The sequence below is a fragment of the Thunnus maccoyii genome, chromosome 3 (genome assembly GCF_910596095.1).
Source record: "Thunnus maccoyii chromosome 3, fThuMac1.1, whole genome shotgun sequence".
NCBI classification, from domain to species: Eukaryota; Metazoa; Chordata; class Actinopteri; order Scombriformes; family Scombridae; genus Thunnus; species Thunnus maccoyii.
The window spans coordinates 27,071,242-27,303,995 of record NC_056535.1 but is presented as its reverse complement, the minus strand read 5'-3'; the positions used below and the strand labels follow the sequence as shown (position 1 = coordinate 27,303,995).

At 40.3% G+C, this 232,754-nt stretch overlaps 11 protein-coding genes across 35 annotated transcripts; 6 read left to right on the top strand and 5 right to left on the bottom strand.

The window, feature by feature from the left end:
* Positions 1-778: 778 nt before the first annotated feature.
* Positions 779-49,644, top strand: eif4g3a (eukaryotic translation initiation factor 4 gamma, 3a). Of its 8 annotated transcripts, none has more exons than XM_042407479.1 (34): positions 779-1,425; positions 11,491-11,563; positions 14,160-14,267; positions 15,979-16,071; positions 17,602-17,634; positions 23,311-23,490; positions 24,608-24,719; positions 24,999-25,102; positions 26,029-26,154; positions 27,421-27,631; positions 28,363-29,148; positions 29,834-29,922; positions 31,502-31,790; positions 31,958-32,082; positions 33,406-33,525; positions 33,918-34,073; positions 34,406-34,603; positions 35,350-35,496; positions 35,674-35,910; positions 37,450-37,554; positions 38,906-39,044; positions 39,425-39,546; positions 41,170-41,260; positions 41,901-42,021; positions 42,237-42,463; positions 42,633-42,745; positions 42,993-43,165; positions 43,920-44,045; positions 44,563-44,644; positions 45,206-45,304; positions 45,477-45,623; positions 47,111-47,192; positions 47,277-47,423; positions 49,052-49,644. In XM_042407479.1, exons 1-34 carry the CDS (start codon positions 1,262-1,264, stop codon positions 49,231-49,233), a joined length of 5,307 nt encoding a protein of 1,768 aa, XP_042263413.1. In that variant the 5' UTR covers positions 779-1,261; the 3' UTR covers positions 49,234-49,644. The 8 variants fall into 8 exon arrangements, with proteins under 8 accessions (XP_042263413.1, XP_042263412.1, XP_042263408.1 ...); XM_042407478.1 differs by having other exon boundaries at positions 14,160-14,327; XM_042407474.1 differs by having other exon boundaries at positions 14,160-14,327; positions 26,020-26,154.
* Positions 49,645-51,264: 1,620 nt separating this feature from the next.
* Positions 51,265-61,091, top strand: hp1bp3 (heterochromatin protein 1, binding protein 3). 5 transcript variants are annotated; one of them, XM_042407482.1, is made up of 13 exons: positions 51,265-51,334; positions 52,318-52,398; positions 53,482-53,653; positions 54,469-54,531; positions 54,661-54,817; positions 54,920-55,063; positions 55,227-55,286; positions 56,097-56,236; positions 56,465-56,555; positions 57,302-57,461; positions 58,235-58,346; positions 58,910-59,056; positions 59,611-61,091. In XM_042407482.1, exons 2-13 carry the CDS (start codon positions 52,332-52,334, stop codon positions 60,128-60,130), a joined length of 1,833 nt encoding a protein of 610 aa, XP_042263416.1. In that variant the 5' UTR covers positions 51,265-51,334; positions 52,318-52,331; the 3' UTR covers positions 60,131-61,091. The 5 variants fall into 5 exon arrangements, with proteins under 5 accessions (XP_042263416.1, XP_042263414.1, XP_042263418.1 ...); XM_042407480.1 differs by lacking the exon at positions 51,265-51,334 and adding an exon at positions 51,693-51,796; XM_042407483.1 differs by lacking the exon at positions 51,265-51,334 and adding an exon at positions 52,013-52,183.
* Positions 61,092-63,354: 2,263 nt separating this feature from the next.
* sh2d5 (SH2 domain containing 5) lies at positions 63,355-68,942 on the top strand. Of its 3 annotated transcripts, none has more exons than XM_042405480.1 (10): positions 63,356-63,525; positions 64,183-64,248; positions 64,369-64,449; positions 64,529-64,603; positions 64,700-64,846; positions 65,865-66,065; positions 66,505-66,688; positions 67,166-67,271; positions 67,374-67,533; positions 68,268-68,942. In XM_042405480.1, exons 2-10 carry the CDS (start codon positions 64,198-64,200, stop codon positions 68,472-68,474), a joined length of 1,212 nt encoding a protein of 403 aa, XP_042261414.1. In that variant the 5' UTR covers positions 63,356-63,525; positions 64,183-64,197; the 3' UTR covers positions 68,475-68,942. The 3 variants fall into 3 exon arrangements, with proteins under 3 accessions (XP_042261415.1, XP_042261414.1, XP_042261405.1); XM_042405471.1 differs by having other exon boundaries at positions 63,357-63,630; XM_042405481.1 differs by lacking the exon at positions 68,268-68,942 and having other exon boundaries at positions 63,355-63,630; positions 66,505-66,737; positions 67,374-67,465.
* Positions 68,943-70,617: 1,675 nt separating this feature from the next.
* kif17 (kinesin family member 17) lies at positions 70,618-77,922 on the top strand. Of its 6 annotated transcripts, XM_042405422.1 has the most exons (16): positions 70,618-71,056; positions 71,189-71,457; positions 71,721-71,867; positions 72,098-72,199; positions 72,463-72,652; positions 72,802-73,254; positions 73,426-73,520; positions 73,618-73,783; positions 73,914-73,990; positions 74,108-74,223; positions 74,744-74,972; positions 75,665-75,923; positions 76,019-76,080; positions 76,162-76,285; positions 76,597-76,734; positions 76,850-77,210. In XM_042405422.1, exons 2-16 carry the CDS (start codon positions 71,227-71,229, stop codon positions 76,921-76,923), a joined length of 2,463 nt encoding a protein of 820 aa, XP_042261356.1. In that variant the 5' UTR covers positions 70,618-71,056; positions 71,189-71,226; the 3' UTR covers positions 76,924-77,210. The 6 variants fall into 6 exon arrangements, with proteins under 6 accessions (XP_042261356.1, XP_042261351.1, XP_042261364.1 ...); XM_042405417.1 differs by having other exon boundaries at positions 70,622-71,457; XM_042405430.1 differs by having other exon boundaries at positions 70,623-71,457; positions 76,165-76,285.
* Positions 77,923-79,691: 1,769 nt separating this feature from the next.
* zgc:158258 (uncharacterized protein LOC791186 homolog) lies at positions 79,692-86,995 on the bottom strand. Its single transcript, XM_042405459.1, has 4 exons — positions 86,300-86,995; positions 82,852-83,007; positions 82,466-82,661; positions 79,692-82,353 (listed from the first exon to the last, which is right to left on the bottom strand). Exons 2-4 carry the CDS (start codon positions 82,954-82,956, stop codon positions 81,269-81,271), a joined length of 1,386 nt encoding a protein of 461 aa, XP_042261393.1. The 5' UTR covers positions 82,957-83,007; positions 86,300-86,995; the 3' UTR covers positions 79,692-81,268.
* A 1,768-nt stretch (positions 86,996-88,763) lies between these two features.
* yod1 (YOD1 deubiquitinase) lies at positions 88,764-95,022 on the bottom strand. Of its 2 annotated transcripts, none has more exons than XM_042405482.1 (3): positions 94,921-95,022; positions 91,964-92,176; positions 88,764-91,519 (listed from the first exon to the last, which is right to left on the bottom strand). In XM_042405482.1, exons 2-3 carry the CDS (start codon positions 92,169-92,171, stop codon positions 90,822-90,824), a joined length of 906 nt encoding a protein of 301 aa, XP_042261416.1. In that variant the 5' UTR covers positions 92,172-92,176; positions 94,921-95,022; the 3' UTR covers positions 88,764-90,821. The 2 variants fall into 2 exon arrangements, with proteins under 2 accessions (XP_042261416.1, XP_042261417.1); XM_042405483.1 differs by lacking the exon at positions 94,921-95,022 and adding an exon at positions 94,731-94,801.
* Positions 95,023-95,774: 752 nt separating this feature from the next.
* pfkfb2b (6-phosphofructo-2-kinase/fructose-2,6-biphosphatase 2b) lies at positions 95,775-107,022 on the bottom strand. 6 transcript variants are annotated; one of them, XM_042406184.1, is made up of 17 exons: positions 106,722-107,022; positions 106,128-106,285; positions 105,318-105,443; positions 104,636-104,732; positions 103,454-103,520; positions 103,188-103,262; positions 102,258-102,314; positions 101,986-102,110; positions 101,554-101,761; positions 101,136-101,282; positions 100,070-100,174; positions 99,708-99,837; positions 99,556-99,618; positions 99,401-99,465; positions 98,409-98,576; positions 97,651-97,673; positions 95,775-97,045 (listed from the first exon to the last, which is right to left on the bottom strand). In XM_042406184.1, the coding sequence occupies exons 2-17, from the start codon at positions 106,210-106,212 to the stop codon at positions 96,976-96,978; spliced, it is 1,611 nt and encodes a 536-aa protein (XP_042262118.1). In that variant the 5' UTR covers positions 106,213-106,285; positions 106,722-107,022; the 3' UTR covers positions 95,775-96,975. The 6 variants fall into 6 exon arrangements, 5 of the variants coding, with proteins under 5 accessions (XP_042262118.1, XP_042262119.1, XP_042262120.1 ...); XM_042406185.1 differs by lacking the exon at positions 97,651-97,673; XR_006095454.1 differs by having other exon boundaries at positions 96,993-97,045; positions 97,651-98,576.
* Positions 107,023-107,101: 79 nt separating this feature from the next.
* On the bottom strand, positions 107,102-117,165 carry phtf1 (putative homeodomain transcription factor 1). Its single transcript, XM_042406180.1, has 17 exons — positions 116,626-117,165; positions 116,288-116,416; positions 115,310-115,366; positions 115,143-115,212; positions 114,662-114,820; positions 113,597-113,780; positions 113,244-113,364; positions 112,245-112,436; positions 111,883-112,128; positions 111,519-111,647; positions 110,386-110,655; positions 109,918-110,049; positions 109,706-109,792; positions 109,391-109,546; positions 109,151-109,246; positions 108,453-108,578; positions 107,102-107,891 (listed from the first exon to the last, which is right to left on the bottom strand). The coding sequence occupies exons 2-17, from the start codon at positions 116,321-116,323 to the stop codon at positions 107,871-107,873; spliced, it is 2,082 nt and encodes a 693-aa protein (XP_042262114.1). The 5' UTR covers positions 116,324-116,416; positions 116,626-117,165; the 3' UTR covers positions 107,102-107,870.
* A 515-nt stretch (positions 117,166-117,680) lies between these two features.
* LOC121894550 (olfactory receptor class A-like protein 1) lies at positions 117,681-118,890 on the bottom strand. The gene has a single exon (XM_042407217.1). The coding sequence runs from the start codon at positions 118,830-118,832 to the stop codon at positions 117,891-117,893; it is 942 nt and encodes a 313-aa protein (XP_042263151.1). The 5' UTR covers positions 118,833-118,890; the 3' UTR covers positions 117,681-117,890.
* A 3,870-nt stretch (positions 118,891-122,760) lies between these two features.
* On the top strand, positions 122,761-123,901 carry LOC121894408 (olfactory receptor class A-like protein 1). The gene has a single exon (XM_042406979.1). It carries the CDS (start codon positions 122,899-122,901, stop codon positions 123,862-123,864), a length of 966 nt encoding a protein of 321 aa, XP_042262913.1. The 5' UTR covers positions 122,761-122,898; the 3' UTR covers positions 123,865-123,901.
* A 35,895-nt stretch (positions 123,902-159,796) lies between these two features.
* On the top strand, positions 159,797-227,763 carry LOC121892485 (plexin-A2-like). The gene is made up of 31 exons (XM_042405484.1): positions 159,797-164,673; positions 167,372-167,554; positions 180,389-180,523; positions 189,097-189,197; positions 191,381-191,504; positions 192,607-192,760; positions 193,299-193,395; positions 196,075-196,189; positions 197,085-197,285; positions 198,594-198,690; positions 199,438-199,637; positions 202,417-202,568; positions 205,113-205,230; positions 205,836-205,972; positions 206,478-206,645; positions 208,357-208,450; positions 210,880-211,119; positions 212,626-212,769; positions 213,266-213,500; positions 214,114-214,256; positions 215,549-215,817; positions 217,358-217,424; positions 217,813-217,959; positions 219,364-219,523; positions 220,316-220,419; positions 222,136-222,232; positions 223,028-223,227; positions 223,360-223,529; positions 225,301-225,513; positions 226,242-226,392; positions 227,429-227,763. Exons 1-31 carry the CDS (start codon positions 163,450-163,452, stop codon positions 227,522-227,524), a joined length of 5,736 nt encoding a protein of 1,911 aa, XP_042261418.1. The 5' UTR covers positions 159,797-163,449; the 3' UTR covers positions 227,525-227,763.
* The last annotated feature ends 4,991 nt before the right edge of the window (positions 227,764-232,754 follow it).

The window sequence follows — 232,754 nt, the reverse complement described above, 5'->3', positions numbered from 1 at the left end:
GCATCAAAGTCCCTCCTTGTGTTTCTCTGTTGAGTTACGGTGGAAGTATAGTAACAAAAAGTGGGACTTTGGCACTAAAAAGACTGTAACATTGAAAGATATCTACTTGATTTGACTAATCTGGACTGCTAAAGCTTCATATTAGCTTCAGATAAACTTTTAAATACATTTTTGCACAGAAAGAGGACTGGATTTTGTCCCCCATCACTTACACCGTAAGAGCATTATGAAGGGATCTTCTAATGGCCATTATGAACAGGAGGAATGACTATGGCAAGATAACCTTATTTCAATGTTCATATAGACTCCTGACTGTTTTAAGACAGGCTTGAAAAATTGTGAACCTATCCTTTAAGCAATTACAGTAAATCGAATGTGGAAATTGTTGCTAACTCGCAAACCTGTGAATCAAGAATAAAAACAGTAGATGGCGCCACTAGCACACATGTCCACGTTACGATCCTGTTGCTGTTGCTGCAAAGTGCAGAGTACGAACCATTATAACTGTGTAAATAGCTGAATATTGGGTGTGAAGGCTTCTCGCCGTACCTACACGCGAATTATTAGAAACATTTGAGCAACTTGATATAATTAATTATATATATTTTTTCTTATTATTTTGTCTATCAAAATGTAAGGGCGCTGCACATGACGTGTTTTTTGGACTGTAATATTTTAAGCTATATTTTAGACTTGGAAACGGCAAATTTAAAAAAAAAAAATCGGAAAAAAAGTATTCAGACACTATATAGAAACTTAGTATATGTGTGTCGGATTGTGTCTTGGTTTGATTAGCCGAGCGACTCCGTAACTGGCCGAGAATTGCCGAATCATCTGTCCTGCCCGGACTGCTGGAAGCGGCCGCAACGCCATGTTGGCGAAGTGTCTCATCTCTGTGAGAAAAAAATGATAGAAAACATACTTGTCGAGAAGAAAAGGTAGATTGCCGAAGGAGGCTGAAGATCGTGGCGATTATTTCTTTTGAAAGAAAGGAACCGAGCCGGATCCGCAGAGGTTCCGGACGGGCGAGGGAGGCTAAACCTCCCACCGTCCCCATGAATAGCACCGCTGATCCGAACAGCGACTTTCCATGAAAAAAAAGACGTTTGTATTGCTATTCGAGCTTCGTTATCCCAGTTCGGTAAAGGGATTTTGGGGCCTGCTTCAAGAATCTGCTTACGCTTGCTCCATGTATGCAAGCTAGGCGTTGTTTGTATCAGTATTTATTAAGGTATTGTTTTTATTTGTTGATTTTTTTGCGATGAGTTTGCCACCGAAAGTGGTCCCCAAACCCGCCGCTGTCGCAGTTAGCGGACCTGGAAGTGGCCCCTCTCCGTCGAGCCAACTGCGGGCTACCCTGACCTCCGTGTCTCTGCCGCCGGGAGCCCCGACAGCTCCTCAGCCCGGCGCTGTACCGCCATCTCAGTATCCTTTGACATGGGTAACGTGGAAATGACTTGTGATTTTTTTTTACACATTTCACCTCCCCATATGACAGAGCCATGCATTGATGTGTTATTAGTGATAGATAGTAGAGGTTAGATGCGGGGATGATGGTTTCAGCAGGGAGGGGAGGGGACAATTAGCTAGCTAGCTAAGTATGCTAACGTTAGCTTATCAAGCCGGTTTTTTAAAGCTAACGGAAATGTCAGTTAGGTTTTTGGTAGTTGACGCTTCACTACTGCTCCCAGCTACATTTCTTAGTAAATATGCATGTTAGTTGGGTTTTGTGGCATTGTATATTAACGATAAACGAACTGACATTATTTGGTGTAGGAAAGCTCCATCACCGGCGAGCTATCCGCCTTCCTACACCGGTAACCGGCTTTGTTCAGTTAACGTTAACGTTGGTGGCTAGCCAGGTGCATTAGCCTAGTGACTGTAAGTTATCAGCCAGCTAGATTAGCAAGTACACAACTCCGTGAAGGCAGCGTCGCAGAGCAGCAAGCTTCGCCCATTTCTGGGTGGTAACCTGTGGCTTAATAATGGGGCTAATGGTAGCCTGTACAAGGCCCAGCATTGAGGACATTGCACCTCCTGCCTATACATCCATGCTCCTGCCCCATTTCACATATCATGAGCTGTTTTCGGAGAGGGGGGGCTGGGGGGGAGGCCTGTCAGCACTTGGGCCGATCAGCTCTTAGGATAACAGCCTGCAGAAACTAGCTTTAAGAAAGTAAATGACCCAGCTAGTTTAATGACAGTTAATGAAGTATACTTTGGTCTGAACAGGTAGTTAAAGCATCATAATTTTATACACACGTGGTTAAATTGCTCCACTTATTTTACACTACCATCACTGTTTGTGTTTTGTCTTGTGTGTTCTTCCAAAACAAAATGTGTCTCCATATATTCAGCATGCAGGGTAGAGTTCTGCAGGCCTTTACTGTCATTGCATGCTGTCACTGCCTCCAAAATATACCTTTACCTGTGAGTTGACGCAGACACTGACCGGTAACCTATACCCTTTCTACCACCTCTACCCTACTTTTGGTGGAGCGGAATCACTGTGGTTATGTCACCTCCTGTTTTATTTACAGCATGGTGGCAGTATAGTGTGAGAGAGAGAGGATTAGGTTGACATCTCCTGCCTGCCAGTGGCAGAGAGGTGTGTCTTTTGTGATCTGACAGCTTCTGTGGTGGCTTAGCTTTAGAGTTTGATGTCTCAACCTGATTTCCTGCCACCCACGATCACAGCCGCCCTGTGTCTTTGACATCTTCAAGGGGCAGTACATAGCTGGTTATGGCAGGTGGCAGTATGAAACGCTCCCTTGTTTTAAAGTGTGTTGTGATGCTTTTGAATTGTCTGTGAGTTAGATAAGTAAATCAAACGCAACAGAGAATATAATGGTCTCTTTATGTGTTGTGCAGTGTCCTCTTTTGACTCTCCTGACTTTTGAAATGACTGTTCAATTTGCTTAACCTACTTTCAGTCGAGTACAGAACTGCACCCTCTTCACTTACTCAATGCATGTCTTGTTTAAGGGATAGGGATTCATTATAATGACTAGGAAAAATCTGTTTTAAAGAAGTGACTGTCACACCTATTGAGCCAAATTGTTTTGTTTGCTTTTTTGGGATGTTGTGATCCTCTTGCATAGCGCAAGTGTTAGATCTACTAAAGCGATATGTCTGATTTGTATTACGTTAAGGAGTATCTGACCTCTCTTGACAAAGTTGTGGCTATTGATCCCACTGATGTAGTTGTACCTATGTCCCTGTTAAATATTCAGGGACAAACTTGTGGCTGGCTGTAATGTAGTGCAATAGCTGGTTACTCTCTTAAGGTCAAGTCAATTTTATTTGTATAACACAATATCACAAATTTGCCTCGGGGGCTTTACAGTCTGTACAGCAATACAACATCCTCTGTCCTTAGACCCTTGATTCAAATAAGGAAAAACTCCCTAAATTAAACCCTTTTAATAGGGAAAAAATTGGAAGAAACCTCAGAAAGAGCAAGAGAGGAGGGACCCCTCTCAGAATAGAGCACAAATTACAGAATACAGCATTGAACAGGATAACAAAATTATAATGATATATATGAAGAATGTGATGAAGAGGACACCAAGTGGCATTAGAGCAGAATAGGACCTGAGCCACGCGACCTCCATCACTATGAAGGCCTGGCTGGAGGACAGACTACACATGCGCACAGGGGAGACTCACATCACAGCGTTCACATACACGGGAGAAAAGGCAAGAAAAGACATTATTCACAGAGGAGAGAGAGAGAGAGAAGGATAAAGACATCATTCAGATAGAGAGAGAGAGGGAGAGAGACATGAGGTGAGGCTCAACTCCTGCAGGATGGGGAACCAGATCCAAAACCTCAGGAAATGGCAGCGACAGCCAGGGAAGCAGAGCGGTTCCAGGATGGGTGCTGGTCCAGCAAGAGGTGCCTGAGACAAGAGAGGACAGGAGGAGAAAATAGGGAGAGAGAGAGGGAGAGAAGAGAGAAAAAGGGGCACACAGCTTGGACGGTCATGTGCTTGTGGAACAAACAAACAGAAGGTTAGCGAAGGTACATTATATTTTGTCCCAATCGGTATGCATATGGGGGTTGAGAAGGAATATTAGGTACAGTTGTTTGCCAGTTGATGAGGTACACCTAGCTACTGTACATCCAGTCCTGCAATAAATTCTACTTTTATGAAGCTTATATTAGTTTAGTTTATGGACAAAGAGGTGGTGTTCCAACTAAGTAGTCGTTTTGGACTCTAGTTTGCGGTGCAGTCGAATTTAATTGGATTGTATTGAATTGTTGAATGTCTCTTAGTGTAATGAAGTGTGATTTATTCTCGCATTGCATAACCATCTGTGCAGTAGGTGGGGAGTTAACTGTAAGAATAAATTTTACCGACATCAAATTGGAGAGTTCATAGGAAAATTGAACTAGTCTGTTTTGTGCTGGGACTTACATCCAACTACTAGAGTCCCCTTGATGCTATCTGGACCCTGTTGTTGTAAGCACGGCACTAACTAGACCGCACTGCATTTCATTTTCATGTCTACATGAAAGCAGACTATGTGAATGTCGCCATTTGTCTGACCTCTCACTCTCCCTAGACCTCTAAGGTCAGGAGTGTGGGAGCGTGTTACGCTCATGTCTGGCCGGGGCTCCTGGTGGATGGGAATTCCCACTTGAAAGATGGTGGCCCTTGAAGAGAGACAGGATGGTGAGGTGTGTATGTGTGCAGCGCAGGGAGGTGGCAGTTTGTTTCTGTTCATGGTCGCCAGAGAAACACCCAGCGCATGCGTCTGCTGCTGCACTTGCCAGACAATGGCAGTGCTGCTTAGCATTCAGAGCGAGAGGCCAAGGTGGCGCTTCCCACCATCTGCCAACAAAGGCCCAGGTCACCCAGCCTGCCTCAGCCCTCCCTCATTTCCTTCCATCCCCCAACAACTCACCTCACCCCACTGCTGGCCCAGCTGAGAAAACTGTGGGCTTCTCCCCATTTTCCTCCTACTTGTCTCACATGCCACCCCCTCCAACCCCCTCAGCTTTCATGGTACAGTACTTCCATCAGTTTTTTTTTTTTTTTTTGAAGAGGCTCACTCCTTTTTCTGCCTTCCAACTTTGCTAGTTTTTGAAATTCTTTGTCCTCACGGTCTGTGTTCTTGTTTGGAGAAAAAGGATGTCAGCATTTGCCAATAAGGAGCAGTGAAGTTTCAATGTAATGTACAAACCAGACATGCAGTTAACATTCAGTGTTGCTTATGAGGTATAGCTACGTAATGTGTGGACCCAACTTGTAGGTCACACAGCACAGTAGTCTTGTATTTCAGGACAGGTGTGTGCAGCCTGCATGTGAAGATATTCTCGTGAGCATACTCACTGTGGGATGTTATAAATAAACTGCTGAGTTGTTATGAGCCAGCATGCAGGACTGTTCTTTCCAGAGAGGGAGTGGCCTGGTGAAGAAGACATCCTGCTTACTGTCAGTGCTCCAACAGTTTTTTTTTTTTTTAAATTCTGAAGTAACATTTCCACATCATTGTGGACATTTTTGAATGTACGCCTCTATTTACTCAAACAAAAAGTGAAAGTGATGTTCAAATCAAACCAGTTAGTGGTTAGAAACTGACATTTTCTGATTACAGTCGCATCCATTCCAACAGTTCTTGCAATATTTGGTATCTACATTTAACTCTGGGTTTGTAGATCCATCCCGCCCACTCTATGATGCTGTCAAACCACTGGCCAGAGTTGGAAATGTTCACCTCTACTTGTCAGGAAGTAGAGCTACAACTTCAGCCAACACAATGTTAACGCAAGAATTTATGCTTTGCTTTAAATGTTCAAAAGCGATATTACATGTAGAATTTACTGTAGCAAAACAATTGCTTTATGTGCGTAGTTGGAAAGAGTCAGTAAGTACCTGAACTCTGGTAAATCGTTACTATAAACAGCTAAGCTACGCTAGTCATGTTTAGCACCAATTTCTGTCAGTCTCTTGTTCTTGTTGATGTATGTTTCAGTCCCATGTAGCCAAACGTTTATGAAGTCTTTATTTAAAATGTGAAACAGAATAAAAAATCAACCTCGCATAATGAAACTTGCTGTAGGTTAGTAACTTGGTTCTGTTAGCTGGCACCATTTGCTGTTATTGTCTAAATTATTCCTGCAAGTGTGTTTTTTGCCGGCCGGGTCAGTCTTCATTGTTCAGGCTAGTGGTGCTGTTGGCTAAGTTCAATGCTGCTGCTATTTTTAAGGATAAACTATTAACCTTTTGATGATGTATTCGTGGATGCTGGTCTGTGTTGCTGCTCTTCGCATCAGTGTCTCCTGACAAATTATTAATTTCTTGGTCTGTGTAACTTGGCATCTCATATAATTTATCTTCTGTGTCTGACTCATGCAAGTCATCATCCTTTCTATTGGACTAATTAATATTTTCTGGAGTAAGCGTCTCCAGAGTTTATCAAATATAGCAGTTTTTCAGTAAATACTACAGATAAGAACAATATTGTGTCAACTATGGTCCGTGGCTATAAAAGAGGAAGTAAGGGCTGTAGTTTATAGCCATGCTAGCGGTGTGGCTCTGTGAACGGCGAGCTTGTTGTGGTAATATTATTACTTTGGGTTTTACATTTGTTTCTGCTTTTTACCTTTTGAGAAGTGCAGACTGACTGTCCGTCCCCTTAGTTTAATACTAAAACCAAAGGCGATCTGTGCTATAGACATCCAGAACAATTGTTGCTTAAGATTTGGTTTGTAAGAGTTCGAATCCACCAACCTACCACCTATTGTTGCTCATACTGCAGTGGAAGAGCAGTCTCAGCAACAGCAGGCGGGCAGTGAGAGCTTTGTGAGCTCTGCTTTTATCCAACTGTGTGTGTGTGTGTGTGTGTGTGTGTGTGTGTGTGTGTGTGTGTGTGTGTGTGTGTCTTTGGGAAAGAATGAGTGAGTATGTGAGTGAGTGGCCAGTGGGCCAGCAGGGAGAAGGAGGGTTTGTGTCTGCACCATCTGGGCCGTCTCCACTCACTTCCTGTGCCTCCACTCTGAACCCACTGCTCTGAGATTTCCAGGTAGCCTACATCACTGGAAGGAGACATGACAGGCTCTGTAGGTCTATTTGAAATGCATGCTTATATGTATGCCTATGTATAATTATATGGCCCTGCAAACATTACTATTTGATTTAGGAACATTTAAGTTTCATGTGATTTATTCAGGGGATGAGGTATTAGTTGCACATTCATTCATTTATTCAGTAATAGTGGATTACAGTTTATTGAGCTGTATCATTCTCTCATCACAGCTCTGCCCTATGTGAGGCTATATCTCCTCTTGTCTTCCCCCCCCTCACTTACTCACATACTCAGCACTTAAGTGGCTTTACAGGACTCTAATGATGAAGCAGGAGCCACAGCAGCTTTTCTCTCCTAAATGAGGCTTACAGGTCTCTGTGGGGTCAAGGGACGAGGAGGAGTGTCTGACGCTACTTTACGACGATCTCGGGGAAGAAGGATCAACATGTGTTTGTCGGAGGCTGTGTTGTTCAACCTGTTTTTGCTCAGGACCCAAATTTTGACCTTGTCAACAGTAAACTAGTTGCAGCCTGCAAGATATGGGGAGATAACACTCGGGTTTGTCATGTCAGCATCTTTTTGTGTACAACCATATTGAAAAACAAACGAAAATACGCAGTTCACATCACTCCATTTATGTAAAAAAATGAGAAATAAGAGGAGCTTGAACTGCCATTTTTATCCAGCATGAACCATCTTTTAGAAAAAAAAAATCAGAAAGCTCCGGTGACACATAATACTCTTATGTATACATCAGTTTACACATGGCCTCACAGCGTCACATGACATCTGTGGTCACCGTTTTCAGATGTACTTCCAGTTCGATTAGCCGGTTCCCTTAAGTATCCTCCCCCTCATCTGAATACCAGATATTTTATGAAGTATCTCGCCCATCGTGAGTATCTTCAAAGGTCAAATGTGAATCACTCACCATCGGTGTCATTTTCAGCAGGTTCAATTAGCCGGATGTTGAAGCTAATTTTCCAGCAACGCTTGACACACTTATTTTCCGAAGCGGTATCCCTGTTGTAAGTCGTTAAGTTGACATTGTGCTCACCCTCTCTCCTCTAGCAGAAAATTAATGGAGATCAAACTAATGACTAATGTCTAATTAGCGCGGTCAGCCGCTCGCATGGCGGTGCCTGATGCACGCAGCAGAGCTTGACTGTGAAGCGTCTGCATCCATCTGGTTACCTGGCCACCCACATGGAGAGTATAAATTATGTCATACCTCAGGACATTTTGTTTCCCCCAGCATGATCACCTGGATACGATGCTGTATAAATAATCAAGTCAAGCCATCAGACCAGCGGAATATTTTTTATCACAAGCAGTCAATCTTCAAACTAAGCTAATTTAATAAAAAAAAAAAAAAAGAGGAGAAAGTGCGTCATATCACTCTGGGTATCCTGGACGTCTGTTTATGGTGTGGTGAACTCACACCGGGAACATGTAGCCAAACATCAGGTCTCCAATTAAATAAGCCTCTCGCTGTGTAGTTTAAATGTCAATATGCAGTGAAAATAAGTTTTCCTGTGTCAAGTTTAGACCGATGATTTCCCCTCAAAACATGACATGGAAAAAATGTTCCAGCTAAAGGACTTACGTAAGCGTTTCCCGTCAAAGAGTACACCTAGTTGAACAACATACTGCAGTGACTACAGGTGTTTGTCTTCCGAGATAACAGAAACATGTACGCTGGATTTGAGCCATTTATATAATCTCTTGTTTTTACAATTTGGCTGCAGTTATAAGAAAATCAGATCTGCTTAGATCTTTTGGTGGATTCAGCTGTCCCGTCTTGCCTCATTACTTTTGCCTTTCGCCGTCTCTGCTGCTGCCCTGTCGACAACAAACCATTACCTAAAAGTGGATTTGTTCCTTTTTTCTGCCCCACCGGGTTGAACCCTGGTTTCACCTGTCTACGTCTCGCTGCCTCCCCTTTTGTTTACAGTCCCCCCAACACAGTTACCCTGACAACCAGCGGTCATGTAGAGCAGACAGATCAGGTTGCCTCACTGTTGATAGCCCCGCCCCCCCCCCTCCTCCTTTCCTGTCTAGCTTCATAAAGAAGAAATATTTGCAAGTAATTACCGCTGTTCATGTTTTTAACCCACTTGTGGTGTGGCATGGTTTGGATGCACTATATTATGGTTTTTCAGATCATGACAGGTAATCTGTCCTTCCGATACTGGTGTTATAAATGTTTCCTGTCTTGTGCTGGAAGGATACCAAAACAAAGACAAAAAAAAAATTGTCAATCCTGCGTCGCCAATAGTAGAGTCTTATTGTGCTTCTCCTCACCTAGACTGTCATGTCGGTGTGAAGAGACTGAGCCTGTAATTGCTCCTAATATCTGTGTGTGTTTATGTGTAGTCTGCGTGTGTGTGTGTGTGGTGGCGGCGGCGGGGGGGTGGGTTGGTTGTTTTTCCAAATTCCCCGGCAGTGAAAGTGATAATGCTTCCTGCTGCGCTTCTGCTTTTTGAATCGCGCAGCCCTTTTTTTTTTTTTTTTTTTTTAAATGATTCTTTTCTCTCTCTATCTCCCTCTCTCTCTCCCTCTTGTGTTGTCGGTTACGGGTGGAGGTGCTGGCAGGTGGCCAAGAGAGATGACGGCCCCTGCAGGCAAGAGCGGAGTAAGGGAAGAGGGCTTAGGGGAAAGGGAGGTGTGATTTGGGTGAAAGGAAGAAAGCCAGACGTTTGGTTTCCCTTAAACCATGTGACCAGCAGTGTGTGAGCCTGTCTGTCACGGACAACTGCCTGAGCAGGTTACTAACCACAGGGCTTCCCTCTTCTGTGGCTATTACACATTCCCTCTTTTGTCTCCTCTAACATCTGAGTGATGTCTCCCAAGTGAGTCTCAATATTACACGTTTCAACCGCTAAAAGAAAGTTATCGTTTGGTTTCTGTTAAAACAGCTCCTGAAGCATTCATAAATTCTGAAGTGTTAGAGGTTTTTACAAGTGTTAAGCCAGAAAGTTTTTTTTTTTGACCTATTATTCTGCCTTTGGTATAAGCAGAAGATGTTTAATATTGAATGCAGTTTGTACCTCTGCTATTCCCGTGTAAGGGCTGAGCAGTTGTCTAATCTTCTGCTCTGCCTGCCCCCTTGCCTGAAGTGGTCCAGAAATCCATTTCAGATTTTCCCTTTAACACTTGCAAAATGGTGAAGGTACATAGTGTACTCTGAGAGATGGGGCATTTTGGGCGGGGTGGGTTAGTTGGGGGATCTTTGAAATCAAACTAGGCGAGCTATTGAGGTTTGAGGAAAGCCCTCTGGATATGAATCAGTTAATGTATGGTATTAAGACATATATAGAACTGGATTTAATCTCAACAGAGTTATGTTAGTGTTTAAACATTAACTTCCCACTTATTATAACCTTTATTTAAACAGGGATGGCCATCTTTTATAAGGACGCCCTGATAAGAGAACATATAAAAGCACACCTAAGTTACAGTATACATCAACAGATTATACACCAAACAGGCTTCAACATAAGGGGCCAACATCAATTCAAAGAAAACACACACACTCACTCCGCTCCGTGTCAGTCAAAAGAGATTTAAATTGATTAAAAGGGATTAGCTTGTCTAATTTTACAAGCCTCTGCAAATTGTTCCTCTTGTGTGGAGCATAGTATTTTAAAAGCCAGTTTTCCAATCTAACATGATGGTTTTTTCGAGGACCAAACAGTCATGGGACCTAGTGCAGTGTGACAATGATCTATAGTTAAAAAAGACATGTGAGATACCCAGGAAGTTCGCTAAGAAGTGCTTTGTAAGTAAATGCAGAGTCGTTCTCTTCTCACTGCAAACCACTGCCACCCAACTTTCTCATGTAGTATACAACAGCGTGTTCTGAAGCCACCTCCCCTTATGAACCTAAGGGCGGAACGATAGACTGCATCCAGAGGTTTAAGATTAGAGGCAGGAAAGTGTGTATAAATTACATCGCCATGGTCCATAACGGATAAAAAACGTTGACTGAACAATTTGCTTTCCGCAATTCTGGGTAATACATGCCTTATTTCCATAAAAGAATGCCAGTTTTGCTTTTAAGGACTTAGTTCATTAATGTTTTTTGAAACACAGCTTGTCATCAAGCCAGAAACCAAGAAGGAGGATACTCTTTCAATTGGTGTCCCATTAAGAGTAAGAGTTCACTTCAGTGGAACTGTTAAATGTGAACTTTTTTCTCTAGAAAACAGCTTTATCCAAGTTTACCAGTAATTTAAGATCAATTAAAGTTTGCTGTACACCACAGAAATCAAAAAGCAACTTTCAGTACATACAGTTTAGTCAGCAATATTTTGACTTAACAATGTCATGAATACCTAAAATACGATGGGAATCTTACCCGTTAAGCTGTCCAACGCTTCTCATCTTTCATGACACTTTTTTTTTTTAGTCTCTAGTTGCCTTTAGAGTTTTCCTTAATACACACTTTTCCAGAATCCCACGGGTTCAGCCATCACTGGATGACCGAATCTTCCCCACACAGCCTGGAGTCGCTGCAGTCTACAGCGTGAGTCATCGCACGCAGCCCCTTTTCACAGACACATTCACACACACACGCACCTGTACGTACAGTATGCAGCAGTGCATATTCACACATTTCACATTTCAGAATAAGAATACAAACACAAGACTCATATGTACAGTATGGACTGTACATATATAGTTGCATTTACACTAGGATACTCATCAATTACCACAACTGTGCCAAGAGCATATGTTCAGTTGGGATATGCTGTAGTGCTTTGGTGCCTTACAAGAGTCAATTCCCATAAAACTACTCAGCCTTTCATATTTAGATTTGTATGTAATAAGGATTACAAAACAGGTCTTTATACGGGGATGAATACATTTTATGACGCAGTAAACGTGTTTGTGTTTTTTTTTTTTACTACAAAAAGAGGAAGGCATACTTGTGAAGATGCTGTATGATGCTGTAATCTGACCACAGGAGGCATGCTGTGGAAATGTGTCACCTCAGGGAACCTCTGACTCCTTCAGGAGTTAATTAACATTTCTTGTATTTAGTCTTTATTATAATCGCTTTTTTTAAAATTTATTTTAACCTGCATGGAGCATCAACATGTCAGTGAGAGGCATCAAGTAGACAAATGAATTGAGTCACAGAAGGAAATCTCAAATGTACTCTCATTCTGTCCTCGGCTGAACTTTGGGCCATTTATTGTCTCGTCCTCAATGGCCAGCCGCACCTACTGCAGACGAAAACAAACCTGATATGGCATCATTCCATCCTTTTAGTATCTTGGCCCGATATGACCATCACCCTCTGCAATTACATTGTCGTGTACAACAATCCGTGTTGAGCAGTGCTGTTTGCACAACCTCAGTGCTCCGCTGCATCATTCTGTGCTTTTCCTCTTTTATAAACCAAACGTGCATTTACCTGGAAGGCAGTGATTTGTCCGACAGCTCGGTAGACTCTGTAATACACTGATTAGTAATAATCCTACCATTAAAGGCACAGATACCTCTATGTTTATGGCTACACGTCTTTATAAATCAATGTTTACTACAGAAATTAGAAGATAATAATATTGATTTTTGTTTTCCTCTCCACATTGTTTTTCATACACAAAAAAATACAAATGTGGCACTTGCTGAGACATCCTCAATGGTTTTATACCAACATTTTAGTGGTCATTTGTGGGAAAGTATTGGCGTGTGTGTTTTGTTGCTCTTACTTCTGTAATATCTGGCTTTTACAAGCGTAGTCCACTTGGACATTGTTACTTCAGTAATTTGATATCACAAAGAACTGGGAGGTACGTTAGGTAGATGCACATTGTAGGAAAACCGCCTCTTTATGCTTTAAGACTGGCTGTTCATCGATGAGCTTTTCTGTCCACTGTAAAATAACAGTAATGAAAACACTGAAGATTTTTCTAGCGCAGAAAGCTTGTTTGAGAGGGTTTAGGCTGCAACAATGATGACACTGGTGGAAATAAACCGTGCCCATGGCGTGAAACATTTGTTCTGTGCAGTGGATGCGGGGTTTGCACTCTTTTATTTTTCTCCTCCCCTCATGTACAGCTCCTATACAGCCGCTCGCCTCCCCTCCCCCATCCCATCACTCTGTATGTCCTCAGAATCAGTCACTCGCCTGAAGCAGAGTAGGCTCCTCCCCTGGCAACAGCAGCTAGATTAGTTGCTTTATCCCAGGTCATCTGAGGGAAGTGGGCCACACAGAGAAGATGGAGAGATGCAGAAAGGATTGATGTTGTAGAGGCTGCACAGCATATTGCCTGTAGTACTTAGTAGGTGTACAAATAATAGAAGTTTGGAGATGTTAGTCTTTAAATATTAGTGTCGGCAGCTGTCTCAAGGAGCTTTTACAGCTCTAATGGCAAGGTTGTGTTGAGAGAAAAGAGGCCCCTGAGAGAAGAGGTGGGTTTACCCAGCTTTTCAGGCTGTCTCGTTGCCTGCCTGCCGCTTTCTTCCTGCAGTATCCTGTCTCATTCCCTGGTGTGTCAGGCCTGCTGCAGGAACAAGCAGCACCTGCAGTGGTGCCAGCCCACAGCTGCAGCAGCCAAGGCCCATTCTGCCACACCACAGGCTAAGAGCTGAGTCAAATCTCATCCTTGCAAATTGCCTGATGCTGCTCACTTGGCCGGAGACTACCCCGCACCCTCCATCGGCCCATATTGACAAGTCTTGTTTAGCATGACTCAGTTGAATCCTTTGCACCAGGTGCTCTCTATCTATCACAGATGAGTGCGACTGTAATATGATTACTTGACCCAGTTTTTGCCATATGAGGCCTCCAGTAGCCCCAGACATCCTTGCACGGCATACTTTGGCACAGCGGGCCCGCGCAAGAGGCCAGAGCCCAGTCTTGGCCAACCCCAGCAGGCTACAACACCCATGCACAGCACAGGTCTTCACCTCTGCACACATACAGGGGCTAATCCTAGAGCTTCAGCGCTTAATTTACATTCCTCAGCAGGAGGGAGGACTAATGACCTGTGGAACTCTGCCACTGCTGTTCACTCTCAACATCAGTGTGTGTCTGTGTGTCTGTGTGTTCATCAGTCTGACATAATGTCTCGTAGTTTATCTGTCTAACGTCTCTGCTTTATGTGATGCAGGTACCCAGGCATGCTGGCCCTCCTTACACTGCTCACGACATCACAAAGGGACACCCTAACTTGGCGGGCACTCCGCCCGGTCATGCCCACTCCCCGGCGCTCTCTCAGGTATCAGTACCCACAGCTTCCCCATATCGCTACCCTAAGGGCTGGGAGGCAGGCGGAGGGGTGAGTTTGTCACTGTCACTTAATTCTGCCCATATCGCCTACCCCTAACCTGTATTTGTCTTTTTTTTTTTTTTTTACATGTTTTAGTTCCCTTTTTGTCCCTTTTCTGTTCTTTTGTAATACAGCAGTAAACCATGTATGCATGAGTGTGTTTTTTTTAAATGAAATTCAGATGTATGAATGTATTAAGTTCAAATCCAATACAACAATTCATGTGCACTACTCCCTATAGTCAAGCATGCATCTATTCCAAATACAGTGTCTGTTTAATCCTGTGAAGTGTTGTTCAGGGAGGAAAAACCCAGCCTTGTTGTTGTTAGGTATGGGTTAAAGATAAGTCGGGTATCTAAGGGGGACTTCTTCTCTGCCTGTAACTACAGTGGGATTCATACGCATGTGATGGGAACAGGACGGGGCAATGACAAAATTCAGATGACCAGTTGATAGCAGAACGGAAAATAAATACATCAGGGCACAAATGGAAGAAAGAATTAGTGACGTCATCCCTCCACTTGAGATAAAAAAAAAATATTATTAAAACCGATAAATCTCTGTGCAACATTTAATCATGAGGTAGAGTTACACGTCTGCTGTGATGCTGGCGTCTCCGACTGCGTTGCTGTTCTTGCTTACAAGTATGTTGACACTATGACTCAGCTTCCCTGGAAGTATGTGACAATGCTTGCGAGGAATCTAGTTGTTCCTCTTTACCGTTATAGCCTAATGGCCCATTGCCTCACCCTAAAGCAGATCTAGTCTCTTACCAGCCTTCTATAAATAGTATCGTCAGCCAGCACCAACTTAAATTATCACAACAATACCAGCAGCAGCGTGAAGAAGAGTAAGGGCGTGTGTCCATACAGCATTTTTTTTTTTTTTTTTTTCTGGCAGAAAAGAGCTGGCAGGGTGCTGGGGAGCACTGAGATGAAGCACATGTGCAGTGAGGAAAAAAAACCCACTGCAATTGGGTTTTGTTTCTATGACAACAATATCCTGGCAATTTAATAAGTGACAATATGTAAAAGGAAGCAGATTGACATTAGCTAACTTAACACTATGTTAACAGAGGGTTCACTACACAGCTAACAACATGCTTCAACACGTAGGGTGATAAAAGCACAACACTGACCAGCAACATTCAGTGTCCTGTCGATCTGCTTCCACAAATGGGCTTTTCTGTCTTTATCATAGTTTCTGTCTGACAAAGCTCAAGATAGACAGACACAAGCTTCTCTCTGGAAAAAAAAGATGCTGGGTGCAGCACCTCCTCTCTAGGTGGCCACATGCCGCCGCATATGCTCTCTCTCCTCATTGGGAACAATTGAAAAAAGATGCTGGCGCTCAGGAAAAAACCAAAACAAAACGCTATATGGAACCAAGCCCTAAGCAGATCTACTTAAACCCACCTCTGCCTAGCTTCACCGCACGCTAGATGAAGAATAAAGAAACACAGGATTTGCAGTCCTTCAGGGTACCAATTATCTTTGCACAGTACATAAACCCCAATCGAAAACATTTTCTCCCAACAGCATCCAAAGTAAGTTCCCAGTTAGTGTATGTCTGCTGTGTTGTTGTCTATGAAAGTGACTGATAATGTGCCTGGCGTGTATGTAACAAATTGTCTCCTGCTTTCCATTTCCTTTCTCGATAGTCTCCGTACAACCCTGGACAGAATGCTGGCTCCGCCCCACTAGTGTATGCTCCCCAGACACAGCCAATGAATGCACAGCCACAGAGTCGCCCGGTGAGTGGCCCCTCTGGTCCGAGGTTTACAGCACACATGCCTCCCTAACCCAAACAGTTTGCGGTCTATTGGCGTTTAGTTGAATCAGTGACGGAGAGAGATCTTCAGATGCCACAAAGAGTCGCTCAAGTGTTGACTGACCTCAATCTGCTTATGGCAGTGAGGCACATTACCATAGGCGGTAGTTCTTTAATGAGGTCTCCCTCATTAGCCTCCTTAGAGGCTCCTTACAGGCTTGTTGTGGTTGGTTTGAACCGTATCAGGAAATTTTAGCAGAGGGTGCATGAGCTTACACGGGTGTTATTTCCTTCCTTCCATCTTTTCCGACATTCAGCTACTATCTGAAAACCCTAGCGCGCTCAGTGGGCCTCACTTACAGGCATTTAACACCATTTATAATTAATGAAGGTGAAAATGGTAGAAAAAAAAGGTGATAAACACACAAAAAAAATAACATTAAGAGAAAGAATCAAATTGGTCCTATTTGGGTAATTAATGAGGAATAGCGACCTCCCTCAAACTGAGTGTACATCTAGCCGATCTGGCTGAAATTGGTCTGGATTCTATGATTTGTGGGGCCAATTTACAACTTTGGATTCAGCGTTTAGCCAGCCGAAGTCTTTGTTGAGTGTTTAAGAGTTATTTAAGCTTTTGCGAGGCTTTTATTTGATTAAATCCCTATGGAGCCTAGACTCATAAGTTGAAGTGCATTATTAAACCTGTGGAGTCTATTTTGTACCGAGCTTATTTTATTTATCTTTATTTTATTGTTTTCTCACAAGCTTTGAAATGGCTGGCTGTATTATTGTTGTTATCTTACATAGTTTAAGATATCTACGCTATACTGTGTCTGTGAAATTTTAATGTGAAATCAAGCTGCTTTGTCTCATCATTTGTTCAGTGTAGCATAATGAAAGCCGTTTTAAAAATAGGCAACACCAGAATTGGCAGTTTTTACAACTGAAAATCTGCCACCACAACAAGTCTAGTAAGAAATATCCAAAAATTGTATTTCCTTTGCCAGCATTTTTGTATCCAAGTAGCTTTACTTAATAATCTCGCCTGGCTCCTGCCCAGCACCCATCAGGAGAGTAAAGCTGACCAGACCTCAGTCAAATTGTATTTACACACACAGCAAGGCTTGTTTTAAACTGTGTGGTAAATAACAACAGTGAGGTTTGCCACATAGGACACAGGAAATGATTTTAATTCCACTACATACGTCACAGCGTACAATTCATATCCTTTTCTGTGATCATGTATAATATACACATCCTCGAAATGCAGGAAACCCAAACTTTCTTTGCAAATACACACTTCGACTCAGGTCTGAGTACTGCGTCATGTCTCATGTGTCTGTTAAAGCTTCGTTGCTCTGTGGTTTTGTACTGTAATTTCAAGCGTTTGCCTTCATTGCTCATCTTATCTCTGTGTCTCTCTCTCTCTCTCTCTTATGCCCTCTTTCTTCTCCCCGCTTTGCCATCACTGCTTCAATCTCCTTGCTGGACCTCTCCTCCCTCCCCTCGCCAGTTCGCTACGGGCCCTCGACCAACCCACCATCAGGTAATTTACCTCCGCTGAACGCCCCTCCCGCTCCCTCTCTCACAACAACATCATCATCATCATCATCATCAAACCAGTTCGCTGGTACCTGCTGGCAAAGAGCTGTCTGCGGGGCGTCTGCTGTTCCTTGAAATGTCTGAGATTTGAATGCCTTCAAGTATCTTGGATACAGTTAAAGAGATTTTGATTATCACAGGTTTTTTTTTTTTTTTCTGAGTGTGCTGCTATTTAATCAAGTTCATCCACAGAGCTGTGAGTGGAATATTCATGCTTATTTTTATGGTGAGATTGATCAGAGTTTAATCAAAGAGTTTAAATTGGTATTTAATTGTCCTTTTATAAGATTTAATTGTAATGAAATGTGGAACAAGTGAGCACTTTGATTCGATATAAACTGTCTTCCAGCCTTTTTTACCAAGTATATATTTGTCTGAGTGATTATGAAGCTTTTTAACACGATAGAAACTTGTCCTTCGTTACATTTAATCACATTTAACCAAGTGTTGCTCCGTGTCGTCTCTTGGTGAAAACCGCACTAGGTTTATTGTAAGGTATGCTCAAAATACTAATTGGCAACATGTCTAAATTTGCATTAGCCTTGTGAGCCCTTTGTATTTTGCTTATTGAGAGAAGAAAAGGCAAAAAAAAATAAGGAGAGGCTACACTGTATGGATTCAATTACCGACACCCACTCAGAGAGCATTCTCTGTCAACTGCGTCCGCCACAATTCAACACGCTTAATTGGCCGCATAGTCGCCTAATGGCTGCTGGACACACCACAGGCCCGTACAAGCAGCTGTATTACTGCTTATCTGTACTGTGATGTGGCGTCTTCAGTTAACTGTCCCGCGAAATAGCTGCAAGCACAGTTTTCCTGTTTTATTTTGACGTTTATGTGTGTCAAACAAGATAACGGCAGTGAATATCAGTTCTTTTTGTCACCAGCCTGTTATTTATTGACGTTTTTGATGCAGGGGAGTTAATTTGACTTTTTTTTCTTCACTTTTTAGGCATTAGGTCTTAGATCTAAGTGAAGGAGAGAGCAGGATGGGTCTTGCAGGATATTTTGCTTTTTGCCAGAAAGCTATTATTTCATTGTTTACTAAGCTAAATCTGTCTGACTTTTTGCAATGACAGCACCCTCAGGAGACCATGGTCTCATTCACCTCCAGTAATTACATGGAGGTACTGTGGTTAAGTTTTCTATATTTGTTTGGGTGAGAACGTTGTGGTCTTGATTGGTCTAGATTTCTTCACAACCACAACTTCGAGCCAAATTGTACACAGATGACCGTAATACTGTTGATTATATGACCTTGCTTATTTACTAGTAAACATTGTTAACTTGACAACTTAAGTAATCAGGTGGTAATTATTGATTTCAGGGTAATAAAGAATGTAGTGATAAAGGGATATCACCCAGTGGTCAGGTAGGCTGTAGTCAAGGAAAGAGACAGTTTTTCTTGGATGACATTTCTATAATTTACATTCTTGATCCTGTTAGTTGACGGTTGACTCTCTGTGAACCAATGTCATTAGATTATGAAGGGCATGTTAATGAGTTCACGTCTGGCGGTGCAGTATTTACGATGTTGTTTGTGTTTTTACTTCGTGGATACAGTCTCAGGCACGTCTGGGTGCTGATATTTGGTCCATGTGACTTCCTGTTTTCTTTGAGTTGATTTATGATTCATACAGCTACCCACTTTTAAGATTGATGTGTTATTCACACACACCCCCTGTTTCCTCCCCCACAGTTGTACCCTGTGTAACTTGTTGTCTAACATCCTCACCTTCTGGACGGTTGGGTGTGAACAATTTTTTAACAGACTATAAATAGTATGTTGTCCAAGTGTGTCGGGTGTGTTCGCTGGCATTAGTGTGAACACACACACACACACATACACACAAGTGCATGCTCTGGCTGTCACAAACTGGCGCTTGGCTCTCTTGTGCCACCACGGAAGTGGAGTCGGAAAGCAGATGAAGCCGAACAGTGGTCTTTTATACCGACGGAGAAAACGGCCATTGTCCCCTTGAAACGCACTCGATGCACAGCAAAGGGTACATAGAGATCAGAAAATTAATTCATTTGCTCAAAACATAAGTCTGTCCTCAAACAACCGTCATCATTGTTTCATATATTTCCTCCACTTATCCGTGTAACTAACTTCTTTGGATTTCAAATATAGCTTCTGTGTATGTGTGTGTGTGTGTGTGTGTGTGTGTGAGTGTGTGTGCGTGTGTGTGAGTGAACCAAAAGGTCAAAGCCAGTGGAAATCAAGTTAAACAGATAACTGTTGTTGTTTCCTTCAGAGAGCTCTTCACTGTGTAAATTACTCGATTAATCTGTAAGTTTTATCCCTGAGTGTCTCCTCTCTTTGTTTGTTGTTCAGACAGTGGAAATGTTACATAATAGTTAGAACTTAACCTACTTTTTTTGTTAATTTTTCCACCTCAACTTGCACCGTACAGGGCATTATGATTCAAATCACAGGGACTGTTAGGCCACTGGTGACAAGTTCACTTTGTTTACACCGCACCACTAAAGTTCAGAAAGGGTGAAATGGTTCAAATCAACCGAAACACCAAACATTAGTCTGTTTTTTTTCTCTTCTGTACAGTAAACCAACAAAATGTTTCCATAATTACCGTACGAGCCAAAATACCACCAATACTAGCAACTCAGTGACGTGACACCAATCAGCTCCATTAGACAGAAGGGTGTCTGTACTTCCTCTGTCAGCTCAGTCAGCGATGCAGTTGTCAGCCAGGTCTATCGGGGCTGGTAAACGCCAATTTGGCAAAGCAAGAGGTAGACTGGTGCGCTGGCTTAGGAGCACAATTTCAGAAAGGGAATACCTCTTGAAGTGTGTGTGTGTGTGTGTGGGTGAGAGAGGCTTGTGTACATGTGCTTACGTCAGTATGGCATACGGCCACGAATGACACGCTGATACATTTTAACTGTGACTGGTAAGCTTTTCCCACTCTAACCGCCCACCGACAATAAACCAACACTCATTCTGGTGGTGCTTTTCTATTGTTTGAATCATTTTTTTTTTTTGTTGAAGTGGTTCAGGACCGGCCACCGTGTCAGTTAGATGGAAATAATTGGGTAGTTTCCTGCTTTTGATGTGTGTGGGTGAACGATTACCTGCTTATTTTGTATCGAGGCTTCAGTCTCCCATCGGCTTTTCTCTCTTTCCTGCTTTCAATACTCAAGGGAGGATTCAGGCCCATCCAGGTAACATTTACCTCTGTCTCTGCAGACCTGCATGGCATGATGAGGATCATCCTGAAACGATCCCTTCCCCTCTTAATGTTTAACCCCGCACAACCCCCCCCTCCTCATCGTCACTACAGTGAATGCTCAGTAGACGGGTCCTTTCTCATCATTTTATCCCTTTTGTCCTGTCTTATCTTGTAGAGGATCATTACTGGACTTTTCAGTTCATACTTTTAGTCATCTTTGCTTCATTCATTACTCATCTTTAATGAACTTTTGCACAGTTTAATGAACAGCATGCAGAATGAAAGAGATACAGTATATTCCTCCTAATAAGATGTGTTTTTTTTCCAGTTCCATTTATATGTCCATGTGATAAGAAAGTGCCTGTTACCTACCTGTTACCTTTTTTTTGTAGATACCCATCGGATGCACAGTGATTGTTTTAAACTTAAGTTACAAAGCACTTCTTTTCATTGAGTGTTGAAAAGTTGTTTTGTCTGTTGACTCGTATTTCTTGCTATGCAAGTACTTTGCACTGAGACTCTCCTCGGACAGCTGCTAATGAACAGTTTCCTGGTAGTTTCCCAGATTTCCACAGAACCATTTACAACTAAGTCATTGAACCTGATTTATTATGTTGAGGGTGATTTCCCTCCTGGGTATTTTTAGATGGTTTTACAGCATTGTTGATTCTGCTCTCCTTCAGTGGAGCACACTGGGACTGTGGTTGGGTGTTCCCAGCTTGAGCCCTCGTTATTTGGATGTCGGTCACAGCTGTTGGTAGTGGTCTTTCTTCAGGCAGGGCACACAGTTAAATTGATGTGCTATTCACACGTAAAGCCCACCCAAAACCTTTCACTGATCGTGATATTTTCAGTGTAGAAGTCATTGTAACTGCAGGCATCACAAGTACAGTATATTTTCAGTGTTTCTGTGCCTTTTGATGCACAAGAAAGGGCCGTATCTCTGCTTAATGAACAGAGCCCTTCTGTGTGTCATACATTCAGCACAACTGTAAGGTTGACCAAGCAGCTCAGGCACAAGAAGAGGTCCCTGGTGTTTTTATTTTTTACAGCTGTGGAGCTGTACTAGTGCAGCATATTTACAGTGCAGTCAGACCAGCCAGAATGGAAAAAAAAAACAACAAATACTTGAAAATGGGGAAAATATATAAAAAAACAAGAAGTAATGACAAATTTACACTTTGGCTGTGCCCCTTAAGTTTTGGGCCCCTGCAGGAAACATTAATCTGTCTCGTCTCTGCCAACACTCTCTGGTCTGCTTTGCTTTTAAAATAAGCTCCAAACTTTTTTTTTATATGAGATAATGTTCATTCTACTACAGTAACATCATCACAGGAAGTCCTCATCTCTTATTAAATACTTACTATCAAAGTATCAATCCCCAAAATTGAAAAAACATTTAAAAACCCCAAAGTCCCACAGGCAAACAATACCATAAACCACTGGTGTGTGTGTGTGTGTGTGTGTATTGGTGTGGGATATCCCTATGGAAACCGTTGAATTTGAGTTCATCTCGTTACATGTCTGTTTGTGTTGGCAGCAGCGGCGTCTGGTTTCACTTGTCTAAGTAAATGTCAAATGTGTCAAAACCGAACTACAGTCTTGTAACCATCAAGGAAAACTAGCATGAAAAGTGAAACTATTGGTTGAATTACACAATATCTTGATTAAAACTAAACTTAAACTAGAGATGAACCACAAAACTAATAATAAATCTTCTTTAATATCTTTTAATGTAAACACACCCTGCTTTTTTTAAACTCTATGTTGCTAAACTGTTGTACAATCTTCACAATAGGAAGCTTGTGCTGTGCCTGTGATGTACACAGGACATACAGCCGATGTCAGTGACAGTTCACTCTGTAGTGCACTGATTCCAGTTATGTGCCATAGCTTTCTTTACTTGTGTTTTACTTTTTAATACGAATCACTTCCTGCTGTTAAGGCTTCTGTTCAGTTACTCCCTAAATTGTAGATATCATTGTTTTCATTCCATATTATTGCTCGCCAATTACAGCATTAAATCCAAACTTCAGAGATGTTTATTAATGTAATTCATGAAGATTATCAGTCGATTTGTAGATTTTTACAGTGTGTGTTCAGAGTATTCGGTGTGAGTTATGTTCTGAATGGTCAGGAGCAGTGATGAGAGTTCAGAGAAAGTCCTGCTGCTGGGCCTCCTGTTTTTCTTTTTTTTTTCAGTTGCTGATAAAAACAGGGTTGGCTCACTGTGAGAAATGTGTAAGCCAAATGGTGAAGACATCTGAAAAACCCTACTTGTTTTTGTATTTTAGATAAAGCGTGACAGCATGCTGAAATGAGACCGCTGCCTCAGGGATAGAGCTTAATATCTTTTGTTGTTTCTCTCTCTCTCTCTCTCTCTTTCTTTCTCTCTGTCTCTCTCTCTCATATGTTTCTATCAGTTTTTCCAGAGGACTCAGATGCAGACCGCGAGGCCCACCATCCCTACAAACACACCCTCCATACGGCCCGGCTCACAGACTCCCACAGCGGCTGTTTACCCCACTAATCAAGCAATCATGATGACCATGGCACCTATGCCTTTTCCTTCCCCACAGGCTGCACAGTACTACATCCCACCGGTGAGACAGACACACAGAAATTGTTCACTCTAATTTAATAGAGCAGTGGATAACTTCAATTATCTGTCCATATTTCACTACCAGCTACATTACGAGCATTTTATATAGCTCTATTCTAGTCTTTGCCATGCAGGGTGCCAACCTACTCATCAGTATATCACTATATATTGATCCAAGGTGCTTTTTACAATGTTTCTAATGCTCACTCACACGTTCACACACATACTCAGCAATTTGGGGGTCGTGTATCCTGCCCAAGGGCGCTTCAACACGCCAGGGATCGAACCGCTGACCTTCCTAGTGGACGACCTGCTGAGCCACAGCCGCCCCTAAACGAACAATGATCTGAACATAAGATGTAACGCTTTGTCTTTTGTGAACACAAGCAAAAATATTTTAATTTTACATTTGTCTCAGCAGTTGTGACCATTTTTTTTGTAGTGAATGATTACAAAGACTCCTTGGCTGCAGCTGGTACTGGTTAGATTGAACTGATTAAAGGAATAAGGATAACATTTTAGGAAAGGCACTAATTTGCTTTCTTGCTGAGAGTTAGATAAAAAGATCGATACCACCCATGTCTGTCGAGTATGAGGCTGGAGCCAGTCCCTGGTTAGCTTAGCATAAAGACTGGAAACACATGGAAACAGCTAGACTCTGAGAAGTCACTGTGCTGGCCAAGAAAAAAAAAAGTGCAGCACATACCCCCCCTCCCCCCTGTAAAACCACAGCGTGTTGTTGTTTCACTAAGGTTTTAATATGGATTAAACAAACAAGATATAACATGTTAATTAGTGAGCTGGTAGGCCGATTTTGTTACCTTTGGACAAGCTAGCTGGCTGCTGGCAGTAACACACTTACAGTAGATTTGGTGAGTGGTGTTGATTGACAAGTGAATATTTCCCAAAATGTCAACATATTGCTTTACTAGAAAGATAAAAGCAAAACGGTCTAGAGCAGATTTAACAGGAGGCTGAACCAAAATCTGACTTTTCTTTCCCACATATAGCAAATAAATCTCAACATGTAAAAAAAAAAATAGCTGATTGCACAAGTATGCAGTATTTTTTTTTTAATGAATCGGTATTAACTTGTCCTTTTTCTTCCTTATTCACAGTATCGCCATAGTACGCCTTACGTGGGACCTCCTCAGCAGTATTCTGTACAGCCTCCAGGGTCTGGCACCTTCTATCCTGGTCCAGGGCCAGGGGAGTACCCTGCCCCATATCGTGAGTCATTAATCCAACACAGACACACATCACATGCTATTTCCACACCCATATCACATTTGGAATATGAACTCAATACACAGTTGCAAAAATACACACTACGTGTCATCCTTGTGTGCCCTGAGAGAAGGGACTGTTAACTGTGTTGTACTAAAACGTCTTCCTCTTCTCTTCTCTTCTCTTCTGCTTTGTTTTTCTTTTTTTCCTGGCAAACTCATTCAGATCCCCTCAGGTACCACCCACCTGTCTCACCCTCTGTCCCTGCTCCCGTTCCCACAGCTGGCCCACCCTACTACCCGGGACAGACTGTGTACCCCGCCTCACCCCCCATCATAGTGCCTACACCACAGCAACCTCCACCAGCCAAGCGTGAGAAGAAAACAGTGAGTATCTTAGGAGTTCCTCTTGTCTTGTTTTCTTTTTCTAAAAGGCAGAATTTGACATTAGATAATAAGATGCTTTTTAATGTGATTTTTAATCTCAGTTAGCACATTAAACCTCTAGTAATAGTGGTTTTAATAGTTAGAATCTGATACGTTCATGTAGGGTTGTAGGATAAAAGGCAAAACCTGATCTGAAATGCTAATCGTTGCTTTGAAAGTCACAATAAATGTAGCCAGGTCTAAGATATTTAATGTTTTGGGTAAATATATATATATATATATATATATTACTAGCTTTTATGCTCTTGTATGAGGTTTTAAAACCTGACTATAGTACTCATACCACACACGTATAGGCTATATATAGCACGCCTAATTTTGAGCCTGTTTTAACACTGAAATACTTCTAGTTAGATGTCACTGACCTATTTCCTTTTCCTTTCGCACAAACATGTAGAGTGGAATTGTACTAGAAATAAATTGAATTTGGTGTGTTGTCAGAGTACTGCTGAATATAGTGAATTGGACAAACACCAGTACGCTCACTGCAACACCAGGTGTGTTTATTTAATGGCATCCATTAGAGATGACGGAGCTCGCGAGTCACTTTAGCAGCAGATGTGACTCCAAACGTTCCCAAAACCAGTCACATGACATTATTAGCGGTCTGTGATCAAGGCTCAAATTCACTCCGTGCACAGACGCCGCATTTACAGCCAGATGTGCCGCTTTCATTTCACTCGTGACATCACACTTGAATTTGATTTTGTTCGATGGAGTATGACGCTCATTCCAGGACGCACGAGAGATGTTTTAATTCCCGATCCAGACCCATCCAGACTCTCAAACATGCATAAAATATGGGTTGCTCCGAGACTTGCGCGCTTTAGTGAGGTCTGGTGTTTTTTGTGCCATTGTCCTCCCAGATCCGTATCCGTGACCCCAATCAGGGTGGCAGGGATATCACCGAGGAGATCATGGCAGGGGGTTCAGGGAGCAGGAATTCAACGCCTCCTGTCGGTCCCCCCTCCTCCACCCCAACCCCCCCACAGGTATGGCTCCGCAGGGCTGAATATTTTTTTATCCCTTCTTACACACCACTCACCTACAGTACTTACATTAAGAGCAGCTGATTAGACTCGATCTTTAGCTGAGGGGAGAGGAGCTCCGTATCGTATCAGTGTGAGCTCTCCGCCTTAATCCTTTCTGCTCTCCACCGTGTGTGTGACAGACAGTACACATCCTCTATCTTTGGTAATTTATTCTGCCATCTCGCCCTTTTCATAAGAAATTCATGATGGCTTTCCATCCAGAATGTTACATGTCTGTCGTTCATTGCACAGGACTTAACTGTATATATACTGTATAAATATAAATACATCTTTACATGATCTGAAATGCACTTTTGTATTAGTATGTCCTTCATGTACATAAACTGTTTCTCCAGTCATAAATTCATGATTATTCAGGTCACAAAGGTTTATACAATAACAACAACAAAAAGAATCATTTCATAAACATCACATATGTTTAGATCTGCAGGTTATAAAAACCTTTTTACATTTAACTCTCATTACAGATGTAATGGATTCACCATGTAATCTTGTTCTCAGCTGTTTATATCTTACTCTTGCTTTCTTCCTGTCACTGTTTATACTCACTCACTATTTTTAACAGTAGATTGCATACATACTGTCTGTATTCTCCTGCTTCTTCTACAGAATCCACTCAGATTCTCTTATCTGTCAATTCCGCTATTAAAAAAGAATTTGGATTTGTTCTTTGCACCGCCGTAAAGTAAACATGGAAAGTCAAGAGTTCTTAGCTCTAATCTCTTGGACCATTTTAATAAATAAAAATGAGCCAAAAGCCCAAATAAGAGTTTTCCTGGATTCTGAAGAGTGATGTTGTGACTTCTTCCTCCCTGTGTCCTCTGTGGATGTTAACAGTGTCTTTCCTCTCTTTCTCTGTCTTTTTGTGCCCCTTTTGATTTTATTTCTTTACGTATCTGCATCTTTCCACTCTCCTTTACCCTGCATTGTTCTGAGCGTTTCCCCCTCCTCCCGCCATTCCCTCCCGCATCGATCTTCATTCTCCCGTCTTGTTTCTCCCCGTCTCGCCATACATCGCTGTCTGCTAATGTGACCACACCCCATCGGACTCCTTTTTTTCCCGCTTAATTCTGCATTTGGGCTTGTTTGCTTGTGTGTACGCGCGTGCTTGCCAACATCTTTGTGCCTGTCTTTCTGGTTTTTCTGTGTTGCTAGTTTTTATGGCCGCACCCTCATTATCCTCACATTTTCTACCTCAAATCGCAGCAGCAGCTGAGCAGCAGCCAGACTCCAGAGCAGCAGCAGCAGCAGCAGCAGCAGCAGCAGCAGCAGCAGCAGCAGTCGCAGCCTCCTCAGCCACAGCAAACCCACTCTGGAGGCTACACGTTGGAGCCCCCCCAGATACCACAGCCACCGCAGCCACAGCAGCCACAGCAACCACTGACAACTGGGGGTTCAGACACCAAACCAGGGCCAGGTCTGCCCCAACACCCCCTCTTCTTAAAAAAAAAAAAAAAACAGCTACAACTGCTAACAAATAGGGCTCCCGCTCTTTATATAACAATCTAACCAAGGCAGTTCTAACCATATATTTATGTTCAAATTGTAAAAATATAACTCCTTTACTCCTGTGTTATTTCCTCCTGTGTCAGGCAATGGCATGGTTTTTATTGGGGTTTATTTTCCCACAAGATACTATCTGCTAAAACACTGATTTTGTAACACATTTTAGGTATCACTTTTCTTTCCGCAGAACACACCAAATACTTTCACTTCCATTTAACTTACAAATTAGAGTGCAGCGTCAGCAGGGCTCTTTGCTTTTCTCTCACTTAGCTTTTTCCTTTGTGTAGAAATTGTTTATAAACTTCATACAGCAGTTTTAATCCTCCATAAGTGATACCTTCACGCAGATGTCGGAGAATGTTGTTTGGCTTGTTTGTTAACCCTCGGTCTGTCTCGGTGACAATCTCTTAATTGACATTAATTGCAGTAGGTGGCATAATTATAGGGATGGCCTCATTTTCAATGAAAAGCTTATTAGTTTAAAGGCTACACAAAGCCATGTCTCCATCCAAGCATCTTTAGATACATCATCTATTTAGAAAACCTATTATTACAGTATATGATGCAAATATAACCTGTACCTTAGCTGATTAAATTCGGAAGGCATGTATTTATCTGCACTCTTCCTCTTCCTCCTTCCAGATGAAACGCCAAAATTGGAGCCAGTTGTCCAGAAGTCTTCCTCACCCGGGCTTGTGCAGCCTGAAGCCCCCGTGGAGAGACTGGAGGCCAACACTCCCGTAACTGAGCCCTCTCCTACAGTTGAACCAGAGCTTCCCTTCCCCGCCTCACTGACCGCCCCTGTCACTCTCCCACCTACAGTGGCCAACACCAGTGAACGTCCCTCAGCCAAGGAGTCCGCTGCCTCAGCGTCGTCTCCCTCCTCCTCCTCTGTCGGGGAACACAAACCGTCGTCTTTGGCACCACCTCAGACTCCCAACACAGACAAGCCTCTCTCAGAAGCCCCACGAACTCTGGCCGCCTCGCCAGCGCCAGCTCCCAAAGCTCTGAATGGCCTTGCAGACCCTGGGACTGAACTAGACACCCCAGCTCATGAGCCTTCTCTTCTGTCCACAGCTGCACTCCAGCCCCAGGCCTCTGCTCCTGCTTACAGACAGGCCTCCTCCTCTGAAACCTTGCCCTCTGACATAAGGCCGGAGGTGCCCATTGCTGCTGCGCTCGCCCCCATGGCACCTGTGGCTGTGGTGCCAGTCACCCTGACCTCAAGCCCTGCCCCAGCTACGCCAGTTATGCTCCCACCTGGCCTTCCGCCTCTAGTGCAGGCCACAACAGAGGCCGATGAGCCGAGCAAGTCCTTGGACACTAAAGACCTCGTCCCCAGTGCAGGGACAGAGGCACACGGAGGCATTACTGACAGCAAAACAGAGTCCCAGCAACAAGCGCTCACCAGGAAGAGTCCCACTACAGGTAGCGGATCTGTTGCTTGTGACTGCATGTGAAGGCAAACCCAGATGTGACATTTTAAAAGTGTACTATAAAACATACTATTGCCTTGATCATTTGTTTCAGTGTTACTTGAAGCAGCGGAGTAATTAACTGTTTGAGCTTTTTTTATGAGTCCAATAATGTTTTTATGGTATTATGCCTAAATAGCAAAATTAAGTAGATCTGACATGTCCTTGGATTTTAGGTTTTTATTAACGCACATACAGCACACACTGCACACACTGCAAATAATCTCTTATCAAACACTACACTGACACAGTTGATTCCCAGGAAGTAGGGATGCGTTCTTTTGATCCGGTTCCCTGTTGGCAGAATACCTGGATTTGTCAAGCTCCACTGCTAACAAATCTTTTATCAGATCTTTTATCTCTCCTCACTCTTAAAGATACATTTATGTAAGTTTAGACAAGCTAGAAGCGGGATTAGTAAAAAGAAATAGTAACATATTTCTTTTAAATGAGATTGGAAATGGGGAGTCTTTATGTCTTGGTTGTGATCTATGTTTGCTGCACTAGTTGTATATAATTGAAAATTATTATATTCTTCCCTTTCTGTTTTTTCAGATCAGATATTTACCATTATGGTTTGATTGTTTGCTGCCCGGCTGCGGCTGACTGCATGTTTCTGCTTTTATATTTCACTTCAGTAAATCAAACTGCTTCTGCTATACCAAAGACCTGGAGAAAACCAAATGAAGGGATCTCTGCTGGAGATGCACCTCAAAAGGAGGACGAGGTAAGAAAAGACGCCCGCACTGCTCACCACGCAGGACGAGATGATAAGACTGAACCGGTTATATTGAGTATTTAAAGGACTAGTGCATAAGATTTAGTGGCATCTAGTGGTGAGGTTGCAGATTGCAACCAAATAAATACACCTCCCCTCCCCCCTCCCCTTCCAAGTGTGTTGGAGAACCTACGGTGGCCACAAAAAAACACAAAAAGCCCTCTCTAGAGCCAGTGTTCGGTTTGTCCATTCTGGGCTACCGTAGAAACATGGCGACCTCCGTGTAATGGGACCCACTCCCTATGTAGATATAAAGGGCCCATTTTAAGGTAATGAAAACACGATTCTTATTTTCAGGTGATTATACACTAATTAAAACATACTTTCTGCTGAGTCTGTTCCTCTAGATGCCACTAAATCTTACACACTGGACCTTTAAAGTCCTACACATACATTGAATTTGAATTATGTTAAATTTTAGATCATTTCACCTTCAAGTTATATACAGTATATATCTATTTGTGTTCAGAGGTCATGTTTAGTCAAATAGGCGATAAATTATCATGTAAAACTGACCTACTTTTCAACTATTTCGTCAGATTTTTCACATGTTCGGTATCTCATTTTGTAAAGAGACTTCTTACAATGCCTACAAAGCATCAAAGAAGGGGGACAGAGATTGTGTGAGAGAGAAAAGGAAAAGGCACGATGTAGGCAATAGTTCAAGTGTAAAATGTTTCCACATGTGTGGTGGGGGAAAGCAGACATAAATGACTTCAGGGTGTCGTTATCGTCCGACAACGACGGCAAGGAGTTATCCATCATCCTTATTGCTCACCCAGCCCACTGTATGTATAATCAACTCTGGCCCTCTTTGGCTTCCTCTCCTTTATTGTTTATTGTATAGGGTCGCTGCTGTGGGACAATTCACAGGTCGAATCAGGAAGTTCACGTCCTGGCTTCAGAGTTTAACGTGACTAATAAAAAGTCTAAAAATATACAATTACAATGACTGAAAACTGGGCTTTACTGCAAGAATAGAATTAAAACAAATCCCTTTTTTACTGAGTGCAAATGGCGTTGCATGAACAGATAATATTTCACATAATAATAGTTAAATGACAATAGAAATGTAATAAATCAAACCAGAGTAAGTCTGTCCGCTGTTACTGCTGCTCCTATTTCCCCCCTTTTTTTTGTTTGTACTTGACCCTTTCTGCCCTCTCTGCATTTCATCATTTTTCATCCCTGAGTCCCCTGCCTTCACTCGATGTTTATTCATTCCTTCCTCACTTTCTTTTCCTGCATTTTTTTTTTTACCCTTTCTGTATGTGTCCATCTCTCTCTGCAGATGATGTCCTTATAGCTTTGCAAGTATTGCCTGGATAATTTGTGATGCTACTAGAGTTATATTTATTTTTCAATTAAGTGTCTTTTTTTGTCGTTTAAATCCTCACCATAAGCTCAACCGTTCAGCAGTTAGGAATGTATAATATCGCTTAAGGTTAATAAGCGGGACGTAATGCTCACTGACAGATATTAGGGAAATAAGTCATGCATCTGAAAGCTAAATCTCGCCTCCACACAGGACGAGCCCAGGCCAGTAGATCAGCCCGCCGGAGACCAGTCCCTGCAGTCAGCTCCACTGAGCAGCAGCCCTGTGCCCCTACCGTCAGGCTTCAGCTCCACCACTGCTCCGGCTCCTGCTAGCAGCCCCGACGCTGACGGGAAGCCGGCCGCCCCGGAGGAGAACGGCGAATCCGAGCTGGAGCCCATGAGGAACGGGGCGGGCCACACCTCGGAGACGGAGAGCAGCGACAGCGGGGTCACCCACGGAGACAAGGAGAACTCCACAGGGGCTCCACAGGACGTAGAAGGTTAGAAGGAGCCTGTTGTTTGGACAGATGTATTTGAAGCTACAATAGGAAAAAGCATGTTTTATCAGCAAAGTATCCTGCCCCTCCTTAATTATCTCTGTGAGTTTAAACTTTTTTTTACACATGTTTCTCTCTCCTTCCTTCTCAAACCCTGCTCGGTGGTCCAGACCTGTCTGAGGCCAGCGGGAAGCGTCAGTATGACAGGGACTTCCTGTTGGGCTTCCAGTTCATGCCTGCCTGCATACAGAAGCCTGAGGGGCTCCCACCGATCAGCGATGTGGTGCTTGACAAGGTAAACAAGCCGCTTGTTGCAGAAAAACCTGCATGCACCTTGATTAAAAAAAAATGTTTTATTGTCTTTAAAGCTCTCAGGCAGTTGTAGGTAAATCGATGGCAAGAAATGTTATGTGTACTGTAAGTTTACATAGCAGGTAACCAACCACCTCATGGGGCCCTAAACGTGTCCTTTCACATGGCAATCGGCTCGTGCTTTTCCTGGATCTTTTGTCAATTATAGCCACAGTCTCAGTCTATATTTGCCTCTGTAAATAGAAATTATATGTGTGTTTATCAAGCAAAAATGCCAAACATCCAGTGGTTACAGCTTCTCAAAATAGATAAATTGTTCTGTGATGTAATTGCACATCACATATCTTCACGTTTAACATGTTGGACGGACAAAAAAAAAACTTGAAAATGTCCCCTTGAGCTCTGGGAATCTGTGAAGGGCATTATTCACGCATTGCTGAGGTTTTTTAAAAGACTAATCAATTAAGCGATTAAAAGATAGATTCGATGAATGAAGATTTGTCGCAGCCCTAGTTTTGAATAAACCTTTTTTTTATCTAACGGGGCTCCTCATTTTCGGCTCAAGTAAACACAGGCACCGTTTTAGATTTTGTGCATTGAATCAAAGATACACACACAGAGAGTTCGGTTCATTCCTCTGATCCGCACATACGTATGGGTGGAGCGTATGGCCCGCTGAAATGCTGTTTTGATTAAAATCACATTGCTATTATGTCACACTTGGCAGCGTTAAAAGAGTACATGCCCCACCCCCACCTCTCCAAAAAAGAACAACCAGACCGGCTGATGTACAATCCCATAGTCTCCTTTTTCTCTGTGGGAGAAAGTGAAATCTCACTGGAAAAGAGTAGCGAAGAAGTCAAGGACAGCTGAAAGACAATGAGCTGGATTTGTTCTTTTCTCTCCTCCCCCACAACTATCTCGCTCTCTCTCTCTCTCTCTGTCTCTCTCTCTCTCCCTCCTGCGTTCCTTTCTTCCTTCCTTCTCTTCCACATCTGGCTCTGACTTTCTCTCACTGAAACAGCCTGCTGAACTAGCCCAGCGTAATTTATCGCCTGTACAGTAAAAACACATAAACCAAAAGCTGGTAATGTAGTATGACCATCAGTTACAACGGGTCACCTTAAGGCACCACCGGGTTAGAAACGCACACACACATTCTCACCAGGCTGACTCCTTTTACCCTGTTGCCAGTGTTATTAGAGTATCACTGCTCCCCCTGCTGTTCTGCTCATCGTCTGACTCTATGTGTGTGTGTGTGTGTGTGTGTGTGTGTGATGTCGTGTGTGTGTTATGTGTCGTACAGATGAACCAAAACAAGGTGCTGTCTCGAGTGGTGGATTCCAGGGTAATTTCCAGAGGACCTGACTTCACACCTGCCTTTGCAGATTTTGGCAGGCAGATGACCGGAGGAAGAGGCGCTGCAGTGAGTCACACATGCACACACACACACACAAGCTGCCACAATCATTCATAAAGACACACACACACACTCCCCTCACTGCACTTTCCATTATCTCAAAACTCTGGCACAACAGATCACTTTTTCCAAAATGTTGAATTAATCCTTTAACCTACTAGAGTGTAGCAACATATTAGACAACTAGAAGATATATCAGGTCAGTGATGAGGCTTTCCTGTACAAAAGATGTGATGTTTCACAAGATAATGAGCAAAGTTTCCTGGCAGAGAATCGTTTGCATTTTAAAATTAGAAGGACACACGAACTCAAACAGTAACAGACGATATGTAATGTTGACAGATTTAAAGAAAAAAACTGTGTAATCATGACAACCTGTTCTTTCGTTGCCTTCTCAGCTTATGAACATCGGCACGCGGCGGCCTCCGCCCAGGAAGATCATCATGAATGTGTCGGTGAACGACGATGTTCAGCTGAAAAAGTCCGAGAATGCCTGGAAACCTGGCATGAAGAGAGAGTCCCCCCCAGAGGACCCTGAGGCGCAGAAAACACAGGTAGGGCCAAAAAGTTACACACACAAAGGAAAACATGAGTATTATAAAGCATCAGCTATCAAAACCAGACTTGTTTCAAAATGATTGAAGAGAAGTCAATCGTTTAATTTAAACAACCACAGAATGCAATTACTTTGCATAATTAACACAGTGGTGAGGAAAAGAACCTACTTTATAAAAGTGGAACAGGAAGTGGTATTCTTAACAAAAACCTACCAGTAATAGGCAGCCCTACAAATGAGTTAGTTTGTCATGATCATTGCAAAATAGTCTCCAAACAGGCTGAACGTTTAATCGGTGACCTCTATCTTTTCCTGATCACTTCCTCTCAGGAGCTCTTCAGGAAGGTACGCAGCATCCTGAACAAGCTAACGCCTCAGAAGTTCAACCAGCTGATGAAGCAGGTGACGGACCTGACCATCGACACAGAAGAAAGGCTCAAAGGAGTCATCGACCTCGTGTTCGAGAAGGCCATCGATGAGCCCAGCTTCTCTGTCGCTTACGGAAACATGTGCCGCTGCCTCGCCACGGTGAGCGCTGACATTAAACAGTCATTGTTACCATCAGAGCAGAAGAGTGTGTAAAATTTTGGGTAAATAAACAGGCTGGTGTTTGTGAGGTCGCTGGTGTAAATCGACTTTACGGGAAGATGTCGGCGGGGGGAAAAGTATGAATACCAGATGGAAAAGATGACACAGGAATCGTTGTACGATAATGATTTAAAAAGGTTAAAAAATTCAGAATTCCAAACCAATGACTTGCAAAAGATGTAAACACCTACTATCTTCAGTAGTAGGAGAGGAAGAGAAGGCTGCTGTTGCCCTATTTGGAGTCACATTTGTTTGTAGTAAAACATAAAAACTGAACTCTCGCTGAACTCTAAATAAACTTAACAAATGGGTCAGTATTTATTAAAACTGCATACGCTTACTGAGATACTTCTAACAGCAATGTAGGACAAACATTTTATTATTCTTAAGAGAAACTGACTGCCATCAGTCGGTAACCTTATGAATAGCATATATACATATATACTAGAGCTTTAAGTGTAAAAAAATCCAAACTTGGAAATGATTCAATCTGTTTTTGCTGCTTTTGTGAAGTAATTTCTTTCAGTATAACTTGCAAAAAACCATTATTCTTGTTGCCTCGTCTGCAGCAGACCTGATTCACTGTTCAACATTAAACATAATTTGAAGGTTTTAGTTCATCACTTAAATCATCTTTATACTTCTGTTTCTTAACGACGTCCATTATGTCTACTGTTTATATGCAGCTTAAAGTGCAAATGACAGACAAACCCAACACCACAGTGAACTTTCGCAAGCTGCTGCTAAACCGCTGCCAGAAGGAGTTTGAGAAAGACAAGGTGGACGATGTGGTGTTTGAGAGGAAGCAGAAAGAGCTGGACTCTGCTGCATCGGTACGTGGTCTATGAATGACTCAAATGTGACACGCAATTCTATTCTGTTCCAAAATATTTGTTTGTATTTCTACGGTTGACCCTGTAGAGAATCAAACCGCTAGCCCTGGATCGCTTCATGTAGAGCGTGTCGTGAATAAGAAGTAACATCGCTGTATTTCTTCTGTCCCCCCTCAGTCGACGGAGCGTGAGCGGCTTCAGGAAGAGCTGGAGGAAGCCAAGGACAAAGCCAGAAGGCGTTCCATCGGCAACATAAAGTTCATCGGCGAACTTTTCAAGCTCAAGATGTTGACGGAGGCCATCATGCACGACTGCGTGGTGAAGCTGCTGAAGAACCACGACGAGGAGTCTTTGGAGTGCCTGTGCAGGCTGCTAACCACCATCGGCAAGGATCTCGACTTCGAGAAGGCCAAGGTGAGACGGAAACGAAAGTTGCTTTACGGAGCGAGCGGTTAATGCTCAGTAATATTCTAGGTCTGTCAGTAAAACGGCTGCATTCGGGTCAGGTCTGCAGACTTGTTTGGAAATCAGAATGGGCACAGCTGCGATTGTAATTCGGAGGAGATTGTAGTGGCTCAGACAGCCTCCAAAACAAGGTGTCTGAAGCCTCTGGTGTAGAAAAGAAGTTTTTTAAATGTGAATATTTTCTGGTTTCTTTAGTCCTCAAGGATCTTTAGGTTGTAGACTCTTGGTCAGGACAACATTTGAGGTTGCACCTTGGGCTTAAGGAAACATTTATCACCTTTTTCTGACATTTCATAGACCAAACGACTAATTGATTCATCGATAATGATAATAGTAATTATCTGCAGCCCTAATATATTCAGAAGAATAAAATGCAGTAGGTGATTTAGCAGATGTTTTTCTCTAAAATATATTAAAAGTAATTGTGGACGTTACTGTCAGTTGGAGTTGTGTTATATTTTCATTGCGTCATACATACTGGAACAACCTCAAGGCTGTCGGCGTGATGAGCTACATGAGTTCAAGTTGTTGATAACATATTTCGAGGCTCACTGGCACAAGAATAAGACCTTGAACGAGCCCGATGTTTCGTCTACGTCTGCAGTAAAGACGAAAGTGAAGAAACTCAGAGATTGTTTGCAGAGCTGAAGTCATAAATTTAGCTTTATGCCCAGTAAGCAGCCCTTTGACGTCAGTGTGTCAGTATGCCTGGATGTGATTCCGATCTACAGCAACACAGCTTTGGGAGACATGAAAGAGACGGTTCTGGTGGGGATCGGATCTCGAACCAGCTGGGCTACATTCGTTCCAGAGGCAGAGGGGGGAGATGCTGTGTATGTAGGTTATGAGGAAACAGGAATATCCTCATGTTCCCCCCGCAGTGGATGCTCTGCTTCGTTCTGTCTGACTGGCTCTCCTGTAGACATCAGCGACTCCCAGCTGGACGCAGCGAGAGTCCTCAGATGCTTGTAGAGACACAACCGACCCGAGGGCCTCTCTGCTCTCTCTTCGCTGTACTGTGATATGTGGTTTGATCCTTATCAGCTACTAGTCACCCTGCAAAAGAAAAGCCCTCTGACCAGCAGAAAAAAAAAGACCCATCAACTCCTTTTCTGTTGAGATTAATCAATCTGTAGTGGATTAAATCATACAGATTATGGTTAGGAAACATCCGTCTTGTCCTTTTGGTATATTTCATCCTGTTTAATGTGATAATTTCCTCAACAAGGCAGTTTTAATGTAGGGCCATTAATGTGAATTGCAGCTGTTCTTTTTAGGCTGTTACAGTTTTTGTTCTGCTGTCGCCCAAAATGTTCCAATTTAGTCTCGGGTGTTCAGGAACCGCTCCTGCTCCAAGTAATAAAGCGAACAATCGGTCAATTGAGCGAAATCATGTGGAAATCCCTAAAAACCTGCTGTCTAGAGACGTAGAGAACATAACCTTCACGTCTCAAAACTTAACCCTCTCTTTCTCTCTTCCCCCGTCAGCCTCGGATGGATCAGTATTTCAATCAGATGGAGAAAATCGTCAAGGAGAGGAAGACGTCATCTCGGATACGGTTTATGTTGCAGGATGTTATAGACCTGAGATTGGTGAGTGTGTGTGTTTGTGGTTCATTCATGTGATATTTATTTTATCCGCACAGTCGCACAGCTGAGTCCAAAGTCCAGCCTCATGTTCAGGCTATCTCTAGGTCACAATGTATTCTCCCACAGAGGTTTGTTTCATTGATCTTTCTGACCTTCTGGAACATGAAATTGGATATTCTGATTATATTCTGCTAAATGAACATCTACTACGTACTGCTCTTGTTATTGAGTTTGAACCTTTTAAGAGAGACTGATGGGAGAAAAAAAACTCTGTGGGAGAAGCAAAACAACCTGAGGCACACGCTGTACGCTTACCTGTATGTGCTCAATGACAGAGGAGCTAATTGACTCTTAAATCCCATGAAAACTTCAATATGCTTCTATAAGATTCAATTTACTCCACTGAACAGCCGGCAAAGTTACAGTTTTGGGAAAAAAAACATCATGTAGTATTATTATTAAGAGTGAAACTCTTCCTCTGGGCTGTGAGGGTGTGGTAAGCAATCCCACAACTGCCTTCAGACTCTGATTCAGATATTGTTAAATCCTGATTGGTGCACAGAAGTACATGACATCACCTTTTTTTTTTTTTTAGTAAAGAAAGTAGGTTGTGAGGGCCTTTTTTAATGCTGGTCACACTGACTCATGATAAAAGCTCTGCATACTAATGTACTAAAATGTTGTAACGTTGTCTATGAACAGTTTAAAATAGTGAATGAATAAAAAGACACTGCTGAAACACCATCTTGAAGGAAAAAACACCATTAATGATATTAATGTCAAATGATTTCCTTTTTTTCATAGATATAATTAAAAAAAATACAATTAAATTACTCACAGGAAAGAGAAATAAACAAAGAGCGAATAACTTAACGTGAGACCTGTAATATCAGGCTTTTCTAATAGAAACATCTGCACTGATTAAACGTGATTCCCTCCTAACTCTTACCTAACACAAGCTGTTTAAGTCAATGTCACTGTCTCTTATTACCGCACGTCAGAAACAGGGATTCGAGTCCTGCCGTGCTGCTCCTGTCAGATTTGAAATTAAAATCAGAAAGGCTACCGAGGCAGTGCAGCATTCCTCTCCGTTTCAAAACAAACCGGCACATTCAGCGCTACGGAGCCGCGGCTCAAATGAAGGATCAGGAACAGATGTTAACACGTTTGTCTGTCGCATCCCTTGAATTTTTGATATACCTCTGTGATCGACAGCTTCTTTTATTTTTGAACTGATGTAGCCGATATGATAAAATCCACTTATATTCTCAAGACATTTAAAGTTAAATCGAGAAAAAGAATCCGTTTGAAACCTGCTGAATCTGACACTGCTGGCTCTCCTTTTTTTCAACAGCACAACTGGGTGTCCAGAAGAGCCGATCAGGGCCCGAAAACTATCGAGCAGATCCACAAGGAGGCGAAGATTGAAGAGCAAGAGGAGCAGAGAAAAGTGCACCAGCAGCTGCTCTCCAAGGACAGCAAGAGACGGCCAGGTCAGGCCTGCAGTCTAAATCCTCTTTAAGGCTTAGCGTCACATCGGCACAACTACAGTGACTCAGGAAGCCTGCAAGCATACAGGCAGACTTCCTGTCCCTATAGCCTGCAGAGACGCTATTGTGCCCAACAGCAGACAGGAAGCCCCCCCGCCCCCCCCCCCCCCCCCCTTCTACCCTCCTGTCTGTTAGCTGACCTATAATATTTCATCAAATATGGCAGTCACAGTCAAAAACGTCACTCTTGACAGCTCCTCGTTTGACTCTAATGAATGTAAATATCACTGAGCTCATTTTAAATGTTCCCTGCTTGTGTGTGTGTGTGTGTGTGTGTGTGTGTGTGTGTGTGGGTGTGGGTGTGTCTCTCTTCGCTCCCGTAGATCCAAGAGAACAGAGAGAACAGAGAGATCAGCGCGTGCAGAGAGAAGAGACCTGGAACACTGTGCCCATGACAAAGAACAGCAGGACCATTGACCCCACCAAGATCCCAAAGATCTCAAAGGTGAGACATGATGCCAGGTCTGTTTTTAGGCGCAGAAGGTGGCTACACACTGACACCCAATGTGTGTGTTTTATTAAACCCACTCGCTACACCTTATACTGGAAGAAGTCTACAGGCACACCGCAGGCGGAAGGAAGTTCTGGCTTATTTTGAGATCCACACAGTTTGATTCGCTCACATCCCTCCATACAGATCATGTATACAGTGACATAAATAACCTGGTGGTTACTTATGTTACATGCATATATAATAAAAACCAAGATAAAACTCATAACCAAGATACTGTGCACGTGTGTGTGTGCAAAAACATCCTCACCTCCAGTCTCATAGTAATCTTATACCTCAGATCTGTACCCTGAAATTAAAGTGAACATAAAGACGTCCTTAGATCAGAGCCATTCCAGGCATGTTTGATAAATGTAGTCTAGGTTTTATAGCTGTGACACCAACAGATCGCACCTGGAAAAAACACATCTGCTTGTGCTCCGTAACAGCACAATGTTGTGAGCAAACGACCAGCAGAGCCACAAAATAAATGAGCTGCTGTTGATAGTTACAATTAATATGAACTATTAGTATTTTATTAGTTGTGAGGTTGAAGAGTGTTTGTCTGAATCTCTTCCCGACCTTCCACAAAATACTCACACTGGCATAATCTGTCAAATATGACGGGACATTACAGTCAATTTTAAGTAAAGTATTTATATCCCTGTATGATGACATCATATCAATATGATTAAAACCACAATAATAAGTTTAGTTAAATAATTCATCCAATCAGCAGAAGATCAATTCAGTGTTGCGGTGACATCAGGAACGATCACAGATTAGAAACTGATCACTCATCTTGTTTTGACCCCCCCCCAAAAAAAAGCCTAAAAAGTTTTGTTGCAGCATTTTGTATCAGGAGGTTGTTTTTTTTTTACACTCACTAAACCTCAGGTGAATATTATCGGGTCTACGTGATAATTAAAATACATTTGTGAGATTGTTCTTCATGTCATGACAAGTCCGTCTCACGTTCAAGTGTTTTTCCGCTTCAGTCAAAAAGCTCCCTCACAGATAGTTGTAGGTTTCAGTAGAAGGTTTCTGTACACAGGAGATAACTGTTTACACAGCACCGAGATGAATCCTGTGGCTCAACTTAAGCTGTGTACACAAACTTTCTCTGTCCTCATCTGATCTACATTATTGTGGTTTACATGTACAGTAGTACAAAGTCCCCCTGCTGGATCCATTCGGTTCTACTGTGTAGTAAAAACAAAAAAAAAATAGCAAGTTGTTGTTTTTTTTCAGCGCTCCCCCTGCTGGAAGGACTCGGTCATGTTCTCAGTGTTAGTTGTGCAAGGAGACACTCATTTTACTAAACCTTTTGGACAATTCATGTCATATACTACATGTTATATACTCAGTATTTTGTGTTGTACTTGTCCTCATTTAATCAGAGCCTGAATACAAATAAACTGATCAGCATTTACCTTTGTGACCTGTCAGCAAATTGTTATTCTCGGTGTGTAACACATGCGTACAGTATCTCAGAGGAATTCATGTGCTCATAGATTTAAGTCTCATTTGCAAAATGTTTTCCTCATTAAGAATAAACACGTGATTCTCCTCCTGCAGCCTCAAATGGATGAGAAGATCCAGCTCGGCCCTCGGGCTCAAGTCACGTGGGTGAAGGGCAGCAGTGGAGGAGCCAAAGCAAGCGACTCAGGTAAGATGACACTTTATTAACTGACCGACACCACAGCAGGTTGAAATATTACATCATTTCTCTCCCCATCTTTTTACCTTCGAGACACATCGTGGTACTAAATCAACAAAACCAACATGGAAGTGGAAAATGTATCTTCCAAACCTGTTTATATGAATCCTAATATTTATCAGCTCTCTGGGTGTCTCATGCTCCAGCTAGAGTTGATGGTAAAAGATTAAAGTGCTTGATCCTGACAAACAACATCATTTGTGTTTAATTAGCAGCCAGATCTCAACGTTGACAATCATGTTTCAGGGTCAGATCGTAGCTGCCACTGACTGAATGTCACACATTTCATTTGAGCCTGAAGCCTGCAGGAGAATTTCTGTTCTTCCTTTCGGTCAGCAATGAACTTTTGAAATATTAGTCTGTTGTTTGTTGCAAATATAGTGACTCAGAGAAACAGCGCTTCCAAATAAGGTCGAGGGAAGGGGAGAAATCTGGTTACTCATCTGCAGCGTGTTTACACAAATTTATAGTTCCCTGGTTACTACAGTCTGTGTTTAAAGAACTGCTTAACTCTAAAAGTCCAACATCTCTACAGTTGATCTGCTGCTAGTTTTTGTCATTCCTGTGTCTCTTTTTTTTTTCATAACAGAACTATCACGGACTGGCAGCAGCCTCAACCGTTACTCTGCGCTGCAGTCTACACCTTCACCTCAACCCTCCACCACTCCTCCACAGAACCCAGACTTTGACTCCAGGAGAACTCTGGGAAGGTAAAGAAACACTGGGTCTTATCTGTCTTTGTCAACAAGGTTATCTTTGTACTTCTGATTGTTAAATTGTCAGCAGGACTGCATTAGAGTCACATTTGTTAAAGAAATTGTTCTCATATTAAAGTGCTTCTCCATTCTGTGATGTAACATCCTCATGAACTCTTGTTTATTTTGTTTGTTTGCTCAATCGTTTGCCTTTTTCCTCTCTCCCCCAGCACTCGTAGCAGTACAGGGAGAGAACGCAGCGAGAAACCTCTGATCTCCGTGCCGCCATCGTCACGGCCCGGATCTTTCATCAGGGGAAGCAGTTCGAAGGAGCTGCTGGAGAGCCAAATCCCGGAAGAGCCACGAAGAGACCGGGAGCGAGAGGGAGCCGAGCCGCGGAGACCGAGCGTCACCGAGGACAAAACGGAGCCGGAGCGCAGCAGAGTCAAGGAGCCTGGTGAGGAACGCCTGGCTAAAACTGTACCTTTGAAAGCAGACTTTGCCTAACATGTGATTTATCAAATTCAGAACAGAGTAGGTTTATATTTATGTGGGGATTTAAATCAGAGAGGACAGACTCACACAGACCAGAGACACTGTTGTGACTGCTGTTTTTACGTCGACAGTGAAACCTGAGCCAGCGGCGCAGACACCGGACAGACCTGCCCTGTCTGAGGAGGAGATAGAGAGGAAGTCAAAGTCCATCATCGACGAGTTCCTCCACATAAATGATTACAAGGTACTTAGATTCACAAGAAAGTCAACAGTAGATGAGACTCGTGGTGTCTAAGATGTTTTAATGTACATCCACAAACTGTTGCTCATAATTGATTATTAACTTGGTCAACAGACATTGCTTCTATCAAACATTAGCATTTAATGAAGTGTTGTGTATAGATGTTTGTATTGACAGGATTATGATGCTTGTAGTGTTTAACTTCCCCTTTTCGTTTCTAGTCTTGACCGTATTTCTTTGTTCTCTGCAGGAGGCTATCCAGTGTGTGGAAGAGCTCGAGTTGGGCTCTCAGCTGCACATCTTCGTGCGCGTCGGGGTGGAGTCGACCCTGGAGCGCAGTCAGATCACACGGGACCACATGGGCCAGCTCCTCTTCCAGCTGGTGCAACAGGGAATCCTGCCCAAACCCCAGTTCTACAAAGGGTCAGTTCACCTGCCGGCTGTGCTCTGCCTTACATAAAAATAATCCCTTTTAAAAAAAAAAAAAAGCAGGGAGCTGATTGTCTCCTTTTTAGCACATGGTAGTCCTGCCTGCTTTTTTGTAAATGTAACTTCTGTGTTTTCATACAAGAATGAAGTACACAGAGTTTCATTTATTCATCCATCAATCAAGTGCTGTGTAGATTATTTTGGCTACATTGATATTGTCCAACCAACATCAGCATACATCATATTTTTAGAGTTTATGTATAATCTGTAAAATATAGTCAAGAAATGTAAAGAAGTCTGGAAAAAGAATGAATTCTGGGAAATCTTTTGTTTATAAAAAGGATTATAAAACGGATTCCTCTTCAGTCCTGTGATCTTAAAAAAACAACCCACTATTCATCTACCCTCAGTTCATTCACCCAAATCTAGAACAACTTTCATTATATTAAGTATAAAGTAGAAATAAATTAGCAAAGATAAACAAAGGAAGAAGTGATTTCTTTTTTTTTTCAGGGACTTACAAGCAATTTCTTGCTCAGAACCGACAGAATTTAAATAATTTCAGTATGAAATCACAGGTTTTTTGTTTCCTCTAAATTAGTTCAATATAAGTGGTTTGAGCAGCTGCATGTTTTATACATGTTGACTCTTGTATTTGTGAGTGTGTGTATCACAGGAGTCATAATATCTTCATTTCTTCATGGTGTCCTAATGGATAGTTTGTGTGTTTTTTTGTTTTTTTTTTCAGGTTTGCAGAGACGCTGGAACAAGCGGACGACATGGCCATCGACATTCCCCATATCTGGCTGTACCTGGCCGAGCTGCTCAGCCCTGTGCTGAGAGAAGGGGGCTTCTCTATGAGAGAGCTCTTTAGGTACTGAGATGTCCACTCCTGAGTCATTCACTAAATCCTCAAATCGGCCTCGTTACCGGTCGTATCTCGTTCACCTCAGTTCGCACACAGTTGCTGAACTAGCTTGAAACCGCTCTGTTTACAACCCCAGTAAACCACTTTTTACTTGATCAAAAAAGCCACATAATCGTCGTCCTTTTGGACCACATTTTTCTAGTTTACATGATTTCCCTCTTTCTTCTGTTCATTTCCAAGATGAATTAATTTCAGACTATATTTTGACATCTGTGACAGCTGCTCAGGCGGCAGGCCGGATGAGGGGGCGTGTGCCATATTTTGAGAAATTTGAAGAGTGAATAGCGCAGGAAAGTATTTCATAATGAAGCTGTGATTTCTGCAAACTCCCTCATCTGAGCAGATCTGAAGTAGCATAAAAAGTTGTTTAAGTAATTTGTATTTTCTCTCTCTCTCTCTGTGTATGATGAAAAACATTTGGGCAGACTTGCGTTTAATTTCTGTCGTTTCTGTTTGTTCACAGTGAATTAAGCAAACCTTTGCTTCCTGTGGGAAGAGCTGGGATCTTAATTTCTGAAATACTGTACATACTATGCAAACAAATGGTGAGCAACACTCTGATCTTCTATTGTTTTTGTATTCAGTCTGCACACATTTATATTACCTGCTCTCATTATGAAGCCAGGAGAGTATAATCAATCATCTGTGACCTGAGGGACGTACACAATGAATATATAATCAATCACTGATCATTCACTTAAATGTCTGTTAAGATGAACAATTGATTATTTTGTGGGTTATATAATGTGCAGCCCTGCACTAGATATTTGATCATATGTCATAGACATGTCAGAATAAGGACAAAATAACACACTTTCATTAAGCACTACAAAGGGTTTGATTATTCATTCACTACTATTATTAACATCAATCAGTTGTGTGAAATGTGCGTCCCAATAAAAAGTTATTTTGTTCTTTTGATTTGTAGCAAATTAATTAATATGTCAGACAGTTTTTATTAATTCATCAAATAATATATTTCCATTGCAAATTGGGAAACAGTCTCTTCAGTCTGTACTGCTCGTATTTTCTTTCCCACTGCTGGAAACTGAATAAAGATATTTCAGAGAAGTGAGGCGTGACATTGTGTCATCTTGTCTCCACAGAGCCATAGGACTGTGGGTTCTCTGTGGAGGGAATCTGGCCTCAACTGGACCGACTTCCTCCCAGAGGGAGAAGACGTCCAGGCTTTCATCTCACAACAGGTCGGTGAAGAAATATCATTATTAAAGGAGAACTCAGTCACCATCCATCGGATTTCTTAACACTTCTTTAGCCCAACAAGTCGATAAAGACTACACTCTAACCTCTCCTCGTTCCCGTTTCATCATCTCTCCCTCATTTGTCACTCCCCCATCACATCGATGATACAAACAGAAACTCCAGTTCGTTCTGTCAGACGACTCCGGCCCTGAGACGACTGTGTCTAAAAGGATCTTGTCTCCTGAGGAGCTGAGCCGCCAACTGGAGAGACTCCTCCTGGAGGACATGGCCAGCGACGAGCAGATCTTCGACTGGGTCGAGGTATGAGAAGTGACGCACGTATACGCAGACAAATCATCATCCAAACCCTGCAAGCTGGTGGCTAAAACACAGGGCAGCCTGGTTTTTTTATGACTTGCAGAACTCTGACACAGTTTATTTACATATTGAGTCACTAAAAAAATGTTGAAGTAACAATGGTAGTGAATAACTCAATATGATGTGATTAATAAAGGAAGTTTAACTAACTAATAAACACTTTAGTGGCTCAGAAGCTGAAGCTGATGTTGCTCTCAGACCATTTTTGTTGGTTGATATATTTGTTGACTGCTGGTGAGGAGGTGTAGGATTCAGGGAACTGTGATACCAGTGAAATTGGCTTCTGCATAGTTTTCCTTAGTGTCATATCTGCGGTTGCCATGGTCACACAGCGAGGCACCGTGCCAAGTTGAGAAAAGTTAAACCACCGTCGTGTTTACATGGGAAACAATGGAGATAGCGACTGCAGTCACTCTCTGTCTGAAAGTTACCTTTAGAGCTGAAGCTGACGTAAGCGTTTCATTTGCTGTCAGAGCATGATGCATCGACTACATCAGCACAATCAAGAGGTGCTCCTTACCACAAAATAACATGCAGTACAAGTCCAGCGGACTGTTTATTCTGTTGTTAAACTACCTGAATGACTGAGCTGACTCTACACAGACAACAACCATATGATACAACAGCTCTCACTAGCAAAAATGTAGAGGTGATGACTCATAAACTCACTGCAATTTGGCTAATAGTAGTACAGAGAAGCAGAACCAGCTGGGACAAGTAGTTTTTAAGTGACATGTAAGAGAAGATAATAGTAGGCTGTTACAGCTGAAGTCAAGCGACAAAATTGTATTTTTAAAGGGGACATAACAGGCTTTTTGTTTGTTATGATGTCAGATGTTTGTGTTAAACATGATCAAAAGCTTCAGCCTTCTCTGTGCGCTGCGTTTACCTCTACTTCCTCCTCGTGATGACATCAGATCGTTCGTGCGGTCGCTCATGTTGTCCGCACGCTTATTTCGGATCAGATTTCGGCTCCAACGTGTACGGATTAATATGAGAAGTTTCAATGTCGAGTAAAAGGACAAGAAAAAGAAGTGAAATCCTACTACTTCTGTTGTGTTTGTTTACGTAGCCTCCAGGCCTGGTGGATGTCTGCTGAGGGGCAGCTAACCAATCAGAACAGAGCGGGCTCATCATGAGACAGCAGCTAAAACGTCCTGTTTCAAGGACATTTTTTGAACTGTAAATCATGCAAAGATATTCCAGTCGAGCCCCAGAATATAAACACAGGCCGGGACATGTGCATGATACGTGTTTATGCAGAGAACATCCAAGAATCATCCAAGAAATACTAAATGATAGAAACGTATGTCTTTGCACCACAGTTCAGGTAAAATCATGCATCACTGCTAAGATGTGTTGTTGCCGTGTGAAACTGACATATTGTGTGTTTTTGTCCTCCTCCTCCTCCTCCGTGCTGCGTCTCCCAGGCAAACCTAGATGAATCTCAGATGAGCTCGTCTCCCTTCCTGAGGGCTTTGATGACAGCTGTGTGTAAGGCAGCAGTGAAAGGTAAGCGCTCCGCCACCTGGAGGAGAGAGTCTTCTCTATTCTGTTAAAATCTCACCACTGATTACAATATTTACACACTTACAGATGATAACACCAACTGTCGAGTGGACACGGCCATCATCCAGAGGAGATTGCCTGTATTACTCAAATACCTTAACTCAGACACTGAGCGACAGCTGCAAGCACTTTATGCACTTCAGGCGCTGATAGTCGCCCTCGATCAGCCTCCAAGTAAGTGCTGCGTCACAGTTTCCTCTTCACAATGAAAGATTTATTTGTCTTTATGTCATTTTTTTTTTCTTCATTTCTTATCAGAGAACATTAAGTTGTGAAATTTCTTAGTTGTTTTAAGTAATATTGTAAATAATCTCTCCACAAGGTCCATTTAGTAGCTGTTCTGGAGCTTTTTTATCATGTCACATAATCTTCATCAGCTGTTTCATTTTGCCCAGTTGTTTATAAAATTGCAGATGTTCAAATTTACATCTGATCTGAGCATTTCAAGGACTTTTTGTGTCCTGTTTGCTTAAAAGTTTAAATTCAAAGTTCATTCATTCTTGACCTTTGAAACCGCAGTTAACAGAACTTTGAATCTCAACGTTATTGAACTCGTCAACATTCACTTGATTTAGGTTCGGTCATGTAAAGTAGTTATATGGACATTTTATTTGTTTATTTGATAGGGACTGAGCACAATAATGAACATCAGTATACAATACAAGATGTAAACATGCTGGAGTTAGCAAAAAATGCTAAAAAAAAAAAAAAGAAAAGGCTGGATAATGGCTTTGATAGTCAGCAGTTACTGGAGCTTGGTGAGTCAGGCATTACAAAAAGTCTGAGTCCAAACTGCAATCTTGACAGACGCTCATATTCAAAGATTTCTTCATGTTTTTTACTGGTAGAAGCAGTAAAAGTAGTTTGATTACAGCAGTGAGTCCATCATGTTGCTCTAAAACGACAGAGTGAAACCACAAACTCGGCTGATGGGATTCAGTTTTATCTCTGCTCCCCTCAACTCGCTCGAAGCAGGTGGAGCTCAGTCAAAGAAGCTGATGTCATGTATTTCCTGTGCACCAATCAGGATTTAGCAACATTCAAAAATTAAAACGTGATGACAGATGTGAGGTTTAGAGACTGTTGCCAAGCTGCTGTCAGATCTGATCAAAACCCCACATACACAGTTGTGATGAAGCAGACTTTTTAGAGAGTTAAACTTTAAATGAGCAGTACTTTTTTATATAGAGAAATACTTATGATTTGAAAGTTTTCAAGCCTTTAATCTTGTAAGATCACAACTTATCAAAACTGTCAACCTACTTTGGAGTCCGTGTGACTTGTTTACAAGCTCAGATTCACTCATGATTATGAGTTTGTGTGAAAGTAAAAGAGCCAAACACAAAAATACGTTATCATCCGTAATGGAATTCATATTTAATCTTTAACATAACCACTAGGACATCCCCACTGAAACTTTTAAATGAATTGTAATACTGTAATTAGTTGGGGGTCACTGCAGCAGGACAATAACAGTAGTGTCAGCTTTTTTTTTTTTGTCAGTCATATAAAACCTGCTTTAATTTGTAGATAGTTGGAAGTTTACCTGACTGCAGCACTTTCACACACACACATTTCACCTTTAAAGCAGGATCTGTTTTCTTGTGCATAATTTCCACAATTTCTTAGACATGCTAGCAGCATGAGGTTGGAAAGGTTTGGCAATGGACCACTTTGCTCCAGACTGAAATATCTCTTAGATATTACTTACTTTAGTCATCGCCTGAACCTTTCAGAGCTGACAAAGATGAGTGTTGACGTGTATTTGCTTTCTCTCTCTCTGTCTCTGTCGTGTCTGCCAGACCTTCTCCGGATGTTCTTTGACTGTCTGTATGATGAGGACGTCATCTCGGAGGACGCTTTCTACAAGTGGGAGACGAGCAAAGACCCTGCCGAGCAGCAGGGTAAGGGTGTGGCCCTCAAGTCCGTCACAGCCTTCTTCACCTGGCTGCGGGAGGCGGAGGAGGAATCTGAGGATAATTGATGAGGGAGACACCTCCGGGACACAGCATAGTAGAACTGCATCCTTACAGCAGAACAAACATTCAAAATGGGTGTGTGGGCAGGACGACATGTTAACGGCTGGAATTTTTTTCTGCGGTACGGTTCTGAAACATGCCGCCATTTTGAGTTTGGATTCCAACGGCGGAAGCACTAAATACCTGTATAATACATAGAAAATATTTTTGTTTTAAATTTTAACTTACTTTTTTTTTGTTACTTTTTAAGAAGAGACTTAAAAGATACATAGGTTCTGGACTCTTTAATTTATTATTTTTTTAAGGACTGCAAATATGAAAGTTATTTAACATTTGCAGATGCTCACAATGAGAAAATGACAACAGAAATAACAATATAATTAATTATAATAACAAAATAATAATTGTGAAATGAATAGCCTCCCTGGATTCCACGCTGTTTGGTTTAAAACAGGGTCAAACAAAATTATTTTGGGATGAAGGGGAAGCAAGAGATAAAAAAAAAAAGGAGTGGATGCACAGAAACTTATTAACGTTGTCCGTGAATGATGTTTGAGGTCAAAGGTTATCTCCTAATAACCAGGAAGTGTTCCCTCAGCCTTGGCTTGCTCCACATGATATGTACATACACCTCATGAGAGGTAGAGGTATGCATTCAAGAAGCGATGCAAGTCAGTCCACAGAACTGTCAAACAAACGCAGACGAACAAACAGGACACATTCAAATGACATGAGCAAAATGCAACTTTAAAAAGCAAATGGCCAGGGTCGCTGAACATGAAATGCTTGTAATACTTCAGACCTACAGAGCAGATTAAAAGCTTGTAAATACATTAAAGACAAAAAAGGTATTTAAAAAAAAAAAAAAAAAAGCTGCTTCTCATGATTTGATCTTTTTGATGGCTGGTGTTTGGAAATGTGGGTTGTTTCTTCGGTGTGTGTGTGTGTGTGTGTTTGCATGTCCGAAATCACTCCCTCGTTCACTCCTCCCTGTATAAAAGTAGCGTACACGCCATGGACACAATGTCTTTATTTCCATTGTTAAAACTGAGGTCATTATATAGCGAATCAGAATTTGGACACTAATAAAATTGTGGAGGGTAAATGCAGTGCACTATTAAGTAAAGAAGGAGTGATTTTGGACACAGCCAGTGTTTCAGTTTCATCTTGACATCCTCGGAGGAAGAAGAAGAAGAAGAAGAAAAGCTGAGGGGACCGACTGGCACGCGGCCCAGGAGTCACTGGGAGCTTCGGATTTGGTCGGCCGAGCCATTCAAGCATGAAGAAGTGTTATGAATTAACTCGCAATCAGTGCCTTGGCTTTTGCCACATTCTTGATGTGATTTTGATTGTGTATAGTATGCCAATGTGGTTTCAGTACAATGTCTGTGTGGTCACATGTTTATCAAATCACCAAATGTGACTTGAGTGATTGGATCTCAATGGGTTTCTGATGTTTTTACCTGTCTTAAGAGCTGTTTTTGGATCACCGAAAAAGCATTTTAGGCACCCAGTGTGAACAAACACAAGAGCTGAAATAATTAAGTGATCGACAGAAAATACTTAGCAACTAATTTGATTAATTAGAGTACTTTTTTCTCAACAAAATGCCAAACATTAATTGGACCCCAGCTTCTTAATTGTGTGGATTTTCTGTTTTATATCATTGTATATTTGGGGTTTGGACTGTTTGGATAAAACAAGCATTTTGAAGAAGTCATCTTGGGTGTTTGGCCTGCAGGAAATTGTGACGGGCATTTTTTTTTTTTTTACTATTTTCAGACATGCCGTCACAGAGCCTTCCTTCTCCTTTTCTAGGTTAGCTTTGTTCTGCTAGCTTTCAGTTCTCAATCCCATAAAGGATTTCTTTCAATTTTGTGGTTGGCTGAATGACAATACTGGAGTTTTCCCATCTATACTCAAAGTATAAAACGTATCTACTTCTTTACTGTGCAGTAAACTGCAAACATCTCTCCATTTAACCAAGATATAACTATTTTACCTTTAATAGCACTAGACAACTACAACTCCCATGAGTCTTAGCTATAACCCCCAACTCAAAATCCCTTCAGAGCTGTTGTTGTTGTTGTTGTTGATGCCCCAATGGTAAGAATGGGTTTATCTTGTTTGAAATAATTAAGTGCTCAGGTTGTATTGGCCATAACGACGGTAAGTATCAAGTGAATTCAAATTATGGAAACGCTCTATGATATTTTGAGTCTTTTAGAAAGAAATTTGAAAGAAATACATCAAGGTTCTGAATTGGTTGCTAGCTAGTCTCTTTAAGGATAGCGTCGGCCGGCTAAACACCTGCGCTGACAACAGCTGAGCTAATTATCAGGTATTATATTTACATTTATATTTCGTAAATCATAACATTTCAAGAGAAAACAAAAAAAATCAACGTTTAACGGCGGCCATGACGGCGACAACCCGTCGGTCACGTGCCCCGTTACGCGGTGACGTCGCCAACGGTCCTAATGGGGCGGGGCTCGTAAACGGAAATCTAAATAAAGGATCGTGCAGAAATTTACTCCAAGTGTCCCACTTTTTCTCGATAAGTAAAAGGTAAGTTTGCGTTGCGTTGTGACAAGTTATCAGATAAATGCGTGGTTGCACGGATGCGTTGCTGGAAAAAACCCGCAGGTCGGCGGTTTTTACTCCATGCAACTGAAATGAATTTTTGTCTGCCTTGTGCGACGCCATCACTGTGTGTGTGTGTATGTGTGTGTGTGTGTGTATATGTGTGTATATAAACCAACGGACAAAATGGCGCAATTGCCGAAAATTTCTGGCAACTCATCTTTTGGCCCGTGCGAAAGTGATCGAAATTTATTGGCAAAGGCCGGCGGCGCTGTTGCGGTGCACCGGCTTGAAGGTGGTCTGCGTTTTCCGGAATAACTTAACAAGCGCACCTTTTCTTCTGCTTGAGGAGAATGGGCCTCAATGAATGAAGTGTGTTTGGCAGTGTCGCCGTTTTTAAATCGCGCACATACACACAAGGAGGGGAGGGGAGGGGGGGAGGTGGGGGGCTCAAGTCAGTGTTGTGATTTCCTGGTGCTCAGACGCGTGTTATTTTCTCCATCCAGGTAAATCTCGTGTGATGCCGATTCGCCGAGCGGTAGCGACTCCGACCCAGGAGAAGACCCCCTCCGCTGCAGCAGAGAAAGGTGAGGCCGGGTGGAGGGGATGATGAGGAGGGGAGGGGGGCGTCCATCACCTGAACCAAAGCCCCCATGGACGCACCATAACCAGTGTGGTTTCAGAGCCCATCACAACCCACAACTGCACTCAAGTGTCTGTGTATGCAGCCTGTAGATGTCTGTGTGTTTATGCCATGTTTGTTTATACAACCCTCCACACCACAGACACAAGCCTCCAAACTGGTTTCACAATCAATACCACAATATTTGACACTGTGTGAAGCATGACTATTGGTGTTTACATGCAGATCTTTACTAAAAATAATGTCTCTGAGACACTTCACTGCAAATACAAGAGATACTACTTTGCTTTTTGCTTTTCACAAGGTCATATAGTGTGCTACAGCATGGAAAGCAGACAAAACACAAGGAAAATCACATGCCTGAAAGGTGTAAAAGTTGCCCAAGTAGCAGCGGCCTTTAAACTCTTAGTGAGGAAAGTCCCAGAAATCAGTTTTCAGAAGAAAATGCTACATAAATTAACTATGATTAGTCAATCGACATGAAATTAACGGCCAACTGTTTTTTGCATTTGATTCGTTTCAGAAAAAACACGTACATTCTCTCGTTTCAGCTTTTTAAATGTGAATATTTTCTGTTTTCTTTAGTTTTCTATTACAGTAAACTGAATATCATTAGGTTTTGGACTGTTGGTCAGGACAAAACAAGACATTTGAGGTTGCACCTTGGGCTTTGGGAAACATTGATTGTCATTTTTCATCATTTTCTGGACCAAACAACTAATTAATTAATTTAATTAATTAATCAAAAACATCATAAACATGAACAACATACACATGAAACAAGCATTGCGTTAGCTAACATGATATATGTAAGGGATGATGTACAGTGAGCAGGTCGTTATTGTGAAAAGAACGCTGACAGGGTGATGTACATCATCCCTTACTTGATCGTTGATGAACGTGGACCTACTTGCATGTCATACCCCCTTCTTTCTCCGTCTCATGTTTCATTGCTATCTCTATGCTGTCACCTGCAAATAAAAGACATCGGAATTCATTTTTCCCATATTCCCGAACCTCCTCTTAGAGCCCGAAGCCACCTCAGAGGAATCTCCTTCCGCTGACGAGGAGCAGGCCGCATCTTCAGCGGCGACGGCCGAGGGCAAGGCCGCCAGCGAGACGGAGCCCACAGAGAATGGAGAGAAGGCGGACGAGGGAGCCGCGGCCGAGAAGGGAGAAGAGGGGACGGAGAAGAAAGAGTGAGTATCACCGGAGAGCTAGGCTGCAACTCTGACAGCGATATTTCACTTTGATAGCACTTTTATCTGCTTTATATGATCCTTACCTCTGCTGGATGACAGTACTGCTCCTCTCATGGTTGCAGTGTTGCATTGCCAAAAGATGTGACCTGTCAGAGCCACATTCATTCCCACTTTACATGGTCATCAGACAGATGTTACCAGTCCCAGTGAATGCAGTCTTGGAGGAGTCCAGGAGGAGAGGACGTTAGCATCATGAAAGTCCGGTGATCATTTAGAAAGAGCAGCTTTAACTGCTCTTCACTACATACGTTTCAGAATAATATCCAGATAATGTTTTTGTTTTATCCACTTATTTAGAAATAAAATTAAACAAAACATCCTCTGAATTATAGAAAAAAAGCCTTCAAATTTTAGCTGTAGGTGACCAGATTGTTTGGGCGGTTCACATCCCTCAAGGATAAACTAAATGTTTTGTGACTTTTGTTTAGAGCGGTTGTCCAAAACATGTGTGGGAACCCAGCTAGTGTAAGGAAACAAATAATAATAAAAAAAAAAAGCCTTACATTTAGTTGTAGCAGATGGAAGTTAATAACTCTGATAATTTCTCCTCCTTCTCTTCTCCTAGACCTCGACAAAGCAAATAGTCAACATGAAGCTTAATAGAGGGAAAACATGCTCCGACACATAACCTCCTCTACACACAGCACACTAGCATAGCAACTCAGCTAACGTCAAAAATTCCTATGGTGGTCATTAAGACAGTTGTTCTCAAACTTCATTTTGTCTTTCCCGTCGGCGTCAAACGGACAAAGTGACAAATGCAAGGACTGCGCGGCTGGACAGTGCGCAACACACTGCTATGTTCTCCTACTAAGGTGAGGATGTGATAAAGATAAGGGTGGTAACAATCACAGTGAAATATCGCTTCTAAAGAAAACCAACCGCATAACTAAACTTGTGTCTCGCTCCTTTTTCTTTTTTTCTTTTTTTTTTTTTGGTGACAGGTTGAAGGATGGCTACAAGTATGAGAAAGCCAAAGTCAAGAAGGTGAAAAGGACTATTCCTGCGTGGGCTAGCGTCACCGCGAGCAAAAAGCTTCCCGTTACCAACTTCGCAGGCACTCAGCACAGAGTGGATAATATCCTCATCGAAGCCGTAACGGTGTGTACGAAACCCGTCCCTCAACGCAGCCGGTTGTGTGTTTGTTTTGTCCTTTTTTTTTGTTTAAAATAACCTGTAATCTCTTGTCTGTTTTCTTTGCAGTCTTGTAACGATAGATCCGGGGTTTCGTACCAGTCCGTTATGAAATATATTGTGAAGAACTACCCCGGGATGGAGCTTGATAAGAAGAAGTTCCTCATCAAGAAATCAATGAAGAAACATTTGGAGAAGGGTACGATCAAACAGGTAAAGGATGTACGGATGGAAACAAAAGACACGGTCTCAAATCTCTCTTTAACATAACGTTCGTGCTTAATTAAAATGAATCTCACTGATCATTAAAATGTGTAGGAGCCCAGTAAACATGACCAGTCTGTTCACTCTTGTTTTTGTTTTCTCTCTCGCACAGCTGAAGGGTAAAGGCCTCTCAGGAACCTTCACCATTGGGAAGCAGTCCACCTCGTCTAAGGTATGTTAGAGCAGAGGAAGACAGTGATGTACAACAGTTTGATACTCAGTAGTTTAATTTTAGCGTACTTTCTTAGTGGGGGTTTGAATCTCAGTAGCTCAGGGCTCGTGTTTATCGAGCATTTCAGAGAAGGAAAAATGGCCCTAAAATTCTCGTTTTGTCTTTCTTAAATACAGGAAGAGAATTTTTTTTTTTTTTTCAACTTCCTGAACTTCCTGGAAATGAAGGTCATGTTACTTCTGTTTTCTCATTAAAGTGAAATAAAAATCACTTTTCAGACATTTTTTTTTTTTAAGCTCCTCATCATGACCTTTTGTGACTCCAGTAATTCTTGGCATCCTGACACACTGGTAGAAACTTATGACTCATATTTAATTTACTAGTCAGGAATTAATTTTGTCTGTGGCAGCAAAACTCGATGTAAGAAAAAGTGAAATATACAGTAAATAGTTTGTATTTTACTGCTTCGAGTGTCCTTCAGTGTGAATCATTCACATCAGGGTTTAAAGTCCTAGCAGTGATTTAAAGGTGCTTTATAAATACAAGCCTGACAAAATGAAACGACAAAATGAAACAACAACAACACAACAGCAAGTGACATTTTCAACTCTTAAGGTTTCTTTTGAGGCGTTTTCTACAACGTCCCGATTCATAGATGAGTAAGAGGTTGTGCTCAGCACCAGAAAACATTCAGGAGACGACAGTACACTATGTGTTAGATCTAATCAACAGTTTTCTTTTCCCATTTCTCCCATCGGGATGTGTTTTGGTTGTAATGGTCGTGTCTGTAAATGGGTGGTGTTTTTTTAGAAAGCTGCTCAGAAGCAGGAGTCTCTGGGAGATGCTCTGCCTCTCATCATCACTCGGCTCTGTGAGCCCAAAGAGGCCTCCTACAACCTGATCAAGAAATACCTAGAGCAGCACTTCCCCAGTCTCAACATCGAGAGCAGGTACATGACGTTAAAATGATCGTTTCCCTGTTGACTGTTGATTTAAGTGTCAGACATGAATGAGAACTTTAACTGTAACTATGTGTGAGCTCCTGAAGCACATACTGTGTTACCAGTGACCTGGATTTCAGAGGCTCTTTAATTTACAAAAAAAAGGGGGTCTGTAACATTGTGTTAAGTGGGATTATCGAATATATGAAGGATTTATTGACTCTGATTCGTCCTCAGGCCAGATGTCCTTAAGACAGCTCTGGTAAAGGCAGTAGAGAAAGGACAGCTGGAGCAAATCACTGGGAAAGGAGCCAGAGGGACTTTCCAGGTAAAGATGTTTTTTCATAACACCATTTTTTATCATTTCTCTTCTAAAATGAGTGATATTTCATGTTACAAATGACTGACAGCACATGAAATGCTCAGTTCTTGGCAACATGAAATTAAATCCTCTACAGTGGCCAAAGATGTAGTGTTTGTCATCCACCACATGTCACACATTCTCCTCTCTTAACTATCATCTGTGTATTTGTAAGTTTTAAACAGTAAAAAGCTTATGAGAGCAACTCAAAAGCAGTTCCTGGATATTATTTATTGTCTCCTGGCCTATCAGGTTATTATCTTCTAACTTATTCACCTAACTTATTCAGTTTACACAAGTCCTGTCTCATGCAGGTGTCAGCAGTCGGTAACATCTTGCATGGTAACTTGGTCAGTCTGAAAAATGAGAAGCACCCACACTGAACCACCTCAGGAGCTGCTTTGTTTCCAGGCCAGACACAGGTCTACAGTGCCAATCAATCTGCCTGCTTGGGTATAGTTGTATTTTAGTATCTCAGTCCAATTGGATTATTGCAAGCTTAAGATATTGTCAGGCAAGTATTCTTTATAAAACATTAAAACCAGGGAGAAACAAGAGAAAAGTGTTTGTCAAGTGCCAGTTAACAATATGATAGGCCTACTCTCTCTCTCACTCTGGCCGTGTGGGAAACGAGAGGCAGGTGAATGAACTGTAAACCAAACCATGTGTCCTAAAAAAAAAAAAAATGTTTATACGCGACTGTCTTGTCACAGCTGAAGCGTACCGGCAACCAGGTCCTGCTGAAAGGCGGCGCCTTGGAGGACGCCATCACAGCCGCCATCACAGCCATGAACGAACCTAAAACCTGCAGCACCACCACTCTACGCAAATACCTAGTAGACGCCAACAAGGATAGAAAGGAGTATCAGTTAGGTAAGTGAAGATAACTGTCAGATGCAGCCGTAGACCCTGATCAGACCGAGTGCTCTTTGCTGGTTGCAGAATGAGAGGCGCAACGCACCTCCTTTTTTTTTTTGTTGAAGACTACAATTTATTTTTTTTAAAAAGAGCAGCTTGCTGCCTCTTTTTTGTTATTGTTGCTAGGCAACCACCAAATCACCTGTCCTTAGCCCAACCATTATTTTGCTGTGAAGTGAACTCACTCCAGGCTTGCTGTTTTTCTGTTCAGACCGTTGTAACTATGGTTGGTGAAGTCATACAGCTCCACGTATCCAGCAACAGCCATCACTAGTTTGTCCTCCATGACCGTTACCTCCACTTGTTGTCGTCAAACCCACAAAAGGCCCGCCTCTCAATTAATTCGTTTGGTCAATGGGGGAGGAAAAAAAACTGCTAATGACGTCGGGTGCCTTTCCACTCTGAGTTTAACTTGAGGCATTCAGGGGGTTCCTATAAAAACGGGAGGCGGATGGAGCAGAAAAACACGAGGTGCTCAGCAACGCAAAGCAGCGAGCAAAAAGCTTCACTGTCATTAAACAAGTACAAGAAGCCACCGTAGGCTGTTTTTAAAAAGCGCTCTGTCTGATCAGGGCTCTTAAGTTTCCAAATGGGGGGAAAACCACAACAAAAGACCAACAACAAGACTGCCGTCGCCGTCCCCTAAAACTACGCCGCTAGATTTGGGTAACAATGTTTGTGCATCTAAAAAAAAAAAAAATGGTGTTACTAAAAGGTGGTTTCTTTAGTGGCCAATCTGAGGAGGACCCTGACAAAGTGTAAAGTACTCGGCTGGATGGAGCAGATCACTGGTCATGGCTTCACAGGGACCTACCAGCTCTCGTTCCCCTTCTACCCGAGGTATATCAACCACATTTGGCGAAAGTAGTTCCATTTTTATTTACACATTCACTCACTCAGAATACTGTTTCTTTATCACACTTTTATTAATGATTATTAAGACACTGTGACGGTCGGCAACGCACAAATACCTGAAGATGCAGATTGTTCTCCTACTTATGAGGGAGGATCTTGAAATGATGTCATCTTTATTTCTTAACTCTGAGATTCTAGGTGATTTCTAATGAGACAACGTCCATTTTTATTTATATAGTCCAATATCACAAATTTGCCTCAGGGAGCTTTACAATCTGTACAGCAATACAACATCCTCTATCTTTTAGATAGGTAAGTAATAATTCAAAGAAAAAGATCTCCAAGTTTTTCCTTTGCAGTCTGCTCCCATAATCAATAGTTCAAATGTTTTAAAGCCAGCATCCAAAAACAAAAACGTCCTGTCATCATGTCTTCAGGTATTTTGCAAACTGTAAATGGTTGTGTGATACCGCAGAGGATCACACAACCGACGTACTTGTTTTTGCACGCCTTCTCAGATCATTTTCATTTGAATCTTTCTCTTTTAGCCCCACTATCCTGTACCCAGACAAGTTCAAAGAGCCTCCGAAGACGAACCATCCACCGAAGCGGAAGCAGATGATCGAGTCTTCTGACGAGGAAGAGTCTGAAGACGACGAGGAGGAGTCAGAGGACGAAGCTCCTTCCCGTAAGAGGTGGGTGTAAAAAGTTCTGATTTTGATCTGTAGTTGGTATTTATAACACAGTAAGCTGTAGTCTGCAGGGAGTTTCTCCCCATCATTTATAGTGACACTTAAGTAACTACTTCCATGAAAAGAGTAATGCCCGCGCGCTGACTCGGCACCCGAAGGTACATTAATCCCAAAAAGTGGGAATTCAGAGACAGTAATATCTCAAATATATCAAAAAAACGTTGAAAGTTTTAAATTTAAAGTGCAGAAAATGTACGTGAAGGTGAAACACACTAACTTAAATATATGTTGAGACTTTGGACATAAATCGAAAATATATATATATATATTCATGGTGTCAGAATTTGAGGGGTAAAGCTGTCCCCCTTTCCTTAGAGAAGAACACTATTAACGTCTCACCATTTTAAAATATTTTGAGCTGATGCAGCTGCAACTAGGATCTAAATAAATTGGTGGTTGTTTCATCACTGCTGTTTCCCAGGAGCGTCACACCTACATGTGATGTCTGTATAATTACACTCCTCCTACTGAAGTAACCGCCGTCTTCTCACTCTTAGGAAATCGCAGAAGAGGCCTCCACCCAAGGCTCGCCGTCCTCCACCAACCAAGAAATCTCGGAGCGTCAGCCAGTCAAAAGCTAAAGGCAAGGGACGTGCTCTGGCAAAGAAATCCCCGGCCAAGAAAGCTGCGTCTTCAGCCAAGAGAACGGCGAGAAGAGAGTCTAAGAAGGAATCCACACCGCCGCCTAAAGCCACGCCCGTTAAGAGAGGAGCTCCAGCGAGAAAGCCCAAAACACCAGCCGTCAAAAAGCTGAGCAAAAGCGGGTCCAAGCGACCAGCGTCTAGAGAGTCATCCCCAGAGGAGCCCGCAGTCACAAGGGAGACGGGGAGGAGCCTTTCTAAGAGATCAAAGCCCGAGGAGTTGTCCCCAGAGGAGCCCGCAGTTAAAAAACAAGCGACCAAAGGCGGGTCCAGACGGTCCGAGCCTGAAGAGTCCTCCTCCGAAGAGCCCGTAGTCGGAAAAGGTGGGAAGAGAAGCAAGCAGTCCACTCGCAAGTCCATGAGAGGGAAAAACTGAGCCCAGGAGCGCCTTCCATAAAACTGGGACGCTCTGAATATGCAGCAGTCTGCCGCTTTATTTCAGTGCCCTCTCTCTCTCTCTCTTTTTATCTTTTTTTTTTTTCTTCTCCCTTTTTAACGGGGCAAGTAGTTTTGTTTTTTTTATTTCTATTGTAGAAATAAGAACGATATCCTACCAGTTAAGTTTACTGTACATTGAGAGTATCTGAATATCCTTTTTAAACACCATGTGTAGAAAAGTTCAGTTAGTGTTGCCGTTTAAAACAGATGTGTGACCAACTGCCAGGTTGGCAGCATAGCAAGATCCGACATACTGTTATTAGAGCCATGTAGTGACTTCTGTTTTTATAACTCTTCCTCATCCACTCTTTAAGTGTTGGCAGCACACATTCCTTAATATCAAATGAAGTGAGATATCAGTGTTTTCGAGGGTTGAAAAGACTGTGTCCTTTTTAAGTTAAAAACGGTGGGTTTAAATTTGAACTGATACTAATATTATTAATCTTTTATGAAACACAGATTTTAAGGGTGTTGTCCTGTGTGTCCTGGGTATAAATTACCATATTTTTTGCCATGCAGTTCTGCATTAGAATCTGAATTGTTATTCACATTTGTCTTTTTATATATAATCCCATATTTGTTTATTTGATAACAAAAAAAAAAAACAATTGCCCCTAGAAAAGATTAGGTCTGTGACAGGTTGAGGACTTAACAGAGGATAAAACACTATGTTAGTATTCATTCAAGAACAAGTCAAAAATGTCTTTTGATATGTGTGTTAACAAGCATATACATACATTGATTTTATTGCTGCACAGCTGTAATTCAGTACCAAACTCAGAAATGTGTGTTGTGAATAAGAAAAAGGAGGATAAAAGCTCATACATACCCTGCATGCATGTATTCCTTGTGTTGTTAAGCTTTTTTTCCAAGTCATTAATAAAATGGCTATATTTGTAGACTCTGTTTTTTTCAATTATCATTTAATTTATTATACAAGGAGAAAATATTGAATTTCTAAAAGTATACTGATTCCAGAAGAGAAAGTAAGATGAAGTATTTTATGTAACCTGATGATTCGCTGTAATGAATTATTAGTTTATGGGTTTCTTTGTCCCGGACAACACTTCACAGTTTTGTATAATGATGCCATAGCTCAGTGCTTCCCTGCAAGTTTCCTTGAAGGAATTTCAAATTTAGAAACTCAACGATTAAATTAATCTTGATTGTCACTTCCTGAAGGTCATTGGCCAGAAAACCAAGTCATTAAAAATAACAAAAAAGAGGAGATGACTTTACATGAAAACATTAAAAAAACAGAGCACATCAGTTGTTTTGTATTGTTTGAAGAGGAGTGAGGTTTTTTGTTTGTTTGTTTTAAATCTTTATTTAACCACGAAGTCCCTTGAGATTGAAATCTCTTTTCCGGCCACAGCACACCAATTACAGTTTCAATAGGGAATACAAACATCTAACACACGGACTAAATCCAGCTCATATAAGCAGTCGCATCTCTCTGTGACATTTACTTTCAACAGGGCTTTAATTTTTCCAAGGGGACTAGATTATTAAAATGTAGAAAGCTCTACAGATTATTCTTAATCCAGAAACTCAGTGCAAACCCCTGAAACCTGGTAATGAAGACTGCTGGAGGTCTGAGTCAGGTGGTTACTTACAGTATATATGAGGCCAGTTTACCCAGCATGGCCTTGTACACAAAAATATACAAATGAAGTTGTCTACGTAGACTTAGTGATGGCCAGTCTACCAATTCATACAGCATACAATTACAAGTACAGGAACCAGAGTTGGTTATAAATCATAGAGCCCAAAATGTTAAAAGCAAGCCTTGTTTCAAAGATAAAACCTATACTTAGTTTCAGCTTCTTCACAAGATTTTCAGTGTAAACTCTGAAAGAAAGTTTGTCATCCAACCAGATATCTAAATACTCACAAGATGACGCTTTCGATTGAGTCCCCATTTAAAGTATATAGGTTTGTGTCACCTGAGGATTTGGAACGAGCCCTAGAAAAAGTCATGAATTTGGTTTTCTTTGCATTATGAACTAACTTGGGCCCGTGTAGTGAAGCTGTTGAAATGCTATCTGAAGCTCATTAATAACTTGGCTCAGAGAAGAGGCAACTGAGTACGCTACAGTTTGCAAGTCCTTCCTGATGTTGTTTATAAATATAGAAAATAAAATAGGATCTAAAACTGAGCCTTGGGGGACACCCTCTCTAAAAAGTCTGATTTAAGACCATCTGTAAAAACACACTATGCGAAAGAAGGGTTTTGAATTTGCATATTAAAGAATGTGGATATGATCTTACACCGATATTAGTATTAAATTGATCAAATGAATATAGAACATTGTCTGGGTGTGGAGAGGGGTACATTCATCTACTGAAGAGGGAAGTTCCTCTGTGTTCACCTTGAGTTTAACCTCATGGTACCTGTCAGCATCATTTGGGACATCATAACTATTTTGGAGCCAATCATGGTCCAGTATTCAACTTACACAAGTGTGATGTGGAAACCTGAAGTCTCCGGAATGGACTTTTCAGTGAAGTAGAGACATCTTGTATCCAGATGTTAAACCTCTGAAATTAAAAATATTTGAATATTCATAGATTCTGGATTTATTTTTATGAGGGAAAGGGATTATATGTTATTTTTAAGGATTTTAAAGGGCTAATAATAATTTTTAAATGTTTGTTTACATGTCTGAGGGGATCTTTAATATTTTATATTTTAATCACAAGTTATCAAAACTCCATCAAACTACTTGGGAGTCCCAGATTCACTCGTCATTATGAAGTTTGTTTGTAATGATCATGATGATAACTTTACTTATTTTTTGTGGCAAAAACATATTAGATTCAAATTATTATTCAAAGCAGAGTATTTATAAACATCTTAAAACATGTCTGGAGGGAATCTTTGAGAACGATTTCGAGATGAGATATATGAGTATATTTATTATATTCTGCTTTCTTATATAAGATGAAATGCATTGTTGAAGATTTTTTAAAAAGTGCTATGAAACCTTTTTTGCCTTATGAGCCTTTAAAAACCTTTTAAGATGATTGTTTTGGTGCGTTTTACTCGAGTAAAAATGATTTCTTCCACTTCTGGATGCGTGACGTCACCGGGACGAATTGCGCAATCACCAGGAATTTGAGGAGCTGGAAAAAAAAATGTTTGGATAGAGAGAGAGCAGGGGGAGGGTGGAGTGATCCAACGCCTTATCTTCCGCTTAGTTTGACATTATAGGAATAGAAGTGTTTATATGTGTAAAGGCTTCCTCCGCCTCCTTCTCCTCCCCGGGTTCCTCTCCCTCGAGCCCCGCCTCGGGCCAGCAGCACACCTGGTCCTCGAAGAAGCAGCAGCAGGTAAGTTGAGGAGGTGTTGAGAGTTTTGTGTCCACTACGGTGTGTGAAGAAGACTCAGGCTGGGTGGAGGAGGAGGTGGTGGTGGAGACTCTCCGGTTCTGAAAAGTGAGTTTTCTTTTTTTTTCTGATTTTAAACCCTCGTTTACAGCTTTTGAGTTCAGGTTGAGACGGTGAACACAGGGCGGAACCGGCTCAGCCAGTGTTTGTCATGTTGCTTTCACTCACACAGTTTGCTTTTTGTTAACAGTCCGGGAAATGTCTTGACGGTAAACTTAGTAAAACAAATAAAAATGTCCCATGTGGCGGCAACTGTGACGCATTTACTACGCTGAAAAAAAAAGTGTGTTAAAGGGGGAAATTTGTTTACCTGCACAATAGCACTTCCAAGGCCTGTATGAAAATCACATTTAATAGTCCTAAATCTGACTTCTGTCGTCCTTAAATATTACAAGATGGACGTCTAGTCTATAATACGGTGCTGAAACCTTGTTTTATTTAATTATTAACCTCCTGTAGCTCCACTATTGTGATTGTTTGACTCAAGAGTTTAGAGTTCCTTAAATTTTTGCACGTTTTGACATTTAAAATGAACTTTTTTTTTTTTACCTTCTTTTTAATCTTATTTTTAATGTTCTGATATTTTCTTTGCTTTTAAAGGGATAAACAGGCATTATGGGTGAGGCACCAGCCAGAGAAGATGGTACAGTGACACGATCAGCAGAGGTAACTTCAGAAATGTGATTTATTTTATTTTATTTTATTTTATTTATTTATTTATTTTTATCTGTATTAGTTTCTTTTTTTTGTGTGTGTTTTGCCTGAAGTTATGTCTTTACTCTCAAGTATGTGGGCTCATTTCCTGTGGATGACTGCTGTTTGGACGACCAGATGGAGCAACTGCACACGCAGCTGAAGTCCCTTAAAGTGAGTCCTGAGACCCTCGAGGTTTCTTGAGAATTTTACGGAGAATATAATAACTAACATGTTGTTTGTCTTCAATCAGGCATGCAAGAGAAGAAGGTCTGTATCCCTGAAATTCTCCAATAAAGGTGTGAAAATGTACAACGAGGATGAAACGGTAAGGACGGTGGTTTGTCTCTGACGAAAACATTATGAGAATATATAGACGGGTCGATCTGATGATTGTGTTTTAACCTGCCGACCTGGTCTGCAGACCCTCCTGATGGCTCATGCTCTGCGGAGAGTCTCTCTGTCCACCGCTCGGCCCGTTGACGCCCAGTTTGCCTTCGTCTCCCACAACCCCGGCAGCACTGACACCCAACTGTACTGCCATGTGTTCAAAGCGAGGCATGCCAGAGCTGTAAGAAATGAATCACAGACATGCACGCAAACAAATTCTTCATTTTGTTTTCACTTCTTTAACTTGTATCAACGTTTATTTCATTTACAACCAAGTCAATGAAAAGATTCCAAATAAGTTTACTAGTATTTAGAAAATGACAGTTCTAGTGAGAAAAGATTACTTGCCCTAAACTTGAAAGTTTTGTAATCCCATTGTGGAAATATTGGTGGGAGTTTGACATGATTGTTGTCCTGTTGCTTCAAATGCATCAAAAGCTCTGGGCACAGATTGACAGTTTCCTACCTGAAAGCATTATGACCATCAAAGTTGAAATTAGTTGAACCTTTAATCACAGGTAAACGTCATCGACTTACGTCCAGTGAAATTTGCACAAAAAGCTTTGACAGACTCTGAGACGCTGCCACAACACAACTGAGATGATTCCAACCACAGCTCGGACAATAACTGATGTAAACATACATCTTAATAAAAGATAGAAACACTTATTGTAAAATTTGGGGATTTATTATTATTTTTGAAATGACCTTTAGAGAACACAAGAAGGAGACTTGACTACAATAGATACAGTTGACAATATGCAACCCCAATCATCTCTTATTTTAAACGAACAAATTCAGCTAATAAACCATAACCATTTAAAATCTGTTCTGTTCTTTTGCCCACAACCCTTGTTGGATCGATCTACTGTCAACTTATCGTGGCCTAAAGTGGAGGAGGCAATGTTTCATAGACAATCCCAGAATCTTCACAACATTTCTTTTTACCTACCAAAGACAGTGGATGATAGCTGAAACAAAGTACATTAATATTTAGATTTTGAATGGGATTTAGATCTTTTTAGATTTTAGTTATTATCAAGATCATTTTATTTAGAGCGTTGTACAATGAAACTTCCATTACGGCAAATCTTGAGTTTAAACTTTTCAGGGTTACAATAATCTTCCAAAGTGGATATTTGGACATTTTTGAGTGTAACCATTTGTCCTTTTTTTTTTTTTTTTTTTCTCTGCTTTAGGCTCAGTTCCTGAACCTGCTGCTTTGCCGCTGTTTCCAGCTGTCTTACTTAGAGAAGCACCCAGAGGAGGCCCAGGAATACTCTGCCGGTTCAGCACCTCGTCGCAACCCCTCCCTGCTCAACCATGGCTTCCCTCTCAGCGTCAGTGCCCTGGTGTCCTTCAGAAGAGCCCCTTTTCGAGGGTTGTTACCAGGGACAAAGGTTTGGACTTTAACATCTTCCTCCATAAACTACAAGTTAATATTATTGCTTTACCCTCTTGAACCCTAGTATTTCCCTTCTAGTCACAGTTTACCCTGAAGTAGCCTTTTTACATGTTACATTTTTGCGTGATGTTGTCCCATTTAACCTAAATCATACTTGTACTTCATGAAATATTAAAACTAGGGGCACTTTAAAGCGTCTATAATCTATATTTTTATATTAATAATTGATCAAATGACTCTGTATATGAAATGGGTTGCTTGTAGTGACAGATTATGGATTTAACAAAGGGCCAACAGGGAGAAAAATGCTAAACAAAATTAAGAGAATAATGTGCTACTGAGTATCTCAAATAAAACAAAAAAAAAATCACATTTAACCAGCTCCACTAGTTTAGTGAATGAATAAGATTGTATTTTCTTTTCCTCATCTGTAGAAAAGTCAGAAGTCTTCTGATGACCCGCACAGCAGCCAAGATGAAGTCTTCCCCACCTCCTCCCCCTCCCTGACGCGCAAGAAAGCCATCCGCAACAAAGTACTGAGCTCTGGGGCCTACCGCTCCTTCACTTTCACACCGCTCAAACAGCGCAGTGTTCAGGAGCGACTCAGTGCGTCACAAGGTGGGCCGAGTGTTCACAGAGCGCTTTCAAGAGTCAGAGAGTTGATTAGGTAAAAGCAAACCCCTCAGTGTGAGGTGATGGGCAGTCACTCACTGTCTGTTTGTGGTGTCAGAATGCACTGCAGTAGTGGGATAATCAACGTTATAAGGTGATGGATAATCTTGTCTCACGTGGGTTATACATTTTCTTCAAAACTTCTCACAGTTTAGAGCCTCTCCTCGATGTTCATTTGACTCTTTGTTTGAACAAGCTGGAACACGAGCTTTGTTTTTAGGGGTTAATTTCATCACCATTTGTTTTGTTCATCTCAGTCCTGCTATGTCTAAACCAAACACTCCCTTCACTGAGTTGGGATTACACTGGATGTGTTCCCAAGCAAACACGTCTGGTGGAATATCTCCACTTTTGGAGCGCTCTCGGAATGTAAACAAATCCCAAATTCATAATGATTCCCCCTCCTTTTTATATTTGAAACAGGAAAGGGCAAAGACAAGACACCAGCGAAGAGATCCCGCGCTCCGAGCTTGGCCGAAACAGAAGAAGCACTGGCTCAAGCGGTGTGGTGTTGGGCCGGTATCGCAACGTGAGTGTCACTCCAACATATCTCACATTAATCCGTCTCCTGGCCCTTATTTTCCCTTGAATATATTAGTGGGTTTCTAAGGGAGTGTTTTCTTTATTGCAGTGACAGCAGCTATTCCCTGCTCGCAGACGATGTTCTGGGATCATACCTCCTGTGCCAACATCCTAAAAAACCAAAATGTGGCTCTCTCATCATTCGCTTCCCGTCTGGCCTGATCACCCACCTCATAGAAAACACTCGTAAAGGGAAATTCCTGTTGGAGGTAATTATCTTGTCAAGACAGGTAAAATCTTGTACGTACTTTCAGGCTAATATTTTGCTTAGATTTGTAGTGACAACAAAATCAAAAGTAGACTCCGAACTACAGAGAAAAACTTCCCTCTCTTTAAATGTATGTTCGACTTTTTATTCTTTTCCACAAGTTCTATAACATTTTAGTCTAATATTGTAACTTTTTTCAAGGCTGATACCAATACCTCATATTTCACATGGATAGGATGATCTTTCATTAAGGTTGCTTGTTAATGTTGTTGATACATATTTCACTGTAATTCAGTGTAAATTGAAGTATCTCGGCTAGAATTCAGTCATTATATTAAAAATCAAAAAGAGTCTTTTGGCTAAATCTGATGTATTTGCATCATATTGATGTTAAATGACCTCAAGGTCCATAAGATCAATGGCAGTGCCCTGTGTGGCAGTGGCTACACTGGCTCCATCTTATTTATATTTAAAATGACCTAGTTGGCTTTTTGTATGGCTGTTTATTGTTTGTTGTCTGTGTGAACCAGGTAACACAATTTCATTCTGCTGTGCATCTCTAGAGGGTGCGATAAAGTTAACCCTGAACCTTAAATAACGTCTGTTGTCCAAGATAAATAAACCAATAAAGTGAAGTAAATCAGAGTAGCCATAGTTGTGACTTTTCAGTGTATCAATCTCTGTACTTTTTTACTTTTTTAGTGATTGTCTCTCTTTGTTTTTTCCTTGTGGCAGAAATGCAAGACTGAATTCGCTTCAATAGCAGAATTGATTGAACACTACACAGAGAACCGGGATGAGCTGCCATGCCCGCTGAACTGTGCCCGAGTAAACCACTGCTATGAGTGGGAGGAAAGTACCAGCAAGCTACAGTCTGTAAAGCTACACAAGAGCCCGAACAAAGCCAAAATTAAAAGTACTCACAGAAGGGAATGGATTTAAACCCCGTACTCTGGAGCTTGCGGATCGCCAACCTCTAAGACTTTAAAATATGTGACACCTTTTTTTTTTTTTTTTTTTTTTTTGCACATATCTTACATTTTGAATCACATTTGAAGTTGTGGGGAAGCTTCACAAACTTTGTAAAACACAATGCACCTATTAGTGTGTTGGCACTTAATGTATATAGTATACAAGTTGTTTCGTCAGGATAAGGGTACTTCTATGTCAAAGATTTAATATTTTGTTCTTGCTGCTTTTATGTTTCTCAATATAATGTTTTAATATATGTGCCTGTAAGGCATCAGATGAGTTATTAATGTTTTTAAGATGTGAAACTTCTGAGTTCACAGTATTTACTCTATCAATATGGGTTTTGGGGCCCAGATTGTTGCACCTGATGGCAAAGCCATGACTGTTTTTTACCTTCCATTATCAAAATGTTATGCAAATATATTTGCTAAAATTTTATTGTTTGTCGGAATTTTTCTTTATTTCATGTTGTTCTATTTCTGTTAAGCTATTACAGCTGGGCAATATGTAAGTCAAAATACATATCAATGTGTCCTGATATGAGAAAATAATGGAAAATGTCGCCTATTCTTTTCTTTATCAGGACACCTCAGAGTGTATAATATGAATACACCATGGCTGCTTACAAAGAAAAAAGGTAGGCTGTGTTCAAATTGTTTTCTACCTTTTTGGCTGGAACACAACAGCAGGGCTAGCCCTATAAATGTCACTGACTAAGTGAGTCACTGACTGAGTGATGAGGTGACACCATTGGTGATGACACCATGGAGGAGATTAAGCTGTTAAATTTAAATTAAATTTCGTTTTATTTTACTAAACTACATACCAGTTTGGATTTTGGTTATAGCTACATTACAGACTGAATAACATAATTTACTGCATCTCTCTGTCAATGAGGTTATTTTTTTGTGAGGGAAAAAAAGTGTCAGTGAGCTTTGAGTTGAGATTATTTTGTCACAGCACAGTCAGGTAGCTGTGCTGAAGCTGAGCTGCAGCTGTCAGCAGGCAGAACAATCATACTGAAAAGTTTGTACTCCTGAGTCCAACTTGTGAAGTCCAAACTAGCGAGTATGCAAGACTGAACTTGGCGTACTTGGTATTGAGAAAGGCTCTATGTCAAACTGGCTTCAGTCAAAGCCCGGCACACTTCCTGGGGGTTTGGTCGCCACATCCTGTATCTGTCGTTTCTAATGAAGAGTTTGAATTGTACCTAGGTTTGTTTCACTGGTATTATTGTATGAAGCATAATAATTACCTGCTATTGATATACCTTGCATACTAATTAAGATTAGAACATAGCCATAGTATAAACTGATATAAGTATGATGTGTCCTCTTGGGATTTTGGTTTACATTTTTATTGTATTCCTGGTCTCAGAGGCTGCACCACTTACAGTAATTAACACACCATACCATCTTTCCACATTACACCACATAATGATTTTTCTTAAAGTTCATATTTTTCACCTGTTAGTTTTAGATTAAATTATTGAGAAAAATACCACTTTCCTGCAGCAAATTACCTGATAACCTACACCGTAGAAAACAACCATTAGCCACATACTAAATATTGTCACATGAACAATATGTAGTTAAAAACCTAATGTTTGACTGTCAACTTTGCACAGCTCATTACCACTGAAACATGTATTGCACAGACAATCTTTGATTTGTCTAGAAAGAGCAGCTAATACACAGTTCATAAATGATGGGACAGGACCCCAAACATGTTACTTGATATGTGTCATATATTTTTGGCTTTAGTGGTGTAGTCTATAACATTTTGAAATCTATAGAAAAATTACCCATTTATCACCAAAAAGGAACATTATGTAAACAGTTAAACTATACTTGCTAGCTTTAATGTCACCAAGTGAGGTATTCTAAAAAAAAAAAAAAAAAAAAAAAAATCATATTTCATATTCATTGACAGGTAGACTTTTAAAGGGCTGACCAAAAGTAACTTTGACAAGGTGACTAAAAACAGTAACCTTAACCAAGAGGTAACGTTAACACTAACGTTAGCTGATATTTGAGTAAAGAAAATATGAATCACCCTCAAGTTTAAAGGATGGATAAAAGACACTACATTTTCATGGAGTGACTTATAGAATAAATTCTAGTTTTCTTCCTTGCTATAAAAATTTGGAAACGTTTATAGTCAACTGGATACAAAATATGTAGAACTAAATTACTGTTTGCTAGCTTGCTAACGTCGACCTCACTCCCTCCTCACTAAAATGGCCGCCGGACCGGGTTCGTGTCATCCCTCAACGGTTGTTTAGTGTTGCTAGGCAACTTCAAAACGCCGTGGGAAGAGGAGCGGAATGGCAGGGGACCTGTAGCGATTACTGAAGAGGGCAATTACCACAGTGTCTGGAGATATTTCCGCATATACTCAGTTTGTTTTCTCTTTCTTATCTTCTTTAAACATTTTTCGTGTATGATGTCATCTGGCCATCAGCTTCTCTCAGTGGACTTTAACCGATAAAAGTACTATTATTTAGCCGTTCGTCAGCAGAACATGTCTTCTGATTTGCGTTAACTAACTAGGTAACCCAGTTAACTGCCGGTTATAACATGTTTAAAGCTGCCAATGTGGAACCTGCTGCCTTTCAGCTCTTTAGAGATGTATTTATAGGGCAGAACTGAACTTTTTTTTCCTGCCCTGATCTTTTATACAAGACAACTGCTGCATAGTGTGTGAAGCTGAATGGTGAGAGATGGGGTCGGAGTCAGTGAAGGTGGTGGTCAGGTGCAGGCCCTTGAATGACAGGGAGAAGGCTCTCGGCTCTAAGATGGTGATGTGCATGGACCTGCACCGCTGCCAGTGCTTCATAGAGAAGCCTGGGGCAGTGGATGAGCCACCCAAACAGTTCACCTTTGATGGGACCTACTTCATTGATCAAACCACTGAGCAGATGTACAACGAGATTGCCTATCCTTTGGTTGAGGTAGGCCTTAAAATAGTTTTTGTTTTACATGTCGATAGGAAGCAACAGTCTGGAGATCCAGACATTACAAGAGTACCACATTGGTCACTGGACACCCTTAGTTCAACATCAGTAGCCTATATCTTATTGCTAATGACTGCAGTCCTCATTATTTACTTAACAGTCTGCTGTCAGTCACTTGTAAAGGTCATCAGGGTGTTGCTTTTTTTATAAGGAAGCATCATGTTAAAGGTCACTGATGCCACATTTTTCACTTTTTACAGGGTGTCACTGAGGGATACAATGGCACAATTTTTGCCTATGGTCAAACTGGAAGCGGTAAGTCTTTCACCATGCAGGGGGTGTCCGAGCCTGCAGCCCAGAGGGGGGTTATTCCACGAGCCTTTGAACACGTCTTTGAGAGCATTCAGGTAGGTTGGGCATCTGTTGTCCATTATCCATTGTAAAAATTCATGGATTCCATGACAAATTGAAACATGCAGTCTCACCCAGTCCAGTATGTATTTATAACTTTTGCCTGCTAGGGGAATACGGTATAGATGAATACTTGCTTTAGTCTGTTGGTTCTAGTCTCTGTCCTGGCTTGTCTCTGCTTTGTGAGTTCAGTGAGAAACATTTTATATGTTTGTGTGCATGTTAGTGTGCAGAAAATACAAAATTCCTGGTGAGGGCCTCTTATTTGGAGATTTACAATGAAGAAATCAGAGACCTTTTGGGAAATGACACCAAACAGAGATTGGAGGTAAGTCTCTTGAAACAATATAGATTAAATTAACAAATCAGACTTTGCTGTGTAACATAAGAAGGCAAAGTGATGATTATGAAACCTGTTTCTGAAACTGTTCTCCGACAGTGAACACATTGCTTATGCTTTGTACACAATACTGTATATGTTGCCATAGTCACTTGAAAGCACATGACTCCTTGAAGGTCAAGGTGTTTCAGCAAGGTGACAGATTTGGATTGTTTGTGTTTTCCGCATGTGTGTGGGTGATGAATGCCTAGTTGAAAGAGCACCCAGAGCATGGGGTGTATGTACGGGATCTCTCCATGCACACTGTGCACAGTGTGGGAGAGTGTGAGAGAATCATAGAGCAAGGCTGGAGGAACCGGGCAGTGGGCTACACCCTGATGAACAAAGACTCCTCGCGCTCCCACTCCATCTTCACCATCCACCTGGAGATTTGCAACACTGGTGAACACAAACACAATTATACAATACCTTTTAACATGTTGAAGCATATCTTTAATCTGTTTAGTGATAAATATGTCTTTGTTTGTTTGTTTGGTCCAATTATTTCACTAGTGTTTCAACGTTTGAGTGAATTTACTCTACATTCTCAGATGGAGCTGGGAAGGACCATCTACGAGCAGGTAAACTCAACCTTGTGGACCTGGCAGGAAGTGAGCGTCAGTCTAAAACCGGTGCAACTGGAGAGCGACTCCGGGAGGCCACCAAGATCAACCTGTCCCTTTCTGCTCTTGGCAATGTCATCTCTGCTCTGGTGGACGGACGCTCCAAATACATCCCCTACCGGGACTCCAAGCTGACTAGGCTGCTGCAGGACTCCCTGGGAGGGAACACACGAACCTTGATGATTGCCTGTCTCTCCCCTGCAGACAACAACTATGAGGAAAGCTTGAGCACTCTGCGTTACGCCAACCGGGCCAAGAGCATCCAGAACAGGCCTCGTATTAATGAGGACCCTAAGGATGCTCTGCTCCGAGAGTATCAGGAAGAGATCAAGAAGTTGCGGGCCCTCGTCTCAGGCCAGCTGGGCACTGCTAATCTTTCATGTACGTGACTTATTTTGTGGCTAGGCTTCTTTCTTGATATTAAAGAAACAATTTTTTTATGTGGGTATTGCCAAATGATTTAAAAGTAGATTTTATAAGAGTGATGTTTCATTCTAATTTTCTGGTTTGTTAAATCATTTTTATTACCTGTCTTGCTGCTTTTTCATGCAGCTCTACTGTCCGGCCAGTTGTCTGAGGCTTCTCCTGCTGTCCCTTCAAGGCCACAATCCAGCACCACAGAAGCAGAAAAGGAGAAGATTAAAGAGGTAATTCCAGTGTTCCCACACCAGTATATCACTTCACATCACTTTAACTGAATGAGATCCAGGTGATTTATTGCTCTGTATTCTGCTCTCTCCAAAGGAGTACGAGGAGAGGCTCGCCAAGTTGCAGGCTGAGTACAATGCAGAGCAGGAATCCAAAGCAAAGCTGCAGGAGGACATTGCTGCCCTGCGTTCCTCCTATGAATTTAAGCTGTCTTATCTGGAGAAAATCCGAGCCAGCAGGGGGAGCTCTGTCACAAAGAATGGTAACAAAATCATCTGGCCACAACACTTTTGGCCTTGAAACAAGTAACCAACTAACACATTTTAAAAATTGTTTCAAATTGTGTCCACCACCTGTATACTGCTTTGTGTTGTCTTGTTTCCCAACATCAGTGAGCTCCAGCTGTATGACACAGGTCGCTGAGGAAGAGCTGAGCAGCAGCACAACTGAGGAAACTTCCCTGACCGAGGTACTATCCACCACTATTTTCATTAGTCATCCAAAACATGTAGTTCCAAAATTAGGTATCACATCACCTAAAAAATAAAACTATGGATTAAAAATTTACTGGATGTTATTTTCTCAGTCCGCTGTACCATGTGCAGCTGTCAGTGTCCAAGAAGGTCCAGATGGAGATGGGCTCATAGACTCACCTGATGTCACCACGGCAGGGTCTCTGGACCAGAAACATGTTCTGGAAAGGTTTGTGGGCTTCAGGGGTAAACAACACACATTCTACATATATACTCTGGCACCGTCAAAGTCAGGGACCAAACATGTCGTCCTTACCATCAGCACTGCTTTTACTACAATGCATCTTTCTTCATTGTATCTGGCAAATCATTCTGCACAGGATGTGAAACCATGTGATGGAACCAACTGATTGAAGAAAAATACATGATAATATCGTATGCTTACACCATTACTTTCTTCATAGAATTTGATTACACATTGTTGCATACATTTGCATATTAATTGCAAATATTTAATCTCTTTAAACTACTATAACATCTTTAAGTTTTAAGACATATATATTTGCCTATTAATGTATTATTTGTCTTGACCACATTCTAATGATTAAATACCTAATTAGAAGAGCTGGTTATGTTTTTATACATGACAGTTGCTACAGCTCCATTGCCTCTTAGCCACATAGTTTGATGTCATTATTCTACTTACCACCCATCCATGAAGTGTTCCTATTCATCCATCTGCTCCCCAGGCTGCAGCAGCTAGAGCAGGAGGTGGTAGGAGGAGAGCAGGCCAGAAACAAAGAGTTACAGCAGAGACACCGACAGAGGAAGAACCTCGCTGATCAGAGAAAAGTCCAGCTCATCAGGGCCTTGTCAGAGAACAGCGAGGATAGTGAAAATGTGTTGTTAAATGTCTACAACTCCATCCAGGAAGAGGTCCATGCCAAAAGCCAGATGCTGGTCAAAGTCCAAGGCAAGGTCTGTCACAGCAGCTGTCGGATAAATACAATAGGTTCTGTGGGATATGCAGTTTATTTGGAGCAAATTTCAAAAATAGAACTAGCCTTTGACAAATAAAGGAATCTGTGTTTTTGGTTTTCTGTAAAGCATTTTTTGTTGATATAATTGCTCCACTCTAAAATATCTTCATTATTGTAAAAATATCAAAACATCCATCGTCTATGTCACTACCAAAATTTCACTACTCCTTGTGATTGACACAGTAATGACTGAAATATACTATACTACTTGATAGAAGCTGTTTTTATTTACCTGGTTTCGTGTCAATAAGAACCTCAGAGAAGGAAATCAGTCCTAACTGGGTGATGCATATTTGCTCATACTATTAGGCTTAGGAGTACATTTTACTTTTTTTTTTTTTACATTTTATCAGCTTTCTCAATCTACAAAATTAGGCTACTTTTGTCTCCTCTTGGAGGGTAACAGCTGTTATTTTATTGCATGTCAATAACATGCATATTCTATAACTCAATTCAGGGTGTTATACAAAAAAAAAAAATCACATAAATTGACCCTTACTTAGTACCAAAAATCTTTGCACTAACTGATACTGGATAACGTGAAATCAAAAATACAGTGTCTTAAGCTTTCAGTGCTGAATCATATGCTCTGACATTCAACCATAAAATCAAATGAACCTCTTGTGGCAGCTGAAAGCAGCCAAACTGGAGATCCGTGACCTGCAGGCAGAGTTTGAGGTGGAAAGGGACGACTACCTGGCAACCATCCGCCGCCTGGAGAAGGAAGGCCAGTTACTACACAGCCTGCTGGAGCGTATGGTGCCCCTGGTGCGCCGTGACTGCAACTACAGCAACCTGGACCGCCTGAAGAAAGAAGCTGTCTGGGACGAGGACAGCGCCTCTTGGAGACTGCCAGATGTGATGGTGCAGAAAACAACACTGCCTTCAGGTGGGATGTATGAAAAGGGCATATAGAAAAAAAGGCTGAATGAAAACTTATCAATGATGTTTCTTACAGAAATACACTTTCTTTCTCTCTCACAGCAGTGGCTCCAAAACTTCCAGCTCGCAGAAGCTCAGCTACTGATATAGGAGATCCATTTACAGTCTGTTTATGTTCCATGCATTATCTTTTACTTACACCCACTGAAACACTGTCACAGAGTCTTACCTCCGTCTGTTTTTAGCAGGTGGAAGAGGACAGGTATAAGGAAATGCTGGACCGCAGTGACAGTGAAAATATCGCCAGCAGCTACTTCAAGTCAAAGAGGGCGAGCCAACTGCTGGGAGGTGAAGCCACCAAGGGACACGGTAAGATTAGCTGTACTTAACATCATTCTATATTTCTGGTTTCTCTTTTTTGTTGTCAGTGCACAAAAGTAATCATTTTTATATTGGAGAAAGTTAAGAACTTCTCAAAGTTAAACTACTTACTTACGAATACAGTTGCTCAGTATACATGCCAATATTTAATCTGAAAAACAAATAAAACTTTTCCATTTACAAGATATTAATTCTAAAGCATCAACCATCTGCAGCAGTCACAATACCAAACCAATTTATATTTGGCATTTTCTCTCATATGACGGTTTTACCCCACTGATGGAGTTCTTCTCCTACAGTCATCCACTCTCCTCCCCTTGTTAATGGGGCGTCCCACCTAACTGTGAGCGGTTCCAACATGAACCTGCCTGTCAGCTCAGACTCCGTTCTGCCACGTCCCTTCCGCCTCGAGTCGTTGGGTGTCCCAGTGTCCAATGGTAAGGTGAAGCGTAAAAAAAGCAAGTCTCACATCCATAATGAGGGGAACTGAAAGGACTGAATTCACATGCCCTTTCTACTCTAACATATCTCACTGTCTTTTGTTTTTGACAGAGATTTTATACGCTGTGATTGATCCAATATTGAATAAAATAACCACTGCTAACAGAAATGTGTATATACAGTAGAAGACACTCTTTGTGGACAACATCAGTCCAGTTGTGACATTTTTAAAATCACATCTTAATGTTAATTTTGAACAAAATGCTACCTACAGTATCATACTACCCTTGAATATTTGCACTGTATTAAAAAAAAATGTGATTCATGCACTGTGAGACTCAAAGTCCAGCATCTCTATTTCACTTCTAATGTATTTTGCTGTCACTGATTGTAAACCAGTTTTAGCTTTTTCCATTTCAAACATTTGAAATTCTGCATATGCTGCTGAATAGAAATAAAATTCATTAAGTTATCCTTTTTTTTACATTTTTGATTAATTTAATTGACCACAAACAGCTTTTTAAAGTTGGCTGGTTTAGAGTGCTACAGACAGTAATAAGAAAACTCAGCTAACAACATGTCAGACCAGGGGCCGGTTTCACAATAGTATTTTAGACTTGTCTGTAGTGTTAGGCCAATCTTAATTCTGCTCATAGATTAGTCTAATGCAAGTTAGACTCTTTCACAAAAATTAAGACTGACTCATAAGCCAAAAAAATTAGACACCTTACCACCAGGCTAACTCAGGCCTAAGACCCATGTTACCATGGTAACTCTTATGCAATTTTCCATCTTTAGGGGTTACAAATTGGGTTACACTAGGTCAATCCTGGGCCTTGAGGTCACACTGTAATTCTTAAGCAGGAAGGAGGCATTCTCTCCTCTCCTTGAGACTCAAGCTGTCTGTGATGTTTTGGGGAAAGCAGAAACCTCTCTGATAGAGGGTAAATCAGCATTGCCATGGTCACCAAGGTTGGAGGAGGCTTTCCTAGACAACACAGATAGGTGGATGTATAGATTCTATTGACACAGTTAGACATTCAAACCAAAATGTGCTGACAGTGACCTGAAGTTTAATGCAACGTGACCTGAACTGACATGGGTAAAATGCAGTTCCTTGTTTAGAAACTAGTGAACCAATTAGACTAATTTTTCATATTGTAGGCTGATCTGCTTGGGTTAAAGACTAAGACTCAAACCTTCAGAGGCAGAACGGAAAGAGACAGCATCCGAGTTGCAGATGACTTCGATGTTCGCTATTTCAGTTCTCCTTGATAAAGTACTTAAATAAACTTTTTCAGCTTTAAGACATCAAAGGCTCATGTCCACCTTTCTCCACTGAGGTGCTGACCATCGCTCAAAATATCCACAACAGTAACAATCAGTGACACCAACTGACCAGTAGCACCCAACAAAAAAAGAGGAAAACATTTCTTTCTTTGCGTCTTGTACCATGTCTTAAATCTTTTTTGAATGTCTTCGATGCTCCTCTCACCTGTGGGATTAACACTGTTCACTGTTGCTGCAATTTATTTCCATATAAGATTTTTTTTTTTATTGTTACACTCTTCACTAAGTTTTCCAAGTAAAATGTCCCTGTTGAATTCCTCCAAAAGACATATTTTCTGCTGGGGTTGGAATTGGATGCGGTCACTTGGTCAGCCATTTTTTTTGTTTTGAAAAAGGTCTTAATTTACCCAGAATTCATTGTACCATAGTCCTACTTAAGATAGTCAAGAACTAAACTGCTTTGTGCAGTGGATGAATTTAGATGTCATAAGCCATAGTCAAAGTCTTATCTTTGTGAAACAGGCCCCAGTTTGTAGTGTCATAGCAAGTATATGACTCTACCATCACAAATGGGGAAGGGGGGCCGTTGTTATGGCAGCAGAGTGCTGACAGGTAGTGATCTCATGTTACACGTGACCTTTTGGGTCAATTCACAGCTTGACAAGCATGAGCCGAATACAAATCTGTGAATTAAGAAAGAGAGTCTGTATCTGTACTGTAGGTGTCAGGTATTTAAAATTACAGAATATACATCAAATGCAACCTGCTGTTTTTTTTTCTTCAGACAGCAACAACTCAAACACCTGTGTTGCATTTGTATCTCCTATACGGATAAGCTCAATCCTTTCTACAGATCACTTTTCTGTCTGAGTATCTCATTTCTAATTTTGGCTATGGCCTGATTTCTTCATCCATTGTTTAATATTACTTGACCTGCAGAGAGCCGTGTCAGTTTCAAAATTTGACACCCTTTATTTGCCTGTGTTTAGACACACTAGACAGAGATCCTGGCCCATTAGTCGAGCCCCTTGCGCTACTGAGAGATAACACTACAGAAGGCAACTGTAATCGTCTCTTACAAAAATCAACCACACACTGAATCCGTGGCTTCAAGGCTGTTACATAACGAAATGCCAAGCTATTCAAATAAGTCAGTGGGAGGAATTAAAAGTCTTACATGGAAGGGATGGAGAGAAAATGGAGAAAGGAAAACACTGGTCTGCTAAGTTCACACGGAGGTGGGGCTCAAGATAATCGGATAATGGAAGAACAGCTGAGCAGGCTTTCTCATCACTCGAGTGGCGTGTAAGATGAGTATGACTGATAGTCATTCTGTAAGTGAAATGCTGGATGAAGCAGAGAGGCTAAGCCACTGTGCAGGTTTACAGGGATGAAGGTTTGACTGAATTGAAGGCTCTTTGCTTCTTTGTGCCACACTGACTCTGAAGGATGTAATTCAACAGCTCAGTCTGAAAAGGCAAACCATTAAAAGCTCAAACTAATCACATTTCAAATCACAAGTCAAAAAGTCTTCAATGACTGGTTACAGTAAGCTACATACTTTAAAATGTTGGTTGTATTTTATCACTTGCACAGAAACAGATGGACTGATGTAAGGTGTTTAAATTAAATTGTGTGAGGATAGAGATAACTACACAATGTATTAAATGCAGACTTTTTTTATTTTCAATTATATCAACGGAAATGGTAAAGAGTAGGTAAAAATAATCACATGGGCATTGCTTTTCATTCTGGATAAACATTCCCAGTATTATGACTGAAGGCAGTTACATGAACACAGTTTGTCACATATTTTTGAGACCATCTAAACAATAGTTATGAAATGGTAAAAACAAATGGGTCATCTGTGGATAATTCAGATCTTAATATAATGTACTGCTGATAGCTGCTAAAGTTTGGAAAACACTGAAAAGAAATCACCTCAAAACACTTTCAAAATTTAGTTTTTCAATCATCATGAGCTGCATAAATGTATCTTCTGACTTGAGGCTTTGCTCCAGGAAATGTACTCAACAATCCACTTATAGGCACATCTGTGAGCTATGAAATTGACAAGTAATGTAAAAATCCTGTTGATTTGGGTTGATGTTTCCTTTAAGTAGAAGTACAACGTGTGTTATATACAGTGTACCTGTAATTAAAAAGAGGAGCAAGAGTAATGGAAATCCACTGTGTGATTTTCTTGTGATTCAAAATATTATCATCATTTTGAAATGTGATTTTATGCACACCAAGGTTTATTACTATATATTTTTCTGTTATTGAAATGAGATATAGAATAAACATAAGTATCTAGTGTATACAAAAATGTGTCTTAAACATTCAGCAACCCCATAATGCATCTAATTTGGAGATGAAGGGGTAAAGCTATTACTTAAACACAACATTGATGTTTTAATTTGCTTAATATAGTTCATATATAATGGTAGACTGATTTGGTTACCTTTGTAGTGTTGTGTCTTGTCAAGTCATACTTAACTGAAATCTGTTACAGCAAACACAATAAGACATTGTGATTAGATATCATTATATTAGTGTGCCATTTTCATCAAATATGTAGAGAATCGGGGGTTTGTGTGAAAGTAGTCTCGTGATACCAGACAATCGGAGATCTCCGCCTACTGAAGTCTGGGGATTTCTAAATGCACGGCAGTTGCTTGAACAGCAATAAGAACAGCCGCTAACAAACCTACATCCCTTACATTTTGTCAAGGACAAGCCGCACTGGAAATTATGCTCTCCCCCCATTCTCCTCTGTAGTGAACTGCATGTCACCACCCCAATATGAAGGGCCACCCTAAAGACTTTGGATTGGTTTTGCAATTCAGGGTTTTTTAAAACTCTCTAATTGTTTCCAACCAGTTTTAACAACGAAACCTGAGAGGTTGTCCTCAATCTCTATGAGCGAAGCACTAGACCTGTGAGTCTAGTGTGTAAGGTGCATTTTCAGATATTCTTGAAACCTACAGCAGAACAATAGTTGGGGGAAAAAACTGCCCTCAAGCAAGACCAACATAACACCCAGAAATAAAAGTGCTGTATTGCCCTTTAAATTCTTGCTCCTCTTCTTCTTCTTCATCCGCTCCTTCTGCATTGGTTTGCCAAAGTGCCAAGTGCCAAGTTACTGCTTAATGCTCTAACTCTCTTTAAGCTGATGGTACTCTTGAACTCTTTCTGAGCACGGTATTTACGCAGGAAGACTTCTGTTGTTTACTTGTTTTAGTCTTTGAGCAGTCCCAGCTTTCTGAGAGCCTCTTTCCGATCAGCTCCCATCCCAGGCACCATCATCACAGTGTATCCGACAGAGTTTGAGGGTTTGTGGGGTACAGGCTGAGCTGCAGTTGTGGTTTTCACTGGTTCAGCTGCTGTGATGTGTTGTGGTTCAGGACAGTATCCACCGTTTCTGTGGTTGTCCAGGGTAGTACAGCGCTCTAGACCAGCTGCCTTCGATCCATTGGGTTGGGAGGGATATGATACAGACTCAGACTGTTGGTCACGTCTGGAGTAGTGGTGGAAACTGGCACTGCTCTGCAGAGGCTTGTTCTTGGGTTCTGTGGGCATTTGAGAATAACAAAAAGATGGGCTTCTTGATGGATTAATATTAGCTGGACCTCTTACAAATCTGTTGGGAGTTGGATCCAAAGAGGATTGAGATTTAGGGTGCGCCACTGCCTCATTTTCTGGTTGTTGGTCTTTCAGGAGGCCCAGTTTCTGCAAAGCTTCCAGTCTCACTACTTTAGGATCTGTTGCATGCTTGCTGCTGTATGACGAGTCTGAAGTTATAGATGCTTCATTTTGTGTCATCACAGATATATTGGCAGGAATCATTTTGGGTTTGGGTGCCACAACTGGGGGACCCATCTTAGACTTGGAAGCCTCTGAGTGTGATCTGTCAGATCTTGACAGATCTATAGTATGATCAACTGTGGGACATAAAGGGGTTTTCTTTGTGGAGGCACTCCTCCGCAGATGAACAAGTGCTTCATAGGACAGAGGCCCTCTAGGTAAAGGACCCTCAGCTGTCCTAGTTGAGTAGTCTCTGGGTTTGATGGGAGGAGGTATCACAACATTAACCTCTAAAGGTACTTGAGGAGGTTTCTGGTTGTATTGGTGACCAGATTTGTTGCTTGAAGGAGTGAGCTGAGGCTTAGAGCAGATGTTCTTGTCTGGGGAAACACCTGGTTTAGCACTGAATGCAGAAGAGCTGTTTGCCACAACAAGAGGTGTAGGAACCAAGTAGCTCTGCATGTGTTTGGTGTCAACCTTTTCCTTGATGGGTTCCTCAGAGGCATGTGTTTGTGAGCCTGAAAGACAAAGAAGCACGTTTGTCACTAGATATACAATTAGTCTCTTTTCAAAACATTTTATTGACTACTCCACAGCTAACCCTGCATCTGTCCCCAGAGATTAACTCACTGTTGAGCTTGCTTTTGCTCATTGAGGCTGACAGGTCAGCCAATATGGTAGCAAGGTTGCCAGGGTTGGGCAGTTGGTCAGGTTCGTCATTGGACAGTCCGCTATCCTCCTCAGTATCCAAAGACTCAATAGTCTCCTCCAAAAACATGAGACAGGCCTTCTCTTCAGCAGACAAGTACTCCAGACTATCATCACTCTGTATAAATAAAAACACGCCTTTCCTTTAGAAATGTAATTCCATATATTATTAGTATATATATATATATATATATATATATATATATATATATATATATATATATATATATATATATATATATATTGGTTTGTCATCATATGTCATGTTATTCAGTAAGTGGTATTATATGGTAAAGACAGTTACTTACAAAGCCAGAGTTGGCACTGACAACACTGTCACAGCTGCCAGCACTGTCCATGCCGGTCATCGTCTCCAATCCAATGCCACCTGGCCAGGTATCGCTTTTGGGCATCTTAGTGCTCTACTTATTCAAGGTTAGTGGTGCAGATTGTTGTATCTCAGTCTGTGAAAGGGGGGATAAATGGTGAGTTAAAATCACAATTGAAAACAAAGATTTCTTTTGAAAACACACTCTTGATCAGCAAAGCACTGATCATATAGCCAGACAGCTGTTGCATTGTATCAGACCATAACATTCAGTAACAGAATGACCTTTTACATTAAACCTAGTATTTTTCTTCAATGAACTCTCTGTTAAAACAGTGACCAGGTAACGCTCTGAGCGGGTCTGATTTAACTGCCATAGGACAAAAAGTTGTAAAATAATTTAGACTTAAGCTTCTTCTATAATTGACAGTACAATTGATAAACAACATATGGCTTGAACAAGCCTCGGAGTCAAGCAAGCTGTACATTTGGTTCTCACAAATGCATGCAGGCATGGAGATGAAGGAAAATTAGGTGCTGTGCATGAACAGTAATCAGCACCACAGGGGCCTGGACAGCTCCATATCAGGCTGATCCATGTTTACTATTAGCTCAGGTTTAAATATAAACCATGTCAGTCAAACATGGAAAGATAGCCCGGAGTTCTGTCAACCCAAGATTAAAATGAGTCCAGGGTTACTTTAAAGTTATTAGTCTATACTGTAAACATGGTGTACAAACATGGTGGTTGGATCATGTAGGGTAGGACATTTTGATTAAACATGATATGTTTGGTCATATCATGTTTATAATATTCCAGCATGACTTGGACAAGACTGCACAATTATGGACTTCATACATCATCATCCCATCAAAGAACAATAAATGTGTCCAGTAGCCCTTTAGGGCCTCTGTAAAAAAAAAAAAAAAAAAAAAAAATCTAAATAACCTCCTACATAGGTAATCCATTGTACTAAATAATATTTTTTTTCTCTCCGTAAGTTATGTTTTCATCAAGTTAAAACTTCTCTACTCACAGGAGCAGTTTTAGCTAAGTTTTTTATTGGTTCATTGAAGTTTTTGCAGGTAAGCACCTACACCCAAGACTTAAGAATCAATTGTTGCAGAACAGCAACCATTTGCAAGACAATAAGAAATTTGCATTATTATTTTCATAACATCCATATTTGCTTAGTGTTCATCTAGGTCTGATTGTCAAATAAAATCTTGTGTGAAGACAATTGTTTTCAACAGTTGACTCTTAAATCTAAGAGAATGTTGAAGCTCCCTGAAATACACCAACAAGGAGTTCTTAACACAATCCATGCTGACAACTGCCTTACCATCACAATTTTGAGAAAAACAATTGAAGGCAATTCGATGGATGGTTTATCTCAAGCAAGTCTTAGACTCTGGCTTCACTAATGGTTTGCAATAATGTAATACATAATCTATAGTTAATTGGCTTAAACCACTGCAATGGTCCTGTGTGTTTAGTTGAAAAAGTAATGTATGAACTATTAGGCTATTTTCTAGATTTCTAAATTGCTCCGTCTCTCATGTCATCTCATCAACATGTAATATCCTATGTAACCTTGTGGTGTCCTTCATATATACACCCATTAACTGATGACTAGACAGCCTTGCCGGTAGAGAATGACAGGCTATCATAGTTTGACAGATATCTAACTAGTCCTCTTACTGCATGTGACTCAGATTACAGCCCACATGCCACTCCTAATCTTCCTGAACCGGATCAGTTTCAGAGGGAGTGGAAGGCAGCAGAAATGATCTCCTGAAAGCTATATGATATCCAGTTTGATCATGTTGTCTTACTGTAACAGACTTGTATTAGAACATTTTTAATTTGGATGCATGTTCTTACTTAGAAAAGACCATTAGTTTCCTCCTGGGGATGCTAAAATAAATGGACCATTATGGCACTGCGTGTAAAAGCATTTTCTTAATGGTGCATTTACTCTATATTGCCATTACAAATTGAATGAACAGTTGTTTAACGGATATTTGAGCATGAGATTTCAACCAGAACCAATTTTAGAGAATAAGTATTTTACTTTTATAGTGGAATTGTAGAAATCGAGCTGGAAGTTTAGTATAAATGAACCCTTGTCTGATCCCAGTGAAAAGAAAATTCACTTCTGGATAAGTTTCAACACCTGAGACGGAAGGGCTGTGAGATAGGCCATCGAAGGCACAAAAGCACTCCTGTTCACAGTTCATGCATGTCATCTCAACCCTGTAAAAATTTAAAACCCACTTCCCCGGGCCAGCATGTAAATGTCCCCATCCGTCCTGTTGCATGCAGGTCAGGATATGAATCTGAAAAGCGGAAACTCTGAGATAGCGTTTATTGTGTTTTCAGCTGACGCAATCTGGCTTGATCACATGCAAATAACCAGAGCAGCTGCTGTTGCCTGGATATCAGAAGAGCATTTTAAACTCTAAAGCTATTTCTGTTAATCACATTTGCCCTCCCTATAAAGTATTATATAGTTAACGTGCTGTTCAGTGTGATGTTTGACTTGAGGTTACTCCCTTGTCATAACAAAACCAGTCTAATCAGACTGTAGTTAGACATTAACTGCAGTAGACAGTTTCCAGTGAAAGGACATCTAAAAGACCCATGAAAATAAATCCTAACGTTATCTCCATTTAGATACACCTATCAACACAGTAGCAAGTGCCACGAAAACCAGGATGAGTTTAGATGTTACAAAACAGTATGATGCACATGTAGAATGAGAGCAATAAATTTAATTGCCATGTCAAACTCCTTAGAACATTAAATTCTGGTCTAGTAACACAGTTGCTGTGTTGTTTTAATTGTGGCTATAAAAGAGGGCCTTGCCGAGATTATATTATCCATAGCGGATTCTATAGAGGGATTATGCAACCAGGTCAAATCATCACTGTTAATTTTTTTCAAGTTTGTTTTATTCCTCACTACCTGGCCTTCAACCCCGTGCATTCAGATTCCTCAGGGTCCAAGTTCATTTGGCTATATGTACTTTATGATAACATTGACACACTCTACAAAAATATACATACATTCATTGAACAAAAATCCTTTTACTTCAGTCTCAAAATACCCCTGAAACCAGTCTGCAAATAATACAAAGGCTGATTAAATACTATTAAGAAAGACATCTAAGGTAGTCTCAACTTTAAAAAAACAGGGATTTTTGTCAGGAAATTAAAATAGTTCAAATCAACATAATTTATCTTAATATCAGTTCGATGCCATTTATTTGAATAGTTTCATCTCTTATATCAACGTCAGAAGAAAAAAACACGATTAAAACTAAATCTATACAACATAAAGGCGTGTTAAAAACAAACTTTAAGTAGATTTAACTGACCACAGCGTCAAAGTTTCTCGATGAAAACGGCATTAATTGACTACATACCTGTTTGAACCTCCGTATGTCAGTTATCCATCTTCTGCCTCCAGTGCAAGTGGAAGACACCTGTGAGCTGCTCGGTGATACCTTCATGAAGGACTTTGTGCCCTGTAAGCTTTTGGCCAATCATAGAGCAGCATTCTCCTTAAGACGCGCGAGCCGTCGTTGTCATAGCAGTGCAGTTCCCACAACTCCGGTAATCTGCTAATCATTAACCGTTAAGTATCTCTGCTTCAAACTCTACATCACGTTACTAGATCGTCTAAATTAGTCAGGTTTGTTACTCTAAAGTTACTCGTAACTAATTTACAAGCTAATTTAAATGGGCTACATTACTCCCTGTATAATTACTCGCATTTGGGAGCAGTATTTTCGTTACATTAACGTTACCTGCCGTTAGTTAGAAACTTTACCCGCGTTAAATGACGAAAGTGAAAATAAATCGCTGTTAACCGTCACAAATGCACAGTGGTGGAAAGTAACTAAGTACATTTACTCAAGTACTGTACTTAACTACAAATTTGAGGTAAGCTACTTGTACTGTACTTGAGTAGGCTATTTCAATTTTAGGATTTTAGGCTACTTTGAGCAGGGAAATATTGTACTTTTTACTCCACTACATGTATTTACCACTTATAGTTACTAATATCTTTTCGGATTAAGATTGAACATAAAATAATACATTCTAATATTCTAACTGTTGTTTAAATTCTCTGCTCTTTTCAGTTTTTAAATTTGTTTTGCACTGTGTGTGAAAGGTGCTATATAAATAATGTGTACGCTAATATATGATGCAGTACTATTAACCAAAGTATCTACAATTGGCTCCACAACGATAAACTACACCATTAAAATGCTCTTACATGATAAAAACAAACAATATAATATAATAATATAACACTCAAAAAGAAGCCAGTCTACATAATAATACTTCTGTACTTTTACAAAATTAACATTTTGAATTCAGGACTTTTACTTGTAATGGAGCATTTTTTAGACAACAGCATTTCTACTTTTACTGACGGATCTGAATATTTCTTCCACCACTGCAAATGCAGTTCAGCTCTATCTGTCATTGTTCTTATCATTTTGCTTGGTAATTTCACCAAAAGCTGTCTTAATTCTAGACAATTAATTGTCTAGAATTAATTCGAGACACTTTCTTTTTCTTTTCTTTCTTCTCTCTCTTCTTGTTTCTCAATTTGCTTTCTCTTCGTGCAGCTACTATTATTTTCATTTCTGATTAACTCACTGATTATTTTCTCAAGTAATAGAATCATTGTTTGGTCCATAAAATGTCAGAAAAATGTAACATATGCTTATAGGGAAGAATTGACATTTGTGCTTGGATAAAATTATTTCTGTCAGTCAACTAATCAATTATTTGACAAATCTTTGATGTGTCAGCACATCATATTTTTTCTTCCATTTTTGTCATTATTGTATACTAAACGCAAAAACAATATGCTATAACAATTCACATATAGTAAATACATACTGTATATAAATCATGGATTTGGAACCACCAGATAAAATCAACTTTTCCAGCCTAAGTTAAGATGAGCCTTTTTCACTGCAGCCATGTTGACTAGGAGAAAAAGCACTGGTGTAACTTCTTACATTAATAACAGCTCCATCCCATGAGGTGTCCCTCTGAGCCAGCATGAACATGGGACTGGAACTGGCACACCTAAATGTAATGCAGCCATTATTAACATTATTTTGTTTTTCCCTTTATGAAGAAAATAAATGGTTGTCCCACAGTTCTTAAAAAATGTCTGTAGTATTAGAAGAAACGAATCCTTCAAGGTAAAAGAGTCCACTATCACTCTAGACACAAACAATTTATGCATAAATACCAACTACAAAATTAAGAGCATCTTATTCCTTACATGACCATGTTCAGGTAAGTAGGGTTGGTTTAGTGACCTCTTTGTAGTGGCAGCAGTAGCTGCTACAGTTGGTCAAACAGTGAGTGATCCTATTAAGAGAGGGTAGATGTTCCTTAAAATAACATACTGCAGGTAGTGTAATCCCACTATTATGGCACAGGATCAGTAGTGTTTAGCCAACTGGAGTTTATTTCCAGTGGTCATGGATTTCAATTGGAGTTTTAAATACAGATGGGTGATAAGGACCAAATTAGTACCGTAATAGTTATCAGAGCATTATAAATATCTATGTTACTATCTGTTTAGTATAAAAATATATAAAACCACTTAATTACAGTTAAGCTCAAGTTTTTAAAGATTTCTATAAATGTCTAACATTCATTTAGACATAAGAACTGTCAACTATTATCTCAATATGAGTTGTCACAATACAATTATGTCTAAACAATATTTACCACCTGTAATAGTGAATTATAAGAAATACTACAGACATGAAACACAGAAAACAGCTTTGCAACTTGGAAGAGTAAAGTGAACAACAGGAAAAAGTTGATACAGAACGACTCATACACAAAGACTGCCGGCAATAGCTTTTAATTGTGACACAACACTGAAAAAAATCAAGTAAATCCAGTTATTCTGTAGTGCTTTGTGTGCAACATTCATTGTTATTGTCCTTGAAGAGTCATGAGAACTTTGTAAATACAAAATACAACAAAGCCATTTCATAGTTTCACTTTTATGCAAGCCGTTTAAACCATAATCACTGTTAAAATAACTAAAAGATAACATGAGGAAAGAAATCTTAGTAATTCACATTCAAACAAAGAAATAATGACATTTTTGCTTTGCCTCTCCTTAACCCCCAAACACAATCTCAGAACCAATAATAAAAATCTGAAAAAAATCCCAGAAACAAGACCTCCATTGTTTAAACTTAATTTTTTGGCAACAACTTAATACCAATATTGCAATCACAGGACTGTGAAATAGAAACACTGTTGCTGCACAAAGTGAGGCCGCGATGAACTGGGCAACTTCCGCATTTATCTTCGTGACCTCCAATGAAAAATTTGTGAGCTGATATTTAACATAAGTGCATGCTTCATCCTTACAGGTAGTGAATATCAAAGAAATTAGCTCAGAGATGAAATCTGACATCTGCTGAAAATATGAGAACATGCTCCAGTTGTGCGAAACATACAGTGGAACAAAGTGGTAATTTTTAGAGAACATGCACTCCATATTAAACCAAAATGGGCCTTTACTCAAAGTTCCCTAACACCCTGACTAGAGTTAAGTCTTGGTCTCCAAATGTGAGGTGAAAAATAATTGAAAAGGTAAACAGTTATGATGTTATTTAGCAAAGCACATAAATGTAAAGTACTATACCTGAACAGTAAATGCATTAAGTGAGAAGGTTTTATCTCATACAGCAAGTCTTATTTATGATTTCGAGTCGATAAACTAGCTCTCACCACACTCTTGTGTTCTGAAATAAATGCTTATACACTTCATCACACTTGAAGCGTTTCTCAAAATACATAGCAATATAAAACAAAACTGTATTTCTTTTTAAAAAGATTTGTTCTCACAGCATGGTGACATTTGAAAATGACACACTAGAATGAAAAAATTGCACTCCTGAAAAATTGTCGTACCCATGAAGGAAAAGTAAAACAGCTAAAGGTTTGTAAAACGTTGTTTTCAGCACCATTATTTATTTTTTGTCTAATTTAAAACAAGCAAACTGATAAACCATGTTGCAACATCAAAAAAAAAAAGAAAGAAAAAACCCAAAACAATTAGGCTCATTATGGATCACAATTTGCAATATGATATTATATTTCAAAATGCATAACCTCGATCTCAGTGGCCTTTGCACAGTAAAGTCAAATAGCATGTTTGTATATAGATGAACCCAGCTTAGCATTCACACAGTCCGACCTGTGATGAACAATTCAGATTATCTAAAATTGGCCAAATTATCAGTTTTGAATATTGGAAGAGTTTCTGACATCTGTAAACAAGGGAAATAAAAAAAAACATGCTACATAACCAACATTATGAATAACAGTCAAACTTGGTGTGCTGCTTAAGACAACAGTGAATATGGTCACATCATAGTGAAAATAATTCTTAGTGGTTGTTTTAAACTCTTCATAGAGACAGATAGTGGTGTTTGACCACACGTCAGTTTGAAAAGTCACAGGTAAGTAGTGACAGTTTGATTCTTTCTTTTATCTAAAGGAGGATACATTAGCCACTATTTGCTTTGTCTAACGCATAGAGAAATTATAACGGTTTAAAACAAATCCAAAGAATTGTTTTGCAAATTGTTCTTGACCCAGTTAAACAGAGCTGAAACCATCCCTAACAGACTAAAATGATGGTTTAATGACATCGGAGCACTGCAGTAGTGTTTCTGAATTTGAAAACTGACAGCAGTTAAAAAGGTAATACTGAACCGGTTCGAGGCTTAACACACAGTCTGCAAATTCTCCATAGATGTCACTGGACAATGTGAGGTAGAGGATCACACAAGCAGACAAATAGACCAACAGATTTGCCAGATGTGGGGCACAGGGTTGGTGGTTGTTTTTGTGAGAGGGAAAAAAAAAAAGACTAAAGAACTTTCACACTTCGCCAAAATTGGTGTGGCCTGTCTCCTTGGCATGCTCTCGGGCTTCCTTTTGTCCCACCAGGCCCGTCTGGCACACCATACAGCGCAATGCAAAGCGGTTAACGTCCGTGAACTGCCGCTTGCGGCGAGCTTCGTCTGCCAACTCAAGGGCCTGAGCCAGGATTACATCATCTGTGGTGGAGAAGATAGTCTGGGGCGGGGCGTCAGCGCCGGGGGTCTCTTTCTGAAGCGGATCATAGTGGATGCCGTCGTAGATGAGCAGCACGCGTTTATGGTAGCCGGCATCCTCCCCGAATCGATCCACTCGGACTGTCTGAGTGTCCACCACACAGATCTCACACTGGTAAAACTTGGACAGGATGGACACCTCGATGGCTCCGCCCCAGGTGTCATCACGTCTTATCCAAGAGCAGTACTCCTCGTTGGTCTTTCCCAGCACTGCTTCAGAGTATGCTGCCGGGTCACTCGACACTATCTGAGCGATGAGGCCGCGCATCTCAGGGGCACAAGCAAGGTCGTATACACCGCCTTCCACCACATAATACACACTGGTGAATAGGCAGGAGTTATCAGCTGGGACCACTCGACGTGCCAGAATGGGTGAGGCTTCTAGGCGCGGTGCTTTAGTCACAGTGGAATGATCCTGAGGCTTTGGCTTGTTTTTTTCTTCCTCGACAATGAGTGTGTCACCTATAAAGGATAACATACCAATAACATTCACTTATCAACTGAATGTTGTGTATATTTTTTTTAAAAGTCTCAAAAAATGGTGTAAATGTAAATTAGATATATTTACATGAGATCAGTTCACCTAAATTATAAAAAACAGGTTTGTCAAGGTTTTGAGATTTACATCTGATATTTCTGACGCCACCCTAATACAATGAGGGTGAACTGAATTTCATCTGGTGTCTTCACAGCATTAAAGAAAGAAAAACACATTTTCAGAAACTGTCACAGTTACTCTGGGTCATCCACAGAACTATTTCCTCTTCAACCTACTTAAATGTTGGCTCAATCATTGTAATTATAATTTTGTGTCTTCAAACAAAATTTAGAGCATGTAATAAAAACAATATTCATCTAAACAATCCATGGTCCATGTTATCTGCACATTTTTGATGTTTAACATACCTGATTTGATGGGGTAGTCCTTGAGGTGAGCATCTCCGTTTCGAAGATCAAGACTGGAGGGAGGGTAACCAACCATAATTTTCTGCACGTCACAGGGGATACCAGTCAGCTCCTCCACCTTTCTCTTCAGCTCTTGCACACAGGACTGATGAGTCAAGCCTTGCATTATGTGGCTCCCATTTTTGGTCTTACAGCGAAGCCGCAACATCCTGCCTGTAAAACAATGTCACAATCATTGAACTTAAAGGTGCAGTGTGTTGAGTTTAGTAGCATTTAGCAGAACAGACTCAGCAGAAATGGAATATAATATTCATAAGTATATCTTGATTAGTGTTAATCACCTGAAAATAAGAATCGTGTTTTTGTTAACTTAGAATGAGCCCATTACATCTACATAGAGAGCAGGTCCTCTTCTACGGAGCTGCTATGTTGCACCACCATGTTTCTACAGTAGCCAAGAATGGACAAACCAAACACTGGCTCTAGAGAGGACCTTTTGTGTTTTTTGTGAGTTTCACAGCCACCGCAGGTTCTTCTAAATGCTTGGAAGTGGAGGATGAGGGGAAGGGTATTCAGTTGGTTGCAATCTGCAAACTCACTGCTAGATGCCACTAAATTCTGCACACTGGTCCTTTAACTCAAATTTGCAACAGTGCAAGTATTTGGTATAAACTTTAATCATACGTAAGGACAGAATATAAGTTCTATTAGCTAAGAGGGCACTTTCTGGACATTTTCTGTCATACAAAATATTGAATCAACTTTGTAATCAAGTTTTACTTTAACAATAAAAACCTATATAAGAGATCTTATTATTGTGTCTGAATCTTGATCAAGATTTGTTTTACAAATCCAGTTATATTCTAATTTCTGCTCCTGTCAATCGAATCCTTAATGGTAAATATGTAAACAAAAGACAACAACCACAGGCAGAAAAGTTTGTCAGTCACAGGTCTCAGCTTATTAAATTGTTTGAAATACCTTTGGCTTATGTGGCAGTCTTCTTCAAAGCAAATCTGGAGCTATTTACTGCTCATGATTAACTTTGGTGACTCTTTGGTGAGTGTAGTAAAAAAAAGTATATATTTTTTTTTAAATTATGAAAAGCAAAAAAAGTAAAACTTTTTAAATTTAAAATGGGTTGCATGGAAGGCACATCAATTAACAAAATGGCTGCTTCAAAGGAGCAAAAAGTGAAGATGGTCTGTGTATTGCTGTGAGGTCAGTGTTGTCATTTCTATGGTTCAACAGAAATGTTTAGTTTTCCAAAATGACTTTCCAATTTACCATTTTAGTAATGGTAAGAGAATGTCAGCCAACCAGTTAGTGTTAGTCCAAATGTAAACAAAAAGGCAGTTTGTCAGTATTGTTTACATTAGAATTACTGTATTTGAACAGTAACACTTAATTCAACTAGGGAGTGGCCTTTATTTGAGACAGGCCTTTAACAAACAACTTCTTTTAACAAGGTCAAAATGTCTTGACTCAAAACACATATGGCAGCCAGACAAGAAAGCAGTATGGTTACAACTTCTGGTCACCAACTTTCTTATGATCAAAAAAAAGGCAACTCACTTTGTGAAATGGATTAACATTTCACTTTAAGGACAATGTACACATCCCTTTGTAACAGCAACTGCAACTGTCAATTGGATGATTACCAGTGTTTCAAAAAAAAGCAAGGTTTGTTTAACAACTTGCTTTGTTTTTCAACGTTCCTATCATCTATTTGTCTGTCACTAAAACACAACATTAAAGGACGGGTTCACTGTTATTCAAGTAAACTATAGTCAGGTGCCCAAATGAACATTGAAATAGGCATTTTTTCTTGCCATAGTCAGCCTCAGATCAACATTTAAATTGATTTTTTTTGCACAAATTGACTGTGTGGACACACTGTGGATTTCGGCCCCTAACACTTACATTGAAAGCACATTTGAAGGGGATCTTTTAATAGCCAGTATGAACAGGAGGAATGATTACAGTGAGGAAAACCTCTTTTAGTGTTCATATGGGCACCTAACTTGTTTTAAGACAGACTTGAAAATTTGTGAACCTATCCTTTAACACGAATTTAATTCTCAAAGCAAAAGTCTACTACAGTGATTATGGGGCACAATCTAGGCCTATAACTTGGCAACGTTTTCAAGATACAATAATAGATTCATAACCTTATTGGGTGAGACTCATGTTAGCATCTGTGGGACACCATTGAGACTTTTAAACGACTTGTAAACAGTTAAACTACTAAATATTGTTTAGTCGAGCTGGTGCTGAACTTCACTTTATTCAGATCTTACTGTAGTAGTCCTCTACTGTTGGCTAAGTTAGCTCCAAACTTGGTGGCTATAACTATGGCTATATTAGCTGACTCAGGCTACTGGTAATTGTTAGCCAATCTTTTGAATGTCGGATATCACAACATGCTGAAAGTAGTGTCATAATATTGCTATACAGCTAGATGAAACCAGCATAACAATAAAAGTGCTGATGAATAGCGGTAGGAGAGTAAAACACCTGACAGCGACGTTGCTTTGTTTTACTTTTCTTTGTTCTGCCAGTTAACATTGACGAGTTACCATAACAAGCCAGTCAGATAAAAGAGGCTAAGCTAGCAACTCCCTGCCAAGCAAGGGAAAAAAAGCAACATCATGTGTTTCCATTTGTCACATAACTTGTCATAGATGGTCAAGGCGTAACTGACAGTTATCCGGGAAATGTATGAAAGAAACATAGCGATACTTGCCCGAATTCAGAGTCAAATTACCTTTAACCGTAGCTAACCGACATCATCTGCTAACGTTAGCATGCTAATCTACTTTGCGTTAACTGGACAGTTTTCCAAGCATTTCACGTTCAGGTTAACTTTAGTAAATTCTGTTACCTGTCTACTGACAATTCTATACACGACAGGATACACTGAGTGAGCTGACAACAAATTAATTTTGTTTTCTTACCTGCCGTTGACTGCAGCCCTTCCTCAAACAATAAACATCCAGTGAGAGACTGATGTGTAGAACGTCAGTCGACGTCTCTATGACCTCATGACGCTCTCTGTCCGCTAAAACCGTAAATTCTCTAGTAGATATACATTAACCGTGTGTGGAAGTTACTATAATCTTTGCAATATGTGTGCATGTTTTATGCACACATATACCAGTATATTTACACACATGTATGGCACAAGTAGGCACAAACTATAATTCAAGACAGGGCGGATTTCATTATTTTGGCCCCTCTGTCTTTGTAGTGTGTGCCAAACAAACTGTAGATGACTTTAACTAACATTTAACATTGTTCAATCACAAAAACTCAGTGTTTCCATGTTGTAGCTACTATAAAATGAATAGAGATTTATAATGATGAAGGTAAATATGTATCCTGGTTATTACAGATTTACACAACTGACTAATATTAGGTTATGAATACTTCATCTTAGTTTAGGTTATGTGTTGTCATGTCTATTATTTTTTTTTTCTAATTATATTTTTATATTTTGTTGTACACCACATCTGTCATATGATCATCTTAAAAATATTAGCTCACCATCTAATATTAGCTCTGAACATCTATTACCGTCTGATACATGACATTTCAGCAATGGGACAGTAACTGTAAGCTTCTTTGACAAATTATCACTGTTGTTTTCTACACTATGTGCATGCAGATAATAAAATTCTGTATTAGGTTATAATTTAGCATTTCTTTAAAAAAAACACTTTATGATAAGTTTCTAACTCTTTGTTACCTTATTTACTGCAGTTATGGTTGAAGGGTGAGGCACAAACTCTATGTGTTTTTTTTAGTTCTTTAATAGTATTTGAGACATTTGTGAATTAAACAACAGACAGTTAAATTAAGGTCACAAATACCTTGTAACAGCTCTGGATCACAGAGTTCACTCTGTTAGAAAACATGCTGCAACGACTTGTGTCTTTTGCCTATATTTATAATGAAATTGTTTAAAAATCATGTCACTTCACCTTTATTGTCTGCTAGAAAGGCACAAATAGGCTTTAAGCAGGACATGAACTTATCAACAGTCAAACATCACATTGTCCTGAAAACTCATACCTCTGTCCATTTCATTACTCAATGAAATAAAGGATCTTTTGAGTCAGAAATGGCTGACGTAAGGAGAAAGTAAGGGACAAAAGAAAGACACATTTTCATGAAGTGATTAATACAAATATTTAGACAGCATGATAATATGAACACAGGTGACACCTTAAAACATTAGATTTGCAAATTGCAGCATCTGACAGAAAAGCATGTTTTTTTGTGGTGGTTTATCTGTTGTTGATATGCAGTATATCCAGCAATATGAAGTATATTTGTTAACAACACATGAAACATAAAATGCTTCTGAAACAGTACAAAGGAAGTTGATACATTATTTTAACATTCTTCAGTCCTTGATCGTCTACAGTACCTACTTTCAAATGTCAACTAAATCACTAATATAACATAACAGATGATGGCTTATAATTACATTTGATAAGAATCACAAGTACAGATAGTGCAGATGAATGGATTTGTATTATAAAAATATTTTTACAGCATCTACTTTATAACATTTTCTATTTGTCCTATGAAAACTAATTTTCATCATAATAATGCATAACTTGTTCTCATTACATTCAGTGGCATACAGAGCACCTAATTCTATCAATATATATGAAGGTCAGTAAGGCATTGTACTATCCACAATGAGGATTCTTTGCCAGCACTGAAATACAGTATGTTCTGTTGGTTGAACAACTGATTTTACTGCACATGCAGGAAGTGTTTATGACACTAATGATAAGACTTCCACTTCAAAGCCTCAGCATGCAGAGACAAACAAAGAGGTTGAGATAAATAGGACCAAAAAATGACCTCATGTCCAGAAAAAAGTTCTTTGACTTCATCCTACATTTAATCTGCTTTTAAAAAATAAAATCAAAAAAACTTTTCTTTAGATCTTTTGATTCTTTAGAGCTGTTGTGCCATGAAGAAAGAGGCTTTCATCTTCACTCAGAAGCGGACACAGCCACTAGTTTCTTCTGGACTGTCAAAGTCGATTCCTTCGCACAGGGACTCCTTCAAGAAAAAGAAAATATCACTGACATTCACAAATTAATGCCTTATAGCAGCAAATCCTATTCGAGGAAACTAATAGCTTCCCAGTCGGCCCAGGGGTCTTAAGATCCTATTTGAAAAATTAGGTCATTATGTGAAGTGTGGTAAAACAGCCACATCAGTGGAGACTCTTCTTTAGCACACTCTCAAAAAGTGATTAATTATTAATCACATTCTGACCCTATGTATGATTAGCTCCAAATTATAATCTAGTACATTTAGTTTTATGCAATAAAAAGGAAATCAATACTTAATATATCAATAGTATGGCTACTTCTTTTCCATTTTATTACATATTGTGAAATATGTCTAGTTATGTAACAAATACTGTCATCAAACAGTATGATAGAGTGTTGTTGATAAGGCCGCTGAGATGAAACGAGGCTGATAACCGCTCTAATTTCAAAGTGCAAAGGTGATGAAAGGTTAGAGAAACCCAAAGACTGAAAAACCATAAAAAAGAAACACCACTGTGATAACATATTGGCATGGATTACTATGACATGAGTTGAATTATGGGAAAGAAAATGAGGGGCTGGCAACATATAAGTCTCCAAAATACTCACAGACAACCGATTCCTATCCGAGGCTGTAAGACAGGTTTGGAGAAAAGTGGAGAAAGAGAGAGATAGATAGAAATGTGGAGAAGGGCTGAAGCAATGTACCCACAAGGCAAGGCCAACAAACACAACACGTACAAATATGAATATGCATTTTAAAAATTTCTAGATCTGAATGTTTGTCACAACCTTTACAATGAGAATACCTGTATTGTTAGGAGGAAACAAATGTTCTCAAATTGTTTTAACTTTATTAAATGGAATCATCACTTTGGGTTTATAATGGTTATGTGCAGATTATGATGTGTACTATAACTGTACATTTTTATGACTTGCAACAAAATACAGTATGAGATATCTTTAAGATGTTTGTGTGTCTTTTGTATCCCATGAGGACAACTCATAAGGAGCTTTCCTCAGAAAAAGAATAGGCATGCTTTTCTGCATATTCAAGCTGGAGACAGCCCAGTGGTGAAGCAGAGGTCATGCAAAACAAACGTCTGGCTTTGAGAACAGACAGCCACAACATTAAAAGAGGGAAGTCCCCAATTCAGAACTCAAAACATGCCCTGGGAGAGAAAGAGAAAGAGAGAAAGAGATGGACTCCATGTACGTCATTTTTCAACACAGACACTAAATCATCGAGAGGATCCAAAACTGAGGCGAGGGAATGCCAAACACAGGGTTACAACTGGGGTGGGAGGTGACTGATTACAGCTGACGGTGACTGATTTAGAGAGGGAGCCTATGATTCTGTCACTAACTTGGCTTTGCCGTCCCTCTGGCATCAGAGCCGGTGGGGTGGGGGCAAGCGGTAGCCAGGGCTGGTTGCCCGCGCTGTAGAGCCTGGGACGCTTGACCTGGTCGTGACTGCACAAGGGAGTGTAACTATTCCGCCGCAGTATGAGAGCAGAGTCCTTCGGGATTTTACCCTGGTAGGAGATGAGGGGAAATACCGCAAGTGTTAAGGAAAAAGATCTGCGAACACACAACAGCTGGGACACCTGACCAGACACAGCCAAGCAAACTTGCTGTCTTCTCCACGTGGATCCACAGCAACAGGTTAAGACAACTAAAGCCTTTTTCCAACCATGTTACTCCACCACACGACACACAACAGTAATGAACAGTAACAGTTCAAACCCTGATCGCACAGGACAGACAGATTAGCACCTGCTTCAATCAAGATAGTAAACTTTGTAACAGGAAAAAGATTTAGGTGTGCTATATTTCAAAGCTCAAATATGTAAGCCTTTCATAAAGTATGTACATAATCTTTGAGCATAATATCAAGATGCAACCAGAGCAGTGGTAATGATTATATCAGCCAAGCAGGGTAGCATGATCAGCCACGGCTTCCATCAAGGTAAAATATTATAAAAAGTAAAAAATAAAAAAACTCACTTAACATTCAGTAGCTCACAGGTCAAGCTTTGCTGATTAGTTAAGGTTAAAGATTAAAGGAACAATAACAAAACAGGGATATAAGGAGAGGAGTCAAGAAAGCAAAGCCTCACATACAGGGAGGGGATGAAGATTGATTGCATCACAATTGCCTTGAACTAGCAGACACAACAAACAACAGCTTGTCAGACTTTAGATTAGATAAGACACTTTAGATTTTCGATGTAAGTGATTACAATGAAAGTGAACAATAAACAAATATTTTGCACATACAGTCAGATTTAACTGAACAATGCTGAATGTACATTAATGCAGAAATTAATTTTATTCAGCACAATTCAGAGCAACTTACAAGAGGTCGGTCTCGATGTGTGTTTACTGCCTCCACATTAAGATAAAACATTTCCACTTTACAACCTAGAGAAAAAAAAACATAGAATCATTTTTTTTTTTAAATGAAACTATGAGATGGAGTAAATTCAAGCTTCCTCTAAGGTAACGACCTACCATACGCAACAGGAGTAAGTTTGAGCACTGTGTGAAGCGGACATTTCAGGTAGGGTAGATCTTCTGGGGTGAGATGAAAAAGAGAATATAACATATCAGCGTCTACCTTGTGCTGTGTGTGTACTGAATAGATGTACATCTTGTTTTAATACCTGCACTTTTGTCCAGGAAGTAAGCAAGCAGACAGCGCATCACAGCCTGGTGGCAGATGACCAACACGTTGCCTTGTCTCTCTAACTCCATGATGACCGGCTCCAAACGCTGAACAAGATCCTGGTAAGACTAGAGAACCGTAAGACCGTAAAGTAATCCATGATTACAACTTCTAATGGTAGCTAAAAGGATCTGCAACAACACTGAAAGAGGGATGAAATAATTGCTGTTGAAGAAAACTGCTGGTCTGATGAAATGAATTGTCCAAAGTTTTAGCCTGACTAGACCGCTGACTAAGAAATTTTTTTTAAAAAATGGTAATTGTGCAAAACGGTGCGATAGGCGGAGTGGGTTGGGTCACCTCTCCCCCTGGGTAGCGATAGTGGTACTTGTCCTGGTCCCTCAAAGCAAACTCTTCAGGGAATGTGTTCTGGATCATCTCATAGCTCATCTCCTCACACACACCCTGGAAAAGGATGACAAAACATTCATCTTATATGTAAAAAAAAAAAAAATGCTTCAATACCATGAATGCACAATTTGCTTATAGCCAGCAAAGAGTTGATAAAACCATAAAACCAGTAGTACTTTGTTTTTTTTCCAGGCCTTTCATTTTCTTACCAGAGTCTTTTTTTAAGTTACTTGATAAAATAATATCTGCTTTTATCTTGAACAACAGATAAAAAAATATCCTCAAAACAAATCTTGAGAGTTTGATAATTGATGATGCTATCATTGGATGGCAAACATTGTTGTTTTGCCAATTTGGCTATCCACATTTCAGGATGTTGAAGGTTGTCTGGTCCTACACTCAATCTCTCCTTACCGCTGAATTTAAATATTCATCTAATCAACCCTAATGTTCAGAATTCTGAAATCACCGATTTCATTTGGTTCATTTGGTAAAAACTACAACATTTCACAATCTAATTTTTTTAGATACTTACAAGCCAGATGTTTTGTCAGTAAACATTATACTTCATTTCCGCTTTTCCTACTAAACTTGCCCTTTAGAGGACTGTTTAAGTCCTGAAACAAACCTTAACGATCATATCTCAAAGTTATATGATATTATTCAACACATGCATAATACTATTAATAATAATAACAACACAAAACTATAATAAAGATGAAAGTCATAAATAAAAGTCATATAAATATAAAATCCTTGAGGGATTATTTTGCCCAGATGTTCTTGAGAATACACAGACATCCTCCAGAATCAGCTGGAGGAAGTTTCTAGGAAAAAAGTTATATTTACTGCTCTGCTGCACTGTCACCATGACACTGGCTAGAAAAAAATAATCTTGATCAATGCATGGTTAATCAAGCAGTGATGTGACAAATTGAAAGAAACTTTTCATTCCTTTTTTTCTCATAGTGTAACTACAGGTGAAATGTGGGAGGTTAGACGTCAGGGTACTGACAGCATCGATCTCGTTGAGTATCTTCCACTGCTCATAAGGAACACCCAGCTCCTCCGCTGTCTGGATGGTTCTTCTCAGTTGGCTTGTCCACACCTTCAAATCTGACAGATTGTGCTCCTCAATGAAATTGCGCAGAGCATGTGCAAACTGGGATGTGAGAGAGACAGAGAGAGGTTTCCAATCATCGTCTGTTCATCATTTATGCATCAATCATTTTCATGGTATTTCAAGCTTTGTTAGATTCATGTTCAGTTGATAGAGACAAGAAAATGGGAAATGGAGGAGATTAAATGTGATAAAGGTCAGGACTCAGGTGTTCATAATATTTCAGTTACATCTCCCTGAGAGAGGTTTGTAATTGGGTTTTGAGAAGACACTGGCTTTGCAGTTCATAAAATGAAGATTATTAAAATCGTACCTGTTTGCCGCGAGGAGAAAGTTCTGAGTCTCCTCCGATGCGGCCTTCGACGTTGTGGTTGCTCTCTCCGTGCCGACACAGGTAGATGGAGTGAGAGTGCACATGGATATTCATGAGGTAGTAGACAATCTTGCTCTGGATGTAGTCCTGCACCCGGTTCACCAAAAAACGCCGGCCCACATTCATCACCTTGATAAAAGACAGGTCCCTGCAGGTGCCAAGGAATCATGTAGGTGACTCAAATGGTTGCTTACTGTCACCATCTAGTGTTTATTTTCTGAATTGCAAGCTGTAATTCCCCAGAAGAACATTATATGACAATAACTGCTTGGTTTACAAGTAATGGAGTGATCCAGTAATAAATGAAGGTAATCATGGCTTTTTTTCTATAACATCTATAAAGAGAAGCAGTAAGATTTGATCAAGTCTTACTTGTCATAATCATCAGGATCTAATGGTTGGTAAGTAACCTTGTAGCACTCGATTCGTTTGAGGAAGTCATCCATGACTCTCTCTCTGTGCCTCTCGGGGTAATCTGGACTTGACACTTTCACTTCCTGTCACAGTTATTCAACACATTCAAACAATGTGAGCAAGCATTACATAACACTGTCGAGAGCGTGGATATTAATAGATTATGGGTTTGACCCAGACAATAAGTCATAGTCAAACCTTAAAGTCCCATAGGTTACATAAGGTCATACCAGAATGTTTGCAGCAATGACTTCTGGGTCGTCACACACAGACTCCACAAAGAACACCTGTTAGAGAGAGAGCAGCTCAGTTAGAGAAGAAAATATGCTGAAGCTTACTGAAACTCTGTGCCACAACACACCATCATGCAGTTTCCTAGACAGAGATTAAAGATACCATGTGGAGTTTTCTTGTAAGCAAAGTTATGTTTACATTCAAAGTTGAACACAAAAACACACTGTGTGTATTCTAGACACCTAAAAAACATGTTGAGTGCATTTTCTTCCTCATGAAACCTGCACTGTTTACATGTTTGCTAGCTAGCAGTCATCTTCTTCCTTGCATTCCTTGTCACAATACTGCAAACTGTCAAACAGTAGCATAGCATACCCCTGGCAACAAGAAAGTGTGTGTTGTATATCTAAATCTACTTTTGCATGAAAAATCATGAATCTTCAAAAACCAGCAAGACTTATTAGTTTCTGATGAAGTTAATCAGCTTCATGCAAAAGAAAAGTTGATGTCATAGCGCATTGTTGTCTAATACATCAAAATGTTTTGCCACTACAGTCTTAATTGATCTGGTATGGTCATTAGCTTATGGTGGCTAACGTTAGCAAATTTTAGATTGACACTTTGTAACTGACATTAATGAACATGTTCACTGACTTTATGAATCTTTTTCGACTTATACTCCTGTTAGACTACACTTAAGTATATCACAGATACACAGCAGCAAAGTAACTGCCTAAAAGAATTCAATGTGCCGCTTTCTTCTAAGTACCACTTGTGGCCACTGTGGCCGCTGTTCAGCAAAAGTTATGAAGACTCACTTTAAGTAAAGACATGTATGTTTAAATATCAAAGTCCATTTTCCACCAAAGCCCAAGAAAGAACAGGTAAAATAACAAATGATGACATACATTTTGAAAAAAACTCACCTTGAATGCATTCTCCTTCACAAAAGCTTGAATAAGATCTCGCCGCTCTCTTGTTGTGTTTGTTGCATCAAAAACCTAAAACATAAAGAAAATAATTCTATGATTTATGATGAAATGTTTTTAGGACAGTTCCGGATTAAGACTGTCCTTATGCCAGATGTGTTTCTGATCCGGATATTTGAAAGCTTTTGTGAATGAGCCGATACAGAGACACACGGGCACAGACAAGAGAGACAGATGGACAGAGAGGCAGAGAGAGGACTCACTGCAATCTGACCTCCCTCCACCGTCAGGTACGCCCTCACATCCTGCAGAGCTACCAGAGCGCACTGCCTGCAGGAGAGAAAGGAAACACGGCAATAGTCTTAGAGCCTCTGTTTGCTCTTATTCACTGAGATTTACATCATGTGTGTATTGTATGTGATAGAAAATGTAACTAATTAAACAGTATTACAAGTATTATATTGCAGTTTGTATTGAAGTCCTTGATTCTGATGATGTTTTACAGTAGCAGTGGTTACAGTAATCCATAGACCTGATCAGGACTATTTCTTTGGTAGAAAAATGATATATTTTGGTTGTTTTAGTGTAACTGGAGAGCAGATGAGTGGGATTTACTGAACAGAACAACACAACATTGTGCCAAGTCTAAATGTTCCCATTAAATAAGCCTTCTTGCCAACAGTAAGAAGATTGATACCACTCTACTATTTGAGAGAGACATCAATCTCTTCTAATCTCTGCAAGAAAGCATTAAAGTGTATTTCACAAAATGTCGATCTATGCCTTTAACTCCTCCCAGCTGCTACTTCAAAAAGTGAAAAGACAAACTTTTTGAAGCCTATTTAGAGCTTCTGTTTGACCCAGGTTGGATACTCATGCAACACCCTGGAGGGCTTGAATCAGTTTCGGAGTGACAGCGGCAGCTTGTTTTAATATCTAGGTCAGAATTCAACACTGAGAAGCTGTCAAAAGCCTGTCATGATTTTCATAATGGCTGTGCACCACAAGCAACCTTTCAATTACTACCGCTGGACAAGATATGAGGTTAAGGGACAGTTATATTCTTTATTCATCTTTTTGGAGAACTCAGCACTGATTAACACTTGATCTGATTGCAAACTGGTAGCCACAAAGATTTGGTGGTGATACTTTGCCATGTTTCAGTGTGTGCACATGAACTACAGATCAATACCAGTCTAAGGTAGGATAAGCACTGTGCTGACCCAGGCTGAGTAAAAACCGTTGGCCCAAAAACAGCTTTGTCACTGATGCAGGAGTGGAGGCTGTAGAATACCAAACAGACCCATGTTGACTGGGAGAAATGGGAGACACTCGTAGAGAAAGGATGCTACTGCTTCCCGTACTGGTAGATATTTGATATGTGATGATGATGTGTGATGATATATGAATGTCCTGTATAATGACTGTACAAGTGGAAAACTTACTTCCTTATTTTCATGGCCTCCTCGTTGTCGTGGCGGAAGAAATCATAGGATTTGTAAGCTCTGACAGCCTCTCTGCGGTACACGCCCAAGTTAAACACTGCAAAATGACCAAATGACATTAAAACTCTGCCCTGTCATTAGTCAAATAGGTTTATAAAGATCTTACAAGCAATTGTAACGACTATAATTCAACTGCTCCTAAGTTAAGCCGCCTTTTCTGAGATACTCTTTCAAATACTTTCCAGGGATGTTATGGTGGACATGTATATTCAAATGTATTTACTGTATGTCAAATACAAATATATAAATGTAATATACAATATCACACTATCACTACGCTCTGATTTCATAACTCTCATCCATTTTATACTCCAAGCAGGTTAAAGCCAACAGTAACAAACGATTGCCAATTTATTTGTTTTGGACCAAACCCAAGCTCTAAATATAACAACAAATTCTTCTCCAGATATCTATAAGCTTGTTTGAATGTCCTTTAAATAAACTGCTAAATAAAGTAATACAGTTTGTAGACCACAACATACTGTACTGCCATTTGAAATAAGACAAAGTAAACTTCTGAGTAACCTTTTCTTCCGCTAAACATTTTCCAGATGTACAGTTGGGTTAAATTGAAGGACACTGACAAGGAAATAAAGGATTTTTCACACGTGTCATGTTCTACCTTTGGTTGGGACTCCTATCCAATTGAGGTAACGTGTGAGTTTCTTTGACATGTAGGTCTTCCCTCTCGCAGGCAGGCCTATCATTACGATCATTGTTGGAGAATTTGTCATATAGGAAGCCCATGCTACACAGGAGACAGACTTATATTAGTTATGCACTTAGCTAAAAGTAATACAGAGTTGTATGAAAATAATGTCTGGCCCGCCAATGTTAATCACCTGCATTTAAAAAAAAGACAGGAACAAAGTAATAAGTTATGTGAAGGCTAGTAAAATTAAGCAGATGTAAATTTACTGCGTCTTGTACAATTTCAGTGGAAAGTCAGGCTGTATTTCAACATAACCAATGAAAACACTGCATCAAAAGTTCATTTTGACATTAAGACAACATCACAACTGGGCCGTGTGTGAGCTGGACAAGAATAATTCTCTTTTTAGACAAAAATAATGTAATCTTTGTATTGGGATCAAAGGGATAATGAGAAGAAGAAATGTCCTGGGAGAAAAGAGTCATTTTCCTAATAACAGTGGAAGTGCCAAACCACAGAAGGGGTCACACTGTGTATTTTTGTATCAACTGGTCATACTTTATGTTATTATTTCCCTAGAGAGTTTCACTCTTGTGGAAACTGTCTTTCATATATTGGAGCCTAAATAAAGGAGCTGCTGAGTCACTCACAGATGTGATTTAGCAACAACTTGTGAAGTCAGTACACAAAGATCTTATGTTACAAGTGCACCTGTGGGTCCCTTAAAGCAGCCATGCAGAAGAACAAATCTAATTGTGGGGAGGCTTGGACTTTACTTACAGCATTTCTTCTCATTCATTCTCAGGTCTGTTTTCTTGGCTTCTGCTGAGTTTGCAGAACCATTGTCTCTCTGAGTGCTGGACATGTTGAAAGCCTTGTTTGAGCCTTTAAGTCAAAATCAACTCTCCCTCTATCAGAGGGACATTGTCCAAGCTGGTCTGAAACAAGAGACATCAAACATACATGCAGCGTGTTATCTCTCCATTATGCGTCTGACAGAACTGAATCTTGTGCACAAATCTGTGGCTTTTCTATGAAAAAAAAACAAAAAAACCCCCAAAAAACAAAAAACGTGTTATGGATATAGATATGTATGTATCCCTGGCAACATCGACTGCACTCCAAGAATGAGGAGAAAAGACGCTGCCACATCATCTGTTCATTCATGAAAGGAAAAAAAAACAAAAAAAACACGCACCTTGGCATAACGCGCAATATTTCCAAAGCCGCATATGAGTATGAGCAAGACAGGCGATGCAACACTAAATCAGAGATGACATTTAATAACATAATCCACATGAAACACAATCCATGCAGCACGCATTTTCACAGCATCACATTCAGCTTTTTTATTCATTTTTTTTTTTTTTTTACCTAGTCAGGGGGCAAAAGAGGAGTCTTGACAGCCAGAAATGTCTCAGCGGACGCCGTCGGACACCGAGCCCGCAGCGATCTTCAGATCAAGCCGGACCGTGAATTTGCGTCCGCAGCTGCGGCCGGAGGAGCCAGTGTGGTCGGCCTGTCCTTGGCGCGGAGGTGCCTCGGCCGGCTGGTGTCCTTCCAAGTTGGAGGTGTGCCTCTACGTCATTTTTTTCTTACCGTAACGTTGATAATAGATGTAGCATGCGTCAATTCACAGCCCATTACCACTTATGGAAAGTCCCTGAATACAAAAACACAAAGGCTCTGCAGAAGTCTTTGTACAAACCAGCGTGTAATGTGAGAAGCATGATAAAAACTGATGTAAACATATATGGATGAAAAACATGTTTTATTCACCTCTATCAAACATTTCCTTTAAGCATAACTATACCCTCTTTGCATAGTTATTTTATTCGACAATGGTCCGCAATACAAAAAGGCAGATAGTGGTCAAAGAGTCATGATACAAGTTTAAGCGCTAAAACAGAACGCCAAATAAATAAAGACAATCTTGCAACTTACAATGTTTCCTCTTTAAATTGTACAAAAAGGTTGAAATCTGGGTTGAGTCCTATGGAAATTAATTTAATACAGCCGGTCACCCAGTTTGATTTACTGGCTTTGATAACACATATCTTGTTTTACAGTTAATTGTACTACACTGATGAGAAACATCAGTGGATAAGACTAAATAAAACTATCTACATTATTGACATTAACTAATTTACATCTCACTTTTGTGTCCAAACATCTGTACAAGACACACTTAGGAATCAGGATGCCACAGAAGCCTCACTGCTATATTTAACCACATACTGAGGAACATTCAGGGGTCAAAGGTTAGGCACTGGGTTAGTGGCTGATGGAAACTGTGTGTTGATACACCAGCTCGGCAGCCAGTAATGGTGTGTGAGCGATTGTCAGAGCACCTCAGGCTTATGACCAACAGATGAAACTCAGAGACAGTTGGAAGGCACAAACATTGAATACACTGTCAGTAGGTTTGCACACTTTTTGTAGATGAGAGGCTGTCTGTAGCAGACACAGGGAGCTTCTGGTCTCCGTGTGTCCGACTGTTTAGTGGTTTTCGCTGTATTCACATTAAGACTTGATCTTCCACAGCTGGGGAAATAAACAGAGGAGATAAAACTTTAATTAGAGAAAGTTCACAGACATTTTACAGAACACAAACACATAATCACAGTGCACCATCGCCTACATTGGTACTTCTGTCACTAAATATTAAAAAATACCACTACCATAAGCTCTAAAGCTCACTAATTAACATGTTATATCTCTTCTGTTTAATCTGTCTCCAGCAGAAATGTATAAATGACAAGTTGTGATTAATTAGTCAGCTTTAGAAGTTCTTTTTTAACTTTGGGGAGATTCACTGTCTTCATTGAGGGAACGTTGATGCTTGTCAGTGTACAGCACTTATAATTTGAGGTACCACTGAAAAGCACTTTTTAGTTGGTGCATCTTCTCTCCTTTCAAGTCTCAATATGCACAATGCCAGCTTGTCTGCCAGATGGCCCCCGACCAAAGCAAGAAAATCAGGCTACTAACGACCCCGACACCTAGAGGGTAACATGCAACTATAAATGGAAAATCTCATAAGCAGCATTTAAGGGCCACTCGAGCGATTTATTTTTATTGCAGTTCCACGGCAGAGAGACTCACTCTGATGTTGAAGCCGAGTACGTCGCTGACCACGGCGGACACGGCGGAGAGGATGACCACTCTGGTGATGTTATAGATCAGAGGGTTCACGGTCAGACCCAGAAGTCTGAATGGAGTATCCAGCTCCTGGAGGAGGGAGGAGGGAATATCACACAACATAAAGCATCATTTTTATGTGGAATTGTAATTTAAATGTTATTCTTTGGAGATTCTTTTTGCATTTGTAAGAGCAATCTTATATTTTTAGTTTATTTTGCAATTTTCTTGAATTAAAAACTACAAATGGACAACTGTTACACAGGACATTTTTTAATCGATAGATCAAACAAATCTTAATTTGGAGTAGCTTTACATTACTGAGCGTATTACATGCACTGTGCAGCTGTATTATGCAGTAAGGTATAAATATAGGGTCATGACTTTGTTGTTGTTGATACTTAAATGACCTGGTTTAGGATCTGGGCAAAAACTTGATTGTCAAAACTCTAAAATATGTGCTTAATCAAATCTAGAGTGAATTAAACTTATTAAAATGTGCTAGATGTTCATTACATTACACTCAGAGACACTTAAGACAGAGAATTTGGGGGATAAATCCCAAAGCAAATTGACAGTAATAACAACATAACTGTATGAGATAATTTCATTTTCAACTGGGAAACCAGGCAGTAAAACAGCAAAGTTAAATTCATGCTTACCTTCATCAGTTTTGTAGCTAGTTTCAAAACATTGTTCACGATGTTGAGTTCTTCTTTCTTATTGGGCTTTTTCTCCATCTTCAGATACAAGTTGATCTGAAACCAAGAAAAGTTTCACATAATTTTACAGTAATTTATTTAAGCCTGCATTAAATTATAATTTGATACTAACTGTGAATCAGCTGACAGTGTAATGTCAGAGGGAACCCACTGAAAAAAACATGTGTTTTACAAACCTACCTGCTCAGTGAGCAGCACTGAGGAGTTACTGTATTTGTAGTTGGTCTCTGAGCCCAGCGTGGCCAGCCGCAACAGAAAGAGGATGAGGGAGGAGCACCACACCAGCAGCTCCCAGTTTGTCAGAGACTCTAGGAATGTCTTGTGGCTGTGAAGAAGCTGTGGTAGAGCAAAACCAACAGTCTTTATACTTCGGCGGCACTTTGCTAGACTTTTTTATTTGAGTTTGTGTTTTTATCTTGATCCAGGTTGCTGTCTGCACAACATTATTTAATGTTCTCTAAACAGACCCGATCTGTTCCAGCAGATATGACTGACCTGGGCACAAATGATGAATGAAATGGAAAGTGCTAAAAGGAAGATAGTGGAGACAATGACATCGACGGATCGCTGCGGCCCTCGTCTCTGCAATGAACAAGCGACACGCCGTTACAGACAAAAAGCAAGTCCATGACAACCCTCTAGTGGTGAAACAATGTACAGTAATAAATTCACAAGGGGAATGTTTGTTACAGCAGGAGAATACACACCCTGAGAAAGGAGCGTAGCGACAACCACATCTTTATGTTCTGCACCTTCTTCAGTCTGAAATGAGGGACCTCGGATTTCTTGGCCTTGCGAGCTGAAGTGAGGTGACTGAAATACTTGGCGAATAAGAGTCTCTGTTGGGAAAACATGGACGTACATTGTTACACATGCAAAACACTTGACAGAGTTCATCAGTCCTGCAAAGAAGGATCTCTTAACTTTTATTGAAAGATCAGAGATGATGGAGAGCAGGAGAATGTTTCATTCAATTAGGGATGCGACTAACAATTATTTCCATTATCAGATCTATTGGCATTTTTTTCAATAAATAGATTGATTATTTATCATATAAAATATATTGTTTTGGTCAACCACCAGTTCAAAAACAGGAGATATCCAATTTTCTGTCGATTAACTGATTAATTGACTCATCCTATCAGCTCTTCATACAAAACAAAGTCACCGCTCACCTGTTTGTATGTTCTCTCAGCCACACACATCATGAAGAAGAACAGTCCTGTGAGACAGACTCTTTGCACTGTCGTGATGAAGAAGAAGATGTAAGCCTGGGCGTCAGGCGGCCCCACTGCCATTTCTAACAGTTCCGTCGGGGACAGGGAGCTGACGTTGGACCTGTCCAGATGCTGAGCCAAGTGGAAGGCGAAGGGAAGCAACGCCAGTGTTGCGGTCACCAGCCCACCAAACATGAGGTAACCCACACCCTGCTCCACTAACTTCACCTGTCAACAAGAGAGAGACAAAGATGGAGACAGATGGACACATCTTGTCACACTGAGACGTTTTTATGCTGATGGAAGTATCAGTCTTAAAGTGTTTCTTGACTACTCAGTCAGTCAGGCTGTGTAGACTGTGTATAATTTTGCAGTTGTCTACAAGTGATTATGTCTGTCAGTCACCTGAATGTTCCACAGAACAACTCGGTATCTTGGTCATTGTCACGGTCACAGGGTTGTCATTTGTCAGATTGATTTGTTGTCAAACAGCAAGAGGGTGGGTCTTATCTTAAATGAGCCTGTCAGAGGGCAGATTGTCAGGGAGACAAAGAGAAGAGGAAGAGAGTAGAGACAGGAACCAGTGAGTGGCGTGCTGCTGACAGAGAGGAGCCCTTTTGTAAAACAGTTTCTGTCTCCGTCTCTTTGTTAGCATAGACCGAACTCTGTGTCACTCTGGCCCCCCGACCACATGGTGAATGAGAGAAGTGCTGCAGAAAGCAAGTTGAGATCACAGTGATGTTTTCACATGCATCCTTTCTTGTTATTGGCAACTGAATAAAGACAATGTTATGGACTGTTAGCAGTTGGTATAACTGTATGGAGTGATAATTAAACCTGTGCTATGACATTATCATGTAAAATGTGACATCCTATTTTTATCTTTATCCGCTTTAGTTTGTCTTTCAAGATTGCAGACTTTGTAATTACAATATTTATTTATGTATTTAAAAGTCAGCACTGCAGTGCTTCAGCTGTGACAATAGTTTGCTTTCAAACATCTATATTATGCTGCACAAGCTGTTTAATACAAGACAACAGTCTTTATCCTGAAAATCTACTCCAACATGAAAAAAAAAGAAAATGTGTACCCGTGTAAGGATGATCCCACTGATCTCCAACACTGACATGTCTGCTTTTTTACACTCGCCCTGCTCCCATATTATAGCGCTGACACGGTCCTTGGATGGGTGACACGCCTGAAGCCAGGACAGCTGGTGCTGCAATCAAACACAATCGATAACATTCAATTATTTGGTGGTTTCTATGTGTAAAAAATGAGCTAAAATCTGATTATAGGAGAGGATTATGAATCTGAAACACAAAATCATGCCAGCAACAAGTTGTTTCTCCTTTGAATTTAATAACATCTTCTGAGATTTTCTCTCAGATTGATTATAAATCCAAAGACAAAACAAGTTGAAGGTGATTATTAAAGATTTCTGGTGATCTTACTCCCGTGATTCCTTGCTGTAGGCTCTCATCATCACTACTCGGAGTGATGGTTTGCGGGAGGGTCATGCCGGCGTTGTACCTCCCGTTCCCCTCGCTGTCACTGCTCCCCGTGGAGGCGGAGTCAGGTCCTTGGAGAAGCTCCTCCCACATCGTGTCATCAGTGTCAGAGGCTGGACGGGAGCCCACGCTCGGCCTGAGACGCTCCACCTCACGTGGTTTCATCTTGATGGAAGCCCCGCTCCCTTCCTTTTTTCCAAACACCATTAAAAAAAAAAAGAAAAACACAACATATGGAAATTACATATCTTACTCTAGTTTTATCTGTTTGTACTATTAACATACAGTGAAACATTAAGGTCTACCTGAGGTCTTATTGTGGCTTTGGGGCTTGACTTTATATTTCTATTTCTAACAGATGGTGCAGATGCTGGCTGGGTTGTAGCAGGGTGTCTCTCTTGATGAGGTAGTGGACGAATCACTTCCACTGGTTGCATCATCTCCTCTTCCTCACTAGACAGCTCGTCTGATGCGCCAAACCCTGACTTTCTTTTGTTCTGCGAGAGAATATCAAGAGACACGTATTTCTTACAAATATTCTCCAAAATGTGCACAAATATGACAGATTTTCAAGACTATACTACGGTGTTATATGATGCAACTTTTACAAATGTGTCTCAAGCCTGTTTATTATTGATGCATTTTTCAAATTAGTTGTAACTTTTAAAGAAATGGTCATGAAATTAATAAACTACATATCAACACTTAAAATGTCTTTTCCAAAAGTTGAATGACATTTTGTTTTTCTAGTCCAACATTTTTTTTAAATTTCCATAGTCCTACACATCTCCCAGCAGGCCAACAGACCTACTTAATAAAAAAAGTTGCTGAGATGTACATGTTGTTCAAACCAGCAGTTAGAGTAGAAAGACCTTGAGGCTAGAACAGCTATGAACACTATTTTGGACGACAGGAGGTTGACAAAATAGCAAAACCATCTGACAATCTACTGAATTGCAACACAACAACACTGTAAGTAAGCACTAGCTTTATGAAGGTTCTAATATTTATTGTAAGCTCTAATCACAGTCGAGGAGAGTCATGAACTTCATTAAAGACACAGGTGCTCGTCTTTATCTTTGCTATATTGGTGCCATTTATCAGCCAACACTGAGATATATTAATATTTGAGTCAGTCTGTCTTTCAAAAGATGACACAGCAAACAAAAAAATACTTTTGAAGATATTAAAAACCAGCAGTTGTTTTAACTGTCAAGACTGACATTTAAAATCTACTATTCACAGCATGTGACTGACAAGTTTGTTTCATTCGGCGGCACTGAGATTGACTAGTGAGACTGTACCCTCCTCTCCTCGTTTCTGTATAATCGCTGGCTTTCTTCAAACTGCCAGGGCCCCTGCTGTTCTGTGTCCCCGCTGTCATTCTTCTCTTCAGTTTTTTTCTGCCCTCTGCCCTTCCTTGGCCTGAAGGAGACAGAAAGACAAGAGATGGTAGGTACAGCAGACACTGTAAAATCAGCTAAAACCACAGGAGTGGCAGCATTATTAAAAATACCTGAGATGCTTTATAGCAGAAGTTGATTAAAAGTCTTTGGGTCTATCTTGTGTGCTTGATGTAGGAGTTTATGCATGTGCCAAGAAGGTGAGAGTGTGTTAGTGAAAGCAAATGTGTAGTGCCTAACAATGAGAAAACCACCTCCTTCTGCGTGCAGGGCTGGTGGAGGTGCTGCTGGCAGCTGGACTGCCTGAGGGCCACCGGCTGGACTCAGTCGACACAATCTGGCAGTGCACAGTACCCAGCAGCAGCATCAGACACATGGGCCCGAACACCTCGCTGGCACTCGCCCCAGGGACCTCCAAGTACAGCACCACTGCTGCCACTGAGGGGAGCAAAACATTTGGCAACAGCAAACAAAACGGGTCTCTCAGGGGAGACATTATAACAGAATTTATGCCTTCTAAATGAGGTCTTTCTGTGTTGCTCAGCTGTGATGGGATATTTATTATGTAAACTGACAAATGGAGACACTGCAAGGATTAAAGCTGTATGAATGTTTTTAATTATTTATATTTAAGTAAAATTGGAAAAACATAGAATTTGAACAGCATCCTGCCCACTGAATATATCAAGAACCATGATATATTTATTTCCTTTAGAAAATCTACAAATCATTTAGCACCTGTTTGAAGGATTTTTACTGCAAGAGTGGCAGCAGTAGTAATGTTTTAATCTCTTTATATATAGTCTGAGGTATTATTTGAAGAACTACACACACTCAAAATATCACTGTTGCAATAAAAGTATTTTTAAGGAACTGCTCTGTTTAAAGTGTGCAGCTTCTCTTTCTACTTTATTAGTTAGTTTTAAAAACCATTACTAAATGTGCATGTCATGGTTGTTAAATCACATGCATGCTTGCTAAAAGCATCACAGATTTGGCTTGTTAGGAGATGTTTTTTCCTTCCTAACCTCTTTTCCAAGAGATGTTTTAATGACATCTTCAGAAAAAGACAAGAATGAGCAGAGCTGAAATCTTTTGTGAGAATGAAAAATGTCAAGACATAACATTATGAGTCAACTTTACCTTAAACTCTCACTTACACTATGTATACAACGTGTATCCTCTACCCTGTACTTGCACCCCGATTCATGTGTCTTTATGTAAATGTTTAAACTAATAGTCAAATTTAGGTCGATCAAATTTAACGTATTTAAATTTTCAGCACAAGTGTGAATGAAACTTAGAAATGGTGATCAAACCTTGCATGAAGTAGAGCACGAGGATACATGAGGAGATGGACTTGGAGGTCACATGGATCCACCACTGGAAGAAGAACGGGAACAGCAGCACTCGGACCAGACCTTTACGAGTCAGAGCTGTCCAGGGACTCTCTGGTTTGGCTTTGCTGAATGTGGATCCTGCGGGGAGGAATGAGACCATCTCTCTTACACAGGTTCATTGAAACTATTGTAAATATGACCATGAAGACTGAAATATGTAGACTTTCATGTTATTTTACTTTCAGTGAAACAAGACGGGAAATTTGACTGAAGTAAACAAAACATACAAATGGAACATTACAGGAAATAAAGGCTTATATAGCTCATGCGTGAGGTGAATTGATATCACAGAGGAGGCAGACAATTCACTGTTTTGCTGTGTGTTTGCAGATGTTGGCGAATGTATTTGCTACTAAACAAAGTCACGACAGGTGGAGAACTACTCTTCGTTCACTCTCACCTCTTACTAAATCGACATCGATGAGGTCTGACTTGATGTGACCTGTCTTTTTTGGTTTGCTGTCCAAACCCTACATGAATGACAAGGAGTGCTTCGATTTAGTAATAATGCACAGCATAAATACAAAAACATTGATTTCTTTGCAGAGATTTTTTTAAGTGTCTTACATTCAGATCCGCCTGCCCCAGAGACTTCTCCCAGACTTGTTGATCGTAGGCCCCGATCTGTAACAACAACATCACTTAAAATCCTTTAAATTAAGCACTACAGAGGATTTTACTAAGAATTTACAGCCCCTATTTATGAACTATTACTGTTTTCCTGTGCAAAATATGGGAGGAGGGAATGGAAATGTATAGGAATAGCTGCAGCACCTGATGACTGACCACTGCAGCACAGAAAACTGCATTTAAAATTTAACATCTGAGAAAAGCAAGTGTAAAATCTATGAGCTGTTTTATCAGACACGCACAGAGAGACTATCAAGGTCAAAACAGAGAGAGAGAGAGAGAGAAATGGAGAGACTTTGAGTTCAGGCAATAAAAACACTTTGCTGCAGCAAATTAAAAAGATATATTATAAAGTTACTTTACAGGAGCATCGCATTCAACACACGGTTGTACGTGCTTTTACCTCTCTGTTTCCCCTCAGTGGCCCTCTGCTCATAGAAGCTCAAATCTACAGTATGATTGAAGCAGTTCAGATAGGGTCTTTTATATTATTGCTTATCTGTTTGCAGCAATAATCTAGACAAAGGAGTTTAAAAGCTTTAACAAAAATCTCCCACATTGCTCAACAATCTTTTACTTGAGCAACTTGAGACTATTTATCTTCCCTTGCAGGATGAGTACACACCTGCAGCTGCAAAAGTGTTTTCTTTGTTAAACAAATATTGCAAGTTCAGCAACAGAAAAAAACAACAACTTTCTTTTGCACTGCACTGATTTCCAGACATGTCAAACAGGTCGTGTTTAAGACACGTATTGACTTGTGCCAGGCATCGGAACATATTGGCAGTATATGCACATCAGATGAACTGGGGTTGGGCTCGTAAACTGATTTTTAAAAATCGCAGTGAGGCAAAAAATTTCACCGCCCTGGCAGTAGGCATAGTAAATATCCTCCTATGTTTCCACCGGTCTTACCTTCTCTTGATACCAGGCTATTCTGGCCATTGTCATTTGATGCTGGAACCAGTGAACCCAGAGTCAGGTCATTTCACAGAGAGCACAGGAAAGGGAGAGGAGGACTGGGCAGAAATCCAGTTTTGTTCACTAAACAGAAAGAAGCACAGCCACACTGACATAACATATAACATTTTTAAAAAATTATACTCAACAAAGGAGACTAAACGTTGCACTTAGCTGCAACAACATAGCTGTTAAGTAACCTGAAGGAAAATCTTAACAAGGTAAACGGTAGCAAACGGTAACCGTTAGCCTCCCCCGTTAGCAAGTAATCAAAGTAACGGTAGTTAACTTACCTGAAATGAGAGAGTACGGCTCGTTTTGGCACAAATTGGAAGACACTTTTAGGTAATCATCACAAAAACGATGACTGGTCGATAAATACTTTTTTGTCATCAGTTTCAGGGGCGTTGCAGCGTCTTGTTGTCAGATGGGGCTAACTACTGGTTAGCCGCTGTGTGCTTCACCTCAACTGACACTTTTTGACGCGAATAATGTCTTACAAATGTTGCATTTATAGACGATTTTCTTCATACGTATATGGCTAATTACCGATATGTTTACTTCTGGTATTCTGAATCTCACTAACTTCACTTTTGTTTAACATTTGGCTCAATCTTCCGCTTCCCTTTTCCGGGATTTGTGATTTTACTTATCATGTTTTTTCCCTGAGCGATGTTTTTCAGGCAGCGTTTGTGCTCACCCGGGCTGCGTCTGTGCTCTAAAGCCTTCTCTCTTGGGTAAGATTGTTAGAAAATAAACTGCTACCATTACCCAGAACATCACATCGACAATTTAACCTCTACATTTTCACGTAAACAGTTGACTGTGAAAGCCTACAGCGCAGTAATGGAGGGAAAGTGCTGCCTGAGAGGCTTTACTCAGGACGAAAAAAATACATGTAAATCTGGCTAACATTTCAGCCAATCAGAGAGAAGTATGAGAAAGACCGATAGAGATGAGATAGTGATGACTATAGCGCTTCAACTAATCATTATTATTTTTTATTATCGATTAATCTGCCGATTATTTTCTCGATTAATTGGTCAAAATATAGTGAAAAATGCGTATCACATTTTCCTAAAGGCCAAGGTGACACCTTCACATGGTTTGTTTTGTAGCCACCAACAGTCCAAAAAACGAAAAATATTCAATTTATAATCACAAAAGACAAACAACATCGTGAAAATACTCAATACTATAATTAAGGAGCTGGAATATGACCATAACTATTAATTGATAATCAAAATGCTTGATGGTATTGATCCTCAATAATTTTCTGATTGACTAATTGTGTCAGCTCTACTGATGATGAAGATGAAGATGAAGACAATGTGTTTTGCTGCTGGTATACAGAATGACCACACTGCAGTTACATACACCACTATATTTATGATTTTGATGGAAATATACTGTATATATCAGAAAACCCCCTGTAACACCACTACAAGATACTACTTTCTAAAGGGTCCATTGCTTAGCTAAATGACAGTGATCCGTGCACCAGTGTTCAAAATGATATGGTCTGATCAGTTGACAGCCTGTCGAGATGGTGAAAGAGTCATTTGTCATTCGACTCCTGAGTGTCCGCTGATGGTTGGTCTTGCTCAGCTGCACACGCGATCTTCGCCTTGACCTTCTTGTTAGAGGAAATGATAAAATAGGGGCTGAGAGAGGCATAACAGGAGGAGAAGAACACTCTCATATCAGCCACAACCGGTGACACCTTGGCCACCGTGAGCATGTAGATCCAGATCACGTTGTCAATCCCAAAGAAGACCACATACAGAACTACCAGGGTGACCACTGTTTTGGCTGCTCTGGTCTCTGCCCCACCACCCTGAGAGCGACGGATGCTTCTCACCTGGCGGCTGTGGCGGTGGAGAAGCAACAGGATGTAACCACTGGAGCCCACCATCAGGGCAACAAAGACAAAATCCCTTCCAGAGACTGCCACCCCATTAATCACATAGGACAGGTTGTCTCTGAAGTCCACATGACAGAAGCCCAGGTTGAGAGTAAAGGCAGGGACGGTGCCATTACGTGGAGCCATAGAGAAAAAAGGGGCTGCGATACAGATGGCCATGTTGAGGAGCCACAGTCCTGCAAAGGTGGGGAGGACCAAGGAGGGGAGTGCGGGCTTCAGCCTGGACAAATGGGGCCCAGCAGGGGCGATGGTCACTGCCTGAAACACGCTGAGCATGCAGGTGATGCAGACTGACAAAGCCCGGCCAATACGGTAGGCGTAGATCACGACCTTGCAGCCCGGATCATTCAGCAGGTCCCTCAGCCCAAACACAGTCATGGTCTGGGGGACGCAGCGGGTCAGCAGCAGCATCAGGTTGGCAAAGGCCAGGTGGCACAGGATCATGTCCACAGGAAGGAGCTTGGGCTCAGTATAAATGATGTGGGCATACGCCATCAGCACCACGGTGTTCCCCAAGATGCCCATACCTGTTTGTAAGAGGAAGGAGACCCCTTTGATGGTCACACACAGATCCATGACATCAAGGCCTGCACCGCATCATGTTTTGCAAAGCAGACAGAGAATCAAATCTGTTATAAATACACACCACATAACAAAAATCTTCCAAGTTGGTCACATTAAGTTACATGAACACCTTATTCAACCAGATAGCCTAAATATAATCCATTGTTTCTTGGATGTCAGTGGAAATGATGCTCACCTGAAAGTTGCAGATGACATGTAAAGTCTGTTGTGTTAATAGCCCACTTTATACAATTTATAGTCTTCGATGCCCTTGGAGATCATTGGCCAACATTGCTGTGTTCAGCCTGAGTTCAGAGTTTGGAAAATTAAAGCTACAAAATAATAGTCTCAGAGGGCAAGCACAGCACAGCACAGGGAATACCATTGAATTCCAGCTTTCTAATGTGACATCCTAATCATCTTCACAATATTCACCACTTTTTCTTCAAGGACAGAAACAAAGGAGTAATGTTTTTGCCACATGGATTTCCAGCTCAATATATAAATAGCAAGAAAAGATGACTGTAGCGGGATGATTTAGACCTAGAGTGGATTTTCTGTACATTTGCGATGTCAAATTTCAGACAATTGAGTCTGCAAATTAACCTTGTTTTTGTTTTTCTTAATATGAATGAAGGTGATCCAAACTATACATCAACACAGCATTCCAGATTAGTTTTAGGCTTTAGTTTTGGGAAGTTTTTCATCATCATAAATAGTAATTGAGCCGCCTTAGGTCACATGAATAACATATGTGAATTCTTGTGTGTATTCTCAACTTGAGTGGTATTTCCATTTACTTAAATTCCACATGTCAGTCTTCAGTTTCTAAAGAAGGAAACACGTCACGTCAGTCTTCTTAAGTATTATAATGCTATTTCCCTGTGGAGTTAAGAAATAGAGTTTAAGCAACCCCTGCAGAGACAACCGTATGCGGTTATTGTTGATGCAAGAGCAGCCTGATGATGCCTTGAATGAGCCATCAAGAGGCTTTTACATGCACAGCTGGTGCTTTAGTTTGCACTCATTTTCTCCTTCATGTCCTGAGAGCATGTTAAAAGACACAGAGGAGCAAGACAATTAACCATATAACAATGCATGTCTGTGCTAATTGGCAGCATAGGGACAACCAGCCATTATTCATTTACAATCTTAACTCTCAGGGCTGACATATGCTACAACAGAAGTTTGCAGTTCTTACCCATGCAGGTTTCCCAGCACTATCTACAATATAAATTGTGATGTGTCTTACATTAAAAACACTCTATAGGTCAGTTATGATAAATTGGCTCAACTGCAGAATTTAGATTAGGTCTTTGTGATGAAACTGTTGTTTGAGAAGCTTGATTTCTCTTGGGAATGGGCCTTGGAATAAAGCATCATGAGATGTGTTATTTCCCTATGTGTGTTTTTTTTTTTTTTTTACATGTTTACATGTTCAGAGAGCTAATTAAAATGGCAAGTTCAAGCATGCCTTTCCCAGGGGATTGCATCATGTACAGTATGGTGCATTGCAAGTTTGAGAATCCAGGCTTTTTCCCTCCTGTCATGAGATGTGTTGATTTTTTTTTTTTTTTTGGTTGATGTAAATAATAATTTTTTTTATCATTACGCTGATACAATTTTAATTATAAATGAACTAATTCTATTACAATAGCACCCTTAAGGGTGAATCTAATACAAGTCATGCCAGAAAAAAATATAGGCACAATGCTATCAATGTTTTTTTTTCTGTGCATGCAATAACATAGAGGATAAGACATTTGACGTTGTGTTTCTGATCAGAGAATGTCTATACAGAGAAAATCTTATAAATTATTAATTTTTATGTGTAATAAAAGACTTTTCACAATATGCTTTACTGTAATGGGATATCAACACTTCCATACCGGTGATAACATTGTTTGAAATACGTTGCAAAATTTAAACAATCATGTATAACACATCATTTACTTGGTGACTGCTTTAATGTTGCATCATTATATACAATATTATCTTATACTTCTGCTCAGGTATTTCTTTAAGTTAGCTGTTTACAGTGCAACTCAAGTTAGTTCAGATAAATGTCACTTTTTAACCCTTTGCACCTTTAAGCATGCTGTTGAGGGCACCAGCTCTGGTTGGCAAAGAGGGAATATTTGATGCATTCCTCACTTTGGCAGTTAATCTGTCCTCTAGCAAAAATGTGGTTTAAGAGGCTTTTGGCTCAGCAGTCTCTCAGTCTGTTATTGATGGGCCTCAGACTTCTTATTTGCATGCAAGGGGAGGGGAGCAAAAGTGACCTCCAAGGACCTTGGATTTTATTTGTCTCTGTATGTACACTTAAATTTATAAGATTGGCCAGTGCAACATATGATTTCTGATGTATCTTTAAGACACAGGCAAAATAACTGAATCATGCATAATGCTCAGTTGAAAAACACAAACTGAGCTTTAAAATCTATTTTTATTTCACTGTCAGAGTGCATTTGCCTGTATCACATCAAATCTATCTAAGCACAAACTTGCCTAGGAGGACTTTAAAATCTTGTGACACCCTCTATCTTTAGACCCTTGGTTCAGATAAGGAAAAAGTCCAACTAAACAAAACAAAACACATTCCTTTAAATAAAAATGAGAAGAGCAACATCCCACTCTTGGATGGACGCACATGCAATAAATGTCATATATTCAAAGGAGGCAGAAATAGCAGTTAGAATGCGGGGAAACAGAATAACAACAACAGGCAAATTAAGTGCAAACATATACTGTAATATGAAGAATTTGGATCAGAGAAGATGCCTAGAAAGCATCCCAGGGCCAATCAAGCACTGGTGAGACCTGGACCACAAAAAAATAAATGATTAAGGTCAAAGAAATGAAAAGAAAAGAAAAGAGAAGAAAGATACAGACATATAAGTATATAATATATTGTTTATGCTCTATATTTCACCTGGTTACAAGGCTAGTTTCCCTTTGGAGACAATAAAGTCAACATTTTTCTAACTTGTAAATGTGCAAAGTAATAAGAAAACGCAACCCTGTCAATACCTGCACAATTCATAAATGGTGTTCAAAACATACAATTGATGAGGATATCATACATGTAATTAATCTCATAAATGGTTAGTGTTTTCACTTTTAATATAAGTAGGAGGGCATGTCTCATCATGTACTTAAGAGAAATGGGCTTAATACTCATTACCAATTCCCTGCTGTGGGATGTGGGATGTTGCAATTAAATCATGTAGCACTGATTTGCCTTTACAACATCTTCACAGTTTAGTTTTAATTCTATTTTTAGACATTTTACTGCTTTGGATGAATTATACAATCATAAAATCGGATGCTATGTCACACTCTACAAATGAAACTGTGGGTGATCTATCATATAGACTGAGCTAGGTTGTCCTCTGGCTTTTCATTTCTTCCACTGGAGGACACTGTGGTGTTTCTATCTGACTTACCAACACAAGAACGGTCTCTTTTATAGGTAGTGCCTTTTAAAATTGATTGCAGAAATGAAAAACACAAAAGTAATGTGAGAGGTCTGATTAGGGGAATCTAAACATAGTATCAGTAATTAGAAAAAAGTATTAAACAGTGACATTGAGAAATGGTTTTAATCTTTTTTGAGTATAAACATTAGGCTGATAGATACTACTGCGCCATTAACACCATTTTCTCTGCCTATTGGCTATACCCGGTAAATGAATCCTAACACAGCTTCCTCTGTGTTATCCTGTCTGTTTGACACCCAGTGACGGGACAGAAGCAGTCATCTGAATTGATCTCAAGTAATTGGACGCTGTGGTAAGAGAAGTCTAGAGTCAATGGACCATGCAAAACCGATCCAACAACCGTTAACTGTTTGCAAGTATAAGCACACAAACAACCTGACTACTTCAGGAGAGAGAGATCACAAGGTCCTCTTCAGACCTTGTTATCTTTGACTGTTCTCAAGTAGTATCAGCAGTTGCTCTTTGAATGCTAGGTATCATATAACATTCAGAAGGGCATTATAGCTAATACCAAGACAATGTCTGTGGTTTTATTTAATTGATAGAGTTTTCTTGTGCTGCTTTCTATCCCTACAGGAATGCCATCAGAGGAGTTTGTCCGTGGGATGCTCTATCTGTCCCTCACTGTTGTGGGAGTCCCTGGTAACGCCGCTGTCATCCTGGCATTTCTCCTCTTGCTCTACCACGAGAAGCAGCTCCTCCCAGCTGATGCCATCGTGCTGCACCTGGCCTGTGTCAACCTGCTGGTGGTGGGTGTACGCTGTTTGCTAGAGACCCTGGCTTCCTTCCACCTGGCCAACATCTTCGGAGACATAGGTTGTAAAGCTGTGATCTTTGTCTACCGAACTTCACGTTCCCTCTCAATTTGGCTCACCTTCGTCCTGAGTGCCTACCAGTGCCTGAGCATTGCCCCTCCTGGATCACACTGGGCCTCAGTCCGTGCCTTGGTAGCCCACTATTTGGGGTTTGTGTTCCTCTTCCTCTGGCTCCTCAACACCTGCATGAGCTCGGCGGCCGTACTCTTCTCCTTTGGCACTCAGAATGACTCCAGCCCAGCAAACCATGGCATCAATGTACAATTTTGCTACGTGCACTTCCCTTCTAAGTTGTCCAAAGAGGCCAACGGGGCAGCCCAGGTGGGCAGAGACGTGGTGCCCATGGCTCTCATGACCCTAGCTAGTTTGATCATCCTGGTCTTTCTTTACAGGCACAGCCGACAGGTGAAGGGACTCCGTTGCAGCAGCGGTGGCAGTGGGGGAAGTGGTGGGGCTGAGCAACGAGCTGCCAAAGCTGTGGTAGCTCTTGTTACTTTGTATGTGGTTCTCTACGGGGTAGATAATGGGCTTTGGGTGTACACTCTAACTGTGAGGAAGACCATGAGATCCTCACTGATCTCTGACCTGCGTATATTCTTCTCCTCACTCTATGCGGCGCTAAGCCCCCTGGTTATCATTGCATCTAACAGGAAGGTAAATGGCAGACTGGGGTGCGTAGTGCAGGAGAAGCCTGTTCAGGAGAAAGCGACAAGTCTTTCTACTATGTGATGCCTGCTGGGATCGTTGATTACTCGCGGGGCATCAGGGCAAGCCAAGATGATGAGGACTGAATTTTTCTGATGTCTGGGTCATGCATGGGTCATTCTGTCTTTGTATATATTGGATAAATTATGTTTTGTGATAGGAATGGCAGGAGACTAGCTCTTCTTTCATCTGTAGTGGCTTTAATGTACTCTAATGATAACGCATTCTACATTGCCTTTTTCCCTTATATTTTATAAAATATCTTGTTTTATGAAACACTTCAGATATAATATAACTGAGTTTAGTACCTGTAGCTTTGGATGAGATAGTGTACCTGTGTGCAGGGGAAACCTATATATCATACTGTCTATAATTAAAGAGAAAAACTGTCATAACAGCCCAGCAGCTTAATACTAGTCTGTATTAACCTCTGCTGATCTGGCACTATGCTGCTTTGTTTGTTTATTCGTTATGTTCCCTCCATCGTAATTGGATGGAAGAATTATACCCGGTTACTCAGGGCTCAATGTAGCTGTCAAATGACTTCCAGCTGCCCATTTAGCTATAATTAAGGTGTTGAATAGAACCTGGGAAATGTCTTGTGCTAATGAGGCAGGTTAATTGTCCCACAGAGAATTGGTTAGAACCTGATGGAAAAACTATATTCTTAAGAAAAAAAAAAGATGAACAAGGTGTTCATTACTCTACACTAAATTACTCAGTACAAAAGTCAGTGCAATGCTGACAATGTATGCCTGAGTTCTACTGTTGCACATATAGGATGAGGAGACTTTAGGGACACAAAGCTACGTCTCGGTTGAAGCCCTGACAGTTTGCTTTGAATGTGGCGACATGGGAATTTAGGAGTCATTATGTAATTGCCATGTCTTGGAGAAGCAAGGGCAGAGAGACAAGGGTGAGGACATAACAACCTCTGTGAGTGACAGTCCAAAAGACGTAAAATGGGGCTGCCAGCACTCTGTGATCCTGCAATAACTCTCAAGTGCAATCAGCGCAGTGCTATTCAACTGCTGTCGCAATGCAGGTGAGGAGGCGTCCTCTTTCTGTGCTTGTGCAGAACTGTTGCTTTCACCATCAGGTTGACATCAAAGGATACTAAAAGGCCATACAATAAAATTTAAAACAGCAAAATTCATTTTTATTCTAAAAGTTTCAACCATTAAAACGTTCCATAATGTGATTGTATTTCTTGCAAAGCTCTCTCCAGATGACAAATTCCATGTGTCTTACTCTTCAAACCACTGAAATCTGATTGACACTTTACACAGACTCCGGTGGAATGAAGGATAGAATACATGGATGGTTTCATTAGGCGGCGAGCGTGCTGGCTGCCTCCGGTGAGGAATCACTGGGAATGAAGCAGTTGACACGGCTGATTCCCTTCAATGCTTTTAGTGATGTCATTCTTTCTTTTTCTGTTGGGAAAGAAGTGGCAGATTAGTTAAAAGGAACAAATACATGAAAAACAGGTTCCATCCGTGCACATATTCGTGTCTCTTTCTATGGGCGCATGTCAGTGCGTGTGAAGGGTGTGCCAGGCAGGCCTCTCCCTGCACAAGACAGGACCTGTTTTCACTGTTTTCCATCCTTCTGGAGTCTTTTGAGCCCAATGAAAGCAGGTTGTTAAACACGCAGAGACCAAACACACATAAATGTAACCGTCTATTACTGCCCCGATCCCCTGTCTCCAACAACCTTCAGCTCATACATTTCCCCTCCAAAACTATTCTGCATATAAAACAGAACTTGTAATAGCCTGATAAATGTGCACTGTCATCATCTGTTCAACCTACAACCTCAACTTACCTGGCTGACAAAGCAAAATGTGTGACATGCACAAGCTATCTAGAAAAAAAAAAAACACAACAAAGCATCTGTAACTGACATTTACCAAAGAAATAAGCCAAAAAAAAACAAAAAAGCTAACTTTTCTGTTTCTTTGTCTGTAGTTAGACAAAACACAAACCTGTACAAAAGCCACAAACAAAAAAAAAGCTGTCGAGTTGTCTAGAGTGGCTGGTTAAAAGAAGTCTAAGGGTTGCAGTAAATCCCGCCAGTCGATCCACCCTTGCTGTGCCTGATGTCAATCTGTTTACCTGCACCAGGTAGAGGCATTTTTGTCCCTCATTTCCACCAATGGCGATGCAGCAACGGGGTTAAACCTCGCCCCCTTTCTGCCTGGAAGCCTGTCCACACCCAAATATAGCCTTTTTACTCAGGAACTGAATCTCTAACCAAACCCCTCTCCTCCCCCGCACAAAGCTTTTGAAACTACACAAACATCAGAATCTGAATCTCTGGAATCACAAAGTGCATCATGCAGGAATTTGTGTTGGTTATAGTGATGCAGGGGCATGTTGACAACTCGTGGTAATTCGTGGAAACAGTGGCAATAAACATGATTGATTAGCACATCAACATCCCCATATCAATTCTAAATAATTTGATAATGATACAGGAAGTCATTTGGAAATCACCATCAACCTTTACTTCTAAATTTTCTTTTGTTAATACCATAAAAATCTTCCTGTTTCCTTCAGTTAAGAGAAGTTCTGACTGACGATAGCAACTGGAAACTTTGGGACTTATTACTGTGGTGAAAATATATCAGTAATAAACACATCCTGTGGTACTTTCAAAACCCAAATTTTATGGAAATGACAGACGTAATAAGCCCTTTTTAACTTTGCTGATACCGTCTTTGCCTTTCCTTCAAAGGGATGTTTTTTTAGGCATGTTGTTTAGAGGATTTATTCCCTGTTTGAGTGTGGCTGCTGATGGAGAATGTCATAGAAAAACTGTACTTTTATGTAAATCAGCTCATTTATTTATTTATTTTAAAGTGCATGACTGATTGTAAAGAGGAAAAAAAAAGCTCTTTCTTTTCTTGTAGTGCACATTTGGCATTCTTCTGGGCACAAATAAAAAAAAGATTATTATTATTATTATGTGAAAGTAACATACTCTAAGCTCTACCTCAGAATACCTGCCAGGAGGTGACCCATGCTTAGCACCATTTTTATTTGATTTTTGCACTCTTAAGTTACAGAGTTGCATGGTGTCACCAGGTTCCTTCAATCCACCCAGTTTAACTGATTCCCTCAGACAGGGAACACACACTGTCATGTCTCAACTTGTCTGGAATGCTGCACTGCACGAAAGCAAGCAGCTCTACAGTCAATATGGTAAGAAGAAGTTTTACAGAGACAAGGTGAAAGTTTGTCCTGTTTTGTCTCGACAAACAATACGTCTTGATTCATTGTGATTATAAGCCATTTTGTGAAAAAGGCTCTGGGATGCCAGATTTAATATCCACGTAAATCTGCAGGTTCTTAGGTTCAGTGGTTGACTTTATAGTTCTGACTGCCTCATTTTATTAGGCAATACAGAGGTATCACAGTAAATGTAATCTACAATCAGAGTAGTTTATTGAAAAGCTACAAGACAAAGCTTCTTTTAATTCACAATCAAGTGAAAACCCTCTCAAAAGACAGAAAACACTCCATGGACATAGCTGAATCTATCAAACGTGAATGTGCAAATAAGCATGAGCAGTGAAACTACTACACTACAGGCTGTATAGCAGATTACGCCTGTTTTCAGTGTACCAGCAAGGACACAGACCACACTGAAAGGGCTGGGGCGGGGTTGTATGCTTTGAGGCCTTGGGGCAGCAGCTTGCTGCAACTCCACCACTCTCAGGTAAGATATGCACTGCTGTGCCAAGACTTGAAAGACATTCAAGATGCACTGCTCCTTATCCAGCAGTGTATCACTACAGGGAAAATAAAAAGATAAAGAGAGGAAAGAGTGGAAGAGAAAAGGTTGAGTTGCTGAGTCTGAGACAAACTGTTTAAACAGTCATGAGAGTGTTGTCATATGAACTTCTGAGAATTAATTGAATAATAATAATCTTTTATCAGAAAAGTAGGAGTTTCAGCTTGAATTGCCTGAACTAAAAGCTGAGACCTGCCCTGACGTAAACCAAGTATGTGCTACGTCAGTGCTCACTCAATATGTGGCTTATAATTTATTACTCCAGGGTGAATTAGTTTTTGTTTTATCTTTATTCAGGTAGTCTCACTGAGATCAAGATCTCTTTTTAAAGAGAAAGACACATTCCAAGGGAGGACTAAATGTATATCAGGGAGGAATGGGTTTCATTGACGTGTCAGTTTGCAGAGATTTATCCTTTGATGAGCCAATCCAGTGTCCCTCAGGGATGCTGATTCATGCTGAATGCTGTGTGAATGCATAAACCCAGCGCCCAGATTTTAATCTCTTTAAATGATTGCGGTTAAAAGGCAGCTAACACAGCAGGGCTCAAACTGAAGGTTCGATAGTTGAATTAAACTCCAGGAATAATAGTGAAGCTGCATCTGCAACTGCCAGCTCAGTATGTTATTTTTTAAAAATTCTGAATAAAATGCCTGAAAACTGAACCCAATGCACTTCACTCAAAAACCCCACTGACATTACTGAATCTCATGCAACACTCTGACATCAAAGCCTGGTTTCTACAAACCCTAGTCAATCACATGAAAACAGCTCAAATATTTAACCTACATCCTGTATATGAATAAATGTAGATTTTGAATTATATACATGCACTATGTTTTTGTGTTGTGTATTTGTGGATGCTATTTTTTAGCTGAATTTGGGTGCTTACTGTTGCAGATGAGAAAGTAAATTAAACATGTTAGACCTTGAGGCAAAAATACAACACAAACTGTACCTGTGAGAACAGGTTAAAGGAATACTTTTAATATTTTTGGAGTTACGCTAATTAATTGAAACGACTCATGTCTGCGCGGTAAATATAAAGCTACCACCAGCGGCTTGTTAGTTTAGCTCAGCATAAAGATTGTAAACAGGAGGAAACAAGTCGTTGTTTGTTTAATCTGTACGAAGTGTAAAACAGACAAGGTGTGGTTTTGGGAGCGTTTACGTGCCTGACTTCCTGAAATCTTGTCGTCACTGTAAGGTCGCCAGGCAACCAGTGGAGACCCTAGGCTAGGTTTCCACTCTTTGTGCTAAGCTAAACTAACGGACTTCTGGCGGTAACTTAATAGTTATTGTACAAATATGAGAATTGTATCAATTTTCTCATCTGACTCTCAGCAAGAAAGCAAATAAGCATATTTCCCAAAATGTCAAGCTATGCCTTTAATGGTAAATATCTGAAGTGTTACTTTCTGAAATGCTGTATATATTTAGGTATTAGTATCTCCAGCACACACTGATTGGTTGGAATTGGTTGCAAATCAACCAGCATATCCAGCAAAATACCTTTAATATAAATATAACTTGTTCTGTCTTACACTGTAGCAGTAGTCAGAATCCTGCCCTTTATCTTTCCTATCTTCCCACCTAAATGCCACAAAGGTGGAATTTTCCACAAGCCACTTCCCTGAGTTCACTGTGGAATGCAGACAAGATGGAGCAAGCCTGCAGAGGACGGCATCATGGCAGTAACAGTATGTTGAGGTGCTTAGCTTGTGCACATCATGTCCATCTCCTTAATTCTCCCTTCAGGGGGTGAGCTATTACTCAAAGTGTAGCTCTATCCTGTAGTGTTGATGGCTGTTGCAGTTGGTTGTCATGAGGATCATGCAGGGGGCTACTGAAGGTTTATAACCACTGATTTTGACAGTCTGTATTCTCTGATTTGGCTCAGTAACCAATTCATATAGTCTGAATATTGTAATCATTTATGTTGCTTAAGTAGTTTGACACATAAAGTAATTTCAGTGCATCATTCAATATGTTAGTCCACTTAAGTGACTCTCACAAAAACCCTAAAACCAGCAGGATGCTTTGACACAACTCTAAATTCAAAACTGTTGGAGACATTTACGACTGAGCTATTAAACAGCCATAGATTGCTATCTGCGCCTCAGAGCAACAGACCCTGTAAAGTTATACAACGTGGGCATGTGCTGACATAACAGCCACACATATCTCATCTTGCTATTACCACCCTTCACACAGGTGATGGAAGTGCACAATAAGGTGTGTGAAGAGAATGATGAGAACACCATGCCTCTTTAGAGCCAAACTTACCATCTGTGACAGAGTGTAACAGGAGGATGTCTGAGAATCCAAATACATTTCTATATACACTTTATATACATTTACAGAACACTTAAATGAGTCACACAGTCCTACACTTTTAATGGGATATATGAAAGATGACAAATTGACTCGAATGGGGAGTTGTTGGCATGTGAGTATGATGATAAGGAGCGTTACTCCAACAAATACTATGAAAAATTGAGTCTCCTTGTGCTTTTTGAGAACAAGTGGCGTCTCTCCACCCACTTAAAGCTGAATAATAGATCTGATGGATCCTCTGTGTATCATACAGCTGCTGTCAGAGTAATTACAATAGACATGAGTGGAGCTCTCAAACGACCATATCAGGGTTTATATGAGTTAAGCTTATCACACTGACTCTCAGGCTGAAACGATTTCACTTTCCACGGTCCGCTGAAGGTGGACCACTGCACGAATTAAAGACACACTCGCTGGTTTCGAAAATAGCTGACCCATTATGCCGCTTAACCCCAAAATGTTCACCCAGCTCATTTTTGACTTTTGTGTCAACTTTCAAAACATTAAGCATGAGCTGAGAGGAGGACATTTTGGGATTGGGAGGACTGTTGGGTGTAACAACTACATCAGGCAGTACACCTTTAGGGTTTTAAAAATGGGGGGGAGAGAGTGCCACCTGTTGATTTTTTATGTTATTACAATTAAGGGGCAACTTCCATAAAGCAGTGTTGACAAGATGGAATCCTGTAAGTCTGGACAATATGGATGAAATCAATATGACAGTATTATTACAATTTTTTGTGAAATATGCAAAATTACAGATAAAATAACTGGTGTTGAGTGCAATAATCAGTGTTATGCATAACATGAGACAAAATTGTTTCAAAGCAAAAAACCTTTTGCGGGTTTTTAAGTACAACTTGATTGAATTTGATGATTTGGACAGCAGAATTTTGTTAAAGACCCAAAAAATCCTGCACACTGTGAATCCCTTTCACTTTATTTGTGACATTTTGATCCTTATTAGGTAAAATAAACAGCACTGGTACAATATATATACATTTATAAATATAGCCCAGGAAAAAAAATCCTATTGACCATATTGACATTAATTTGTATGAGGGATGCACCAATCTGATACACTTCATTGGTATTGGCTCCAATACTAACCTTATTTTTGTGATTAGGTATTATTCCTGAGATGACTGATGGATATTTAACACAGGTTCTGTGTCTATGTCATTATAAAATTAAATATCTCTGTTATTAATTACATTACTTTTAGTCATACCAAGCTACTGACAATTATCCCTTACCTCACACAAAAGAGTTTCATGTAGTTGATGTATCGCTATTGAAAGAGAAAAGGTTGGATCAGTGCATCACTAATTGGTATGGATGCCAGAGAGGTGCTGCTGTTGCTCACTGATTGGTGCTTTTACCCCCAGGCAATGTTTACAATACTGGTTCTGTTTGTCGATCGGAATTTTACAGGATGAGGGTCTGAAGACTGAAACATCATTAATAAAGTGAGTACAAGGGGTCGGCAATGTGCAGGAGTTTTTTGTTCTTTCACAGTCAACAAAGTTTTGATCTGACACATTTTTCCTTAAGACTCTCTGGTATCAAATAACTTTGTAGTAATTATTTACAGCTGAAGTTCAAGACAAAACTAGTAACTACTTCACCTGAGCTATCCCTTAGATACCCACTAACCTGGCAGAACTGGTTTCAGGTACTATGTACCTCTTACATGGAATGAACTGCAAACTACCCTCAAACTAGATTCTTTCATTCACCTTTGAGATTTTAAAACTTTATTTTCTGATGTTTTTATGACTCTTGTAATTGTTTTCATTAATTATTTGTTGGTTGTGGCTGTCTGGTTCACCCAGACACCAAACAGCACATCTGGAAATTCCATCTGGCCCAATGTTTCAAGCGTGTCAGTTATGTTGTGGTAGTTTGATTAAACACGACTTAATTTATGCACCATGTGAACACAATATAAACTTAGATAATAGAGGTTTTTGAACTAGATTTTGTGCATTGCCCTTTTACAAGATTGGGCTACAGGATTACATGATAATACAGGACCAGGTTGATATTGCACTTTAATGGTGCAACTTCCCGAGCAAATCTGCAAGTCACCGAATGACCAAAATCCAACTGACACAAAATGAAGCTTCTGTGGCCCCTGGAGGTCTGAGGCCCTGGGGCAGTTGCCAACTTTGCCCAGCAAGTAATCCAGCCTAAGTATGCCATATTATGGTACAAGCGTTGAGTTTGGATCAATTTTGGTAATCAATGTCTGTATACTTGTGCCTACATAAAACAGTCTGTGTATCCAGCTAGAAATTAACAAAATAGATTCATTTTTTGAATTTCTCTCACTTAGAGGAGCTTAAAAGTTTGAGGGACTGATTTAATATGGTCCTACTTATGGAAAGTGAACTTTTTCTGTCTTCCATATTAAACTTTGACAAACTGTTTCACATTTACTCTGGTCACGACTAGACTTAGCTCTAATTGGTCTCCCTCACCAAACAAATCCTAAAATACTTCCAGTCACACAGTTACAGTTTGCAGCCTTGTCACTGACACACTTCAGTAATAATGGAGGGACAATATTACTATGGGAAAAAGACAAAAAACATGTCATGTCATATTGACCACTTAAGAATCTTATATTAAAGAAAACGGAGAACATCACAGCTGTTCAAGGATTTTTACAACAAACAGAACAACTGATGAACTTGTCGACTGAATGTTTATGTCATTATGTCTTGTTGTTACCATATATGTCCATTTATCTAGTTACACACGCTGAATTCAATTAACTTGTGGGCTGACTTTAAAATGTATCAGATGAAAAGAAGGAAAGAACCTACAGAAAATTAATCAAAGTAAAGATAATGGCACAAAACCAGCAGTGTACAGTAAACTTACAGTGTATTGGACTGTTGAACAGAAGCATACAAATAAACCCTGGCTTAAGAAAGACACAGCAGTATCTCTCTAAGGTTTATGAACAAATGCTTACAGTGTATTGATGTATGACATCTACCTTCATGGACCCGTAACACATCTGTGAAGCCAATCCATTTCAAATGTAAGGAAACTGACACGTATGAAAAAGACAGCTGAAGTGAAAATTTATGGTTCCATTTATGATAATAAAGACATTTTGGGTAAGAAGCCAGCTGAGGCAGCTGAGGCCAGTAGCTCTCCAGTGTCACAGGTTTTGTAGGTGTCTCAATGCACTGAATAATGTATTGACTCATTTGTCTGGAGGAGTGCCACAGTAAGCCAGACAATCAATGGCACAGCAGCAGTGCCAGATCTTTATAGAACTGCCTGTGTTTTTTTTTTTTTTTCCTTCAACAGAGTCTTTTTAGTCGCAGCATTAGAAAACAGTTTTTATAATAATTTACCAATTCATGTCCTGGTAGGGAGCTGATGCACTGGCAGGTGCTCGTCAGCAACAGTGTCTCAGTTCTCAGTTTGCAAAAGCAGATAAAAGCCATTCTTAAAATGAATAAACAAACACCTGTTTGAAAAAAACATGATTTAGGATAATAAATGCATTTATTATGCTAACTCATGTTTTTTTGTGTGTGCACTCCAGGGAGTATCAATCAAACAGGTGCTTGTTTATTCATTTTAAGAATGGCTTTTATCTGTTTTTGCAAACGAATTCTATTATATATCTGCGGGATATATCTGCTACTACATTATTAGTAGCCTGTTTATTTGTCACTACAGGTTAGCATGAATTGTAAGGATAGTGTTTGTCTCACGAAAACAATATAGAGGTTCCCATTCCTCTTCTGCACCATGGCAATACATCTGGAAAAGCATGATGCAAATGTCTCTGAGGTAAAGAGCGCACAATCATCTGGATTGATAAATCTCACATGAAGAAAGGGAGAAGATTTTTTTTCTATTGCAATGTAATGAAATATGAAGCTTTCTGTGTTTGGCTCAAATAGCCATGCTACAGGCCTGCACAACAGTCCTTTGAACAAAATGATAACATCAACATGCTCATATGCTCACAATGACATGCTAATGCTAATGTTTAGCAGGTATACTGTTAACCATGTTCACTATCTTAGCTTAGTGTGTTAGCACGCTAACATCTGCTAATTAGCACTAAACACAAAGTACAGCTGAGACTCATTGTAATGTCTTTAGTTTTGTAGGTATTTGATAAAATATAGAACAAACTGAAATATTGACCTCATGAAGGTGCTAGATGAAAAGTTAGGCGATCAACAAAGTGATTACAATTGTGAGGAATGTGTATTTTGCCCTAAATTTAACGGCAATTCATCCACTTAATTTTGTTTTGTTAAGATATTTCAGTCTTGACCGTAGTGGTGGACCAACTGACCGACATCCAGCTGGGGAACTGAAAATCAAAGTTTTCTATTTGAAATAGACTGACATTTAAACAGTTGCCGGGCCTTACAGACGTTACTCAAAATACTCATTCTCAGGTGTTTTAATGGGTTCCCCTCTGGTAGTGATATTGATGCATGGACCTTGGCTTCTTAGGTACAGTATCAAGGTTCATAGGTTGTATAGCATGGACTAATGTCAAAATATCTGAACTATCCCTTTAATACTGTACAACCACACCAAACACAAGTTTCTTTTAAATGGGCTCCTCTTTTCTTTTATTCTTTTGACACATTTCAATGCAGTGCCTTCATTCACTTTAATGGTGAAGATTAGAGAGAAAAGATGATGAAAAAATGATGAATAGATAACCTATCAATCTCACTCCATTTAAATCAATAAATCCAGCAATAATTGCATATGGGTTTGTCCTAACTGACATGCATTTAGCAGCTATGCAACAACAACAACATTAAAATTCTACTTCTACTGTACATGTCCTCCACCACCAACCTCCCTTCAGCCTTCAACACATACACACATCTGGCCACTTCGGTGGATGGTGTGAGATATTCTTAAATCACGCTTTCTGCCTTACCTCTAACCCCCTATGGTCCTTCAAGGTATTCTCATTAACAGTAGAGGGCATTGGACACATCACCTCATCACCTCCCCACAGGATCGAGGCTCTCCACCTGACCTTGGAAAACGTCCAAGACAGCAGCACATCGGTCCTCAGGAGGGGAAAGAGGTTTAGGTTGTGGGCTGAAGGTCAGCATATCGCAGCCTCACTGCATGCTGAAGAGCTCTGCAGCTGCTTTCGAGGCAGGATGAGTTTTCTGTAGTGTCTCTCTTTCTATCTGTAACGGAAAAGGTGACCTCTGATAAATCCCTGTGACACTCTGATGGGTCACGCTTTTTGTATTCAAATCTTCAGAGTACTTTTCAAGCTTGTGTTTCAGCCCGGGTTTATAATTTATGGACTTCTTATGAGATATCATACAAAATGTAATGTGACATTGAGTGCTGTTGTGTTTCCCTCGAGATGCTCTGAAACATAAAAAGGTTTGTAGCTGGCTGTACCTATGAAACTCCATCCGGCAGCCAAAGCAGACCTCCGAGCAGCATGGCCACTATTCACTCATACTTTCATATGAAAATACAACCCTGCTCTCTTGAAACACAGAGTAGGCAGAGGCAGAAAAAGAAAAGTCCATTAATAGGGAAGATGGACTCTAATGTGGAATCGACCAGAGGGTCTAATGATTACTAGCCGTTCATTGATCAAGCACTCCAAGACAAGAACAAAGAACGCTTTGAGGGGGATGAATCCTCTGCTCCTGCTGCTACTCCAGAAATCAGTAATCAAACCTCTGAGCCTCAGATGTCTGTTCTTGGTTTAAAATAAATACTTAAACTCAGATTTGCTAAAATATTCAAACATTTAATAGTTTATATATTACACTAGAAAATCCATTTGTTGCATTATTCATACTATTTAAAATGTTTTAGCTATGAAAGCAACGTGGCCTTTGGGACAGCAATGTTGGTCGGTCTACCAGTTTGGTCTGGATTAAAAAATAGCTTCTACTGGATTGGCATCAAATTTTGTAAAGACATCCATAGTTTTCAGACAGTGGTTCAGACTGAAATATCTCATCAACTATGGTTGAATTGCAATGACATATGTGTATTTGTATAGAGGTTTAGAGTGTTAATGGTATTAATGGGGATTCCCTTTTCCTCTAGCGCCCTCATTAGGCCAAAATTTCAAATCATCCAATGATTTTGACCAAATACCTGCTAAACTAAGCCTCAGCCTCCTTTAAGTTTCACCTGAACATTGTGTTTTGTACTAAATAGTAAATGTTCATATGCTAACATGCTTAACTAAGAAGATGAACATTGCAAACATCTGCGTGCTGGAATGCTAATATGCTAACATGCTAACATGGCTCTATCATCTATCTATTATTCTCTTGTTTACTTACATTTAAATATGTTTTTAAAGCTATTTATGTACCTGACTCAGGGCTTTTTCATTTAATCATAGCACATGCATACTTATTTATTTTCCTTTTTCCTCAGTCTGTCATGTGTTATTGCTCTGACTTTGTAAAGAGAGCGATTGTGGCTAAAAAGATAATCTTTGACTTTAATGGTTAATCATCAAAGTTTAATGAAACTGCACAAGTCAAATCATTATGGAAAAACAAATTTTCATCAGGCTGCCCTAACAGTTTTTCACAAATAGGTACAGATGCAGCATGGGAATAGCAGCTATTTGTTTGAACAGGAAACAAGTCCTTTGGATTCTTGCTAGGTCTGCCTCTAAATTTGTGTCCCCATGTGCAAAATGCCAGTGTTTACTTATTTTTGACCTCCAGATTTGCTGTTGTTTTGCTGCTGCAACTTTCTTTTAAGAAAAGGGTTCACAGTTTGAAAAGAAGGAACAGGAAAATAACCTACAAAATTGTAATAATTTTGAAAATGTTCCTCCCTGGAGTGAATCAAGGCCAAGACACTCCAGGAGAAACCATGGATGTATTATAAGAGCTGTCTTAATAGAAGCTAATGGTAGCAACACATTTTTAGTCGATACAGACAGACATATTCTTATTGATGTTTTGCACAGATTTGAAGTGATTTCAGGAGACTTGTCAGATATCAACATTAAATTCATATTGATGACGTTGTGTGAAGGAATCTACAGAATGTGTGTACATTCAAGAGTGCAAAACCAATCTCAGAGTTCATAATACTGCTGTTTTTGAACACAAAAAGGGTCAAAATCAGCTAAGAAAGCATAATGGATTGCAGAACAGCACAAAAGTGACACCTGCCAAATTTGAATGTACAGTATATTCTCTACTCTGTCTACAATATGTCACACTTGCAATATATTACATCGTTCAGCGTCGGCCCTCCCTGAGAAAAACATGCTGTTCCTTGCTACAGTGCATTATGATTATGAAAGGTTGCAAATGGGCTAATTTGCAGCTTTGACAGCGCCAGCCTCAGCAAAGGCGGGTAGTAATAGGTTTTGAGGTGCCGCTTCAGCGACTGCTGTGATGGGAACGCTGTGGCTGAAAGTAGGCATAGGTCAGGCTTCTCTAGAAACTCTGACAAATTAAAAACAGAAAACCTTTGACATTTATCATGCTAGGAGTCTGCAAAGGTCATTGCCTGTACTTGCTGCTTTCATTTTCCTTCCCCATCCCCTCTGGACATGTTTTGCTGTGATTGCTTATAGCCTGCTGGAGCCGCAGAAAGGGGAATCAGGCGCTGTAATTTCAGGGAAATACTCACACCGCGACAACATTTCTCACACAAGAAGCAGATATATGGAGTACACAGAAATGTAAACTTATGGAGTCTCTCTGCTGCTTCTTTCCTCTTTACCCTTATTTATTTGCCACGCTGATATACCTGTTGTTAATAGGCCTATCATGATGATTAGTTATCACACCAGTTTCATCAGGATGCTATTTAGAAGTAAGCTGCTGTTGTGTAAACAACCACAGGCATGTAATAACACACTAAAATTCATTCCTGATTTCCTTGCGATACATCATTCCACACCATAAACACTGAAAACTTGTAATCCCACTGTACCATGACTGTCTCATTTAAATGTTAATATAATTCCCATCATTCATAATTTAATGTGCTCCGTGGCATTTTCCGTTCATCTCGGTAATGCTATCTTATGTGACAAGCCAATTTACTGCTGGAGTTGACCAAATTGCTTTAGCATTGTAATGCTAACACCATAATAAATCCTTGACACACAGTCCCTCCTCAGGTAATAAAAAAATAATAGAAAGTTATGCACGTTCACCACAAAATCCATTTTCATTGATTTCCCCGGCGTTACACACACCACCAAGATTGTGCCCTTACGTCGGATACGATGCAGCTGGAGAAACATTACCACGGAGGAATGTGACAGAGATGGCCCTTTTTACCCTCTCGTTGTCAGAGGTGGCATTAGTGGGGCTGAAAGCAGTGTGAGAGATGACACAAGCAGTGCTAGGAAGACGAATCAGACAGATTATAGCTCTGAAGAGAGAGAGGAGAGAGAGCAGGGCTAGGCTTAATGCCGGTAGGTGTCATTTTGTGTGACCTTTCTGGGAATTACCACTGTGCATGACCCAGAGCATGTCTGCTTGTTGCTGAGACAGTATGGGACTTCTGCTGCTGTTTCCCCCTCGTCCTATAACCCCCCCCCTCCAGTTGCAGCCATCCTCACTCTGGCAGACATCATGGCCCAACTCAGCCTCCTGATGCCTCACTACCTTCCAATTGAACCAATCATTGCCAATAACTCTGATAATCCCCCGGTTCTCATTAGCTCCCTCGCACAACTTAAACTGAAATTTGAATTCTATGGACTCCTTCTGTGTCTGTGAGGTAGCTTAACCTTCGATAATATGTCGGCATGTCTTAGCAGAAAGAAACCTGGGATTAGTCGACTCGTGGAAGCTATTGTGGGAGAAAAGCGGCATCAGAAGTTGATCATTGTTTAGGTGGGGGGGGATATGAATGTGGATTCACCAAGATATAGGCAGTCGAAGCTTGAAATCCTGTGATTAGGTATGTAATCCTATGTTAATTATGGAATTGCAGCATATGTTGGTGATCATTCACTGGGACATACCTATTATTTCAAGCCAAGCATATCAAATGTGCTTTACAGGATGAATCTGGTGTTATTCTTTACATCCTATGAAAAGACAAAAAAACCTCTCAATATTTTCAAACTTCTGTTTTCTGTTTTTGTGGCACCAGCGAATTTGTTCCCACTGAAGACAAACATCATCACTGTAGGACTATTTTCAGCTGCGTATTAATACACATTAGTGCTCCAGGCAAGGCAAGTTTATTTGTATGGCATATTTCATACACAAGAGAAATTCAAAGTGCTTTACATAATACATTAAAAACATTACAAAAAGAGGAGGGGGGGGGGGGGGGGTCTATTAAGATGTCCCATTGAGCAAGGCTGCGGCAAAATCATTTTGAGGTGCAGCCGACGTGTTCACAGGACGCCATCGTCACAAGCAACAATAAAATCACTCAGCTTGCAAAGAACAATGTGCAAATACTTCAAGGTGCCAATTAAAATAAATTAACCCAAAAATGAGAAGGGAGAGAAAAAGACACAGAGGAAGAGACAAAGAGGGAACAGTGTTACAAAGTTAAATTGTCATTTTAGTTGAAATAATGTCTGTAGGCTTCCATCAATTCCCCCACAGAAAAAAAAAAAAAATCTTTGAAGTCCATTTGTCTTTCCCTCAACATGTTTCTCCCTGAAGAGGTTTTTCATATATTCATGATGACAGCACTGTGTCTATGTTTTCCCCTCTCTCTCTCTTCACATCCCTTTCTGTATTTGATGTTCTCCACAATCCAGCCTTTGGACACTGTGTTTTGAGAGACAGATGAGAGGAAATGATTCATTCATCAGACAAGGCCCAGGCTTCAAATTCCGACTGACCTGCGGATCCAACTGGCGTGATACTGGGCTGGCTGATCAGATGGTTGATATTGCAGATCTTCCTTGGGGCGTGTGCCGGGCTACGCTTATTAGGGCTTTCAGTGGAGCATGGTGCGCGGGTCATCATCTCTCCCGTGGTGACTCTGTGTGACAGCAAACACAAGCTGGCCTCACCTCTGAAAATGCGCACATTGCACCACCTAATTCAAGCGTCAAACCAGATAAGGAACTGTGGGGATGATAGTGTAATATGAGGGCTGGACAAACCTGTCAGAGCGGTGATTATTTTCCACCAAGAGGAAATATGGATTTGGCCCCAGGTGTGTGTTTTCTTGTTTCTGTGGACATTCTGTGGGTAAATGTGTCACATCAGAACTTTGCGGAGGCAGATATATACCCATCAAAACTTTTATGATTGCTTTGGCCTGGCAATTTCGAAACGCAGCACAGTGGAAGATGCCTGAGTGCAGCTGTCAACGGTGCTGAAATTGATGTGCTAAGACTTGTGTTTGTGTTTGCTTTTCCTATCTATAGGTTTGACACTAACATACATTACATTACATCAAATAAAATAATTATTAATTTTAGGGTGATTTTTAATAAAAGCCCGATCAACACAGTGTCCATCACAGGCATTTTATCTTGACACACATTCATGGAAAAGTGCCCAACGAAGATTAGAGGATGAAAAACATCTGCAATTATGTTTTTGATGAATTTTATAAAATCTTTTTTTTTTTTCATTTGAGATCTATCAGCGCACAGAGACGTGTTGCATGATGTGCATGTACACATGATAAGAGATTGTTATTCCTTTTCCCCTCTAGTGTTTCTTTAATTCCTGCTACACCTGCAGCAGACGGGAGGAGATTCATGATTTAGAGGACAGGTTTTTATTTGGGTGCATTTGCTCATATCATGAGGATTTTTTCTAAGCTAATTAAAATGCCATTTTGTCTAACTGGATGCCTCTCTCACATCAGGGCTTTTTATTGTTATCATGATTAAGCGAGTGAGGGAAAAACATCATTCTTAGACCTCATTTCATCCTAACTTTTAAGTCAAACTTCGTTTTAAATGATTAAGTTTATAGTTACTGGCAGGCTTTATTTTAGATAATAATACTTATGAGGTGACCAACAAATCCTTTCCAAAATCAGGGATGGATGCTGAAGCATACACTCTTCCTCTGTCTCGCTTCCCTTTATTTGCTCGAACACTGTGCAATGATTTCCTGTGCCAAGGTAGAGCCACCACACATTAAACTCTATTCCAAGCACAGGCTTCATCCTCTCGGTGTATTGTGAAAGAATCCAATAATAAGGCTGAAAGTGAGAGAAACCCTGCAGAGATCTAATCAGCACCACACATTGTACTGAGCCAGTGTCCAATGTAGGCTTGAGACGGGCTCATCAGCAGCTATTTTCAGAAGCCAATTTAAGAATTATTATCACTCAAGGTCTGTTGTACATTTCTTATACTGCAAATTAAACCGAAATCTTCTTTGACATTTGTGCAGAGGTTTCAATAGGCGACCCCCGAAACATCTGCAGAGGGGTGAAAAAAAAACCCTCTGCCCCCTTTTTGACCACACCAACCATCTCCATCTTACAACTAAAAGAAGCCAATTTCATATTTCGCCACATTAATTTGCAGCTCCGGGGAAGGTTTCTGTCAATTTCTGCTGAATATTTACACATGCGGTATCTTCCTCTGACAAGAAAATGCCAATTTATGTGGCACACAAAATTGCTTTCATCCAATAAGCCAAATGCAAATTAATTCCACTAAAGAAGGTCAAACATATTCAAGAGTTTCCAAGCCCTCTTTAATGAAAAGGGTCTGATGTTGGTCTAAATATGGAAGTGCACACTGCCCTGAGCGCTGGCTTGTAATAAATTCCTAATAGCCTTTGACTTGCCTGCTAGATAACAAAATATGTGATCTGTTAAGCTTACTATAAATTAATAAAACTCTAATTCATTTGCTTCAGAAAGACATTTTTCAGAAGACCTAATGCGTTCACAGGGCTCAAATGTGTGCAGTGGGCAGGTTACCAGAGCGATTTGGCTTAAAGAGTGCATCCTGCTCTACAGGATATGGGGGAAATGCTGAGTTGGCTAATCAAGTTCTGTCCACCTGTTCGCAGAGGGAATGACCTCCAGGAACAGGTAGACATCGCAGCAGGGTAAGTTCACACTCAAGCCAAGCATGCAGGTGATGCACAGTCGAGCGATGAAGCCATAAAGGCTGTGTGGAGAAGAGGAGTAAACTAAAATCAGACTGAAATTTAAGCAAGAAGCAAAAAGTGAGATGGATTAAAAACACCATGAAACCTTGGAAGTGAAATGTGCATCATCTATATAACAGAGTGCCTCAAGGACAGTAAATTTGATTAGAGAGATTAGATGTTTTGACAAGATGTGCATTAAATATTGTTAACCCTTCAGTCCCTGTGAGACACCGGCATCATACCCCCTTTTTAAAGGACGGGTTCACAGTTGATCAAATCTGTCTTAAAACAACAGTCAGGTGCCCAAATGAACATTGAATTAGGTTTTTCTTGCTGTAAACATTCCTTCTGTTCATACTGACCATTAGAAGATCCCTTCATAATGCACTTACAATGTAAGTGATGGGCGACAAAATCCACAAACTTCCTTCTGTGCAAAAATGCATTTTTTGTTTAAAGTTTATCTGAAGCTAATATGAAGCTTCAGCCGTCCAAATTAGTCCATCTTCAAACATGTCTGAGGAAACACAAATAGGCAACTTGATGTTAAAAAGACTGTGAATGTGGCAGATATCCACCTTGATATGACTAACTCAGACTGCTGAAGCTTCACATAAGCTTCGATTAAACTTTTAAATGCATTTTTGCACAAAGTTTGAGGAAGTTTGTAGATTTTGGCTCCCATCACTTACATTCAAAACACATTTGAAGGAGATCTTTTAATAGCCAGTATGAGCAGGATGAATGATTATAGCAAGGAAAACCTCTTTCAGTGTTCATTTGGTCACCCGACTGTTGTTTTAAGACAGACTTGAAGTCTAAGTGAGGCTAGCACATGAACCGGTGTTTCTCTCTATTAGTCAACATATCAATAGTTCTGGTCCTTGCAAGCAAAATGAGTGATCAAGTTTGGTTGTGTCCCATTTTCCTTAATGGGGGAAGAAGTTACGAATTCACTTAATAGCTGCCTTTTGTAAACTATTTACTCTTTAGGTGTTGATCTCAGACCCCTATGAAGTCAGGAGGATTAGTAAAACTTTACTTAAAAAGTTACTTTGAGTAATTTCTTTTGTTGCACTTCATCAATTTACCAGTAAATACCTGCATTATTTATTGTCTCTAATGCTTGAATGTTTTGAGGCTATAGTTGCTGTTGGTTACACCAAAACAGTCACAGATGTGAATGATTTGTTGGATTATTGTTTTGTACTGAGCTATCACATTTGGCACCTTCAGGATTTTAATAAAATGCCTTTTTTGTAACAGAATTTCTCCAGTCAAACCTAAATTCTACATATATGTAATCATATATTGTAAAAGACTTGCAAGATAAATCTGAGGGGCTGCTTTCCTCTAATCTTAACTATTTTCACGTGAATTACTGGATAATTTTACCTCTTTGCATTGAAAAATAAATAATAAAAGATTACAACCGGTGATGAGGGGTCATAATTAGACACTGATTTGTTTTAAGGGGTCACAAGCTAAAAAATTTGAGAACCACTAAGGGGTAAACTGTAACGTCCCTGGTTCATGTCAGGCTAGGGACATTTGTTGCATGTAATTTCCCATCTCATTCTCTTCTCATTTCCTGTCAACTCTCTACTGTGTCTCTAATAAAAAGTATTTTTGTATACAAAATCTAATTCATTTTCAAATAGCTCTGGTCATTCTGAAAAATATTTCCATATTTGAAGCTAGTGACAGAGGAAGATAAATGGAAGAGGGACAAAAAAAAGTTAATATGAATAAGGGATCAGAAAACATAAATACCAGTATCTCAAAGGGACTCTGAATGTGGCTGGAGACATTTAATTCCACATTATTGCTCTAAAAGTTTAGACTAGATTAATATGAAACCCAACATAATTACAAAACTATTCTAGTCTCCCACTCCTGCTTCGTTTTCTCAATATTTACAGTATTGATTTGTAGCATTATAAACAGTGGAATAAATGGGAAGCCACAAAATGTCAGCAAATGTCAGCTGATGAAAATGCATGACTGATGGGCGAACTGCGTGTTTTCACATCATATTCACACACAATTTGCTCTCACTGTCTGCCTCCTCTCTTCCCGCTACGGGATGCAGCATCCCGCAAAATACCTTCAGAGACAAAGAGGGTAATAAAGCGATAATAAACACTGTGCTCACATAAACAGATCAGAGAACTTCATTTACACACTGTTGTAACTGAGGAAAGGGTCAATTTATTTTCAATTCAATCAACAGAGGAGGTGGATTGTTAAAAAATTCAGAAAGTCTTTTCTTCTATTTCTAGTCTGCCAAGAACTTGTGAGTAAGGTCTCTGTCATTAGTTTGTAATTTGCAGTTTAATTAAATTTGTGAGTGGAGAGAGCTGAAAATGAACAGAACATAAAGCTGTGAATGCATGATACCTGAGCGCTGTTTGACCTAAAGCTTGACATATCCTTTCCTGCAAAGGCTCTTAAAATATTAATATTTCTTTTTCAATTCACTACTTTCTTTCACCGATGTGTTTTACCTTTTTTATTTTTATTTTTTAAAGCATGAGAACCGAAAATGTGGTTTAAATCTGACTGATACAGTGTCAGTTTGGGGATTGTTCAAGGTAATTATAGTATTGGGTAAGCAGGCTGTAATATGTACCTATTCCCTGTACTTTCCATGTACCTAACAAGGAAACTAGCAACCATTTGTTGTACCGTCATGTTTGTATGCCCTATGCACAAAAAATTTACACTGTAATTTGCTGGCTGACATTTAAATTTATTGTATAATGTTAACCTCCATTCTACGGTCTATAAAGAATAACAAGTGTAATCAATGAATGGAGACCCTGTGAGGTTGAGACCAGTAAACTATTTTAAAACATTATGTCGGATTACATAAAGGCACATTTACATAAATATGTTAATTTATATTTTCTCCTTGTTCAGTTTTCTTTTCTGTGACCAGTTTTTCTATCTTCCAGAGCACCTTAAAGTTCAGACTTACTGCATGTGAAACTATTCTCTGCTGTCAGATAAAATTATCAATAGAAGAAAAACTTTTTAAAAAAAAACCTAGTTTGTATGAAAAGCGACAGCAGTGTTGTTTATAGAAATTCAAACGTCATGAATAGAAGCCAAGGAAAAAGTTCACATAGCATCAACTGTTTGATTATCCTGCAATTTTCTAAAGTTGTGTAATACAAAAATGAAGAAATGAGTGCAAAGACAGGTTTAAAGAATGAGAAAAATAAAAACTAAACAAACAAAAAGACAACAACAACAACCTGACACTGTTTTGTGTGAGTTGATACTTGTGTGTCTGCGTATTGCTGGAAGGTGAATTTGAAACAATACTTATGAATAATTAATTGTTCGTCTAAACGTATCAAGTCAGTGTTGTTGAACAAGGAAATTGATTGATGTAATGAGATTGTGTGGAGGGATCAGTGCTTGTACTCTCAACACAAATTTCCCATGAGGAATAATAAAAGGTAGACTGTCAAGGATTTCCATTTGAAAAATCAGAACTAATAGTTCTACAAAACAGAAGATTATACCTTTAATTGTAGTAATATTGCATAATTTATACAAAGTGCTTTAATACTTCTCTGTGTGAAGTGTGTTGTTAAAGGACTGGATGTCAGTTGTGAGTGTAACTCTGTTCTGCAGCTCCAGTAAAAGATCATTTCTACCATGTTTTTAAAAAAATTTTTTTTTATCAGAAAACAATATAAAATATACAGGAGGTGGAGAAAACATCAAACACCTAGCAGCTTAATTTTGGATCTCATCTACTTTCATTTCACAAGTTTATGTGGAAACATAAACATAAACATCTTGAAACATGGGAATATCTGTTCGAACCTCAGGTGCATCTGGTCATGTGGTGTTCATCCTTAAACGCTCCAACATGATCATGTGACCCCGCGACCTCTGTCATATGGCTGCTCAGGTAATCACAGATGCACTGTTTTCAGTGTTTGAAGGCATCTCTTGGCTTTCTTTAAAAGTAAAACTGATCAAAAGGAATTTAACATCCTTTTTACTTTTTCCAATTCTCACAGTTAACGTTTTTTTTCCCCTCTTTGCTACGATGCTATAAATAACAACTTCCTGAAGCCTACAACAGATTGCATTTGTAGAAACTCTGACACAAAAAGTGTAGGAGGCTATACCTTTGGGATCTTTAGCTACTATCAGAGTAGTTCTCTGGCTGTTGGTGCTGTTCTTGTTTGCAACGCCGTCTGTCTGGCAGATATGATAGCTTCCATTGTTGCATCATGCAACACTGCAGGTTTTGTGGCTGATACACCTGCAGTTCAGGTAACAATTGTATTTATCCTCTTTTAGATACTGTTGGTTGCCTCATACAGTATAAAGGTAATGCTAATGCTTAATAAAGTTGGTGTTGCTGTTATTATTCTAGCTACATTTCTTTATATTGTAAATCTAGACCTCATGGACCATTTTCTGTTTCACTTTTTAGATACACTGAAGTTCTGTCTGTGATCACAGGTTGTTTTACACATTTTGAATAAATATAAATTAAGATATGTAAAATTAGATTAAATATATACAGTCAGAAGTTTTGTTGTTTTGCTTCCAAACTGACCACAGAATGATCAGACATCTTTTAAATCTTTACCTATCTGGAGAATGTTTTGGTACTTGAAGGTAAAGTTGGATTAACTTTTTATTTTTGTTTGTACAAATCCTGTGAAAAGACCAAAGCCAACTATGTGTTAGTCCATCTGTCAGTACTTTCTGAGTTCCTCTTCCTGGCTGTGACTCTCAATCCCAAGACCATTCGTTCCTACTGATGACGCAAATCTTTACAAATGTGTCTGAAAATATAGAATTTAATTTAAAAAAAAGATCAAATAATCTCCTAAAATAACTGGGCACTGTAGTTTTGGACAAATGTTACTCAAAGAGGAGTAATCAGTGCATTTGTTGCAGACTGTTTTTAGCCACTGATTCGATGCTCTTGTGAATATTTCTGGCAGCAGGACTGTGTTTTGTGGCATTGGCTCAAAATAAACTACAGTTCCCATGTTCATCATAATGAAGGAATATGTCACCCAGTATTTTTAATAGTTTTGGACAACAATGGAGCTCTATTGCACAGAGGAATATCAGGATTTGGTTACACAGGTAACACTTCTAAGTCAGATGAATTCATTGTTGGTTTTGGTCTTTTCATTAGATTTATTGACAATAAGAAAAATATGAGGTTAAGTTAAATTATATGATCAAAGGCAGCACAGTAGCAGGTGAGAAACTAACATTTTTAATTTTGCATTTACAGACATTCCTAGCTGCACTGGGAGAACTGCGAAACTGCAAAATGTGAAACTGCCAGAGAAACACATTAATCTGTAAACTAACGATCAGTCTAACCTGTAAAATAACACTTAGTCTTACTTTTCTTTTGGATGAAAATGTTTATGGACAACAGAAAGCTGGAACAACTGACAAGAGGATACGTAGGTGGGTCATTTTTTCCAGCAGAAGACTCCTTTTGATGAACGTCTCATTATAATCTGGAGATGATGGATGTGAGTTGAGTAAAGCCTGGCGTGTGTGTATATGTGACTGTTTAGGCAAAATGAGGGGTATGAGGACCTCTCAGTCGTATTCTTTGCACAGTGAGGTGTAACGGTTTGGAGTGAAAGGTTTTAATGGCTTTCAGTTGTTATTATTCCGCGTGTTATGACAGCTTGATTGGGCCTGCGGTCTTCTTTCAGTGCTGTTCCATTTGCATGCACCTCCCTTTTCCTCCCTCCTCAGCTTTGTGTTGTTATGGTAATTTTCATGAAGTAGATTGCATCTAGCTGGCTGCTCCACTTGGGTCCTGTCTGTGAGAGAAGCCCGGAGCAAGAGCATAATAATCATAATGAACACATCAGAACAATGCCACAGCAAAATACCACGCACACCAGACACACTAGAGCCGTTTCAATGACCACCGCAGTTAACAAAGTAACTAATTACAAACACTGATGAAGCTGTAGATCTCTCTCTACTTTGACTCATCTCATTTTTGCCCGTTGGCGTGCAAAGACTCTACTGTGTGAAAGGTTGCAGTTTCAACCAATTAAAATCTTCCTCTGTCTAATGGAGGTGCCTCAGTTGTGTGACATTAAGGCAAAAATAAAGCATGGAAGTGTCCCATTAAGGCACAGTCATATCCGTGCTAAATATAAGTTAAAAAGCAAATGGTACTTAAGTAACCATAGAAAGTCACAGAGCAAACTATTGATTTTACCCAAGAGTGCTTTCAGTGCAAGTGCTACATAGCAATTTAACATGAATAAGTCATTAACATCAGCACAATTACTGTTAACAACACAACTGAGGCAGGGGAAGACCCTTAACTGGCCTTTACACTGCATCTTTCACTGTGCGTCACTTAAATTGGATTTTAAGAAAATCTGCTGGGTTGCTTTACTGCACGCAGAAAAAAAAATTGCTTTATGACGCAAACGCAGGTAGCAGTTTACTTTGCTTAACTTAACCTCTAAGTAACTAAGTTTACTTAACTTTGCTTCCTTATATAAGTAATCACATAGCAAAATTACTTCAGTTTAAAGGGAGAAACGGCTAATTTGTATGTTGCTTTGGACAAAAGAAGTTGCCAAATAAATGCATAAATTTAAATGAAATGTAATGATGTAATGTAATGACTAGAGCTGACTGATACTTGATTTTTAAGTCCAATGCCAATAAATATCTGATAACAATATATTGGCAAATCTTCTTTATTTATCTTACATTATTACATAGCATAACCAAACATTTGTGGTAAGAAGTGTGACCACTATGTGTACTGATTGAAAAATTTGTAAAAAAAATAAACCCCAATAAGCCACAGCCTGGTACCCAAGGAATTAAGTTGGACAGCTCCGCATGTCAGGATTTATGTTGAATGCCAACATTCAGAGCCCATGCAGGAAGTAGTGTGTCCTTTATTAGGTGGAAAGTAAGACGTAGAGGTCAGAGTGGTGGATGGACATGTAGTGAGTTCAACTTTCATGCATGAGGTTGGAGTTTGAGTGCTGTCACAGACCTGCAATTTATTAACTCTAATCATTATCTTTCCCTAACATTAACCATACTCTAGCTGTCATAATCAGAAAAGGAAAGTTTTTAATTTTAAAAACGTGGGGACTGGATGTAAGAAGTCATTAAACATGATCTAGGGTTTTGCAGAGTCATCAATATGTTCTGTGGTGACAAGGTTGATAAGCCAATATATCGATATATTCCCTGGCCAATTTCTTTAGTCAGGCTCTAGGACTGACTCTTTAAGTCAGTAGCTACAATAATTCATCCGAATACCAATCAATAAACAAATAAAGTCAGTCAATTCCAAAGATAGCTTATCTTGCTAGAATGCATATTTGCCATTATCAATGTAGAGGAAATGGAGACATGCAGAAACATCCTCTTTGCTGCAGTGAGTGACACATTTTATAGGAAATTCAAATATGGTTTTAATTTGATGGAAAACAAGATCAGTGCCTTTCAGTAACAATGATATAATGAGGTGTTTCAAAGAGAATTCTGCAGCAGTCTCCTTCAGATGTTCTTCCTTTGAGCGGCTAACCTGTGGCTTTTCCTCTCTCCAGTCTTCTCCAAACTCTTGAACGCACAAGTGCTGCTGTTGAACGATGATACACGTGTTTGTGCGACAGGTTGAAACTAATTCACAACTGCAACTGCCCTTGAATTAGACAATGGCGAGTGATTCAACCAGTGGAGTGCGTATAACAATCTTCTTCACTCAGTTACACTCTGCACATCACTGACTTCGCCAACACTGAAAAACAACACAACACCTGTGTGTCATTCATTCGAGTGTGAATCATCATTCCTACCAAGCTTGGTATTTCCTTAACTCATACATCATGTCCTCTCCAGCACAACGGACAGCTCCTTGACTGACGGAGCTGTCACAAAGCAGACACAAAGACTAAAGAGAAGGTTAGTGTTTCAATTCATACAGAGGGGTATTTTAAACAATTATAATTGAATTAAGACCGAATTCTCATAATCAAAAAAATCTGAAAGCTTATTCAACACACACGTCCGCAAAAATCTGTCTTCATTCTGAGCTTTTCTATATGAACAGCAGTATCTTCTCAGCCTTATTTCCAGCTCTGTGAATGCGCCTCCAGTGTACACACAGCATTTGTGTTTGTTTTTATGTCTGCAGGCTTGTGTGTTTTTGCGTTACAGTAAAGGTTTGTGTAACAAGGGCTTATGACCTCAGCACCTGACGTGGAGCCAGTGAGGAGTAGCTGCCATCTGTTCAGCCCTGGGGGAGTCCGCCGGCCACCCAGAGCTGCTCAGCCCTAGACAGGTAGCCCGTCTGACATCTCCAACTCATCTCCAACACACCAAACGGCAGATAATGAGGGGCAGACAGCTGGCCAATGGACCCTATGTGCCCACCCCCCCCCCCCCACCAATACCAGGAAAACTGCCTACTGAGCTTTTCAGCAAACAGTTGTGTTGTGGTAGTGGATTTCATCTGGCTGTATGCAGGGTTTCCTTTCAAAGGCAAGGCTATCATACAATACACCCTCTTTCTCTATAGTCACAGTGGGGTGTGTTTTGAACTTCTACCTGAGGTAACATGAACATGACTCAAGTAATGAGTCTTCCAGTAAAACAAAGGCTCTAGATTACAGCTTTTGTGTACAGAGCTATGTGGTTACATTATTCAGCCTACAGATGGCAGTGCTTCAAAGGAAACTTGGAGTGCAGCTGCTGAGTGCATCTGACATCTGTATAAAACTACACATCTGAATTCATTGTCAAACATGTGAAAGGCTATATTCTTTTTCTTTATAACGGTTGAAATAGGCCTGACTGTCTGTCTCTATCTGACTGAGTGAGTGGGCGGAACCAGTGGGTAAGATGCTGTTGCAACATCATTTCCTTTCAAATTTTTTCCAAACCACATTTTTCATTTTATTTGTCAGAGGATGTGTGGATACATGTTTCAAAAAATCAAAAAATCAAAAAATTCAACAACACATTTTCACATTTTTACATGTGGGAGGCTTAACAAATGCATGTAGATTGCATGTAGAATAATTTGACAAATAGGTCTATTTTTGACACTGACATTATCTTCATCCTGTGTGCTGCTGATAACAGGCAAGACAGGTCAATTTAAATATTATATATACATATAATTCTAAATATATTTCAGTTGAATCTCTATTTAATGTGTTATATTAATTGAATATTTCTGCATGTTAGTAATGGTTAATATTCATCTGCCTTTATGCATAAACGTACAAACACCTTGAAGGATCCACCTTATGTCTAAAAGACATCAAATGTGATTGCAATGCGCTAAGTTGTGCCAAAGAATGACGCGACGGAGGTTGGGTCTAACAGCGCACACTGTACGTGAGGTGCAAGTGAACTGATGTGTGACTTCATGTAGCACCGGCACATCCACACACCGAGGGAGAGAGAGAGAGAGAGAGAGAGGAGGAGGAGGAAGAGAGAGAGAGAGAGAGAGAGAGAGAGAGAGAGAGAGAGAGAGAGAGAGAGAGGTTATGTGGCAGCCTGTTACAGAAAATGATCAATCCCTGAACGAGGCGGGAGGGTCACTTGATACCGTCTCCTTCTCAGCGGCTGACAGGGAGATGCCCATTGCTGTCCAGATGACTTCACAGGCAGCGCGTAGTCTAAATTAACCGGCAGTTTATCTCGGTACATTTGGCATTCACACACATTCACTGACTGACTGAGATACTGACTGAGACGCGGGACGTTCCCGCCCCAAAAATCCCAACGAAATAACCGGATCTGCGCTACTCATGAATGAGTCTCCTCTTATTTCAAGGTGAGTAGTCTATCCTTCACTGTTTGTGGCTGAGCAGCAGCCTGTAGTGCATCACAGCACTGTACAGAAAGGTAAAGTTGGGTAGACTTTGCGCGCCTCGGACGCAGTGAAAGACGTTCAGTGACATTGTACACGCTGAGTCAAGGTGTGATTTAGGATGTTGCATGAGTTAAGTATCAATATGTGTCTCCACCGGCCACCTGTAATAACGAACAGATGCGAACTGATGCTCAGAGGACTGTAATTGCCTCAGCTTCAGTACCAATGAGGTTCGTGGACAGGAGGCAGAGCAGCAATGTGTTAGTTTTGGTGCAAATAATTGCATTATCACTGGGATAAATTTCATTATACTTTAGACAAAGCCTGCTGTAGCAGCCTGTTTGTGCAGATTTTCCAGAACTCTTAACACGTGTGGATTATTCTGGGCAGTGCATCAGATCACTGGTCATCAGGAGAATACCAGTGTGAAGGATTTAGCCTGGAGATAGTCAGTCCTCCACTGCTGCCCTGCCTGCCTCCTGCAGCCTTGGCAGCAGGGGCAGAGCAGAAGCCACTGGGATGGTGATAAGGCTGAGCCTGAAAAGAACTAAAGCACACGCAGCTGTAGCAGTGCCAACCTCAACAATGCTGTTGACCAAGTGAATCTTTGTTCGAGCCCCAGTCTGTGTATGTGTGTGTGTGTATGTTTGGGTGTTGGTAGTAGGGGGGCGAGGAGGGTTGGTTGTTGGATTCACGGCTCTTTGACTCTCACCTCTCATGCAAACCAGATGAACCCCTATTCTGTCTGTATGCTCTCTCTGGTCTGGCTTATCTGGCCGGCCAGTTGGACTAGCTTTTATTCTCCAGGCCCCTCCAGAGTGGGTAAAGCCTCTCATGGAGAGAGAGAGAGAGAGATTGGCTTCTCTCTTGGTGTGTTCATGCCAGTCATCAGCTCCGGCACTTTATCAGTTGCCTGCTAATTTTAGAATTTAAATGAGTCTCCATATTAGTTCTGTTTCTCTCTTTTGCAGCATTTGACAGCATTAAATAAAACCGAGATTTGTGATGATCGCTTATCATCTAAGGAGTCAATATAAACGCCTAAGTAGACTTATTTTTAAAGGGTCAATTCACCCAAAATATAAAAAGACTATTTTTTTCCCCTTATTCCTTGAGGTTTCAAGCCATGCAGATCGTCTCTGAGATTTCTGCTGCCACCATGATACAAGAGAATATGTTTAAATGACTTACTCTGGGTTATCCACGGACCTCATTATGATTAGTTGCCACTGGAACTATGAAGAAATTATTCTTACTCTCGATAAATGTCATGAATTATCCAGTGTAAGTGGGGCATTAGTTTCTGGACAGACAAGTTGCCGTTGAGTTTATTAAATGTCGTTTTCAGTGCTTTGAGGTGCACAAACAGAATTCCATTCACCTTCATTGTTTTTGGCAGCGACTGAGGTTTCAGAGGCAGATATATTAGTTGAATGACTAAACACTAGTAGGGGTAAGAGAGAAAAAACTTTTTTTTTTAAAAATCTGGCTAAACAGACCCTTTAAAATCGTACAAATCTATACTATTTTCCACAACAGAGTCAGACTGATGCACAGTATATCAGATAAAAGTAGGACACATCCAACTCCATGAAGCATAAAAATGGGATTCTGTTGGATTGTTCATTGATTTCTATTTGCTGAGGGTTGTAATTCCTTCACCTCTACCAGTCTTTGTAACAGTAGTTTTGAATGTAGAGAGATTGCAGTTGAAACTGCATCATTTTGGAGTCTTTTGACCCTGGAGCCAACGCCAGACCAGTGTAGGTGAAGTAATTTAGAACATCTGTCTCTGTCATTTTCACCCACAAGCCAGGAGTTAAGTGTTATCTCAGACTTCTACAGAGATTAATGAGCTATACTGAATGTTTGAGAAGATAGAAAAAAAGAAAAAGAAATCAGGAACACAGCACTACACTGCGAAAAACAGCTTTTGATTTAAATGACCACCAGTTCAATCCGTGACATTGATTTTGAAGTAATTTGAATATCAGGGAGCGCGATGTGGGTCAGGGGCAAAGGCGACGCACAGTCACTGCAATAGTACATCAGGCAAATTAGTGTATGTAACACAATTACACGGTGTGTGAGTGCACAGCAGCTCACTGCTACTACCCATAGCTGGAGACCCCCCACTTCCAAACCCTCCCACCCTCCCCCCACCGCTACCCCGTTGCCCACAGAGACACTGATTAAACACGACTGTTCAGATGCTACAGCCCGAGGAGGAAGAAGGAGAGCCCCCAGTGTGTGCATTGTGTGTGTTAGTGTTTGCGTATACATGCATGTACTGTATGTGTGTGCGTTCACACATGTGTGCTTATTATATGTGTGTGCATTTACTAGCCTGCCTTTGCATAGGAGTGCATACAATAGAGTGCAGGACTGAAAGTGATAAAAAGAGAAGAGACACAAACATTGATATGAAACCAACAGTGATGGGAGAGAGGAAGAAAGAAACAGAGAGAGAAAGCAAAATACTGCAGATCACCAAGCACTGCTGATATGCCGTTGTCCTTACTTATTTCTCTCCTTCATCCCCCTTTCAATCTTCATGCTGCTGCTTATTTCAGTGTGTGATTCCAGGCCTGGAGGGAGCTGGATGCACAGGTTGATAATGGTGGAAAAAGATATGTAGCGTGAGTGAGAAAGACTAATAAAGACTGGAACAGACAGACAGATCAGAGAGAGAGAGAGAGAGAGAGAGAGAGAGAGAGAGAGAGAGAGAGAGAGAGAGAGAGAGAGGTGGTGACAAACAGTGAAGGAGAGAAGTGAGAGGGAGGAGAGGTACAAGTGGAAAGGGTGCAACTCACCTGCCAGATGGCAGCTTTAGCAGTACTCAGCATGCAGTGATGGCGGTCTTGCAATATGGTGCATCGCCTCCAGATTGTCACACCGTTGTAGATACAAACAGTGTAATAACTTTGCTGATGTGTGTGTTTTGCATGATTTTCTTTGTCACTGGTGTGTGTCTCAAGGTAAGCAGGCAACATATGGTTATAAAAAAAAAAAAGGTGACAAAGTTCAAAGACATTAGATGTGTGTTTTTCTTGGAAAAAGTGTTAACGTGTCTTTTAAATTTGAAAAGTTTGTAGTCTTTTATTTCTTACAAGGGTAGTCCAATGATTTTACACATGAGTTTACTCATTTCGAGGAGTATTACTCAGCCTATTGTTCATGTACTCTGTGGCTCTGGAGGAGATTTCTAATGTCTGAGGAAATAACTGTAAAAATACAAATTTGTAACAGAAACTGTGCTCCACAAATGTGAGACGTGGAGTTTGGAAGACATGGACATTCACCAGGCAGAGAGGATCTAACAAAAAATGCCCTCAAGCTGCATAATGAAAAGTGAGGGATCCTGTGTTTTTGGAGCTTGACTCATATTACAGACCAACAGTCAGGATGTCTCTGCCTCTGCTGCATGAATTGTGACCATGCTTTTTAAAAAATATATATCTCCTGTAAGTCTCCAACTTTATGGAAGTGTAATATTAAATTTCCGCAGTAGCCCTTTAACTACTCCCTTGTGTCAGGTTTGGATGATTGCAGCCTTTGAAAATATAATTTTGGACTTCATACATCTTATGATGAGGGAGCTAAAAAAATATGAGACTTGGAACATTCAAATTAGCTATTAATTAAAATGTGACATTTTAATATAGAGAAAGAAATGCAAATGTTGGTCATGGAAAATGTGTTTTATGACATGAGATATTCAGAGAAAATGTATGGAAATTGGACTTAATGTGGTAAAGCCATGGCAAATCTGTGTCCCTTCACTGAAAATCTTCCATTTCCCTCAATTTCAGCTAATGCCTTAAACTCAAATAATTTTCCATTTCTTGAAAATGACATCTTTGTACTACTTTAATGGGATGTAGGTAAGAATAGTTGAAATTCCCAATAAATAATAACATCAAAAACTTTTGAACAATCTCTGCACCCATCCCTTCCATTATAGAAAACCTGCAACTTCAAAGCTTCAAAGCATACAAGAAAATAGCATTTGTGACAGTTTGAGATTATGACAAAAAAAAGTGTTGAATTGCAGAAGCCATCAAATTGCTTTTCCCTTGTGACTTTGAATGACAGAGCCTCTGGGACAATGTTTAAGTCACAGTTTGGCATGTAGACACCTGCTGAATGAGATGCGTGGGCTAGTCTTACAATGAAAGTAAGTCATCAGTTCCATTATAAACGCCCAGTGTGGTTGCTTAGTTGGAACATCTGCAAACTGGTCCCCATCAGGTTATCTAAAACATGTCCCAGAATCCCAGAGCACCTGGACTACATCTCAGACTGCTTGAGTGTTCAGCCCTTGGCAGCCACAAACCAGGTGGGACTGGACTTACTTAATAGACTTAGAAAATTCAATTTTAATTTGAGAATCAAATCCTATCAAGAGGGACGAGTTAAAGTGATGGGAAGAGTTCTCATCTGTGTGTTCGCTGTAAATTCTTTAACGTTTTCCCCTGTATGTGCTTTTTGAAAAAAAGATTTCAAAAACTTGCACCTCGTTTGCCCTCCAGTGACTTTCTATTTCTGTCAAATTCACCTGTGTTTGCAATCCTAGTAGACCTCTGGCCCACTAGGGTACTGTACTCTTAACCAGGCTATTTCTATTTCTGAACATTGGGGATATTTCTATGCATTTGCCCACAATCGCTGTCAGAGACTTTGGAAGTAGGATAGAGTTTCAGAGTGGGTTAGAATTGGGGACAAGCCGGGTTGAGCCGACCATAGAGACAGACTGAGATAATCTGGGCAGATGCTTGTATTTGTACAGCTTTTGGGTGAATGGCCACCAAGGCCTTATTTGCACTGCGGATTAAATGTTAAATGGGTTTTGGTGCAGCAGATACTTAGAGGGAAAGTTGTCGAATAGTACAACATGCACCATCTCTCCTCCTCTTTCCTGTTTGTCTCTCTCTTGCTCGCTGTCTATCTCTGTCTCCTCTTGCTCACAGTGATTTGTCAGCAGTGGAGGTAGCAGCTGTTCCTTTTGCATTGTAATTTCTTTGATCGTAATTATTCGTGCCAGCTACCTCCAACCTTGGCATCCTCCACCCCACGAAGCCATATGGGCGAAGAGGGAGGAAGCCGAGGAAACATACAGGCTTCTTTGGAATAAGTTCTTTGATTTCTGTGTGCAGTGGTGTGGGAATTATGGACATATGTGCTTCACAGCTTCACATGGATCCACTGCATCACCGTGTTTGATTATTTTTCTCATTCATACACTCGCTGGGGTCTAGACTCTGCCAAATGTAATGCATTTTCCCTGTCAGGTCTCAATGATTTATGCATGCAAAAGCAATATAGCCCTGCACATCTGTAACCGAATCAGTCTGAGCAGAAATATAGCTTTGTTCTACAGAATGAGCAATGTCAACTCGGACAAAAAAAAATGCAGAAACTCAGAAGATGGGAGCAGACAATAAAATTACAGCCAAGCGGCTGAATATCAGGCTGGTAGCTATTGAGCCAAATAAAAATGGCTAAGAGAGAGTGGTCCTACAGTACAAAAAAACACAAGTGGAGAGCTGTTCCGTACTCATCTTCAGACTAGTGAGTAAAGCCCACATTTTATCACTCTCATTCTCTGTTCCCTTCAGTTGTACCATCAAGAGATCACTCCCAGCCTCGGTCAGACTCTTCTGTTTATTCCTTGTTCTTCTTCTTGCACTTAAGCGATGTTAAGGATGAGGGGTGCTGGGCAGCCAATGCAGCACGGCTCACACGCACATGCTGCGTGGCTCCAAAGAAAACGCAGCACGCTCTGTCTTCTTCTGCGGTCGCTAAATTATAGAAGACCCTCTTTTGCACCCAGGCTGCATGGGTTTTCATCACAGCGCCAGAGGTCACTTTGACTTTCCCCTCTCTGCTCATCATATATGCAACATGAGGGCTTCAGCAGTTGAGAGAAGCCTGCTTGAGGTCACCATTAACCAGGGAAGACCGACAATGAGATTTATGGAATAGAAGACAGAACTGAGAAGAGGGAAGGGAGGAGAAAGGCATGCATGGTTAAATCTGACTGTGGCAGCATTGCCCTTGATCTGGTCCCTGCTCTTAACAGCAATTTCAGATATAGTACTGTATCTGCATGTATAATGCATACACCCTGAGATAATGGCATGCATCGCAAAAGAGGCTGCTGACTGTGTTGTGGTGATGTGTTGGAATTGGTCCCCCATGTCACATTTGCCTCTGCCCAGGTCTCTCACAGCGTCCTGCAGTTATTAGGAGTAGAGCGTGTTGCAATGACATAGTGCTGTTTTACTGTTCCCACAAGACATCCTCCGCTACTCTACCATCAAGATTAGTGGCTGGCTGGAGAGTCCTAAAGCCTGCAATATCTGTGCTGACCAATAAACTAAACAAGTATGGAAAAAGGCAATTACTGTTTGGTTTTGTTCATGTAAAATCATGCCAGGAAACCCAGACATACCAGAAGACCTCCAAACTTAACTAAATTAATTCGCAGCAATTCTCATTGTTTCCAGCAAATACTCACAAATTGTTGGTTGTATGACTTTTTTTCCTCCTCACTGAGAGAAATGTCTGGGGGAAACACTGCTGTTTGAATTAACATTGTAGAACATAATGATGAAAATTAACCACAGGCCAACTGTCACAAAATTTCACTGCGCGGCATCAAAGTGAAGATATCCTGTGGGTATCTGCAGTGTGAGCATCCAGACTACACATTATGCCTTCTGAGGGCCTAGTCTGTGTTTCTGTCACGGGGTCTTATGAGGCGGGAGCCCATCGCCCTGGGCTGCCCCCTCTACAACGCAGCCACAGATAAAACACGGTGGACTGATCACAAAACACTGCTTTTTCTAATAAACCCCACCGGTCCCTTGTGATTCAATATGACATTCATTTAAAAGTCATCGTTAATAAAGACGGCATTTTCATGTCCTAATTCCCCTACTCATCACTGTAGGTACCAGCGACAGCCCCTGGCTCTGGCTTGCTGGCTCCCTCCTCCCTCCTGTCTCTGCCACGTTTGACCTACTTCTGTCTCCACAACATTGTAAACAGATCTACTAATTGCCTTCATTTATTCATTTGGAAGTCAAGTTCTGTTGCGGCTGGCGCCCTCCCAGCTCATTCATGTGTAATGTGTACAACGCTGGCCCTCCCCCCAATGACTCGCCCATGTGAATTTACAGGAAACCCCAGACAAAAGTATCCAATCAGGCCTTTTGAGTTTACATATTGTGAGTATTGTGTAGACACCATAATGACAGTGCAGTACCAAAAAGTGCTGCGGCCAAAACTTAATTTTCATGCAATAACTTTATAGAGAGACTTTCAACTTCCATCAGCAGCTCTCTTGGAAAACCTACTGACACCAAAAACCCTGCGCCTTTCTGCCCAGTCGGCTTGTAATCATGAGGACAAAAGCTGATATGACTATTGTAGTTCAGACACTTGCCGCTGTGGTCTTATACTGTTATTGCTTTATGCAGCCTTATAAATCTAAACCGTAAAAAACAACATCACATCAACAAAAACATGTTTTTATCACTGATGCCAGTGACAATGACTCCCATTGTTGACTAAGTGTAAGAACTGAGATGCATCTTCTGACCTTTAGAGAGATCATGACACAGTCTGTCGACAGTGTTGCTGATCTCACACAAATCTATAATCCAAAACCGAAACAAGATAAACTTGAACACCAAGTTGTTCATGCTGAATCTGTCCTTTTAAAAGAAAATATTATATTGTACCAACCTCTTGCTGGTGTTTAAAAACACAACACATAGCTCCAAAATTTAAATGCAATTTAAACACAGATATTTTTAATTTAATTACAATGCTTTTTGACATTATCCTTTGGGTTTTTACAGGCTTTTATAAACTAAATATGTCTCTGCTTACAAAGGTGAAAATCTCCACTACAACAGAAAATGTGCAAATCATCAAAAAACTCAAGTCATGACGTTCTCATATACCATCAGTGATAAGTGTTCACATCAGATCATTTGAATTTATACTAAACTAACTACAATTTGTAAATTTACCTTAAAAATGACTTTTTGTTAGTCACAGCTTCATGCTATAAAACTTGAGCGAGCAGGGAAAATGATGCACATGGACAGCCTAACAAAGAAATATCCCATATGAACATTTTACTTCATCTCTGATGGCAGATGGGTCAAACAAACACGAGGAAGAAGAAAAAAAAAAAAGCTAACCATCCCTTCTGTCCCATGAGTCATGCCTTACAGGGTGCTACAGAAGCTATGACAGCATTTCACCCCAATAAAAGCTGAACTCAAAGCATGGATTTGGTTCTACTGATCTCGATCCAGGTCAAAGGGTCGTGTTTATGGAGCACAAGAGGCTGACTTCTCCCTACTCCGCACTGTGATTGGTGCCTGCTGAGAGGCCTCATCCCCAGAGGCCTCAGCAAACCATGTTCCTGTGTGTGAGTGTGAATGAGTCACGTCTGGGCTGGAGCGTGTCTGAGTGGCGAGGCGGAGTATTCAGCAGGGAGGACTGCGCAGGGTGAAGAGCTGTCTCTATAATCCAGGGTAAACACTGAGCAGCATGACTGCACGCCTTAGACGTGACCAAAGCCGGCAGAACAGAAATGGATGAAACGATGAGGCTGCTGCTTGCCTGCCTGGCTCCGTTTGCCACCAGCACTTCCTATTTTCTCTTCTTGTTTTTCTCCCCTGTTTTGTAATTCTTCAGAGGGTTTGACCAGAGACTCTCAACACTGAATTAACATCTGGGTGGCACAGCTGTTGTTTAAGGTCATACCAGACTCAAACCTGACTTTGCAAAACCATTTGGTCTGCTATTTGCAGTCAGACCTCAAGAGCGCTGTCTTATTTATTATTTCTAGTTGAATAGGACGACGCTTGAGGCTCTGATGAGATTACAAGCAATTTCCAACAAAGGTCTCCACCTGGAAGTCTGTAGTTTGATTTGAACAAAAGAAATTCAAAGTAATGGGATTTTGTTGGACTCCACAAAATAGAGACAACCCCAGTTTATTTGGTAAACTAGGAAGGTAAACACAAAATCACTTTTCTGCTCCTTTTTGTGGCAGCTCAACAACAGACACAAAGGACTGAATCAGATTTTTCTGTTCTAACCCGCCCACTTTCAAACAGCCTTGTGCTGCATTATGTCCCATTCCAAGAACTCCTTTCACACCAAAACAACCTACATCAAAAAAGTAGAAGAAAGCCCTTGAAAAAGGTTTGTATTGCAGCAAGTAAAGCTTTCTGGTGACCACTGGTTTAGACGATTTGGTTTACTGAGAACAAATGCATGAAAGCTGTAAAGAGTTTATTTTCATGATACTTTACTCATAGGTCATCAAAATACAGAAATGACTCTGCTTCCGCTGAAATGTTTCAAAATGCCTGAATACCCTTTTCATCGTGTTTCTACATAAAAAAAGTGACAAATGATAGAAAATCGTGGTGACATCAATACAGAAACTGATTCAGGGACCCATCAGCTTGCAAAGCAGATGATTTGAGGGACTTTCAGAAGGAATTTGTTGAACACAATTTTGCCCAAAATAAAGAAGCTGAAAATATTAGTGCCAACATGTTCTGCCAAGTCTCTGCTCTCTGAGAACTAATAAAAGCAAACAGTTTTTGTATTCAGTCAGGCAAAAAATGGTCAAGAAAAGAAAGGAAGCTTCTGTCATCTAATATTTAAAGCAGCATTTAAAGATAGAGATAAGCAGAGTGTGACTAAGATTGATCCGTATAGATCTCTGTAAATGTCATGCGTTATAAATACAGAAAAGCAAACAGAACTTTTAAGAAAGACTTAAACACAGCGAAACAGTGTGTCACAGATATTAGTCTTCGATGGCCAATTACTGTTAGAATTGCTCACACAGAGTCTGCCAAATTGAGCAGAGTTGGTCGAGACACTTCAGTGACTTCTCCTCTGGAGTGAACGTGGAGGGACAGATGGACAGGAGATGCTGGAGTGGAGCTGGAGTCAGCCCAGCCAGCTCAGTGTCAGTCCATCCGCTCCATCCTTGGCTCTCGCTCAACTCAGCCGGACGTCCTGTTAGTCAGCCAATGGAGAGCACCCACCGCATCATGACCCCCGCATTAGGATCTGACATGGCTGTCTTCATTTAACCTTTACTTATACCAGGAAGTCTCACTGAGAAAACACCCTGTTTACTTTAGCTCCGGCCAAGAAAGACAGTTGCCTTTGAGCTAAAGCCTTCTAGCGTTTGGCAAGATATCTTTAGAGGAAATTTAGAGGCATTTTTTCTGGTGGGGGTTGAATGATTTTTAAAAAAAGAAATTATTAGAAGAGTGTGAAGGGGCTGCTGGCATAGTAATGGAGAGGACAAAGGGGAAGATAGAAAGGGGGTTTTATAGCCATTGGAAGCCAGATTGGAGAAGCTTCTGGTGAGACATAGAAAGGATTTAGGGTGATGTAGGTGTCTTAATTCATGGTCCGTCCTCCTATGCAGGCAGTTTTATTACCCCATTAATGGACTTCGATGAAGCAACTGTGTATGTGAAGCCACTTTATCTACAATGCTTTCTACAATGCCACTAAAATGTGTCTTTATTTTGAGATTTAAAAAAATTTTTTTGTTCCAAATTAGCTTATTTTGCCTCATCTGCAGCAGAAACACCTTGCATTAGACAAAAACATGCATCACATGATAGTTATGACAAGAAAACAGTCAACACATCAACCATTCTTTGCCATGTGTCTAACTCATCCATCCTTCAGTCCATCATGTGTTTGAGGGACGTTGTTTGTCCCCTGGAAATATCTACATAAAATATGCTAATGAAATTAAACAGGGAAGTGTGAGGGTTGATGCTGCCTGGCTCTGAATCTCTAATGACTCTCTGCCATCCCTGGAAAAAGCCTGATTAATTTGGGAATGTCGGCCGCAGTGGAGAGTGATTAATTCCTCCTGGATTCAACCATTTAAACGAACAAGACGGAGGGGAGAAAGGAAAACAGGGAGCCCAAAATATGGACGCATAATTAATACATTTAGATCATTTAATTAGCCACCCAAACAGAGGGAAGGCACAGTTACATTGTGTCACTGCTTTGTTCAAGTAATAAGCCATAGTTAGTTCTCTTTTACAAAGAGGCGAATATAATGAGCCCCCCTGTTAATAGTGGGAACATTGGACCATCTCTGGTAAATATGGGGAGACAGTTTGAACAAATGATTACTTGTTTCTTTGATGTTTCATGTGTCTGACTAAGCAGAGATAGAGAGGAAAACAAGCACATATACTGTATTTCTAGGTTTTTAGTTGAAGTATCTAATGGTACCCTGAAATTGTTTTTTCACCCTCAAAAGAATCAAGAATCTTTTGAGTCTTAAAACAAATGTCTCTCTCTTCTCTTTCAGAATGATGTGAAGGACGAGACCACACTTCAGCTCATCTTCTCCAGTGCAATCCTGCTCCTGGCTAACATACAATCTCAGGTGTTTTGTCTGAGCTCGGTATCTTTCTGAGCCCTGTGGGGATGGGAACGTGCTTGGATAAAGGATGGACTTACTGCAGCCTCACTAAAGGTCACGGTCCTCTAAAGGTCATGTCATGGCCCGTGGCGCTTTGGCTATTGACTCTAATCTCTGTGAATCAAAAGACGACTGTCGGACAGACTCTGAACAACTTCCAATCAGAGAGGAAGGAGTGGTCGCTGAACCACCTGACTGTGCATCAGTCCACTGGGGCTCTGTACGTCGGAGCTGTCAACCGAATATACAAGTTGTCGGCTAACCTCACCCTCCTGGTGTCCCATGATACAGGGCCAGAATATGACAACAAAGCGTGTTACCCACCACTCATTGTCCAGCCCTGCTCTGAGCCTCTAGCCTCCACTGACAACGTAAATAAACTGTTGCTCATCGACTACTCTCACAACCGGCTGCTGGCCTGCGGCAGCCTCTACCAGGGTGTCTGCAAGCTGATGAGGCTCGACGACTTGTTCATTCTTGTGGAGCCCACACATAAGAAAGAACACTACCTGTCGAGTGACAACCAGACAGGGACGATGTACGGGGTTGTTGTGCACTCGCAGGGTCAAGATGCCACTCTGTACATTGGCACAGCTGTCGGAGGGAAACAAGACTACTTCCCAACTATCTCTAGTCGCAAGCTGCCTCGTGACCCAGAATCCTCTGCCATGCTGGACTATGAGCTTCACACTGACTTCGTTTCATCACTCATTAAAATCCCCTCGGACACACTGGCTCTTGTTCCACACTTTGACATCTACTACATCTACGGCTTCGCTAGTGGCAGCTTCGTCTACTTCATGACCGTCCAGCCGGAGACACCAGAGAATGGGATGCCCGCTGGTGGCTCCCCTGGCGACCTGTTTTACACCTCGCGCATCATTCGCCTCTGCAAAGGTGACAAGAAGTTTCACTCCTACGTGTCACTTCCTGTGGGGTGCGTTCACAGAGGCGAGGAGTACCGTCTGCTGCAGGCAGCTTACCTGTCCAAGGCTGGCAAAGTTCTGGCAAAGTCGCTGAACATCAGCGCCCAGGAGGACGTGCTCTTTGCTGTGTTCTCCAAGGGACAGAAGCAGTACCATGACCCTCCAGATCACTCCGCTCTCTGCATCTTCACCATTCAAGACATCAACACGCGCATCAAGGAGCGGCTGCAGTCGTGCTACCAGGGAGAGGGAAACCTGGAGCTGCACTGGCTGCTGGGAAAGGACGTGCAGTGCACCAAGGCGGTAGGTGGACTGCAGGGAGAGAAAGGCGAACCATGTCCTCATCACCATCATTGGTTAACCCTCTGATTTTGCCTCATATAATACACACATTTAGACCACACACATGGGAACAAGCAGCATTGATACAGATTTACTGAAAGTTTGATTATCCCACAACCATGATAGCAGCATAAATAGCTGATAGGCAGGCAGCCAGAGCTGTGCTCAAGACACCATTCAGGTTTTCAGGATCCCACAAGAGCAGAAGAGCTGGAGGAGATTAATTCCCCACTGCTAATCAGAGGAGTTTTGTATGGAGCTTTGATTTCATTCAGGGGTTTGGGCACTGACTCCCGCCTTCTTCTCCTCCCCTTTCTCTCCCTCTCTCCCCTCATTTCCTTCCCTCTACTCTTGTCGCTGTCAGCAGTATTTGAACCCTCTGAGACCTGTTCTTGATCTTGAGAAAAAAGGATTTTCTTGTAAATGTCCAAGTCTATGCCTTTGTGAAAGCTATAATTCTGCATAATGAGTGGTTTTTATGGAAACAAGTTGAAAGTAAACCATGAAAACAATGATATTCATCACATCCATCGCTCTGGTGGTTCCTAACATGTGCTTTGATTCCATCATGCCATCAAACAAATAAGATGTAATGTTATTCATAAAAACAACTGAGAGAGGAAAGAGATACATAATAATGCAATAATTAATTCTCACTGTGCAGTTAACCAAAGGCCTTTCTATCTAAAATGGACTGTAAATGAAACACAGTGGTCAGTTGAGATGGTCACAATCAGCCCTGTTAAGATGTGATTAGATCCTGTGTTTCTGTGGTTTTTGATTAACTCAACAAACAAGTGTTGCTAGAGATGCACAGATATGGATTTTTGAGGTTGATACTGATATTATTTTCCTACATGCATTACGATTTTAGACATGCTTATCTTAAGATCATAGCATGAAAAGACCAAGATAAATTTATTCTGTTGCTTTAGTGACACTTGTTAAGTTTTTGGATCCTAGAAAAAAGTTACATAAATGCAAATTTCACAACAAAACAAAGAATCTACAGCCACACTAGTGACTCTAGACTGGCACAGCAGTTACAATGCAAACGGTAAGTCTCTAATGTTTAACAGGTATAATGTTTACTATTTTAGTTTAGAGAGCTAATTAGAGCTAAACACCAATTAGAGCAATTAGGGTGATGAAATGAAATGAGTTTTTCAGATATTTGATGATGGCACTACATGAAAAGTCAGGGATTCACCAAAATGATTACAATTCATCCTTTGGGGACCATTAATGTCCATCCAATAGTTGTTGAGACATTTTACTTAAAATCACAAATGTCAACATTGGTTGCACTACAGGTCAGGGGATCACCAAAGTCATTAAGACACATCTGAAAACCACAAATGTCTGTACAAAAACATTGAGCCAATCCGTCTCGCAGATGTTGAGATACTTCATTGAATAAGTGAGAACTTTGATCTGATGATGGAGCTAGAGCAAAAGTCAGGGCATCACCAAAGTCACTCTTGGATTAATCCTGTACAAAACATTGTGACTGGCAATCCATCCAATAAGTGTTGAGATGTTTCAGTCTGGACCAAAGTGGTGGAAGAACAACGTTGCCATCCAGAGAGCTGCACTGTCAGTGTGGCTAAAATTAATATTTTCCAATGCTTCCTTTATAATTGGTATGAAAAATATTAAAAATTCAGCAGCAGGCAATTTTGCAGTCCCTAGTAAAGAATGCAACTATTAAAACAAATATAAATAAATATTACATAATAACAATGTAAAATATTTATATACTGTATGTGTTCAAGATTTAGGTTCAAAAGAGAGCAGATATGGGTTCACCTAGCAGGCAGACAGGAACTGGCTCATTTTATTTTATTCATTTCATAAGACTGGAGGTCAGGTTTAAGCAGTCGGGTGGGGTGAGATGAAGCTTGTTTACTTTACGCTGAGTACACTTCACTGATCACATTCAGTAAAGCTCAGGTATATTGCTTAGTGGAAGGAAAAGCACAGCGAGGGCTGATATGTGCATAAGAAGTAGCGGATGTGAAATAAGAAATTATCTGCCCTAAAAAGGTAGATTTATATACTGAGTGACGGGCAATTAGCAAAAGGTTTGAGGTGCATGTTAGTAGATGTAACAGGACTGCTTAGCGTGCAGCTCTCTTTGATGCTTAATCAAAACCTGACATCTCTTGTGCTGTGTGTTTGTGTGATGTCAGATCAAGCGATCTAAAAATCACAGAAACAGGCGCAAAATACACAGCGCTTCTCGTGTTTGCCATCAGCAATTAGTCCGCTCCGCAAATTCACCCGCTCTGAGGCTTGTTGATAAACGCAGCAGCCTAAACCCTTTTGAAGTAACAATTTTTAACCCTGAAAATCGTGCGTTTAATGCATGTTAGGCTTACCGGAAGTCAGTCTGAGTTCTCTTCTTATATTCGCATGTGTCTGCAGCGATCTCGATCATTTTTCTGTCTCCCGTTTATGCTCTTCCTTCTGTCTCATTATCTCCACCTCCCTTCCTTATATCTGTCATCCTCACTCCTCCTTCTTTTTCACTCTCTCCCCTTTTCCATCCTTTCCTCCATTCATCTGTTCTCCTCTTTTCTTCCTCACAAAAACACCTTACCGCCTTCATACTCTTAATTCTCTCCTGATCTCGCCATCTCTCTGTCTCTCCGTGCAGCCTGTTCCCATCGATGATCACTTCTGCGGCCTGGATATAAACCAGCCTCTGGGGGGTTCCCAGCTGGTGTCGGGTCGGACGGTGTTCACCGAGAGCAGGGACAGACTGACCTCCATCACCTCCTATGTCTACAACGGACACAGCGTGGTCTTCCTGGGCACCAGGAATGGACGGCTGAAGAAGGTGAGAGCAGCGATACACTGACAGACACTGGCAAGCGTGACACACTGAACTCAGACACGCAGGGACTGTCTGGTTGTTTTCAGTGAATTGCTGACTCTTAAGAGATGCAGCCAGATGACAAATCACATCATGTATCCACATTTAAAATACAACAATGATTTCCTCAGGTTTCTGTTGGTGAACTAGTATCTCTGCCTCTTCTGACAGTTATCTTCCTGTTTCAGTTTTTGAACATCAATGCAATTATAGCGTCATCCTTGACCTCTGAATCGCAGTACACATCTCAGATTTGTTCACTTATTCAAATAGGTCTGGTGTGCTAATTGACAGCTATTTCCGCTGGTTGGAAATCAACCAATCAGATCTTAGTATACAGGTTTAAGAACTGGAATGTCATTTCCCTACAAAGCTAGTTAGCTCTCTAGCTACATCCATGAAAGAGCAGCAAGAGAAAACGGTGTGGATGACATTGACAGCTTTACAAGTTGTTGCAAGTCCACAGGCAGAAATTACAAGTCTTAAATCAGCATATTTCTTTGATCATTGTGAAAAATGTTAACAGCTCCTAGCAACCGCTACAGCAGCTACACTCACTTGCTACTAATTGATTTGGGCAAAGCAAAACAAAATAATCCCACCTCCTTTAACACAATGTCAGGTTGAATTAATGTGTCTATTAATGAGTGTAAAGAGAATCTGTTGCTCCTGCACTCTGAGGGACTGATAACAAAACCGGATATATTCAACATTAAAAGTGTACTCCAGTGATATAGTATTGCACTTCTGCAAAGTTTGGGGACTTGCAAGTGACAGACTATCAGAAGAATAGTGCAGCAGAGGTCAAGATATGCTGATTTTTGCTTCCTAGTGGCAAGTCAGGCTCCAAAAAAGTCGGATCTACACTTGACATCATGCAACTTGATATCATCTTTTCATTAGACACTCTCTGTCTCATAAATGTTCATGTCTTTCAAAATCCATGCCAGTAGTTTATAATGCAAGCTTTCTGCCAAAGCCAAGATAACCCTGATGACATCATTGTGACATAATCTGGGTTACTTTCTGAGACTTAAAGCTCTTACAGACACACAGGAGACATAATATAACTGCTTTTACAGGCTGTGAACTACCCCTCGATGACCAGTAAACTGAAATTCAAGTGCAAAATTTGTGGAATGCCCCTTTAATGTTTTACATCACATGAAAGGTTTCTGCTACCAAACTAAATGTAACACTATTCATCAGGTGAGAAATACACCACTGAGATACATCACCCATAGTTTTTGTGTCTTACCACCATGGCACATTTGTGTAATAATGATCTTTAATCCATTAACACCAATTAATGCAATAATCTCCTCAATTAATGCTCTAATTAGCATAACTGGTTTTGTTTAATATATCATGGTGGTTATGCAGCTGGATGAAGGTGCAGCAATCACGAAGCACTACTTCTTGTGCCTCAGCCTTTGGTCTGGAGCTCCCAGACAAAGACAAACAGATGTAAATTTCCATCACACTACTTGAACCAGACGAGCACATTTCGGTTTCTTTGTATTGGTTGTAAGTAACATTATGCAGCTCTAGTAGCCTGCCTCTTGTTTCACGCTGTCCCGCTGGATTTTAGTTTCAATGGCTTTTAGCATTACAAAGTACTTAAAGGACCACTTCCCAGACTTTGAACTTCAACCTCATCGCTGTGTCCTTGACATGAATTTTTACATGCTGATTAAAATCATTAGACTTTTAAATCTGTAGTATCTTCTATCTGTATCTTCTATCTGTAGGCCGAGGTACACTTGAAATGAATTATTTCATACAATGTGTTGCCTGACACTGTCTCAGGGCTAAAGTGCTTATAGCTGTTCCAAACAGCCACACTTAAAGGGGATCAGTGTTTTCCCTTCCATTGCTCTCTGTGTCGGTGTTTGACCGAGGGTAGGACTCAGCTCCTCCACACACACACACACACACACACACACACACACACACACACACACAGAGTGGACAGCAGAGAGGTGGAGACAATGAACCAGGTGAAGATAACGTTTTACTTGAGCTGACGACAACTATGCTCATTACTGTGAGTGCAATAAAAGCTTTACAAGTAAAAATCCAATAAGAACTTTATCAAAACACCTGTTCAACAAGCATAAACGTGTAGAAAAGTGATATTTTCATCTGCTTTGCCCCCAGTGTACCATCTACCGCCAGTATGTTTCAAAGGGCCACGGTGCGCTGGTTAGACTAATAGTAAATTGCTATAAAACAAGCTAAAAATGAAAGTTGCCTGCATTTAGCTGAACTGTTTAGCTTAGTTTGCCATGTATCATAAAACTAGTCAAATTCTTGTAGCTTAGCTACAGACTAAGGTGGCAGCCCTCCCTCCCAAACCAGCCCCCCCCCCCCCCCTCTCTTCCAGCGGTACCTGCAGGCAGGTCTTCTTTCTAAACTTCACTCAGTATTCTGATGTAAAGAATATTATTTATGTTATTGACATTGTAGATTAGTTTCCAATGAGATATTACTGAGTTTATATAGTGACTTTGATGTTGTTGTGTTCCAGGAACAATAATTAGTTATATTCAAAATATTAATCAATTCTAATCCTTTTTGTGATTTCCTGTCATTAATATACTATTATGATGTTGGATATCTATGCTAACGTTGTCAAAGTTCCAAAACTTGAGGTTAACATACGTAGAAATGCTCCCTGCAAGTCAAAAGCCAAGGCTTCAACTTGCTCTGAATAGTGCGTTTGCAATGTTTTTTTCTACCTTGCTGATGAGCTGCCCGCAAATGGCCGTCTGCTCTGTAGCCGCGGATTTCGGCTTGAACATGTACGGATGTATTTGAGAAGTTGACATTTCAAGTAAAGAACGGGGAAAAAAGTAGTGAAATGCTACTACTATAGTTTGTTGTATGGTTTGATGATTTGGTTTGTAGCCTCCGGAGCCGGTGGAAGTCTCCTGAGCGGCAGCTTCTAAGAGCTGGCTGAATATTTAGCTGATTTTGAAAATAACTCAACTCTTGCAAGATTTCAGAACGAGACTTCTGTTTGAGAGAGATTTGGTTAGACACAAACAGGCAACAAACAGACCAGATCAAGCAAAAGATAAAGAAAAATATTTTATTTCTTTGTAGGGATCTTTTCCATAATGTTGTCAGACACTTATTTACAATCTGAGCCTTGTCAGTGGCAAAAACAACCACTTTTATTGGGCGTATACCATTGGGGTGCTATTGCCTCATCGGATTACATTGCAGCCCGTTTCACAGCTGCTGGCTGAAGTGATTTCGCTCAATACTGGACCAATTTCAAAATTGTTGTCCCCATTAGTCACTTGGACACAAAATGATGGGAAATAAGGTCCAGGTCGAAAAATACCACAGTTTTCCTTTAATTGATTTTATATCCAGCACCTATCCCACTGAGGTTTTGTTGATGTGCACACAACTATGGAGCTCTGATTTAATCTATGGGAATGTATCATCCACTGAAATCCTCCCTACTGATTTTTTTCACCCTGTAATATCGCTTATATCAGGCCCACAGACAGAAGGTGACCTCTTTCTGAGAGGCTCATGAAGTTGATTTACCCCATTGCCCATCATATTTCATTTCAATATATACTGTAATGATTTATTATAATCATGTTTCTATAGGGCTCATTCTTTGATCGAACTGGATTGACTTGATACCACCGCGGGCTCTATTACTGCACAGTCCTACAACACGCAGCTGACTGAGGAAATGTGTGAGAGGACTGTTGTGACATTAGCCTGGGGGCTTCAGTCTTATGAGGAGCAATCTGTCTGACACACACACAATACACATACGCACACATACACATACACACACACACACACACACACACACACACAGGTCCAGACCGGGAGCACAGATAGCATCACTGCAGCTCTTTCATTGGATGAGCCATCGGGGGAAAAAGACAAGATAGCTTGGGTGAGACAGGGACAAAGAGGGAGGAAAAGAAAAAACGGAACTGAGACAGAAGAATGACAAAAGGAAGAAAGAGAGGAAACAGAGACGGAGGTAGAAATATTAAATGTGTGAGAGAAAGAGGGACAAAGAAAAGTATGTTCTGCATGTGTTCAGGAAGTGAGCAGTACAGGCTTGGGTGAGCAGAGTGAAAAAATCCATCATTACTGCTTGAAGTGCTGAGTGTCTAAAGGCCAGAGTTTGTCATTACACTGACACAACATACAGCCGTGACTCAGACTCCCAGGAGCCTCTGAGGAGCACGGGGTCACCTCTCCAATCCTATTCCATCACCCCCCAAATGGACAGACTGAGTGGAAATGGGGCATGACAATAAATGCCATCAGCAGATCACTCTGGCAGCAGGGTCATTACAAAGGTCAAGCCAGCAACAGAAAGGGTGTAACCAGGGTGAAAGGTCACAGGGATAACCAACAGTCTAACCATCCAGGCTCCGTGCAGCATATGGATGTGTCCATCATCATCTCATGATTAGGCTACTCCTGTTCCAGATATAACAGAACATTTCTATCATCATCTGCCACTGTTTTGTTGTCTTAGGTGGTTGATTTTAGCTTAGTAATATGACCCGGTGGGTAACTCTGGGCTAAATACAAAAGGTGCTTTTACACTTTGCATGTGGTGAATCCAGGTAAAAGCCATTATCTCTCACCCATCTGTATTTAAATGTATTCCAGTCTCAAGGCAGGAGGCGTAGATAGATGCAACTTTCAGTAGCACTGATGGCACAGTTTCCACTCATTAGCAAAATGCTAGCAGGACCCAGTGGGGGCAAGATTAGCATTTCAGTCAGTACAGTCACATCAAGATTTTAACCATTTATTTGAACAGTAATGCACATTTTTTTACGGTGTGGCTTTGCTCATAATGATCTGAAACAAATCTGAAGCAGATTTACAAAGAATGTCCCTAAGCTATGAAACCTTCCGGCAGTGCCTGAGCTACAAAACTTTTAAATGAACATGAACACATATGGAAAGAAATTCACATACCTGAACCTGTACATGCTCATACAGGAAGCAGTTTGGGAGGTGGAGAGAGTAGAAATTTGGCTGGAAATGACTTCGCTAGATGTGGTTGACTGATAAGGATTTCTGAGGCTTTCTTCAACTTGCTTCACGTTGTCTTCACTATCAGCTATCTCCACTGGCATCGGAAACTTGCAGGAGAAAATACAGGCAGCCCAAGCTGACATATCATAGGTCTGGTGGTGTCTTGTCTCTTGTGGTATTGTGTGGATGTGTAGTAACCTTTGTAAGGGGGTGAACACCGGCTGAGTGCCAATTTTAGTGGAGTACCTAGTGATAGAGGACAGATTTGTTGTAGTGCTTGTTTTTTGATTTGTACTGCCTTTTCTTTTTACTACAGTAGGGCTTTTGATGGTGTAGGTTTTGCATAACGTTAGCTTTGTACATGTTCAATCACTCAATAAATCAATCAGTATCATTAAGCCAATTCCAAACACAATACAAGTACCAACACATTCCCCTAAATTCTATATTCTGTACTACTTTTTGTACGAGGAACCACAACAAAGATTTTTGTCTCTGTGCTACTGAAGTCTAGCATGCAAGTAAACAGCAAACACACTGTAGAATGACATTATACTTTTACCCTGTGGCAGCTTCAAACACATAACAGGTGTTGAGTGGAATTGATTTTCTGAGGAAATGTTTCTGCCTAGCACTGTAATGCTCAGAAGGATTACAAAGGCATACAGAGTGGAACCGGATGCTCCTCTGACATACAGTGAGTATATTAAGGTGTGGGTTGTCAAGATGTTCCTAGTGTAACATTTTGTGTGTTTAGTGTGTGTTTTCCAGTTCTGAGGGAAAATCAAGGGTGTCACAACCACCCCAGAGGAACTTTAGCAAAATTTTAATATGATTAAACAATTTAATGTGTGCCAGAGGACTTAATCTTAGGGAGACAATACTCTTGACAGACTGGGAGGGTGGAGTCTGGCAGTGCATTATCTCAGCTGCAGGAACTTAGCAGCAGTATTTCCCCAGAAATGGTTGAAAATGTTAAGCTCACAGCAAATAATGCCTTAGTCAAATACTCTCATGTGCAAATAGTGGATTCATTATGGCTTATTGAGAGTTGACGGGGTAGGGAAATTCTCCAGTGCATGGCTAAATGACTTGGACTTTTCAAAGTCACAGTTTCTAAGGGGTCCAGGAAGGGGGAGATTTAGTGATTGAAATCATTAGAATGGAGTTTCAGAGGTGGGGATGACAGAATAGGTGTGTTTGAGGCTAAATTGAAAGGATTTTCATAACTGCATGAACAGAGCTGAACCTGAGGGTAAAAGTCTTCAGAGCGTATCACCATTAGATGACTCAGTGCAGTTGAAAAAGTAAATGGTATTAAGAGAGGCAATTTTGTGATAACACGGAAAAGTGTCCATCTTTCTGCCTTTCCTGACTGCAGTTTTATTTAGAAGCTCTGTCTCTCTATCCGGCTCTCTTTGTCCTGTCCTCACTCTTATTTCTTTTCTTTCTCCTGCTCGGTCACACAAATGGAAAACACACGAGAGGACTGTGACTGCATTGCGGTCAGGAAAATGAAGAACATACGAGTGCCATGAATTGTTCCAATGTCCCCCTCCCACTGCTTTTGTTGATGGGCCATGGGAACCTGACAAACAATGGGAATGATTTGAGGGACGGGGGCAGTATGGAGGAGGACAGGAAACAGAAAACAGGAAACCATGTCCTCAAGGAGAGAGAAAAGAAGTGAACATGCAGAGACTGAGAGGAGACTGTGGTCAAGTTGTAGAAAATGTGGTATGAAGACTTGGAAGCTCGCCATGCAGCTGAAGGTTAGGGCGAACTGAAAAAGTCTGCTGCTGAAACTGGAAGGCTTTTAACAATAACCTAAAAAAACACACACACACACACACACACACCGTGACCTCTCTTCCGACCCAGTTGGTAATCGTGTTTAGGGTATGGGCACTTGCCAACATGCAGCGTATCCAATGGATGTGATCAATACGCCTCTCTTTGTGACTGTAGTTAATGTGATGGCTGAATGATTAGTCCTGTCCTGTAATACACATCTCCACCTCAGTGACCCCCTCCTCCTCTGTACACTCTTCGTTTTCATTAGCCGCTGCAGCTCGGCTCTACCCTGAGTTTCCTCTCATTAGCATTCACAGTGCGATGATGGATATATGGGCTAATCAATGCCCGCTCTCCTCGGCTGTCATCCACGATTGGACCATATGCACAGCCACTCAACCTTAAAGGTGGCCAGTTGTCTGGCCCTTATGTCGCTGCATGCCCCGTGTCACAATATTGAGTCAAGCCTGGGAGCATCGACTGCGAATTCTGTGCCAAAATCTGTCTTGCTTACAGTCTGTGTACATCTTTAGATCTAGTCTAGCGTGTTTTTTCAGTCTGGGCCATTTTTTCCCATAAAGAAATGGAAGATTTATGTGAGGTTTCCTGCCAAATTGTAACTTTTTTTACACTTTTATATGAAAAACAATACTCTAGTGTAAGTCAGATGTTTGCACTCGGTGAGAAAACTCAATGATTTCCAGCATAATGTCAAATAAAGACTGAAGAGGAGAAGTTTGTTGTGGAGCAAATGAATCAACCTCCTCATGTCTGGTTCAAAGCAAGTTGGATGTGCTGGTCTTCAGAGACAGATGAAACCTTGTCAGAGAAGCAGATTGGGAATGATTGGTTGAACAGAGTGCTCTTCGCCTCCTGGGTCATCATCCATATGTTTAGGTTAGCTGGGTGAATTTTCAGGCCACATATGGACACACTTTTTTAGGATTGAACAGCCATCACCACATAAACACAGTAATCATATGTTTTGCATGGTTTCCCGATCTGAAGAGGAAAAGCAGGGGTCCTGGGATATTTACATGTATACTTTCTCTCAGCATGAATCAAATAATCGGCTGAAATGAATCACAGAATCAATCCCATATGTAAATACTCACGGGAGAGACATTTGGGAGGGTGTATTGCTCATGAAAAGGTCTGGCAGCTTTACAACCGAGCAAGCCCTGCTCAGGCCAAGTGACATCTTAGAAGTTGTTTTTTTTTTTGTTTCCTTTGGCTTTCGCAGGAAGACAGCAGCTGAGCATTTAAGATGCAAACCCAGCCATGAGAAAGAGAGGCTGTTGTTTGTTAAGCGCACTTGGGCTCAGGTTGCATATCTGTTTGTGGGAGCCATACTAAGCTTAGTTGTTTATATCCATTGCAGGTTTTGCATGGGAATTTCAGCAGCAAGGAAGGATATTGCTGTTATTGGCTTAAATATTATTCATGGGTTAAATATATATCCTCGTCAGCTGTGAGGCGCTGGGAAGACAGAATGAAATGAAGAGCTCACTGAGGTCATATGAACATGTGGTATTAATGGCAAGTCAGTTCTGTTCTCCTGTTACATGACACGGACCACACAGGGGGAATCTTCTTAAAACTTTGAAAGATGCTTACTTAGGTTTTTGAAAGATGTGCAGCTTTGATCTTGACCTTGAAACAATGTAGTTCTAAGTACTTATAGGCTGTTTTTATTATTGAACAATATGGACTTTTGTATGTTTTGTGTGTGTTCCTGATATGCTACAATCCATTATAATATATACTGGTCAAAAAAAGTGATCATACGCATGATTTACAAGTACAAACTTAACAAAAGCAGCCATCAAAACAGTGAATTCTCAGTGTGTACGTGGTGAATGTTTGTGTGCACATGTCTTTGTTTGCATGCCTGCATAGGTGAGTATGTGCATGTGTGTGTGTGAGTTTGTGTGTTACTTCCTACAAGCAGGCTCATTATAAAACCAATTAAACCCGCCTTACTCTCATTATGGAGCTGTGGGGCTTAAGGAGAGATTGAGGACCTGTTGTACTCCCAAAGGGCTTCTGCCTGGTCAGCCCTGTTTCAAATGATAAAACCGCTTTTAAATCCGCTGAAATCAAACACCACGGATCAGTCAGCGTGGGTCAGTATTTGCCTGAGCTCATCCCTGCACCTCTGGCCCTCAGTCAATCTCATCATACCCAACAAAAAAACACTTGGCTCGGTATCTGTCCTTCTCTCCACAGTTGTTTGTTGTTTTTTTTTTCAAATGCATGGTTTCACCGCAGAAATGCGTACATGCTCTGGTTTCTATCTGTGCTATTTGTGAAATGAGGAGTGTGGGAAAAAAAAATAATGTAAACTGGCTCCATTACTGCATGGGATTGTGGTAAAAGAAAGAGGGAACAAGAAAAGGAGGAGGAACAAGAGAAGACAGGGCAAGAGAAAGAAAACAGACAATGCGCTAGAGAGAGGGTTTAACTCTGAGATAGATCTGTCTATGAATGGACTATTTAAAGGATGGGATTGTACACGGTGTCGAGGTAATGACATTCTCACCGGTGTGAGACAGACAGTGTCCTCGTATGATCTGGAATCAGTGGATGATCCCACATCACTCTTGTCTCTCTGCTAGGCTTTGGAGTTTTTGTGTGTGGAAGATGATGCCTTGCCTACCCTCTCTGTACCCCCTATATGCACCCTCCCACTGATATAAACTAACACACACACATACACACACACACACACACACACACACACACACACATATTTCTCTCCCTCATTCTTGGCTGGCGGAGCTGACGGTTGGAGAGGAACAGCTGCCTGGAAGGTGGAGGCATGATTGATTGATGAAGTTTTGGTGCCCAGGGGATCCAATCATGTAATCAGTTTGTATTGATTGACTGTCCCCAGTGAGAGACTGCTGAGGCTCTGCCACCATGTGTGCAAGCTACTGTAGCCTGGCACGCATTCAAATTTGATTTGGTGGTGGGGAGGTCGCCTAGGTCTACGTGTCAGGATGCATGCAGGGAAGAATGGCATAATCGCACTGCAGACGTTTCGCAACACTTTGCCACAATTCGCTGCTCCGATTCCTTACTATCTTTCATTTATTTCATTAATCAGCTTTACTGTAATTGCATCACATGGTTAATGATCCAGTCTCCCAGGAATTTAAATAGGGCTTCAACCTGGGTTTGCATAGCTAATGAGGATTTTTTTTTTTCTCCAGATATCGTACTTAATTCAGACTTGTATCTCTCATTTCATATTTCTGACTTGTATTTCAAGTGTCATGTTACCATTACTGTATGATGCAACTGATGATGCAATTTACATCATTTCTGCTCCAGTGGTGAAAGATCTGTCTTTATGAGCGCACATGAAGGTATTTCTGTGAAACAAAACAAAAAAAAAATAGAAGGAGCACTGCTTATTTTGTTGTTGTGCAAAACATACTGAGCAATGACTATGCAATCCAAACGAGATAAACAAGGAGTTTTGTATTGTTTGGATTGATTGTTTGGATTGCGGATTGATGAAAAGTTAAAACACTTTCATTATGTAGTGGGAAGTAAAGGGTAGTTTATACCTGTGTCTCACAGCTTACTCGCTACTTTACATCTTTACAAGCATTTTCAAGTCCTCACAAGGCTCCCTTTTGACAGCTCCAGCATCCATAAGCCACTTATTACAAAGATAGACCTGCTTATTTGTTTGCTTCACTGCAACAACACATCTTGTTTGTAGACAGAGGTGGGAGAAAAGAATCGAAAAAACCCTTCACCAGTGGGCATCTGTTCTCTATGCTTGCATTTAATGAGCCCCAAAAGATTGCTGCCTGAAAGTCATTCCAAAGTCAAATTAAGGCTGAGCTCAGTGAACACGTCTCAAAACTCAACTGCGTCACGGCTATAACCTCAGGGGTGGATTTGGGTCAAAAGTCTCACTGGCTGATTGGACTACTGAATGAGTAGCAGCGGATCCATCTTTCCTTTCCCTTTCCATCTGTTCTCTCAGTCTTGATTTCTTCTCAGATTTCTTCTCAGTCTTGATTTACAATGAATGTACCTTGTCTGGGTTGTACTAATGCAGTACATGTCCAGAGTGACAACACGCTACCACAAGTCAACGAGATGCTTGATGAAAACGAATGAAGTAAATGAAAAGAAGTCGAGAATCCACACACTTATCTCCACTGTGAACAGCCAGTTTATTGTCTAATCTTTCGGTTACACAGACCTGCATCATAGCATAATGCAAAACATCATAAAAACTAACATATATTAGGAAGAAACAGAAACTGTTGAACTGTGAACTAAACTGAACTCATTTGAGGGACTTTAAAGGAATAGTTAGACATTTGAGAAATTCTTATATGCTGTATGAGCGATAGAAAGAAAAAGATCAATTTCATAGTTGTGTGAGCCAATATTTTGTGACATTTTTAGCCTAACGTTAGCTTAGCGCAAAGACTACATGCAAGCAAGGGGAAGCAACTTAACCTATCTACCTGTAAGGTGTCTCTAACAACTACAATGTTGTCTTATTGATACATTATATGTGTATATTTACAGTAACATGTAGAAATAGAACATTATCCGTTATGCACTGGAGCTATTTTCTAACATACAACAGTCCTCAATCCTTTCCTCAAATTACTGGCTTTGCACACATTTATACTTCTGAACTAAACCTTGGTGATTTCGAGAGAGTGTAATGCCAAAGCAAAGGGTTGTCTGACAGCAAGGTAAAGTGGTGAAATTTTTCTAAATATAGCGTACACTTAAATTGATATTGATTTTTTTAGGTGGGCCTTTTTTTAGGTGGCTAAAATACATTTTGCTGCTGCCTCCGTCCACAACAGTACACAGCAGTACATCATTTAGCCTCTTTGCCAGTACTCCCACCTGCTTCTCCAAACTGGGGGAGTGCTGACCCCCATCTACTGTGAGTAATACACTGACTATGGATAAGTACCTCATACAACCCCACTGCGAAAAATCCAAACTATCCCTTTAACTTTCTTTTCCTGTTGTTTGATATACCATCTGCTTCTAAAAATGTGTACGATACGTTTCCATTAAGAATCAATTTTTTCATTTTCAGTGATTAATTTCTACTTTCTTTATCATACACAAATGAACCAGCTGTTTTGTGTATTATTTCACATAAGCAGCTTCTGTTGATAAGCTAATGTTCTTATTAACTGCAATAGTGGAAAAGAGTTTATTTACAACTGATTAGTGTCTATCAGATACAGTAGTCTAAGTGTATTTGTCAAGAACAGAATGTAAACGGCTTGTACAAGAGGTCAGTTGGTGTTGCTAGAAAAATGTTTCGACTAATGTGAATACACTTCTCCTAGCTTTTGCTTCACAACGTGCTGAAATGACCAGAAATGCTTGTCACTGAGCTCACAAACCCCTGAGATACACAGCGTTCAATGAACATGAACACAAAATATTCAAAATTCACACATCTAAATGTTAATACAGGCGGAGGAGGCTGGGGAGGTGGAGGGAGTTAAATTTCTGAAATCAGGCAGCAGTGTAGCAGCGAGGATGCAGAGCTCAGCGTAGTCGTATGAAATTTTTATACAGACCGCCTATTGAGAGAGACAGGTGGTGAACATGTGTAATTGGAGGGTGTATGAAACATGTGACTATAAAATGACTTCTCTGTCTGAGCTCCATCAGTTTTCTAACAATTTGAAGCGAGAAAACTTCATAAAAGTAAAAATGGGTGGTGATCAAACTGAAAACAAAGCGTGTTTTCTTATTTCTTGCAACTGAAAGTATATTTTCTTATAACGCCAATCTTTTTGAAGGACAGCGGGACCTCACAGATACAAAGGAAGCGTACAAATTATACGATATACTGTAGAGGACAGATGTCACTCTACAAATGTACAGTAACCATTCAGTCACTGTGTCCTGCAGCGCGGCATTCACTGTCTATGTTTGTCTGTGTCTCTACAGATCAGGGTGGACGGTCTTCTGGAGGGAGGAGTGCTGTACGAGACAGTGACTGTGATGAAGGATAGCAGCCCCATCCTCCGGGACATGGCCTTCTCCCTGGACAGGAACTATCTCTATGTCATGTCTGACAATCAGGTGAGGAAACGCCCTCGTTTTGCTGCTGCTGTCAAGGAGAAACACTAAGCGGCAGGGTGATGTAGCGAGTAGCGAGAGCGTCCTTCAGCTGGAAGCCTGCGGGTTCAAGCCCCTTTGACAGCAAGAGTTCGCCGTGCTGACACGTCCTTGAGCGACTTGCTATATGTGTAGCATGAAATTCAAAATTCACTCGAAATTAATTTGATTATTTAAGCCATTAGGTTCATGAAAAGTGAAAAAAACAGACAGAAAAATATTATTTACATGTGTGTTTAGGTATAAAACTAAATAGTAATTCTTATTTCTTGAGGAATCTAATTTAATTTAGCAGAATATAGGAAAAAGAAATGCCTGAGCTTTATCTGAACAGATCATAGCATTACATTTAGCATTGCTATTGTGCCCAGTTTGGGACTTAGCAGTAAGACAGTTTAGAATCAAAAACTTTAATTTAAGTTAATGTTAAAATAATGCAATTTATTTAGAATCCTAGCAGATGATTATGACTTATCTCCAAGTCAATGTGGCAATTCACAAACATTCACAAACTGTATGCGTACAGTGGGGATTGTTAAATATGCAGGCTGTGTGTAAAGGGATGGACCGCTGTTCTAATTACTTATCCATGCAAATCGACTTACAGCACATGCATCTTTTCAACGCGACACACGCGCACGTCCAATAGAAAACCATTAGCGGCTTTTTTCTGTGTGGTTGTATCCCCCCTCGTCTGCTCCTCACTTGGCCCGGCATGATCACACAGGCGAGCAGTTGTTGTTGTTGTTTGACAATATTCTCTGCACTCATTGCAGATAAGAGTGAACAGTGGTAATCACTTTCAACTCCCATCAAGTGATTATTTTGGCGCGGCTGCATGGCACTGTGAAATGGGATTAGGTTTCATTGCGGCCAAAAAAAAAAAAAAGCCCCTATCACTGCTCTCACTTGTCTTCTGACTGCTGGAATGTATTGAGCCAGAGTCACAGGACAGAGAGGAAAAGGGCACTGGGACAATTGCAGTTGTGTCAGTTATTTCAGAGTGCTTCCAAACTCTCTTCTGGAAGCTTGAAAAACAGTCCGAAACCTATAAAAGCACCAAGTTTAAGAAAACAAGCGATGTCATATGAGGAGCAAGGGAGAATAGAGACAGCATTGTGTTTGGTGCTGTCTTCTAAAAGGCAGCTCTTCCTTCTGTGTGATAGACTGGAAGAGACAGGACATCACTTATTGATGAGCTCTGGTCGTTCGAGGAGAGACACATGCTTCCTTCAAGGAGATAGCCAGCTTCTCTCTTCAGTCCACATAATAACCGAGCAAAAACCAAGCCCAGCTTGGCCAGGCCTTTTCTCTCAATATTAGAAAAGCTTTGGCTTTGTAGCCCTCAGGAGCTTGGAGCAGCTCCTGTCTCTCTCTCCATCTTTGCTCAGCTTTCCCCTTCAGACTTTCCTGAAGCTAGGGTAAGGAATCCCCCTGGGAGAGGGCTTCACTCACAGATTTCCCACATTTCCAGTAGATCCCAGAGATGAGAGATTTTTGGATTCCTGGGAGCCAAACAATACAGGAATGATGTGGAATGAGGAGCGAGGCACAGACAGATTTGGCTGAGCTCAGCCGACCCTTGTGGAATAACAATGAGCCTCTCTGTCTCCTGCCGAGTGAAACACGCAGGGTTAGCATGATGATGAAGAGTGAGGAGAGAGAAAAGAGAATCAGTGTGTGGATATATGTGTTTGTGTGTGTGTGTATGTATCTGTGTCTGCTCCAAAACATCATTTGGGAACCATTATTGATATGAAAAAAAAAATTTCACAGCAGTTAATCTTTTCTCTCACTGCGTGCCTTTAGTTTGATCATTTCTAAGAATAGAAATTCTCAGTATCCAAACACACAATAACCTCACTGAATGTCACTTGTCAGTCTGTGAAATGATGGCTAAGGCTTTAAACCTTAGAGAAGGGGGGAAACTGCTACAAGGTTTTTCCAGGGCAATCTCTCAAAGTGCCACTCTGTAAAATGTAAAATCAGTGCTTGAAATCCAACCCACCCACTTCTTTGTTTCTCTGTAGCTCTGTCTGTCTGTCTGCCTTCCCTACCTTCCATGAACTGTATGTGAGTACTGTGTACAGAACAGCAGGGGTTCCCAACCTTTTTTTTGATCTGACGTACCACCACAACTCTATCAGATGAGCTCAAGTACCCCTTTATCAACAACATCTGTCACCTTCAGAGTGTGCCCGTTTAAATGGATTTTTAACTGGATATTAATTAACACTATTAATTATATAAAAGTGGATATTTTTACAAAAATATTGTCATACATGACATTCAGTCAATTTTTGTATTCATAGTTCTACCACTTGTGGCAGAAGCTAGAACTATTTATCAACACTTTTAGCTGCATATCTACTGTATTTACACTTGTCTGCTCTCAGGTGTAGAAGGTGGTTTTCAAATGTTAATGTACCGTTGACTCAGGTTGGTAGATGTGTCCAATCAGCTACTACCACAGCTTGAGGATGAAGCCAATGTGGAAGTATCTTAAAGTACAAAGCCACAGATGGCCGCTAGATCCTGGCTCCAACTGACTCCCATTCAAAAAGCGTCAACCTCTCTCTAGAAATACTAGGTCAATTGTTTTTTTCAGTGAGTCATTATAGTCTCAATTGCTAAATTTTTGCCCTCTAATAAGTGTGCTGATGTTCATTTTGGAAATTATTGCTCCAGTAATAAGATTTGAAGACTGATAGTAGACTTTGATGTCATTCGTGTGGGCGTTCAATGACAGCTGTGATTGACAGTTGGTTCAACTGCTGCTCTCCTCGGCTCAGGGACTCATACAGAGTTGGACCATTGTCACAATATTTCGGACAGTTTAATGTTACCTAATTACGATACCTGGCCTGTTAGCACAATTTAGTTAAAATAGCCAATGTTAGCACAAGAGTGCACTGCTCAGTGTTCCCAGTAAGCTAATATTCCCTTCGGTCTAAGGTAGCAGGGCGTGTTTCCAGAGCGTGAAAGGCAAAACCCCGCACTCCTCATTTGTAAAGTCTTGGCTCCAAACAGAAAAGATGACGAGAATCACTGGCATATAGCATGTGTGCTGAATAAGCTAAGTGAAAGTGGTTATATAACATGATGGCAGTATGGATATTAGCTTAAAACTGGAGCCACTGTCTATAAACTGAATTATGAACTGTGTGGGAATACAGTCAGTGCTGCTAACAGTCATAAAATTGAGGAACTGATTTCTAAAATGCCACATTATGGTAGTTTTTTATGCCTTGTGCACTGCAGTACACTTCACAGCTTCAAGTCAAAACAGAACAAAAGTCCATAGAAAGAGGACTTTAAAATAGGCAGCAAACTATTTTACGTGATTTACTCTGTAGAAATGTTAATATTCAGTCAACCAATACATTCATTATTATTGGTATCACAAGTCTTAAGTTTCATTTTAATTCTGTTATGAGTTTCAATTCCAATTTTAATTTCAAATTGCGATTCTCTTATTGCAGAACATTAGCCCTCAGTTCTTTCTCACGCTGTAGAACGTAATTAGGTCTGGAAGCACAATACAAATGGGAATAATAAACTTGTGGTATAACAATTTGTGGAAACAAGTTATTAATTTCCTGTTATGCTGAATCCTAAAAACACAAAATGCTGCATATGACCTGAAATCCCCTGAAATCTCTAGCTGTCACATGATGCAAACAGTCATGTGACTGCTGTGGATTTCCCAGAGCCAGACTGAGGATACAGGATGACAGCAGTGCAGAGGTCTAAAAGCCGGTTTGCTCATCTGACAGTGTTTATAAAGTTCTAGTAAATCCGGATGAAAGTGTTAAAACGATAGCGAACTGGTAAAATGATAAGATCAAGCATTAGTGTAAGGGAATCCCAGATGTTGTGGAAAGATAAAGATTTAGTAATTCCCAAAGCTGAAATAGTACGTGATCATCCGGCCTTGCCATGATACAATACTGAAAAACATTAAAAACCAGGCAGACTGAAAATTGCCTCTGGAACAGAAGATTTTCATTGGTTTTCTGCATTTGCTTTATCAGTTTCTCCTGAAATTATCTCAGAGTAGAGAAGGCAAACAAAAGCTTGATAAGAAATGCTAAATACTGTGACTCATAGCCTCTAGAGTACATTAAACATGAAATGACTGTAAAGGTTTAACTGATGTACGATTGTATATAGAGGATGAGAGTGCATATAGTATGTAGTAGACTAAATAACATAAATACCATACAATTTAATTAAGAAAGAGGGAGACTGATGCTAATCCGCATATTGAGCTGCTATCATTTTAAGACCTTGTGAAAATAAAACCTAAGGACATGTCTTTTGATCTTATTTGGATTCAACACGGTGTGTTCTTGTTCAGGTCAGTTCCACTAAACAAATCAACCCTGATGTGCAGCCAGAGCTTCACATTTGATTCTTAGTCGGGCAGCAGAAAGCAGAAGATGCAGCTTTCTCCTTGTAAAGGTCACGCTGTCTAAACGGCCACAGACCAACTTTGTTAGTTTAGACGAGCTCCAGTCCACAACAATTCATGGATTATTCCTACTGCGTCAGATATGGACTTAGAGCCCTCACCCCTCCCGCGCTACAAAATCATTTTGCTAATGGAATGCACCGAATGGGCTCTGAACTGCAGGAAAAAAAAGAGTGAAAGTTATTTCATAGGGAGCAGTAGATAATCCATTTTGCCAACACAGACCTGAGAGAGCACCCACTCATGCTATCAAGAGCACCGGAGACACTCTAATCCATAATCCACTCTTCATTTGTGATTGCTTACATCAGGAAATTGCTTGCATCATACGTCCAGTCCTAGAATAATAACAAAGTATAAAATAGGCAGGCTCAGGCTGCAGCTCTAACCTGGTTTTGTATTCAGGGGTGGTGCTGGCTGCGCGACAGAAGTGACTCTCACAGCAGCTAATGGAGAGCTTATGCTTTGCCAGACATTCATGCATGGAAGTGGCGGCAGAAGTTGAGTGTGTGGTTGTCTGTCTGTCAGTGTGAACACATCTTTTTGCTTATGTGTGCTCCTGTGTGTGTAAAAAGTGTAGTAATGACAGCATAAATCTATACTGTGTGCTCACGGAGTGAATACCGATGCAGTACAACAATGATCATGCTTCGAGAGGGAAGAATATGTTATAAAGAAAAGCTAAATACAAAAATTACTGCAAAAATGCTTGTCAATTAGCTGTGGTGTCATTTTATGTGCTTTCTGGCATCTGAGAAATAAAAATCTGACAGTTCCTCATGTGGGCAGAGCCATAAAACTGCATGTTGCAAATTTGTCTCAGCAGCAAGAAGTAGAAAAAAAGGGATTTTCTTCTGGGATATTCTACAATGTCTGTTGTGATAAGGACGTACTGTATATATGTAGGCCATATATTGAAAAGTAGACATGATGAAATGAGCTTTGCTCTCTCCTCATCAGAACTGCTTATTATTATATCAGAATGTTTTGGTTGCTCCCCTTTGTTGACTGGAACTCCCTAAAACTCGGTATTTCACCCGGATGGGCGTGGTTTTTCAGGACATAGCAGCGCACACTTCGGCGAGCTCTGTGACTGTCTCAGCCTGTGCTCTGAGTGCACGTTCATGAATTTTCCACGATGGAGGGTGAGTTAGGTTCGTTTTGTACAAATAATGTAGGTTACTACTTTTAATTTGCTTTTTGTTTTGTCTCTCACAAATGGGTGAAATGCTGCAGCAGTATGAGAGAGAGACATGCACACACGCAAAGTGAAATCTTCATACAGGCATGGTGTGAAATATGAAGGGTCTCGGGGTGATCAGAGAAACTACACTGAATAATACATGCATTGAATGTGAGAGGGGTTATATATGAACATATAGGCTACATAGTATTCTATTAAAGTATTCCTATAATTAGTATATTTGGTGTCGCATCTGTGTACATTTAAATAATTCTTGTGTGCCTTGTAAGCCCATATGGGCTGAGCATCTTGATGTAAGATAGGGTTACTTTTAATGACATGTTTTGACAAACACTATTATATCCAAATTATGAGACTCAAGGAGTTGCAGCATGCACTGCCTCTGGAGATTGCACCAACAGAAATGTAGTTTGGTGAAGAGTTCCCAAACTTTTCCATGCTAAGGACCCTCAAATAGTTAGAACACAAACCTTTTGGTGTGGGACCCTTTGCTATGTCCACTGGCATTAGAAGTACGTAAGTGAGGAAGGTAGAGTGTATTTAGTCTGTGACCTGTGGGAGATGATGAAAAAAAATTGCACTTACATTTATTGTAGTCTACTTCATGGTTTGATGAAAATGAGAAGTTGGTCTGAGTAGCAAAGTATGCGCTAGTTTTATTTCTAAAGCTTGGAAAATTAGGCAAACTAGACTGAATAATACATGCATAGAATATGAGATCAGTTTATTTGATGCATGTCAAGTATGAAGGCATACACAATATACTATTCATGTTTTCCTATAATTTGTATATTTTTTCTCACACTTATGTACATGGAAATTGACAGTCTGCCTTGTAAACCCCTTTGAGCCAGGCATCTATTGATGCAAGATACTACATTGATATCAGAATACAGACCCCCCATCTGAGTAGATTTTTGTTGTCGGACATAATTTAGTCCATCTAAATGTCAATACCTTTTAGCTCAGTTTAGTTGTACATATTTTCCAGTATAACATTATGATGGTCAATTTGAGAATTTATCAACAGTCAGGTAAAAGTCATTCGAAAATCTGCAGGGAAGTCTAGTCACGGTTGCAGCCGTGCCAGCAGTACAAGGAGCCAAAATTGTATCTTTGTTAATCGATGATCACAACAAAATAAAAAATCATCTCTGTTTGAAGTTACAGTTAGGCGTGAGGTCTCCTTTAGATTTAATCTTGGCGTTAAGGCAAATATTAGGTTAATAAACAACTTTTTAGGTTACGGTTTTGCTGGCATATCCAAAAAGTCACAAGATGACCCAATGCGATCAGCCGAGAATGCGCATCGGGCACATGACATTGTGATGCAAGGCACCGCCCCCGGGTGAAATACCAAGTTTTTAGGAGTCCCTTCGTTGACCTTATTTCCACTTCTTGGCAGCCATTTTTAACTTTTGTCACACTGAGGGTTGGAAACTCAAAGCAAGAGATTTGCATTTGCATAAAAGTAGTGTTAAAAATCCAGAGACCTCTGCCCAGCAGTATAATTTAAACCTGTGCTGGTCAAACAAAATGAAAGTGAGTCTTACTGTACTTCTGTCTAGTTCTTTTTGGATTACAAGTGTATTTTGTGGATGAAATTGTACAGTAGATTTGCATAGCCTGCATGTATATTTGATTTCCAGCATATAATTATATTTATTGAAATTTTTAAGACGGCAGACTGTGTGGCAATTTGCTTTTTATTGTGTTTCTCCACACTATGTAATATATGTGGAGCATGTGATCCCAGTTGAGTCCCATACATCACACCTGGGATTTGTTCTACTAACTAACAAGTGAGTCTGAAGAAGCATTCGCAAAATGCTTTGCTCACTCTTTCACTAGCAGAAAGTGTATAAATAATAAATACCAATCAGGGAGGAATAAACGGTTATTTTCATTGTTGAGTAATTTTCTCGATGGACTAATTAAATTTTGTAAGTTTTGTCTGCAAAATGTCAGCCAAAGAGCCCAAAGTGGAATCTTCAAATGTTTTGTTTTAACCGACCAACAGTCCAAAACCCACAAATGTTCAAGCTACACTGATATAAAACAAAGAAAAGCAGTAAATACTCACATTAGAGGAGCTGGAACCAGAACATGTTTGACATTTTTGCTTGAGAAATGACTGAAATGATGGACAAAATACTTGCTGATTCATTTTCTGTTGATTGTCTGGTTAGTGGGTTAAACCCAAGATATTTTAAGTTGGTCCGGAGCAGAGTGTTCTGGTGTCCAGAGTTTCCTTCTTCATTGATAAAATTAGTGTTACTTTTGAGGCAAAGTGAGGACTTCAGTCATATCTCTTTATATCTTCTCCTCCTTCTTCTCCTGTGATTATTATTTCAGACACTCCTAACCCAGCACCTCTTTTATAATCATCAAATGAACTTCAGATCCTGGGAACAGTCAATACAACCACTCCTTGAAAGTTGCAGGACAGTTATGTAACTTTCATTGTACTACCTAACTTATACTGTATTCAGGTACCTGCAATGGCTCTTATACTTAAAATCTGTCTGGATTCATGGATCCATGAATCACGTCTATTTGTTTCTAATACATTTGTGGTGAAGAATTTGTGAATTGCTAAATGTTCGCATATTCTTTTAAGACTGCAAAATATGGATCATGTTACACAACACAAGTTCTAAATTGGGCTGATGTAAACTCAAGCATGATGCCAAAAATGTTGTTGAAATGATATATATTGAGAGATGGATGCAATATTTATTTTCTCTTTGAAAACCTTCTAACCTTTTGTGCTGAGACTGTCTGATTTTATTTATACTGGTTCATCTTTTTCACTATATGCTATTTCAACATTTTAACACTGTGATTCCCCTGGTTTAGGTGGCCCAGGTCCCCGTGGAGGCCTGCGAGCAGTACGGCACATGTGCAGAATGTCTGAGCTCTGGTGACCCCCACTGTGGCTGGTGTGTCCTGTATAACATGTGAGTCAGCTCCTTCCTCTCCTCCTCATATTCACACATCACATCACAAGAGATTAAAAAAAAACAACATTACTGTTTACCAAACAGCTAGTAGGAGGCTATAAATAAGGCTAAGCACATGGTCATATGATTTGTGCAGTTTAACATAAAAGAATGATTGTGCTCCCAAGAGTTCACCATTATCAACAGCTGGCGGGAAAAACAGAAAAGCAGGAAGTGGTTGTTGGACAGTGTGATCCCTCTTAAATAGCGCTATTTAGGACAGCAGAAGCTGCATGCCCACCAGATTTTATTGTTCGTTAGGCGAGAGGACAACTGGTGTAAATGGAGGAGGGAGGGATTAGCCTGGCAGTCGCAGCGGGTCTACCAACTGCACCTCTACATACCAGGGGAGCATTTTGGAAATGGCGGAGCAAGCTTATCTCTTCCATCTTAATTATCTGACCCCCAGGTTAGCTTGCATAATACCTCGATATGGAGCAAAGGGGATTCAGGAGATTAAAACCCTGTGTTTCTTAACCAGCCTGCTGTGTTTGAAGCTGACCTCAGCGAGGGATTTACCCCTGTCTCATCGTATGACGTCTGCATTTCAGCAAGCAATATCTTGATGATAATCAGCATTATTTAAATTGCAGCTCTTGCCGGTGAAGTGTGAAGAAAAAAAAATGTTTTTTTAATCTAAATTACCTAATTAAACAGTTGTTTTCCCCTTTTTCCTGAGTGCTGACTTTGTCTGCGAGTCCCATTGCGCAGTTTATTTAAATTAATGTCTTACACTTATCAGTGAAGAGATGCTGCTGTTCCCTCAAGTAACCCAAAGTGAATCATGATCTCTCACACAGAAGAATGAGGCTACTTTATTTTTCTGTCTATTAAATCCAGATTGGGGTCTTTTTCTTGCCTCTGAATGAGTCTCACAGAGTGTCATGAAGGATCTCTTTTAGGATCTCACTTTCCCACCCCTGGCACAGTGCACGAAAAAGCACCTATCTGACAGAGTGTGTTTGGGGAGGGTATTGCTGAACATGTAAAAAGCCTGAAGGAAAAGGGAACGAATGGGTCCTTCAGACAAAACACGATGAATAAAAGAGGTAAAATAAAAGGCAATGAAAGACAGCCCAAGAAGAAAGGCGTCCATTTTTTTTTTTGGAGGCACTTCAGCTGATGAGCGGTCAGAAGGTGACCGTCTATACTCCTGTGGCTCTGGTCTGCCTCAAGGAGGCGAGCCAGCAACAGCTGTCACCGCGTTTCCATTCCGCCTTTATATTGTGCTGTAATTACAGCAGAGGCCTCAGTGCTCTTTGAGCTCTCTCAGGAGGTGCCACCCCCTCAGCGGTATCTGCGAGTGTATTAAATACTGTCTCCCCTCGCTGTGCGCATTACACATTTAAAAGAAAGAGACCATGGTGCACGTCCAAAATACTCTCCGAGTTCGCTATAATGATTCAACAGTACAGATGAGAGACTCTCAATCTTTTTAATGCAGTGTTTGTGTTTAAGTACAGCCAGCCTGTTACTATCTGAGCCTGCAACTCCCGTAATGCCTCTTTCAAAGGAATCAGTATCAGTACAACCACATTAAAACCAGTCTCAACAACAAATCCCCATTTCTAAAGCTGAACAAATTTCTAAAAGTTAAAAAAATCCACTCTTCCTCTTCCTCTAAATGTACTTTTCTTTGTACCTCCCTCTTAAAAGATAACACCAGGGTCACTATGGTGCCAGCCTTTTCACTTCTTACTTTTAATTGCCCGTTGGGATGGAGTTGAAGCTTATTCTACTGCTGTACTCAGGTTAATTTGCTCTGCAGAAATGCATAGTTAAAATGTAAAGGGAATTGCAAGGGGATTGCTCAAGAACCTGACCGGCAGCCATGTGCAGTAGACAACCATGTTCAGTAACAATCTATTCATGCACAATTCTATACTATGTAAAGAAAATATATTAGTATTGCTTTGAATTGATATCACTGGAATATTTCTGTCCTGATTTCATAATATGATGCAGGGAGCAGTTATTGTTGACTACAGATATCACCTTAACTTTGACTCTGACAGTATTTGCGCCGTTATTTCTGCAGGTTGTACAAACATAAATATCACTGTCAGAGTTTGATGTATTCATCAGTAAACTTGCTGCACTATTTGACACATTTTTAATCACGAGTTACTCTTGCTCTACAGGTGCTCGAGGAGGGATCGGTGTCAGAGGGCGGATGAGATCTTCCGTTTTGCTACTGACATTGACCGCTGTGTGAAGGTTATCGCTCACCCGGACAGCATCGCCGTATCAGCACATAGTGTCCCCGTGAGTCTGCTTATCATACTACCAATCACTGTGCTGTCACTCCACTCACAATGCCCATGTTTATGAGCAATCACTGTGAGTAGCCTTGTACAGCCACATGTACAGTAAGTATAAGCCTGGGAGAGAAGATTAGTTTGGCAAGAGGTGAAGTGAGAGAATAGAGATTCTCCCTGTAGGGCATCCACTCTGCTTATTTTGGTTATAACACATGTTCTGTGGGATGGGAAACAAATGTGGAAAAAAAAAAATAGGTGGGAGTTGTTTTTGTAGCAGTGAGCAACCCTGTCTGCATCTCTGATGCATCTGCCAAAAGGTTGATTACATTTCCTAAAAGCTTAATTCAGCTGTTTTTGTACAGAAGCAAGAGCACAGAGGAGCAAAGCACAGTAGGAGCTGAGGATCATTATGTTAAAGAAACATTTTGGGAAATACGCTGAAGAAATGAGAAGATCGATATCACTCCCATGTCAATCCGTTAAACATGAAGCTGGAGCCAGGAGATGGTTAGTGGTCTTTATGTAGGTTAGATTGGAAACAGATTGGAAAAAAGGAGAAAAGGCTAGCCTGGCATTGTCAACAGATGATGCCTACCAGCACCTCTAAAGCTCATTAATTTACACGTTATATATCTTGTTTTTTAATCCGTACCAAAACAACGACTGACAAGTTGAGGTTTTATTGGGTTTTGTGTGCCGGATTATTTCTTTGCCGGGCACAGTGACTTCCTGGAGTCAGTTTTGTTGTTTTTACACTTTTGTTTTTACGCGGATTACCCCAACGAGATATAAGATATTAATTAGTGAGTTTTAGAGGTGCAGATTTTGTTACCTTTGGACTGAGCCAGGCTAGCTGTTTCTCCCTGTTTCCAGTCTTTATGGCAATCTAAGCTAATTGTCTCCTAGATGGAACTTCATATTTAACTGACAAATATGAGAGTGGTATCAATCTTATCTTACTTATAGTAAGACAGGCATATTTCTCAAAAAACATAACTATTTCTTTAACTCAGTGATAAAATTAACATACAGTAAAATGTTTTGTTGTACCAAGTCAGTTTCTAGTTTGGTCTATGAAATTCTTTCCCTCTGCTTTCCTTTCTTAGCTGCTGCTAGAGGTGAATAATGTTCCAGACCTTTCTGCCGGGATCACCTGTTCATTTGGCCAGCAGGCCGAAGTGGAGGGTCACGTCAACGGGAACAGGGTTATGTGTCTGTCCCCCGCTGGGAAGGAGGTCCCTCAGATACCAGAGGGACAAGGTGAGCTCTGATACAAAACTAAATAAAAAATAAACTAAAATAGTACAGTAAATTTGTACGGCATGAATGCACAAATAGAGGATGTTGCCAATGTCAGGTGGAAAACCTCCAAAATATCAATATTCCAGACACCAACAAAATCAGTCTTCTTTCAGACTGACCAACTTGCATTTTTTGTTTATCCAAAGAATTAGATAAGTACCGAGACGCTGTAGAAATCCCTCTGAGCATATACCATAATCCCTCAATTGAAGTTTCTGACTGAAGGTTTTCACACGACAACAGCAATGTGCTCTTGTAGAAACACAGGCACCAGGTGGCTCTTTACAGTAGTGAGATAAAAGTATTAACATTTTGTTTCTCATTTTGACCTCTTCTTTTCACTCATTGTTTTCATTCTTTCACCCATCCTTTCTCTCTCTCCCTCTCTCTCTCTTACCTCTCTTTCATGCTGCTCTCCACATTTTTTCACTCTCTTTTGCTCTTGCGGTTTTTGTCTCTGCCCTCCCTCCCCTCCCTCCCTCCATCTCTCTCTCAGATTGGGCTGGCGTAGAGCTTCGTCTGAACTCAAAGGAGACAGGTCAAATAGTCGCCAGCACAGAGGTGAAGTTCTACAACTGCAGCACACATCAAACGTGAGTCCAGCTGCCACTACCCCCTCCCTCTTCCCCCACAGCTGATTTGTTCAATAGATAGTAGAGCACAACTTAATTTAGGACAATGATGTACGGATGCTCACAACCCCACTTAAGATCGGGCTGTTAGATAACCTCTGAGTTCAATTTATCTGTCAGGTTTCATTTAAATCAACATGATGCATTTGCTATGGCCTGTCTGTTTCGACTTTACTTAAACTGGCAGTTTGTGGGCTCATTGCCTACAGAAATAAATACAACTAAACTACAGTTTTTTGCCTGCTATTATAAAACATCTCAATTATCTTCAAAAAAAAAATATCCATCAAAGATTTGGTGCTCTTTTTATGCATTACCCCACACATATTCACACCTGGAGGCTAACTAATAAACCACAGTGTTCATCATGATGGAGCAGCTTCACTAGTGTAGCTGGGTGTGTGTCGCTGTAGGCCAGCAGCTCCCAAAGGACCCATGAATAGATAAGCATTGACTCAGAGACCACTTTTTAGCTTGGTTTTGTCCTTCAGGGCCCCATCAGAGAATTGTGTTTGTTGTAAGATATGAGATTTTTTTAGCTATGCTCTGGTGCCTTGAGGGTAGATAAAATAATGTAAATTAAAGAGGACTTTATTTAAATGCTCATCTGTTGTACCCTGCCAATATAAGCTTCCTGACTGGGCAGGGAAGATTATGAATGATTTGACTTTGAGCCATTATGCTAATGTCAACTGCATTTACCGAAATAGCAAACTTTGACAAGAGCGGGTCTGCCTGAATAACAATTACAAACACTGCGACAAAGGTGGATCTTATTAGGATGAATGCCAATTAGCAGCATTTGTCAGCTTTAAATGAAGTCTCAAAATCAGCCCTTCATGGGTTTTCACAGCAACACAGGACAATTACGAAAGCTGCAAGGAGGGCAAATCACCCAATTTTGAACTAATTACTTCAAAGTCCTTTATCGTGGAATTTTTGTCCACTTTCTATGAGTGGTACAGTAACAACCGAGAGAAGGGAAAGTAGTACATTCTTCCCCTTTTTGAAGTGTTACTGCAATTTGAACTGACAGCCCTAAATGCACACTTCACTAAACTTCAACTGTGCCGTGAATTATACTGAACCATGAGAACACAAAAGCTGGATTCAGGAATAAGGTCACTCTGGGAGGGTGCATTTGATTGATGGAGTATTCATAGTTAAACACAGGAAATTAGCCCACAGTGGATACACATCCCATCTATTCAAAATGCTCTTTGACTGCAACATGAATGCCCCGATATAACCATATTAAGCCATTAGCGAGAAACAGTCGGAAGCTCATCACATCCGCCCCACACCAATACGGCCTCCATTAGCTGGGGAGTGACCCTGTGAACTCCTCTGATTATTATTTCAGACCAACACACTCCTAACCCAGCACCTCTTAGTCCACCTCCCCCACTACCTCAGCATCACAACACCCTCCATAATTAATTATCCAGTGATTGCAGCACCCTGCTCATCCAGTTCTATTAATACCCCACCTCCAAAATTTCTTTCGCTCTCTCACACACATACACACAAGTACACATTGTTATGTCCATATTGGCCCTGGGCAGATAATTAACATCAAAATTTAATGATGCTGCACTACATTTATTGACATTTGTAGCATGCTATAAGCCGCAGTATTGGAAAGCTGATAGTGGTTTTAAAGTTTCCTCATGATTTCATCTTATTTCACGACCAAATTCAGGAGCAGACTTCGATAGTGCATGGATCTGTTTTCTGCACAGTGGTACACCTCTAATACACACAATAAAGCCTACAGTTAGCCCGCCAGGAAAATAGGACATGTTCACTTTTCTGCTCTCCAATTGTTCTGTTTGGTATATCAACAGCTGTGCATCATCCATCTCTGTTCTCTCATCACTTCACCCCTCACTTCTCGCCCTGAAGTTGTATCATCATCACCTCCCTGTTTGCCGACCGAAATGTGATTAAATCCAGTCCAACAGGGTTGTTTCAGCCTGATTTTAATCCACAACTGACTGCTGGCTGCATCAACTGAATCTGAGCCAAATATGTTGTGCAGTTCTACCCATCAAATATCCAGTTGTCACTTTCATTCCAGATTTTGCACATAATCCGGAGTTGGACGGGTGACTTTAAAATGTGCTGTATTCCTCACGGCTACTTCATCAAAAGTTAGAGACATAATGCAAGGAACTGCAAAGATCTCTGAATTATAAAATGAAAATCCAGGTTGTTGAAATGTGTAGTTGACATATCCATGCCACTGTATGCCCTTGTTGGATATACTACATCTTTTTATATAACACTGCTTATAGAGCACTTTAAGTGACAGTGACACTTGAGTAGTTATTCTCCTGCCAAGACTTCATGCTCAAGGTCATTTATTGTCATCTACATGAAAAAGGCTACCATTCATGCTGTCTGCATAGAAACTGGGGACATCTGATCTTTACATGTAACAGACTGACAAGATAAATTCAGCAGAAAGCTATAATCCTTTATCAGGCACCCATTTTCAATCCTCTTTACTCGGGAGAGGAAGATGTAGAAAATAAAAAAAGGGATCTGCTCTGCATTCAGTAGACAGAAAGTCTTTTTTAAAGAAATTGTACAGGCTTAGTGTACATGTATGATTAATGTGTTCATTTTGTCCTGCAGGTGCCTGTCCTGTGTAAACAGTACTTTTCGCTGCCACTGGTGTAAATATCGCAACCTGTGTACCCACGACCCAAGCAGCTGTTCTTTCCAAGAGGGACGAGTCAACGCCTCAGAGGTACACGCACATTCACACGGAGATACTGCAGTTACAGTTTCGTTAGCTGATAAAGTGTAGCATTCAAGAGCACCGTTTATAAGTTACTATGTGACACCTTTGCTTTAAAAGGCAAAAATCCAAATGCAAGTACAAAACTTGCTATCACTCTCACATTGACTGAAAGGCCAGACTAACTTTGTTATTAACATCTTATTAATACTTTCTATGCTGTAAAAGGTGTATTTACATCAGTCATGTTTTAAACGTTGCACTGAGACAGGCCTACATCCAAAACAAAGCAGATTTTCCAGCTATAACTAAAACTGTATGAGTATTTGAATATAACCTGACATTTACAGTATAAAATATGGTAGAAGAAAATAAGAATTGAGCCAATTAAGAAGCATAAACATATGCTGCACAGAGAAAGTAACTATCATAATAATATTATCAAAAATAAATTAGAGAACCAAAGATTCAATAAATAAATACACTGACAAACAGTACAGAAAAATATGGTCCTAAAGGATCTAATGTGCAGTATAATATTTAAAAACAGACCATAGTCCTACCATGGTGGAAAGTATAACACATAGCATATGAATGCAAATTATATTCGGATTAGAAATCTATTTGCCCCTTTAATCCCTGTGCTACATTAGTCCTTCGTGTTTATATAACACATTCATATGTATTAATACAGATTACAACATACAGCTAGATAGACAGATACAGTATATGCATAGTGGGCTTTATTAATCTCCAGAGGGGAAGCTAGTAATGTAAATACTGCTCATGTATTATGCATGGAGAATATTAAGACCTAACAGGATGGACAACAGGGAGATATGCGTGTTTCCTCACTCAACAGTACGATGACAACGTTTCTGCATGCGTATTTTTGTTTTCATAGGACTGCCCTCAGCTCCTTCACTCTGGTGAAATTCTTATTCCGGCCGGCGAGGTCCGACCCATCACCCTGAGGGCCCGAAACCTTCCTCAGCCACAGTCGGGACAGCGGGGCTACGAGTGCGTAGTGCACGTGCAGGGTGTCAGCCACCGTGTCACGGCGCTGCGCTTCAACAGCACCAGCGTGCAGTGCCAGAACAGCTCGGTATGACCTCAAACACTCCCAGTGGGAGTCTCACAGCTGTCAAATGAGGCAGACAGCTTGGATGCTGTGTAGGCAAGGCACATAGGGTACATCACTGAATACCGCCTGAGGTGTTGAGCATACTGAGGAGAAAGTGGAGGAAAGTAAAAGTGATGAGGAAAAGTGCAAAGCATGTGAGGGAAAGGAGGAGAGTGACAAAGGAAGAATGAAAGGAAAATTGCTATATATGGAAGCCTATTGGCGACTATATTAAAAAACTTGAACATGAACAAACGAATCAATTCATTTTGACACCATAAGAGCGTGATGACATGTAAATGTGAATGCAATAGACTGGGGGTGCTGTTTTGCTTATTGCATTTGAATATTGTCCTCTGTTCAACAGGTTAAGTCTTTGAAAATGAAATGTCAATGCCGTTTTCATTTTCATTTTCAAATTCTGAGAAAATTGCATTTTAATTTTAATTGACTTAAATATTGCTTGCATAAATGGAAAATCAGGTTACATTGTTTATATTGCATTTGAATATTGTTCACTGTACAGCAGGGAACCACTTTGAAAATGAAATGTCAAACAGTTTTTCCATTTTCATTTTAATATGGTCATAGAACGCCCATAAGAGTATGTGGAATTGAAAATGAAAATTGGATTATTGCATTTTTATTTTAATTTTTCCTCAAATAACATACATATGTGGAAAATTATAATACTATTATGCTATTACATGTTCATTTTCAAGTTTACATTATCATTTTAATGTAGTCCCCTGTGGGCTTCCATAGAGGTATGGCTAAAGTGAAAATGGAAACCAGGTAAATACATTCAGCATGACTTCAATCTTACCTCGCCTTGTAAACTGGAAATTGTCAGACTAACATCTAGGTGCTCACAGAGTGTAAATGTGTTGTTCCCGACAGAAAGTTGTAGGTTTGGGATGAATACAGGAGATTTCTTTGAGGTTTTGTTGCACAATGCAAATCACAGGCCAAATTTCAATGCAAAGCATACCTTGCTACTCCATGACAATGAATGAAAAGGCCATTTTCTTCAGATGTGGATGATCGGCCACCCCATCCAGGGTTTGCGTCCCTACATGTCAAAGAGGAGAGAAGCAGACAACCATGGCAGAAATGACAGATGGTTAAAAGCCTCGTCTCTCTGCTACCCTTTCATCCTCTCATTTTCTCCCACTTTCTCTGTATCTTTTTTTTTTTTTTTTTTTACTTTATCCTCCGTCTCTCTTTGACTTTCTTTCTCCTTGTATCAACTTTCCACACACTCCCTCACTCTCTGTTTCTGCTTTTCAGTACATGTACGAGGGTGTGAAGATCAGTGACCTGGCAGTGGACCTCTCCATCGTATGGAACGGCAATTTCATCATCGACAATCCCGAGAAGATTAAAGGTGCCTCTGCCATCCATCACTGCCAAGCCAGAGAAGTGTAAAGCACTCAATCCACAGGGGATAGATGGGTCATAGAGAGCACTTCAAGGCTCTCAAAAGAGAAAGTTCACAATAGCAGGGAGTGTTATCAAAAAGCACCCAATCACTCGTATGCCAGAGGGGTGAAGGGTGAATCTTCATATTTGCTCAGTTTCGCTCTCACGGCTGCTCTTGGTTTCCTTTCCATCATCATGCAAAAAATAGGTGTTTGTCAGTAGTCATTGTAGATTTTCCATTAAATGTCTCCATGTAGTCAAGGATAGAGTCAGTGATGGCCATGAATTTTAACAGGTCTTGTCATTATTTATTTACTTAATAAGTTACTTAATATGGGCATAAACATGGGCTACTTACAGGAGAGAGGATGTAAGAGACAGACTTCAAAGAAAGGTTTATTGGATTACTTCTGCATCTTTTCGCTTAATACTTAGAAGAAGGAATTTATACAAACACTTTTTTTTATGAATTTTATGGAGTTCACATGTTGACTGTTGGCATTATTGAAGTCAGTTATTTTTAGAGATGACTATAAATACCAACTGTTGATTCAATTTATTTGGTTGATCGAGTTTTGATCATTTGCTTCTATAAACTAATAATAGCAGTGATTATATTTTCCAGTAGTCTCAGAAACCTCAGTACTGGTATGTGAAATGCCTTCCCATTTAAAAAAAAAAAAGACTAGATGTCCTCTGTGTTTTCCCACAGTGCACCTCTACAAATGCAGTGCCCAGCGGGACAGCTGTGGCATGTGTCTGCGTGCAGAGAGGAAGTTCCAGTGTGGCTGGTGTAGCGGCGAAGGCCGATGCACCATGAAGCAGCACTGTCCTCCCATCTCCCCCTACGCCAGCCGCTGGCTGGACCTCTCTGCCAGGAATGTCAAGTGTACCAACCCACGCATTACTGAGGTTTGTTGTTTATTTGGGTTGTTGGCCGGTCAGTCAGTCAATAAGTCAAGCCACCAAGAATAAAAGTATAGTGTCTTTGAATTATACAAACATAATGTGTATCCTTCTTTAGGCAAGTAAGTACTTAAGAATGTAGTTTCACTTTGAATAAGCAGTTTCTCAAGTAGGGAGTCTAGACTGAGAAATACAGAGCAATAAAGGTTTTAAGACTTTAACACGGCAATGCAGAGATATTAGCGTCTATATAAATTACACTGTAGTAATTAGTTCAGAGACACTGATATCTCAGAAACCTTGAAGCTGAAGATGTCACATGCATTTAGCAATGTCCTGTTTGAGGTACAAAGTGTTTTGTTAACAATAACAAGCCAAGATCATTGACTCGGCTGTGTGGCATATCTAAATGGGTACAGGTTGTAACTGTCGCTGCGACTCTGTTATTTCACTCTGTTCTGGCTGCCAACTGAGCAAATAGAGAGTGTAGTTAACATCACCATGTGACAGTGATGTCTGATTGGTGGACTTCAGTTTAGGATTGTAAAAATTATGTTCAAATTGTACTATTTTATGATTTAGAGGACTATATACTATATTTTCATTGCTATACATATATACACATATATATATACATATATTATGACTAAAAATCAAAGTTCATATGGGGATTATGATTGTTTTTAGGCTCCAGGGATGGCAACTTTGGTCCAGACTGGAATATCTCAACAAGTATTAGATAGATTGCCATGATATTTTGTGACCTTTGCGGTGCCTAGAGGATGAATCCTAATGAATTTGGATATCCCTTGAATTTTTTCTCTTGCACCACCATGGGGTTCACATTTATAGTTTTGAGTGAAATGTCTCAACAAATATTGGATGGATCCCCATAGAATTCGAAACACACGTTCATATCCCCACCGGGATGAATTGTAATAACTTGATCCCTCGATTTTTTATCTAGCACTGTCATCAGATCAAAAATTCTAGTTGTCCAATACTTTGGTTTATAAATAAATAACTGCAAAACGAACAGCATTCCCATCAGCCTCAGCCGCACTTTGCGTTCATGTGCTGATTAACAAATGCTAGCACACTAACACACTAAACTAATAGGGTGAGTATAGTAAACATTATACCTACTAAACATTAGCATGTTAGCTTTGTCATTGTGTGCATTATGCTGATGTTAGCATTCAGCTCAAAGCACTGCTGTACCTAAGTACATCCTCACAGAGCTGCCAGTACGGCTGTAGACTCTTGTTTCTTACTGAAACATTTATACTGTTTTTTCTTTACTGGCAGATATAGAGGCTGAGGGCTTTGAACAAACGCATAGCCCATAAATGTCTAGTCACAAGCATGTTTCTTCAACTGTACATCCATCTGTACCTCTTAATACAGTATCAGGATACAGTATGCCAGCACACAGTGTTGCATATACTAGGTAGTCTGTGAATATCAACAACAAACACTAATTTTATCTGTGGCTGCCTTCCAACCATCCAAGTGTCTGTTTACCTGAGACTATCTCACATTTTATTCCATGCTGGCTGAATACCTTAAGTGCTTGACAGCTAAACGAATTCAGCCTGTTTAGAGAGTGGTGATGGATCTTTTATGTCACAAACTCCTGTTCATTCTCTTGAATGAGGCACAGTGGGTCAGGCACAGAGATGCAAGGCTCTCCCACTTCAAAGAGCCGGGAGCCTTTGATGTCCCTGTCACATTATTAGTGTTTCTGAAGGAGCTGCAGCAGAATGAATCAACCACCGAGTGCTGCTCGGGATTGGTGGGAGTGTTGCTCTGGCATTGCTCTTGTTCTGCTCTGCAGGTCCAAAGGTTTCCTGCTGGGATGGTTAACTTTACATTGAAAAGGACTGTGAATAGGTTTCTCAAAGCGTTGTTATTCACTGCATTATTCATTAAAGTTTGTTTTGAATTATTGCGTATTTCAATGCCTTTTGAATAAAGCCAGTCAGGACCAGTTATGTATTTCACACAGACTCAAGACAAATTTACTTAATGTTTGCTTTCTAAGATTAAAGAGAAATTACACAGACGCTGCGCTTAGAGTGTGTGTGAAGATTCTCAGTTATCCGGGTCATGGTACAATATATCTAGAAGTGCTAAAAACAACTGGATTTGCTTTAAGATGCTCAAAAACCCCAAAAGAATCAAGAATCCAGTTGCATTCGATTTAGCTTTTTCTAGATAGATTGTGCTAAGGTTTTGACCAATATGACACATACCATATCACACATTTTGAGGACCAATCTTTTTGTACTGAAGCAGCCAACAGTTGATATTTTGTGACAGAACTTAAAAATTTTCAGTCACATCTCTAACCAGGACTTATCAGGAATTAGTGTTTCACCATAATCGTATTCCTCTGGAGCTGGAAAGACTTTGCATAACTGTTACAACCACATGATTCTCCTCAACAACTGAGACTAATTACATGGTTTTGGAGATAAACTCTCTTAATGCCACATTACTCTCCAAAATGGGAAACACTGGGTACATAATTGCATTTGACTTAAAAATCTATTTACAAACAACTATTAAACAATGAAATTGAAATCTGAAGCAAGCTAATGTGTAAAAAAATAAACATGCATATCAGTTCTTACAGTCTTCAGTATGCAGTTAATAGTAGGAAGCTGTGGTCAGAGAGGAACCTTAGTCAGTTTGGTGGTGGAAAAAACTGACTAGATGGTAGCTGGGGATACCAGTCAAATCTTTCTTATCTTATTATGACTTTCTTCTACCTCTTATGTAGGTGAGCCCAGTTGCTGGACCTCTGGAAGGGGGCACACTGATCACCATCCAGGGCCTGAACTTGGGTCTGTCCTTCTCTGAGCTGGAGGGCAACGTGAAGGTGGCGGGAGTGCAGTGCACCCCACAGGAGGAGGGATACATCACTGCAGAACAGTAAGAGAGACGAGTCCCCTCTCCTGCCTTGAAATGCATGGATCCATACTCTACTGTACAGACACATATGGTGGAGATGCAAGCACACACACACAATAAAATAAACAAATGCACTCTCTCTTTCTCCCTCACACTATTTTTTTCTCACATGCACAAGCACAGTCTGTGAATAAGACGGAGCCCAGTGATGCCTCATCAGGTTGTAGGATTGTGTGGGGGGCTTTGCATTGCTCTGGTGCAGTCAGAGCCAAAGGAAGAGACAGTCTTTGTGTCGTTGTCGTTATGAGGCTGTCGGCACAGATGTAATTGAAATGCGCTGCGTGTCGCTGACTGGAGGGACAATCTGTTAGCCATGTGTTTCTCTCACAGCCATGTAATGCGATTGGGCTCAGGCTGCAGGGACTTTATTTATATCCTTGTAAAAAAAAAAAAAAAAAAAAAAGAAAAAAGGAAAAGAACATACCAGCAGAAAATTGGAAAACTCTCGTGATGTATGAATGGAAGGGCTGGGCAGGGACGATTCTTTGGGTGCTCTTCTTGTATGGGGGAACGCAGTGTTTCTTGCAGAGAGCAGTGCATTCGGCAGGGCCATTCATTTGGCACACACAGTGCTTTAAAACATGGCATTACAGCTGTTACAACCATTAATTTCAGCATGGGGTCAGTTGCTATAATGACTTATTCATGGAGCACTTTATCTTATTGACCTGACAGGCAATACTGATTTATTGAAGAAACCCGCATGTTGTCATGGCAACCGGAGGTAATGGTGGGTGGCAATCGTGCTGGAGATGGGGAGGGGTGTAGTTTATCATTTGAGTTATATTGCTGTTATAGGTTTCCCATTAGGAAGAAAGATGGCCCTCTATATTGACCCACAACTTCTATGAAAGTCTGCCTCAATCACACTGGCCAGCAGAGGCCATTTTCCACCAGTGCAATTCATATCAAATGTGATACAGTGCAGTGACATTTCTGTGTGTGTGCCTGGCTGTGGTGTTATTACTTGTATGCATGATGATCTGTTCCGTGCCTGTGTTTTTGTGCACCCACATCAGGATTTCAGTGACTGAAGGGATGATAGAAGATTGTTTTTTCCTATTCTGATATTAAGGCGATTTTAACTAACTTACTATCAGAACTAAAATGTGTTATATATGTGTAGCGTAGTACCTTTAAGGGATAGGGAAGGGCAGATGCAAATCTATATGAATTGGTCGCGTACAGGCCTCACAGTAAATTTTTGAATTTGTCCCGCCCTCTCGTCCCACCGCCAGCTTGGTGCTTGGCGCTAGGTATCTCAGCATGCTCTGTGCACCGAATTTGTCATTTCCCATAGATAATGAATGAGTTCGGATTTTGTTGCCAGTCAGTTCACATACAGTGGGGCAGCACTGTGAAGGTGAGGCTGACGACCGGAGCACAGAGTATGAAGTTAGCAGTACAGCTGTGAACAGGGGCTATTTGACAATCAATAAATGCTACAATTCCTCAAGACCCAAGCCAAGTTGCCTTGCTTGCCACCTACTGATTAAATTGAGGGGGGTTGGCCACGAGGTTAGCGTGTCTGCATTGCATTCTGGCTGCAAAACGCAACACAAACACCCTGTGTCACACCCATGTTATAACCTGTGGCACCAGGCCAGAAGTCAACCGGTGAGAGGATATTTGTCACCATGGACGATGAGAGGTTCATCTTGGAAGTGAAAAACCACAAGATTTTATATGACACCACTGCTGCCAAGACTGCTCCGGTCCCTGGCTTCCTCTCCAGGTAGAGGGGTGGCTGTCTTCTCACAAAACACTCGCAGCCAGAATGCAACATAGCCATACATGGTTGAATCAAGGCGTAACCTGATCAGGCTCACTTAAGGTGGACTGATCTTTAAGGTGGACCACCTATTCTCATTGTAGTGACATTCTCAGCCGTTCCTAAACAGAGAACGGAGAAATGTACAGCTGATGAGTCTCACCTGAGTTTTGCTCATCCTCTCCCAGAATTATTGGTATTTTTTGTGTTTCTGAAAGGGTGTTAAAATGTAGGAATATTTCTGCAAATTTAGGGTAATATGTTTCCATTAAAAGTCATATTTTGGACATGAGAGAAGGAAGTGCATTTCAGTCTCTGTTTCTAAGAGGTCACAATGTTGACACAGTCTCTGGTTGCTGCATAACCAGGTTTTTGAGTGTCTTCATTTTTTTGTCTCAAGGCTATGGTCCCCAAGTCTGTACTTTATTACAATTTTTCTTTGTTTGGTTTCAGGAGTGGTCAGGTATTTGGCCAGTTCAATCTCTCTGTTTAGTGTTTGATAATATTGAAGCTTATTCTGGTTTTTAATTTCAGTTCTCCGATTATCAGCGTAGTTTCTTTTCAATTGAAGGTCAATGCATTAGTTGTCATTGTTTTGGTGATGTACTATATCATGTTCCAATATTAGTGGACCCAGTGTGTCTGATTCAAAATCAATCTCTCTCTCTCTCTCTTTTTCACCCCTGATGAGTTTGCATCCCTGATTCATGTATTTGTGTCTTTTGTTTCAAAAGGATTGTATGCGAGATGGCTGCTGCTCCCACAGGAAGTGCACCAGGTCCAGTTAAGCTGTGTGTTGGCGAATGCAGACCAGAACTACGTGCTCAGTCCTCCCAGCTCTACTCTTTTGTGGTAATTCCAACACTAAAACATTTTTTTTTTCTCCATTGGTTCTGAAACAAACATCAAGTGCTTGCAGTGAATTAGGCTGAATGTGTCATTGCAGGTGAAAGCTAACATCACATATTAGCTTGATCAATTCAAGTCGCTGCAGTCATTAACTGGAGAGGAAGAATGACAGATAAAATTGAATACGAGACTTGAAGAAGGGTTTTTTGTGCAACAAAGATTGTGCATATGAGAGTTTAAAACATAATTATGAAGGTCTTTTCTAATGGTTTGTTCAATGTGTTTTCACTTTATGGCTAATAAGAAGACGGGCGTACTGTACTGCACTTGAGCCGAGAGCTATTTTTGTTTGCTTTTGATAATGTGCTGTTTTATTAGTATTTTTTACAGTCCTTTTCAATAGGGGTCTTTCTTTATCAACTATATTTTTCTCTCTTCAAAGAAGTGTTTTGGTCTACCTTTTTTTTTAAAACATTTTTGGAGTTTACTTTTTTGTTGGTTTATTCAGCCAAGGACAGTTTTTCAGAATCAGACAAATAACAAGACATACTGCACTCTGTGTTTGTCCAATATTGGATAAAGTATTAATGAATTTTGGTTCTCGACAGACCCCTTCGATGCTGGCACTGACCCCAGGCAGAGGACCTGAGTCTGGGGGCACCAAGGTCACCATTGTCGGAGAGAACCTGGGCGCTGGCAGCACTGTTAATGTGTACTTTGGTAATCAGACCTGTGAGCTATACAGGTGAGTCAGAAGACAACTATCTTTACTCAAGTTCCTTAAGACTCCAGATTCACAAGTGAGACTGCCTCCACAATATTAAACATTTAACTTTCTCTGTGCTCAATGAAGCACAGTAAGAGATCACTCTATTTAAAGAAACCCACTTTAGATACAATTAAGTGTCAGTAAAATAAAATGAAAAGTCTTGTGATGAAACCCACAGTGGTAGGTATTGTTCTCTGTGTATTTATAGATATCTATTTAAAGTTCAAAATGCCTCACATGTTATGAGTCAGGAGGGTTAGGCGAGCAAGCCATTAGCTAGAGCACCCTCTAATTACAGCGTTCCATCCCTAATGTGTCTGTAACGACGAAGAGATGGGACAGACTATAATGAATCCTTTCCCCTCATGGTAATGTGCATGGCTCATAACTGTGTGAAGCCAGGGATTTGCCGCTGTAGCAGCGACTGGGCAGAGTCACAATCAAAGGGATGAATAAATCCCTCTTTTGGTACTCCCACCAGGAGGACCATGTCAGAGATTGTATGCTTCTCTGCACCGTCGGTGACTGGAGCAGGACCAGTGCAAGTTAGTCTGAGTGTTGACCGGGCCAAGCTTCCTGGGAGTCTGGCCTTTGAGTACATAGAAGACCCCACGGTCCAGCGCATTGAACCCCTTTGGAGCATCACCAGGTAACACTAAACAATACAGTACTGCACATACACCGACACCAGCCAGATTACAGTTGTTGAGATCACTTCAACACGTCCGAGTCAAAAAGACATGCAAGTCTGGGCACTGTTTCACATAAGTGATTTGCAAGCACTGCTTACTGGCAAATTGCAAATATTAGCAGTGTTAAGTTTCACAAATGATTGTCGTTTGCAAATTGCAGAAAATTTGAGAGTCCCCCAGGGCTCTCACATGCTCATGCGTGGGTCACAAGTATGGTGTTTGTTTTAATTTGAGAAACATGCCCAAATTAATGTGAAACGAAATGAAATGCATGGCCCTAGGTTGATTTGAGACTCAGAATAAGCGTGAATGGGCGTCTGAGCTTCTCTTCACAGAGCACTATTTACAGTTTTTCTGTATTTCTGATTTTCACAAAGTAATGTCATCTGAAATTGTCTAAATGTCCAAACATATCCAATAATGCATGCAGGTTAAAAACAAACCATTTCTACAAGTGCCTCTTTTCAATGTGTTTTTCTCAAAGGAGGTATGACACAAGTTCAGTAGTATACTTTCCAATAAAAATCTAATCTTATAAAAAAAAATCTGCTTGAATATGGCTTTCTGCCTAGTGCAGATTATCACAATGTCAGGCAATCTGTGAGTTAGCCAGCAGAGTTAGGATTACAGGCAGAGTGATGCAAAGAACTGAGGTGATTGGTAGTCGCCGATAACAAGGTTATTAAATGACAAAATCTAATCTGTAATCACAACAAGGCGACTAATATAAGGAAAAGAAAATCTGTGTTCAAAGAAGTACTTTTATTTATGCTGTATTTCATCACAGATTTGACATGAATAAGTGTGATGCTGCTAAATTTACAGTGCAGGAGAATTTGCCGCATAAACATTTCTATCACACTTGAAAGGTGCATTACCTGTATTCCACTAAATAAAAGATGGCACTTAATTTGGGTTCGGGTGGGATTACCCAGCACTACGTCCCTGCAGATTAGACTTCAGAGAAACACCCTGGCCCTCAGCCTAGTGACAGGAGGAGCTTTGTGGAGCTGCAATCAAGAGCCCTCATCACGAATGTGCAGTCCCACTATGTGGCCCTACAAGCTTAGGTAGCCTTTGAAGTGTGAGAAGAGAAGGATTGGCACTCTGTCAGGCTGACTAGACTGGCCAGTTTTTTTTTTCCTTTTACACCATTTTTCACTTGTTCTCTCTCATATTATCCCCTCCTTTGTCTCTCCCTCTCTACTTCCCAATTCCATACTCATATAGTGTTTTAAACTCACACTGCAGCACAGGTTATGCAAAGATTAGAGAGTGTTGTTTATTTTAATCACATCTAGCGCAGATATGTAAACAAGCAGCACCTGTATTCATGCTATGCCAGCCTCACAGTCGTGGATGAATATAAAATAGCAGCCAGCTGGTTCGCCGTTTGATCTGGCTCTTCTGCCCAATAACAAAGAGCGAGCTGCCATGCCAGCTATACCTCCTCAAACCTGCATTAATGCAGTTTCTCTCTAAAATGTTGGGTTTGCAAGTTAAAAAGATTGATCTCTCTGCAGTCGTCACTCTAATTAAATCATGTTGAAAAGGCAATTTGAGTTTTACATATGAGCCTACCTGGAGCTAGGGTAGTGCACTTGCATGTGTTATTGACCAATAATTCTTGTTACTAAAGCAATAAAAATGTTCCTTCCTTCTTACCAGTGGACACACCACCCTGACAGTGACTGGAACCAACCTGGATGTAGTTCAGGAGCCGCGGGTCAGAGTAAAATATGCCGGCCACGAATCTGTCAATGTGAGTGTGGCATCTGCTAATATACTGCACTCAACCTTTATTGACATTGCTTACTCAAGCTGATAGAAAATGGCACGTTAAAGTTGTTCTTTATTGATGGTTTGCTCTGATGTAACAAGGTAGATTCAGTGCTGTGGTTCATTTACTACTTTCTGTCTTTGCATACTGATCTATACTGACTCATTTTTAAACATGTAGCCTCAAGTGTTTATGCAGTTTAATACACAAAAACGTGTTTTTTAAACTCATGATAGGGTGACAGGTTAGTTTAGTTTTGAGAACTAAATATTGTATATATATATAGACCTGCCAAAGTGTGAAGTCAGAAAAACATACTGTCTAGTTACCAAGCAGCCTGGAGGATGGATAGCAAATTAACTAACAGTAGCTTGACCTATGTCGGAAAAATATAATGGGGCAACAGTTTGTAAAATGTCATTGTTGCTGTGGCTGTAATAATAAAGCCATACATAAACAAAGGGGTTAGAAAGAGGTTGCATATAGAATGGTTCATTCCAAAATGACATTTTGAAAACTGACATGGAAGTACAATTCAGTTTCGGCAGGTGATTTATGGTGCTGATTCTGCTTGCCTGAGCTCCTCGGGCAGGTTGCTTCAGATTGATTGATTGTTCCAAAGTGTTGGAGCCCCGATGGCAAGTCACCTTTAGCCCCAAGTTTTCCACTTTGGACCAGTCAGGGATAATGCCTGAGGATCTGAGACTGCACAGTGGCTGAAGGAGGGTTGAAATTTATGGAGGGAACTTTTAGCTAGACCTTGAAATAGGTCAATATAATCTTAAAATCTATTCTAAACAGGTATCAAATGAGGACATTTAATGGAGGAGAATATTAAACTTTTAACAGATGACAGAAATAGAATGATATGATTGTGTGCTAGTACCAGTTGCAGATTTTCAAGACATTTTTTATTTATGCCAAAATAAGAGCAGAAAACAAGGTAAATATGTAAGGGATAATGTATAGCGAGCGGGTCATTACTGTGAAAAGAACCCCGACAGGGCGATGCAGGACCCCTAACCCTAACCCTAACCCTAACCCTATCCCTTACATAGTATTACTAGATCAACTAATTATATATATCTCAGTTTGGGAAAAAATATTCTCAGTTTATAAACTTGTAAACATTTCTCATTTTTCCTTTGAACAACAGAGAACGTATACTGCATATCACAGAGGCTTTCCTTAAAAGGGGCAAGGCCATTCGTGTCTCTGTTTAAGCAGGTATATCTGTATTGTTGGCATAAATGAAAGAAAAGCTGTATTTAAAAATATTAACAGGTGGAGGCATGTAAAAGAAAAACAAGATAAGGAAACTGACAATTTAAGAACTTTAAATGTAATTTGTGTTGAGGAGGGGTTTTTTTCAGTAGCCAATGTTGTGTGTGTGAGGGGTAAGCCCTAAGCCAATTAAATGGTGTGTTAATGATGCCTGCCCAGAATTTGAGCCAGTCAATTAAAACTGCATGTTCTACAGTGTCACTGGCAGCGCTGAGCTCTAAAGGGATTAAAGCTGAACTTTGACCTGAATCAGCTGCTAAAAGAGGGCCATTGGCAAATTTAATGAGGGCAGTCACTTTATCCACATATCTCCAAAACATAACTTGAATTGCTAAAAAAAAAAAATGTTTTGAATTACAAAAGAAGTTAATTGACTTGAAACAACTTTCTGTGAAACCTTAGATAAAAAGAGAAGCTTAGAAACTGGCCTGGAGCTAGCTGAATTTAAGGGATCTGGTTGATTTTGAGGAGGAGATTGAAGAACTGCAGAAGAGAAAGGAAGGCAACATGCCAATTTCAAAGAGCTATTCGTTAATGACAAATTACCAAAACACAACAGCGGCGACGATGACCTCTTTTAGGAATTTGGTATTCATCAAGCGAGTGACAGCTAATGTGGATAGCTTCATATGACACACAGTTTCTGGTAGATATGCCTGAAAAATGGATTCAAAACAGATAAAAACATTGCCTCTCAACATATGACCCAGCTAAGGATTGATTTTAAGTCCTTTCACGGTTAAGTATAGTGTCATATTACTGAAAATAGTAACTCTATTACATCTGTTCAGAAAATTCTTAAAGATCCCCTCCAGACATGTATTAAGACATATAAAAATATTCTGCTTGGAACAATAATGTGTGGCTGATATATTTTTTTTCTAGAAAAAAAGTATAATTACCATGATAAAATCCTTAAAATGGCATCTACTCCTTCTCCCTCATGAAAAATTCAAGAATCTATAAATGTGTAAATATATCTCAGAGGTTTCACAACTAGACACAAGATGTCTCCTACTTCAGTGTAAAGTCCATTTTCTGAAATGTCTCATGTCTTAGGTCTGGTTGTGCCGACTGTATGTACTGTGACACCTGTAACATGGACACCTGATTTGATTTCTTTCCAGGTGTGCAAAGTGCTGAACACAACCACCATCAGCTGCTTTGCTCCCTCTCTGAAGGCAGAGTACACAGCAGACCAGGAGACGATCAAACACGTGGACGAATTCGGCTTCGTCTTCAACAACGTCCAAGCTCTGCTCACTTACAACAACACAAGCTTTGTCTACTACCCCAACCCTTACCTGGAGCCTCTCAGCCTATCCGGCGTTCTGGAGCAGAAACCTGGTGCTCCAATCATACTCAAAGTAAGTTAGAGAAGATTTGACATGCTATTGCTATTATGGCTTCATTTTTTGGATTTTACTGCAATAGAAAGAAAGGAATTCCCAAGCTAGTAACGTACAATGATTAAATGATAAATCTTATCCTATCTGATCCAATCTGATTTTAGTCCTGCCACATGAAATATCTAATCAAATTAATTTTACTGGCTTACTATAAACATTGTAAACAAATGAGAAAATATTGGCTATTACTGGTAGCTTCTACAGTCTGTGTTTTTCTGAAAACAATATTTCACATGACATTCCCTGTAAACTCTTTTTACGCCATGTACCATCACTAGGAACTTGAATTTTTAGCTCTGCTTACTGTGGAGAGACAGCATTTGCTTGTGTGGTGAAGCAATCTGCTTGTGTTAGTAAAATAATTTAGCAAAATATGACTTTATGGTTCACAGCGTAGGGTAGACCGTAAAGTCCGGCTGCCAATATTCTCCAAGATGGTTGATTACTGTAATCATACTAATGGCTTGAAATGACATATTCATCATAATTCATTATAATCATTTATTGAGTTTAAAATGCTGCCCATAAGATCTTCAATTACACAAAAAGGATAATGCTTTATTTTAAAGGTCCTTTAAGTTTATACTAAGTTCCTGGAAATTTTTGGAGTAATTTGCAGGTATTTAAAAGGTAATTTGTAAAAATTACCTTTGACATTTTACAGAGAGAGTGGTGCAATTTGGTACAAATTATAAGACAAAAACTTAAAAAGATTTAAGTTGGTTTAGTTGGTAAGTACGCACTCATATTGGTGTCCATACATAGTTGTTCATTTTGCAAAAATTCTTTAAATTAGATTCTTAACAATCCTTTAACTGACAGAAAATACTTCAATCATTTCCTGAAAGTAGCTGCTGTTAATTTTTAGGACATTTCTTTAAAAGAGTTATGTAATTTGGTAGTATAGTTTTTAGGAAAAAAATTGATTTGATAATACGTAGTTTGACACACAAAACCAAACACTGAAAACTTACAAAACTAAACCTTTTTCATTTTTTTATGCTTTGTACCAAACCACTCTCTCTACAAAAAGTCCTAAAAATGAATTGTTAAATACCTGAAATTACCAGGAAATTAGTATAAAATTAAGGGACCTGTAAAATAAAGCGATACCAAAAAAAAAAAGAAGTAGTGCTACAAAACAGAAGCCTTGTGGAAACAAATTAAAAGCCAACAAGCTACATGGGGTAAAAACCCACAATGCTGCCATGCCAGTTAACCAGACGTGAACATTATTACTTTGTATTTTTGCCAGGTCACTTGGCATTACACACAAGTGTGCAGTAGCAGAGGTTACTGCACAGTAGAGAAAGACCATTTCATGATGGGGATGCTCATATGAAGCATCCACATGCTTACATGATCAATCAGTGCTGTTAAATTAGTTCAGTTTTTTCTCCACACACTTTATACTGTAGGATTTACTGATATTTTCTTCATTTTGTTTCCTTATCATTGTTGCAGGGACGTAACCTGGTGCCATCTGCATCTGGTGGAGCCAGGCTGAATTACACAGTGTTGATTGGAGATACGCCCTGTTCGCTCACTGTGTCTGACACACAGTTACTCTGTGAACCACCAAACCTCACTGGGCAGCACAAAGTCCTGGTCAGTCTACCAGTGTTTCTGTCTGTCCGGCACTTTTCTGTCTCTTAATGCATCTGATTGCCTGTCTGCTAGGATGTGGGTCACCGTCTGTGGGTCAATGCTCGTCTGTACGTCACTGTGTTTGTGGGTCACCGACAGGCTTTCAGTTGAGTTGCTGTCTTTCTGTCATTGTCTGTCACTCATGGTCTGGTAGGTTCCCAATTACAGCACATTGCCCTCCAGAATTATTGACAGGCACCCTTGCAAATAATGAGAAAACAGCTGTAAGAAGAAAACTAAGCTTTTGTGCTTGACACTTTTAAAAATGATCTCATTTAAAGGCAGTTGTTCAGGAAAATGGTCCATTGCTTGATTGTATTTTTTAAATTCAGCTACTTTTGATGAGTGATTTTTTTCCTTTGTTCCGTGTAATTATCTCATCTTTGTTAATATTTTCAGCATTGTTTTGAAGCACTGCGCTTGTAACTGTATTTTTGTTCATCCTGACTTTGTCCAGGTCCAAGTAGGAGGACTTCACATCTCTCCAGGAGAAGTTCACATCCGGTCTGACAGCTTGCTCACCCTTCCTGCCATCTTCAGCATCACAGCTGGAGGAGGGCTGCTCCTCATCATTGTCATCATAGTCCTACTTGCCTACAGACGAAAGTCACATGAGAACGACCTCACTCTGAAGCGCCTGCAGATGCAGATGGACAATCTGGAGTCTCGGGTGGCTCTGGAGTGCAAGGAAGGTGAGTTAGACCGACTGACGTAGGAGATGAAACTATCATAAAACTATCATAAATCCTGTTGAGTAAAAATCACACTCCAAAAGAAAAATCTTATTCGTAGTTGCATTATAGCGCCATCTGTTGAGAACTGATGTTTTGACAGATGTTTTTAACACTTATGCAGTACATATTTATTAGCTGGAGAATGACTGATGGACTAGAGGGACGTAATTTATGATAGCAAACGATGGATTTGTTATTTTAAAGCTGTAAAAGTTTGGTTACATTTTTTACACCACTACTACTACTACTGCACAAGAAAATGTACCTGTTTGTATTTTGAATTGTAATATGGTCATTAAGTTTGTCACAACAACTCTACAGTTTGTTGTTTGTTTCTACTCTTGATATTAAATACGCTGCAAGATACATTATGAACTGTACAATCTTACAAACACATGAATGTCAGGGCATCTCCTTCAAATATGGCTTTTAAGTTTTCATTTGGACTACCTCCCTCAGCCAAGAAAGGATAATAAAATGCTTTTTAAAGGTTACTATGATAAACTGCTAAAATGTTTGACATGACAAAATGTTTGGTAAAATATTTAATACACCTCTCTGCTTTATGCAGCCTTTGCAGAACTGCAAACAGACATCAACGAGTTAACAAGTGATCTGGACAGAGCTGGCATCCCCTACCTGGACTATCGTACCTACTCCATGAGGGTTCTCTTCCCTGGCATCGATGATCACCCTGTGCTCCGAGAGCTGGAGGTGAGGAATCTAAAACAGGGCTACTCAATACTCGAATCCAGTTCCAACCACTTTTCTGACGTCTTGACCTTAAGGCTCCAGTATACTCCAAAGTAAATTGATTTCGGCTTGTTGGCAAGAGCTGTCAAAGTGCTGTCGAACAGAGCAGTGTGAGCAAATGCCAGTCTACTCAGCGCGGTTTGAGGAGTTTGTTTAATGGTGTTCTCACCAGCTGAAGGAGCTTGTGAGTGGAGTTTGCAGTCTCAGCATGCACCTACTTTATTTTGAGGAAAACTTTTCTTAGTCTCTGCAAACTCATCTTGACCTTTTACATTCTAAACTTAAGTTTTCAGAAAATTAGTTTTCTGGATATTATATAGTTGTTCTCTACATATTTTCAGTGTACTATCTCTTATGTCAAAATCCTATGCATGTATCAATTTTGCACTACGGAGGTCCAACAGATACATGTATATTTCAGTTAATCTGTAAGAATTGTTTTTACATTTCCAAGGACTATTCTTTGCCTATTTTGTCTCGGTCTTGAGAATGATTTGTTTTGTTCTGATCTTTGCATCAGTTGCATCAGGATCTCATAGTCCTCATTTTGTCTATAACTCAAGGGGGCCTGGTGTTAAAATTTACATTGACTTGGCCAAGATTTTTTTTTTTATCATTGTTCTGATCTCAAGGGTTAAATTCTGAAGCACTTAATATCCAATTTTGAAGAAAGTCTGATGACAAATCATTTGCCTTTTCATTATTTGTGGAACAATATATCACGTAGGCAAGGTGAAAATTGGGTTGTTGTTGCCAATTACAGCTGGTTTAATCAAGACATTATTATGATTATTATGATGATTTCAAAAGCCTCTCTGATTGCACTTACAACACTATCACCTTTTTCATCAAAGTAAAAAGTCTTTCAGTTTTTGCAGGAATTAAGATAGGTTTATATATATTCTCAGACTGAATCAGATAGATGTAGCAACTGTAAAGCAAAAGCTTTACAGTGGTGTGTCAGGATTTGCACATGAGGGTTAGTCACTGCCACTGAGCTAAGCCTGTGGCCACACCAGTGGTTCTATTTGCACACATGCCTTGAAATGGTTTGTTGGTTTATTAGCATGATTGCAAATGGTGCATTTGTCAGATCAGCAATTTTACATAAGGATTTTTGTGTATATTTCATTCTGTTTTCACATTCCTTCTATGTTATGACTTTTCTCATCGTTGAGTGAGTATTATCTAATGAGCGTGATCGTCTTTGTGTGTGTTTGCTAAAATGCATGATGTGTGTATGATGCGTGAAGGTGCCGGGGAGCGGACAGGCGAACGTGGAGAAAGCCTTGAAGCAGTTTGCTCAGCTGGTGAATAACAAGGTTTTTCTGCTGACATTCATCCGTACACTGGAGCTGCAGCGCTCCTTCTCCATGCGTGACCGTGGCTACGTTGCCTCGCTTATCATGACTGCACTGCAGGGACGGCTGGAGTACGCTACAGATATCCTCAAACACCTGCTGTCAGACCTTATAGAACGCAACCTGGAGAGCAAGAACCACCCCAAACTACTCCTGCGCAGGTAAACCAGCAGTAATACACTGTTGCAAAAAGTTGTATTACAAAAATCTTTACAAAGTGAAACAATGTTTTTAATTTTGTGGCGGTCATTTTGGAATAGTGTGTATCATTTTGTTCTGCTGAATATCTCACTTCAACTTGAAGGTTAAGCACTTCATAGGTAAGAAGTTAAGATCATAAAAAAAGCTCTGATTTTGAGGACAAGATCATGTATGTCCAAATAATTACTTGTGAATTTCAGGGCCGAAACCTGGACTTGGAATAAAACCCCACAGTTTCTTCCTCACATTCTCTGTCCATATTTTCCATTGTGGTCAGAGGATTTAAACTAGAGGCCTTTTCTGTCACAAACCTGACCAATTCTGATCAGCGCTTCTTATCTTTTGGCATAGATAATTCCTTTGTGCATTGTTCTTTCCAGCCCAGTTACCACACTTTTGATGGATGAGTAACTAGGCCAGCAAAGGAAAGCCCACCTCTGTTCAGCTTTGTTTTGTTCAGCGGCGTGAAACAGCCGTTACCAGTCTGAGAAACAGGCCTGCCTGAGCAGACAGGTGAAAGACAGGAGCAGTAAAAGTGATAGAGAGTGGGAAGGACTGGCAGAGGAAGAGAACCTAATGGGAAAGAGTGAGTGCAGCGGCGGCAGAGTCGTTGTCAGTCTGACTTATCTTCTGTGTGCCACTCATGAAACATTCAGCTGTAGCTCACGTTTCTTCCCCCCGTCACCTCTCCTCTCCTCCCTTCTCTCGCCTCTCTCCCTCTTTCCTCCACCTCTGGTTATCTGCCGATTGTTTTCCCGGTGCTGAGACTGGCCTACTGAATGTTTCATGAGGTTTTTTTTTTCTTTTTTTCTTTTTTTTTTTTTTTGAAAAAGAGGGCTCTCTCAATCTGAAGCACTCATTAAATATAAGGATGAGTTCACATGGGAGCCGGTACAACGAGAACTTCTTAGCCCAAACATGCTGTTCTCTAAAATTTAATGGGACGTCATCAACATATGCATCAATACAGGTTAGGGTTGAAATGCAGGTAAGGACCAAAAAAGAGTGACAGAGAGACAGCAGTTTAGGGAAGGAAAGAGGCTGGTGGCTATAATGCTGCAGGCTTTGGATCAGATTAAAAAGGGCTCATGCACCATTTTAAAGGTACTATTACATGATTTAATGGATTTACTACAGTAAATCATAAAGTCTTTCCCATCTGGACACATGCTAACTAGCTAAGTGCAGAAACAGTGAGGAAGAAACAGACTTCAAGGACTTGAAGCAGACATATAAGTTGCTTTTGCACAATTATGTCATGACCCAAATATGTTGTGCATTAGCAGCACTTTACTACTGTATACTGGAGCGTGTGTCCTTTGAGACCGAGCGCCTGAGTAAGGATGTTATTTCTCTGTAAACTCTCCATGTCATGTTTTTTGGTTCCAACAATGTCAGGCTCTTCTACGTCTTAAGTTATAAAAGAATAATCAGAGCACTCCAGCGCTCTGTGGAACGTCTCTTGCTAACAAATGAGTGTGCTTTCTTCCTGTCTTGCAGAACAGAGTCGGTGGCAGAGAAGATGCTGACAAATTGGTTTGCCTTCTTGCTCCACAAATTTCTCAAGGTAAAAAGAAATCTCTCTCACACCTTATCGCTACAGGTGTCATCGTGATATACCGTGACAATGCTTCTTAAAATTATTAGCATTGATTTTGAAATAGACTGCAATGTTCCTTTTTGTTGTAGATGTCATTTTAACTGTCTGATATTGACGTGTTTCATGGACATTGTGGAGCGATAATGGTTACCTGTGGGGTCACATATATCTCCAGCTTTGCGATTCAAAAGGACAGAAAGCTGTTTTATTATGTCTGATGTGTCATGCTCTACTTCCTGAATCTCATCGTCTGCGCTGATGAATACCAATCTCTCTCCCTCCACTTCTTTCCTATGTTTTATTTTCTTTTCTCCCACCTTCCACTCTAATCCCTGGGTTGCCTTCCAAAACAAAGGAGTGTGCTGGCGAGCCTCTCTTCATGCTTTTCTGTGCCATCAAACAACAAATGGAGAAGGGACCCATAGACTCCATCACTGGAGAGGCACGCTATTCCCTCAGTGAGGACAAGCTCATCCGACAGCAGATTGAATACAAGACACTGGTGAGTCACAAAGACATTAATTAAAAAAAATAAATAAATAAAATAAAGTCCAAAATGTTGTCTGTATTAATTTTTGTACATCTCTTGGCTAATAGCCTTGACAAATCAACAGAAACGTGGGATGTGTCTAGGCTGTGGTTGTAATTTTACAAATCCTTTGAATATCTGGATAGTTTCAATTTCAATTCAACATAACATTAGTGGACAAATAATCTTGTATAGCCAGATGTCCATAGTATCAACCTGAGAAAGCTCTTGAGAATGTTTGTCAAAGCAAATTTAGAAAACCAGACCCTGATTCAACTATATACCCAGATAGGTGTGAGTCCAGCAATACAAACCTCTACAGTAAGAGTAAAAACCACTACTTTCTATTATATTACTATGCATTTGTCTACATTTTCTTCCTCGACAAATTCGAAATGTTAATTCCCTGTAATGCTAATGCTAATTCCCTGTACACTGCAGTCCTTGTCACCGCTAACTCCCACAGTTGGCCTGTGAAGGGTGTCGACTGCCATGTGTATCCTCTGAGCTTCACTGATAATAGTATAACACTATAATAGATTCATGCTATCACTTCCAGATCCCAACCCCCTACACACAAACACCCTGACCAATCAAAAGGAGTTATTAGTACAGAAATAAGTATGTGATCCCTCATTGGCTTCCCAACAGTGAAAACTCTCAGTTGTTGTCAATGGATGGAAATTGTAAGCTGCCTATGATTGATCCTGGGTTACTATGTCCACTAATTTGATTGATTCATAATATAACCACAGCTGTGTCTTGGCCCTTTTCTTACCAACTTCAGAGGTTTAAGTTCTCCAGACCTCATGTACTTTAACAGGACAGAGGTCTGGCTATGCAAATTAGTGGACAAATAATGAAACAGAATGAAGAACTGATAAAATGATCACAAATAATGAGTCATTCTCTGCAGTCTAAAAAAACTGGACTGGTGTATGCTCATTCTAATCAGTAAGGAGTTTGAAAAGTTTCACACATGGTAGGGCTACCTGTATAACAAAACACGCCTCTCTCCTTTACCTTTTACCTTAAGATGGCTGGGTTCCTCCACCAGCCCATCAGAATATTTTCTCCCTCAGGCTTTTGCGCCAAAGCAGAACCAACCAGCGACAGGATGATACCTCTCTGAACGCCATGTCGGAGAGTCTGAGAGACTGTGTCTCATTACTTGTTTAATGCCCCTGCAAGAACTGCACAGCCACATCCTGGAGGTGTGAAATTACATTTCTGGCCAAGATCCTGTCCACCAGGACAGTTTGGTGAGGAGTAGGTAATGAAAGGACTTTCCTAGCAAGCAACACCTTTCTCTCTGACTCTTTTCTCTTACTCCCTCTACCCCCCCTCCTCCTCTCTTTCGCTATCCTGGATCCCCAGACGCTGAGCTGTGTGAACCCTGACAATGAGAACAGCCCAGAAATCCCCGTCAAGGTGCTCAACTGTGACACCATTACCCAGGTAAAGGAGAAGATCCTGGATGCGGTGTACAAGAATATGCCCTACTCACAGCGACCACGAGCTGCAGACATGGACCTAGGTGAGGCTGCACTAGTTGCAGTTGTACTGTGTAAAATTGACTGTAAAATGCACATGGCACATGTTGGAATAATGACAGGAGAAAAATACAAGTGAGAGTGGGCATTAAAGCCCCCTGAGGCAAATTTGTTATTTGTGATATTGGGCTATACAAATAAAATTGACGTGTCAGGGGGGTTGTTTCACTGAAGACATATGACATCAACAGAGAGCTCAACACCAGTTTCTGGAGGACAACCCCCTCCCCATACCTGTTTACAGCCCTAATCAGAGTAACACTCACCAACACTGACGTTAAACCTTACTGACAGTACACCTACACTCAGGCTTACGCCCACAACATGTCATGCAATACCGAATGACTCGGCACAAATCCAGCTGACATGCACCTTCAAAGGGAGTAAATAAGATACCTTGTAGGTAGTCTCTGATATTTCTTTGGGTTAGTAGTTTTATACCTTAAGGGGCTTTTACAGGTTAGTGATTTGCAGAGGATCAGTTTTTCCTTGTTGCTTTGGGCAGCTTAAATACTTGTGAAGGCACTGTGTCATTTGTGCTTTGCTCACAGAATAACTTTAATTGTCAAGTAGAAATATACAGGAAACTGTTTTGGTGACATTTTGGCTATCACAGAAGAAACTTACACAGTACACAAAGACAACATGACCTGAAAGTGACAGCGCAAGACAAATGATGGACATTAGACAATATGTAAATGTCAGACACTTGGGATACAAACATTCCCCAAAATGCCGTATGTCACACATTCACTATTGATTGTATTTTTCTACAGAGTGGCGGCAGGGCAGAACAGCTCGTGTGGTCCTCCAGGATGAGGACATCACCACCAAGATAGAGAGCGACTGGAAGAGACTTAACACACTCATGCACTACCAGGTCGGTTAATAACATTAACACTAGGGCTGCAACTGTTGATGAAACTGCCGATCATTTGCTTGATTAATTGGTTTATAATGCAAGAAAAAGAGCTCAACAGGCTGTAGAGACACATTCAAATTGCTCGTTTTCAATCGGCAATGATATATAACAGAGACTCAGTCGACTTATTGTTTCAGCTTACAAAATTCAGTTGTTCAAGGGCATTACAGCAGATATTGTTGATGAAGGACAGCACATTACTTATTCATATTCATATCAACCTCCTCACCCAAGCTAACCTTTTTTCAACCTCCTGGCCATAAGCACGCTTATTCAACCGAACATGCACTTGTGTGCCTGTGTCTTTTACACCATCTATTTTTCAGCCATAAATACAACTACACAGGTCACCAACCTTGGATGAGTCATCCTGCTCCTTTGTCAGTCAGTGCCTTTGTCTATGAGCTTTGGGCCAACTGTACTGCTCGCTTACAGCCAACATTTCAGTGTAGTATACTTTTGTTCAAACAAAGACAGAAATAAAGACAAAGGAAATCTGCATTTGCTGCACTAAGAGCATGTTTTGACAAGAGAGGAAAGTACTCCCTCTTATCTGTCAAGGAGATAAACAAATTGCGCTCTTTCATTTTTAATCTCTCTGCAAGATGTGGAAATGTTTGTTCTGTTGCAAAGCTGGATTTGTATTACTTACATCCATAGCTCATGCAGAACAGTAGCAGGAATTTAGCTCACGCTGTGAATGACCTTGCGTCATCTGCCAAACAACCACTGTATATTTACCTGGAACAATTACACAAACGTATTGTTCGACCAGCATGTACATTGTGCCACTGCTGAGCCATTTTAACTTCAAAACATTCAGCTCCATTCAAGCAAACACATACATATTTCACTATGATTGATACTTGTGGGTACGGTGGTGTAGGTTTAGGTTCCAGTAATACTGCATGCATTAGGCTACCATCTCATTAGCCTTTTCTACACAATTAGGTAATTTTGAGTTTTAGAAGGGATAAGTCCTGCTTAAATGGTTTAATCTAAGATGAGAAGCAGTTGATTTAGCAGTATAGAAATTGTCTCTGATAGTAACAAGTTGCTGAACCTTAAATGAGAAAAGCAGTCCCAAACAACATATTTAAAGCCATAAAGAAATATATGTTAACAATCTTAAATGGGTTTAAAGTTGACTGTTAGTGTGTGGTAAACCCAGGTTTTATTTTTTCACACTGACTGTCACCATCGCCCATCTGAATTATAGTGCAGAGGATTTCTACTTTTCTTACTGAAATCTTGTTGATTACAGGTTTACTTAAAGTTTGAAGGTTGACAGTTAAAATAAGTTTATTTTGACTTCAAGTTTGAGGAAATCCATCCATACGGATATTCTGATTAGGATAAGTTTGGTTCTATTTGGTAGCTGAGGCTGTTGCAATCAATGCTGTGTTATTTTATGTATTTCTCTCTAGCTGATGTCATGGCAGATGTCTATGTGTCTAGATGTTTTGAACTAATGGCTAACCCTTTCTAAGTTGATTGTAAGTTTTGCAGGGACTCAATTGAAAGATATTCAAAACTTCTGAACTATAATTTCACAAATCCCGATTTTTAAAATGAAACGATTTTTTAAATTCCAGCCATGGTTTCTTTTTGACCCAACAGCTGCAAGCAACCATCTGATAAAAATAATAGACAGGCTTTACCTTTATCTTCCAGGTGTCTGAGCGCTGTGTGGTGGCCTTGGTGCCAAAACAGATGTCCTCTTTCAACATTCCTTCCTCGGCCAGCTTCCCACGCAGTATCAGCAGATACGGTCAGTACTGTTGAAGAAATACAAATACTTAATATTCATCCAATTTACAGCAGTGGTGCTCCATCTGTTGCTGTCACTCAACAGTCTGTTGTAAGGCACATTAGCAAACACTGTTATATAGCACATTAAACAAAGAGATGCTATGTGGGTATCCTAAATATTTGAATTATACAAAATTAAGACAAATTCTGTCCTTTAAAACAACTTTGTGCAAATACACCTATTTTTCACACAAGCAGATAAAATGTGTATTTTTTAAATTATCCCCAATGTGGTGTTGTTGTTCTTGTTAAAAACGAAAAAAAAGAAAAAGATTCCTGTAAACCACGTTCCTGACTGATCTAAAATGGAAACTACAGCTCAAACTGAACATTTGTACTGGATTTCAAGTGTTTTTTTCTTAAAAAAGAAAATCAACACATATGTGATATCACATGGATTGACAAGAAGAGCAGAGACGAAAAAAACACATAATGACAGAAAATGACGACCCAAGCGTGGATAGAAAGCACGCCTATTACTATGACAACCAATAATATTAATGAGAGCAAATGATTATACAGTCTACACACACACACACACACATCCAACCTGCTTATTTGCAGATTACAACAGAGACAGTCAGCCTTAAACTCAGATCTGAAAAAAGAAATATAACTTTTCTTCGATCTGAGCAGATCTTAAGTCCTTGTTTGACAAACTGTTTATTAATCGAGATACATTCTTTTTTTAGAAACTGCATCTGCAGCAGTTTGGAATACACATTTTTTTTATATCTGACATTTGACCATCTAGGTGTGGATGTACCCTTCCGCTCCACCCCAACCAGCCCGGATAGTCCCCACTCCCGTGTGCCCATGCTGACCCCTGACCTGGAGAGTGGGGTTAAAGTTTGGCACTTAGTCAAGAACCACGACCACGGGGACCAGAAAGAGGGAGACCGTGGCAGCAAGATGGTGTCTGAGATCTATCTGACAAGGCTACTGGCAACAAAGGTGCACTATATTAGAAATATTGTAGCAGCAATTAGCAAATATTGGAGTAAAACAGTGGGAGCATCTGCAATCAACTGCAATGCAACTGAGGTACTAGTGAATAAGTCTTAACTCCATGCATGTTTTCTACAGGGCACACTGCAGAAGTTTGTGGATGACCTTTTTGAGACTCTGTTCAGCACCGTGTGTCGGGGCACCGCCCTGCCTCTAGCAATCAAATACATGTTTGATTTCCTGGACGAGCAGGCCGACAGACACGGCATCCATGACATGGATGTTCGCCATACCTGGAAGAGCAACTGGTGAGAAACAGAGGGAGCCTGACTTATGATTATAAAGCCATCTCACTGTCTTGACAAGAAACTCTCAGTGTAAAAAAGTACAATGAACAGCTTTCTGATTCCTACAGAACACAGAATTTAATTTTCTCATACTCATCACCAACAAAGCAGTCAATGCTCTGAACTATTAAGCCCTTCACACCAGGGTGCACCCTTCGGTCAGACATTAAGTCTTCTTTAAGCTCCTTTAATTTACATTTAAAACTCTGCATATTTTAAAATTTGGAAACCTGACTTGACACCTCACGGTTAACTCAGTGTCAACATTTAGAACTCCAAAGAATATGAGTTTGAATAATTTTACTTGATTCCTCTTTGCACAGTTTTATAACATTTTATTGTTTATTGTTTGAAGCTCTAAATTACAATTTAATTTTAATAGTCTTCTAAACTCATTCTAAATATTGTTCTCATAAATTAAGTGAATTAGAGGAACTTGGTAAACCAAAAGGGAGCATCTTGTACACATTTTGCACATTGTCGGGGCAAATTCACAATAGGATTGCGTGGCTTTTGTGGCAGCTGAATCTGCACAAATGAGACAAAAAGAAACCGTGTAATTCATAAAAAGCACCTGCAAAGGGTGAAATACACCTCAAACTGCACTGCAAAGCAAATAGCGGTGCTCCTTTCCTATTTGCACGTATGTAAGTTAGATAATATGCATACATTTGGTGCAAAATTGGCCCCTTTCTGTGTAAATGAGCCTCATTGCCAAAACAGTGCAATTCACAAAGACCAGCCCGAATTGCCACACACAGTTAGAGTTAAATTATTAGCATCTTCAGAGAGTTGGTGGTAACTGAAGCGCCCTCTCTCCCTCTCTCTTCAAATCTACAAGCTTCTGAGGCATTGAATGATATTGAATTGATATTGAATGATATCATGGGCGAAATCTTCAGTCGAGTAGGGGGGGGAATCAAGTGGGTATGGGGTGGTAGGCTTATCTCAGACTTTCTGGAATCTGTGTGTAACAGCTGACCTGATGTGTAGCAGAACACAGAACATTAATTACTGTCAGATCCCGACCGATCTGGTGTTAATGAAGTTACCGATGCTGTGCTGCGAGTGTAAATACGCATAGCCTCTTTCTCAGTTTGGAGATGCACTTATCGTTTCGGCTGCTGTGTGATGCTGCAGCCAGCTGTGACACACAGCCAGTACTGATGTTTCTGCAAAATCTCGAATACATTCAATGACAACTCATTACTATGAGATTCAGACATTAATCTAACACGTTTCAGACCTGCCTGAGTCACATTAATAGCCGTATTTTGACATTTGACATTTCAATAGATTATGTTATAGATGTGAATTACTAGAGAAGTAAAAGCAACAAAATACATGAAGGTTGGTTTGTGATTGTGGAGAGCTCTGTGTGTGCGTACCTCTGCTAATTAAAGACACAAAATTAGAGGCTTTTGTGCTTTCTGCAGTTTTCATTACAGAACAATCTGTGTGCTGAAATGTGGAGAAACGCCTGAAACATTGAAAACTGCTCCACTCACTCAATCAAACGCAAAACAAAGGCAAATTGCACTCAGCTGCAAAACTTTATGGGTGCGTTTGTGCCATCATATAATTAGTGCAATATCCTTTGTGAATCAGACCTTGAGACAGTGCAGATAGCGGTTGCAATCCGTTCTTTGTGAATTTGTCCCTGACAGTCTTACACTGTTTAAAATCTCTCTCTATACTTCTGTTTCTCTCAAACATTTGTTGTTATCTTTAGCCTGCCCCTGCGCTTCTGGGTGAATGTGATCAAGAATCCCCAGTTTGTCTTTGACATCCATAAGAGCAGCATCACGGACGCCTGTCTGTCAGTGGTGGCCCAAACCTTTATGGACTCTTGCTCAACGTCTGAGCACCGTCTCGGCAAAGACTCACCCTCCACCAAACTACTCTACGCCAAGGACATACCACATTACAAAAGCTGGGTAGAGAGGTGTGTATGTGTGTTTTGTTTGTTTGTGTATACACATGCAAAGATAGCCTTCACAAGAATGAAAAAAATGATTAAAATCCACCAAAATGGCGGATTCTTTGGTGTTTATCATTTCCTATCATTTCCTTCCTGTTAATATTGGCTTAAGGCTGGTTTTTGGAATTATAACTACACAATCCTGTATAAAATGAGATTTTTTTCAATCAGAATTTGCTCTGTTACTATGAGAGGTTGTCATGTGGTGGTAATGGAGCCTTGTCCTTTGTCAGTGCAACTTCAGTGACAAATTAGGAGTGCTTGGTTTGATCCAGCAAATCTCCCTGCTAATGCAATTATGGTAGAATCTTCATGTATAAATGTGATTGCGTTGAGTTATGAATGCAAATCGTGATTTTAATGCAATTAATCATGCAGTCTTATTAGGGCTAGGAGTGACAGGATGAATATGCAGTCAACTGAAGGTTTTCATAAGTACATGAAGCTGTGTTTTATAAGAACAGTGTGCAGGTGGTTCGAAGGTACTGTGAGCGTTACTAAATGACTGAACCTGTGAGTGACACATTTCTTGATTTTTTTCGCCCAAAACACCTCCGATTTACAGGTGTGTTTAACGTTAGATATTCTTTGGCTTTTACAACAACAGGCTCAATCGAAGTGAAGAGAGAAGGTCTGGTATGCATGACTGTGTCCTAGACATTGACTTTGTGTGTGTGTGTGTCTACTCTCAGGTACTATGCTGACATCAACCGCCTGCCTGCCATCAGTGATCAGGATATGAATGCCTATCTGGCTGAACAGGCTCGCCTTCACTCCAGTGAGTTCAACGTGCTCAGTGCCCTCCACGAGATCTACGCTTACGTCAGCAAGTACAGCCAAGAGGTGAGACTGAGTGAACACACGTAGCAACATGGGAATGTGCTGTAGAGGTCCTAGTGGTGTAGTTAGTGAATTTAGCATTTTTTTAATATTAAAGCTGAATATTCATTATGTTAAAAAGGGACTACGTGTAATATGTTGCTCGTAGTGATGCCCCACAGAGAATTATCACCAGACTCCTCTCAGCTTGGTGTTTCAGTTCCTTTCAGCTCATGGATTTGGTTTTCTGGCTTGTAATTTTAGTCTCTCTCAACTGCTTCGTTTCCAGCTGCAGCAGGCAGATGTTTCCAATAAAAAGCTGCGATAAACCTATACACTACCTGCCCAGCACCGAACTGTAGACATAAAACTTTAGAGACTTTCTGGTGAACACAGAGCAGCTTTTAGCAGCTAAAAAGTCAGATATCTTCCTCAGACGTTGGTGGAGATCAAAACAAATCTAAAATTAGACTGAATGCTTTAGGTGGCCACAAACATGATTCCAAATGAATGCTTATTCTGCTTCATGTCAGCTAGATATGTAGATAAGCGATTGTTTGCCAACATGTTTACCATATCAACTTTATATGACGATAGTATGTTACTGTTGTGTTTCAATTATTGTTAGGTCACTAAAAAATATCACAAAATAGTGAAAAATGCCCATCACAGTTTCATAGAACCCAAGGTGATGTTTTCAATTGGTTGTACTGTCAGCCAGCAACCCAAAACTCAAAGTTGGTTTTTTTTGCCTTTTGCCATTTTTTTTTGCCTGATTTAAATGATTAACTGATTACCAAAATAATGGATACCTTTCTGTAAATCAACTAATTCATTAATTAACTGTTTCAGCACTAGTTATAACTGAGATACAGAATTGTACTTTTTGCTAACATACACATATGCATTAAATTCTGATAAATCAAATGGTACAAATAAGTGATCATTTATTGTATGCATAACTGTATTATTCCTATAGCTGACCAATGATATGCCTCATGTCCTTGGTTTCACAGTTTGTGTGCTAATGCACCCATGTGTGTGTGTTTCTTTGTGTTAGATCACAGAGGCACTGGAACAGGATGAACAGGCCCAGAAGCAGAAGTTGGCATATAAAGTGGAGCAGATCATCTCAGCCATGTCTACAGAGAGCTGAGACACACACACACACACAGAGACACACACAGACATACACACACACACTCACTCACTCACATACTATATGCACACACTGTACATGCAAACACACACACATGGAAACATATACTGTTACAGAGGAGTTAAAAGCCCATAGTCAAGGCAAATGACACTCACATGTGTACATCATGTGCATGTGTGCACATTTACATTCACACGTAAAACACACATATTCACAACCTTTATGGACCTACTGTATGAACGAATTGACAATACATTCACGAAGAGTTACATACACACACATACAAATGTACATACACAAACAAACCACAGACCGCATCAAACAGCAGATCGTCCCAAAGCACGATTTTTGAAACCAATGTCATCGTTTTTTCAGAAGAAACTCCAGCAGGCAAACATCCAACTTCTAAAACGCTCCTATAGAGAGAGAGAGAGAAAGACAGGGGGATTTGGGCCATCACGGTTGCTGAATTTGCCGCCAATTCTTTTCCGCTGGGTAATGGTTTGTCTTTGTAGTTGGTGCTTATACTAAATGTGTGTGTGGCATGGCTGGTGCTCTGAAGAGAACAGCACTTAATAAAGAATGACTCAACTTGAAAAGTCACTGGAGGAGCTCAACAAAGACAGGAGCCAATTTAATGGGACGGCACATGTGCTGAGACAAGACTCAAAGTACTTTTTATATGTCAAAGATGAAGGACATTTCGCACTACATATCACAGACTTAAAGTGACATTGCCATTTGGAGCCATTTGGAGCAGAGATGTGTAACTTTGTGTTGTTAAGCCTTTTCTTTTTGCCTTTTAAAGGTTTATAAAAGGAGAAAACTAAAGACTCTGGAAACATCTTCCCACTTGAAGCTCCTCGTCATGGGATGTTTCTTTGTTTAATGAAGATTTTCTCAATTACGTTTCAGCAAGGGATTGAAAACAGTATACGCAACATTTGTCAATGACAAGTTTAGGGTCCAGCTCTTTAATAATCCAACACTGAGATGGCATTACTTTCAAATTTGAAATATATGTAGAGATATTTCCAGACCCAATCCCTGGCTTTTTGTGCCAAATATAATATGTCTCATGTTTCATTCATATTAAATCCTCCTGAAGAAGCTATTAATAATACATGCCATTGTACAGAAAGATCCCATTTGAGATAGGAAATTTTGTACAGTGATGATCTATAGACCACTAATTCAGCCATTCAAAGATAAGTGGAGACCAAATTGAACTGTAGCAGAAAGCATGATTAATGATGCTATAAGCCTGATCGTGGATCAGATTAGCCTAACCCCGGCCAACAGCGCCGCTCCCCCACCTTCCCCGTCTCATCAGTCATTGTTTACATTGAGCGTGATACTTGAAATGCACCGAGTGTACGAGATATTAAGAACACCTGCTGCTCCTGTGAAGTTATCTGGCGAGATTAAGTTAGATGAAGGCTTTGATGCCTTATTGATTTTCCCAATAAATCCACTTTGAAGGTAACTCAGAAATTTAAGTTAGGAAACAAGCTGAAGAATTTCCAACCCTGGAGACATTTGAGATGTTGGAGTTGCAAGAGAGTCTGCAGCTCAGTGAAAAGTGGGTGTTCCTTACATTTTGTACACAGAGTGGATCTATGATGATATATGTGTTTGGATCAGCAGTTGGTCCTTGTAAAGTTCATTCATTAAACGTTGAATTGCTTCACAGCACAATCTTCGCTTTGCATCCTGACTGTTTCCATGTTTCATTAATAATTCACAAGTTTTAATTTTGAGTTTCCGATGTACATTTTACCTGACTGCTTGTTGTCTCCTTGCTGCTGTATTTATAGAGTGCCATATCTAAACTTCAAAATACTTATCATGATGAAAAATTCATTCCGAGGCATCGCGTTGATTCAGGGTTTTATTTTGACTTTTTGTGATTCACCAATTGCGATGATGAAAGATGTACTTCTTTCTGTGCTTGAGGCTATTTCACTGCTATTTCAAAAGTGACCATGACTGTCTATTCTGGAGCGCTGCTCTTTTTACCATTTCAGTATCAATGGGGTTAAATGTACTCCCCAAAGGACCTTGATTCATGTTAATCTAGAGGAACGAGATAAAATAAAATAAATAATAAATACATTTCCTGTTAAGTGTTGAAATATGACAGAGAACTCATCTGTTTCATGTGTGGTTTGATGATAATTTATAAATGTGTTGTGCAATAAACTGTCAGATGTTTAAACTGTAATGTTTTCTAAACTATATATTATTGTATAAATATTGTACATAAAAAACACTCCTATTTTGCAAGCAAAAGATTCACTTTGTACTGTTGTTATACATTAAATGCGCAGCTGATAAAAGAAAAAGCTTTCTCCTGGTTTCTTTTGTGATGATGCAAAATTCTGAATAATAATGCTGAACATAATTCCTCTATATTAAAGAATGTGCCAAATCCTAAATTGAAGCCCTGGTAGATTGCATTCTTGTGGAAAGTAAATTCCTGTTTTATATCGCACAGCCATGCATTTATGTTGCAAATTAGTAATGATACAGATTTGCACAGCATTTTAGAGTATTGCATCGTACTATAATACAATATAAAACACAGCGGATTGACAAAAAAAGCCTTACATGACTCATCTTTAATGGCCATTGAGTTTCTCCATTTTGTATTTTGTGGATACCAAATGCAGCTGCTGTTAAAGGTGAGGTCACTTTTCAAGCCAATCTGAGCTCTGGCCGCACATAACAGGATAATCTATTCTTATTATGTTAGTGGACCACTAGCATGCTAATTTAATAGTTAAACTGTTATTGAGTTTTCAATGGAAGGCTCTAATGCCTATGATGTCAGAGATAAACTGAAATCTCAGGGGGTTTCATCCATCATTTGGCCTTTGGACTGAGAAATTAATACAGTTGTTGGCCACATGCACAAAGGATGTTAGCCCTACACCCACGTCTAATTGAAAATACAATATGTGAAACAATCTGAGTTCCAGCTGTGTATTGATTAGATATGTATTATTAGATTAAAAAAATGACACCTTCACTTACATACCAACTTATACCACAACATCAATATATCATGATACATCTTAAAGGATAGCAACCCTTAACAATATTTACTAGATGGATCCTCAATATTTTTGTTATAAAAATTTATTTTTTGCTGTTGGAATAGAAATAATAATCACAGTGCCTCAGTGAAACCGTGAAAATGTGTTACAGGTAGTATTTTAAGATCACTAAATAGTATTTTTTGGACATCTTATTGTAAAGGTATAATTACTGTAAAGATTAAGATCCTTTCTGAGAAGGTTACAGACTCTCTACATTTGGCAGATATTTGGTAGTGTGCTACCAGGTTGGATTTAAATGTACATCTGCTGGATTGCTTTACAGAGCTGCAGAGAGAGGGTGCTGTGTTTCCAGAACACACTGAAAAAAAAGCTTTTTTTCCCTGAAGTCAGCAAAAGGAGGATCAACAATCACTTCAAGCTTGTTTATCTTCCTCAGAAAAGGAAGAACAAATGTATTGATAGTAGTTCAATAATGCAAAGGTGATTCTGTTTTTTTATCTTACTTTTTTATTCCATTATTTGACAGAACAGTGCTCATTGATCAATAGAAAAAAAAAGAACTGTAAATGAGCCAGAGTCAGCCTAGAAGGCTAATTTCCATCTGTTGTCCCTGGCCACATATCACAAGGTTACCCTAAAAATAGAATGAAAAGGAGTTCAGTGTACTCTTGAAAGCAACAAGGCTTGTGGAATATCTGTTTTTTAAGGAAATCTGATGTTTAACGATGCAAAATGTAGCACCACAAGGTGGGAATAGCACATTTGATACAAGAGAGACGCCAAGCTTGGAGAAAATTATTAAATCCCTTTGAATTGCATAAAGACACAAGCCCATGCGATGTACTGTGACAGTATTTGGTATGGCATGTGAGCAGCATATAGAGGTTCCTGAGCACTTGCCATAAGGAGCCAGAATTCATTATTCATATTTAACCCTCGGGGCTCTGGGCAAGCAGAGTAGAGGGAGGGAGAGTGGGAGTAGGAGGAGGAGGAAGGTTGTGTGAGCACCCTGGCCTCCCAACCCATACCTGTCAGATCCAGGATCCAGGTGAGGGGGTGAGGGGGTGGGGGGTGGGGGTGTCATCAGTGTATCGAAGGGTCCTCTGTACACCTGCCAGGCTCTAAACCCTCTTTCTGTCTTTCCTCTTCTCTCTTTGCTTGTCAGAGTGCCTACACTCAGCAGCCAGCAATCCCCCTCACTTTCTTCTCACACACACACACACGAGAGAGAGAGAGAGAGAGAGAGAGAGAGAGAGAGAGAGAGAGAGAGAGAGAGAGAGAGAGAGAGAGAGAGAGAGAGAGAGAGAGAGAGAGAGAGAGAGAGAGAGAGAGAAAGGAGTATCATTAGGACTCAAACCTCCTCTACTGACAGCTGAGCAAGCCGCAGGATATCTTCTTGATAGACCGTGTGGTTGGATGGTACCAGACAGGTTTATGGAGCTACTACAGCCATTAGAGATCCATTATTCTTCTATCAGTCCCTGACAGTTGTCATAATAACTCATTCTGCTTTAACCCATGATTGATGTAAATATATTATATATGTTACGTAGAGTAAAATAATCATTCCTGTGAAATCACGGCTTGCACGCCGCCAGATCCTCAGCTTCTTCTGCTGCCCAGAATATTTGATTCAGGAAGGAAAATGGACCTTACACACAGACTGCAGATCTTGAGGAATAATTCAAAGCGTGGCTGTAACTAAATAAATGTTGAATGGAAAAGGCCTTGGAAAAGGCTGAACAACACAGCAGAGTGTGTGTTAATAGTCAATAGACATGGGTCTGCTTCCGTGTCCTCAAACTCAGAGTGGCAGTAAATGGGTTACCATGTCAAAGATATAGAGCTTTCAAACATACAGTATATACATATAATCAGCGGTTGACGCAACAACAGGAACACCTGTACAACATATTAGTGCCAAAACATTTTGCTGATTGATCAATTACTCGCCTGACAAAGAAGTAATCAACAAGTTTGATAACCGATTAATCATTTAATTCATTTATACAACAAGAATGCCAAATATTCATTGTTGATTTTGGACTGTTTGTTGGACAAAACAACTGAAGACACCACTTCAAAATTTGGGATCACAATTTTCTTAGAAATGATTAATATTTAAAACAAAGTCATCAACAATGGAAATCACTAATAGCCATGCC

Coding starts and splice junctions, on each gene's coding strand:
- eif4g3a (XM_042407471.1), top strand. CDS start 1,262: ATGAGTTTGCCACCGAAAGTGGTCCCCAAACCCGCCGCTGTCGCAGTT. Junction 1,426..11,490: donor GGCGCTGTACCGCCATCTCA/GTATCCTTTGAC, acceptor ACACTTTTCCAG/AATCCCACGGGTTCAGCCAT. Junction 39,547..41,169: donor AGATCCCAAAGATCTCAAAG/GTGAGACATGAT, acceptor CTCCTCCTGCAG/CCTCAAATGGATGAGAAGAT.
- zgc:158258 (XM_042405459.1), bottom strand. CDS start 82,956: ATGCCCAAAAGCGATACCTGGCCAGGTGGCATTGGATTGGAGACGATG. Junction 82,662..82,851: donor TCAGTGCCAACTCTGGCTTT/GTAAGTAACTGT, acceptor TTATTTATACAG/AGTGATGATAGTCTGGAGTA. Junction 82,354..82,465: donor GAGCAAAAGCAAGCTCAACA/GTGAGTTAATCT, acceptor TTTGTCTTTCAG/GCTCACAAACACATGCCTCT.
- sh2d5 (XM_042405480.1), top strand. CDS start 64,198: ATGGGTGAGGCACCAGCCAGAGAAGATGGTACAGTGACACGATCAGCA. Junction 64,604..64,699: donor TGTACAACGAGGATGAAACG/GTAAGGACGGTG, acceptor CCTGGTCTGCAG/ACCCTCCTGATGGCTCATGC. Junction 67,272..67,373: donor TGTTGGGCCGGTATCGCAAC/GTGAGTGTCACT, acceptor TCTTTATTGCAG/TGACAGCAGCTATTCCCTGC.
- LOC121894408 (XM_042406979.1), top strand. CDS start 122,899: ATGCCATCAGAGGAGTTTGTCCGTGGGATGCTCTATCTGTCCCTCACT.
- LOC121894550 (XM_042407217.1), bottom strand. CDS start 118,832: ATGGATCTGTGTGTGACCATCAAAGGGGTCTCCTTCCTCTTACAAACA.
- pfkfb2b (XM_042406183.1), bottom strand. CDS start 106,212: ATGTCCAGCACTCAGAGAGACAATGGTTCTGCAAACTCAGCAGAAGCC. Junction 105,444..106,127: donor AATGAATGAGAAGAAATGCT/GTAAGTAAAGTC, acceptor TCTCCTGTGTAG/CATGGGCTTCCTATATGACA. Junction 102,111..102,257: donor TCATTGCTGCAAACATTCTG/GTATGACCTTAT, acceptor TAACTGTGACAG/GAAGTGAAAGTGTCAAGTCC.
- kif17 (XM_042405422.1), top strand. CDS start 71,227: ATGGGGTCGGAGTCAGTGAAGGTGGTGGTCAGGTGCAGGCCCTTGAAT. Junction 74,224..74,743: donor CAGAAACATGTTCTGGAAAG/GTTTGTGGGCTT, acceptor TCTGCTCCCCAG/GCTGCAGCAGCTAGAGCAGG. Junction 75,924..76,018: donor GAAAACAACACTGCCTTCAG/GTGGGATGTATG, acceptor TCTCTCTCACAG/CAGTGGCTCCAAAACTTCCA.
- phtf1 (XM_042406180.1), bottom strand. CDS start 116,323: ATGACAATGGCCAGAATAGCCTGGTATCAAGAGAAG. Junction 115,213..115,309: donor TGGGGCAGGCGGATCTGAAT/GTAAGACACTTA, acceptor TCATTCATGTAG/GGTTTGGACAGCAAACCAAA. Junction 113,365..113,596: donor AGCCCTGCACGCAGAAGGAG/GTGGTTTTCTCA, acceptor TGTCTCCTTCAG/GCCAAGGAAGGGCAGAGGGC.
- yod1 (XM_042405482.1), bottom strand. CDS start 92,171: ATGTTGCGGCTTCGCTGTAAGACCAAAAATGGGAGCCACATAATGCAA. Junction 91,520..91,963: donor GGACTACCCCATCAAATCAG/GTATGTTAAACA, acceptor TATCCTTTATAG/GTGACACACTCATTGTCGAG.
- hp1bp3 (XM_042407482.1), top strand. CDS start 52,332: ATGCCGATTCGCCGAGCGGTAGCGACTCCGACCCAGGAGAAGACCCCC. Junction 54,532..54,660: donor TGCTATGTTCTCCTACTAAG/GTGAGGATGTGA, acceptor TTTTGGTGACAG/GTTGAAGGATGGCTACAAGT. Junction 55,287..56,096: donor AGCAGTCCACCTCGTCTAAG/GTATGTTAGAGC, acceptor GTGTTTTTTTAG/AAAGCTGCTCAGAAGCAGGA.
- LOC121892485 (XM_042405484.1), top strand. CDS start 163,450: ATGGGAACGTGCTTGGATAAAGGATGGACTTACTGCAGCCTCACTAAA. Junction 164,674..167,371: donor ACGTGCAGTGCACCAAGGCG/GTAGGTGGACTG, acceptor CTCTCCGTGCAG/CCTGTTCCCATCGATGATCA. Junction 214,257..215,548: donor CTGTGCTCCGAGAGCTGGAG/GTGAGGAATCTA, acceptor TGATGCGTGAAG/GTGCCGGGGAGCGGACAGGC.